Raw genomic sequence first — 288358 nt, 5'->3', positions numbered from 1 at the left:
GCTAGTTAGACTGGATTGACCGGACATCTTCCGGACATCTGACTTCCTTCTGGACAGTTAGGGGATGACCAGGCCAGCAAGCAGAGGCAGTCAGCGGCAATCAGTCAGGCAGGCAGAGTGTTTAGGGGGGATAAGGCAGGCTGGCAGGGGCAGTTAGGGTGCAGCCAGGCCGGTAGGGAAGCAGGTAGGGGGGAACCAGGCCAGCGGGGGGGCAGTGAGGGGGTGACCAGGCCGGCAGGGGGGAAGTTAGGGGTGATCAGGCAGGTAGGCGAGTGGTTAGGGGCGATCAGGCAAGCAGGTAGAGTGGTTAGGGGTGATCAGGCAGGCAGGCAGGTGAGCAGTTAGGAGCCAGTGGTCCCATTTTGTGAGAGGGATGTCCGACTGCCACAGGGATGGGGCCTAAACCAGCATTGGACATCCCCTGAAAGGTCCTGGATTGGAGAGGGTGCAGGCTGGGCTGAAGGACCCCTCCCCCCACACAAATTTCATGCACCAGGTCTCTAGTATAAGAGAATGGTTAAAATAAATAACAACACCAGTAAGTTAGGTTTATAGAGAAAGTATGATGCAAATACCTGTCACAACAGAAAATTGCCTTTGAGCCCTTTCTCTCCCTGTTCCACATCCAAGCCAACATTCCATATGTGAAGGCCCTTCCTTAGCTGCAACTGTCTTTTCATTGTGATTTTGAGCATTTGAACATTCACTGTGGGCTATAATCTGGTCATGCCAAATCTACATTTATCCCTCATTTAATTTACTCTTTAGAAAATATTGAAAAGAATTATTTTAGGGAGTTTTAACATATATACTAAACTATAGATGTGTACCAGGTTTAATTGGTACATTAAACACCTTAATGATCTCCTGTAATATGTGTGAGGAGAAATATTTACAATTTGTGAAACTTGATTAAATCAAATATTTAATATTTACAATTGACCTGTCTAAAAAATGTTGACTAAATATTGTTGAAAATATTTTCCTATCTTATCATTAGCTCACAATATTAACCAACTCAACAAGACAGCAAAAACCCTAAACAAAAAACCCTTTCTTCAGTTTAACAAGGTAGAATTAACTGAATTCTTAAATTAAAAAACAAACAATTTTCATTTTTGTACTTACTTTTGAATCAGAATTCATTACTTGATAAGAATGTCATTCTTTGGGATATTAATATTTCTCTATTTTATTTTTTTATTGTTTTATTGCTTAAAGTATTACAAAGGGTATTACATATGTGTCCTTTTTTCCCCCCGCCTTTGACAATCCCCTGGTCTCCCCTACCCACCAGTGTCTTATGTCCATTGGTTATGCTTATATGCATGCATACAAGTCCTTCGGTTGATCTCTTACCCCCCTCCCTCCTGCCCCCCAACCCTCCCTGGCCTTCCCGCTGCAGTTTGATATTTCTCTATTATAATGAAGTCTGTAGTATTGCTACGAATTTGCCTTCAAGGATTTGAGCAACTTTCCTTCATCTGTAAGTATGGGCTATAAATAGTCTCATATATGTATTATATTTAAATATTAAAAATTATGTAAATGAAATTATACACAGGGAAACCTCCATTTTCCACCTGTCTGGCTGCTGGGTCCAGACAATAAAAATGTATTGCCGAGAGGTTAAGTTAGTGCGTGGAAGCGCTTGCAACTGTGCTCTGTGCCAAGTTAGTGCTCAGCAGTGTCAGTTATTATTGTTTTCTGTTGGCAAAATTCATTCATTCACAGACCCAGGGGCCAATTTACTCTGAGGCTAATGAGTTTAAGCTTTAGGGCAACCCTCACTCTCAAATTGGAGAGTACCAATAGTCACTGGGACTTGTAGGATGTTCTAGGTGGCAGAGGGAGCATTTGTAAAAAGTCATTTCTGGTCAACTGCTTAAAAGGACGTCAGAAGAAAAGAACCTGAATCTCCTAGGTTCCATTAATTTGTTGTGATTCCTTTTCTTACTCTAAATATTTATTTTCTTACCTACTTTTATCTGAAATTCTGCATTATTTTTCTCAAGAGAGTCCACCAAATTGTGTAAAGTTCAGATTGGGCATTACCCAATTCACGTTTTCCACATAATCTAGATCAAAAATTTGGGTCTTACAAATTACTTGTATGTTGCCAAGAAGTAATGACTTTAAGACTTCATTATCATCCAAAAAAATGAAACACATTTGACAGAAAAAGAAACATAAATTAGAAGGCTTCAACTTTTCAACAAAGCAGTGTTGGTGGTACTTATCAACAAACATCAACTAAAGCCACAGTGTCATGAGGATCGGTCTGGGAGGAGGTGATAGGTGACTACAGTGACCACCAGAAGAAAATGAGAATTTTTATTGCTATATAAATCCCTCTTATGTTAAAAACCTGTTTTAAAGGAAGATAAAGCCCCCTGTGGGTAGCCTAAATGTGCTTTGAGAAGCTTAAGTCTTGCCAGGCTAATTTCTGAAAACAACCAAATATTCATAAGAAATATACTTGTCCATTTCTGATTGACTTTTTATCACATTAAGATCATGGTAGTGCTGAAAGTTAATGTCATTTTACAATCTCTAATTTTACAAGTGGATCTGAGGCAAGAAAAGGTAACCTGATTTTCATAAAGACTGAAAAAAATACAGTGAAAATTTAAACTCATTTTTCTCCTCTACTTCATTATTTCAGATTCCCATTAAATAATGAAAGGCAACCATTCATTTTGTAAAATATCATAAACCTGTCAAAACTTTCAATTAGGCATTTATTCTGTGTACATATTCTGCAATATTGATTTTTTTGTGTGTTACTTTATCCTTAGATTTTAAAAAATAATTGTGGTGAAAATGGTTTTGTTTATTTCCAAATAAATATTCAAGCATATGCATGTACTTCAAAAATAATGAACATATGTGTTTAAATTAAAATAGGGTATGGGGGAGTCCAAGAAAATACATACACTAGCAGCCACTGTAGGTCTATCTCATTATGTTTGCCAAACTTTGAAGTCTGGGCAAGCTTCCCATTTCTGTGCCCGCTGGAGATCCTGCAAGTAGCTGATTTGTGAGACAATGCCAAGCTATCCAAAAATGGAGGGATGGGGTTAGGTTCTGTGTAACACAAATACCATGATTCTATCAATATGATCTAGCTGCAATCCCTTTGTTTGTATGTCTAGCATATGATTAATATTGCATTTCAAATCCAAAAGAGGGGGAGGTAACAGTTACACACAAATAAAGAAGCTGTTACAAAGAGCAGTAGGAAATCCAAGATTTGTCAATTAATCATCTGGACAAACAAGACGTTGTCTCCTTATAGTTGAGCTAGTTTTCCCATTCAGATGTGTATTTTCAAACAATTGTCTATTGATGAGACAGGAATATACACAGAAGATTCAGAAGGCATCCTCTCTGACGTTTTTAAAAATATGGCTCCTTTCTTAAGTTAGGAGAATGAGAAGGAAGAGACTGTTTTATCTATACTGAAATTGCAAGGAATATAAACTAAAGCATATACAGTTGCCTTTATTTTTTACAAATAGAATGCAATTGAAAAGAGATATAAGTACATTCATCTATGTTTTATTTCCAACTTAATGATCGGCAATGGGCTACTGGTTTAGCACCACACTTTTCTGCCTTATACCTGACACTAGCAATGGTTAATAACCTATTGCTTTAGGCCAGCTGGTGTGGCTCAGTGGTTGAGTATCAACCTATGAACCAGCTGGTCACTGTTAGATTCCTGGTCATGGCACATGCCCAGATTTTGGGCTCGATTTCCATTGTGGGGTGTGCAGGAGGCAGCTCATCAATGATTCTCTCTCATCATTGATGTCTCTATCTCTCTCTCTCTCCCTCTCCCTTCCTCTCTGAAATAAAAAAAATATTTTTTAAAAAAGAAAGAAATGTATTGCTCCCGTATCCTACTGCAGTATAACAAATCATCACCAACTCGGTGACATAGAGCAACAGCCACTGAGGGCCAGGAACTTGGCGCAGTAGGATGATTCCTTTGCTCTGTGATGCCCGGTGCCTCTTCCGGCCTTTGGGATGGACTCAGTGGAGGCTTCCTCACTTACATGCCTGGTGCCGGAAATGGGATGATTCAAAGTCTGGGCAAAGACGGCACATTCAAGGGACGTGTTTACATGAGGGGTGGGCTTCTACAGAACATGGAAGCATCATGGTACTGCTTTTAACCTGGTGATTCAGGGCCCCAAGAGTGAACGTTTCAGCAAACAAGGCCTTTTATGACCTAGTATGGAAAGCCGCAAAGTGCCATTTCTGCTGTATGCCAGTGGTTGAAGCATTTCAAGCCCACCTAGATTCAGGAAGAGTAGACGTAGACATCACCTTTTGATGATATGTGTCCAAGATTTATAGACATGTTTTAAAATTGTCACATCTATATACGCCAATGTAGAAAAAGTAATAGAAGAAACTGTTTATTAAATGCCTGTTACATGCCACAGTATTGTTAGTTTAAAATACATACTTATTTCTTCTTTACAACAGCTCCATGAAGAAATTATTTTCTCCACTTGACAAGTAAGGCATCTAAAGCTCAGGGGTTATAAAATTTACCCAAGGTCACATAGCATTGCATAGAACCTTAGTCTATTTAATTCCAAAGCCTGGTACTTTCCCACGATGCTTCACTATTGCTCTATGTTTACTTTTTTTTTTTTTTAACAAAAATTCATTTCCAAATTAAAAAAAAGTCTTTTTTTTTTCATTGCTTTGTATGGAAAGTACAGTATTTTAACCATCTTGCAACAAAAACTCATCAAACACCAAAAACTAAATAATTTCAATGCATTTACAATACTCATAAATAAAAAGACTCTTTGTTTCCCATTACTGCTATAACAAGTTGCCTCAAATTTAATCACTTAAAACAACACAGATTCAGTATCTTACAGTGCTGGAGGTCATTAGTCCATAATGAGCCTCACAGAGCTGAAACCAAGGTGTCAGCAGGCTTTGGGGGAGAATCTGTTTCCTCACCTTTTCCAGCTCCTAGATGTTGCACACATTCCTTGGCTCATGGCCCCTTCCTCCATCTTTGAGGCCATCAGTCACATCCTTTGAACGTTTTAGGGTGGGGGAATCCCATCTCCTTCTCTGACTCTGACCCTCCTGCTTCCTTCTTTCATTCATAAGGACCCTTGTTGTTACATTGGGCCCATATAGATAATCCAAGCTGTTCTCTCCATCTCAAGACTCTGTAATTAATCACATACGCAAAATCTCATTGGCCATATAAGGTAACAATCCCAGATTCTGGGGATTAGGATATGGACATCTTGAGGGGTATTATTCTGCCTAACACAAAGCTATTACACAAATATAGCATAAGTGCACACATCATCTTATTCTCCAATTAAACAGCTGCTGTATTCTGTCATCCACTCACATGAATGTGTTGTGTTTACCAATTACCGGGCTGTTAATTACTACATTTCCTCTCTTACGTCCAAATTAACGATCTCATCAAGCTCACTAAAGCCCTTCGCTCGGCTATCCTGGAGCTGCAGACAGTCTCGCTCAGCCTCACACTTTCAGCACCACTGAGGGGAACAGTGCCCTGTGCTCTGCAGAAGTGGCCTATTTCCACCGCCCCTCCTCAAATCCCTTGACAGACAGGCACACCTGTCTGGCCAAACAAACCTACCAACTCCTGGAGTTCACGCCAGTTTTTCAGAGGCACATTAACACCTCCCTCTGCAGCGTAGAACATGACTGATGATGCCCAAGAGGCGGCGAGGAAACGTGAGATTTCAAGCAGGGTGTCATGTCTAAACATGACAGGTAAGTTTTGCCCTTTCTCCACACTCACCACCATCTCTTGTCAGGTGTTGTTTTTCACCCTCCAACCCCCAGCTCCAACAAGAATAAAAATGTGATAAAAAGTTACAAGGTGGAATCACAAAGTCCCAATTTTCATGCCGACACTCTCATTTGTTCAAGCTTCCCATTTAACCACAGGCCATGACAGGAATTTATTAACTTGCTAAAACTGATGCTATGAGGTCTTCAGCCATTGTATGGCGGCTGTTGGCTTAATTATCCATATCTAAAGACTGGTCCTGGCTGATTTGTGACTCTTTCAGCTTTTCTCTTTCCGCCTGCGCAGCCCTCTGTTCAGCCACAGCACAGGTCATTGAGTGCCTACTGAGAAGTGTCCTCAGAAAAACCTGAAGGACCCACATGCTGTGTGTCCTATATTCACAGCACGTGTGGCTGCTGGTGCAAAACCAAGAAGCCACTCTGTGGGCAGTGAAGGGCTCCGGAACACTGGCAAATGCCAGAGAGAAGCTGGGTAATTTTATTCCAATTATACTCTTAGTGCCATGATGTCACAGCATAAATTTGTACTTCTGCATGCAGCTCATGCTGGTGTGATGACAGCTCTTAAAATATTGAGTGATTGTGGGCCCGTCAGCATAAAATTATTCTAACATGGTGCCTTTATTAGTACTTCAATAAATGCCATTCTTCTTGTGTTCTGAGGTGGCATTTGCAAATGAGCTAATTTCTCTGCAGTAAAATAATTGTGTTGCATTTATTTTGCGGGGGGAAAAACAGTGCTATTACATAAAGGGGGCTCTTTTTCCATCAAAACCACATATGCTGTACTTAGTCGAGTTTAAAAAAGAATGCATTAACTAAATGACTAGGTAATTATTTAAATGAACTTACTGCTTTAAAAAGCTGTAGGTAGGATAAATACCTTTAAAAAATCCCTTGTTGTCACAAAAAAGATGTGGCAAATTAGTCACGGGAGTATCCATGCTTCAAGTTGGTGGGGGGAGGTGTTTGCTGATCGGTGACAGGAATTTTAAGGATTCGGTATGGGTCTTTTGACTTCATGCCACACTGGCTTTATTTTCCAGAAATAGTGGAATGGGGAGGGGAGAGGAGAATGGTATCATTTGAATTGTAACCCATACATTTTGCTGCCTGCCTCCTCTGGCTTGCAACCCTAGAATTCCACAGTCTCACTAGTGCAGGGACCCTTCCCTGATCACTGCTGCCCAGGACAAGCGCACAGCGAGCTCCGCATGCAGGGACATCTCCTGTGCATCTGCACCAACCCCTTTCCCATAATTTAGGAGTTTGTGCATCAAGATGAAGAAATAATCGACTGCCTGCCTAGAGTTTTGAAACCCAGCAGTCAGAAGCTCTGATGCTACTTTCCATTTAACTTGCAAAAGTAAAAAGAAGGGAGGGAAGGAAAGAAAGGAGAGATATGATCAAGAGCAAGAATAAGAAAGAGATTTTTAAAGAGGAGAGAGAGAGAGAGAGAGAGAGAGAGAGAGAGAGAGAGAGAGAGAGAGAGAGAGAGAGAAAGAAATACAGAAAAAAAATCCTGAGAAAAATTTTTTTCAGAGAAACTGCCAGGACTGAGAAATAGGAAGTTGTGTTTTCAGATAAAGCCCAAGCAAATCCCATGGTAAGGATAAACGGTGAAGTTTGTTCAGACTAATACTGCCCACATGAAATAATGAGGCTCCTCACGTCCATCCTGCTGTGAGGATCTCTGAGTTCTTTCCTCCCTTGGATGTTGTCTTCCTTTGACATGGCTTGTGAACGAAACCAAAGGAAAAGGGCATTTAACCTTAAGCAGAATTTAACTTTTTAAAGGAAAGCAATAAATCATAAAAACTGTAAAACAGGAATTAACTAATACTGGATAACTGCCATGTAACCAGGCACCAGGTTAGGCGATTTGCACTGGTCCATTCATTTACTTATCACCACCACCTTGTGCAATAGATCTAAGTCTCTCTGCTGTGATTTGTGGAGCTCTGAAGAATATCTTCCTTACAACCTGAATTTGGAACCAGCCAAGGGGTCAGACTCAGACCAAAATGCCAGCTTTTTAACTGGATTGAAGAGCATAGTTTACCTGTGAGCCTTCACCAGGTTTCCTAATTCCTCACCCCGAGTCAGACCTGGCTACCTGCAGGAAAACCACAGGGCCTCCATGGCAGGGAGCTGAGGGCAGAGAGACTGGCAAGTAGGCAGGTGTGAAGAAGGAAAGAGCTTGAACTAGACATGCTCAGTTCCCTCGCCCAGTTCACCAAGCAGTTAAGCCTCTCTTTCAACCCTGAGAGTCAGGAGTGATGAGTGGGGAGAAGCAGAAAATGCCCATTCCAAAATCTGAAAATGTTCCCTCTCTGGGAAGCTGAATAGAAATCATATCCTTTTCACAGAGCACGAGAGGTAGAGAAAGTGTTGGACCATAAAAACAAAACAAAACACCACATTCTTATTTTACAAACATGAAAAGGAGGTTCTTTAAAAGTAAATTTTGCTCAAGCTTGTATGCCCACTAAATAGAGAATAGAAATTCAATTTCTGATCTGTTTCTGACACTGAGGACTATGCTATTATCTACTACAGTGTGTTATATTTTTAAAAGCAGAAATAATATTTAGAGGGAAATGAGAATAAGTCAAACCTCTTAACAACTGAGAAAAAAAATTATTTTCTTTTCAACATCTACATTTCAGGCCATCAAAGGCCTAACAAACTATAAGTGAAAAGCGTAAAGAGTTCTAGAAATGAGTTTTCATTCCTAGGAAGAGGCAAAAGGCTGCTTATATAATCACTTTCAGCAGAGTTTAATTTTCATGTAGACCAGTGGTTCTCAACTGGGGTCAGGTTCATCCCCCCAGGGGACATTTAGCAATGTGAGACAGACCTCCCCACAACAAAGAATTATCAGGCCCAAAATACCGATAGTGTTGAGATTGAGAAACTCTGATATAGAAAAAGTAGGTGGATGACCACCAAGAATGATTGGGAGGGGCAGGAAAGCCTTTAAGTCAATCATCTCCAATGACTGCCCAAAATTACACAATTAGCCAATCTTTGGGGTTGCATTCTAATATCTTCAAAAGGCTTTCCTTAAAATAAAAATCATTTGGGGAATAAATATAAGCAGATAGCTAGCTCTCACATGAAAAGCAGTAAGAGAAAATGAGGTACCAAAAATGTTAAGGGAAGGAGGAAGTGGCTGGGGCAGATCCAGATGGCAGCTGCTGTGGGTCTTCCGAGAAATAGCACAGGACTGTGTGTTCCTGGAGGAACAGGAAGAACAGTGAGAGGGATGGGAGAAAGTGTCCTACTTCATTATTTTGCTCAGGGCTGATCTTAAGTCCAACAACAAAAATGACAACCCTCCCCCTAACCCAGGCCCCCCAAAATTTTTATCTAAGAGGTTTCCAAAGGACTAAGCTGCCTTTAGCCAAGAGTTGGGAAGCAGGGTATAATGATTTGAAATGTGGCCAATCTGCGTTTGAATCTGAATATTGCCATTTTATTTACTATTTGACCCTAGGAATGTTACTTAAACTTCCTGGGCCCTACATTTCTCATCTTCATATTTATAGTCTCAATACTAACTGAATCAAATTATTGTGCAGATTCTACCAGCTACATTGAGTCCCTGGCCCATAGCAGAGGCTCAGCAATTATTGTTTTAGTTTCTATTGCTCTGACAGGAAAATCAAATTCTAAAGCAACTAAGACTCTTGCTAAAATAATTTTAAATGGCCTTGATTCCTCTGTGGTTTCTGAGGAGGTATAAATAAGTAAATAGGCAAAATGAACCTATCCCTGAACAAGTAAAGGACATAAAACACAAAAACATGGTTTTTGTCAGTGGTTTTCATCAAAGGTCCTTGAGACATGAAAGTAGTTTTGCAAATAGTCTCAATGGAAAAGATAGTGTGACTTCCAAAGTTGAAACTCTTCTTAATAACTTATAAGTTGAGTTGTTAGACTGGTGGGGAGGAAAAAATCTCAAAATAAAAGGCAATTTTAAATATATTTTATTGATTTTTTACAGAGAGGAAGGGAGAGAGACAGAGAGTTAGAAACATTGATGAGAGAGAAACATCGATCAGCTGCCTCCTGCACATCTCCCACTGGGGATGTGCCCGCAACCCAGGTACATGCCCTTGACCGGAATCGAACCTGGGACCCTTCAGTCCGCAGGCCGATGCTCTATCCACTGAGCCAAACCGGTTTCGGCAAAAGGCAATTTTAATGGATTCTAGACTGATACGCCTGAACCCAAGTTCATAACATACACATTACCCCTGAGAGCATGGATTTCCCTAGTCATCTGCTCTACATAACCCTTCTCAGAGGTGATCAATGCCAGAGGGGTATAGGACTTAAGACTAAACTTACTTTACACACCTGGTGCAGCACAATTGATAGAATGGGCTTAAATTCAGTCATTTTCCTTCCTTATGCTTTATGTTACATTATTGTAGGTAGAAAAGTAAAATCCCATAAAGATGGCATGGATTAATAATTAATTAATTACATCAATATTTTGAGTGGTGTTGAAGTCATAATATATATATATATATATATATATATATATATATATATATATATATATATATTTTTTTTTTTTTTTACATATCTCACTATAGGCATGGGACCATAGGAAACTTTTGGACCTTCCTCAGCCTCATTGTTTTCATTTGTAAAATACAGGAATTGACACAAAGAACTCCAAGGCCCGTGATCCAGAAACCTGACAATAAACTCATTGTGATGTTCCTGGAAACTTTTCCCTTCAGATATAAAAATATATTATATATAAATAATGCAAATCATTTATGATAATATGTGCTATATGTTCACTTACTTAATAAACACAATGATCTTAGGAGATAGATATGAGTAGCACCCCCATGTTATGATGAAAACACTGTGACTTACATAAGGCGCTACAGCTGCATGGAGAGTGGGAATTCGAATCAGCAGTCTGGCTTCAGAATCTGTGTTCCTAAATACTATACTACAGCTGTAGTATACTATAAGCTATATATACTAAGTACTACACTATATGTGAAAACTATATTGTAGCATGCTGTACTGTGCTATATACTGCTGCCTTTCTCAGAGGGATTTCATCCTTTCTGGTCTTAATATTTATGTCAGTGGTATTTATCATAAATTCATCTTAAATAGTGCATCCCTTAGGGCAGTGGTTCTCAACCTTCCTAATGCAGCGACACTTTAATACAGTTCCTCATGTTGTGGTGATCCCCAACCAGAAAATTATTTTCGTTGCTACTTCATAACTGTAATTTTGCTACTGTTATGAATTGTAATGTAAATATCTGATATGCAGGATGTATTTTCATTGTTACAAATTGAACATAATTAAAGCATAGTGATTAATCACAAAAACAATATGCAATTATATATGTGTTTACCGGTGGTCTTAGGCGACCCCTGTGAAAGGGTCATTCGACCCCCAAAGGGGTCGCGACCCACATGTTGAGAACCGCTGCCTTAGGGGCAGAGACTGTTCCTGACTGTTCCTCTACCTTTCTCCGTGTAAAGCCAAACAGAACACCTTGTGCACTTAATCACTTAGTAAACTCCTAGAGATAACAGTGACATAACATAGAACCAAATTCTAATGACATCACAGAAAATAAACCAACACTGACAACATTTCTTCCCTCTTGAATTATCTTGAATGTGACAGTTGCATTTACACTCCAGTTTCTACATAATGTTTGAATTTTCCATTAGGTTTGTACAAAAGATTTGAATTTTCACTTGGATTAATCACCCCTAAAGCTAGAAATGACCTTTTTTATGCTTCTTTGAAAAGATCAGAACCAGTAGCCAATCTTTACTATCCTAGAGAGAAAAGGAAAAGCAACAAAATGACGCTGAAACAGCACACAGGGCCTCTAAAGTTATACTAGAGATGTTTCTGATCTTGTTATTCATACTCTGTCATAGGCAAACGGCTTAAAAACAGGCAAGGGAGCATTCAGGCTTCTTGCAAACACAGGTGGGTAGAGCTGCCATCAACGATGGCTGCAAAATGGGAAACTTGGGAGAAGGGCCTCTGATGGTGAGGGCGCATGTGCAACGGGGCGTGTCTGCAGCCTAATGCAATGGTGAGGAGAACCTGACTTTGCTGAGACTCACTGTACCCCTCCCCCTGCTGTCCTCACACCCCAGTCCCAGTCCCTGTCACCTTCCCTGATGCATCGCCTCTCTGAACACCCAGCATTTAAAGCCTGAACTTCCATTTGGCCAAACCATAGACAGAGGACATGCAGCCTGGAGACAAACTTTGCATGTTCAGGTTCCACCCCTGCCACTTGCTACCTGTGTGAGGCTGACAAGCACCTGAATCCTTTTTAGTTCTCTGTTTCCCTATTGGTCGAAGAAGGAAACTAATAGTTTCCAAATCCTAGGGTTACTGTGAGTATCGTTCCCGCTAATGTACGTAAAGTGCTAAGTGAAGTTCCTGGGGTGTGGTGCGCACTGGATAAATGTGAACTATTTCTGCCTAATTAGGTAGTACATACCTCCCCCTTGTATTTCTTTCTATCCTGCCTAGCAGCACAGTCATAGCAGAGCAATTTGCATAAAGCAGGTGCTCTAAAAATGTTAGAAAGACACTTTGGCAGGGGAAAGAGAACCAGGGAGGAGGGGAGCAGGAAGGAGAAATCTGCACCCCACCAGTGGCGCCAAATGTATTTCTCACACTGGAGGCCAGGCCACACGGAGACCTTGTGGTGGCAGTTATAACTGGTCCTGATGGCCACACTTAGTGAAGAGTAGGGGCAATGATACCGTCAGATCTTAAAGAGTGTAGCTTTGCCAGACAATAGCAGAGGCCCTGCCCCAGAAAAATCCTGACTGCATGCCAACAAAAAATGGAAATTCCAGGCAAAGTTCCCAAGTGTAACTGGCTCTGTCTTCTCCAGTTCTGGCTCTATCCCCACTCCCCACAGGCTGAAGGATCTTTCAACTGGCGAAATGAAACCAAATACTGTCCTTTACCCTTCGTCTGGCATAAAAAATTCAAACAGTGCTTCGTGCCCATGTCTGATAGAACTCTTTTCAACTCCCAGTCCCTGACAAGCCCAAGTATTCCTTTGCAAGAGGGAACAACTAAGAAAAAAAAAAGTACAAGGCATATAAAAAAGAGACAGTAGTTTAAAGAAAAAGGTATCATCATGAGAATTCAGAGCAAATGTCTTCTATGAAATAAAAATTACTGCAAGGAACTAGAAAGAGCTTTAGAACTCCTATATTATGTGTTTACAATAGGAGTCAAAGGACCTGTTCTTTAAAACTATACCAGGTGTGGAGGTAAAAAGCACAAATAACAAGCTTAATAAAATTAATGGAGGCTGACTAACAAGTTAATTTATTTAGAAATTCAAACTTGTAAAGTAGTAAACTCCAGAAATTCCCCCTAAACTTAGGGAAAGCAGATAGAAAGATTTAAATAGTTAGAGAGAGCTACGAGACATGGAAGACAAATGTACAGGATTCTATAAAGTTGCAAAGGAGGTCTAAGAAATAAAATAAGAATACAGCACTGAAGCAACAATGAAAAGATAATAGAAGAAAACATTTTTACATGAATAAATTGATTTTTAAGATTGAATCTTTTGCTCAAAAAAGGAAAATTGAATGAAAAGAAACCAACACATGGACATATGCCACAATGTTTCTCCATTTACATTGCTCCTCAAATATTTGCTCACATGTACACATACATATAACTGGCCACCATGTATAAACACACACACACACACACACACACACACACACACACACACAAGTTAAGATTGGGCAAAAATTTGCATTCTCTGTAATACTAAAGGAGAAAAAGATAAAGAAAACACTACTAAACTTTAAAAGACAGTGACTTCAACTCAAGACCAGTTTTTGATCAAGTCTAAAGAAAAAAGAAAAATATATAAATGGGCTAGAGTACAGACAATATGCCACTATATATGGTTAAAAATTACTCAAAGACATATTCTAGCTGCCAATAGATGAGTGAAAATAAGTCTACTTGACTCATAATTTCACTAGACTAAATTTAGTAATAATTCCAGATATCTTGAGTTTTTTTCTGAGTACCAAGTTTCCATGAACCCTGACCTCATTTCAAGACCTCAAATGTCTGTATTTTAATAATAACAAAAATATACTAATTAAAATAAGTATTCACTATTAGTTAGATACATTATATTCCACAGTTCTTCCCTCACCTTTTGCCTTGTGACCAAGCCCAGTAATTTCCCCATGAGGCCCTCAGTGATGGTTAATTTTATGTGTCAACTTGACTGAGCTACAGGGTGCCCAGATATTTGGTCAAACATTATTCTGGGTGTGCTTGTGAGGGTTTGGGGATGAGATTAACATTTGAATCAGTACACTGAGTAAAGCAGATGGCCCTTTCTAATGTTGGTGGGTCTCATCCAATCAATTAAAGACCTGAATAGAACAAAAGGAACAACCCCCACTCTACCACCACCCCACCACCCCACACACAAGTAAAGAGGCATTTCTCCTGTCTGACCATACTGGTCTTTTCCTATTTTTGGACTCCAACTGAATCAACTCTTCTTGGCTTTTGGACAGGAACTACATGAGCTCTCCTGGTTCTCCAGTTTGCCAACTGCAGATCTTTGGACTTCTCAACCTTCATAATCATGTGAGCCAATTCCTCATAATAGATCTTTTATAAAATCTCCTTTTGGTTCTGTTTCTCTGGAGAATGGTGACTAATACAAAACTCTTCATGAGTCTGGCAAACCCTCTCCTCTTGAGAATTGCGAGTAATAAACTATCTTTTCAAAGGCAGTCATTTCCTGATTGCTTTACTATACCTCATATTTTCTATTAATACGCCATATTTTAAAACAGGAGGTGAGATGGCAGGAGCTACTATTTGTCTATAATAATCTTCACAGTTAAATTTTAATAAACTAGACTTAGTACATGATCCACACCTGCTAGCTCTATCATGTCTAGGGCATTTAATCAGAAGTGAGGTGATTTCTCTTTACAGTTTCACATGCACAATCAGATCTATGGACTCAATATTAATGAGAAATTACTGTATATGGCCTTGCTTTCCCAATTTTAACTTGGCACAACCTACCTATCAGAGGCACTAACGTTAAAAGACACTAAATCAGCAGCAATTCTTCAAAATGATTGGGAAATCATTTAATCTGTGAAAGGTCCTGCAACTGGTAGTCCTTACTCAGGGAATAGTAAAACAGAAGGGAAAACTCAAATGACCAAAACCAAAAAACATAGCTGTGGCACTCTACTCCATCAAATTAATAGTCTTAGAAACCTAGATTGCTAAGTGAAATAAGCCAGAGATGTCAGAGAAAGACAAATACCATACGATCTCACTCATATGTGGAATCTAATGAACAGAATAGAAACAAAGGCATGGATATATGGAAGAGACTGACAGCTATCAGAGGGAAGGTGGGCAGGGAGGGAGGAAGTAGATGAAAGAAGGTGAAGAGATTAGCCAAAGAACACATAGATATAGTGCCAACAGCAGTGTGGTGATGGCCAGAAGGAAGGGGGGGAGGGTGGGTAGAGGTGGGTAAAGAGGGGGAATGGGGACATCTGTAATTGTGTCAACAATAAAAATAAAGTAAAAAAACAACAACAACCTAGAATGAGAAAGGAAAGGTAAGGGAGCTGTGCATGTGCACTGCTTTCTCTTCACATCCTATGAGCCCCTGCCTGAGTGTTACAAAATGCCCAGGAATGGAAGAAGTTCTGCAAAACCAGGACTTGGAGCAACTGATTCACTCTAAGCCTGTGCCTGTCTCAGAAAGCCTGAGGAAAGGCCATTCACTTAACTAATCAAACACTGAATCATGAGGTCCCAGAGCCCCTTTGTCGCAGCTTTCACCACTTTCTCATTCTAAGAGTCTAGACAAAGTTTTTATTGTATTTACAGTTAAGAGTCTCATAGAAATGTGAAGTTTTTTAATCAAAAGGGAGCATTTGAATATCACGACTGTTGTATCAATCTAGTTCCCAATCAATCTAGTTCTGTTATCAATCATGAAAACAGAAACCACATCAGTTCTTTTAACACAAAGAACTGAACATAAGGAATTGGAGGCAACAATTTAAAAAGCAACACTGAAATCTCACAAAAATAATAATTGCTGTGGAGTGATTATCAGCACCATCCTTCATTAGTTTTGAGACATTGGGCAAGTGACTTGGCATCTCACAGTGGCCTGATAATATACCCAGAATTAGCTAAACTGTGAAGTTTGAAGTTCCCAAGATTGCCCTCCGTTCTGACACCAACCGAATGTCCAGGGGTTTTCAAAACCGCCACAGCTTCCGCCCACCCCCACCTTCTCTCTGAATAAAACTATTCATAATTCACTGTAAGAATTCAGAGAACTTGCTGAAAGCTATTATACTTGCAGTTATGGTTTATTACAGGGAAAGCATTCAGATCAATGTCAGCCAAAAGGAGAGATGCACAGGGCAGGGTCTGGAAGGGTTCCAAACAGCAAGTGTGTGTTGTCCTCAGAACACATTACCCTCCCAGTATTGACGTATGACAATATGCATGGCATTTTGCCAATCGAGGAAGTGTGCCTGAGTACAGAGTTCAGTTTTGAATGGGGCTTTATTAGGTAGGTATGCTTGATTATCCACATAGTTGAACTCAGTCTCTAGGACAACTGATACCCAGTTGCCCAAAGTCTCCTTCCTAAATCACATTGTTAGTCTTTCTGCTGTGTCCTGCCCCACCCTAAAACTATTACCTTTTTAATGGTATTTTTTAAAATTTATTTTTATTATTGAAAGTATTACAGATGTCCCTTTTGTTTGTTTTTTTATTCCCATTGACCCCCTCCATCCCACACCCACCCCTCCCAGGCATTCAGTTTTATTGTCTGTGTCCATGGGCTATGAATATATGCACACTAGAAGCCCACAAAAATTTGGCATGGGGAGGGGGGGGCGGGGATGGTCCCTCAGCCCAACCTGTGCCCTCTCACAGTCTGGGACCCCTCGGGAGATAACCACCCTAACTGGCTTAAGCCCGCTCCCCTGGTGGCAGATGACACACCCAATCCCATGGTGTCTGCCCCGTCTCCCCTGGGTGCAGATGGCAGGCCCAGATCCTGAGCTGGGTCAGGCGGCCGCTCAGATAGTGCTGCCACCCACCCCACCCACCTGGCCCCACACATGACAGGACTGGATCCTGCGCTGGGGCAGGCGGAGGCTCCAGATCGCGCTGCTGCCCGCCCTGGGCAGCACACAGCAGGCCAAGATCTCGCGCTGGGGCAGCCAGCAGCTAGGGATCGAGCTGCCGCCAGCCCCAGGCAGGGCGACACAGCGGGATTTGCCTGCAGTATGCAAATTAGCCACCATCTTTGTTGGTGGTTAATTTGCATATCATACTGATTAGCCAATGGGAGGCATAGTGAAGGTATGGTCAATTACCATTTTGTCTATTATTAGATAGGATAAGTTCCCTAGTTAATCACTCCACACCTACCCTCCAATCCGCCCACCCCACCTTCTCTCTGAATAAAACTATCATTTTAAGAAACAGTGTGGCCCTGGCATGTGTGGCTCAGTTGATTGGGCATTGTTTCATGCACCAAAAGGTTGCAGGTTCAATCCCTGTCAGGGCACGTGTCTGGGTTTTGTGCTTGATCCCAGGTAGGAGGCAACTGATGTTTCTCTCTCTTCCCTCTCCCTTTCTCTCTCTCTCAGAAATCAATTTATTTATATATATATTTTATTTTTTTAAAAGAAGCAGTGTAGCCAGACCCTGGCCTAAACAAAGATATTGCTATCAGGTATGACATAGCTTACATTCTAGAAGTTGAGGGCAAAAGCCAGACTTCATTTTAAACAAGGCTAAATGCTATACTACATATAATACCTCCTAGGTAGAGTGATAATGTGTGTTGATTTGCCCAGAATGATCCCAGTTTATTTCTAATGTCTTGGAGTAATAATCCTTCAAAACAGTGCATTCCCTTTCACTCTCAAAAGTGTCTCAATTTGGAGCACAAATTCTGAGGGCATTCTACCCTTTGTCATAGGTAATATTAAAAATATTTATCCTCCATTGATCAAAAAGGAGAAGACATATGCACTACTTTCAAATATATATCAACAATAGAGGCAGATTAATGTGTTGACTACAAAATATACTTTATTCTACTAGGAAACATTTCATGCTTTTACTTTTGTCTAAATTTTACCCTGCAGTATAGGGTATACCCCCTCCAAATCCCTAATGTATTTCCAAGGCATAGAAAAAATTGGAGATCAAAAATAATTAGACCATAAATACCAAGAATACAGAAGAAGATTGCTAATACTTTTGTGTTCATTTGACAAATGAGAAGGAAATTGAGTCTCAGAGAAGGAAGGTCACAGAGCTACTGAGTTGAAGAACTTGGGCTACTGATGGGACCTCTGTGGATCTTTCCACTCTGTCTGCTGTGTAACTCTTCTCACAGTGTGCATGTTACTTGCTTCAGACCTTTTATAACTATGTAGTGGTTAAGAATGTGGATTCTGAGGTCTGAACTATCTATGTATGAATCCCGGCTTCACCACTTATGGGCAGTGCATCGTAAAAATGGTCACCTACCTTCTTTGTTTCAATGTCCTTGTTTGTAATATGATAATAATGTATTTTGCAGAGGCGCTGTCAGGAAATAAGGAATAATGAAACATAAATGTAGAGTACACACAAGTGCATATCAAAGCTAAAAATGGAAAAGGAAACAACACACATTTTAATTATCTCAATAAAACTAGGAGAGGGGACATCACACATTTAAGCAATTTGTCCAGGACCTCAGGGATGGTTCCTAATCACAGAGACAACCAATATCTATTGGCGAATAAAGAAATTCTGCAGGCAGGTCCTTGAAAATTGGGAGAACATCCACAAATCCTATGGGAGGGCCACTTTTGCTCCTCAGACTCTCATTGAAGGCCACATGTAATCGTTTCCCTAATGCTGCCAAGTCCCCCTGGGCCCACTCTGCTGCCCTGAGCTGCAAAATGCCCAGCTCCTGGGCTCACCTTCGCTCTGAAGCCTTCGACATTCACGTAATCCCTTTCCATTGCTCTCTGAGGCTCATCCCCAGGGAACACTGCCCATGAATGGACAGGGCTTTTTTGCTCATCACCTTGAGACATCATTATGTATCAGCAGGCAGGCTTCGCCTCCTGGGCTAGACTGCCCTGACTTGACCTAGCAAAAAAATTAAAATGTGAGCCATGCACTTCACTCCTGTCTTCATGGGAGAGCAGTGACATCTACCAAGTATGCTTCTTGCATGTAAAATGGTTTCCAACTAGTCCTTGCACTCAGTTTTGCCCAGAGAGAAAAGGGCACCAGGGAGAGACAAAAAAAAAAACCAAACGGAACTCTGTTGCTGAATCCAACACTAGGCCTCTCACCTGGGAAGAGAGAGACACAGACCCTTAGACTCTCCATCTGTAATATGGAGATAATTGTACCCGCATCTCAGGGTGACTGTATTAAATGAGATACTTTTAGCACATTTTAGCACATTATATATATATTAAATGTTGTAATTTAATATATGCAAACATTGTACATGTATCCTATATAATAAAAGCATAATAAGCTAATGATATGCTGAAGCCACTCAACTGCTCGCTATGATGTGCACTGACCACCAGGAGGCAGACGCTCCAACCAGCAGGTTAGCTTGCTACTGGGGTCTGGCCGATCGGGACTGAGCAAGATGAGCAGGACACACCCTGGAGCCCTCCCTTGGCCCGTCCCTGGCTGGCCAACCTCCTGCGTCCCTCCCTGACCCCAATCATGCACCGGTGGGGTCCCTTGGCCTGGCCTGTGCCACCTCACAATCCGGGACCCCTCAGGGGATATCAGAGAGCTGGTTTCGGCCCAATCCCGCACCAGACCTCTAGTATAAAATAAAAACATTTAGCCAATATTGAGGTCAGTTTTTCTGCCACTAAGAGAATCTTCTCAGACTGGCAACTCCTGTTGAGTAAACAGCACCATCCCCACCAATTGTTTGTAGCAGGGATGCTCTCTTGGCTGCAATTGGGCAAATCACATTGCACATTCTATTCTCTCTTCCAGGAATTGGTAAACAGAACACAAAAACCAATTCATTTAATTGTAGGAAGCTGAGCTGAAAGGTCATAATAATATGGGCACTGAGGTCACTATCATGGACAAACAGGTTAGGGAGCAGAAAAAGCAGCAGGTAGGAAGACAGGAGATCAAAACAGAAAGAGAAAGAAGCAGAAGTGCACAATGTATGCACAGAGGAGAGAGAGAAATCATGAAGCCCATATCTGTGACCTGAATCTGTATAAAAAATGTACCTATAGTTTGAGCTTCTTAAAGAGCATTTTTTATTGCAATCAAACAAAACAAAGTGTGTGTTACACACACTGGGAAAGAGATAGCAAGAGAGGGGGATTTAGAGAAAGAGACAGAGAGAGACAGGGAGAGACAGAGACAGAGAGACAGAGAGATGCAATCATAGCCATATAAACATAGATTCAACCCCCTAGCCTTCTAGCTTCCATGCTGAGGCAGGCTGATATCACTGCCTGACAGATGGACATATCAATGTTGCTCTACGTGTTCTGAGAGAAAAAGTCAAATCAGTGGTAAAGAAAATTAGGTTATTTGGGGATTACACCCCAAAAGCAAAAATAGAAACCACTATAAAACCCGCAGGCAACTAAATGCATCACACAGTCCTTGCCAGCGTGGCTCAGTTAGTTGAGCACAGTCCCATGCACTGAGAGGTCACCTGTTCACCTGTTAGATTCCTGGTCAGGGCACATGGACAAGTTGTGGGCTCAATCCCCAGTAGAGGGTGTGCAGGAGGCAGCTGATCCATGTTTCTCTCTCTCTCTCTCTCTCTCTCTCTCTCTCTCTCTCTCTCTCTCTCTCTCTCTCTCACTCTCTCTCTCTCTCTTTCCCTCTCCCTTCCTTTCTCTCTAAAATAAATAAAAAGTAAAAAACAAATGCATCACACATATTCCCACATATTCCCCTCCTCCCAGTCATCACTCTCCAAAGAGAAAACCTTGACTCAAAGACTTAGCCTCTCATGCAGGGGCAGACAAGTCTCAAGGACTTTGTAATATAAGGAACATTAAGATGTTGGTGAGGCCAGCGGTCTGTTGTTACATATATCAGCAGTAATATATGCTTCTACAGATGTTCTCAGATTAGGGGAATTTTATAAAAATGGCACCATATTATCATATACTAGAGGCCTGGTGAATGAAATTTGTGCACTTGGGGGGATCCCTCAGCCCGGCCTGCACCCTCTCCCAATCTGGGAGTCCTCAAGGGATGTCCAACTGCCGGACATCCCTCTTGCAGTCTGGGACCCCTCGCTCCTTACTATCCACCTATTCACTGCTCCTTAGCACTGCAGGAAGGCAGGAAGGCTCCCGCCACTGCTGCTGCACTCATCAGCCGTGAGCCTGGCTTCTGGCTGAGTGGCACTCTCCCTGTGGGAGTGCACTGACCATCAGGGGGAAGCTCCTGCATTGAGTGTCTGCCCCCTGTTGGTCAGTGAGCATCATAGCGACCGGTTGTTCCACTGTTTGGTCGATTTGCATATTAGCCTTTTATTATATAGGATTATAATGAGGGAGGAAGTGTGTGAGGGAAGCAATTTTTAGAAAGTAGCATGACAGAGAGATTAAATATTTTCCTTATGGGATACCAAAAGAACAAAATTGATCAGAAATTGGTAAAAGAGAGATGCCAATAAAGTGAGAGTCCCATGGGATCCAGGCTGGTGACCAGCTAATTGACCATAAGCAAGTTACTTGGCTACTCTGTGCCTCATTGTCCTCATGTGTAAAGTGAGGATAATAATTATAAAATACCTCTTATGGTTGTTTTAGCCAAAGATGACATAGTACATACCTCAGTGCATTTAGATGTGATTGCTACTTCTTTAGTTATACTTTTTCCAAAAGTGACAGTGAGACTAAGATTCATGTGCAAGGGATTTATTCGGGAGGTGAATTCAGAAGGGGACTGTGGAAGTGAGAGAGAAAAGAAAAGGAAGCTAATACAGCAGCATTAATGAGCAGTGATAAAAACAAATGCATCACACATATTCCCCTCCTCCCAGTCATCACTCTCCAAAGCAATAGTAGTGCCATTATAGTAGGCCATCTGCCTCTCCATCGTGGCATTTTAGACAATGGAAAGAAGGAATATTTGGGGGACACTGAAACCATCCTGTTAACCCCCAAATAAATGTCACTACAGGGCATAGGCCAGCTTGCCTTTGATTAACTCTAGCCAGTGGTGTATTTTCTTGTTGTTTTGTTTTGTTTTGCTGTTCTTGTTGTTTTTGGAGAACCGAGATATCTAAAACCATAGTATTTGGGTTTGAAAGTATACCTAATAAAAAAATTTCAAGCCACTCAGTTGTTTAAAGGAAGCATGTGCATTCAACATGAAGGAAATTGCTGTGCAAATTTCCAGAGGGAAATTAATATCTGTTAGCTTTCTAAAGACGTTCAAGCGAGGGTCTAGTGAATTTAACGTGAGGTTCTCCATGGCTTTTACTCAGGCTCTGAGGACAGTGGGTCACCCTAGCATTTAATGATCCATATTTCACTGGACCCGCATCTCCCTTCTCAAAGTGTTCTATTTTCCATCCTATTATTTCTGGATGGGAGCTCTCGCTTGTTTCTGAATGTGTTCGTTGACAGCTCAAACCTACCACAGCGCGCAGAGCTTCTGATACTGTGGCTCTTTTCCACTGTGAAAACCTGTATGTCCTTCCCAAAGTCACTGTCTCTGGGTGTCCCCAAATGTCCCTTTTCCAGGCTTCAGCGCGTCATTCCTTCTTCACCGACTCCGTCCACACCTTTGGGGACCCCTGGACCCGCTGGGGTTGGACCCCGGCAGCTCTCTACACTCTACGCTACAGAACCCGGTTGTGTTCTGGCCACTCTGTGGTGAATGCCCTCGCCCTGCTCTGTGTCTCTCTCCTCTGCCTACCACTAAAGCAGGAAAGCTTGGGTCGCTAGGTCTATCTGAGTCCCTCTTTCTAAACAGCTCCTTTAGCTTTCCACTCACAAACACTCTACCCACAGGACCCGGCCACAAGCCAGTCAGACACAGAGACCTCTAAGAGGCCCACCATAGCCTAGAGGATCCCATGTGATTCCGTCCCTCGTTTCCTCCCCCATACCTCCTTCCACTCTTCTTGCTCACTGGCCCCCTGGATGTTTTCAGGGAACACAGGAAGTTCTTCCCAGCCTCAGTACCCTTGTGTTGGCTATTCCCCCTGCCTGGAATGTTCTTCCTATGATCCTGGAAACTGACTGCTTCATGTAACTCAGGTCCCAGATGAAATGTCACCCTTATCATTAGTGCTAAATCCTCAGCTGTCAGCTGGGCACCAAACCACCATGCCCACCTAAGGCTATGAATTACATTTCCCAGAATCCCCTTCTCTCTAAGTTTCTGCATTAGGGTGTGCCCAGTAGACGAATTTGAGCAAGATTTGGAAAGCAGAAGTAATCATTCTTGGGAGGTTATGAGAATCAAACCAGGAGACTTTCACAGACCCATTTCATAGTCCTACTTCAGGAACTAGTCTAAACTTTGCTTAAGCAGTTCTAACTATTCCAGGTGAAATTCAGTGACTACTCTTCTGATTCTGGAGCTGAGGCTTTTCAGATCTTCACTCTCCAGCTCTTCTCACATTCACATCATTCCTTATTCCTGCAATGCTTGTATTGCCTCTGTTTTATTTTAATTTTATGCATATATTTTTGTTGATTTCAGAGAGGAAGAGAGAGGGAGAGAGAGATAGAAACATCAGTGATGAGAGAGAATCATTGATCGGCTGCCTCCTGAATGCCCCCTACTGGGGATCAAGCCCACAACCTGGGCATATGCCCTTGACTGGAATGGAACCTGGAACCCTTCAGTCCACAGGTTGACACTCTATCCACTGAGCAAAACCAGCTAGGGCTTGCCTCTGTTTTAAATGCTGCACTACCTCTCTGGATTATCTCCTAGTCATTCATTCTCTATATTATTACTCTCTTCAGTTCTTTTCCTAGCACACCCTGCTGGTATTTTCCATGCTCCCTACACTGCAAGAGCATGAATGGGAACTCTGGCTGTTTTGTTCACTGCTATACCTCCAATGTATGGCTTATAATATGAAGTCCTGCCTTTCAGTAGAAGTTCTAATAGCTTCATAATTGTGAAAGTTGTAAGAAGTATAAAAGTAGAAAGGAGAGTGCCAAAGCCGGTTTGGCTCAGTGGATAGAGCGTTGGCCTGCGGACTGAGGGGTCCCAGGTTCGATTCCGGTCAAGGGCATGTACCTGGGTTGTGGGCACATCCCCGATGGGAGATGTGCAGGAGGCGGCTGATCGATGCTTCTCTCTCATCGATGTTTCTAACTCTCTATCTCTCTCCCTTCCTCTCTGTAAAAAATCAATAAAATATATTAAAAAAAAAAAAGTAGAAAGGAGATCGTTACTTGAGAATCCCACTAAATATCAACCTATAGAGCAGAAATCAGTATGATTTTTCACTTCCTTTTCAAATGAAGTATAGATGCAATGATTGACTACCTACTATAGACAAGCCAAGAACTGTGCTAGGCACTTTTACATAAATTATCTCTTACTTTTCTATAAAATGAAGTGTCTGAATCACATGTGCCTAGATTAATGTAGGATTCAATAAGCTGCTAAGAAAACTCAGACCAGATGTCTCTATCTTGAGACTCAAGATCTTTCTTGGCCCTGGTCCTGTTCTCTCTAGCCAGAACACAGCAGCAGGCTCTTGGAAGGAAAAATGAACTATTTAAGAATTACTGATGGAATCAGAGGATCACAATTTGATACATACTCAGAGAGCAGCTCAGAGTCTGATAGTTAAGGTTAGAATTTGTTACGCTGATGCCTCATCTTAAAGCCTGGGAATTTTTGTTGGCCATCAACCAAAGCAAAAATGAAATACTAAAACACTACAGTGGTGATGTACATGAGATAAGTGATAAAGGTTCACCTAATTTGCAAATGGCTCTCTTTGATGAGCTTCTTTGCATCTTTCAATCACTGACTTCCAGTGCATTATGGTTACAAGTGTTCACCGGTCTGTGATTTTCTGCTTCCTCTTAGGCACATGGGACTGCACTTTCCAGGTCTGGCAGATAGATGAAATTAGATGGCTGATTTGTAAGTAAGAGTGACTTATGCCACTTCTGGTCAAAGCACTTAAAAGCCAGCGTGAATGCTCTGTGCTTTCTCTTTCCCTCTCAGAGACCCCGCAAACCATGTTTTTGAAATGGCAATGACACAATATAGTAAGTCTCCTTCAGCCTGGATCTAAGTAAGCGTTTGGAGCAAAGCTTCCACTGTAGACCCACATAAGATAGCAATGTAGAATCTGCTGAATGAATAAAAATTACATTCTTTTCTGTTAAGCCACTGAAATGTGGAGACTAATTTATTATTACAGCATAACCTAACCTGTCCTGACTAACATCAACTCCAAGATGCTCTTTCCTCATAATTTCTACTGATAAGTGAATAATGCTTAGTGAGATTCCAGGTAATGATTTTGAGGGACACTGCACTTTTCTCTCTGGTATACAAAAACACTTTATGTAGATTGTCTCCATTATGCATATAACATTTCCATAATAAAAACTGTAATGATCATTTTCATGTGAAAACTAAGGTACAAAAAGTGAATTGATTACCCATGGATAACCGCAACTCATTGGAAATAGCTGTAAAGAAAATCAATATGGACTTATTCCCAGCATCAGGCCTTTTTCATTCATAAAATAATCTCTTGGGCTTGTCTGGGAGAGCATCCATTTCTTCCCTCTTATAAAACCCCTTACCAGAATACCAGTGCTGAAAGGAAAAAGGAAAAAAATATAGTAGCCTTTTAAATATAAAACCTGAAGTAATTGTATTGTATGGCATGTCTGTGGCCTTAATGTAAATTATTTTTTTCTTTGATTCTTTCCCATTCTGCTAATAGCATGGCTTCCAGAGTAATCAAGTTACCCAGCCAACTAAGTTCTTGCATTACTAAAAAGTATTTCCCGAGAACAGCATGTAACCACTAAAGCTTTTTCCCCCATCCTGTGAAAAATGTAACACTGGCTAAAAGAAAGCCATTCTTGGGACCAGTTTGGAGTTTGTTGGTTTTTTTTTCCCTTCCCTTCAGCTTATACTAACAATTTAAAAGCTGAATAAGAGTGAAGGACTATATTGCATTCATCATCAACACTAACTATTCAACTTCTGAATGCCCTTCAGGAAAAAAAAATTTTATATATATATATATATATATATATATATATATATATATATATATATATATATAAATTAAAATTTCCAATAGAAGCCTTTTTTTAAAAAATCAAAACAGATAGAATGTTTAAAAGTTTGAATATAAATAAATAATAATAGAAGCATAGAATAAAATAAACTTATTTTTAATAATCATTGTATTCCATCCATGAGCTTTTTAATTCATCTTATGTAGAATAGATGCATCCAAACAAGAATAAAGAGGACTGGCATTTTAAAAAATCATTGACTATTATTTCCTCTTAGTATTTGTCCACTCTAACCAATCCAACTCAAGAAGCAGAGTAGGCAGAACTCTCAATGGAGAGAAACCCTTACGAATCCTGAGACAGAATTCATATATTAATCAGTCAATGAATGAAACATACGCTGGACCTCAGTAAAATGGGCCTTTGATGCCATTCCCCCTTTTGCTGAAATTAGCATGGACCTTCTCATCTCACAGATGATTTATGTTCCCTATGCCTGCCTCACTTCTGCAACTTCCCATCTCCTGACTTGAGTTTTGTCTCCTATTTCTGGACTCATGCTTGTCCTTTGAACTCGATGATTGTGTCAGGCAGTAATTGTTTGTTTCTTTTGCTCTCAGTTTTGTTGTTGTTTGTTTGCTCTCAGATCCATTTCTCTATACATTAGCAAACAATCTATACTAATAAAAGGGTAATATGCTAATTAGACCTGATAGACCAGACATCTTCCAGACGTCCTTCTGGACAAAGCCACAGTGGTGGGGGCCAAGGCAGAGGTGGTTAGGGGTGATCAGGCAGGCAGGGGAGAGTGGTTAGGGGCAATCAGGGTGGCAGGGGAGAGCAGTTAGGGGCAATCAGGTCAGCAGGTTAGGGGTGATCAGGCAGGCAGGCAGGTGAGCGGTTAGGAGCCAGAGATCCTGGATTGCAAGAGGGATGTCCGGCAGTCGGACATCCCCCAGAGGTCCCGGATTGGAGAGGGTGCAGGCCAGGCTGAGCCATCCCCTCATACACAGTTTTGTGCATGGGACCTCCAGTTAAAAAATAAAATCTAAAACACATTTATTTATAGTAGCATCAAATAATACCAAATATCTGAGAATAAGTCTAATAAAGATGTGAGAATCTTCTACACTGAAATTAAATAACTCTAATCTGTTGAAAATTGTGAAAAAAAACAACAACATAATAACGGAGGGATAAAGCATGCTGTATTCTCACATTTGTTACCAAATATGCTAATATTAGTAGTACAACCCACCAGCTTCCTTTAGTTTTTCACAGTATGCTTCCTCTATACTTTTACTTTCGTCTTTCCTGTGTTATATATTAAAGTCATGTGTCTTATAAACATATTTTATTTTCACTCAATTTGACTGTTATGGACTTTTAATTGAAATATTTGCTCCATTTCCACTAAAGGTAATTATTGAAATATTTTCTGCTTAAATCTCTTATTATCCTATTTGTTTTTCATCTTGTTTTCTCTTTTTGCTTTCTTTTGAATTTACCAAGTAGCTTTTATTATTCAATTTTTCCTCTTTGTTAGCTTTTAGTTATACCTCCTTTTATGAATCTTTTAATAATCTTTTAATAATTACCCTAATTCTCTCTCCTGCTTTATCTAATCTCCTGTTATATCAATCTATTGAGTTCTTAATTTCAGTTCATAAATTTCTGAGTTGTAGAATTCCCTCTACATTATTTTTTATAGGTTCTAATTCTCTGGCAAAATACTCCATTCACCACTTTCTAACAGTATTATTGTCAGTACCAGGGTTACCTGAAGGTGTGTAGTCTTCATGTTTTTTTCTTGGATATCAGTAAATGAGTCTTGTTGGCATATCAGGTAATATTTTTTGAATGCCAGGCATACTGTATTTAAAAATGTAAAAGCTTCTAATGATGTATTCTTACTTCAGAGATAATTTACTTTTTTTTCAGGCAGCTAATTGGATGGGGGAATGATTATTATCCAATAAGAGATTGAGATTATTTGAGATTTGAGTCCTGTTTTTGGAAAATCTAATCTAGTTTCAGTTTATGCTTATACCCAGGGTTTAGACCTTCAGAAGACTCAACCAAAAGCCTGGGACACTTATTGGTTTCTCATTTTGGAGAGCTATGAACTCTAATTTTTGTCTTCTGAGCACCCTAAAACTGTCAAAAGCTCTGTACCTCTTCTGCTTGAGTTTGTGGTTTGTGCTTCCCTCCGGATAGAATTCATGTTTGTTTGTTTTCTGGCAGGGGCTTGGCAGCACTAACAACTTGAAATTTCACTGATAAGTTTTCCTAGCCATATTAGTGATTGTGCTTTCATTTTTTCCCATTCTTTTTTTATTTGTCTTGCCAAATTAAAAAAAAAAAGTCTCCTTATGAAGGACATATAAGAGTCCTACAGTATCCAAGGGGGATTGATTCCAAGACCTCCCACAGACACCAAATGTCCCTTATATAAAACTAGAGGCCTAGGAAATAATGACAAGAAAAACACATCTGTACATGGTCAGTACAGATGCAACCATTGTAGGCTAACTATACAGTCATACACATCAGCAACAATGCAATATTTTTCAAATATTTTCAGTCCACATTTTCAGTCTGCATCTATTGGTTGAAACTGTAGATGCAGAAGCCATGAATATAGAGGGCCAACTGTATATTTTTTAAGGTACCAAATGAGGGTGCTGACATCAGCTTTATGTGGAGGATGCTTATCTACCATCCCATCATCCCTGAGTTACAAACTCTGTCTCCTATTCCCCACATGTGAACCTTTAACACCTGGGGTTTTAGCAGATTTCCTCAAGGCAAAAATCCAGCTCCTGTTCTCTGTTGCCTTCCTTCCTTCTCATGGACTCCAAATTCCAGTTATTTTATATATGTCAACCCCAGCTCAGACATATATATTCCATCTAATATACATATATACATTTTTAATCTTTATTAATTCTTTAAATCATTATATCTAGTATTTTTAATCCTCTCCACTGGGGAATGGACTAATACACACCAGTGACTAATACTGGTTATGGGAAAGTGAAGAGAAGGCAAATAGACAGAAAAATTATTAAGTTTTTATGTTGCTTTATCCTATATAATAAAAGCCTAATATGCTAAGTGTCCGGTCATCCTTTCAACCAATCAAAACGTAATATGCTAATGATATGTTAGGCCACTCAACCACTCACTGTGATGTTCACTGACCACCAGGGGGCAGATGCTCCGTCTGGTAAGTTAGCTTGCTGCTAGGGTCTGGCTGATCAGGACTAAGTGAGATGGGCCAGACATGCCCTGGAGCCCTCTCAGCTGGCCAACCTCTCACATCCCTCCCTGACCCCAATAGCACATCAGTGGGGTCCGTCGGCCTGGCCTGCACCCTCTTGCAATCCTGGACCCCTCAGGGGATATCAGAGAGCTGGTTTTGGCCCAATCCTGCAGGCCAGGCTGAGGGACCCCACTGGTACACAAATTCGTGCACCAAGCCTCTAGTATTTTTATATACATTTTATAAAGTTTGGAAACTTAATGAGATTTTTGCAAAATAACATAATCAAAACATTTTTAAAAATATTTATGCAATCCTTTAACTTCTCTAGGTAATTGCAACCTTGAAGTGAGCTTCACTACCAGCAAGTTACATATTAGGTACACATTAGGGTTATCCCTAAGAGAGTAATGTTTACCTTCAGCTTTTATCAAATGTCATCATATAGTCAAGCTATATGAAATTCAATGTTTTATAAGTTATAAAAATGTGATTGAGGTCAACATTTATTAATCACTCACTTCACTCGAGGAATTATATAATGTCTTAGCGCCAAATTCGCAGGCCAGCTACAACAAGGTTTGAGCTTTATAATGTGTGTAATTATGCTTTTCTTTTTATTTGATCCTAACATTTTCTTTTTTGTGTGTGTGCCTTTCATTTTGGTTTGCTGTGTTATAAGCTGCAGAGAATGACCAGAAAATTCAATAAAAAGGTGTTAATAGGGTTTCTAATAAACGATTTAATTCTGTATAGGTAAGTGAAGAAGTATTATGACCAAATTCACATTAATTAACTTTGGTTTTGGAAATAAAATTATAATTGATATTTTATTTTATATAAAGTAAATATAGTACCAGATACAAAAATCAGATCATCTATACTATTGCATTTGACTATGCCATTCAATTTTGTATTAAGTATTTATTAAATAAAAATTTAATAACAAATGATGAAAATAAAAATTTGTATAGACTAGAATATGCACTATGATTTCTTTGAAATTCTTTCTCTTAATATTTTGAAGTCAAACCTCAAAGAAAGTCATAATCACAAACACATTATTCTCTGTTCTATCATTATTAATATTATATCAATGATTAGGAAACAAAATTTATATAGTAAGCAATGTGAATCCTTGTTATAGCTCCTGGGGTGGAAAAGCAGCTTCACCGCCCACTAGATGAGTGTTTGTGCTATTTACTTAACCTTTCTGTGCCTTCCTCAACTATAAAATGGAGATACTAATAGTATCAATATCATAAGATTGCTGCAAGAAATAAAAAATAATATTTGTATAGCATTTACCACAATTTCTGATACTTAGTAAGCCCGAAATAACAATTAATGATTATAATTATTAAGCAAAATTTTTTGTATTAAAACATATAAATGACTAAGTATTACATCAGTAATCTTGGAAACATTTTCCTCCCTCCTGTTAAATTAACCCTTAACCTTCAGCCTAATGATAAATTTTGTTTGAAATAAGGTTGTTATTTAATTTGGATTTCCTTATAAGGTGGTGCAAAGAGTCAGTCGATATTCATAAAAAATAGCATAAAGAAGAAAATCAGTAGACTCAAATTCCAATTCTGAATTAGATTCAAACTTAACTAAGTCACATAATTTGATTTTGCCTGGATTTCTTCACCTGCAAAATAAAAGTTATCAATGTCTGCTTCTTCTACCTCTCAAGATTATAATGAAGGAATCCACACACACACACAGCACCCATGCACTCACACAATACCTTTTGAAAATATAGTTCTGATTCTAATGTAAGGAAAAGGAAAGCAGCCTTTACTATTAATTCTGCTAGATGGTTCATCAACATTATCTTATGTAATCTGCACTGCAACCTACTAGGTAAATACTGTTATCTCCAATTTGCAGACAAGAAAACAGAGGCTCAGACAGCTTGTCTGCACTTAGTTATGAATCAGCAGTGCAGGAGTTCAAACCACATCGACTACAAATGGCTAACACATTCATTGTTCCTGGTGACATTATTCATAGAGGAAAGGTGCTCAATAGATGTTTGGGGCTTTATTTATTACTTAATACAGAAACCAACGTCTTAAATTAATCGATCAATTCTTTTTCTACTCTACAACATGCAAATCTTCTTGAAACATATGTTTTAGTGACAGCCCATGCGATTAAGATTTTAATGAGGAAGGTCTTTAGTTAATGTTACTATAACTGCAATTTAAAGGTAATGAAAGAGAGGTTGCTGCTAATAAGGGCAGAGATGGAGTGATTTGTCTAACTATCCCACATATAATCCCATTTCTAACCCTGCAATGTAAGAAGCCAAGTGTTTTTTTTAACATCGGAACACTGCCATCATTTCATATTTAGAAGCTGGTGTGTGAGAACTAAGAGAAAACCTCATTTCAAAATAACCACTTCCCAAGTCTGAGATGGCCCACTCATTCCCCTAAGTCCATTGCTCTTTCCAAAGGACAGGCAGGACAATTAAAAACTCCGCATGGAAAAACATAAGGGGAGTTTAATCATTGGCAAGTGGTAGAAATATCAACCAGGAGCTAGAGAGACAGCAGCTTTGGAACTCTTTTTTGAAGCAACCCAGGTAAGAAAAGTGATTGGCACCAGCATCGCATCTCTTTCTCAGTCCTCTAGGAGAGCTCTTTGCGAAATCTTTCTAATAACATCAAGCCTGCATTTTTATTTTTCCTGTACAAGAGCTTGGAATCAATTCACTGTCAGGCAACAGCAGTAGTATTTGTCCCTATGTCCCCGGGAAAAGTGCTTAATACCAAAAGAAGTTGATAGCTTCTATTTCTAATGGGAAGGTTTGATCAACACGATTTGATGCACATGGAGGGAGGAGGATGATAAATTCGGAGACAAGCCAGCCCTGTCAGGAGCTACCTCACTTATAATCCTGCCAGAGCAGACAACGTGATTGTATATCCTCATTAATGCTATAATTGGTATCTGGAATCTGTTCAAAAGTGCCGATCTACTTTGTAACGGAGGATTATGGCTGAATTTGGAGTTCTTTATGGTCTGCAGATGCTTGTGAAATTCAAATATAAAAACTGTCAGCTAAACATCTCATGAAAAGCCGTACCTTATACTAATCCAAAGGAACATGAACAAGTGCTTGAGGGGATGAAAATCCACAGTGTGCTTCAGCAGCTAACCACTTACAGGAGCATTAACATTCCCGGACAGGGCTGCTCGCTGAGTTTCTAAAGTAACTTAGGAGCTATCAGGATTCAGTTCTTAACAGACTTCAACACAGTGGGAGGAAATTGTCAGTCACCAGCCTCCAGTATTTATGAATTATTAATGTTGGCTTTCTGGGGTATCTTTTTTTCAAGTTTTGCTTTTGTGTGCGTGTTCAACTGAGTAATTCAATAGACTGATGGAGACATGAATAGATATGCTAACTAGCACCAAGGTTAACCTTTAAAGTTCATTAAAGCTGTCAGCTTTCAATGAAATATTTTCACGTTCCTTTTTTCCCTACGAACTGGAATATAAACATTATTTGTACACTGGGATCAGAGGTGCTTGGGAGAAAAGGAAATGCCACCCTGGCAGCGATTTTATTTTTAAATCAAGACAACACGAATGGGTTTATCAAGAAAGGCATCTTTAAAATTTTTCTCATTTACAAATCATGCCACCAGAATATATCCATGGCCTGCCTTTATTACTGTAGTTTTCAAACAAAACAAAACAAAACAAAAAAGGAAAAAGAAAAAGTGATGACATGTCCCTATTGCTACAAAAGCCCACAGGATAAAAAAAAAAAAAAAAAAAGAGGGTGAGGGGAAGGGTAGGAACAAAATCCACATCCTGCATTCATGGTCAAGGTGGAATTTAAGCTAACACCTTTTGATAAAATGGAGATTCTTTTGGGAAATGAGGGGGCCCATCAGGAAACCAATCATGAAATGTTCAAAATCTTCAAGGATGCTGCATCCATGTACACTGGCTGAGCAAGCCTAAAGAATAAAGCCTTATTAACAATCACCCTGCTCTGAAAGAGTTCCCAGCACTCTATAACTTTAAAAAGCTCTCCTTTTTCCTGCTGAGGTTTGGCTACCACATGGAATCATCTGTCACCTCATATCACATGCGAGGGCTCTCCCGCTGCCCTTTCCAATCACGGTGCATTTCCAAGTCCTCCTTTTATCTCACTGCCGATCAAAACAAGAAGTGAGGAAATGTGAAATGAAATAAGACGTGATCCTTTTCCAAGTCTTTAACTGCCCACCAGTTTGCAAGGATTCCATTATTCAGGATACAGAATAAGAAAGCTGCCCATTCCTGACATGTAACAATAAACGATGTAATCAATTTAATATCTCAGCCTTCTTCTAAAGGGATCTTCATTCTTCTTTAATTTTTTCCTCTATCACATTCCTCTGATGTCAGCAAGAGAGATAAGAGAATGGTTTTTTATTGAACTTCATAAAAGTGAAGGGGGAAAAATTGAAGCAAAGAACATTGGTATGGCTTGCCATAGTCTTAATAGTCTTAGAAATACTTGAATTCAACACTTAAGTCCCTTACCAGATCAAAGACATAATCTACATCTAATTTTCAAATTTATGTCTACCAATAGATGGCCCAAATTGTGACCCATATACTAGCTATTCTTCCTCAGCATCTATGCCTTTGAGACTGCCCCCGGAAACCAGGACTAAAGAAACCAGCTTTGAGCAATTGAAATTTATTATTTACTTTCCCTCCTCTCCTTCAAAGCTATTTTTTTCTCTTTATTTTCTGATATCTATCTTTTATTATCATTTATAATATAGCAGTATATATTAGAGATAGCTTTTAAATTATTAATGTGCTTTATTTGCTTTGCATTTCCAAGTGCATGTCCTAGAGCCTCCATCTGCCTGGGGCGATGTGTTAGGGAGGGAAAAATAAAAATAAAGACTGATGTAATATTCAGCATCTGACATATGAAACAGGATTTAGCAGAAAGTCAGTAAGCTTAAGAGCCATGCAGTTTTAGAGAGAAATGATTCCCTAAATGCTTTTATTTCCTCCTTTAGTTTATTAACAAGCAATCCTGGAGGACCCATGCCCATTGAGTTCTCCTTTGTGCTGACAAAATCCCATTTCCACCTATTCACAGGCAATCTCTTGCTTAATTGTAGAAGATGAAAATGTAGGTAAGGAAAAACAAAAACCTCCTTATTTGGGGCTCTGGGGATTATAGGATGAAAAGGAAGAAAGAAATGAGATTCCGGTATTCAGTCTTGTGCCTCCTGATGTCCCCTTCTCAGACTTTCCCAGAGAAGGTGATGTGTGTTATCAAAAGGAAAAAAACCTTGAAGAGAAGGAAAATTTGCCCCTCTTTCTCCTTTTGGGATACAAGGAGGAGATGACTGTGCATAGGACCTCACACCAACACATGGCGACTCAGTCTAATTAGAAAAGAAGGCCATGTGGTTAGACAGAGGGATCTGGGATAGCAACGCTGATGCTCCCTCAAGACCCATGGCCTGTGGGCACCTGAGCTGAGATCCAGCCAGACTCATCTGGGGCCTGCCATGCTGGGGCAAAGTGACACCACAGCAGAAGTTAGTCAGAGCGCTAAGTGGGAGGCCTGATAGAGAGCAAGGGTCTGTACCAGTGAACACTCGAGAACCAGGAAATGCCGGGAGCCCCCATCCATCACCATGGAGACCCCTAAGCCCCTCCCTCATATACCCAGAAGCCATCCTAGGAGGGGAAATAAGAGAAGATGGTACCTAAGCAATTTTACCTAATAGAAGTTGAACACTTTCTAAAGAAACAGTTTAAATTTTTTGTATCAGACCAAGTTTTATTCTAAATTGGCTATTTTGTCATGTTTCCCTACTCACTCTCAAGAAGAATTTCAGAATTAGCTCCTCAGGTGATTCGTTTGCACATTAAGTTTAAGAACCATTACCCAAATTTATAGCCATCCTTGCTAAAATGAAAACTAATGTCTCGATTAATTGATTATGAGAAGAACAGATATTCTTAGTACTAAAGTTAGTCAGAAATTTCTCCCTCGGGTCCTCCTAGCAAAATTCCCATGCAATATTTTTAGTAGCAATCTTTTAGAGAACACACAAAAGTTGCCAAATGCACTAGAAGACCTGGTATAATTAGGAGATTGGGGAATGTATGCTAGGCACACAAAACTACCCGAGGTGCACTATACTTTCCCCAAACCCTTCTATTCCAGTCCCCCATCTCTTCCTAAACTTTTTTCCATGCATATTCAATGTATTCTATGGGTCTCAAGTTGATAAATTTTGGTCCACTAAGTATACAAAAACAGAGCTCTCTCTGTGTCAAACTTCACGGAACCCTTGTGTCTAGAATTGGGCTCCAGGTTCCCAGGACCATAGACCTCTTGTATTAGCCATTATTTTGTTCACACATCTCACACACAGGCCGCTATTGTAAAGAATCCTTTGATCTCTACCTCCAATCTATCCCTCAGTGGCCAAGGTCTTGCTACTGTGTGCTCCTTCCTTCCTGAAGCTTCCTGTCAGGTTAAAGGTGTGTGTGTGTGTGTGTGTGTGTGTGTGTGTGTGTGTGTGTGTGTGTGTGTGTGTGTGTACTATTTATTTTTATTATTGTAACACTCAGCATTTGATCAGACAGAAGTAGAACTTCTATGGATGGTCTCAAATAGAAATGTATTCAGGGGTTAGACTGTGCCTACTCATGAGAGCTGATGAAGCAGTCTGTGCAATTACGGTAATTTGCAGACTGCAGCTGGGAAGGAAAGTGGATGAGGATGAGAAGATGGACAAACTGCAACCCTTGAGGACAAACTGGAGCTTGAATCTGCTGTTCGCCACCTCCAACCCTAGTGCTTTGGATGGTCTGCAGGAAAACCTGTGCTCTGACTGGGACCTTCGTGCCCACACAGTTCAGGAAGTGAAGAAACTGATAGAGCAGGTCTGGTGGAGCCCGGGTGGGTGTCCCCCCAGGCAGCACCGTGAGCTGGCAGACAGAGACAACATGTGTGAGCTGCCACCATGTCTGGCACGCTGTACCAACCTTCCAAAAATAACAAAATGGCTTTGGCTTCACTTTGGCCTTCCAAATCTTGTACAAATTTTCCTGGTGGCCAACTTGAACCAGAAACCAAAAAGGAATGGATATTCTAGGAAGTGTAGTTCCGCTTAACTAAATTGGCACACTACAAACCACCAGACCTAGCAAGTCTAAATGTATTTATTTGACTATAAAAATGTTGTCTACTTCTTAACTGCACCATACATAAGTCTATATTAAAGCTATTCTAAGAAAAATACACTCAAAATAAAACTGCATAAACCTTAGCTAATGACTAAATACAGGTTAATGTCCTTAGCTAGAAAGAAGTATTAACAGATCTGTGTTGAAAGGTAATCATTTTTTAGTCTAAATGTGTCATAAATTGTACATATAGAGTTTACACAATGACTTCACATGTATTATTACTTAAACATCCAGTCCTCCCCATGATGTGTAGGGCCTGATGCCCTCTGACCCACTCACTATACAGAGTAGCGCAAAGGAGATTTACAGTTGTTCATATGGCAAACAATACAATAATTAATAAATAATAATATAAGAATAAACTCTGTCTCACACACTCACAACTGTAAATCTACTTTTGCCACACCCTTTATAATACCCACAAGACTTCTGGCCCTATCCACTTGGGACTTCCACAGGTTTCATTTTTACCAACAGCCTTAGGAACTTCAAAAGGTCAAATCTAGCCCTGGATGATGCTGCTAAGTGGTTAGAGCATCGGCCCACACGCTGAAGGGTTTTGGGTTCGATTCCGGTCGAGGTTTGCAAGTTTGATCCCCAGCCTCAGTCAGGGTACGTATAGGAGGCAACCAATTGATGTGTCTCTCTCACATGGCTGTTTCTCTCTCTCCCTTTCTCCCTCTCTCTTTCCCTCTCCCTCCCTTCCACTCTCCCTAAAAATCAATGGGAAAAAAAAATATCCTTTGGTGAAGATTAACAACAACAAACAAAGGTGAAATCTAATCTCTAATCTGTTTCCATGTTGATAAATTGGTGTAATCTTCTGTTATGTAATGTAACTGTTCACTTAAAGGGGAATGCATCTATATAATGTAGAACTATTCAGTTTTTACGACATAGTGTAGAGAAGCATATTTAACACATTGTGGACGGATCACGAGAATTCTCGCTTCATATTATACAGTGTTTTACAAGGTATTGTACTTTAAAAAGGTATTAGCTTGTAAGAACATGTAATAAATAACTTCAAATTCAATGAGTATTTAATTTTAAAGTGTGCCTTTAACATTTATGTAAAATGTTTTTTGTACTCCTTCAATAGAAACTTATCTGGCCACTGGGTAAAGCTAGCAATAAAACTACTGGTCCGTAATGTGTCAATTACTCAGAGCTATGGGAATTAAGAGAAAACAAGTTATATAAGAACATAGTCTCACTTTTGGAATCCACAGCATATGTGTGATAGAACCGTCCACGTGCAGACGAGCTGACTCTAGGTGCTTGGCTATAGTATTTGTTGCTGGCAGCTGAGAGTCATATGAAGCAGAGACACCAAGTATGATACGAACTAACTTAGAAACTTGGGTTGTCATTTATCCTTCCGCTCTAGTTGGCTTTAGAAACCTCAAAAGCTGCAAGATGCGTAAAGTTTATCTGGATTATCTTGTCATTTGGAGCACTCAAGTGCCTGCTTCAATATGCCTTAGAATCACAATTGCCAAATGAAAGCAATACTGTGTGCTTCTCACATAGCTTCTCCCAAGGATCCCAAAGCACCAGGGAAATGCTTTCACCTCCCTTCACTTCCCTGAAAAAACTCAGGATATAGTCCTGGACAACTTGACTCCTAAAATGTATCAATTAATCCAAAGATAAACTGTCCAGAGCATGTTTCTACAAATAGATATATCTTATCCCTAATGTATATATACCATATAGATATAGAAATATAGATGATATAGATATAGATATAGATATAGATATAGATATAGATATAGATATAGATATAGATATAGATATAGATATAGATATAGATATAGATATAGATATAGATATAGATAGATATATAAATATATAGATATATAGATATATAGATATATAGATATATCTGAAAAAATACCAAACTTTTTGTCTTCCTATGGATTGTACCATACTTTTCTTTCTGCATCTTTGTGCTGGCCTTTCAACTTTTAAAAGCAAATGGAATTACCTTACTGTTTATATTCATAACAGGAATGCAACCAGAGATAACGGATTCCCATACATATGTCTGCAGCTCTGTGGTGCTGATATATATCAGCTTTAGTGATTACTGGGTAGAAGCCATTCTTCCAGCCCTGTCTTCCACTAATTAGCATAGTTGGATCCACGTGGCACACGTCTTGCCCAGGCTCTTTCTGCAATCAGCATCAGTGACCAAGAGAAAGCTCTTGGTGTCCTCACTCCACACTGCTTCACACCAATCTACTTTTTCTTCATTATTTTCATTCTCAAATTATGATTTGGTCACACAAGTTTCCTATATATACACTTATTTGAAATTGAAATCCAGGGTAGTTTTGACAGACTGTACTACCTTCATTAATAATAAATACTTTAAAGCCATTTATTTGATAACTAGAGGCCCAATGCAGGGGTCCTCAAACTACTGCCCGCGGGCCACATGCAGCCCACCGAAAACATTTATCCGGCCCGCCGGATATTTTTGCCGCCGCTGCCTGTCCTGCTTAGCAGCCGACTCGTCCCGAGCCCTCAGTGCGCATGTGTGGAATGTCTGAGGGACAGTGAACTGGCCCCCTGTTTAAAAAGTTTGAGGACCTCTGGCCCAATGCATGAAATTTGTGCGAGAGTAGGCCTTCCTTCCCCTGGTTGCTGGCACCAGCTTCCCTCTGGCACCCGGGACCCAGGCTTCCCTTGCAGCCTCAGCTTCATCTGGAAGTTCTTCCAGAAGGATGTCCGGAAGGATGTCCAGTCTAATTAGCATATTATGCTTTTATTATTATAGATTATTGCAATATATCTTTGGAGGTCAATTTTGCCTTCTATGAAGTATATGCATTATGTCTTTATTTATTTATATGCATAATTTTTAAGAGCCTTGGAAATCTAAAAAGTCCAGAGTTACTGTTATCTGAATATGTTTAAGAGACCTACTCACTAATTTGGTGAAAGAAAGTACAGTAGGATTTATACATACATGAATGAATAAGTTATATTTTTAAAACTGGGATTTTTCTCCCTAGAATGTGAAATTTTTTTGCTTTGCTTTATTCCACACATTTAACTTTGAAATAAATAGGTTGCTCCATACCCTAGTAATTGTGGATGGACAGGGTCACCAGGAAACAATAAAACTGTCAACACAAACTAACGACAGCTGAGCACAGGGTAGCAAATAGGACATGAGTGTTTTATGAGAAGAGGTCGGGAGGTTCGATTCACGGGAAAGAAAGATGGGTTTTGCCATCCAAACAGAACACAGTTTACAAGTTAATTAGGCTTCTAGAACTTGTTCCAGATGGTGGGGAAATCACGTGGGAGAGAGATACATGCCAGCGATGGAGGAGTCAGGGATGAGACACAAAGCCACGTCTGGAGTTGAGACCCGGGAAGAAGTTGATTAGGTCAGGAAGAAGGCAGAGACACAGGACCCGGAGCAACAGGAGGAGATGAGGGCAGCATAAAGCCAGAGATGAGGCCAGAGGACCGGAAGTGGGAAAAGCACAGAGCCCTCACTGTGCCAAGGCCACGGGCATACCATTAGCTCTCTCCTTCACCTGCTGTTTGTGGCACCTGGTACTGATGTAGACAACAACTCAGCCTCAGAACCAAAGGCGGTGCTGTGCAGTGGGATTTCCCAGCTGAACTAAGAAGCACTGAATCAAACCACCATGTTCGGATATGCTTTATGTGTCAACCTGCTGAATCTAAATTATACCTACTTTATATTTTTGAGGATTCTATAAGGTCAAATTAATTATATGTAAGCAAAAAGTTATATACATCAAAATATACATATGTATTATGCAAAATCTACATTAAGAGAGTACACATCTTATGTCCGGTAACAGTTATTAACTAGACATTGCAATATACACAAATATTGAATCATTATGTTATATACCTGCAACTAACATAATTTTATATGCCAATTATACCTCAATAAAACAAATGTTAAGCAAGGGTACACATATAGTGCCCTTGGCGGTCCTGGATCTGTCTCTTGCTTCACCAGTATTTGGACGAAACAGACCCAGGGACACCCCCTCTTCCAGCCCCTACAACCATCCTGTGTCTCGTCACCACCTTCAGAACCACCTCCGAGACCAGCCAACACACCGTTGTTATTTTTCTACCTTAACTCCTTATTGCCAAACAACCACGAGCTCCCAAATTTGTCAGAATTATCCCACCCAGGTGGAGGCTGCGGTCAACCGCCTGGCCATTCTGCATCTGCGGGCCGCGCACACCTACCTCTCTCTGGGCGTCTTTTTCCACCTCGATGATGTGGTTCTGGGGGGCGAGGTGACTCTTAAAGTTGCAAGAAGCGTGGTGGCCGCATTCTCTTACAGGACCTGCTGAAGCCTCCCCAAGATGAGTGGGCAGAACTCAGGACGCCATGGAAGCCGCCCTGGCCTTGGAGAGGAACGGAACCAGGCCCTTTTGGAGCTGCAGGCCGTGGTTCTAACCCGCGCAGACCCTCAGCTCTGTGACTTCCTGGAAAACCACTTCCGGGGTGAGGAGGTGAAACTCATCAAGAGGATGGGCGACACCTGACTCACCTCCGCAGGCTGGCATCCCCCAGGCTGGGCTGGGCGGGTATCTCTTCGAAAGGCTTCCCATCAAGCACAATGAGGAGTCTTTGGAACCCAAAGGCTTTTGAGGGGCCCCTCTGCATGCTCCTGTGTCTGGCCTTTACCTGAGCCTCTCCCAGAAACTACCAGCCATTCTTTTGGCCTCCCTGGAGCCCTCTCCCATGCATTGGACCAAATGGAAATAAAGAAAAAAGAAAGAGTATACCTGGTACATAAACACAATTATAAAAATGATACGCTGCAAACCTTCCTTAACAAAGTCCTGTGACCTATGCCTACACTGGGAGGCAGGGCCAGGCTAGGGTGAGGAAAGTGAGGCAGGTACTTCAGCTACAAAATTTAAAGCGGTGCCAAAAATCTTAACCATCAAGACAGCTAACATTTTAATGCAATATTTTTTAAAAGATCAAAATGAATTTTATCTATGATGAACAAAATATCAAAATTTTAAATAAAGACAGAATCCCACTCATGCCTTTCAGGGCTCACCTCGCCCCCTCACCCTAACCTTGGTCCTATAGGATTCTGATTACAGAGGGGGGCTTTCTTAGCGCCTTCATGAATTTTCCGCCCAGGAACCAGAGCCCAGTGTCTTGTTGGCCTCACCCAAGTTCCAGCCCTAGTGTGAGGTCTTTGTTAAAAGAATAGGCCACCCTTAACAGTCCTCTGTCCTTCCAAGTCCCCCAGAATTTCCACTAAGCTGCTGAAGGGGCAGCCCTTCTACCTCCTCAGGTGCCAGAGTCCCCTCCAAACTCCAGTCCCCACAGATCCAATGCCTCGCTCCAGAGTTAGAACTGTCATTATTAGGTTCTGCTGAGTGAATATCACCTGAGTCCTGTGCTCTCCCACCAGCCCATCAATCCTGGGGGAGTGGGCTCCTCTCTATGAACTCTCACTAGATCACCAGCATCTATAGTGGGTACCAGGCACCCACTAAAGACTTGAATAAACAAGGCTACATGCAGAAGTGAATAAAATCAGAGACAAAGAAATCCCCAAACAAAAGAAAAAGTTAGTGGTAGTTAAAGAAATGAATTAGCAGGCTGTTTAAATTGCAGTCTGGAGAATCTCGATTCAGAACATTCAAATCGCTTAGAAAATAAATTGGCAAACACTCATTTGACACATTTGTATACAGCAGGAGCTTGTAGCCTGAGGCCCACTGGGGAAGGGACTTTGAAAGTTCAGAGCCCTTGAAATTAATTGCAAAACGTATATGCATGTTTTGGGGGTGAATAGAAGGCAAATGCATTTCTCAATTTTGTTAACAATCACTGTTCTAAAGACTATATTAAATGGCAAAGCTCATCCCAGACTTGGCCCAATAAAATATATTTTATAAAGTAAAATACCACTAATTATGATGCATTTCACTCTACCCGGTTGGGGGGGAGGGGGTGTTATAGTGGCACCAATGACATGCCCTTTAAATTCTGTTACTACCAGTACACCTCTGTCCATAAGTGTTCTAAAGCTGATAGTTCAGCTCGGGTGGGACAGCCTGGAGCCCTGCCAGAGATGGACAGAAAATCACATCAAGTGTCCTAAGCGTAAAGCACTTTACAAGCAGCCCTCGCCTCTGGCCATTGGGCAACTTCACCGGCCCCTGCAGGAAAAATGACCGTGTAACACCTGGTGCTGCTTTCTTCACCTATTAGTGCAGTGGTTCTCAACCGTGGCTGCACGTTAGAATCACCTGGGAATCTTTTTAAAATCCTGATTTCTGGGCCTCCTCCTCCGGAAAGTCTGTTTCTTTGTTATGGGGTGGGGCCACAACACTAGTAACGAAGAAACAGAATTTCCGGAGTATAAGGCCCAGAATTTCAAATCAGGATTTTAAAAAGATTCCCAGGTGATTCTAATGTGCAGCCAAGGTTGAGAACCACTGTATTAGTGCCTCTGCCCCTGCCCCTGCTCTCCACTACAATGCTAAAAGCTCCTGCACACTCAGACCTACAACTGTCCACAAGCATCTTAGATTTAATGATTCTAGGTACTGGCAGTAATCTAATGATTGTTCCAGAAGTTTCCACACAGAACCAGGGATTAAAGGGTCATATTTTATTTCCCACCCTCACCCCTGCCTCCTCCCACATACACACCAGAGAAATATCGGTGTTCTGTACATTACTTACTTGGGGGAAACAGAGTTATAAGAGGGCACTCATTTCACCAAGGAAGAGAAAGCATTAAGCCATTACTATATTACTCAGGATTCAGTAGCAATGATAGAATGCCAGCCAAACTGCCTGATGGTAGAAAAAGAGCAGAGAGATGTATCAGTTTATTAAGGAAATGACAGGGTCATGGGGATTACCAGCCTCAGGTGAGGCTGGATCAGCGGCTCTCACAGGGTACTCAGTACCGGGTTGCTTTCTGTCTGTGGGTCAGTTCTCTCCCAGCTGGCTTTATTCTTAGCCTGATCCTTCACAGTGACTGCCAGACAGCCCCAGGTGCCCACCCCCACACTTTAGAAATGTCAGCAAACAGCTGAATTGCTCAATAATTTCATATTCAGTCCTGAAATTGAATCTCATTGTCTAGGTCTCTGTCACATGTCCATTCTTGAACCAGTCATTGTGGGTAGAGGGTATGGAACAATCTGATTGGCCAGACCTGAGTAACATGCCTGTATCTAGAACTCAGGCATGAGACCAGCCTCACCCAGACTGTGGGGTCTCAGAGCAAGGAGCTGGTATTTTCTCAGAGGAAACTCAGGGTGCTGTTAATAGAAGAAAATAATATGGTGCTGAGCAGTCTGCAATAAACAAGCAGACAAAAACTAGACCCCATTACAAATGGGGAGATTAAATGACATGCCCAAGGTCAAATAGAACTCAGGAGTGACAGAGGCACAAAATCCTGTATTTCCTTTTCTTTGAATATATTTGACCTGTATTTTTTGATTTGCAAGTTAGGTGGATATATTCATTTGCTAGGGCTGCCCTAACAAAATACCACTGCCTGGATGGCTTCAATAACAGAAATTTGTTTTCTCACAGTCCTGGAGGCTGGAAGTCTAAGATCAAGGTGTCGGTAGGGCTGGTTTCTTCTGAGGCCTCTCTCCATGGTTTGCCAATGGCTGAGTCCCTCTGTGTCTTCACATGGACTTTCATCTGTGTGTGTCTATGCCCTAATCTCCTCTTCTTATAAGGATATCAGTCATATTGGATTTGAGCTCACTCTAATGACCTCATTTTAATATAATTATGTTTTTAAGGATCCTATCTCTAAATACAGTCACATTCTGAAGTAGGTTAGGACTTCAACATATAAATTTGGTAGAAGAGAACATGATGCAGAATATAACTTGGAGTTTCATTGCACCAAGCAAGTTGTATGTACTTTACATAAGTGAGTGAAGGTAAAGACATAAACAGTGACCACACACACAGAGATGGGTATGAATGCATACCTGCCCTGGCCATATATGCATAGGGGAACACAGTTGCCATCTGGATACCCTATTGAGTACACATGTACCAAAGATGACCTAAACAGGTGAACAGCCTTCTGCCATCACAAATTTCACCTGTTCAAGGTTACATAAACTATGCTTGCAGCAATTCTAACATTTTTTTTCAAATAAACTACTTTAAAAACTAGCAAGTTCTCATGAAATTTTTATCAAATAAGATAAATCTTTTACCCCATTTATACAAATGTCAGCCTCCACATTATCTTTTTCACACTCCTTATGCATAGGGCAATAAGGAATGGAAAGTACAGAGATTAATTTAGGTAACAATTACCATAATGCACAATTGCATTAGCACCTATTAAGGTTCATTGTTCTGTGGAAATTTTAATGATACATTCTTGAGTGAATAAAAGCAGAAGATGATTGGAAATAAAATTGTTTCTATGTATGCTGACAGGACTGCTGAGTGTAATTATATATTTCAGAGGCGACCTGTTTGGAGTTTACTCCATAATTTTATGTAAATGTTAAATAACTTCATGTGTTCTTCCGCCTGGGTTAAATGCTAATTTGTGTTATTCCAACAAGGAGAGTGCTGCAGTGTTATTAACAAACTTGCTCTGCCAACGAAGCCGGCTTCTGAAAAATAGCTCCACAGACTTCAAAACAACAAAGGTATTTTCTTACTAGGGGGCTGCCAAACTTTTAGTTTCAAAAACAGCTACTCATTCTTAAAATTTGTAGCCAAAACCCAAGAAGTATGAAAGTATTTTCTTAAGTATAATCAAGTACATTCATAATGTTGGTTTGCATCAATTTCTTCAGTCCCAAAGGAAAACAGGTAGATAGAAATCTTCTATTTCTAGGTACCATAAATGTAATAAGTGATACAAACGGCTCTCTAGGTCCTGGTTTCTCTTAATTCTTAGAGATTAGAGTCAGCACATAGTAGGTGTTCTTAAGTATGTACTGACTGTAAGAAAACTCCCACTATTTACAAACGCTCATTCAACAAATGGGAATAAAATATGCTGAAGTGTAGTGGGTCTGTTTTGCATCTGCAGAAACTCTCACTCTTATTGCCCATATATGCATGTCCTCAAATCAATAGAGAACAAGAACAGACACAGATGGAGAAAGGAGAAGGTGTAACAAATAACACAGCCATTTAAGAGGGTTGAAAAACTATGGTACTTTCTTCCACAATTTCATTATCAGATCCTAAAGCAAGACAATCAAAACATTCTGCTTTAATATTACAAGGTATTTGGGAGATGAGTTGGAAAACAGTCAAATCATTTGCTTTGGCCTTTGAGTGCCACAGGGAGGAATTGGGGGCTGTGAGTTTTTGAAGGAGACTTGAAGGTCATCTAGTGAGAGAATGCCCCAGGTGGTATGACAACCCCAGCCCGGTTCACAAGAGAGACAGAAAGTGCCCCAGCATTGGATGTCTGGCTTGTCTAACTCCAAGATCCATGTCCCTCTTCTTTCATCCACAGCCCAACCTGAGGATGACCAGGCTGAAATACCCTTCCTGCTTTCTCTTGGCACCAGGGAGCAGTGTTTTGGGGTGAAGAAATCAACAGTCTTTGGTTCAGTCCAGTTAGAATGGGTCTCGGCTCTTCTGCTTCCATGCAGCGCAATGTGGGCCAATTGCTGACTTGTCTAAACTATCCCAGCTCTTCAGCATGAATGTGTGAATGATCAATCATGGAAGTTCTTGTTCTGAAACAGTAGCAAGGATCTGGTTGAACATTCAGTTGAGTTCTGAACTATAATTAACAGAGGATTATAGGAATTATACTGATAGCTGTCTGATATTATATGAAAGCATAACCATATTGTTCAACATTGTAATAAGCTATACTATAATTTTTTTAATTCATTTGCACATTTTCTAGTTCCACAGAATTCTGGAGGTTAATATGCTGTGCTTCCTAATTACTTTCTCATAAAAATGATTTCTCTCTCAGATATTTCAATATCTAAAGGTTAATCAGTGTTGATTTCTCTACCAGTGTATAAGTTTGCTAAGGCAACTCTCATTTTGAGAAACATTTCTCAAATAGAATGTCATCATGAATGTTGTCATCAAAATCACCATCAACAAACCTTAGGTGATTTCCTCTAGTAGGCAAAGGCTTTGTTCCTAAGGGAGATGCCAATCTAGTTTCTGGGGACCAAAATCCTTTGTAAAAGTCTACAGTTATCTGAACTCCAAGGTGGTTGCCTGAATTGCATTGAAGTTCTTAACTTCAATTTGACTTTCCTTTGTGAGATCCTATTTCTCCAATACCTCTGCCTTCTCTGTTCTCCTTCTCTCTGTTCCAAACGTGCTTATGCCTCCTGTTCTACTAATGCAAAAACATGTTTCATAGATAGTTTCCTCCATAGCAAGTTTTGCCAACTTTATCCCAGTTTCACAAACACATATACAGAGATGTCACATGTAGTGATAACATGGCCTAGAGTAAGATAAAACAGAAGCCAATGGTGGATAAATTTTAAAACAAGGCACTATTTTGGTGATTCAGATAGCAGATGTCAACTCAGAATATATAGTGACACATATCAGGAAGCAACTGCTGTTGAGAATTTAGGAACTACAAATAACTATTGAATCATTTCCCAAACAACTCACCATGCTAAGGAAAGAGTCAAAAAATAGAAGTACATTGAGTACTTCGGTTTGTCTCCAAAGTTAGGGGCACTGATTACTTATTTTTATTCTTAAATGCTCTTCTACTAATATGAGCTAAGTCTGTGTTTATCGCCACCAGACCTAAAATTGTCTTTTCTGTCAATATCTGCCTTCTTACACAGTTTTATTTTCCAACAAAGTACTTCAATTCTTGAAAATTTAATAAAAATATTTTTAATCTATCTGTCTTCCCAAGACATTAGAACCAAGCTGAATGACAGTAGGGATCATATCTGTTTTTGTTTATTGCTGTATCTCCAGTCCTAGAAGAGTCTCTGGCATGTGGTAGGTGCTTGATAATATTTTTGAAAGAATAAGTGAAGTGTTCATGCAAATAGCTGGTACCAACTACTTAGGAAAGGCAGGGTATTGGGTGACCAAGTAATTGATGCCATAGAACATTTTGGTGGGAATAGAAGCATAATGGGACTAGCAAGTGGCTTCTAAATAAACTAGAGAACTTAGGAGGGAAAGAAAGTGATGAACTCAGGGCTTTGATTTATCAGCTCAAGGTCTGATTAAGGGATCAGAATGCTTCTGTGATTTCCCTACAAATAACCATTTTTCCCTGTAGACACAGGGTCAAAAGTTCTGAAAAAAAACAACTAAAAATCAAATCTTTCTGGTAGTTGAATTACAAGGCAAATTGAATTCACAACCCCGAAGGGTTTCTTATGGTAAAGTTAGGACATTGATTAAGATAAAACAGAAGTATTAATTATTTTTATTCCTAAATGCTCTTCTACTAAAAATTAGAATTGGGACACATGGACAAATTGTAGTGAAGCTGGAGACCACGGACCCCTGAATTCTGCTGAGGATCCTTTGCAGGTAGAAGCCCTTCCTCCTGATGGAGGTCGGTATTCCATTTCCTAAAACTCTACAATAGCTTCCCTTGAGGAATTTCCCGACGCTCCTGAAGACTAGCACTGCTTATCCTTGTTTCTAGACTTGAAGGCTGACTCAAATCTCACCAGGCTCCCTGGTGTGAGCCATGAGAAGATGCGAGTCACCGAATATTGCAAGATTTTGTTAATTATACAACAAAACCTGAGGAACATGTATGGAAATGGATTCTAAGGGTATTGATTCAGGATGAAAGGAATATAAGGGACAAAGATGAAATCATTGATGTGAAGGTTCTAAGCCAAGATCCTGTATTCAATGGGCCACTTTGTGTGGCTCTAAGAATTTGCTTGGTTAAATCACTGAAATCTGGTAGCTGAAACGCTAAATGAAGATGAAATGACAAAAGTCCATTGGTATGTTGTAAAAGACAGTATCCAAGGCCCAGGGAAATTAGAATGCTAAACTAAAATTATCATTTAAAAATTGCTCACCCACTGAAAGAGGGTCCAGAAATGCTTTGCCAAGGCAGTTAGAAATACCACTGTAAAGGGAGCAGCTGCAGCCTGGAAGCTCTCTTCAGTGTCTCTTCTCTGTGGATCAGTAATGACCGGGACAACTGCTGCTACTGAACTGGGCTCCCTGTGTCAATGCAGGTGATGGAAGCAGGTAAGGAAAGGTAAGCTGCCCTAGCCAGTTTGGCTCAGTGGATAGAGTGTCGGCCTGCGGACTCAAGGGTCACAGGTTCGATTCTGGTCAAGGGCATGTGCCTTGGTTGCGGGCACATTCCCGGTGGGGAATGTGCAGGAGGCAGCTGATCGATGTTTCTACCTCTCTATCCCTCTCTCTTCCTCTCTGTAAAAAATCAATAAAATATATTTTTTAAAAAAAAGGAAGGGTAAGCTGAGTGTGGATACTGCAATGGCGGTGAGCTGAAGTAGTAATCAGGTAGCTTCATACAGAAATCTTTGTCATTGGCTAATTTATCATATATTCTTGCAACTGATTTGATTAAACAAGAAAGCTCTTGGTGTGATGAATAGAGGTCTAATATTGATCACCACAAATGTTTATTCAAATTCTTTGCAACTGGAATCATTGCAGCATTATTCACAATAACCAAGACATGGAAATGTGTGTCCTTCAGTGGATGATTGGATAAAGAAGGCGTGTTACATATATACAGTGAAATGCTACTCAGCCACTAAAAAAATTGCCATTTGCAAAAACATGGATGGATCTTGAGGGTTTTATGCTAAGTGAAATAAGTCAGATGGAAAAAGAAAAGGACCATATGATTTCACTCATATATGGGCTAGAAAACAAATAGCAACAAATGAACAAAGGAAACAAACATACAAACAAACTAAACTAAACAACACTTATGGATATAGACAACAAAATGGTAGTTACCAGAGGGGAAAAGAGTGGACGCAGGATGAAGAGGGTAAAAGGTCAAATATAAGGTGATAGAAGGAGACTAGACATCAAGTGGTGAGCACACAACAGAATATAGTGATGTCACATTACAGGCTTGTATACCTGGAACTTATATAATGTTATTAACCAATATTACCCCAATAAGTTTAGTAAAAATTTAAAAATAAAAAGAAAGCCCTGGCCAGTGTAGCTTGAAAATATGGTAGGTTTGATTTCCAGTCAGGGCATACACCCTGGATTCAAAATCAGTTTTAAAAAATTTTTATAAAAAGAAAACCATGTTCAAGTTCCTCAGAATTGATAACCAAGAATGAGATCTCCTTAAGGATGTTTTATTCACTCTTGGCCTTTATATGTGACCTTTAATTTATAAAATAAGATTTCCTCTTGTCCTGTATCTTAACTTCTTACTTTCTTTGTGTGGGGGATTTGGCGATGGTGACCAGAATTTATTATTTCCCTTCTTTGCATTTTGAAGATGGAAAAAAAATTATCTGTGCATATTTTAAACTCCTCAATTATTATTAGGGTAATAATAATTATATGTAGCATTTACCTGAAATGAGTCTATAAATTAAGAAAAACTAATTTTGGTTTCTTTTTTAATGGCATTGAATTTGGGTGCATTCGGAAAATGTCCATGAGGGTACCCTGGGGAGGGTGGGCTTCACGCTGTTCTGCCAACAGATCTCTGGCACTCACATCTCAATTTCCTTTTTGTTTCCCCTTTCAGCTTCCCTTTATCTTCAAAGACCATCATCCTACAGTCACCACCTGCTTTCTCTCATGTGACATGAGAACACATTATTTCTCACTCAGCACTGCATACTACAGTTTAGCATTAATTTTAATATCTAACTATACATGAATGATTACTATCCATCTGAAAGTCAAACCGCACTAGGAGGCCTCTGCCTACTTCACCCAAAAGGTTACAATTTGTAACAATATTTGTATTCCTTTAGGAAAATTATTATAGAAATTTCTGGAATATCTTCACACTCACTATTTAAATTCACATGGTCATGCAATCAATCCAGTAGAGGAAATCTTCCTGAAATTTTATCTTGTCATTAGAAGTGTAATCTTGCTGAAAGAAAAAAAAGTTATTAAATTAGAAGAATTTTATGTCTCCAAGTGAAGATTCTGAACACTGTATCTTTGAAGAAAAGAGCTACTTTGATGGAAAAGTCCAATCGGCCATGTGCCTGTCATGTGCTCATAAGTATTTGTAGCATGACAATTGTAAAGTTCACCCACTCCTAAAACCATAGAAAGCTTTTCTAATTTTTCTTTTGCCACTTTTAAAAAGCATACCAGCTTATTTCCACTATAAAAAATTTTCCTTCTACACCTACCTAAAAATTTAATTATAATGAAGGAGTAAAGGGAGAGGAAAGATTGAGAAAGAAAAGAGGAAAATAAAGAAAAAAGAAGAGAAAGAGGAAGACAAGAGGAGGAAGGAAGGAAATGAAACAATCTGCCTCCGCATTTGGTTGCTGTCCTGAGATTAAGCCCAACCGCACAAAGCCCAGAGGAAGCAAGCATCATTTCACATTCAACGCGCCATTCATTTTGTGCCTCTATCTTCATGCCAGCGCATTTGTCTGCAGTTTCAAATGTGTTATAAAGTCAAAACTTACAAGTAAAATTCTTTCACTTCCTAACACTAGAGTAAGCGTAATACATCTGCCTGTTTTGGATCATTTCTAAGCATTTCTCAAAGGTTAGTTCCACTTTACCTAAAAGATAGTGTTTTGAACCACTGAAAACTGTTTCATCAAAACTTCATCAGATCATAATTTATTTTTTAAAATTCCCCATTGGCAGATATTACTATTCAAATGGTTTTACATGAATCACCTTGCCCTCTTAATTTTATTTCTAAAATGCCTCTTGAATATGTGCCCGTGCCCATGCCTGAGGCACAGTCTGTACGTCCTGAACACCTCCCATCGGGCCTGCCATGAGGTCCTGGGCTGACTTCTGTTCCAATCTTTTCTAATTCAATTACTTCTTTAGGCTGTTATCAGGATTATTTTCCCATGACATAAAATAAATTGTGAGTTTATTTTGTCCCTAAGCCTTCAATGATTTTCATTTACTTGCAGAATAAAGTCTGAACTGCTTCAAAATCTTTCATCATCTAGTTCCCAAACACCTTCCCAGCCTCAACCTCTCCTTCATCCTTCTACATTTTTGTACCGATGAGTTCCACAAACATTTTCACATTGCTTTGTCTTTGCTCATGGGAATTCCTCATCCAGAATGTCTTTACTCTGTTTTTATAGTTATGGAAATCCTAGCTCAACTTAAATATCGCCCCCTCATGCAGCCTTGGGTTCATTCCCAGCTGTAGGTCATTGCTCTTTCCTCTGACCTCCTATAGCACCTTTCCGCAGTAAAATGAATATAGTAGTGTTGGAAAAAGTTTTACAGTTCAATCAAACTCTGTTTGGGGATCATCTTAGTGTTAGATGACTTCGTTTCCAATGAAATACTAAACATGCCGAAACCGGTTTGGCTCAGTGGATAGAGCGTCAGCCTGCGGACTGAAAGGTCCCAGGTTCGATTCCGGTCAAGGGCATGTACCTGGGTTGCGGGCATATCCCCAGTAGGAGATGTGCAGGAGGCAGCTGATCGATGTTTCCCTCTCATCGATGTTTCTAACTCTCTCTCTCCCTTCCTCTCTGTAAAAAATCAATAAAATATATTTATAAAAAAAAAGAAATACTAAACAAATGAGGGTAAGTAAAAGAAGTATTTATTGACTCCCATAACTCAAAACCCAGTTGAAATGGCTGAATGCAGTGCCCCGCCAGTTCTCAGGATCTACCCTTCATTATATTTCTTGGCTCTGGTTTCTTCCATGTTGATTTCAGTCTTCAGCAGATCCTTCACTCATGGGTGATAGGAAAGTGGTTCTCAAAAGCCCCAGCTTTACACGGTATTTTTAGCTTTTAATCTCAGGAGATAAATCATCTTCCACAGCACTTATGTCAACACCCTCCCCCCCCCGACCACCACCACCACAGGACACGAATTGCCCCTGTTTGGGTCATGTGTCCACCTTGGCTCTATCCCTGTTTCTGGGAAGTTTGGGTTCTCTGATTGGCCAGCATAGATCATATGCTCGTTCTATGGTGAAGAAGGTGGGGCCAGGGATAGACAAGTACATCAGAATCCTGTAGACTTATATGCATTACCTCCTCTATTGGATACTTGTATTGTGTCCTCTGTTGCAGCTCACTGTTTAATTCTAAGCTTATTGAGAACAAGTTACTATACACATGCAATAAATATTAGCTAAATCCACTAAATGTTAGCTGAGTGAAGGACAAATCAGGGAGATGACAAATGAAATAGCAACCAAAGTTACCATTTTAATAAACTAAGTTGTTGGTTTTTTTACATTTCATAGCCTCATTAATTAGAGGATATTTTTCAGTGATTAAAGGAGATTAGAGTTCACAGAAAGTGGGGGAGAAGTTAATATTCAAGAAACAATTGATTTGTTTAAAATATCACACCCCACATGCTTTTAGCTATGATTTGGCTAGAAAAATACATTTAAATTAAAAATTTTTGACTTAGAAAAATTATTTTTTTAGTAGATACAATGTTGATGTAGTTTATTACCATCGCTAAAACAATAATGCTTAAAACCTGCATTTCTAACTTCTCACAATTTGGCAGTCAGTTTTTTTTTATACTCTTAGAAAGTATAAAGTCTTGCCAACTAGATTATTTAAATCTTCAAAATGGAAAATTAAAGACTAGTTCCTCATTTCTTTCCTTTTTTTAGTAACTTTAAATAATCTAAGAAAGTAACCCTGCTTTGCATGTTTTTACTCAAAATAGCCCAAGTGCTTTATGTAAACTAGTCATTTCATTAGCATGATGCTACACAAGACAGGTGGTCACACTTGGCCATGACATGGACAGCATAGCACTGTGAAGAACTAATTTGGATTGTTTCCTCCAAGAAACTTTTTTCTCTCTCTCTCTTTTTAAAATTGATTTTAGAGAGGGGAAAGGAGAGAGAGAGAGAGAAACATCAGTGTGAGAGACTAACATCAATTGGTTGCCCCAACCAGAGATCAAACCCAAAATCTGGGTATGTGCCCAGACCAGGATTTGAACTGCAACCTTTTGGTGTACCAGATGACACTCCAACCAACTGAGCCACACTGACCATAGTTCAATGAGCTTTTAACAATGCAGTTTCTAACATTGTTTTCATCAAATTTTGATGTAGAGGTTAAATATTGTGGATTTGGAACCAGACTTAATCTGATATTAAATCTAACTCTGCCACTAATTAGCTCTGGGCTACTTAGCCTCCCTGAATTTCAGTTTATTCGTCTGTAAAATGGGACTAATAATATCTGGCTCAGCGATTTGTGAAGATTAGGGAGGATTCTGTGACATTGTGTATGAAATACATGGTACATTCTAAAGGTCCAATATATCATTATGATGGCTATATAGTACTTCTACTGGTACCTATATTGCTTTAGAAGGAACACAAAGCTGGAAATCACGGGGAATGGAATTATCTTTTTTGTTTGTTTTTTTGTTAATCCTCACCTGAGGATACTTTTTCTATTGATTTTTTTAGAGAGAGTGGAAGGGAGGGGAAAGACAGAGAAAGAGAAACATCGATGTAAGAGAGAAATATTGATTGGTCGCCTCCCAATCAAACCTGCAACCTAGGTACTTACCCTTGACTGAAATCGAACCCTTGACCCTTTAGTCAAAGGCTGATGCTCTAACCACTAAGCAAACCGGCTAGGGTGGGATGGAAGATTTGAGTAGTTGTATTAAAAATACTCCTGTTAAAAATGGAAAATGTTTGTGATGTGCATGTTGGCATTTAAAAGACAGAACATTGTCCTGATTTCATCGCTGATATGATTGATGTTCTGCTTTCAACTCCTGATGAACTAATGTTTTATTCTTGCAACTCCTACCCCCAGCAATGCTCCTCCTCCCTGACTGAGACTACCAGTATTCTGTGCCTGAAGACACCGCCTCCATAGACAAACCATGAGGACCACAGGCCAGTTCCCGAGTGACTTTTCACCTCCCACAGGATAGAAGTAGCTGACTCTATCTGAGATTAAATTTAATCTTCTGGGCAAATGTAACGCTGCTGTACTCCAATTTCTTAAATATAGAGATGTGAGATGAAGCGAGGCATGGCACACAGGGAGATCTAACAAGGCATCCCCGGGCCCTAATGAGGCCACAAATCACGAAATGTCATTATGATTAGAGCCATGGTGGTAGTAGAGTGACAGTGGCTTGCTTTACAGTTGCCATGATTCTGGATGGAACATACCACCTCCTGTAAAGAACACTTGTGTTCAGCACGTGACACAGCAGGTGTCCATTCTTATGCCAGTCCCCGCCCACTGGCATTAGAAACTTTGTATTTTGCAAACATTTCAAAGTTACAGCAATGTTGCAAGACCAGTTAAGAAAGCTGTGTCACCTTTGCTCAGATTCACACATTTTGTTTTGAATGAACACATGTTCAGGATGTTAATTCATTATTAATGAGGGAAACAGGTGAGTTTATAATCAGTTCAAAGGTTCATTTATCGATCAGGAATATGGAAATGAATTTGCAAGTGGATGCAAAACTGGCTTCTTCCACAGTGGGGGAGGGAGGTCCGCTGAGCCTCCCCTGCACAGAACTCATTTGCCCGCCTTCAGACAAGAATTATTTGGCTTTGCCCTGATGATTCACTAATTTTTCACATTTTGCCACATAGCTATGCCTTCTTCCTCTAATTAAATTTTTTTCTGAACCCTTTGAGAATAATTTGCATGCATCACGCCCTATACCCATTCATACCTTTAATTCACTGTGAATTGTGAGAGAAAACACATTCCCTTACATAACCACAGCAAGTCATTAAATTCTGAAAATGTAACTTTACAGTCCATGTGGTCAATTGTTCTAGTAAAAATTTTTTGAATATATTTTTATTGATTTCATAGATGAAGGAAAAGAGAGAGAAACATCAATGATGAGAGAGAATCATCATTGATTGGCTGCCTACAGCATGCCCCACACTGGGGATCAAGGCCACAACAACCCTGGCAAACACCCTGACTGGGAATCGAACCATGACCTCCTGGTTCATAGGTCAATGCTCAACCACTGAGCCCCTCTAGCTGGGCTGTTCTAGTAATATTCTTGATGGCGTTTTTCATTCTCTAGTACTGAATTCAGTCCAGGGCCACATATTTTATATAGTTATCGTGTCTCTTTAGTCCTCTTTATATATTTTAGAAAAATTTGAAATTGGAAATTTAGCCAAAGATTGCGGCATTTCTGTATTTGCCTGTGGGTTTGTGTTGCTTCATTGATGATAATATCCTCAGCTATTATGTCAAAAGCTGACTTTTTTAAAAAATGCATTTTGACTCCAAAGTAATACTTGAGGGGGAAAGGGAAAATAGCAAGCATAAATCAGAACATCAAAGTAAGTCCCATCATGCCTACCGTGTACAAATAGCTGTGGATGAGTTTGCCATGCTTACTGAACTGAGTAAGTATAAAAGCTTTTCGTGTGCATTTCTATTTTCAGGCCCCATACAGTGCGTTAACCTCAGAATATCAAAAGGAATCAGGGGTTCTGAGCAGAGCCGCCTGCGAAGCAGTTCGAGTGACACTCTTCATTGCACTATCTAGATTCAGGCTTCCGACAACCAGAACCGGCACTTTCCAACCTCTCCCCTAAAGTCAGACATACACAGCCGCCCAAATCAGCGGCTGCCTTCCCCCACAGGCTCCCAGACCTCTGAGAATGTGGAGTCCACTGAGGCCCCCCCAAAAGCTGAGCCTGAAATTGTTAGGAAGAAGCTTGTTGCAAAGAATCTCTTCTTGCGAGGCCCAAATACCAGTAAACAGCCCCTGCAAGGCTGCTCGCCACACAGTATGTCAGCACGTATTATGCAGTCTGGAGCTGAGGGGATGTGTCAGCTGCCCATTAGACCACACTAAAATAGAATTGCCGGGCGCCTGAAGCATGAAGCATGATATTAGATAAAGTGATGAAATTGCACTCGATTAAAGAGCCAGGTCAAGGACAGTTACCTCAGGAAATTCCTTTTTTCCTCGAATATTCTCGCAACTTTGATGAATTTATTGTTTTCTTGCTTATTTTTCATTATCGTCTGGGGCTTTATGAACAATAAAATGTGCCCTCAGCAGGCACTGACATATTGGAGCGATCAGGATCAGAGGGTATGTTGATTCAAAGAAAGAAGGTGGGGGTGGGGTAAGGGGCTTGACATTGCAGCAGGTCAAAAGCCCCTGGAAATGTTGGATTGATTTGCTTAGACAGTTGTTTGATCTCTCTCTCTCTCTCTCTCTCTCTCTCTCTCTCTCTCTCTCTCTCTCTTTCTCTCTCCTCTCTCTTCCTCTTCCTCCCCCCTCTCTCTCTCTAACTCATTTTTCCCCTAGTAAAGGGATAAGAAAAAGAACAGAAAAGGGTAATCTTTTTTATTTTAGGCCCGTTGAAGGATAGGAGCAGAAGCATATGGCTTGGCAGAAATTTTTATTTTTATTTATTTGATTTATAAGGACAGGAGAGAAATGCTTCTTGCACAGGGCTTCTTTTATCAAAAGGACTTGCAGGCTGAAAGTAAATGACTGCATACCTGCCTTGCTTCTTAAAACCTGGGGTGGAAAACAACAGCTAGCCAGGGGAAAGCTGCCTGCCTGTTCCCAGAGAAGAAAACGCATTTTGGTTCACGAGGACTGTCCTCTGACTTAATTTTACTTATAATAACATTTAAGAAGCAGAAGACAAGGAAACGTGAATATTCAGAGAACTTCAGTTTCACCTGTAGAGGGCACTGGTTCTCCCAACCCCTCCCCCGCCCCTCAATCACTGCCTTGGAAGTCAGAAGGACATCCCTGGACTTTCCCAAGGGAGCAGCACCAAGGCCAGGCAGGCTGCAGGATCACGTAGAACTCTCATTCAGTTGGTTCTGTTTCTCCTTCTTTAGGCCAGAAAAATCCACAGTCGCAAACATACTCATATGGAGGGTTGGGAATATTTCTGAGGTATAAGCCTTCAGCATTCATTACAAACTCAGTACATGATTGAGGAGCCTGAGTTCAAGGACTCTGTGTGCAATATTTTAACTCTGGTGCTCAGGTCTGTCCTAGGTATGTAGGCTGCTGGAGGGTTTAGATTCCTCTTTCTCCCTTCATAAAACAGGGATAATATTAGCCTATTGTACCTCTTCTAACCAACAGGACTGTTAATGAAGATGAAATCAGTTCACCTATGTACAAGAATGTTGCGTTCTTCAGGGAAAACGTGTTATCTAGGTCCCAACCAGTGCCATAATTATATTTCCATAACAATATTAAATTTTAATATTGGGGGACCAAGAATTTGTGGGACCCGCTGCACTTACTTGGAATGTGAACCAGAGATACACTTAAAATTTTTATCTTCTTAGGCATTCCCTGAATGTCTCCAGGAATCAAACCTTTTTTATAACAACATTTCCTAGGTAAGCATCGATGTTCAAGGACAGACCATGTTAAATAATAGCCTGGTGGGACAGGAAGAAAATGCAGGAGGGCTTGCTGGGCATAATATTGGTGTCTCAGAGCCTTCATATCTGATAGGACAAAAAAAATTCCTTTTAATTACAGAAAAAAATGCACAATTATTTGCTATATAGAAATATTAGACAATTGCTTTCGGTTCTGATCAACTGTAATCCTTCCTTTCTTTTTCCCCTGGAACTAATGGGTTTTGGGGTTTGTTTGTTTTTCAAAAGATCGAAGTGGTTTGAAAGATCGGAAGGCAGTTGTGCTAAATTCCCTATTATTAGCATGGGAGTGATAACAGCTTTCTCATCCCCTGGGAGCAGAGGCAGCAGTTGGAGGCTGTGGATTTCTCAGTGCAGTAGCCTCAAGCTTTTCACCAAAATAAAAGACTAATAAATGATGGCTCTGTTACTTTCTCTAAGTAGGATGTGAGGGTGAGAGACACACAGAAAGAGAACAGTGAGGGCCAGGAAACGGTGGAGCTTTAAGCCCTGCCTTCCACGTTGTCCCTGAATTGGATCCTGGTCTGTTGGAGGCCATGGACTGCTGGGCTTCATTTGACACGTTTTCTTCCTCTTCACCAAACCGTGGGCAGCACCAGGCAAGAACTGGATTCTACTTCTGGTCATCTTGCTCAAGGTAAAATTACAGGTTTTATCCTGAGCAACAACTTTAAAAAAAAAATCCTTTGAAACCTCTTCGTTGGCTCTTCTAATGAACACAGTAGAGAAGAATATGCTTATCCAAAATCACCCTCTTCTCTCCATGATACACTCAGCAAATTTTCCATTAGAAGAAGGGTTTGCTTTCCCTCGTGGATCGTGAAATCTCTTGGGTTATATAAAGAGAAAATGCAGTTCAAAGTACCTCAGAGCTTCGCTCGAGGCAATGGGTGCTTTTTATTTTTTCATTCTTTCCTAAGAGGCTCCGATTAGCCCAACGCTCATTTGGTGCAATAATGGAACAGGAAATTTCCTACCGGCGACTGCAGCGGAGCCCGCATGGAGTGTGCTCGCCTGGGAGAATCCGGTCATTTTCATATCCGCTGGGGAAACAAGCTCCCTGGGAGACAGGGATGGGGCAGCTGACCTCCCAGGCCCCGAGGGGACTCCTCTAGCAGCACATTCCCAAGCAGCGCTGAGGTGAGGGCTTGTCTTCCCAATCAAGTCACCTTTGAGTTTTCGCCTTTTTAAACCAGATGTGATCATTGTTTTTACTTCATTTTAACATTAGAACTGCAAGGAGGGAATGCTCTTGTCTTCTAGTTTGAAGGGCGCGTCATTTCAGTTCTGAACACCGATTTCTGTCACCTCTGCCAGCCCGGAGAGAGACACATTTCTTTTTCTCACCCTGATGCCTTCAATGACATGACACACGAATGATGGCCTATGTAACGATTTCACCAAGCCTGATCTTTCTGCCTGGGGGCACACGGCACTTAAAGCCTCAGCGAGGGGGGAGGGTATTTACTTATTTATCTACTTAACCAGCGGTTCTCAACCTTCTGGCCCTTTAAATAGAGTTCCTCATGTGACCCAACCATAAAATCATTTTCGTTGCTACTTCATAACTGTAATGTTGCTACTGTTATGAATCGTAATGTAAATACCTGATATGCAGGATGGTCTTAGGCGACCCCTGTGAATGGGTCGTTCGACTGCCAAAGGGGTCGCGACCCACAGGTTGAGAACCGCTGAATCTCTCGTCAAGAAACCAAAATATTTAAAAACCTATCTACTCTTTAATCTTTTACACAGATATTTTTTTTTCTGAGCAACTGTCCCCAACAACCAAAATGGTCAAGTTCTAATTACAAGAAAATTATACTAATATTGTAGTTGTGACTTGCTCATGTTTTTAGTTGCTGAGGTTTTTGCATGACACACTCACCCCACCTCCCACCCCTGCTTTATCTGGGCTCTGTGCAGAGGACAAATTACTTGTCCTTCAATCGTAAGGTTAATCCACCAGTCATGTCGCTGTGACTGATTACTATCTTCCCCGAGGTACCACATGGCACCCGCTTTCTGCTGGATTCAGCCAGATTCATTCCCCTCTGGTTTCACTGTGTCTCCGGTGATGTGATGTGCCAGGGAGCTTGCTCACAGCCAACGCTGGCTTTCCTAAGAGCACTCGAGCACCTCTTGAATGACATGGGAATTCCTTGAACACCACTGACATGGTGATTCTTTAGAGTAAGACATGCCGTGGGGTTTTTTCCCCCCTTCCTGCCCAGTTTATCCAGGGAGGGTTTAATATAGGGATGAGTGAGTGAACAGAAAGGAAATGAGGTAGGTCACATAGAACTGGGTTTTAGATTAATTATAGCCACACATCACATTAAAAATTAAACTACATTTGAAGTGGCCTCCGGAGAAATCTGTCAATTCCCGAGATCCAATGGCATTTCAATATCACTCAGGACAAAATTGAAAAGTGGCCAATTCGTCTTAAAACCCATCATAAAGTGCGTAAACAAAGAGCATAAAGGAATAGCAGAAATATATTTCGTTTTGAAAAGCCTCGACAATTGAGATGTGTTCAAAGACGGGGTTCTCAGTGGCCCTGTCTATATGTTGTTAATTGTGATGAAGGTTGATTGAATTTCAGATCCCAAGCAATAAAGAAGAGAAGAGGGGTGGGTACTGCTGGTGAGGGAGGAACAGAGGGATAGAGGTTAAAGAAAGTGTCATTGAGAAATGGCATTTGATCAAGATCTTGAAGCAGATGATTATGCCAGCCTTATAGAATCTTTCAGGTAGAAATAACAGCAAGTCAAAGTCCATGAGGTAGGTTATACCTGGTGAGGAAACCAGGTTTTCATAGACTGTTGCTGTAAAAGGGGAGATAGAAGGACATGTGGGGCCATAAGGACATGTGGAGCCAGTGTCAAGATGCTTGACCCTGGCAGGCATGACCCAGTAGACTGGGAGAAATTCATAGTATAGAGAGAAGGTTGGGAGAGGGGAGGTCTGGGGGGTTAGGTTCAAATAAGAGAGGAGAGATGAAATCTGGTCTATAGGTGGAGAGTTGGCTATGGAGGAGCTGAACAGTTTACCTATTCATGGGCACTCCTCCAGGGAACAAGGGAGACTTGATGTTGAGAGTTCTGAAAGTTCTCTTCTGAGTGTGTGTGTGTGTGTGTGTGTGTGTGTGTGTGTGTAGTCATTGACTGAGAGTAAGAACAAGGACTATATGCTAGAGGTTTGAGGAAGGGGAAAACGTCATAAACTAGTCATGTGGGCAGTGATTCTCAAAGTGTGGCCCAGGCCAGCAGCAGCAGCAACACCTGGGCACTTGTTGGAAGTGCAGTTGCTCAAATCTCACCCCAAACAGAATGATTCAGAAACTTTGGAAATGGGGCCTAAAAATCTGAGTGTTCACATGTCTCTTCCCAGTGACTCTGTGGTAGTCTCAAGTTTGAGAACTACTAGTTCTGGGTAACAGGAGAGTGACAGACTGTGGAAATGTATGATTGGTGGACAGAACAAAGGACTTCCTTTAGGACAATGGTCAGGAATTTAAAATGAGATCGTTCCGCAAGCTTGTATGGCTTTCTCCAGCCATGATCATCTCTGTCAGTGCCAGGGAAAACCAAGAACAATTAAACAAGACTGCTAAGAATATATTCAAAGGCATAATATAGTGATGGACCATTGCAAAGTAGGTAAGGTGGGAACGAAAGGATCATGAAAATCTATGACCAATGGTTAATAGCTCCTAGTGGGGCCAAAGTTTCTTAGAGTTGGGGTATTAGTGAGAATGGGCTAGAAAGATAGAATGCTTGAAATTGCAGTTCTGGAGGAGTTACACATGTCTAGGGTATGAACTTTGGAGTGAATGGTTGAGGCAGAGTAGAGATATGAGAATTGGAGAAGATGGCATATGAGAGTCTAGGATATTGGAAAGATCATATATATGGGTTCACCAAATATGACAAAGAAGTGGTGGTGAACCAGGAGCCAAAATTTTCAAGGAATTAAGATTTCAATCTGGGGGTCTGTAGGTGAGTGTGACAAGTTGGAACAATGATTGATAAAGACCAATGACATGACATTTAAAGATGATAATTTTGTTGCTGTGGTTGTGGTGGAGGTGGTGGTGGTGGTGGTGGTGGTGGTGATACGAGGCTATATGAAACAAAAAAGATAACTACACTCACCTTCAGGCCTAGAAGTGCAATAATATTGCAAAACACAACAGCCACCAATTCAGGGGGCTGGGTGAAAAGCCAGTCATTTCCTGAGAGGAGAGTCAGTTCATTTAGAGCAGGTGAATGTTCTGAGAACCATGAGGGAGCTCATGTCTAAGCATGAATTCCAGAAGGCAGGGTGGAAGGGCTCTAGGACTTGGGGACAGGTTGTGGAGTAGATGAAAAAATGGGAAAATATAGAAATAGTTGAGGACAAGAGTTCAGGAAGATGAGAAATGATTGGGAGAACTAGGTTTCATGTGGGTTCTGACATACATCAGAGAACATGGCACAATGAGGTTTGCCTAGATGTTCTCAAAGTAGACATTGAGGACAAGGCTGGGAGTGTTTTAGGGCAGTGAGTGTGGGGGTCTTGCCAGGAGTGTTATCAGGCCCTGTCTGTATTCCTGTTAAAGGTGGTATGAGGCCAGGCCTGGGCTGTCTTATCCTTGGTATCTGGATATCTAGAAGACAAGTAAAGACTGGGTATGGGTAATCTTCAGTTGGATCTATAAATGTCTCTCCAATCACAGTAGATTTGGAGGTGTCTTGGAAAATGGTGTTGGAAGTGAGTTGAATAGATAAGTGGAGATTACTTTAATTTCAACATTCTAAACTCCAAAGTTACGAGGTAGTAATAAAAGTTCCACTTACCTATTCTTATTTTTGATAAGCCTTGGAAGTGAAAAAGAAAAAAATATGTAAAAAAGTCTGAATTTGTATCTATTTTCCCTTCAGTTTTGTGAGATCCAGTGATTGTACCTCAAGTGGATCCACTGATATGATTTCCAGCAGGAAGGACCACTTCATCCCATATTGGTGCTCCATTCATTCCTCCTGGCATGTTTCCACATGAGGAGGTATTTGGTTTGTTTACTGGAGAAGAGATGCTCTTAGGAGTCATTCTGGTTTGGTGGCTTGAGCACAGGTCTTTGGTGTGAGGAGTATATCTATGATGTACTAGTTACATACTTTTCTGGGGATGCATACCTGGAATGCAGTGAGGAGGACTACCAAAACAGCAGTTGTTTTGGATGCCAAACCCTTTCAGAACAGCTAACTCCAGGGGAAACCTCTTCAAGTCTGGCAAGAATTCTAAGGTCTCTGGACAGCACACACTCAGTTTTCACAATCTAAGCCCCTTGCTTAGTGTGGAAATGCTCAAACGCATTAGAATTCATGTAATGTGCCTTTAGTTGTGTAGTATCATATGCAGAGAGAAGACCCATTTAATGCACTCGCCCTCATAGCTAAGCTTAATGGTTGGCAAGGGAGGGGACTGATGAAACATAATGTCTCAATGATTAAAGATCAGTTGTAGAAGTATTTAAAGAGGGTATTATCAAGGAAATGGGTAACAGAGGAATGTCTGTACAGCTGCTAGCCACTGGGAGTATCTGAAGAGAGCTGAAGGGATGACAGAAAAAGATTTGCTTCTCCAAGGCCTGTACTAAGAAACAAAACAACAACAACAACAAAGCGTGAAATGACAAACAACCCTTTGAACCTGTAAAGGGACTTACCTTTACAGTGGAATGTCAATCCCTTTCTCAGCCACTCACTTTCATTAGTTACCACTAACCACGTTAACAGTTTCCGCTCCTGATATTTTCTTTGTTTAGAAAATATCATTTTAAAAACACAAATGGAATCAAACTATAAATATTATTCTGTAATTTTATTTTTAATTTCATGTGTTTTGGCATGAAGATTTACTGTAATCCTTTTTTCAATTGTCTAGTGTTCTATATATAGTTATGGCATAATTTATATAACTCATCCTTGTGAACATTTGAAATGGCTTTTATTTGGGTCCATTACAAAAAAAAACAACACACCCTGCAATTGATATTCATGTGCATATATTTTTGTGCACTAATGCATGCCTATCTATGGCCTAAATTCCTAGAAGTGTAATTCCTGGGTCAGAGAATGCAGCATATTTTTTAAGCTTGATAAATAATGCATGTTATTTTAGTTTCAAAGTGTTCTTATGAATAAGTCAAAGATAAATAAAAATATGAAACTAAATTAAGAAAAATGTATATGATAGACAAAGAGATACAATTGGTTATTAAGAAATGAAAAGATACTCAATGTCATTTATAATTAAAGAAATAACAATTTAAACACAATTGTATTTTACCTGTAAAATTGGTAAATACTTCTAAGTATTTGATCCTGCATGTGCAAGCAGTCATCACTTGTTTGGAAGGCACCTTAGCAATAGCTTTGCCAATGTTTTAACTCCCTCATGCCCTGCCACTTGGCCTCAAGCTACATACACTCTGCTCACCTGATTAGAAGATCTTTAGGCACTAATTATAGCTTATTCCTCAGTTTAGAACGATATCTGACTTACCTCACTATGGATTGATTTACTAGTCTAAGACTGAAAGCATTTTTTTCATTCATTTAATGAGTGTTTATTAGGCATCTACTATGTGCCACTGGAATGTAGCAGGAGGCACAGTGGTGAATAACAACAGATGTGGCAGACAAGGCCTCTGCTCTCTCAGAATTTTTATTCTAATGACAGAAGGTGGCAACAAGCAAACACACAATCTGATGTATGATGTACAACAGGAGCTGACAAGTGCTGTGGTGGAAACAAGACAGGTAAAGTCATGGCTATTGATTGAAGGGTCGGGGGTTATTTAGATAGGACAACAGATACTCTCTCTAAAGAGATGACACTGAAGCTAAATGCTGAATGACAAGAAAGAGCTGTCGTGCAAAGACCTGAAAAGAGCCCTCCCAGTAGAGACCACAGCATGAACAAAGGCCATGGGCGGCAGAAGGACCAATGCTGGGGAGTGAATTGTGTCCTCCAAAAATTTACATGTTGAAACCCTAACACCCAATGTGACAGCATTTGGAGATAGGGCCTTTAAAGAGGTTATTAAAGTTAATGCAGTCATAAAGGCAGGGCCCAATTCTAATATGACTGGTGTCCTTATAATCAGTGGAAGAGACACCAGGAGTATGCAGGCCAGAGGGAAGGTGATATGAGAAGGCAGCCACCTGCATCTCAGAAGAAACTGAGCCTGCTGCCACCATGATCTCGCGCTTCCAGCCTCCAGAATTACAAGAAAACAAACGTCTGTTGTTTAAGCCACTTGTCTGTGGTATTATGTTGTGCAGCTCAAGCACACTAAGACAACAGTATGGCTAAGCTTACTGACCAGAAGGTAATCGGGAAGACATAGAGTTTGAGATGTAGGCAGAAGCCAGGATGACAAGGGCTTTAAGGTCTAGGGTTAAGTGGCTGGGTTTGGTTCTAAGAGTGATGGGAAGGCATGAGAGGGTGACATTTTAAAACCTCACTCTGACTGCTTTGAAGAGAATGGAATGGGATGGGCAAACAAAAAGCAGAAAAGACATAAAAAGCTCTTCACAGAAGTCCACGAGAGAGAACAAATGATGGTGTTGGCTAGAGTGTAGAGATGGAGATGGGGAGAGATGAACTGACAGGGGCTACGGTTTGGGGTAGGTGAGGGAAGCAAGGGGGTCCCTCCTGAAGGCAGGGTGGCGAGAATGATCTATCTTGGTAATACAACCAGTAAGTGATACTGCGTCTGTAGGGAATTTTAAGACAATGATAACACCAACCAAAATCCTCCTCTGTTTTTTGTTATCATCATGTGCTGACAATTCCAGACAATGTTAATAATAAAACATTCCTCACAGCAAGCATGGACATCTACCATCCCCCACCACCCATCTTGGTATCCCACTTCCTGGAACTAGGCACTGGGAGAGGGAGTGTGAGCCCGGTAACTGTACCCACTAGTTACAATGAGGCTAAATGAGTATTTCAAGTTCTCCTTATAAGACCAGTAACTTCTCCTTCCTCCCCAAAGGATGAGCGGCTAAAGGTGTGAATGGAGAAAGCAAAGAAAGCAACAGAAGCTCCTTTGCCAACATTTTCCCTCATGATGAGACAGAGATCATCTCACTTCTGTGCCTGAGGCACAAACATAAGGAAAGGTGGCAGGGTATACCGAATTCTCCTCAGCCTTCTCTTCTATCTCCAACCTGTGGACTAATGGTTAAGGCTACAGTCAGCCAAGGACAAGGCTACCCCCTGAAGGAGGGTGCTAGCAGTGTGTCAGGGCAGTCCTGCCTCTCTTGGGCAATTCCCCAAAACCCAGCAAGACTCTGAGTATCATTTCCTGGCTGAAGTGAGCTGCGTAGCTTAGCTTGTGCACCAAGAGGCTATGGAAGGGTCATACAAGGACATTAAGGTATTTCAGAGGCTCAAGTTGAGCTGTAGGCTGAATTCTTATCTCAAACTATATCCCCACACATTGACCAAAATAGCTCACCAGAGATTATGGATCCAAATCACATAACATTGATGCTCCAAATATAAACAACGGATCACTTCTCTCACTGTTAAAGTTCTCAAAGAAATTAGTGTTCCAGAGGGAAATCAAAATGGAAATCCCTTTCCCTTTCCTTTAATTCTTACCTTCCTCTTCCATTCCCCAATCTGCTCAGAGCCTGGGAGTCTCACCCAGCTGCTGCAGGCTGTGCCAAACCCTCCTAAGAATGGATTTGTCCACCCTCTGAATTCTAACGTAACCCATGTTTCTTAAAGAGTCAAAAAGTCACCTGACTTAGGAGATGATTTAACGGAGCATCAGACCCGTACAAATAGCATTCGTCTATGATCCCCAGCGGAAGCATATCAGAAATAGAAGCAGTGTGCCCCTCTTGCTTGAGCCAGCAGTGGATCAAAGCAGAGAGTTGGTGGAGGAAGTAGCACAGAGGGGGGAAAAGTATGAAGAAAAAAAATCATCTTGTCTTTAGATTTGCCAGGATGCCAGTTACTCCATGCCAGCTGTCTGGAGTATACAACATGTTCACTTAAACTCAATGGGGAAAATTTTCCATCGTGAGCTTCCACATGCTGCCATATGCTCCACCCGGAGCCTTACATAAGGCCAAAGCTTCCTTGCCTGAGCCCCTGCTGTCGGCACTTTCTCCCTCAAAATGCTGAGGAGAAGCCGGCTCCGTTTGCCATGTGCTTACCCCGCCAAAACCTGCAGTCGCTGTGGATTCCTGTAGCTTTAGCTTTGTGTGGCTATCAGAATCCCCCAAACGTGTACTGCAGTGGCCCCTGAGAAATAATGACCCCCAAGGCTTTGTCTTCTCAATTTTTTTCTTAATTTAACTGCTCAGAGGCGACAAAAAAAAAACAAAAACAAAAACAAAACAAAAAAACCCTTATTAACCACCCATTTCCTGGTTCATTAAGGCCACCAAGCAAGTATCATGGCAAAGCTGGCTACTACTAAATGTGGTGAAATGAACGTTTGAGCCTTTAACCCAGCGGTTCTCAACCTGTGGGTCGCGACCCCTTTGGCAGTCAAACAACCCTCTCACAGGGGCCGCCTAAGACCATCCTGCATATCAGATATTTACATTACAATGCATAACAGTAGCAACATTACAGTTATGAAGTAGCAACGAAAATAATTGTATGGTTGGGTCACAACATGAGGAACTGTATTTAAAGGGCCAGAAGGTTGAGAACCACTGCTCTAACCCAAACAGCCCCATAGGCCTGGACTAGAAGTTTGCTGAAACAGGTGTGCACCCAGGTGCGCATACCTGGGCATGGGATTTGAAAGAAGATGCCAGTCTTTTTCCAATTATAAGACAGTGTAACTCCACCCGTTAGGAAAGCATGAGCCATTGAATACCAGCTTCTGACTATTTGAATTGGCTACTTCTCCAGGAGGAAAGAGTAAGGTACAGAGAAAGATGAGAGAGACAGAGAGATTGAAAACGGGAGAACACCAAGTGTTTACTGTAACACTTCCTCCTTTGCTCAGAGTGCCAGACTGAGAGGCATGAGTGTATTAGTGGTCAGGGTTCCAGCAGAGAAACAGCAACCGTAGGGGGGGTGTGTGTGTGCGCGCGCGCGCGCGCACGCACATGTAAAATAATATGTATTGAAAAGAATTTGCTCACCCAGTTGTAAGGACTGGCTAGGCAAGTCCGAAATCCACAGAGTGGATCATTAGGAAGGCCAGGCTGGAAACTCTGGGGCAGGAGCTGCCACTGCTGTCCGCCAGGAATGTTTTCAGTCGGAAATCTCAGGCCTTCAACGCCCTCAATCCAGCCCACCTGGATTATCCAGGATAATCTGTTTTGTTTAGAGATAATTGATTACAGCTGATAATCACATCTACAAAATACCTTCACAACAACATCTAGGTTAGTGTTTGAATATCCAGGGACTATAGTGTAGCCAAGTAGACACATAAGACCAAGCATCACGAACAGTGAGGAGAAATGTCTACCCTCCTCCAACAGCTGGAAAAAGGTGAGGGGGAGAGTTTCAGACAGTGAGAGCAGCAAGCACAAGGAGGAATTGGGGGAAGCTCAGAGCAAGGAAGGAAAAGCTTACAGAGTTGGATTGAAAAATAGGCAGAGGCAAAGTCATGAGTTCTCTGGAATTTTAGAGCTAGAAAGTTTGAATTTGATCCAGATAGAGAAGTCTTGGGGTTTTAAGATAGGAATATGATGAGAAATGTGTTGTGCAAGAATTAAGTGGATGTCTTATTGGAAGGGCCTGGAAGAGGCAAAACTGGGGACCAGATGGCCAGCGAAGAGATAGTGGAAAGGATCCAGGTCAGAAATGTGTTTCTAGGGGTAATGTGGGAGAGCAGGGTATAAATTCATCATCTCTTTAGAATATTTAGGAAGTTGAATTTTCAACACATGGTAAGGATTGAACCGGGGTTGGGAAACAGAGAAGTCCAGTTGGCTGTGATTTTGGTCATGCATGTGCTGAATTAGGGAATTGGGAAGGAGATAGGATTGGTGTGCCCTCTGCTCACGTGTCCTGTGTGTAATGGATTCCGTATGAGAGGGTGTCTGTGAACATTCACATGTTGATGGGCAATTCTGAAGCCCTGGGGAGATGGCTGAGCTAAAAACAAAAATTTGTGATCTGTTATATATATCTGATCATATATATTTAATAGTGAGTTTTGCAACTGGAAGAGATTATTTAGGAAGTCTGAGAGCAGAAGACCCCAAAGAGAATAGGAAAAGAGGAAATGAGAGCATAAATGAAGAGAAAAGGGCCAATGAGAGAGTCCTTGGGGACAGTGACATTTAGTGGGTTGGGTAGGAAATGAATCTAGTGAATAACAAAAATGAGATGAAGAGGAAGCGCATGCTCTTTCCAACCACTCCCTAAATGATGATTTTTTAATGAAGTGCTACCTTTCATCCTCCTCCATTGCATTTCACCAGGGATTTGTCACTGGTGTGAGACACTATTTTGGAGACAAAGTGATGAGCAAGTTATGACTTCAGCCCTCAAGTACTCAACACCAGGGTTCTCCACATGGCCACTGCTGACATTTTGACTCAGATAATCCATTGTTGGGAGCAGGGAGGCTGTCCTCTACATGTAGGCTGTTTAGTGGCAATTCCTCTACCCCAAATATAACAGACCAGAGTGTATGTAAACATTGTCACATATCCCCTGATGAAGGAAAATCACAGCCAGTTGAGAACCACTGCCCTCAAATCAAATGGCAGAGACAGACACATAACCAGAATAAAAATATATCATGATTAATGTTACATCAGGTTTGCTATTGATCAAGATAGTTGCAAATGACTGAATCCGTTCGTGCTATGTAATCAGAAATAAATGATAAATATTGCCAGATATTAGGTAGCTTATGGAATCCATGAAAGACTGCCCGGAACAACACAGCCAGAAGCATTGCGGCCAGAAAAAATTCTGACGCACACCTCCGTGTGACCCTGGTGAAACACCACCACTCCACCGCCTCCACTTGACAGTGAGTATATGAGACTGGGTGCCAGAGCCCCTGCGGCTACCCTCAGGAAACCTGTCCACACTTCTGCCCCCAGAAGTTCCAAATGACCTGCCCAAGTGATGCCCACCCACTCCCACATTTTCCATCAGTATGTCTGATTGGCAAAACCAAAGTTACATGCCAGGTTGTGGGAAAATAGTGCCAGTTATGAAGCAAGGAAATGAGACTTTATTCACAATTTTAAAATATAACATCCCTTTCCAGCTTACAACCTTTGAATTTTATGTTCAAATTCAAAGTCATAAATAAGTATCTTCTTTATTCCTTTGCATGAGCCTTCTATTTCTAACTGACTTCTACATATCGTCACTGAATGAACCAACCTGTATTGCAGCTTGACTCCTCTTAATAACCACTCCATTCTTCCAGGTGTCAAGAAAACTTGGCAACAACTTTGATGTCCCTTTAGCCTGTGTCTATTCAGCTGTCACATTCCATGGACTCTACTATCCCATTCCCTCTGTCCCCACTTCAGGTTATGGACATTTCTCTTAATTTATGGGAGTCTAGCCCAGCCGTGGGCAAACTACGGCCCATGGGCCGGATCCAGCCCGTTTGAAATGAATAAAACTAAAAAAAAAAAAAAAAAAGACCGTACCCTTTTATGTAATGATGTTTACTTTGAATTTATATTAGTTCACACAAACACTCCATCCATGCTTTTGTTCCGGCCCTCCGGTCCAGTTTAAGAACCCATTGTGGCCCTCGAGTCAAAAAGTTTGCCCACCCCTGGCAGTTATCCTATTCAAGCTCCTTCTCTCCCTGGCTGCCTAAGTGCAGAAGAAGGAATTAAATTCATTGAAATTCTATGATGTGTCAGATGTTGTGGCAGGGACTTTGCATAACTGATCTCATTTAGAAGCAACTGGATAGTGAGAACTTCATAGGAAGAACTATAAAGTAGGATAATTCTAAAAAGCGCAAGCAACCAAAAAATAGATCAATTAGATTTTACAAAATTAAACTCTTTTGTGCATCAAAGGATACTGTCAAGGAAGTGAAAAAGACGGCACATAGAATGGGAGAAAATACTACAAATCATATAGCTGATAAGGGATTAGTCATCAGAACACTTAAAGGACTCTCACAAAGAGACAAACCCAATATCACACAGACAAATGCATTAATTTAAAAAATAAAAGATAGAATTTACTCAATCAAGGATACCTGAGCTTTCAGATCTTAAAGAAGAGTATGTTCTTATCATTTCCCTTTTAAACATTATAACCAGCTAATGGCTTAACAAAATGATGAGGGAAAGAGAAATCCGTAACATATATTTAATCTTGTGCTTTTGTTAGCAAAACAAATATGGCATGAACGTGTTTTTAACCTTGGAAATTCACCCTTCTGTTCGCTCTTGTTCTGAAAGTTTTAAATGGCAAAGTCGTCCCTGGTTTCATTTGCAGTCTGAATGAGTAATTCAATAATAACAGTGACATCTGAAATATTTGTGGTTTTGTATAACATTTCCTGTGAGAATTCTAAATAAACCAAAAATACTGAATAATGCAAAAAAGACCCTCCTTAAAAACTATAGAAGAAAACAAGACAGTGAAAAAAGACCTTTTTTTGTAGTGTAGCCTCATTAATAGCAGAACTCACATGACCCAGCCTGGTCTTGACCAGTCAATTCATTAATAATAAATTTCAGTAAACATTAGTGAATTGGCATCTAGCTCTCCTGTTCTGAGCTAGTAACAATGTTTGCTTAGTAATAGTAAAATGCAGGTACTGTTTTTTTAACTTTCTTTCTTTCTTTCTTTCTTTCTTTCTTTCTTTCTTTCTTCCTTTATTTATTTATTTTTGAAAGTATTACATATATTCCCTTTTTTCCCCATTGACCCCTTCTAGGTTGGCCCTGCCCCCAAAATACAGGTTTTTTTAAAAAAATAGATTATGTAAGTTATACAATATGTTCATTGAATATAAAATGATTGTATGTAATATTCTAGTTAAAAAGATACTCCAGTAAACTGAGCCTAAATCCACTCATGCTCTTGTAGGTATCTTTTTAAGGTGTGCACACAATATTAACTGATCTCCCAAACTAATTGATCTCCCATTTTTAGAACATAAGTATTTAAAGTAACTATAATTCCTTTATGAATTAATCAGACCACTAGCCGAAACATCAACATACTTCAAAAGAAACTTCATAAAAATACCATGCTTAAGCTTTCTCCACTACTTCTGGCTAAATGAACTAAAAAAAAAAGAAAAGGGGAAATTTCCTCCAAATATAGGAAGCAAAAGACTTCAGAAATCCAAGAGGAATGACACACATTTTAAAAATATTGGGTTTTAAATTAGAGACTTAACTAAATGTGGATCAAAAATTAATGTGCTCTGCCTCAGGGCCAGAGAATTCCAACAGAGGTCTAAGTACACAGTAGGTGCTCAATAAATCTCTGCCGATTGGTAGAAAAGCAGTGACCAAATCTCAAGCTTTTCTATAAATGGGCTGAGTCAAGGTTTTCTCTTTGTCTGAAGGTCCACTTTTATTCTATGCGATGTGGATGAGCCAGAGATTGTGACAGTAAGATGGCAAACGGAAGTAAGACAGAGACACCCGTAAAAAGGTGTGAGAGAGGGACTTTGGAATTGGCAAAGACAAAAAGACCGGTTTTTCATTTTCCTACCCCTAACTGATGATATTTCCTCTATTTTCTAGAGTGGGAGCCACCAGTTACATGTGCCCATTTAAATGGAAATTAATTAAATGGAGAATAAATCTGGGACAGGCCTAGATCTCCTAATCAATTGGCCCTCATTGTTCTAGTAGGTGGGTAAGAAAAAGATGGCTTCCATTTTTGAGTAATTATGGATTCCTTCACCTCTCCAGGTCCTCCTCAATACCCAAAAAGTACACAAAATGGGGGACAGCGGGACCATCTGGGGAACTCTCCCCCGCTGTTTCTTTAATCTCCTATTGAATGACACCTTACGGTGCCCAGATGAATGTTATTGCTCCCTGGGTGTGCTGTGGGTGTTTGTACAGAAGGTGTAACCCCGAGGAGACTAAAGCACAGAGAAACTGAATGGTTACTGTTCTAGAGGATGACAGGTGGCACATCCACGAAAATTAAGGAATATTTTTCCAAGCACACTGGTCAAGCGATGAACGTCACATGCATCTTCATCAATCCTATGCGAAAACACCAGTGCTTCCCTCTCTTAAAAGTGTTACCATTAAAAGGGAATTAGCCTACTTAGGAAAGAGGGCTGTGTGTATTTAACTTGAAAACAAGATTTGACAAGGTGACCATCTGTTTTCCCTTTCCCACTTAATTACAAAAAAGAATGGTACTTGAAGCCAACCAAAATACCCGGGGAGGAATTGGGATTATGACGTATTCATTTTCTCTGCAAAGCGGAAACCTCATGCTTGCTCAAATGGCCACACTGATGAGCAGCAGAATTAGGGACCCTGCGACTCATCTCCCACCACAGCCACTGGGCATGAAGCCAGCCAACCTGAAAACAGTGACAAACTCAACCCATTGGAAAAGCCTTCCGTGGGGAGGGACCAATGTCCCACTGGATGGCGCTTGCATGGATTCATCTCCCCGCCCCCCGGCAAGGTCAGAGTTTTTATCAGCAGTTTGTTTGGTGTTTATTTGTTTTCAAATAAATTATGCTTGAATGCCAATGTAGGGAAATAGCTCCTTGTAATTGAAAGCACAACACAGAAGTAATTACTTCAGAATATTTGCCCCTGTGTAGACATGAGTTTGCAAGAGCAAAAGTAAAATCTGTGTCCCTTAATTCTTTGGTATCTTCCTGAAAATACAGTGACCTTCATTCTAGTGCTGCACTCTCTAGTGTGGGAGCTACCAGCCACCTGTGCCTATTTGAATGGAAATTAATTAAATTTAAATAAATGTACATTTTAATGCCTCAGTCATACTAACCACATTTCCAGTGCTCTATAGCCCCAGGTGGCTGGTGACCAGCATGTTGGATGGTACAGAGAACATTGCCACATTGAAAGTTCTACTGGACAGCACACTAAAAACGTAAGGCTGCCCGGCCAGTGTGTCTCAGTTGAGCGTCAACCCATGAACCAGGAGGTCACGGTTCAAATCCTGGTCAGGGCACGTGCCCATGTTGTGGGTTCAATCCCCATTAGGGGGCGTGCAGGAGGCAGCCAATTAATGATTCTCATTATTAATGTTTTTATCTCTCCCTGTCCCTTCCTCTCTGAAATCAATAAAAATATATTTTAAAAAAAGTAATGCTTTACTGAGATGGAGGTGGGGAGGTAGGGATGGCATATTCTTTCAAGTTCAAGCTTTGACTCGATTCTGCCTTTTACTTGGGCAAATGACTTAAACTACCTAAGACTCAGTTTTCTTCATCTAAAAAATGGGGATAATAACAGTAATGCTTCATAGGATAATTATGAAGGTTAAGTAAAATAATATAGGCAAAGTATCTAGCATATTATACCACATCCCATAAATGTCATTACTGCATTTCATCAAGTCTAAGATGCAGAACTTTTCACATTTTAACATATCTCAAATTCACATGTAATTCATAGTCAGTGCCAAAAAAAAACTTGGCAGAGGAGTGAGTTGTGACATGGATGTCAATGCCTGCACATGTGCATAATTAATATGTGCCTAGAAGGTTATAGATTCCTCTGAGTCTCACCTAAGCTCAGATAGAAGCTCGTTAGCATGAAATGCATTTGAACTTTATTTTAAATTTTGACTATAATTATTATTTAAAACTAGAGGCCCAATGCATGAAACTTGCTCATGGGTAGGGTCCCTAGGCCTGGCCAGCAATTGGGCCGATCTGTGGGGCAACTAGTAGGGCGATTGGGGGACCCCCGCTGGCACCCACCTTGGCTGGCCAGGGGCCTACGGGCTGGGGGCAGTTCCTGCGTTGAGCATCATGAATGTATTAATGTTTATTGTATGTAACATTATTGCATGTAAGCCTGGATCCTGGGTGCCAGCGGCCAGAGGGAAGCCCGGGTCCTAGGTGCTGGAGGGAAGCCAGTGCTGGCAGCCAGGAAAAGGAAGGCCTACTCTTGCACAAATTTTGTGCATCGAGCCTCTAGTAGTTTATAAAAAACTAGGGGCCCAGTGCACAAATTCGTGCACCTTGAAAGGAACTGTGGTCTGTGAGGCTGCGGTGGGCACAGGGGCAGGTCTCGGCCCATCCTCCACGCCTCTGCCCAGCCCCTCCCACCGTGGTCCCCAGTCCCTTGTCTGCTGGCAGCCCTGCTCCCACCACCGCTCCCACGTGCTGACGGCACCAGCCCCACTCGCATCCGCTGAAGGCGCGGAGCGATTGGGGCTGGTGCCATCAGCCAGTGCGAGCAGCAGCTGCTGCCCCAATCACCCCTCAGGAACAGGGGGAGGTGGAGAAGCTCTGAGAGGTGATCAGGGCCAGCAGCTGCTGCTTGCACCCATTGATGGTGCCAAGCAATCAGAACCGGTACTGGGCACAGGCAGCAGGTGCGAGCAGCAGCTCCAGCACTGGCTGTGGGTGTGAGTGGGGCTGGCTCTGGCAGTGTGTGTGAGAGATGGCTGCCAGCCCTGATCTCCCCTCAGGACCAGGGGGAAGTGGAGAAGCCCTGAGAGGCGATCGGGGCCGGCAGCTACCGCTCGCACCTGCTGTTGGTGCCAAGTGATCGGGGTTGGTGCCAGGTGATGGCAGTGGGTGCGAGTGGTGGCTCTGGTGCCAGCAGCAGGTGCAAGTGGGGCCAGCGCCAACAGCAGATGGGCAGCAGGTGCGAGCGCTGGGTGGGACCGTGAAGTGCGGGAGCAAAGAATTTTCAGGAATCATCAGAGGCTTGCCCCAATGACAGTGACTGGTGCCCTGCCTTGGTCTGATGCCCCAGGTGGTCAGCGCACATCATAACGACCAGTTGTTCAGTTGTCTGTTTGTTCCGCCATTCGGTCTATTTGCATATTAGCCTTTTATTATATAGGATAGACTATGAGATGCAGTGGAAGAGGTCACCATGACAATACAGACAGTGTCCAAAATAGACTCAGGAGCACATTTGGACTCTAAATGTACAAAGGCTTTGGCTCAAACAAAACTTATGAACTAAAAGATGTATGTCTATCAGAAAGGGGAAAAAAAAGTTGTGCCCTAGCTGGTTTAGCTCATGGATAGAGCATCGGCCTATGGACTGAAGGGTCCCAGGTTCAATTCCAGTCAAGGGCACATTCTGGGCTTGCAGGCTCAACCCCCCACAGGGGGCATGCAGGAGGCAGCTGATCAATGATTCTCTCTCATATTTCTATCTCTCTGTCCCTCTCCCTTCCTCTCTGAAATCAATAAAAATATATTTTTTAAAAAAGAAAAGTTGTGAAATATTGTAGGTGTTCATTTTTTTTTCTAAAATGCTGTTTCAAAATTAATGATGTATGAAACAACTTATGGTATCAGGTATCATGAAATGTCCTTGTGCATTAGAAAGAATTCAGGAAAACAATAACAATAGCTGAAGAAAAAATTACTGTCCCAGAATCTCATCAATATTGGCGGCAATTTGATATATTTTCTTCCAATTTTTTCCTTGTACACTAATTATGAGAAGACTGATTATGCAATTTTGTTTGTACTGTTTTCACTTAGTATTTCCCAAAACAATAAATGTTCTACCAAAAAAATGCAGAAGGGAATCCAACAGGAATCACTTTTGTATTCAAAGTGATTGATTTTTGTGTTTTCCCACACGATTTCATTGAAAGATAATGTATATTTTTAATAGAACTTGAGAAAGTGCTCCACTATTGACTATGGGCTTTTCTCCCAAGGGGCTGACACACTGTTGGCAAGTGCTGACACTGCTGCTTCTCTGACCTTCTCAGACAACGTTAGGACCTATTTTTCTTCTTCAAATGTCTCTACTTGGTTTGCTGTCTGAAACCTCAAAGGATCATAGTGATCCAGTCATGAATAAATTAAACCCCTACCCTTCTGCTCTGTTTATGTGTTTTCTACACACACAATGACTTTTCCTATCAATGCATAATCCATAGTATAATCTTTTTGGGGAAAATTTTTAGTAATGATTAAACTCAACACATGGAATCGTGATAAGGCCCATAATAAGATTGAAGTGATAACAGTGTAGTCATACCACATGCTGAGGCAAGGACAGCATGGTATAATTATCAGCTGAGAAATTACACAATGCTTTTGATTATGGTAAGAATCACCTCATGGAAGAAAATGCCATCTTAAAAATCAATGACTATCAGTTTATAAGGAAATATTAAAGGCATACTTAACTAATACTATGGGGATCCAGTCAGCAAAACCCAGACCACAGGAAACTCTACAGGTCAATGGTTTCTTCAAATAAGTTACGAGGGGGTGGGAGGAGAAGGAGGAAGAGAATAGATTAACAGAGACTTAGAAGACATTAAAAAATATATCAATCCACCTCAATGTATTACCATATTCATGAGACAACTGGAAATGTGAACACTGATTGAATAGTTTAAAATATCAGATAATTATTATTCAACTAGAGGCCCAGTGCACGAATTCGTGAACCAGTGGGGTCCCTCAGCCTGGCCTGCGGGATTGGGCCAAAACCCGCTCTCCGACATCCCGGGGGGTCCCAGATTGCGAGAGGGTTCAGGCCAGGCAGAGGGACCCCGTCTGTGCATGATCAGGGCCAGGGAGGGATGCAGGAGGGCTCCAGGATGTGTCTGGCCCAACTCACTCAGTCCCAATTGGCCAGACCCCAGTAACAAGCTAACCTACTGGTCAGTTAGCATCTGCTCCCTGATGGTCAGTGCATGTCACAGTGAGCAGTTGAGCGGCCTTAGCATATTATTAGCATATTACGCTTTGATTGATTAAACGGCTGACTGGACGACCGGACACTCAGCGTATTAGGCTTTTATTATATAGGATTTTAGGTGTAGAGATGGCATTATGGTTATATATATTTTTTGAAAGAGCCTTTATCTTTTAGGGATACATGTTGAAATATTTACAGAAGAGATGAGATGAAATCTGAGATTTGCTTCAAAATAATATGGAAGATAGAAGTGAACAGGGGCATGTCTATGTAATAGGCAGACCTCTAAAAGAGCCGCCAAAGATCCCCATCTTCTGGTAGTTACACCCTCATGTAATTCCCTCCCCTTTAGCGTGGGCTGGACCTAGTGACTTTTTTCTAAAGGATAGAATTCAGAATGGATGACGAAATACCTCTCTGATGATTTGGTTGCAATAGACCAGTGATGATGAACCTATGACACGCGTGTCAGAGGTGACACGCAAACTCATTTTTTTGGTTGATTTTTCATTGTTAAATGGCATTTAAATATATAAAATGAATATCAAAAATATAAGTCTTTGTTTTACTATGGTTACAAACATCAAAAAATTTCTATATGTGACATGGCACCAGAGTTAAGTTAGGGTTTTTCAAAATGCTGACACGCCGAGTTCAAAAGGTTCGCCATCACTGCAATAGACTGTGACTTCCTATCTTGCTCATCTCCCTTGCTCTCTTTCTCACTGGCGCTGTGATGAAGCAAGCTGCCCTGTTGTGAGGTGCTTTGTAACAACATCCACTTGGAAAGAAAGGGAGGGAGGTCTCTTTCCAAGGGCTCAGGGGTAAATGGATCCACCCATCAACCACCTGAGTAAGAGAGGAAGGAAATCTTTCCCCAGTGAGATTTGAGATAACTACAGCAGTGGTTCTCAACCTTGGCTGCACATTAGAATCACCTGGGAATCTTTTTAAAATCCTGATTTCTGGGCCTCATCCTCTGGAAATTGTTTCTTTGTTACTAATGTTGTGGCCCCACCCCATAACAAAGAAACAGAATTTCCAGAGGATGAGGCCCAGAAATCAGGATTTTAAAAAGATTCCCAGGTGATTCTAATGTGTAGCCAAGGTTGAGAACCACTGAACTATAGCCTGTGGGAGACCCAGAGCCAGAGACTCCACATTAGCCCTACCTGGAGAAACCATGAGATAATAAATGTATATGTTGTCTTAAGCTGCTAAATTTGTGGGTAATTTGTTTCACCCCAATAGATTACCAATACATTATGCGACCAGACTGGCCATGGTTTGTTGACTTTGAGGCCAGTGAAAAGTGTATGGGGGCTCATTTCTTATTCTTTCTACTTTTGTATGTGTTTGAAATTCTCCTTAATAAAGAACACTTAAAAAAGCAATCAGTGAAATTTGGTGGTAATAATTCACTGCTTTTCTTGTCTTCTGCCATTTAATGGCAGTACAGTTATTTTCCATATGGCTAAGGTTAGTATGTTTCTTCCATTTTGGTATGTTTTCTACTCTGATTTGTCTACTGGGCTCTCTAAGACCGTAAATGTTTATTGAGCATCTGCTAACGAAGATGTGGTCTAATGTACCAAAAAAAAGAAAACAATTAAGAGAAAAGACTCTTCTTGATTTAATTTTATAATCAATTTGGGAAATGGAAACAGGATAAATGAATATAAACTGAAGTGCTGGTTAAAAAAATCTATAATAATAAAAGTGTAATATGCTAATTAGACCGGACAGCTAAATGACCTTCTGGATGTCATTCAGGAAGTCCTTCTAGACAAAGTTAAGGCGGCAGAGGCTGAGGCAGAGGCAGTTAGAGGTAATCAGGCAGGCAGGCAAGTAGTTAGGGGTGATTAGGCAGGCAGGTAGAGTGGTTAGGGGTGAACAGGCAGGCAGGCGAGCAGTTAGGGGCAATCAGGCAGGCAGGCAAGTGGTTGAGGCGATCAGGCCAGCAGGCAGAAATGGTTAGGGGTGATCAGGCAGGCAGGTGAGTATTAGGGGCAATCAGGCAGGCAGGTGAGTGGTTAGGGGCAATCAGGCAGGCAGGCAAATGGTTAGGGTGATCAGGCAGGCAGGCGAGTGGTTAGAAGCCAGTGGTCCTGGATTTCGAGAGGGATGTCCAACTGCTGGTTTAGGCCGGGATCAGGCCTAAACCAGCAGTCAGACATCCCCTGAGGGGTCCCGGATTGTGAGAGGGTACAGGCTGGGCTGAGGGACCCTCCCCCACCATGCACAAATTTTGTGCACTAGGCCTTTAGTATATAAATAAAAAGTGGGGAGGTGCTCCGGAGTTAGACTAAGGAAACACAGATAAGGACAAATTTGTTAGTTCAATTTCTAGGCTATGGATTAATTGGTGTCTCTGTTTTTGTTTTGTTTTGTTTTGTTCTGTTTTGTTCAATCTGCCTTAATTTTTACTATTTCACTGGTTTTTAAACTTCTATTGGCAGGGCAGGAGAGAAAACATGTAATTCGGTAGTCAGATATTACCCCTTGTCAACACACATAGAAAATACTAGAGATGATGGGAACAAATACCAAAAAATAAATATTGAGCTAATTAACGCAAATTAAATATTGAGTGGGGACTTGAATTCCTACCTAGCATGCAGCTTGCAGATGCATTATAGGTCTAAGTTTATAAGGTCACATCTTGATAAAATTTAACAAGTGTTTTAGAAGAGATATAAAATGTTTTTTTTTTATCAAACCCACATGTAATTTTCTTATCTTCTTTTGACAGGGATAATTTTAAATGAGCTATTTGCCACTTTGTTCTCATAAAACGATTATAGGATGTGACTCACTGAGGCCTAAATTATGTGAAAATGCTAGAAAGACATCTGCTGAGCATCAGCAATTAAGGGCCAGTAACATGGCATCCGTGGGAGCAGTTTTCCTTCCCTTGCGATCTAGTCCACATGGGGAGAAACTGTGTATTAAGTAGTTCAATGTACAAGTTCTGGAGGGAATCACCTGGATTTAAACCTGAACTCTGTTACTCAGGGTACAAACTTGGGCTGTGTGTTACAGGGATCCAGTGAAATAGCACATGTAAGTGACTTAGCACAGTGAGGCACCATAACTGTCCCTCATTATTATTATCACCAAAGCCAACAGATCAGAGACTCTGGGCTACCCAAACCCATACTCTTAGGATGTATGAATGTGAATTATGGTCTAGAGTACAATAAACCTCCCACTCCTCTTCACTTAATATTTTCATGTGAAAACTGGGGAGGTAAAGTTAGGAGGATAAGTTTATTCACATAATCTGCTTTATTATGATACTGCAACAGAATATACTTTTAAGATCCTAGTACTGGCCTAACTCGTTGATTCTCAAGCTGGGGGCAGTTTTTGCCCCCTAGTGGGTCCTAGGGGACATGTGACAATTTGGGACATCTGAAGACATTTTTGATTGTCACAACCGGGAGGGTGCTACTGTCGTCTCGCGGGTAGAAATCAGGGATGCTGCTAAACATCCTACAATGCACAGGACAGCCCTCAACCACAACGAATTGTCCAAATCAAGATGTCAGTATACCTGAGGTTAAGAAATTCTGTCTGAGATTTCTCCTTTTAATTGGCCTCTAACGGTTTGGAGCAAGCATATAACAACAGCTAAGACTGCTTTGAAGCTCTTTTGCTTTCAGCCAATGGAACTGCTTGTGATTCTTTAATCACAATGGCCAACACTTCGGAAGGCCTCTTCCTGATGCTGTTAGCTAAAACAGACTTTACTTTTTGAGAAGAAAGAGGAAAAGAATAGTTATAACCTTGAATAAACAAAAATCTCATATTGTTCCTCATTATTGTGACCTGGAAAAACAAATACATGTATTGTATACGTTATAAATATATGACATATAAAGATAATGCACCATTTTGTACCTTCCTCTTCCAAGAGTTTGTGACCCAACTGACCCAACCCCACTGCATGTTAAGGGTGAGTAGAAGAGGGTAGAATTGAGCACCACTTATATTTCTTCAGTAGCTCAGATCTCCCAACCAACCCTCCTCTCCACTTCAGTCAAAACACTTCTAACAGTCTCTGTGAATATTTCTCCACTAAAAACCAACAATAGATCCCCCACTGCCATCAGCTAACACACCATTTCACACCACCTCTTATTATTTGAAGAGGTTGAAACCAGAAGTCATATTTTTCCACACTGAAAATATTTGAATGAGCTGTCAAAAAGCCTCTCAGAAATGTGCCCCATCCAACAGCAACAAACCCTGTGCAAACAAATCAAGTGGTGCAGAAATCCTTTGCACAAGATGATAGGGGAGGCCTCCATGCTGACACTGTAGGCAAGCCAAGTTTTCATGTACTTGGATGGCTGACCTCCAACTTCTGACATATTCATTATATTCCAGCATGTCGGCTGCAGATTGCATTGAAGTGATGACAGCTACAAGACAGCCAACGAGGAATATGGCCATTCTGGCAACAGGTGGCCTTTCCCTTGTACTGGGAAAGTTAATCTAGTTTATCATCAAAGTATATTATGTTCAAGGAGTGTCATGTTTTGAGAGTTCTAGTGACAGATCAAATAGAGAAGCATTCTTCCGTGGAACATGACATTTTGGGGAGACCAATCCTTTCAAACCCTTCATTGTTTATGCCTGATTCAGATCAGTTAAGTTGCTCTATTGTCTCAAGGTTTACCTTACAGGTTCCAAATTATGGTTTGTGTCCCCTGTCAAAGGCTAATGGAGCACAATCTCACCTTAAATAATCAACTGCCTCTACTGTAAGGAAATTTTAATGACCTTAATTTGTCAGCAGAAAAATATACTGAAGAAAAGGCCAGCAGCAAAAGTATATTCATATCCAATGCAAATTGACCATCACATTTCCAGATGAATTTTCAAATTATAGATGTCCAAAACCAGCTCTGCCTACCCCCATTGAAAATATAATTTTTTAAAATAATCAGTAACATAATGTTCTACCCAAGGCTCATAATGGAGAAACAATGGCCCCTGGAGGGCACTAGCTTCTCTTTGGGTTTAACCTTGGATTTTGGCAGGAAATCCCTCTCCAGCCTCTCTCCCATTCCCACTAAAGCCTGAGATAAATGATGCTACATGGTAATATTTATTCAGTCATCCACTCCATGGCTGCCTTCCAAGTTGGATGATTATGTTTTGCTGCACTTTGGACCTCATTTGAAGAACTCTTAATACTTCTAAAACATAGGGAGGCAATCAAACTGCTCATTTGCCTTATGGAAAATAATTTTGATTTTCTTGAAAGTCTTATAGCCTATTTGGCTCATTCTTTATAAAAAGTCTTAATATGGGAGAAATAGAGTAATACTATTTATATTTATTTCATTCTATGTGAACTCTTTTTTGCCCAGGAACAGTTCAAAACATTTAATCTCTAAAAGCAAATTAATGTTTCTAATCCACAAATACTTTTCTGCATTTAAAAGGATGGCAATGGCCCCATAAGCATACATAGAAAAAGTGACCTATTCATAATGCTTACCTCCTAATCTTGGTCTCTTTTGAAGAACTAAGAGCTAGGCATTAGCTGGCTCATCTCAGATGTTGATGATTCTAGAGCATTAACCTTCCATCCTAGAAATCTGGCCAGTGCTTCCTTGGGTATTGGTCAAATTGAGTACTTTCAGGCCAACCGTCTCATATCATGTAGTTCTTCTAGCCACTGAACACTTCAGAGAAAAAGAAATATTGATACATGTACATTAGAGTGACATGATTTAGTTCTGTTCTATGAGTACTCCATCCACCAGTTACTTAAAACATGAATTCAGTATTTTGTTTTATCTTACTTAAACAATCACTTACATAGCACTTAGGATGTATTGTACATTGTTCTCAGTACTTTTCATATATATCCAGATATTTAATCCTCATAAAAATACCATGGGGTAGATACTATTATTATACAGATGTGGCAAAAGTAAGTTTATAATTGTTCATATGGAATATAATACAATAATTAATAAATAATAATACAAGACTAAAAACTCTGTGTTTCACTTACTCACAACTATAAACCTACTTTTGCCCCACCCTGTATCCTCTTTATTGATGAGAAAACTGAGGCAAAAGAGGATAAGTGACTTTCCATGGACACTTAGCTTTGCTCCAGTGTCCATAATATTAACCACATGTTATGCTATCTCCACCAACAGCGTAAGAACAATACTAATAGTACCTAAAATTTAATGAGCCACTATGAATGATCTTTAATCCTTACCACAACCCATGGAGGGAGAAGATATGATTTTCACCCCCACTATGCACATAAGGAAATTGAGGATTAGGGAGGTTTGATCACTTACCTAAACTCTCACAGCTAGCAAGTGGAACTTGGGCTGGAGATTTTGGAGGTAAAGAGGTGAAACAGAAAACAGTTCTGTGTCTTAAGTTTCTAATCATTTATGAAAGAAGATGTTCATTGGTCTGGAAGCAATTGGGGACATTTTAGAAATGTGATCTTTACTCTCCCTAGAAATGGAAAGTGAAGCTGATATTCTGATGTGCTCACCTTCCTGGGACATTATAAGTCCTAATTCTAAAGGACTTGGAGATTTAGTTGTTACTCCACTAGGTTAATCAGACCCTAAATCTTTTAAAATACCCAAAGCTAATTCACTTATGAAAGGGAAGTAAAAAGAAAAAATTGAATCATTTCACAAAGGTAAAATTGCATTGCCTTTAAGAATCTCAGCATTATATTGCTTATTTTTAAAAAAAAATTATAATTAGAAACGTAAAACATTGACTTAGAAAATATACTGATATCAGGAAGTAAAACATACTAGCAAATGTCATTGTTTTATCAGGCAGAATACAAGACTTCCATAAAAAATGTAATACAAATAAATAATCAGAATAAAATATTAAGGTTAAAATCCCCACAAATATTGGAATATTGTATAATCACTTAAAATTGTGTCTAAAAAGATTATTATGGGCTTGAGATCATATTTATTTATGTTAAACAACAAAGTAGCATAAAGTTCGTATATAAAGTATAAATCCAATTCTTTTTTAAAACCCTATTCTTTTAGTCATTTATATGCATACAAATTTCAGGTGATAAGAGCACCAAAATGTTAACAAAGGATAGTCTTAAATTGTAGGATTAAAAGTGGTATTTATAGGCTTATTTATACTCTTTATATTTTTTTAAATTTTTACAACTCAGGAATAAAATAACAGCAATTAGAAAACTATGGACTAATGTCCCACTCAGGTATCTATCGTGAGCATTTTGTTTCCACAGCCCAGGTCTGAAGGTCTGAAGACAGGCTCTCAAACTAAACTGAAACCTAGCTGGAGGGCTATTCAACTGAGGAAAGGCATGATATACCGGAATCATAAAAAAATCATTGTCAAAAGAGCCAGAGAAACAAATGAAGTCGGTCGATGGATGTGACAATATCCAGGGTGAGAGCACAATAGTACCCTCCCCGTGGATATGTGGAACAAAGTCCATAGTCTGGAACAGCCGTGGGCAAACTACGGCCCGTGGGCCGGATCCGGCCCGTTTGAAATGAATAAAACTAAAAAAAAAAAAAAAAAAAAGACCATACCCTTTTATGTAATGATGTTTACTTTGAATTTATATTAGTTCACACAAACACTCCATCCATGCTTTTGTTCCGGCCCTCCGGTCCAGTTTAAGAACCCATTCTGGCCCTCGAGTCAAACAGTTTGCCCACCCCTGGCTTTGGAAGAACAGAGCCAAAGAGGAGAGCTGGAGCAGAAGAGGATTAAATTCAGAAAGAGGACCAGCCATAGCCAGAAGCTACAGACCTTTACTTTTGTGACTTAAGTAGCTTAAGGAAGGCATACAAGGCTGGACTCAAATCAAAAAGACAGATAAGCTCCCGCACCCCCCCGCCCCCTTTCCCTTGGGCTGGTAAGTTGCTTTGTGGTTTGATGATCATTTGTTTGTTTGGTACCCACTGCCTCCAAACTGCTGTCATTTAAAGTAATTCCTATATGTGGGGCTCCTATATGTGGGGATTTCTAGATACTTATTTATACATTTATATATGCAGCACATTTAGGCAATTTAAAGGATGAAATAAAACTACCAGTATTTTTAAACATTCTGTGAATCATGATAACTTCACACTATCAATAGGTAATCCCTTTGTTGTGGGTATAAATTCACACGTGAAAAGGCCTTCCTGGTAATTTCCAAGCATTAGGCCCAATAAATTAGATGATTAGATTGTTATTGTTTTATCTTTTAAATGGATAAATACGCACTCATATTAAGGGTGGGTTAAATGTCAGCTCTGCCAAGTTCTTGCTGTTTGCCTGTGCTTAATCATTGTTATTATATTTTATCTGGGATGTATTTGCAGGAATCCTTTAGTCCACTTCCTATCTAAAGGTTGAGATGCAAACAAGATTCCCTATTAAAATCAACCACTGAAACAGGCCCATATAGGCTGTAAGAGGTTGCAGGATGCTGAAAGCAAGTAAATGGACAACCATCCACCAACATCCCATTTTTTTGTGGAACACTCCAAAATAAGTCAACCAGTAAATTAAATACAGTATTAGTAAATTTAATTTCTTTTTTATAATATGTTAACAGAATTAGGAGATATAACAATAAGTAGAATTTTTAATATTTTCCCACCAAAGCTCAATAGATACTTTCATGGAGACATGCTTTATAGGACAGTCTACTATATTATTTCCCTGAGTTTAATCAACAAACAAGTTTTTTTTTTTCTTTTGTTTTTGGCAAATAAATGTAAGGAGTAAAATCAGATAATAAGTGTGCTTACATTTCATTAGCTTAAATTCATATTAGCTACAGGAATGTGCATATGTTTTTATTATATTAGCCTTCTGAGCAAAAGGAGGGAGAAGCTCAATCTGAAGACTAAAACTGTAGAGCCTTTAAATATTTGTTATTCCAGTTGTCCTGCTTTCCTTCTTTGAAAATTGGCAGCTCTGGAGATCGATGCATTTAGATATTTAGTTTATGTTAAATCAGCACAATTATCTTGTAAAAATTCTGCATCATAAGTGGTTTGGTAAGCACATTAGCTGATTCGCATATTACCCAAGAGGAGACATGTCAACCAGAGATGCTGATAGATCTAAGTTTTAAATTTTCCAAATACAACAGTCACTTATCTGCATGTTTAGTAGCCATGTTTGCCATTTTACTCATTATTCACTCGTGATCTAAACTTTTCTTCTTTATTTCTCTTGGTAATGAGAGAATTTAAACACCAATATCTCAGCCATTTAGAGACATTCATAGTATGCCATCTCTGCTGATTAGCAAACTTTTAAAAAAAAATTGTATCTACTTTTTCCCTGATCTATTTTGTGAAAATTCCATTATCATTATTTCCTTCTACTAACAAACTCCATTTGCTTTTTGGCTATTATCTTTTCCTTGTCATTCGTAACAAATGGGGCTGAATCTTGTTTAATTTTTTCCCATCTAGTCTATTCCTGTCATGCTTTTATTTTTTTAAATATATTTTATTGATTTTTTTTACAGAGAGGAAGGGAGAGGGATAGAGAGCTAGAAACATCAATGCGAGAGAAACATCAATCAGCTGCCTCCTGCACACCCCCTACCGGGGATGTGCCCTCAGCCAAGGTACATGCCCTTGACTAGAATCAAACCTGGGACCCTTCAGTCCGCAGGCTGGCGCTCTATCCACTGAGCCAAACAGGTTAGGGCCCTGTCATGCTTTTATTTCCCCCCACCCCTTACATTTAGATCTTAAAATAAGTCAAAGGAAGCTGTTCATTAAAAAATTATTTGAATGCTTCTCACAGCACACAGGCTTTCATTTGGGTGTCAGTTTAGATTCTTCATCTCATTCTTATTCTCCGAATTGGCTCTTTCTCCTAGCATGGAATACAAGGAAACCCTTTAAAATAATCTTCCTTAAAGTGTGATACCCACTGCTATGATCTGTAAAACTAATTTGTATGATAGCCTTCAGTTAACCATGGTAACTGGAAAAATATTGGCCTGTTATAATTAATTGAAAGCTCTTAAAAGCAACCAGATATCATAAGACACAGCTCTTTATCCTCCACCAAACTTGCTCCAATATTCAAATAAATTACATGCATTCGAGAGATGGTATCCTAAACTTTTTCATCTATTTTCCAGTGGGCATGCTAATAGACATTAAATTAATTGAAAGGAGAATGCCAGAAACAATAATAAAAATGGCAGTATAGAGTACTGATAGCAATTCTTAAAAGTAATTACTTCTTGGAAGGAGTGTGTGATTAAGAAATGAGAGACAAGGTGAAGAGGCATTCAATTGCTACTATACCCCCTTCTGTATCAATTTAGTATTTTATAGCAAGCATGTATTTGTGATGGTTTAAAATAATATAAGAAAGGAAGAGAGCATATGAAAAAGAATCACCTGTTTAAGTTCAATACTTCTATAAATAACTGTAAAAATAAATTAACTGCCTGGATAAGTAATTAGCTATTTCCAGCAAATAATATATCCTAAAGTTATAGTCAAAACACTAGTGATTTTTCTGAGTTAAAAATAGCTATATTTAAAATATATTAAATGCACATTTATATTAAGTATACTTACAATATGTTAAAATGTATGTTTGTAAGTCAAATGTATCTTTTACACATCTTGTATATTATGTTTTAAGGTCATTTTATGGTTGAGGTCCATATAGGCTAGTTCTTTGTAGAAACAGAATTTCTGGAGGATGAGGCCCAGAAATCAGGATTTTAAAAAGATTCCCAGGCGATTCTAATGTGCAGCCAAGGTTGAGAACCACTGATATAGGCAGTAGTTGGATGCCCAGGCATTCAGTTCAGTTCCCACCTACTCTGGATAAAGAATGAGGGGCTTTATCCAGAGCACTTAAACTAGAGGCTCTGACCAGGCACACCTGATCATTGGGATCCTGCCTAAAGTGGAAAAGAGGGCAATTACAGTGAAAATGTGCAGACTAACCAGTGATCTCCTGGTCGCTTCCCTGGTTTCCTTTTAGAACGTTGGCAGGCAGTCTCCTAACCTGCCCCATCCTCACAGGAAAATGAAAAAATCTGGATGACCCAATGAAATTGTCAGCAAACCCACTCAGCAAAGACCACCAGTTGCTAGAGCCCTATCACACCCCAAAGCTTCCACGCACCTTTATTGCCTTGCTTTTCCATGTGACCATTTTGGCCAGAGATCTCCAGGGTTCACCAACAACAAGTATGAAAATGCAAGATCAAAACAAACAAATAAAGAAAAAATGCAGAAAAAAAATAAGAGAAAATTATAACTAAATTTTCAAGATGTTAGAGGAACTCATCTCCATGAAACAAGAACAAAATCCTATTTTTTTACAAAAAGAACATGGAAACAATAAAAAAAAATCTTATAAAATTAAAAATATGACAGAAAGAAATGATCGAAAAAACTTAACCTTCTGTGCCTATTTTCTCAGAAATCAACTGATGTATTCAACCAAAATAAATAAACTAAAACTGAGGAGTACTTGTCAGATAATTCATTTTTGTCCTGATTTACTTGAATCTGTTTATCTATCTATCTACTGTTTTATGTACTATCCTACAAGAATGATATCATACTTTGCATACTGTTTTATAAATCACTTCTCTCACAAAATAACATATCAACATCCTCTCCTAGCAAGTAATACAGGCCTACAGATTTTCATCACTATTTTAAACCCTGTCTAGTAAGGCTTATAAGCATTATTGCACTTTAGTAATCCCAATTTCATTTACATATATGAAATAATGTAGCATATACATTATGGAAGAGTCTTCTTATGAACTAGAATGTTTGAGGGGATCTGCAATACCTCTGCTCTATGACTTCCATGGCCCACACACTGGGAACTACAGCATTACAGGGAAAAACAAGCTCATAAGCAAGAAACCGAAGTCCCTTAGTCATGTGAGTGTAACACACCACAGGTGCCTTGGTGGGAGTCAGTTTCAGAACAAAGCCCTACAGTGTCTTGAATTCAGAAGGAAAAGGAATTTTAAAACAGCATGATAATGAAAAATAATATAAGAATACCCAGAAAGCCTAGAAGCAAATGGTCTATGAAAAAGATGTTGTTTGTTTATTTTTATTTAGATGGGATTTTTATCTTTAAGATGAACTATTTGAGGGTCTGTTTTTATTAATGCAACACCAATGGGGAAGTGCCTTTATGCTGATTTTTTAGCTCCTCAAGGGATTGAAAGTAAAAGCTACATGACAATTTAAAACTTGCTTTTCTGCACCTTTCCAAACCCACTACTTTTGCCAATTACATTAAGGTTAGAATTTGCTGGAAGCCAAGAATATGACCCAAAATAAGGCACAGTCTCTGCCCAATATAAACATCACCAAAGACGTCTGCTTTCAACTGCATGAACGGTTTTGTGGTATTTTCCTAGTTATTCTTCTGGAAAGTCCCTATTAACATTACCAAATAACTCCAGTCCAAGAAAGAAGTCAATCGAGATAATCTGAAGTCCAGAAACCTGGCTCCCAGTGATCCAGCACAATCCGTAATGTCTGAGAGCCAAGTAGACCAGAGTAAGATGACACTTCCTGTCCTTCCCTCCTGGCGTCCGCCTCAAACAGGTTTCCTGCCATGAACAGCTGTCATCATAGAGGACTTCCCAACTGCATCCTACCCGGTGCAATATGTGTCAAAAGAAAAGTTATTTTCTCATCAGTCTTGCTACCTTAATACCAAGACAAACACATAATTTTTCCAAGTTGAGAGGTAGGAAAGTCTGATGGCACAAGCTGCTAACCAGTTACTTGTTGTTTCCTAAACACTCACTTCAGAAGACATATTTTATGTTAATGTCAATTTATACAATAATATTTGAATTTCGCTGGTGATTACTGCCAGTTGAAAATCAAATTCACAAGCATAACACCACTGAAAATATTAAGCTGTCACTGTATTGCCAGCCTCAGAAGAATGCCTGGCACACAGAAGGCACTCAATATATGTTTGTGGAGTCAATGACTATCCACAATAAATAGCAATTTAATAGCCAAAAGAGGAGATATGATTATGCTTGAGGAGTGTGGGGAGGGAGAAATAAAAGGAAAATAAGGGAAGAAAAAGAAGGCCTTAGAACTAACCATGGGAAACACCTATAAGAAAGGGTGGACAGAACAAAGAGAGTCTATAAAAACCTGAGTAGGAGAAGCCAGAAAGAGAGAAAAACCTCCTCCCCCGCCTCCCCCCAAAAAAGTATGGAAGAGTAAACAGACTATTTCAGGATAGGGTATAACATTTCCTCTTTTTTCACCACCCTTTTTCTTTCTCTACAGTCTTCTTAAACAAATGGATCCACTTTCACCTTCAAATTTCACTCTGATCTTTTATAAAAACCAATTTCACATATCCACTATTGAATCCAGTACAAGAACAAATATTAGAAAAGAACTAATTTCTTTTTTTAATATATATTTTATCGATTTCAGAGAGGAAGAGAAAGGGAGAGATAGAAACATCAATGATGAGAGAGAATCATTGATTGACTGCCTTCTGCATGCTCCACACTGGGGAGCGAGCCCACAACCCGGGTATGTGCCCTGACTGGGAATCGAACTGTGACCTTTAGGTTCATAGGTCTATACTCAACCACTGAGCAACACCGGCCAGGCAGAACTAATTTCAATAGCAGCATTTTTCTCTCATAATAAGAAAAACAGATGGATATATTGAAGATACATGAATGGTTTAATACCTCACAATATCAATTTCATTTTTATAGAAAATAGCCTGAATAAGACAAGTGTTCCAATAAACAGTGAGAAGCTGCCTCACTTTTCGTATCTTGGAAATCACCCAGCATCCCTTTTGCATATTCTATTGGTTGAAGCAATCACAGTCCACCAGATCCAAGGGGAGGAATATGAGACTCGGCCTCTTGATGGGGGAGTAGAAAGTCCCATTGTAGAAGAGTGTGGGAGACAAAAGCTATTGTGGCCATCGTTGGGAAATACCACCTGCCTCCATGACTTTCTGAAGCTCCAGGTGCGGTCAAAGGCCTGGAGCCATCTTGTGCTACTGCCTTTCCCTGGGAATGCTCCTTACCCCGAGAACAAACCTTCTTCAATCACCACAAAATGTCTTGCTCAGCGGGAGTTGCTACATTCAGTACCGTCAACTGAATTCCTCCATCACTCAGTCTTCTGAATGCAATAAGAAAATAATGTTTTTCAAGTACCAGTCTTGTAGAAGGGAAATATTGCCATGGGAGACTGGGAGAAAGGGGTGAAGGGATTAAGAAATACAGATTGGTAGTTACAAAACAGTCATGGGGATGTAAAGTACAGTGTAGGGAATATAGTCAGTGATACTATGATAACTATGTAAGGTGTCAGGTGGGCACTGGAAATATCGGGGGAAACACTGTAAAGTATGTAATTATCCAACCACTATTCTGTACACCTGAAACTAATACAAAATAATATTGAGTGTAAAGTATAACTGAAAAATAAAATTTAAATTAAATATTTTTTAAAAAGAAAAAATTCCTTCTCCTAAACACAAGAGCTTACACTTCCTCCCTATTCTGATCCTGATAGAATAAGGCCAGTGCTTCATTCTATAGTTCTTACTATTGTCCTTACCAAATAGCACTGCAGGGATCTCACGGCTTGTCTCTCTCCCAACTAACGCACCCAAGAGGGATGGTATTTCATTCATCTTTGTAAAATGCAGGTCTAATCCTAACTAACCAATCCTGTCTTGAAAATCATAATGTTGTAATGGCATAAGGCCAGGACATGGAGTCAGAAAACCTGGATTTCTATGACACAGGCCAATGCACTCAACTTCTCTGAGCCTCGGTTTTCTCATCATTAACATGGGGATATGACAACCTGACCTGCTTATATAACACAAGGATTATTTTGAGAATCAGCTATCAAATTGCAAGGCAATATTTTCTAAGATTCGTTTCTAAATATAGACCTTTACTCTTTATTGCCAAAGCTTGTAAAATTTCAGTACTTTGCACTAAATATTTTCTCTGGTCCATCAATCATACCAGACTCTGTTGACCTTAGTGTTTAGGGTCAAAAATCTAAGTTAGACGATAATATAAATTTTAATTCACTTTAAGGAACCAAGCCAGAGTTTAAAACAGGTATATCAAGTGGTTTCTCCACAGAGTATTTCAATTCAAAGCAGGAAAATAAATTCCTGAATAAATAAAGAAAGGATTCCTCAGGAGCACAAAAAAAATGAAAAGGGGCCCTGGCCAGTGTGGCTTAGTTGGTTGAGCATCACCCCATGCATCGAGAGGTCCCCAGTTTGATTCCAGGTGGAGGGCTTGATCCCCAGTAGGGGGCTTGCAGGAGGCAGCTGCTCAGTCTTTCTCTCCGTCTCCCTTTTTCTCTTTCTAAAAAAGTCAATACAAACATATTTTTAAAAAAAGAAATGAAAGGGGCACAATAGATCACTATGAACTTACTAAAGAAATATGTAACATCTTCCTAAGATTTTGCTTGGCATTTTGCATTTTGAAATAGTCTTTTTAAAAGTACTTGTTAAGAAAACACATCTCGGTCCTCATTCATTGTATCATTTGTTTTAGAGAAATAAAATAATTCACCCTCAAATCGATGAGTATTTGCTACTTGGAAAGCAATGAAAATTAAATCATGCTAATAGTCCTTCTTTTCAATCCTCAAATCTTTTTTTTTTTTTTTTTTTTTTAATTTATTTTTTTTTTATTGCTTAAAGTATTACAAAGGGTATTACATATGTATCCATTTTATCCCCCCGCCCTAGACAGTCCCCTAGCCTCCCCTATCACCCAGTGTCTTATGTCCATTGGTTATGCTTATATGCATGCATACAAGTCCTTTAGTTGATCTCTTACCCCCCAACCTCCTGCCCCCCAACCCTCCCCAGCCTTCCCGCTGCAGCTCGACAATCTGTTTGAGGCAGCTCTGCCTCTGTATCTATTATTGTTCAAAAGTTTATAATGGTCTCTATTGTCCACGAATGAGTGAGATCATGTGGTATTTTTCCTTTATTGACTGGTTTATTTCACTTAGCATAATGCTCTCCAGTTCCATCCATGACGTTGCAAATGGTAAGAGTTCCTTCCTTTTTACAGCAGCATAGTATTCCATCGTGTAGATGTACCACAGTTTTCTAATCCATTCATCTACTGATGGGCACTTAGGCTGTTTCCAGATCTTAGCTATGGTGAATTGTGCTGCTATGAACATAGAGGTGCATATATCCTTTCTGATTGGTGTTTCTGGTTTCTTGGGATATATTCCTAGAAGTGGGATCACAGGGTCAAATGGGAGTTCCATTTTCAGTTTTTTAAGGAAACTCCATACTGTCTTCCATAGTGGCTGCACCAGTCTGCATTCCCACCAGCAGTGCACAAGTGTTCCTTTTTCTCCACATCCTCTCCAGCACTTGTCGTTTGTTGATTTGTTGATGATAGCCAGTCTGACAGGTGTGAGATGGTACCTCATTGCTGTTTTGATTTGCATCTCTCGGATGATTAGTGACTTTGAGCATGTTTTCATATGTCTCTTGGCTTTCTGAATGTCCTCTTTTGAAAGGTGTCTATTTAGGTCCTTTGCCCATTTTTTGATTGGATTGTTTATCTTTCTTTTGTTAAGTTGTATGAGTTCCCTATAAATTTTGGAGATTAGGCCCTTATCAGATATGTCATTGGCAAATATGTTTTCCCACACAGTGGGTTTTCTCGTTGTTTTGTTGATGGTTTCTTTTGCTGTGCAGAAGCTTTTTATTTTGATGTAGTCCCATTTGTTCATTTTTTCTTTAGTTTCAAGTGCCCTAGGAGCTGTATCAGTGAAGAAATTGCTTCGGCATATGTCTGAGATTTTCTTGCCTTTGGATTCTTCTAGAATTTTTATGGTATCCTGTCGTACATTTAAGTCCTTTATCCATTTTGAGTTTATTTTTGTGTATGGTGTAAGTTGGTGGTCTAGTTTCATTTTCTTGCATATATCTGTCCAATTTTCCCAACACCATTTATTGAAGAGACTATCTTGGCTCCATTGTATGTTCTTGCCTCCTTTGTCAAATATTAATTGAGCATATTGGTTCGGGCCGATTTCTGGGCTCTCTATTCTATTCCATTGATCTATATGCCTATTCTTGTGCCAGTACCAGGCAGTTTTGAGAACAGTGGCTTTGTAATACAACTTGATATCTGGTATTGAGATCCCACCTACTTTGTTCTTTTTCAGGATTGCTGCAGCTATTCGGGGTCTTTTTTTATTCCAGATGAATTTTTGGAAAGTTCGTTCTAGATCTCTGAAGTATGCTGTTGGTACTTTAATGGGAAGTGCGTTGAATTTATAGATTGCTTTGGGTAGTATGGACATTTTGATGATGTTGATTCTACCAATCCATGAACACGGTATGTTCTTCCATCTGTTTATGTCTTCCTCTATGTCTTTTTTCAACGTCCTGTAGTTTTCTGAGTAGAGGTCTTTTACCTCTTTAGTTAAGTTTATTCCTAGGTAGCTTAGTTTTTTCGGTGCAATGGTAAACGGGATTGTTTTTATAATCTCTCTTTCTGAAAGTTCACTATTGGTGTATAGAAATGCCTCAGATTTCTTGGGGTTAATTTTGTATCCTGCTACATTGCCAAATTCATGTATTAAGTCTAGTAGCTTTTTGATGGAATCTCTAGGGTTTTGTATGTATAATATCATGTCGTCTGCAAATAAGGACAGTTTTACTTCCTCTTTTCCAATTTGGATGCCTTTTATTTCTTCTTCTTGCCGAATTGCAATGGCTAACACTTCCAGTACTATGTTGAACAGGAGTGGTGAGAGGGGGCATCCCTGTCTTGTTCCTGTTCTTAGGGGAAATGGTGTTAGTTTTTGTCCGTTGAGTATGATGTTGGCTGTGGGCCTGTCATATATGGCTTTTATTATGTTGAGGTATGATCCTTCTACTCCCACCTTGCTGAGAGTTTTTATCAAAAATGGGTGTTGAATTTTGTCAAATGCTTTTTCTGCATCAATTGATATGACCATGTGGTTTTTTTCTTTCAATTTGTTTATGTGATGTATCACGTTTATTGATTTGCGGATATTGTACCATCCTTGCATCCCTGGGATAAATCCTACTTGGTCATGGTGTATGATCTTTCTGATGTACTGCTGGATCCGATTTGCTAAGATTTTGTTGAGGTCAATCCTCAAATCTTATTTGCTCAAAACAAATACTTACATATAATAAAGATTGTGAGGTTACTACATTTAACAAAAACAAGAACCAAATTATAAATATTCCACACTAACATAAAATTGGTATGATTTCTCTCTGGGGAAATTAGCAACTCAAAATGTAAGAAAATATGTGATGAGTCAAGTATAATTTTTATATTCATTATCTCTAATGCACAGAAAATTAACAACATATAACTAGGAAAAATAGACATTAATTAATATTTGTGTGCAATCAGTTTTTATACAGAAAGGTTTTCCAAATGAATCTTAATCGTATCAAGGGGCATTTCCCACTCATAGTGACATGTATCTAGACTTCTGTCTCTGATGTTGACATGGATCAGACGTTCCTGTTCTGCCCAGGGAACTAGGGAATGTAGAATATCACCAGGTGATTCAGATGGTTAAGCAGGCTTGGAAACCATGACCCGAGTTACGTTCCATTTGCCATCTTCTTCCTGCCTCTCCTTGTATCTGTCTTTCAAATTCTCCATCCCCCATTTGGCCCATTTGGCTTTGTGCCTCTGTCTTCCAGCTCACAAGTGATGCTGGCACCATAATACCCCAGTGTTCTCAGGGTTAACCAGTATGGTTTTGACTCTTTAGACCATGAAGGGCCAAAAAAGGTGATGGAATTGGTCGTGTTGCCAAAGCAGTACTGTGAATCCTCTGTATTGCAACACTTTAAAAGGTCAGGAGTCATTTTAGCAAGAGAGTGTGCCCACTTCTCAGCTCCCCCTGCAAGCAGAAACCAGTCCTCAAAGAAAAGTTAATGTCGACTGCTAGTAATGCAGGGAAGACAGCATGAGGAGGAGCACTGTGCATAGGATGGTCCTTAGCCAGAAAATCAGAGTTGATGAAACAGCTCATGCGGTAGATTCACTGCATTACTCTAAACATCCCTAGAGCCTTTCCAAGTAACTTGGCAAAGCCTCCCACTGTGGGCAAGGTGATTTGCTCTGCCCCTTACTCCGGATTCAAGCATGTGACTTGTTTTGCCCAGTAAAAAGAGGTATTGGTTGCCAGCTTTAGCAAATAAAAAGAAAACAGGACACCCAGATTGAAAAATGGTAAGCCAGTTCCAAGCCTAGCCTCAAGAGTCCTTGCCTATTCCACTAGCCTTTCTGCCTCATCTTCCTGAGCCAGTCTGGTGGATCCCAAAGGACTCCCTGAAGCATGAGCAATAGACATTGCTAGTTATAGGCCAATGAGTTTGTGGTTATTTGTAATAGAGCATTATTATATTAATAGATAGCCAATATAGCCCATAAAGGGAAATACTTATGCAATAGTGGAGTTTGTGAATTTGCTAATTAGAGATTGTGGTTAGCTACTAGAGCTGATTAATGATTTCCTTCTAAATGCTAATGAATATGCATCTCTCCCTTTCCACCTCATCCTTGAAACACTAAGGAGGGCAGATCTTGTTTTCTACTAGAGGCCCGGTGCACAAATTCGTGCACAGTGGGGTCCCTCGGGGTGGCCTGCGGGGATCAGGCCGAAACCAGCAGTCCCACACCTACGGTAAATCAGTGCCTGGCCCGTTCTCCAGAGATTGGACCTGCAGGACTACTGAGGGAGCGAGTGGCTGCTCCACGTTGGTGGGCCGACAGGACGGGTCAGTCAGCTGAGCGGTGCTCCCGCTGTGGGAGCACACTGACCACCAGGGGGCAACTCCTGCATTAAGCATCTGCCCCTTGATGGTCAGTGCACGTCACAGTGACCAGTCAACCGGTTGACCAGTCATTCGGTCCCTTAGGCTTTTATATATATATAGACTATAGACCCGGTGCCCAAAATTCATTTACGGGCAGGTTCTCTCAGTCCAGCCTACACCCTCTCTAATCCGGGACCACTTGGGGGATGTCCGACTGCCGGTTTAGGCCCTATCCTGCCCCCCGCCGGCCTGGTCACCCCTTACTGCTCCCCCTGCCAGCCTGGTCGCCCCAACTGTACCCCCCGGCCGGCCTGGTTGCCCCACGCAGCCTGCTGTTTGGTCGTTACTGTTACTGTGACGGCATCCCGGACAATTTTCATATTCCTCTATTATTAGTATAGATTCCTCCCCTGAGAAATGAGCTAAGCCTTTCCTACCTGTCCATTACCCTCCCCACGTCTACCTCCGAGAATTGGGTAGAAATCTTGGCATTGTCTAGGGCAACATAAATAAAAAGGACTTGTCCCAAAAGGCTTACTTTTCTGTGGCTTCTGAAGTTTTCAGGCCTGATAGGTTTACCTAACATCCCTGGGCAGGGCCAGAGTAGAGGCACACACTAGACAATCGGAGCTACTTCAGGTAAGATGTGCAGCAGCGTGCGAGAATGGAACTCTTCCAGTCTCAGTATTGATTGGGATAAAACAACAGATACCATATACCAAAGTGAGAGTAAGATAAGACCTTCACCTCTGTGTACAAATGGCCAAAGGAAATGGCCTCAGAAACTTACCCTGTGAATCCTGAACCTTTTAGCCAAATAAAAAATATAAAAGGAGACCAGAGAGAGTGGAAAAAGGAAATTGGCAAAGGTTTTTTATCCATTTTTTTAAACTTCCCTTTTCTTTTTCTTTTTTTAAAGGTGTTGCTGTATTGTGAACCCCATCCTCCCTTTTGTGGAAGAGTGATGGGGATACCACCTTCTGTCTTCAAGAATGGTGATCAGAGTTTTGAGGACCCCTCAGAAAATGTTGAGGCCCATTGGGCAAAGGATCCTGGGAACTGATGTGAGGCATGCCAGAGAGAGGCCCAGCTCGTCTTGTCCTGCCCAATAAGGAAACACAGCAGGTGAGAAGACTCCAGTAGAAGGAGATGGAAGAATGTCACTGGATACCTATGGGCTGAGGGAGGAATTACAAATGACCAACCGCAATTGAGATGAGTCCCCATGGGTCATGGAAGCTGCAGGAGGAAGACCTCAACAGGGTACCTCAAAGAGCCCCAAAAAGCAGTCATGGAGAAAAGGCCTGTTTTAATCATCAGCAAACCTGACAAATCTGGGCAGCTTTAGGCCCAGGGTAACAAAGCTGCCAGCCTCATGAAAACCATTATGTTCCCTTCCCTTCTCCTACTTTGACCTTGGAAAGGAACCAGCAGGCGAGGAAATCTGCAGGGAGGAAGAGGTGAGCAAGGAGGGCAAGGTGAGCAGGGTGGGCGAGGAGTAGAGAGGGGAGGGGGGAAGGGAGAGGCAGCTGCGAAGTGAAGACTAGAGAAGCATGCCTGAAGTAGGTCAGAGCTAAAGGAAGGCTGAAGATTGAATGCTGTCACATTCAAAGTTTTGATTAACATCCTTACCATGACATTCTAATTACTGCATTGAGATTGTATTTGCAACCTAAAGTGACCGTGGAGTATCTTTTATATGTAACACTGGAGGCAAAAGCTGTAAGACCTGCCAGAGCTGACATCTGGGGCAGGGGATATTAGTCTCATGGAATCAAGCTTAAAGGTATGTTGGGTGCAAGACTGTCTACAGTGCTGTGTTTTGTTTATGTCACAAGTGACCGTTGTTAAACTTGCCTGTTACATACTGTGGAAGCTGTGTTTTGGACTCGATTATTTATACACATTCTCTCCAGTGTCTTGTCTGCACTTAGGAATGGGTGAAATTCTTTTGCTTTCAGTCACTGGATCCTGGTTGTGGTCAGAAAGAGACTGTAGAAGGTGACTTGTTAGGGATCAACAGTATTGGGGTGTAAAATATACAAGATAGACTGGACAGACAAGGGGACATTTCTCACCTCCTTTCAGGTTTCTGCTGATCACATGGACTGAATGAGCCAGGTCCAGTCCTGCCACCTGCTTCCAAAGACTCCTCTTCTTCTGTGTCTTCCATAGCCCAGCTGAACTGCCCAGTCCTCATATTTTGTCTCCATGTATTTATATAAGATTTCCCTACCATAGAAGTCTGCTAAATAGCCAAAGGCCAGTGTCCCTTGAGAAAGTAGAGATGAGAATTTATTTCAAGATATAGAGATTGTCTAATACTTCATATAGCTAGGGGCAATTAGGGATATAGAGCATTCCCTAGGTTTTAAAAACATATGGAAAATAATAAAGTAAAATTTAAAACACTGATGTAGAAAGAGAAGAAGAATCCTCTATTCATTTTTTTCTGTTTTTAAACTATTGGACCTTGTCCCTAAGATATATAAAAATGATCACAGCTTATTATTTTTAAAAAGCAAAGGTAAGCTTTGCCTTGGGGCTGGTGAGGCTAATCCTCAATCAGGATTATTTTTTATTTAAAAGTAAGTTGTTGCTTACATTACCCATCATCTCCTTATGCTGTACTAGTCCAAGCCTGACAGGGAAGAGTCCGCCTCACACTTCCGACTTAAAGCTGAGAGAGGAGTGAGGAGGACAGCAACCCCGAGGGAACCCAGAGAGGCCCCCTTTGCTGATAAACCAAGCTCTCAAAAAGAAAAGGAGTTGCTAGTGAGGCCTTTAGAGCATACCCCACCCTCAAAAAAGAAGCCTGTTTAGTTAATTTTTGAAAAAGCAAAAAGGGCCCTAACTGGTTTGGCTAGAGCGTGGATAGAGCGTCAGCCTGCGGACTGAAAGGTCCCAGGTTAGATTCTGGTCAAGGGCATGTACCTTGGTTGCGAGGCACATCCCCAGTAGGGGGTGTGCAGGAGGCAGCTGATCGGTGTTTCTCTCTCATCGATGTTTCTAACTCTCTATCCCTCTCCTTCCTCTCTGTAAAAAATCAATAAAATATATTTAAAAAAAAAAAAAGCAAAAAGGACCAAGAGATCATGGAGGGGCGGGGAGGGGGGGCGGGGGAGAGAAAGATGAGGAGTAGCGATTGTTTATGGAGGAAATATAGTTGACCCTGGAACAACAGGGGTATGAACTTCACAAGTCCCCTTTCAATAAATGCTGTAAATGTATTTTTCGTCCTTATGATTTTCTTAATAACATTTTCTCTAGCTTACTTTATTGTAAGAATATAGTATACAGCATAATACATATAGCATACAAATATGTGTTAATTGACTGTTTATGTTCTTGGTAAGGTTTCCAGTCAACAGTAAGCTATTAGTAGTTAAGTTTGGGGGGATCAGTAGTTATATGTGGATCTATGACTGCACGAGGGGTTGGCACCCTTGCCCCCCATGTTGCTCCAGGTTCAATGGCAGATCTGGACTGACTTGGTGTGGAAACCTCCCAAACTACAGATGTGTCTCCTCCCTTGGAGGGCTCATCTACTACTGCCTCCATCCACCACACAAATCTTCACACTGTCCGAAACATTTGATGTTCTGAGTTCAAGCTGGACTATGGAAGAGTTTTAATCTACTTCAATTCAACAAGAAGTTATTAAGCATCCAGTTTGTACAAGGCACTGCACAAGGTGACATGGAAGCAGCGATCCTACCCTCGGAGAGCTTTCTGTCAAGGTTAGACATGAACCAAAGCAATAACTAAACAACAAGACAGTCTTTGGCGCATGCTATAATACAGGGAGCACAAAGGAGAGAAAGATTAAACCAGCTCAATGCAGAGGGGAAACAATATTGGGGAAGCTTATAGACAAAGCAGCCGCTGAGATGCACATTGAAAGGTATAGAGCAGTGGTCGGCAAACTGCGGCTCGGCAAACCGTGGCTCGCGAGCCACATGCGGCTCTTTGGCCCCTTGAGTGTGGCTCTTCCACAAAATACCAACTTCTGCGCATGGGCGATGAAGTTTCAATAGCACTGTACGTGCGCGCCCACATGTGGTATTTTGTGGAAGAGCCACACTAACGGGGCCAAAGAGCCGCATGTGGCTCGCAAGCCGTGGTTTGCCGACCACAGGTATAGAGGATTTCAAGAGGTGGGGGGAAAGGGAAGTGCCATGGAAGAGCCTGCGGATAATGAAATGGTAGCATTTCCACCCTGCATTGGACTAGCCCATCCTGAGGCCAAATGAACAGAATTCCTGAAGATCATGGCATTGGAGATGAATTGGAAACACGCAATGTGTTGCCACTAAGGCCTTGGGATAAGAACAGAGCAGGGAATCAGGTCCTGCTCCTTCTCTACCCTTAAACATGCCTGTTCCCATGAATAGCTGAGCATGTCTTGGATCATAATGAGCTAGTCCAGTGCCATCCAGCCCAGGTCCTGGTGGCCCTTCACCTGCCACTACGGTAAGTGGCTACTGTGAAAAACGGCACAGTGGCAACATTTGGGATTTACAGCCTAAGTTTTGACCCACTTGCCTTAGTCAATTCCATATCCTTTCTTACTCACTTTACTTTAATTTTCCAATATTATCTGCCAGCAAGCTCCCAATAATCCCAGTTTATCTTTCCACTGCAGTATCATAGGTGCTTTGATAAGACCACCAGGGTTCAACCCAGTGCCTGGCTGTGGGCCTCCTGCCCTGGTCACATCTGCAGGCAAATCTCACACCACATTCTACTGAGTTCAAAGAGCAGGAGTGGGCCTCAAATTCAGTGTGAGGGCTGCTGCCATCCCACCCACAGTATTCTTCATTGCCAATGGAGTAATTGGGTATTTAATTCCTTTTTGAATCTCTCTTTATTTGTTTTAAAGTAGCCATGACAGAAAATACAATATGCAATTTGGATTTTGTTCCACAGATGGATTCAAACAGAACGGGCTATCAAAACTCCTTTAAAGGTTCATCTGAGAAGAGATGCATGTCGATGCCTTTGCTTTGGAAAGACATGTGGGATGTTTTCTTAAGGAAACCTTTGGAGCAGCGGTTGCCAGCCGGTGGTCCTCGGACCACTGGTGGTCCGTGAGGTCCAAAAGGTTGGCGACTGCCATTCTAGAACCACAGGCCCGAGGTCAGAGGCTGATGGGAGATCTGTAAACTACAGGTGTCGCCCATAGACATGACCACCAGGCCACCTGCTTCATGGCACATTCAGGCCTAACATCAGTGACTCCCCGTCTCCCCCTTGCTTTGTCTGCACTGTCTGCCACTGTCTGAAACAAACATGTGAATCGCTTAGTGAAAAAATGGTTCAGAACAGATCATTTAGGGGGAAAAATCTCTAGGAATTGCCACCTTCAAGTCAATCACTCTAAAGCTAAAATGACTCCTACTAATTGAAGGGCATGAAAAAAGCCTCGCCTCTCTCTGCCTCAGTTTCTCCCTTTGTGCAACGGGGATAAAAATGGTGCCTACCTCACAGCGGTGCTACGAGGAATAAGTAAGACTAGAAGAGCGCTTAAAAACAATCCATGGCACATAGCAAGCATCAGTAAGTGAGCGCACAGGATGAATGGATACAGTGTCAGCCCTGCAGAACACCCAACCCAGCCCGAGCAGCGTGGCGTGATGGAGGCTGAGCAGGATGCCATTCCCACCTCCTTGCTGCTAACCAAAACCACACGCTGAGAGGAATAGAGAGGCTTTCTAAAGAAAGAATCCCTCCTTAGTCATAGCTTCAGCTCTTTTCCTCACATCCAAACCCACCCCTCTGGGCCGTTACAGTCTCAACCACAAGCGTGGTTATGTGGCTTTTCAAATGACCACACGCCCCACCAATGCTTTCCTTGGCTTAACAGGCGTCTCAGGCGGTTGCATGCTCCATTGTCTCAGATCACAATCAATAAGGAGGTGTCGGAAGCTGGGAGAAGCCCCATGTAGGTTCATTCCAGCAACGTCAGTGATCATTCCTGAACAGAATTAGATGAGTGGGATTTCGCTCTACCCTTTCTGCTTAAAGGGACACACACCAACAAACCTATGAAAGCAAACCCAACATTCCAAATGACTTGTGCGGAGATAGGATACTTTCACCCCCTCATCCCTGATTTCCTAGGGACTCTGCCCGGAATCTGGAGATGAAGATGTGCCCACCAGGCCCCGCTACAAGGGAAAAGGGAAGAGAACTCATCTTGCAGAATCTCCACCACGTGGCCTGCTCTGCTGAGTTCTCTTCTATCAATTAATCCAACTAAACTTCACATTATTAGAAGACCTCTAGATTTTTATGCTAATTTCCATTTCTGCTTTCTTAAGGGACTCTGACTTTTAGATTCTGTAAACAGAACATATGTGGTACATCTTTAAAAAGATGGACGGAGACTTAGTCTCAGGGAAATCCCTGGAGAAGGGGATTCTGTTGGCTGCTGCTGACTCGGCAAGGGCATGTGTGCATCCATTTTCCAGATGAAGAAACTGGGTCTAAGTGAGGTTAAATGGCATCTGACAATCACAAAGACACTAAGTTTGCACGCCAGGAGAATTGATCTTACTATCTATCTGCTTTCAAGTTCAACATTCTCTCCATGCCACTCCACGGTCCTCCAGACACACGAGCATCTTTGGTTCTTGCAGGAAGTAAACAAAAGGCAAAACAGAAAGTGGTTACCAGAGCTCACAGGCAGGGAGGGGTCCATTCAGCAGAAGGATCCAGGCTGGATGCACCTGGCCTGTGGTTAGGTACAGTCCTGCTGGTCATTTCTGAAACAGAGAGAGGAACTGTTCTCATGCCTGCTGGGTCCAGAGTGAATATAGTTGGAGACAGGAAATGGGCCGGCAACTCAGTGACAAGAAGAAAACGCAAAGCAATACTACAGAAGTGAATCTGAGGTGGGTTTTCTGCTTCCTTCCTCCAAGTGGAGTGCACTATAGTTCAGCAACCACCACGGGGAACCCAGAGACCAGACATACAAAACCGCCAATTCAGACGTCCAGTGGAGTCTCAAAGAAGTTCCAAGGGGCCTCTGGCCAGGTCGGAGTTGGGAGTGTGAAATCCCCAAAGGAGGCAGCCTTGGAAGAGAAGCCCTGGAAAGGGAGCCTCCTGCTTCCCAGAGGCAGAGAGTGAGGAGAACGGGCCGTAGGGCAGATGTTCTGGGCAGAAAAGAGTAGTTCCGAAAGTCCTAGATAGTCTATATCTATGTATGGCTTTCCCTCTGCGAATTGAATTTCTTTCTACAAACTTACATGTCTGGAACTGATAAAAGATTTTCCAATCCCTGCCCATCTAGAGGAGACATGCCCTGGGAATGAAAGAGAAGGTAATGAACCTGAACTAGGGTCCTGATAGCAGGTCTGAATGCGCCCCTCGTCCTGGCATCATCCAGCGGAGATCGCAAACGTCGGGTTCCTTGCCTGGTGTGTGGACTTGGTGCTCGCCAGGACCTTTCCTCCCCTCAAAGTGGCAGCATCATCTGCAAATGGAGCTGAGGCTGCAAAGCTGGTGAGGTATTGAACTGACTGCTCACAGGAAGTGGACTCCATGGATTCCTGGGGAGAGAAAGATGCCACACTCAAATTCAGATGTCATTCTTCCTGAAGAAAAGCAAGAGAATAGATCATTACAGCAGGATTTTTTGTTTGTTTGGTTGGGTTTTTTTTTTTGGGGGGGGGTGTTTATTTTTTAAGAACTCATAAGGAAAGGACAGCCCAAATAAAAGGCTGGTTCTCTGGCAGGCTCTTTTTGTATTTCTCTGTGACATTAGAGGTGAAAGCTGTTAGGTATGAAGTCTGGCCTACTTCAAAGCTGGAGGTCTTGACTTAGGGGATCATAGTTATTTAAGTTTCAACCTTCCCATGGTATCATCACTAAAATCTAAAAAAAGAAAATGCCTAGAGTTGAGGTTGTTTTTTTTTAAAATGTCATTAAAAATATACAAGGTATAAACTATAAAGTATACAAGGCATGAACTCTAACATGTGTGGGGAAAAGATGTGTCAGAACTCTGATAAAATGGAACAGGAGGAAACATGGAAGGCTTAATCTTGTACAAACTGGAACATCACTGGGATTCCTTTACTATTTCTTTTAATATTTCTTTACTATTCATTCATGTTATTCATACTGACTTTGTTAATGTCAACACAGTAACATGGAAAGAAGAACGTTACACTGACAAAATTCCACCTATTTTATTCAGACCTAGGATGGGTGTTTGAGCTGGTGTATCTCACTTTATGTAACAGATGGGTTGTGGGGAAACTGCAAGTAATTTGGGCACAGTATTATAAATGTGCAAGGAAATGTCACTACTTAAAGGTATTTATGTATTCAGCAATTGTTAAGTATTCAGGTAAATTATTTTGTAGAGATCCATCTTTTGGGAGAGGCCTTATCACTCCAAATATATCTGGGTTTTCACACCCTGAGATTTCCTATAGTGAGACAGGACTGTGTTTTATCATCTTATTATTTCTGATTGGCTTGATTTTTCTTTAAAGAGTCTCATACAGTTTGTGCTGCTGGTATAAAAGTATACGAGCCCTGACCCTATAAGTGAGAAGAGAATAAATTGGAGGCCACTTGGGTACAATTTGGCATATTAACTCACCCCTGATTTAAAATTTAACCTAATAGAGTGAAGTCACAGCTGGGCGGAGAGAAGAATGGTTTCCTGCGAGTCAGTGTAGCCCTGACTCAGTAGAGAGAGGGACCACTCACTCCCAGGTGGGTAGTAACATGGGTTCAAGTTTCCTTAACTCACACATGGCCACAGACACACGTGTGCACCAGCCCTATGGCATTATGTAGAATGCAGGTTGTTACAACAAAGATCCCAAATAATAGGGGTTTTAAGAAAGCAACTTATTTCTCACACATAAAAGGAAAATAGGAAAATTTAAGGCTGTCTGGCAACTCCTCATTTATCAGGGATTCAGTATGCTTCTAGACTTTCTGTCCTCCGTCACTGGCTGCCATCCTCATGGTTCAGGCAATCATTCCATTTCCCAAAAAGTATTAGAGAAGAGAGACTGTTGAGGGAATTTCATATTTACTATTTAGTCTCCCTTTCTGAAGTAATGGAAGCCACATGGTGGCCTGGAATAAAGTTCCATTCCCAGTCTCCCTTGCAGCTAGAACTTCTGGCTAATGGGAGGCGAGGGAAGGAGACGTGTGTCACTTCCTGGTTGTGTCACTAAAGGCAGTGGCAGTACCGCCCTTCTTCCTCCCTTTCCTCCATCTGGGACAATGAGGTCAAAGGTCACCGGGACACACAAGGGTCCACTACACCAATCTTAGCCTGCACTGCCTACATGAAGACTTTTACATGGGAGCGAAATAAACTTCTGTCTTTTCAGCCCCTGCTATCTGGGTCTCTGTTAAATGCTGCTGAAACTAAAGCCTACCTAATACATTCATCTTAAGGGAATTTCATGGAGAGAAAAAGGTCAATATTTTAATTTACTAGGGTGCCAAAGTCTCACCAATAGCCCTTTCATTTGCACATTTAATAACATTTACCTAACATCTGCAATGTTCCAGACGGTGTTCCAGACCCTCAGGGCAATGCAAAATGAATGTGCCCTGCTCCTTCCCTCAAGGAACTTAATATCAAATAGAGGAAAGAATTAAGGGAGCCAATACAGTGGAATGCTAATGTGCTGGGCACTGCTGTCGCTGTTCTTATGTGTTTTGTATCAATTGCATCATTTGAATCTCACTCCTCGTTTCATAGATATGGACATGCAAGGTCTGAGGGCTTATGGAATTTTCCAAAGACTACACCTATAACAAGTGGGGGCATCAAGATTTAGGTTCAGAATTCTGACTTGTGAGTCAGTCAAACAAAGATGCAGGGTTCCCTGTGACAAGGGCCAATACTACAAATGCTTCAGCTGATGTGCAACTAACTTCTTGAGAGGCCACCAGCCATTCTAGTTTCCCCAATGTCACTGTGTCCTGGATCAAGCACAGCTTGGTCTTCCCCTTCTATAAGGAAGACTAAGCCCACTCCAGGCCATCACACCTACCTCATGGGCGCTTGCTTTTCTTAACCATTTTACACTAACTTTATTCAAAAGGAATCCTATCTTCTAGAATCGCTATCTTCTCTAGCATTATGTTTTTAAGATTCATCCACCTTGATGCATGAAGCTATATTTTACTCACTTCTGCAGCAGTTGCATGAATGAATATCACAATATGAATCTATCTCTTCTATTAGGTGGCCATTTTGGTTTTCAGTTGGAAATTTTTGCTATTAGGAACTACACTGATGGGAATATTCTTGTGTATTTCCTAGTGTACATATGCAAGAATCTCCATAGGGGATACACCGAGGAAGGGAAATGCTGTGTTGTAGAGTATTTAAACGCTCTGCTTTACTACATAAGATGAAATGGTTTCCAAAGTGAACACACCAATGCACAATGCCACCAGCGCGTATGAGGGTTCTTTCCGTATTGCGTCCTCACCAACATAGTGAGGCTTCCCCACCCCCCCACTCTGGTGGGTGTAAAATGAGATCTTATTGTCATTTTAATTTGCATTTCCATCAGGACATGCTTTCATCACACGTGGATTCAAGAAACCAAGATGAGAACCCAAAGCGATGTGTCAGAAATATTCTTTCAAACTGGGTAAACTTCACAAGCCAGGCCCCTTTTCATAACGGAGGTCAAATAATTGGAAAAGGCACAATTATTCATTGTTGGGCCTTAGGAAATACCAAAGGGCTTATGCTACTGTTTGTGGTGTAGGTTCAACAGCTGTTTCTTAACTGGCTCCTTTTAGGGGGTTAATGTTATTATCTGAAGTCATGGGAAAAGCAAGTACATTTCAGGGACATTATAAACACTTCTTTTATCTTACCAGATAAAGAGATTTAGTATGAATCCTAATGCACCCATTTGACTGTACACAATTTACAGCAGATGAAGGGTTTGAAACACTTTGGTGTAAACAATCCTGGGTTTTTTCGAAGGTTGCTAAAAGGCTGTTTGACACTCTTTGTAAGTGGGGAGCATCTCAGAGTAAGAACCGGTTCTGGATAATATCAGAATTTATTTCCCACTAGCAAAGCAGCTCCATTAAGCACTGTTTTCATCTCTGAGGCCTTTACTTTTGTGTAATGTTTACATCATTGACACCTTCTATTACTGAGTCCCTAATATAAACAAGAGATGTAATAAGCCCTAATGTATTTTAACGAGATTTTAAGAAATGTGGCTATGGGATGATGACAACCAAATGGAGTACACATTAAAGCAAAATTTTTATAACACCTCAATCTCATGGGACAAAGACAACTCTATAATTTAAGTCCAGGAGAGAAGCATTCTCCCTGTGTTTCTTCATCAATTAGAATTTGATGGACTCCAAATGTCAACGGACCTGCCAAATTCCTGAGCACAGCCTTTTAGCAGAAAATTAGAAACTCAGTTCTATTTGGAAGAGAGACGTGAAAATAAATTTACTTTGCTCCATAATATCTACATACTCATGACAATTGGGAGCTTTATGAACCACAACAGTAATACATGAAAAGCAAATCTTTGTAATTTAACATCTTAATGCAATAACATGAGACGACCCATCCATGACTAAAATTTTGCCTGATTTATTTTAGCTGAAAAGGGTTATTCTAAAGTGGATTTAGTAACCGTCTGACAAACCTAGATGGAAGGGTGCTTTCTAATTAATTCTCATCCCCACGTTTTTATTCTCTGGGAGGCTCTCTGGTGTTTTCTGACAAAGACGCGTGAGTTCCAGGCAGTGACAGGGTCATTGTGGAGGGAGAAGGCCAGTGTACATGTCTCCGATCAGGGCTTGAGTGTGGTCTGCGGGCTGGCGTCAGCCCATGAACCCTTTTTACCAGTCTTCAGTAAGAACGGAAGGCAAGTGGAGAGTAAGTGTTTAAAACTTTTATAGGAACCACCCAAGGAGTGGTTGCTGGATTTCTCTCCCTGAATAGGACATTTTACAAAAGAATGGGTTAGTGACAAATTTATAAAAATAAAAATAAATTGTTAATTTTAAAAAAATTTTAAATCCTTGCCCTTCACCATAGATAGTCTAGGGGTAGTGTTAAAAAGCAGATTCTCCATCACCATCCCAGAGATTTAGATTCAGTAGATTTGAGGTGAGGCTTGAAGTTACATTTCAAACAAAATCCCAGGTGAGGCTGTTGCTGCTGGTCAGAATTACACGTTAAGTGGCACTGAGCTAACTCACACAAGACACTAGATTCTCCCCATTTGTCACCGATGACTGACAAACCTGGATATTTTAATTTAGTGGTCCCAAATATAACACCTTTCAGATTTTTATATTTGGCGCCTCCTGTTTTTAGGACAACGTGGAAGTTGCCATTTGTCCGCCTCAGAGGGTTCTGCTTTTTAAGACCTCTCCATGTTACCACGCTCCACCCTCTCGGAAATGGCCCACGGTGACATTCTGAGCTTCCTCTTCCACTGTTGGAAAGATTTGCCAATGTGTTCACAGCATGCAGCACGCTGGGTCTCAAGACCACGGTAGGCAATGCCTTCTGGAAATAGACATGGATTATAGCTGGCATCTGGACTGACCGGAACTTTTAAGACATATTCATGAAAGAGGGTCAAGTCTAGACCAGTGGTTCTCAACCTTCCTGATGCCGTGACCCTTTAATACAGTTCCTCATTTTGTGGTGACCCCCAACCATAAAATTATTTTTGTTGCTACTTCATAACTGTAATTTTGCTACTGTTATGAATCGTAATGTAAATATCTGATATGCAGGATGTATTTTCATTGTTACAAATTGAACATAATTAAAGCATAGTGATTAATCACAAAAACAATATGTAATTATGTGTGTGTTTTCCAATGGTCTTAGGCGACCCCTGTGAAAGGATCGTTCGACCCCCAAAGGGGTCGCGACCCACAGGTTGAGAACCGCTGGTCTAGACCGTCCAAACTGCTCAAATCATCTTTAATGACTCCTCTGAGTTTCTTTGTTGCAGTTCCTAGAAGACCAGCCAATTCAAGTTCTCTTCCAAATGAACAAAGCCGAGCACTTAGGAAATTAACAGCCTCTGAAAACAGTGGTCACCTTCTCTCCTCCTGCGAATATCGGGAGAGAACCACCCAGCAGCTCCTGGGCCTCTCCAAGGTTTCCATCGCAGCACTGCCGTAGAAATGCAGGCGCAACTCCATCACTAAGGCAGTTCTCACAGGCGTGGCAGGCTTTTAGAGAGATGAAATTACCCTTTCTCCTGCAAGAAAATGATCAGTTCCCCAATGGGACCCTCTAATCATCCGTTTGCTCAGTTACAGGGTACTCCCACTGGCCAATTATCTAGTTTGCTCCACACATGTTTGAATAAATGCTCTAGGTTCTGGGAAGGGAGGCACAATTCAGTGAGCTGCTTGTACGTGAGAAAGGGGCCAGTCCTCTCAAAGGAGGAAAATATTCTCAGGAATCTGAGATTCTGAAACCAAATCTCTAAATAAAGCCATCTGAAGAAAGTTCTGAAGGACTACGTTTTAAATTCTGAGTATATCCCAACTGAATTCGGTACTACTAAATATCTGTGTTTGGGTCTCTGCACCTCAGTTTTCTGGTCTGCAAAATGGGAATAGTGATAGTACTTACCTCATAGAGTTTTGGTAAGGATGAAATGAATTAATGAATGTCAAGACTTGAAAGTAGCCCCTGGTATATACTAAGTATTACATAAAATTTCCTAGAATCTCACAGTTATAAATCTTAGTGATTTAGTGTGCCCCCACCCCATTCCCAGTAACTTGCATCCCCTAGCCTAAATATGAATATTAGCCATGCCGGAGTACACCGGAAATAGCATAGGTTGACTCTGCCCAATAGGAATATGAGTCACATATGTAACATTAAAATTTTTTAAAAGTAAAAAAGGGCTGAAACTACTTGTAATATTTAAAATTTTAAGCCAATCCACCCAAATATTATCATTTAAACATGTCATTAATATAAAATTTCTTAATAAGATATTTCATATTCTTTGTTTCACAATAAGTCTTTGAAACATGTCTATTTTAAGTAACAGCACATTCCAGTTGGGATGCTAAATTTCCATTGGGGATACTTGATGAGTATTTTAGATTTCATAAAATTTTCAATTGAAAAAGTAGATTCATTTAACAAATTGTTACAGATACACTTAAACTTTTTTCCATAACTAAATGGAGTTTTCCAATAACTAAATTCATATGGATTTTTTAAATTTAAGTTAAAAATTATAAATTTAGTTTCTCAGTTGCACTCACCCTATTTTAAGTGCTCGGGAGCCACACAGTGCTAGTGGCTACCGTACTGGATGGCACAGGGGCACACTTTGAAAACAGACAATCCTGCCACTCCATCATACAGTTTTGGACACGTTATCTAACTTTTCTTAGCCTCAAGAAAATTTCTGATTTACAATTTACAAATATACAACAGAAAAATATAATGTCCTCCATCTATTATCCTCAGGAATATTAGGAGTACTATATCTAAAATGCATAGCAGTGATAACAGATTCTACAATTTCAAGTAAATGCAATCATATAATATGTAGTCCTTGGTGTAAGTTTCTTTACTCTACATGATGTTTTTTGCCTTCTTTGTTTGTTTTTGTTTTTGCAGCCTACAGCACCCAGAATTCCCAGGCGGTCTCCCATCCAAGTACTAACCAGGCCCAACCCTGCTTAGCTTCCGAGATCAGACGAGATCTGGCGCATTCAGGATGGTATGGCTGTAGATTGCATAATGTTTTTGAGATTCATCCATGTTGTTGTGTATTTACTCCTCTTTATTACTGAGCAGTAATGTGGCTGTTTTTAATCAAGAGAACTCCTGACCTGACTCCACCCCCCAATCAGCTATTCCATTCTTTCACAGCTCAAGAAATTCTTCATCCTGTCAATCTAACATGGACATCCCTAATGTTTCTAGCTTTTGATGCTAACGCAACAATTAGTGAAAGTACTTTTACATCATCCTGTAAATTTTATGTGCAGTTAAAAAGTTCTCCTGAGCCTTCTATGGAGAGGCAAAAACCTTCCTAATTCCTTCAGTTCTTCATACAACGTCTTAGTTTTAACTTCCTGGTCATTTTCTATGTTCACTCTTTTAGCACAATTTTCAACTCATATTTATTTGTTTTCTTGTTTATTGAATATCTCCTTTATTAGATTGTAAGTTCCATAGGACAAAATCATATCTATTTTATGTACCAGGGCCCACCTAGCACTTAGCACAATGCCTGGCAATTGGAAAACCCTCAACAAATATTTGTTGAGTAAGGGAGCATATAAAGTAAAGAAGGAAGTCACTTTTGAACCTGTTGCGTTTTTGTCTATATGTTAAGTATACATGGCACAGCAGGCAGCACTGGCAGGGGGCGGTGGCGGGGCAAGCCTGGAGCTTGGAGAAAACACTCATTTCTATGAGATACACCTCTGGGAATGCACCAGCCAAGTGCACTGACTTCATTCCTGGCCGGAAGGATAACCTTGAGTCTATCTGCACCCCTTTTCCAGTGACCCAAAGAGTAGCCTAGACCCGTGGTCGGCAAACTGCAGCTCGCGAGCCACATGCGGCTCTTTGGCCCCTTGAGTGTGGCTCTTCCTAATCCTTAGGAGTACCCTAATTAAGTTAATAACAACGTACCTACCTATATAGTTTAAGTTTAAAAAATTTGGCTCTCAAAAGAAATTTCAATCGTTGTACTGTTGAAATTTGGCTCTGTTCACTAATGAATTTGCTGACCACTGGCCTAGACCAAAATCTGAAATTTCCCTTAAAACCAAAAGTCAATCGTAATCAGCTGGGCCCTGCTTTTATTTCCCAGCCCTGCTCAGGTCTCCAGATTACATAGGACATTGACCTCTTACCATCATGCCCCAAAGTCCAAATGTGGGAGAGGAATTTTTAAAATATTGATTTGTTTTGCTCTTCCTGTGTTTTTCTTCCCCCCTTTCAAGCAGGAAGCCAGACCTTTGTATTTATTTCCTCGCTTTAGAGGAGTCTGTGATCCATAAAGGCAGAAATTGCCTTTAGGTGATTTGACTCTCAGGCTTGTTTTGCCAGAAGATAGGGCTCTTGAAAGAAGCATCCTGGGGATGGGAGGGAGGGGGAATGCGAGGATTGTAAAGGAAGAAGAGCTATTTCCCCAGATTGGAAAGGGGTTCAGGCTGGCACACCCCTCAAACAGGGTGACTGACATGCAGCTTCCCAGCACCACGGAGGGTGGCAGGACCCCAGAAGGAAATATCACTGGGCCCCAGCAGCAGTGCTGAGAAGAGTCCCAGCTCTGCAAGGACCTCCCGCCTTCAGTGAGTCCCGGAGCCTGGAACACACGGTTTCAGTGGTCAGTCTGACATCCTAAAGTGAGAGGGCTTTCCTCTGATTTTTGTTCGATGTCCCCAGAGAAAGAGAAAGAAGAAAATTCTGTCTTCATGTTCTCCTTCGTAGTGGCTCAGATTGCACTTTCTTGCTGTCTAGAAGAGGTAGAGACTCAGGGGTGAAAGGATAAGGAAATATTCCATTTATTAAGCAGTTGAGAGTTTGCAGTCAGAGTTATAAGGACAGAGAAGAGAAGAAGGAGAAATGCAGCCATAACAAAGAGAAGAGAAAGGTAAACAATAGAGAATGAGGGGAAAGAAGGCAAAATATGGCAAGAGTTCAAATAGCGGCCCACCCACCACAGACCTAGATAATTGTAAAATAAGTTAACAAGCTGTTCAATCATATATTCTGTCTCATTCCTTGACAAATGAATAGTCACAAAGGTAGAAAGAACAACTTTGTTTAAAGCTATGGTTTTTATAGAGTGAAAGTCAACAAACTCTCAAAGATGACTGGATTTAATTATATCGGGCATGTCTGGGTGTTTACATGATGGGCTAGTAATGTTTGATAAGTAATAAAATAGCTCATTAATTCACAGATACATTCCATAAATTTTTTTCTTGCCTTTGTTTCAGCAAAACACTAATTATGCCACCATCAACTCTCCCACACATTTTATATTCTATTGACAGTAATGCTAAAAGAGACATTTTCTTGAAATATTACAGTTCTCAGGTAATTTTTTATTATTAATTTCTATCTGGAGAACATTTATTCTACTAAAGTAGTAGCAACTGAAGTTGTTAATCAAATTCCTTTATATGTCATGTTCAAACATTGTATTTGAGTTGCATGTAATAGGTTACTGTCAACACAAAAATATACAAAGTATCTTAATTTCAATATGTAAATTATCATCATGATTTCCACCATCTTTTAATGTAATATGTAGAGCTATATAATAATGTAAAGAAAAATACTTCTCACATCATATCTAGATCCGCAACCATACAGATTTAGCAGTCATTTGGATCATTTCATAAAACGTTTTTAAGATTCCATGTGCTAGTGCTCTGTGCTAATCTGCAAATACCTCTGGAACCATAAAGAGAAATAAAAGAGTGGATGCTCAATACAGCTGGGAAATGATACTTATCACGAGACCCCGTCACATTCACACTATTAAAGAAAGTGACTTGACAAGTTCATTAATTTGTCTTTTCTCTTACCTAAGCACTTGTGCTGCTCCGATCTTTCCACGTCCATCAAGGTGGTGTCCATCTCTGGTGCAAGTAGCAGCATCACAGCCCATAGTGTTCATGGCATTCGGAGTCCCTTTCTCCTTTCTAAGGACAAAGGACAAGGATAGAGAAGTAATTCCTGGGGGCCTGAACAGTGTCATTTCTGAAAGTGAGCGAGTTAGGGTCACACTGTCCCAGCACTGCACACTGGACCCCATGTGACAGAGGTGCCCACGTGTCCTTTCATTTATTTGTGTCTCTTTGTGAAAATTGGAGCTCTCTAAAGTGTGAGGCCAGGGAAGAGTCCCTTTTGTCTGGTCTAATTCAGTACTGAGAAGGAGAAAGGGGAATGAAGAGAGGGAAGGAGACAAAAGGAAAGAAAGGAACAATAGATGATAAATAATCTCAAACTACTTCCCACACCCCCAAGAAATAAAAGCCCTTAACCTAACAGGCTCTGTCAGAGATACCTCTAAACTCTAGAGTGCCCAACGGGAAACTTCAATTCAGCTAGGTTAAAGGGCTTCTAGAAACAAATACATGCAATTATGTGAACCCATGTATTTTATGTAACTTACATATAATTACATTATAAATAATTTAAATATGTAAATAGATATCCTCTTGTGTTTTTTTTAATATATAGCAAATGGAACTCTTTCCTTCTTTCTGTTTCCTTCTGCTTTACCCCTTTTAAAAAATATATTTTATTGATTTTTTACAGAGAAGAAGGGAGAGAGAGAGTTAGAAACATCGATGAGAGAGAAACATGATCAGCTGCCTCCTGCACACCTCCTACTGGGGATGTGCCTGCAACCCAGATACATGCCCTTGACTGGAATCGAACCTGGGACCCTTCAGTCCGCAGGCTGGCGCTCTATCCACTGAGCCAAACCAGTTAGGGCTGCTTTACCCCTTTTTATAATCTCTTCACTGATGGGATTTTGGGGATGTGGGTGTAGGATGGTGAAGATAATAAATAACATATTCAGCATCACTGGTCCCCAGATTTAGGACTTCAGAGAACAGTAGGATTTTTTTTCTTGGTAAATTTAGAAATTAATAAGGAACTGACCATTTGCTAACAAGGAAGGGCAAAATAGGCTATTGAAAATAAACATCAACCACCTATAATTTCCATCAATTCATGGAAAAGACATTTCTAACACATATACACACAGTCATGAGGAACATCAACTTAGAATAAAGACCATTTCTTTAAATGGATTCATTTGTAAAAACTGACTTATTATATTTATTTATTCATTTGTTTGTTCATTCATTTGTTGAAAAGATCTGGTGAAAATATCATCAGGAACATGATGCTGTCCTTGGACCGACTTTTGGGATCCTGCACCTGGGTGTGCCCAACCTAGATGGGCCCATGAAGCTCTTACAACATCTCCGCTGAAAGGCAGCAGAGCCAGGATACTGTAGGACACATTTTTTGTGTGAACAGGTTGGTGAGGAATTTCTCACCAAACCAATAGAGTCTAGAAATCATTGGGTATTTTCATTGAACTGGCTTCAAAATATCCCTACAATGGTGGTCCTGAAGTATCAAGTCATCAAGATGCATTTGGCTTATTTAGATGTTAAGCACAAGAAACCCAATAATATATCCATCTAAATTGAACCAGGGACTAGAGAAGGATGGAGAGCGCACCAGATGTCACTGTGAAACATATGACCAGGTGAACGGCACAAACACATGCACTCTAAGGGCCCAGATGACAGCCGGATGACAGCCATCCCAGAGGAATGAACGAGGACTTTTTGCTCACCCTGAAAATTGAAAGGCTCACAGAGTGTTGACAAGGGCGTTTTAATCCCCTCTGTAATGCAGGCCTGGTGCTGAACTACGATATGTAACCTCTCAACAGAATTGCCAGAGTGGCTGGCCTCTGAGCTCCCACTGCTCCCTGTAGGAGTGGGACGGCACACCCCAGGCTGCACGGCAAAAGCTCCCTGGTCTCCTAGGATAAACAGGCTTTCTTCTCAATGCAACCTACAGTGTGCTTTCCTCACGGGAGGAAAAGATGGAGCAGCTGATCATGGGCCATCAAGCTCAAGTTGGGTAGACTGAACACACCACTTACTGGTTAGACTCTGGGCCCATCCCTTCATTTCCCTGAACCTCCATTTCCATGCATTTAACTTGGGCTGATGCCACTTACATAACTGTGTTACCAAGGGAATTAAATAAAATGTTGTAAATGCGGTAACCTACTCAGCAGACACTATTATCTCTCTTCTAATGATATTATTTTCCTACCTGAATATCGACATCCCATAATCTGCCCAAATTTTCTATAGGCCCATCATTTCACAAAATGACTACCACCATCAAAAAATAAGGAGGAGGAAGAGAATGCCTGTCATCTTAGAGGATGAGATGTCACCAACTACCTGTGGGCAGCCCTGATGCTCTGTGACACCCCGGAACTTTATCAGCTTCCTCTGCAATCCTCCAGCCAGCCCAGCATCCCAAACCAAGCATGAGGTTTACTGCTACAGGAAACACCCCAACTTCTCAAGGAGCACATTCAGGAGAACGGCTATTTGCTGGGCCGCTTTCCTCCTTCGGTCACTACTTGGCAGCTCACAAGAGCTGAGCTGTCCTGTCCGGTACACACTAGCTGCCTTCACACACATGCAAAAAATCACAATGGAAGCCCCCCCCCTCGAGGGCATGAACCAGATGCCTGCTATTTATAAGCAGCAGCCCACAGGCAGGCTTTCTCCTGTAACTTGCATTTCTCGGCAAGCTGCACCAGAATAGAGATGTGTTCATACTTTCCAGTCACCCAGATTGCCACTTCAAAAAGGGAGTGATAGACAAATATGGTGCAACCCGTTTACAACATTTTCCCATGTTTAACTTCCAAAGTCGAGAGTATTAAGCACAGTTGCCAAAAACAAATTTTTTTCTAAATGCAATTTTTTTCTTAGTCTCTTAGGAAATGGTAACTGAATTTTCCCCCTACTGTTGCTTCTTAGAGGCCAAGAGCTTTTCACTCCCAATCTGCAATACCCTGCCTGGGCTATCACCCAAATGGCTTTCACACTTAAAGTGAGAAAGAATTAAGTGCTCCTGTAATAAAAAAAAAAAAAAAATGGTTCTGTCTGCCTAGGAGTCACACAACTCTCCTGAACTATCGCTTTGAGACCCCAAAGCTAAGTGTACCAATGGGCCTACGATTGTGCCAAGAAGGTAACTAGAGAAGAAAGAAAATCCCTTCGTTTCTTTGTCTGGAGCACATCCAGGTGTGTTCTAGTTTTTAACCTACAAATGTTTTGGGGGGAAGGAGTTTTCACATCTATTCGCTGGTTTTCCTACAAATGAGTTTGGTACAACTTCAGAAGTTGTCATCTTCATTTCCACATAGTAACAGGCGAGGCTGGTTGCTGAACAGATTTTCCTAAGTTAGTTAGAGGGAGATTTCACCTGTGCTTCTAATATTTCTAAGCAGCAGCTCAACAGGCAGGCCTTACTCTATAACTGGCATTTTATCATATCATCATCTAATATGATATTGAATTTATCTTAATGACAGGGGGGGAAAAAAGCAGTTAAACCAATCTCCATCAGTGATTCTTCTCTTTGGAGGGCTAAACAAATCTCTTCATATCTCAAAAGTATATGTTATCCTGTAATCTGCATGTATCTTTTACAAGGCAAGCTTGCCGAGGGGAAGAAATATTTGAATCAATTTGCCTTAAACATCTTTACCTATATCACTAAGCATTACCTATTGTCAACCCCCTATAATGGTAACCTTTCAAATCCCAGTTTTGTTTAAGGCCAACCTCAGAGTAGTGGAGGTGGCCTAGCAAATCTTTGAGGATTTTGCCAATTCATGAAACACTCTAGACTTCAGTTCTTCGTACCCTGTTTGTTTTTTCCCCCAATTAACTGTAAATATTCAAGTCATCATTTCCTTTAAGTGTTTACCCTTACATCACTTCTAAGCACATCTAATGACATTTTTCAAAAGCAATTTTAAAAAATTCGATGGAGATCAGTGTAGCCAAAAAAAAAATAAGATCTATATTTGAGAAAGGGATAGCTATGAAAATCATAGAGTACTCAGTTTAGCTTTCATACTTTGAAAAATACTAGAACAAATCATCAAAAAATCAATTTGCAAACACCCAGACGATTGCAGAAACCCAGGTAATAATCAACATTGCTTTGTGAAGAGCAGTCTTGTCAGTACCATCTAATTTCCTTCTAAAACAGAGTGACAGGCCCGGCAGATCAGAGGGATGAAATAGATGTAATGGAACTTGAATTTTACAAAGCTCTTGATTCCATCTTCCATGATATGCTCATCAATAGATGACTTCAGAGGAAATTTGTTGTCAAGACACAGTTCTCAGTGTCTCAGCTTTAAGTTGGTGGGTAGGGTGTTGGGTAGAAGCTATTTGGTGTGATATTTGGCCCAAAAATGAATAGCTCCTGGATGGTCTATTAGGCTCATCAGTCCCAAACACAGTCCTAGTACGGGCTCAATCAATACTTTCCACTTGTTCAGTGAAAAGATGATGGGTAGGAGAGATATTGCTTGGTGAGTCATCATGACTCCAAAGTGAATGGGTGGGTGGGGACCAGCATATTAGGGAAGAAAAAATTTGCCCCTCCTTATGCTAAACAGTCCATTTGTGTCATTTGCCCAGTTCTCCATTGGAACATTTTCTAATTGATTTGTAAAAGCTAACCATATACAAAAATATTAAAACTTTGTCATATATGTTACAAACATTTCATACTGTTGTTATTTGCATGGTTACATAAGAGTGACTTGAAGGTTAAATAAAGAACTACGGTCCCCATTCCTTTTTTTGAGAAACAGTATTTTAATTGCTCTTTCAGGGAATTCTCTAATGCAATAATACCCACCAGCTCTTAAGGATCATTAAATTATTTGAGTATAATGAGAATATAATCGCCACTTAACATTTTCTTTAAAACTTCCAGATTTCATTTAGCTCTCTGCCCTCCCAGGGAGAAATAGTGCCGCTGCCTCTAAGAGCTGACCATTTTTGCATGAAGGAAATGCTCAAGTACTATCGGCAGGTTCTTTCCAATCTCGACATCTCCCCATCTTGACAACTTTCCTTTCTTATTTTTATCAAGTCAGTTTCCTTGGCCTCCGTTTTTTCCCTATAACTAAAGAAAGTCTTCTTTGTATATTTTACTCCTTAGATGTTAAAAAAATGTGTTCAAACCATAAAAATCCCAAGACATTACAGTTATAGGACTTTATCATGCTTACAGAGAAAAATAAATAGATATGGCTATAAATGAACAAGTAACCCGTGAAAGTCATTATTGGTTTAATAATAATTTGGAGGGAGATCAGAAATAAAAGGTGATGTAAAGAGAACTGAATAACAGAACTGGATTGATGTAGGAGGAACAACAGTTACAGACACTGTGTTCTGCATTTTTATTGCTGCCTAATAAATTACCTCAAAACTTAGTAGCGTAAAGCAGCAAAAGTTTACTATCTCATAATTCCTGTGGGTCAAAAATCCAGGAGTGGCTTAGCCTGGTGATAATGGCTCAGGGTCTTTCATGAATCTACAAATGAAGTGTGGCCAGGGCTGAGGGTCTGCTTCCAAGCTCACTCACATGGGGGCTGGCCAGAGGCCTGAGATGCTCAGCACACCGCTCCCTTGGGTGCTCACAGCAGTGAGTGGTCCAAGAGGGAGAGAGAGAGCAAAACAGAACCCAGGGTCTTTCCTGAGACAGGAAATGACTAATACCACCTCATTTGACAGCAGCACTCTAGAAACAATGGCGCCTTGGGCTCTTGCAGACTCTGGAGAGAAGCTCCCTACTTCCTGGATCCCCAGGCTGCGTGCTCACTTGCTGTTTGATTGTGTGGCCTATCATCAAGGCCTTTCAAGAGATGCTCCTCTCCCCCCCCCCTCCTCTACCTCCCCCCCCCTCTTTTTTGTGCTTAAATTCTTTGAAGTTTCCCTGTTCTCTGCCATCTCTTGGCATTTGCACTGGTTTCCTCTCCCATTTACATAAACTCCTTATCGGATCAATCCCTACACATTCTCCAGGTTTTAGCTTAGATGTCACTTCTTTCTAAAGTCTATCCCGACTCTACCTTCCAAAAGCCAACCCTGACCCTCCAATGGGCTAGGCTCCTTTCTGTGTGGTACTGTAGTGCTCTGAACTCTCCTAGCATCCTACCCATCCAACTATGTTTTCGTCAATTACTTACTTACACGAAGTCCTGTTCCATCCCAAGCCCTGTTCTGTGGATTTCTGTGTTTATGTCCAGCTCATTTCCTTAAGATTAAGGGTCTTAGAAAACATTGGACTAAAAAGAATTTTGTTTTTAAAAAGTTTCCTCTATCTTCATTGTAAACAGTTGTGCAGTATTTTCTTATTGAACACCATTGCCAACCTGCTTGATTATTGCCACATGGCAACTTCTATGCATATCGGTTAGTCAAACAATAGTCTGGAAGAAATATCCACTAAAAATGCTCTCTTATATAACAGCATGAGGGAAAGTGTGTGAATCAGGGAAGGAACTAACATTTCTCACTGCCCGGTGTGCCAGCCACTGGCATCATAAACAACTGTCACCTCCAAAGAGAGGGTGACATGAGCAGGGCATCACTGTTCAACTATGGACATAGTGATACTCCGGGCTGTTAGATATTTCAGGAAAGATTTTTCAGGACCACAGATGAACAGGATTATGGTTTTGCCACATTCCTAAAATGTGATCCTTAAAACACTCACAGCTGCTCACTTCTCCAGGAACCCAATTACGCACTTGTCTAAACAGCCATGCATCTCTGCCCTGGTTCCGGCAGCCCCATTTTTTTACAGGAAAGCAATCAGATAGTAACTTGACTGGTCCAAGTTCTATGATGAGATCTTAATTAAAATTCTAGAAAGTCATCTCTTCAAACACCCTAAGAGTTCCTTCTTTTGGTGGTGGAGAGAATTGACCTTTTTAATAGAGGTGCGTGTTATCAAGCACTTAGTACATAATCAAACTGTCCCTGAACCAGAGCAATCAATCAAAACGCCTTTGTGGGCCCAGAATAGTGGCTCCCAGGATTTCAAACTACCTGTGTCCTTTGCCTTGAAGCTCAATCTGTCCTGTGAGCAGGGCCTCCAGTCACCTCAGTGAAATTTTAACATGAGTGAAAACACTTCTTTTTTAACCACCATGGTTGGGCCTTCATGAGCTCATACATCAAAACACACACTAGTAATCAAAGAAAATCTTCCCATGTGACCCATCTTTCAAATAAGACTATTTTTCACGCTACAAAGTGCTTTACAAAAAAAAAAAAAAGAAGAAGAAAAAAGTCCCAAACAAAACACGCCATTTTATCAAAAGAGCAATACAAACTAAAAAAAATAAATAAATAAAAATAAAATTAAGTTAATTACATTTAAAGTTTGAAAGAGAAAGAAAACACATGAATTAAAATACTTCCAATTAGAAATTGAAAGATACCAACCTAGCTGGTTTGGCTCAGTGGATAAAGCATCAGCCTGAGGACTGAAGGGTCGCCAGTTCGCTTCCGGTCAAGGGCAGATACCTCGGTTGCAGGCTCCTGGCCCTTAACAGGGGCATGCAAAAGGCAACCAACTGGTATTTCTTTCTGTCTCTCCCTCTCCCTTCCACTCTCTCTAAAAATCAATGGAAAAAATATCGAGTGAGGATTAAAAAAAAATAGAAACATATTTTTGGTGCCACATCTTTCTTGCTGATGTTTTGGTTACCATTAAAGTAACCAAAACTTGTAACAATATCTGTTGACTAAAGATCAGACTTTTAGTCACGTAGAAAATAGCATCACCAAGAAGCAAGCTTCTCAGAGCTGAGACCACTTGTAGCAAAGCCCAGGCTCACCTTTTTTTTTAAAGAAAACGTATGAACGTTTGCTTGTGCATGGTGAGAGAGTAATGTTCAGTTACTGATTAGAAGAAGAGAGCAGAGAGCACATGGAAGTGAGACAGAGCAATATAAAAGAGAGAGCCAAAGGAACACTCTGGGCAACCGTGTTCCGGTCACTGACCTGCTGACTGTGGGGAGAGGCGGAGGACACGGGCTCTATTCAATTCACTAGTCACTCAAGTCATTTGTCATCTGTGGATCCAATTTCTCACCTGTAACACGGGGAATACAGAGGTACAGACCCACAAATCCCTACTTCCAATGCCAAGATGGAATATTCGAAGAATACCAGAAGTTTTTTCATGATGCATTTGGGGCAAAACTTCCAGCTATAAGATGAATAAGTTCTGGGGAATCTTATATACAGCATGGTGACTATAGGTAGCAATACTGTATTATATATTTGAAAATTACTGAGAGTAAATCTTAACTGTTGTCACACACACACAAATTGAGGTGATGGATGTGTTAACTAACCTTATTGCGACAACCATTTCACAATATATATGTGTGTATCAAATCATCTTGTATACATACCTTCAAGTTACATAACATGTCATAACCTATTAAAGCTGTGGGAAAAGACAATTTTATAAACCTGAGCAACACCAATGTGCTGTATCTTCTTCCCGTTGCAGGTCTATGGTCAGGTTATAAGTTTACATGAGTTTTACAAACCTAATAACATGTAATAGGAAAGAGACATCGAACACTGTTCTTTGTAACTCGTGCAAAAACAAATCTTCGGCAGAAAAAGTCAAACAAGCACAAAATTCCACTACGTGGAAATAGTGTCTTCCAAGTCTGAAGGAACTGAACACAAGCCCTTTTGGTACTTCTGGCTCAAAGCGCACCCACAGAAGGTCTGCAAGGTCCAGCCCAACCATTTAGTGTGAAAGCGAGTCTACCCTCTCAGCAACTGGGGCTAAATCCTTCACTCTTAGCTTGAGTCAGCACTGAAAATCTCATTAGGGACACTTCACCCTTTGTTTTTAAGGCCATCTCTTCTCAGGAACCCAGTGTCTGGGAACCAAGGCCACTAGCCTCAGAGTCATCTTCACAACTGTCTGGTGCCCAGGAGGCTGTTCTTGACCACACTAAGACTTTGATGCTTAAAGATGTGCCTGGAGTCAGGTGGACCCATCATCATTGCAGAAAGCCCGAGTTTCCCAGCTCAGTCATAAAACTGGAAATTACATTTCATTGACACTGATTGCTTGGAGAAGAAATAAAAGGGACAGTGAAAATCTGAGATTTAAGAACAAAGTTTAGCCCTAACCGGTTTGGCTCAGTGGATAGAGTGTCGGCCTGCGGACTGAAAGGTCCCGGGTTTGATTCCGGTCAAGGGCATGTACCTTGGTTGAGGGCACATCCCCAGTGGGGGGGTGTGCAGGAGGCAGCTGATCCATGTTTCTCTCTCATTGATGTTTCTGACTATCTCTCTCTCTTCCACTCTGTAAAAAATCAATAAAATATGTATTTTTAAAAAAGAACAAAGTTTAACACGATTTCTTGAGTGAATCCAGAAACAAAGTCTTGTTTTCATTCACCCAGGAACCACAAACAGGCTTGGGGGGGCGGGGGGTGCTCTGTTCCCAGCTGCACCAGCCTCCTCTGCATTGGATGCACGATGCCAAGACTTGACCTAATAGATGTTGGGGGCAAGTAGGCTTTATACTGAAGTTCTTCAACTAATGAGAAGCTGCCCTGTAAGGAAAACTGCTCTGCTTGCTGCATGGCAGTTCCAGTTCTCACTCCAGCCCTCGTGATGGTTCCTGTCGGTGTCTCTTCCTGTCCCCACGGTGCTGGCCCTGGGAGAAGGCAGGCACATGCTGACCTGGTTGTTTTCTGTGTTGGAGCCCTGGTGATCACAAGGCCGGCAGCGTTCTATCTTTGACTTAGTTCCCACTGCTAACACATTCTACTTCCCCAACCCTGGGGATGAACAAAAATCTCTAGCTCAAGTCCAACTCTCTGCCACATGACACGGGATATGGCCAGGGTACGCTCTATGCTAGTTTCTGTCAGAAGAGACTGAAGTTTGGGAAATGGCCAACTGCTACCTGGGTGTGGGGAGAAAAGCTGGGCCACTGAAAACCATTTGGGCATTAGTTTGGACTCCACCGTAACAGAGTGCAAAAATTTACTGCCTACATTCCCAAAACCACATACTCCACAAGTACCTTCTAGTGTGTGTGTGTGTGTGTGTGTGTATCTTGCTGGGCTCAAGTCAAATAAAGCATGACATTTATGGGAGTTTATTCTTCCAACATAACATTAAACTTGTTGGTTCTGGATGTTCTCATCAAGCCACAATATGAAGTTAATGGGGGAGGCTCCCTGCCTGTGGTGATGCCAAGGGTCACCAGGGTCACGACTAGAGAAGTCCACTCACCCACAAGTGGGTTTTTGCCTTGTATGTACTACACTCAGTCCACAGTAGGCACATACATCACAGGAACTCAGAACACAATTTGTCATGGATTTAAGGAGTTTTCCAGACGTTTTGTGATGCTGAAATCTCAAGCAGCTAATGTGCGTGAAACTGAGAAGCAAAGAGCAGGGAGGTGGAAGCATGTGGAACATTCTCTCGTTTTTCTTCCAACCTGTCGTGTTGGGCAACCGGCATGGAATTTCAACTGCAATTCAGAGCACTGGGGTTCAGGTCAGCTAGTTTCCGTGGGAGGGTAGGGAGTTTGGGTGAACTGCTTTTCTCATACTCCAGTCCTTTGGGTGCCCTGCGTAAATTGTTCCAGCATCCGGCTGTGTGGGCCTGCTGTGAGATCAAGGGGGGCTTCTGCAAAAAGGCTTGTGCTCATGATTTTCCTCTGGACACAGGCAGCCCTGTGGGAACCCTCCTTCCCTGCAGGCCCAGTACCTAAGATTCCAGCTGGGAATTTCCCTACTAATTCTACCTGAGACCCAAACGATTCTGTCACTTGCTGCCAAAAGCCCAAACAAAACTAAAATAAAATGTCAATGGCAACTTACAGCCAGAGTTCGTCCCTACCATTATGATAGCATCACTGTTAAAGTGTAATATCCAAGAGGTTGTCTGATGTGCTCGGGTGAACAAAAATGTCATTTCCACTGTCAGTTTTGAATAGAAGTTGGAACAGGAAAGTAAATCAATGCAATTAGCTCAAAACAACAGGACTGGTCAGTAGCCTCTGATGGGCGGCAGGCCCCACAGCTCATTGGCGAAAGTCATTCTACAGGTGGCCCAGGAGTTGGGGAGCTATAGAAATGAGCAGCCTGGAGTGTGAAGGAATTAAGTTTTTTTTGTACCGACATCTTGGCAATTTTGTAATTGCTTACTTGCGGCAGTAAAGATTTCCTTACAGCTGCCAAAATTCTCAGCGGACAGTGTTGGACATTTTGTTTCTGTCTGTAGTCTTCTCACTCTGGGGTGTCATTTCCCCTACTCCTGGCTGCAGTGTCCCAGAATCCCAGGGCTATGAGAGATGCTTTGAAAGTTTCTATCCCATGACTGTGCAATTCCAACCACTTGTAGGTATTTCAGGCTGCAGTCCAAGTTTCAGTGTTCACCATTCCAGGACTCAGCCGATTTTTTGCAGCTCACTAGCCAAGAAGCCAACCTGGCTAAATAGTGGGCTAAAAGTGAGGTGTGTATATGCAGACACTTGAAGATCTTAGAGTTTTTTCTCCATTTCACCTGCCAGTCTTAGAAAGGTCTGATGGCTTTAGTCTGGATTTTTCCCCCCCCATTTCTTGGTAATTCCACGTAATTTAATCTTCCAGTCCTATACCACTCTGTTCTTTCACTGGAGCTAATTTTCCCTGGGGTGTTTCCTATCTGTTGTTGTTCAGACTCCGCAACACCATACTTGGGAGTAAAAACCATGGTAAACCAAGTTATGATTACATCAACAATATTAAGATTTCTGTGCAGGTCAATCCAGGCCTGAGTATTCTATAGAAGATGTACCAACTGAATCTGATAAAACCTCTGCAATGAGAGGAGACAGATGCCTATTTGAAGAGGTAGATCTATTTATGGATTCATCTCAATTTTTACTCCAATACAACAGACAATGTTTGGGTTAGAAAAAAACTGAAGGACATCCCAGATTTGACATATCAGACACCAAAAGGAATTAAGTTCCTGAGGGTGGCACTTCCTCCTTCTGGAAGCTTAAACTCAGTATGCAAATGTCCTACTGTTTGTGCCAAAATGATTGTACTCCAGATCTCACTTTTTAAGAAGTTTTAATAAGGATACACTGCAATTAATTGAGCTAAGAATACTTAAAAAATGTTATCATCTGATGTAGCAGCTCTCACAGTACTCACACTTGAAGTGCTGCTTCCAACCTTGTGTTGATGAACACTGAACTCTTAGCACAAGAAGTCAACATCTCTTACCACTGAGCACTGAGCACACTTCACACCCCCGTGGGGTTCCCATCTCAGGCTCCCACCCAGCAAAGCCTGAAAATAACAGGTGTTTGAGTCCCAGGAATATAGAATTCTTTAAGCTCCTTCTTATGCCAAATTTTCACACCCAACCAGTAGCAGTCCACGAGGCCTTGTGCTGTAAGAGACTTCATGCACTGTGTTGGGAATGCTTCCCAAACCCACATGGCTGGAAATGGTATGTATGGGCGATTCGAAAGCACCGTTGGTCCCACAGACCTTACCTTAATGATGGAAAGGTTCTACCAATTCGTGTTGACCCATAGTCACTTGAAATGTAGTTAGTGTGACTGATAAACTGAATATTTAATTTTAATAAACCTACTTAAACCGGCACAGATGGCTAGTGGTAACCACTGAGCAGCAGTTCTAAAGCATCAAGGCTTTGAGTAACATGACCACTTTTTGATGGACAGTACTTTTATACACCAGAGGCACGCAATAAATGGTTGGTAGCAACCTGTCATTGATAACCTCTTCCCCTCTAGCTCTTCTCAAGTAAAAGTAAATATAAAAATAAAATAGCAACAATAAAAAGTCCACATTAGTTTAACACTAATCTTCTTGAATAAAACCTGTAATTTTTAATAGCTAGAAGTGGCACAGTCCAAGACAAAAATAAACTATCGCCAGCAGATCAAAGAATTAGAAATGAGCATACTAGAAGTTATTTATGTTTAATGCTTAAAAGTCTGAATGCACAAACAATCTACCATTATAGAAGTACTGGTGGTCAATACAATGCATTAAAACTATGTACAATGCACAGTTTAGTATCAAAATCTTTCTACACTGTAGGGTTTTACGAAACTGTTAATGACATCAAACACTAAGCACTTAAGACACCAGTTTTTTTTTTTTCTGCTACCACATTAGGAACGTCAATGGACAGCCCATTTCAACTTGCAGCATCCATCCATTTCTAGTATGAAATTAAGTAATTTTCTACTTATACAATAAAGTTTATCTACACGGTTCTCTTGATTTTGATCCATAGCAGCAAAGGCACTGTACATCAGCAGATCCACAGACTTAGAAGATTTTTAAAGCATTCAAACAAAAAATAATAATAAAAAAAGAAGTCACATATCATAGTTTAACAGCAACAACGACAACATAAAAGATAACACAATGTTTCTGGCACAATGGCACAGCCTGTGTCCATTTCAGGGACATCCAACTAAGACATGGAAAGAAGCGGAGGTACGGAAGTAAGTCCTCATCCCAGGCGAGAGTCCATTCTTTCTGGGGGTCAGAGGGGGGTCCTTGCAAATCCTCCTCTGCTGTCCTTGTTTTGTAAAAGACTTGACTTGCACAGCAGGAGGAATCTGTGCAGTCTGTGAACATGCCAAAAAATAGCCCATAATCTCTCCTAATGACAAAACTGCCCCAAGAGAAACTTCTCCCTTTGCAAAGAAATGTGGCAAAAATATTCAGAGGGATTAAGTTCTCTCTTTGAGGCCAAATTTAACTTGTTCATTTGTCTATAATACAATAAAAAAAAGGAATTAGGAACATATTACAAAGACACTTGCCAACAAGTCTAAAAAAAAAAGAAAAGAAAAAGTCCAATTACTTTTATCGAATATAATCTAAAGCTATAGATATACTGATTAAAGTTGTCCAAATAGACTCAAATGAATATGATGTGGCCTGTCATGTTCTAATTGTTCAAATTTCCAAACATCTTGAAAATAAATCTAACAACACAGCAACATATTGCTTCAATATGTAATTATACGTTTCACATCTCTATACAGTCATTAGTCTACATTTAGCAACATTTTTAATCAATTATTTTAAACCTTCCTTTCCCCTCCTTTGCCAAAAAAAGGGGGGAGGGGTACCAAATACAACGCATTTTCATTATCAATGCAGGAGCAGACAGCTTTATTTAGTCAGTCATTGTTAGAAAGCCTTCTTTAAACAAAATAAATATATTACAGATATAATACATAAAGTTTCCATTCACTGTTAAGTATGGTTATTCCATGTTCTTCCAAGTAGAGAGCTGAAGATTTGGTATCACAGGTTCTCTTAATGAGTATTCACAATTCCATAGCAAGGAGGAGGGGGAAGGAAGGGGGCTCGACGCCACTACTGCAATGAGTATTTGAAATCCTTGGTTTTAGATGGGGGTGAGGGGCCCGGGGAGGCTGACAGAACAAAGTGCTACAAGGAGAAGGAGTCCAGTCCGCATGGAGATTTGTCCTTAATAAATAACTTCGTAAACCGTGGCTTTCTTATCCCCAGAGCCAGTGACAATGTATTTGTCATCCACAGAAATGTCACAGCTGAGCACCGATGAGGATTCTTTGGACTGGGAAATAAAAATAAAAATAAAAAGATTAAATACAAAAGAGAAGCCCATTAATAATGCGAGGCAGGACTGGAGAACTTAGAGCGAAAAGAAGCATAAGTGTGTTCCGCTGCCCAAAGAGGAGCCGAAGCAGGAAAGGCAGTCATGGTGCTTCCTTAACACAGCAGCTGAGCCAGGCGCCCTCCGGGGACACTTCACCTGAGTCTACAGGCTCTTGCCCCAGGGGCATCAGGTGCCAGGCAAGGCCCTATTTCAAATCCTGTTCTCCAGACAGGTCAGAGCAGAGCGTCTTAGTACGAAACCCCTCAGCTTCAGTCCTTTGACTTGGATTCAGGTGGAGCTACAAACACCAGACATGTCACTTAACCTGACTGAGCCTCAGTTTCTTTACACTTGTTTATATCTTCTTCTCTTTTTTTTTCAATGATCTATAGTTTTCTGAGGACAGGCGTTTTGCCTCCTTGGTTAAGTTTATTCCTAAGTATCTTAATTTTTTTGTTGCAATGGTAAATGGGATTGTTTGTTTAGTTTCTCTCTGAGAATTCATTATTAGTGTATAAAAAAGCCATCGATTTTTGAGTGTTGATTTTGTATCCTGCTACATTGCCAAATTCATTTATTAAATCTAGTTTTTTTGTAGAGTCTTTAGGGTTTTCTACGTTCAATATCATGCCACCTGCGAATAATGAGTTTTACTTCCTCCTTTCCAATTTGGATGCTTTTTATTTCTTCTTGTCTGATTGCTGTGGCTAGGACTTCCAGTACTATGTTGAATATGAGTGGTGAAAGCGGACATACCTGTCTTGTTCCTGTTCTTAGGGGAAATGCTTTTAACTTTTGCCCATTGAGTATGATATTGGCTGTAGGTTTGTCATATATGACCTTTATCATGTTGAGATATGCTCCCTCTGTTCCCACTTTGCTGAGAGTTTTTATCAAAAATGAGTGTTGGATTTTGTTGAATGCTTTTTCTGCATCTATTGATATGATCATGTGATTTTTGTCTTTCAATTTATTTATGTGACGTATCACGTTTATTGATTTGCGAATATTGTACCAGCCTTGCATCCCTGGAATAAATCCCACTTGGTAATGGTGTATAGTTTCCTAATAAAGGCACACAGGTGAAGACATCTTACTGTCCTGCCCTCTCTAGAGGGTTGCCATAGTGTTCAAGTATGGTAATACATGGGCCAGAGCAATGAAAACACTGGGATTAGCCAAAGAACATGTATGCAAAATCCATGGACACAGACAACAAAGCGTTGATGGTCAGAGGAGAAGAGGGCGGGGGTAGGATAGAGGTGGGCAAAGAAGGGGGAAATGGGGACATCTGTAATAGTGTCAACAATAAAATAATAAAATTAAAACACTACATTTTTTAATGGGGGGTGTAAAAATATTTCTAATTTTCCCCTGTGAAAAACTGGAACACAATTAGCAAGCAGGGAGGGGGTCAATATTTAGAAAGAAAAATGTATCACACTTGGAGCTCTTGGATACCTTGTTCAATTGTACTAACTACAAAGGGGTTAATGTTAACTTTTAACTGAACTGTGCTAACGATCAAACAAAAAAAACCAAAAATACCCACAGGACTTTAACTAGGACTTTGAATAATTAAAAAATAAATGTTTGACATGCAGCTGCTAACCCACTACCAGTGTTTCTCAAACTTTTGTTTTTTTTAAAAAACTGATTTTAGGGGAAGAGGGAGGGATGAAGGGAGGGAGAAACATCAATGTGAGAGAGAAACATTGATCAGTTGCCTCATGTATGTGGTCCAACCTGGGATCAAACCCCCAACCTAGGTATATGCCCTGACTGCGAATCAACCAAATCCTTCTGGTGCACAGGATGATGCTCCAGCCTGCTGAGACACCAAGCCGGGCCCTCAAACTTTTCTGATCACGACCTGAATAAATACATTTTACTTCACAATCCAGTATACACATAAGATACATATGTATACTTGCTGCAAAACATGCACTCTAATATTATTATTATTTTTAAAGGCCTAGTTGGGACCATATAAGAGGCTGTGACCCACAATACAAAAAACCTGCCACTGTATTAGATTATAAACTTTATGACAGCAAGAATCAGCAATTTTTCTTCTATTGATTACCTTGCACAGTATTTTCACTCAATCTATGTATTTTTTGATTCAATTATAACCTACTCTACGATGACTTAATATCACTAGGTCAAAAAAAACTGCAAATCTGTTATGTTATTAATACAAAAAAAAAGAACCTATAAAAATAACATCCTAATTAAATAAGGTTATAAAGAGAATCTTCTTTAACTTGCCTATAAAATTCTCCATACCAATAAGAGAGTGAGGAAGGAGATTGTGTGTATCATGTCTAAAATTTATTTCTTTTACAAATAATTTCACAAACTACAAAAAGTACCACTAAGTCAATAAGAATAAAAGTTTATAAAATTAATCAAGATTTACTGAACTTTTTTCCATAACATTCTTTTCTCTTTTTTTTTTTTGGGGGGGGGGGGAGGGAAGTTCAAAGAAAGAGCAATAATAATAGTCAGCAAAATGCTAAAATATTAAACAAAAATTTTAAATAAACCATGCAAACAAAAAAGAATTACAGAAACAAAAACGCTCCATGACAGCGTCTAAGGGGGTTGAGGCACAAAGAGCTGGCCATGCAGCAGGCACAGCACCTGGGCTCTGGGTGCAGAGAGAACCAGAGAGGCTCCTGGCTCCACGGCTTGTGGCTGTGACACTAGCCTCCCCAGGCACAGTCTTCTTTCTGTATGCAACAGGAATCACACTAACTCCTACTTCCTAGACCAGCGGTTCTCAACCTGTGGGTCACAACCCCTTTGGTGGTTGAACGACCCTTTCACAGGGGTCGCCTAAGACCATCCTGCATATCAGATATTTAAATTACGATTCATAACAGTAGCAACATTACAGTTATGAAGTAGCAACGAAAATAATTTTATGGTTGGGTCACAACACGAGGAGCTGTATTTAAGGGCCAGAAGGTTGAGAACCGCTGTCCTAGACACTTACCTGCCCATTACTAATCTGCAGGGATGCACGGAAAGAGCTTGTTAAACTACTCCCATGCGGTGAGCACAAGGTAAGTGGAAGCTAAACCAGCTGTTACCTGGAATATACTGGCTCCGTACGGTGTTCTCCAGGCGTTCAGAAGGTTGTCCTTTCCAGTGCTCACAAACCATTTGCCTACAGGAAGAGGATTTCGAGAAAAGCAGTTCGTGATACTCTGTCAGACACTGAGACCTGCTTTACAGAGCTTCAAGCTATTCACAGGAAACTCATCTAATTTGCAACAAATAAGAGTTGTTTTCACTGAAAATTATAGCTCCCGCTCCTACATTCAGTCGATTATACTATGACAAGGACAAAGTGGCTGAATGCCAGGAAATGGCATGGCGTTAGGGAAGCAGGCCTGTGTAAGGAAGTGGTAGTTTTGAGGAGAGACATGTTGATGAACTGCAGGTTCTGACTTAAAATGCATCAGCAGGAGGTCAGAAGGCAGGATTCTGGCTGACAGAAGAGGACAGAGGGCTTGCTTACCACAGTGGGCAAACTTGAGCGACAGCACACAGCTCTCGTGCAGATGGAGCTGATACTTGTCTGGCTTGGTGACATGGAGCACTTCCACGTTACTGTTCTCCATCCCCACTGCGAGCCACTCTCCAGTTGGGCAATAGCCCAGAGAAAATATCTAGAATTAAAACAGGTGACAGTTATAATGGCTACAGAAGACACACTTCCTTTAACTGGGAGGCACTGTTTCTTCTGGGTATACTACTTAAATTAAAAGGAAATCAAGATTATTTACATTATACAGAGAAAAAAATCAAAGCCACACAAGTGATGCCAAATTAATGAGACAGATCTCCACCAATATAATTAGTAATAAATGATGTACAATTCAACTATATATAGAGTAATGGACTTTGAAATAAAAACATGCTAAAAGCTTATAATAAAAGAGATTTATTAATCCTTTAATAGGATATATACTGTTTTATGTTGATAGAAAACAATGGAATTTTCAGCTGTCTAATCCAGAGTCAAAAGTGACTTTGTCTCACTATAAAGGAAGTGCCCCTTTCTTAAGCATGCCACCTATTTCACAAAACGAAAGCTTCTGAAACGTTATGGCGCAAGACCACACCTGTGAGGTGAAGTCGTGCTGCTGCAGCTGCCGCCCTTCGCGCAGGTCCCAGGATCTGACCGTGTTGTCCAGGCCGCCCGTCCAGAGCTTGGTGCCATCATTAGAAATGTCAATACAGCTGGCCCCATCTGTGTGGCCCTGGAATTGCCTAAAAATGTCAAGATGGAGAGAAAAATCCTTGAAAAGTTAGTTTTTAGGTGAATTTGCTTTAGAATTCCTCAGCAATCAATTTTATTGCAGGTCTTATTTGTGGATTTCATTATGTTTTCTGATTATTCTTAGTAATGAAAAAGCACATATGTAAGAGAGATTAAAAGTAAATTGAGAGGCTGTATTTTTATTTATCCTTAACCACTTAGGAAATACTTGAAATTACTGGTAAGCAATAACTGATGGAAAAAATCTCCAACTGAAGTAAACAAATAAAAACACACTGTGGCATATGTATGGACTATATAAGCCATATTTGAGGCTTATCCTCTTGCTGAGATATGAGGGGAGGAGAGAATGCAAGAGGGAGGAGGGAATAGCTCCCTTTACAGACTATGGGGAAGGGCGCAGGGAGAAGCAATTCTTCCAGGTGCAAGTGCAGGAGGCTGTGTTCTCAGGTAAGGCACAGGAAAGAAACTCAGGGTGACTCAGCTGCCGCAGGAGCTGGTACACTGTCAAAGACACTGGGGGAAGAAGGGATTAGAAGCAGTTCCTCTTAAGAACCTTACCCAAAGGGAACACAGTAAGGACTATTTTGTTATTGGAATCATACACAGAGCTTCGTCCTGCCACATATCTTGCAACAGACAGCAGAGGCCTCTTCTCCTGCACACACCCCCGACTTGCAGCTAGGCTTGATTACAACCTTCCCACACCGTTAGCGGATCACACCTCTTGCTTCCTGCTCTCTCTGGTGCTGACATGTGGAGACTTGTTTCAGGGCCTTACATATCAACACCACCTTCTACAATCTCATTTCTAAACAGACATCTTAGTTATGTCTATCCACCCTTAAAGGTGGGACTACAGATAATCCAGACTTTTCAGGGTGAACAGCTCCGAACACATGCCTGGCCCATGGCAGGTGCTCAACAGTCACTTGCTGAAGAACGACCATATCAGATGCGTGTGGCACCAATAGCACCACGCACTGTGAGTCTTCTCGGAGAGCGGCTATCGACAATGGCGGTTTGTTAGCAAGCACAGATGGCAAATTACGGATGTTTAATAAGTCATAAGGTCATGAGAACCTTATGTACACTACTTATGTAAAAGTGACCTCATTTTTTAAAAACCTGAATGACACCAGTTAATATAATGTCAAAAAGAAAAAAAAGGAATAAAGAAGGCAACCCCATTCATTTGATAAAGTTTACATACAGCAGAAAACAAAGATTTCATATTAATAATGTTCCTAGCATCTTAAAATGGGCCTATTTATAACAATTTTTAGTCAGATAGTTCTATTTCATCTTTTAGGCAGACAGACACGCATGCAGATCTCGGGTACAATGTGGTACAACAGCTCCTCCTCCTTCCCTGGCGAGGAATCTTGCTGACCCACCTCACCAGCGTCTGGTTGTGCAGGTCCCACACGGCGATGTTGCCGTCGCTGCAGCAGGAGAAGCAGACCTTGGAGTCGGGGCTGATGGCCAGGGCATAGCAGGCAGGGGCCGAGGACGTCAGCTCCGCCTTGATGCGAGGGGTCGGGGCGGCCAGGTCCCAGATGGACAGAGTGCTGGCCTCCCCTCCCACAATTAGGGTGCGACCATCAGGGAGCAATCGGCAGGAACGGATGTAGTTATCCCTGTTCTGTAGAGACAAAAACCATCAAGAGATTACTCATGAGGAAAGGAAAACAGCATTAACACGAGAGCAGAAATCCATAAAGTATTGTGTTCCCTCCTGGTTTTAATGAGCCATTTTTACTTATGACAATGATAAAGTGGATTAATGCTAGAAAATTACATGAAATTAGAGAAGTACTTAAACTTGATCTACAAAATTTAGCACTGAGATATTTAATCTTAATTAGCATATAAATGCAAAGATCTAGACCTACTCCCACCACCACCAAAGCAACCAGCTGCCTGAGTCATTTGCACACACAGGCGCGCACGCTCATTAGCGCAGCGACCCACGCAGTCCTGAAGCAGCCACGCCTGGGGACCTGGCAAAGTCGACCTGGCGGGGGAGAGGTCCCACCACTGCTGCCAAACTGCCAGGCTGCTGAGGAGACCTAACAGTCTCCTCCTTCCACCTGGCCCTGCATTACCTGGCTAAAGGCTTCGTGGGTTTGATTGATTAAGCAGCATCAGCTGGAGGCAAAATATGATTAAGGAGCATTAAATGACGGGAAAAAAACAATTTCTTCTCAGTTCATAAGGTCACGGGAATCTTGTGTAAGTTAATTATGTTAAACTGACCTAGCATCGTGCTGTAGCAAAAATCCAGTCAAACTAAAATTTCCTTATAAACTCAAGGACAAATACCCATGAAACAGCCAAGTGGGTCTGCAGTGTTTGTCACAGGATATATTAAGTTACTCTCCTCTCGCAATGTGACAAATTAGGATAGTTAGGTGCACTCTCCCAGAAACCACGTGGGCTCTTCCTTTTCCTACACCCCTTTACCAGACGGAAAAACAAGTGGTTTGCAGGCTCCTAGGCACTGAGCCAGCTGATGACAGCTACCCTGGTGCAGTGTCACATGAACAACTGGATAATTCCGCCCTAAGGAACTGAAAGAAGACATGCATCCTCGCCAGCGCTTTACATCTCCACGTGAAAGGCTACAAACCACAGAAAACAACTGCCCACTTGGGGTCAACACCGTGTGCGGCTCGTACATCCTGGTCTCTCACCGTCCCACCCTATTTTCTAAAAGGAGGTCTAAGCCCTGTGCATCATGCTCACTCACCAGACAGTCAAGCTGAGAGACAGGGCTCTTATTGCCGGGGTGGCTGATGTCCCAGACCTTGACGCAGCCCTTCCCACCCGTGTACACGTGTCTCGTGGGGTTGCTGATGGTCACTGCGCACACCACCTCCCCGTGGTTCAGGGTGTTGATCTGGCGAGCGTGTCGGGGGATGCCGGGTCCGATGAGGGCGTCGGGGGGGAAAGGGACAGGCTGCATCTGCCCGTCTGCCGTCACGTGGAAGGAGTATGCTCTAAGGCCGCGGAGGGGAGAAAAGACGGGAAGAAGGGAATGTGAAAGGTGGTACTTAACTGATCAGTGCAATGAGATGAAACATTAAACATTCTCAGCGCTACTTATGATTTGCAAACAAGTCAAATTTACCCAGTACAGTGGAAAGAATATAATTTCCAGAGTCACAGCTAGAACTATAATCACTCCTCAGGTCAACTCTTAACTAGGCGCTGTATGACTTCAGTAGTCACGTAGGGCACTGCCTTCCACTCTGGATGATTCAGAACCTGTGTGAGATTTTGCCTGTAGATCACTTCACACCAATCAAGACTTACTGATTGGAGATCAATAAGCCAAAACTATGGAGCTTAAGAAGGCTCCAGGCCTACATGGTGAGATGGCAAACGTGCCGCAAAAGAAAATAAAAAGTCCTATAGGACTTGAATAACAAATCCTAGTAATTCTAAATGAAATTAGAACCTGAAAGTGTCCTGTGCGACTGCCCCCAGGCCCACCTGTGGATGCCTCTCAGCAGCTCCATCTCCAGTGAAGTACCTGGTTCTCAATGCAACTTAAGTGAGAGCATCTCCCTCACCGACCTCTCTGTTCTGAGGGCACTGAAGTTAGCCGGGGATGAGAGTGGGCTGTTATGCCTCTGGAGGCAGGAGGTGCGGGCGGGGTGGGGGTGGGGTGTGGGGGTGGGCCTGTCTTGGGGGTATAGAGCCCATTTGAAATGATGCCATTCTGCTTTGCATGGGGCTTCAGAATGTGCTGTTTATGGAAGAAGTTGACCAAAGTCATACCAAGGGAAAGCATCTGTGGGTACACAAAAAACAAGCACTTGGAGCAACTGCAGAGAAGATTTAGAATCAAATTAAAACAGTTTATGGTTCCTTAATGCAAACATCTACAGGACAGCCACATTCATCAAAATTCAGCCCATCACTGAGGGACCCCATGAGGATGAAGCACGTATGTGGCTATGGAAGATATGGGCACCAGAGAGGGGGAGAGCTTTCTCTGTCTGTGCAGACTTCAGAACTGTCTGTAGAAGAAAAGCAGCATGTCAGACTCGCTGAGGGGGAAAGCTAGGAACACAACAGACACAAGGTACTTCTCTGGTCAAATCAATAGAACTTGGAGAGACCGTGGATGTGTGACCTGACACAGAGAGGTACTGAGGAGGACTCTAAGGCTTGGAGCCCAGGTGACTAGGTTGACTGCAGTACATTAAAAGGTTTGGTTTTCTTTAACTTGAGGGTCTAGGGTAGCCGTGGGCAAACTACGGCCTGCGGGCCGGATCCGGCCCGTTCGGCTGTTCTATCCGGCCCGCGGAGCCGAAAGAGCGGAGGGTTCTCTTGCTCTCCCCTCCGCTCCTTCACCAGCAGCAGTGTTAACATGTATTAGTTCACACAAACACTCCATCCATGCTTTTGTTCCGGCCCTCCGGTCCAGTTTAAGAACCCATTGTGGCCCTCGAGTCAAAAAGTTTGCCCACCCCTGACCTAGGGGAACCCAAACAACTCAACAAGAAGTTGAGCACTGAGATTCAGGAGAGAAGTCAGGCTAAAAGATCAGTCTGGTCATCCACAAAGAAGTGACAGTGAAGCTAAGGAGCAGGAAGAATAATCTGGAGCAAAGTATGTCATGAGCAGAACAGATGCAGAATCTAAGAGCAGGCTACCTTTAAGGAATCTGCAGCAAGAACAACCAGGGAGGCAGATAATCAGGAGATAAGATGCAATGGAAAGAAAGGGGGAGAAGATGGTTCATTATATGACAACCAAGAGATTCATTCATTCAACACTCATTTCCTGGGTACCCCAGTGTGCCAAGCACTACGCTAACAGGACTGGGGATACAACAGAAAGAAAAAATCCACGTACCCCTGTTCTCCTGAAGTTACAGCCTGGGGGAAGGTGGCAGCAGGTGGGTGCAAGGGCAACTTCATTAGTGAGAGATTCACATAAATAAATATTAAAACGTCAGATGGTCAATGCTGTGAACAGTGCTCATACCATGGCTCTCTGGCAACTTGACATGGTGAGAGAACAGGGAAATGGCAATGGGGCTGCAATCTAGGAATGGGTGTTAACTTCCTCAGCAAGGGTAGTATGAGGAGGAAGAGCATGGGAAACTGAAGAGTAGAGTGAGATACAATGCTTATCATTTAGTCATAGAATATTTATTAAATGCCAAGGGAGCCCCATTCTAGCAGGTGCTGGAGAATCAGTGAGTAAGAGAGACAAAGCCCCTATCCACCAGAGCCTACATCCCAGAAGGGAAAAGACATCATATCAGCAGATAAATAACCTCAATGGTGGTTAAACACTCTCTCTCTCTCTCTCTCTCTCTCTCTCTCTCTCTCTCTCTCTCTCTCTCTGTCTCTCTCTCACACACACACACACACACACACACACACACTTTATTTTCAGATAAAAGAGACTAAAGATGCAGGGAGAGGTCTGAGGTAGAGTTTGAATGAGACCAGAAGGAAGGACACAGGCCTTGCACATGTGAAGGGGAATGTTATGGAAGAGGAGCAGCAAATACAAAGTCCTCGAAGCAGAACCAAGCAAGAAGGCCCGGCCCAGTGGAGAAGGACAAGATGAAGAGAGGCAGGGCCATGTTCACAAGGACTTTGTTAGGTTGTCATGAGGAGTGTGGGCATTTTTCTGAGCAGAATGGGAAGTCACGGAAGACTTTGTACAGGGGAGTGACATGACTCAGTTAATGTTTTAAAGATCATTCTGATTGCTGGGTGATGAGTGAAATGTTAGTGGCAGGATAAAAGAAGGAAAAGTAGTCAGGGGCTAGTGCCACAATCTAGGGGAGAAGTGGGAAGCTAGGGCTTGGGAGACTGTGAGAAAGCTGGGAATAAATTTGCAATTCAAAAAATTACTCTGGCTGGGTGAAGGTAGAGGAAGCTGTGTTGGATGGGACATTTGAATTTTGAAGGTGACACAGTGAGGGGTGATGACAAGGTCTTCTTTGTGAGTGTGTGAGTAGGTAACAAAAGTTGAAAAAGGCAAAAACTCACTGGAGGTGACCCAGTCCAAGGCCCAAGATGCAATTACTGTGGAACTGACCTTGTGAACGAACACCAGGTCACCCAAGATGATGGTGGACTCTGCTGGGAGGGAGACTCTAAGCCAGTGCCAAGACCTTAATAAATTGGAGAAAGTCCCGCAACAAGGTAAAAAAGCAGGTCGAGTCCAAGGGCTTGAGCCTGAAAGGCACAGTGTTTTCAGAAAAAAGGTCAAGGAGTCTGATTCTAGAAGAGATAGGAGAAGCGAGTGGGGACGGAGGACAATGACAACACAGCCTTTATCACCATGCCATGGCCCTGAGGATTGTGGCTATGAAACAGGCTGCAGTGGAGGGGCCCCTCACGAGAGAGCCAGGTGTCGGCTCAGGCAAGGAGGGGAAGGTGGTGCTGCCTGTAGAGAAAGGCCGAGATTCTGAGGGATGATGACCGAAAAAAAGGCTAATTGATTTAGCAATTAAGAGGTCATGAAGACTAAATCTTAAAGGCAGGGAAAGAAAAGGTTATTCAAGTTTAGACGGTGTTATACATTCTTAATGATAATTTACTTGAAAAGACATCCCTTCTCTCCTCTCTAGAATCACTAAGTGGTTTTTAAAGAGCTTTGAGAATTTAAATAGTTAAGAAACCAGACATACTATTTCTTTTGAGGTTTTTCAATAGGAGAATTCTTCAATTTAACCACAACCACTCTGTGAACACATACGGTGGTCCTGGAACTCCCTTATTAAGAATTTCAAAAGCCTATTTGCATGAAGGACATAATGTGGTCCTCTGTTTGCTACAAGTTTATGTGAGATACTTAAGACTAAAAAAAATAAAATAAAGCTCTAGTACATACTATGTATCAAATTTCAACAAACTCTTTGATGTGTACATTGCAATAAGTACTGGCATGAGTACTAAAAGCCAAACTTTCTAGAAATCAGAGCTACCCAAGCTTGAAGAACTATTCTTTTTCTATCCAATTAGATGCATCAGGAAGTACACTCCAAGCCACAGACTCTGATATGCCATGCTAAGAATACAAACAGGCAGGCACTGGCCTTGCCCACAAACGGTTTGTCATCGAGGCAGTGTGATGAGAAAAGTACAGAAGTGACTATAACACCAACGCTGCACTGATGTTATCATAGATTCAATGAATGCTTAGTGATTAAGTGCAAATACACACACACACACACACACATTTGGTAACAAGGAGCATGCTGGTAGGAGGAATAACACACACTTATTTCAATAATCTAGATGAGAGGTAATGAGGGTCCTGAACTAGGAAGGAGAAGGCTAACTCACTAGAAGCAACAGAGAGAAGATTCTGTAGGACTGAAATTATGAGATGTGAGGAAGGAGCCAATAATAACCGAGTTTCTGACTTCAGGAAAAAAAGAAACAATATTAGTAGTTACTGAAAAATGGGTAAATTGGGAGAGGGATTTTGTGAATATGATGAATTTGAAGAGGAAGTAATACATACTCATGATGCCTAGCTGAGAAGACCAGCAAATACCTAGAAACACAGGGCTGGAGGGAGAGGGTGCGGGGAGCCAGAGAAATATATAGTGGCCAGCCGTGCACAAGGCAGATGAAGCTACTAAGAGCTAAGAACGGATCTCTAAAGCAGATGGTGAAGAGAGCATAGGAAGTTTGAACTTTCTGACAGAACTGTACTTCAAACAATCAAGGAATCTGCAAATCATTCTTTTTTTAAAAAAGCTCATTACAATTATTTTATTTGGATCATCACCTTTTGATGAAATCCCAGCTTAAAGAAAGTCCCAGGCCTTCCCACAATCCACCTCTTTTACCCTCCCTAAGAGGCCCAATTCTGTAATGTTACATTCTCCCTCCTCATACTTTGCAACACCTTCTCCAATTTTTCAATGTTTCAAGACTGAACTAGACCTTGAATTCACAATTAAAGGTCTGGCTGTTATACTTTATAAAGTATGATAGAAAAGTAGGTTCTATAAGTAGCATATGAACTTACTAGTAGGTTAGCCAGTCAACAAATACTTGAGGATTTACCATGTTTCAAGCATTGTTCCTATTTTGAAAAATCTTGCTTTATTCAGAAAATGAACCTCCCCTCCCCCCCAAAAAAAACCAGCATGAAAAAGACTTCTGAATTGTGAGCAGCCTAAACCCCATAAACCTGAGGTCTTTGTTATGGCTGAATTCACATGCCATAGCCTATAATACAATTAGTACCATGGTTTTAATCGAATAGTTTCACACTATTTATAGAAGCCTCATTTAAGCAGAGTTGAGAGAGAAAGTCCATTTTGGCTTATGTTGAAATTAAACTATGTTGTCATTCCAATTACATACTGAGTGGAACCCTTGCTAATTCACCAGAAGAGACGAGAGCACCCAATGTGAATTATCAAATAAATGCTATTTTATTCATTAGTTTAGAACATGCATTTAATTATAATTTTTTATAATACCTAGCAATTCATTTTGTAACACTAATTAGGACAGAGATGCTCAACTCTTAAAGTCTTTCTGGGGAAAGGCAGTTACTCTGTGTGTGTGTGTGTGTGTGTGTGTGTGTGTGTGTGTGTGTGTATGTGTGGGGTGGGGGAGACCTTAGGTGATTTATTCTGTTTTACTAGTGTCCTGGTGCACAGATCCGTGCACAGTGAAAGGAAATTAATTAGAAGAAATATTTTAATAGCGCTATTTGCCCTTTCTCTATAATAGAAGTGTCAACCAAATTTACAATCGACAATGACAGATTGAAACACACGTGTGTGTGATTGGTGCCAGCGAGAGCTTTAAATGTATCTTGCAAGCGCGAGTCACCTTAGCCTTTTATATATATAGATAAACTTGCTTAATTAAACCTGCTTTCTGATTTAGCTAAACTTCTTCCAGCCCAGTGAAGCACCCAACTTCTCTTTCAGGTAATTGTCAGCAACACAGCAGTAAATATCAACATGCAGCAGATTATTGTAGATCACACAGGGAGAACAAAGGGTAAAATATTTCATTGCAGCAGTGTTTGACTATATTCTGTGCAGTGAGAAAACCTGAAGTCATTTTCAAGGTCCACCATTTCTTACTTCTTTTTAGTAGGGTCACATTTCTAAGCTTTCTATATCTCCATTTTCCAGCTAATGAAAAGAAAATAGGATTCCACCAAGTCTCCTATCTACCTACTCCAGGACTTCTGTAAGGATCAAATGAGATGAGGCACAGGAAACACTTCACAGACATTTGGTTAAGGAGTAAAATGTTTCCACCTGGCTATAAAGCAAGTTGTGTTCCTTGGCTGAAGAAACTGCAAGGAGGCTAATCGCTAGGGAGAGGAAGCCAGGCATTGCTACATGATGTCATTACCTGGATGGACACTTAGCATATTAGCCTTTTATATATACAGATGTTCTAGCACAAAATATAGTTTTTCTGTTGAAAAGTATGCACAACACAAAGTTTCACAATTTTGTATCTTATAATCTGAAGAGTCACATAATCATTATAATCATTTCTTCTGTAAACATCTATAATAAAAGTATATTATCTCTATATGTGTAAATGAATGTGAATTTACGCCTTGATGCCATTATAGAAAGACACAGCAATAACAGGAATGCGGAGTTTAATGTACTCAATCTAAATTTCTTTGGCCATTTCTGCACCCTACAATATGAGGTTGAAAAACTGGTAAAACCCTGGGGCAAAGTAAAACAGAAAATAATACTGCAGTTGAATGAACAGCTACTGTATATCAAACATGGTACTAAACATGTAACATATTGTCTTATTTCATCCTCACATCCTCCTTGTTTGGTGATGCAAGCCCTAGTTTACAGATAAGCCAACTGAAGCTCACAAAGTTAAGAAACTGAATGAAGTCACTCTCTTCACAGTTGTCAATTGGCAGAGTCAGAATCGAACTTGCATCTGCCTCACTCCAGAGCCCATACTCTGAGGACCATCCCACATTCTCTTTGGAATTCCTGGTGTCATCTGCCAATGACATTAGTTGTGACTCTTCACATTCCCAGGAACAAAATTTCTCAACCATCCTCCAACCCATCAACCCTTCTAAAAGGCTTTCACAATGTTTATAATACTGGGAGTCAAGACTGGAGGAAGGAAGGGAGTCTCTGGGCAGCAGCTGAGAGAAGCACCACCTCATCTGCTCTGGTGGTTTTACTATAGCTGTGGGTGCAACTGCTGTTTAAGCAGTGACTGCAGCACCTGAACATGGGATAATACCTCTTCCCTAAGGGACCCTTCCATCCCCATAGCTTCATATAGAACTGATAGGTATTTGAGTTATTTGACTAATACTTTGACCTTGTTATTTAGTCACTGCTTGCAATAGACCAAACTTTTCACCTTCAAATACATCAGAGTTCTTGATCAACAAGACTTGTCAGTAAACAACTATTTCCAGAACACACATAAGTACACAGAATTTCATGGTAATTGATTATACCTTCAACTCTCAAGGAACTTGAAGTCTAATTTGTCTTGCCTCCCTTATTAATCAGTCAAATATTTACTGAGCAACTTGACTACAGAGCCAGCACGTGTCTGACCCAACAGAAAAGCGTCTGTAAAGCAGTAAATTACAGAAGGAAGAACCAAGAGTTTGATGTATCAGGTGGAAAGTGAAGAAAAGGATTACGGTCAGGAATGATTAACACTGAGGGGCAGGCAACTTGGGGAGAGAAAGAGAACATACAGGAAACAAAAATGTGACCAGTCCCTGAGTGTATACTTAGTAAATAACTAAGCAATGGGAGGTCAGAAAAGGGAGAGATTGGCACGTATTTTCTTCTATCCATCCATCCATCCATCCATCCATCCATCCATCCATCCATCCATCCAATAGGTATAAATTGTGATCAACAACTATGAACCAGGTACCATTCTGAACAGCCAAGAGCTCTTCTGCTCTGTTATCATGGAACTTACATTCAAGTAGGGAGAGACAGATAATGGCTATAGGCAAGTATGAAAAAGGCAAGGAACAGAAAAGAAGGATGGGGAGAAAAGGCAAGGAGGATGCTATTTTAGATAGGGTTGTTAGGGCTGAATACTCAAAGTGACATCTTAGTATAGACCCGAAGTGAGACAATAGGCCACAGAAGACCTGAATGTGCATGAAGAACTAGAGAGAGCAAATGTCCCAAGGTAGGCAAGCCAGTAGGGAAGACTCTGTGCGAAGGGGATTCAGCTGCTACTAAGGGCCAAGTTATGAAAGCAGAGGGCAGGTGAGAAAGCAGTAATGATTGGGGAAGCAGCATTTATATGGTGTGTATAGGTGACAGACAGGATGCCAGTGGAAAGAGCAATGAGGATAGAAAACACATGTGACTAATAAGGTAGGGAGGGCCTGAGGGGACGCTTCCCAAAAGAGAGGAAGGAGAAAGGAAGCGAGCTGGGATTTTAAAGGAAAAGCCAGTGTTATTTTATAGTAAATGCTTTGTATCTGGGAAGATGAAGCCAAATAGCAGAGAGACCGGTCTACGGTTATATTAACTGAAAGTTACACTGGATTGAAATGAAGGATGTGGAATGAGATATGGCAAGATCGGAATGTTCAAGAAGAGGCTGGAACAATGATGTGTACAGGTTTTGCATTCACGACTCAAGGGGGCTGTGAATACATGGACTCCAAATACCCAGCTCCCAAGACAAGAAGCCAGCTGACAACAGAGCAAGCCACCTTTTCTGGAAACACAATTGAGCATAAAACCACACTTCTTTCTTTTCAGCCGTTAAAGTCTGGCATGTCTTTTCCCAACATGCTCAAATTTTGAGCATCCAGGTTTACATATGAGACTTTTTTTTTAAGGCAACAAAAGAACTGCCTCAAAAACAGAAACAGACGTAGAGAAAACCTGATTGCTGGAGATGCCTCAGCAATTTGCATTTTCATATTAGCAGCTCAAGATTTTAAATTGAAAACACAAACCCCACCTCATTACCTCTTTCCTATGCTAAGAGAAAATAGAAAATACTTTGCACAGAAAAAAATGCAAGCCACGGGAACTGCCCTACACTGTCTAGCAGTGCCTAAAGTTTAAAGGGCCAGCAGAGCCCAGGGCCTGGCTCATGGTGAGGTGGGGGACAGAGATACTCACGGTTTTCCTCCTGGAATGCCTGTCAGGTTTGGAGGTATTGCTGGCACACGCATGTGATGGTGTGGATCAAATCCAACCTACATTTTTTTTTTTTGCAAGAAAAATAATAAAAACAGACAGTTACATTTACTCATTTCATCTTAATATCTTTTCTAAAACCTGACAGAACAGATCTTTAAAAATAACATTTTAGAAACATATATGGAATTATCTATTTATTGATGAAATGATGGGATGTGTATGATTTCAAGGTAACATAATTGGGAGTGGCATATACTTAAAAATATACTGCTAATTATTCATGCTTATGAAGGAAAGGAAGCACTCACAAAATTATTAAACTACTTGCTGTTCTTTGGTACATTTAAAAACATTTTAAATGGAATATAAATTATAAAAAGAAATTCCCTCACAAGAGAAAATGGATCTCATGATATAATTACATATAGTTTAATTTACAAACACACACTATAAATAACTCAAATTATACAGACCGCATTAAAAGAACATGCATGAACAATCCTCTGTGCTCTGAAATGTTTATTTTGTAAAAAACCCACAGACGTACCACTGGTGATCTCCCATAGGCAGCGGCTGCGGCGGCGGCGGCAGCAGCAGCACTCATCTGTGGGGAGATGTTGTGCAGCCCTGCATAGGCGGCTCCAGGGCTGGTCAACTCCCCATTCATCCCAGCATGGGGCACGATCCCAAACGGGGTTGGATATGGACAAGGAACTGCCATTGGGGTCCTTAGGCTTGAAGCTACAGGCAAGGATAGAGGAGGAAAGAGAAAAACAAAGAACACAGGTAACAATAATGAAGACATTCTTATATACATTAAAAATAGGATCAATGATTCAAATAAGCTTATTTTTATATTCTCAAAAATCATTCAGGCCTTCATCAGAGTTCGTTCATTCACTCTATTTTACTAAACATCTACTATGTGCCAGACATAGTAGGTACATCATGCCTGGTCGGGTTAAATAACTTAGTCAAACAGCCAATAAATGCTGGTTATTAATACTCTTAAAGAACTGTACTCTTTAAACTGCTTTAATTTCTGTAAAAAACAAGCAACATATAAATATGGAGAAAGCTTTTTTTTTTTACTAACCCAAGGGGTCGACACCTGGCGGTTTTCCAGGTACAGGCCTCAATCCAGGAGTGGAGTTACTGCCTGGGGTGGGTGCATCGGTTCGTGGAGTAGGGGTATTGGACTTTGAAACAGGAGTAGTAGATTTTTCATTCTAACAAGAGATGCAATAAGATACACTGGCAATGAGAACACAGTTTTAAGAATGATGTTTAAAAACAATGATGTTTAAAAACAATGATGTTTTACATTTTAAAAGGTAAAGAAAAAAAACAAAACAGGAAAAGGTTCTTCAGTTTGGGCCTCTATTTTCATTAATTAAAGAAAGCTAAAAAGAATCCCCCAAGACCATAAAACCAATGTTCAGGAGAACATACAAGGAAGCTGAATTTACTAGAGTAAAGTAGACCACTTCCAGAAAACCGGTGAGTGTCCTATGGAGGCGGACAGGTCATGCGTTCTATGACCGCCACTTGCTGGTGGCTTTAATATTGAATGGTGTGAGTTGGGCTCCTGGTGGACAGTTTAAGTCACTGGGACTTCCTGGTTAACAGATCCCATTAGAAAAGATCCAAGCCTGAATCATCATACAGATCAGCACAGAGGAGTTGCCATTACGAAAAGGCAAAAAGGCCCGAGAAACAAACAAACAAAAAAATTAATCTAGCTCTCGGTCAGACATACTCCATTAATTTGCAGAAAAACTGATGAATTTTCTTTCTTTTAGCAGTGATTTCAAAAGGTTACCTAAAAACTAAATTTGTATTTTTGTTGTTGTTGTTAATGTTATGTTACAAGGAAATAACAGGTGAGGAAAAAGGAGGGCGCCACAAAAAACAAAATTAACTGCATAGCCACAGAAGGGGTTATGAGGAGATCATCCTGACTTGCGAGCAGTTACATTTGCATTTCTGATTTGTAGTGTGAGTCAAGGTGGATTTTTTTAAATGAGAGAATATTTTTTAGATAGAAAAGGAAAATTATTGCAGTCATATATAGCGTGGTAATTCAACCAAAACTAGCAACAAAATCACATCCATGCCAAAAACTAAATTCCCCATAAACCACAGGTGACAAAACTCTCTCTGTGACCCCAGCGTGCCTTTCTCCATCTTCGCTAAGACATGTTTTACTCAATGTCCCCCCCTCCCCCTCTCGCCTGGCAGAAAGACTCACAAGACAAACATCCATCACTGACAAGTCGGTAAACCCATCTGTTCCAAAAACGCTTGTCAATTAAACTGGAATGCTGAACATATACATACATTTGGAAATAAATGTCCTATAGAAAAATGTGAAAAGAAAAAAAAGGTCAAACCCAACCATCCTGAAACAGCAATACTGAGAAAGATGGTGAGCTGCTTACAAGGCTAAGTTCTTTGGATTTGGAGGAAGGAGTACTGCTGGAGGATGCAATTGAGGCTGGGCTGATGGGGGCATCTTTCTTGAGCAGGCGAGTCTTGTCCAGGCCATTCTCTCTGGGGGAATGTGCTGGGCTCCCTCGAGGGGAAGACGGATCCTACAAAGTAACATCTCGGGTATTAATGCAGCATGGAACATTCACAATGCTGAGTACGTGCGTGTGGACGTTTCTAACTGTTACGTATTTAATAGCTTAGAAGCGCAGAATATTCTGGAATAGATAAGAGTCACCGAATCACTGAAGAAAATATTCAGTATTGAGGTCAAAGAAAATACTACACATTTATAGTATTTATTTAAAACAAAAATCCGAACTCTAAAAATTGGCAAGTCACTTGTCAATAAGATCTATAGGCTAACTCAGAGGTCTGGTGTGCATTTGTGGTGGTAGCAAAACACACTTGCACATCATAGAAAATAATAACAATAACAAGGATCGGTACCATAGAAAGTCAGTAATACACAAATTTTCCAGGTAACTATAAAGCAGGTCCTTTTAGAAATTAAGAAAACATTGTGGATACCAATTTTTAGGACACTAGTCATTGTTAAAGCTAGGTAAAAATAGGAAGTTAGATGAGCCGTAAACATACCTCATTGGAGACGTCAACCACCAAGTTGTCATCACTCTTCTCACCATCACTGTCCTGTATTGACAAGTGACAAGTATTATCTCCTCCCCCAGTTCACAAAAAAAAAAAAATCACAGAAGTCCAGACTAACCTGTCATGTCCTATAAAAATGAACTGTACCAAACGATGCTAAACACTCTACAGTGTACTATGTCCTTTAATCCTCGTGCTGGAAGCTCTGAGGTAGGTAATATGATGATTCCATTCTACAGTTTAAAAAATTGAAGCTTATAGCTTCCTTGTTACCCTATAGTATCAGCAGCAAACTGGCACACCCACACTGAATCTGCCTACACATGGGTGTGATGTGTTTGTTCTGTTAGTGTTTTTTTAAAATCCGGGTATAAGTAGCCATAATTTTAAAATTGGCAGTTTTCACATGAAAATCCTCATTTTCAGCCCACACTCTCCACCCCACCCCCGGTCCGCCCTTCAGGCCTGCAGTCCTGCTAGGCATCATCACAGGAAGTGGAGTGGGGACTGCTTGCCTCCATCCCCATCCCATCCAGCTTGCTCCCTTTACTACGCGACCTAAAGGACCGTCACTGAAGAAAAATGAGTGTCAACCAACGCCAGGGACACACTGGATGTCTCTGCAAGTCCCAGACCATAGGCTTTCTGTACGCCTCAGCACAGGAGGTCATCTAAACATTCTAACAGGTTTCCTATGATTTTGTATTTTTCTTTCACATTTCTAGCTGACCACAAAAAATTCAGCCACCTGGAAATATATGGAGGGAAACAAATAGATCTATAGAAATAATACAGAACACCCGAGTTTTCTATTAGTTGCCAGATAAAGCACTCTGTTCCCGGCACATACATGTGTGCGCTACAGGACTTCGGGCTAATCAGTTAAGACAAAACTTTGACTGCAATAAATTTTCCTCCTTCCTAGGATGTTGTTATCCTGTACTCTAGTTTTGGCTGGTAACAGTTAAAGGATAACATGGCTACTGATAAAAAGCAAGGTAAATTGGCCTCCCCCAAAGCAAAGGTGAATGAACCTACATAACGAGCTGCAATTTCCTTTTCTTCAGTTTTCTGCTTTTTGCTCTCAGAGGAGTAGTCTGTGGAGTTTCTGTGCTTCTCAGCACCTCGGAAACTGGCTGACGGAGATACTGAAGAGCTCTGAAATCAGAAAGGGAAGCAAGGTTGAGAGACTATCAGCCATTTAACAGTGTGTTGTTGTTTTTTAATTTTATTTTTTTCCCCTTTATTGATTAACGTATTACATATGTATCCTTATCCCCCCGGCTCGTGCCCTCACCCCACTAGTGTCTGTGTCCATTGGGTATTGCTTATATGCATGCATACAAGTCCTTTATCATTTTGAGACTTTATCTCCTTTTTGTTCATTAGTACACACTTGCAAAGCTGGTACCAAGAAATAGGAGAGAGGATGAAGTGAAAAAGAAAACAGATATAGAGAGAAAAACAAGGAGAAAAAGAAGAAAGAGAAGAGGAGCAGGAAAAAAGGAAAGAACAAGACAGAATCAGAGATGAGACAGAGGGAACAGAGGAATAAAAAGGAGGCAGGGAATAGTGCAAACTCCAAAGACAGAGAATGGCTTTGTCTAAATGAGTTGCTAATATTAAACTATTAAAGGAGCTTTAGAGAACTGAGAAAGGAGGCAAATACAAGAGAAAAAGTAAGGAAGAAGAGGCAGGCTTCTTTTCTTGAAGTTGGCTGGTTAATGGGAAGTCAGTATTTTAAGGCTCTACAAAGAAACTGAATAATTTAGAGGTCAACTTGAGAGATATTTAGTAGTTCCTCAATGAGAAAAAGAGGAGAGGTACTCTTTGGGGATTTAAGCATCCTAATATGATGATCATGTGCACAATTTACAGAATTTTGCTTCATCCCACACCTTAAGGGCTTGGGAGATGCAATAACAGATTAAAACAAAACAATAAAACCTACACCTACAAAAATACACTTTATTCCTTTCTGACTCCTGGAGCTAGTATAACCCCACTCTTTTTCTCTTTGGAATCCCAGGTACGCCATTAGGCCCAGGGAGTGGAGGAAGGTGGTCCCTCCTACGGGATCAAGGTCAGGGGCAATCTGTATGAGCTCATGTCACCTCTGTCATCTCTGCTCTTTCAAAGAGCTCTTAACCTGAGGAGTTCCATACACAGAAAACAAATACCACAGACAAGATCTGAAGCACAGCGAATGAATGAGTCTGTCTGCCATTAAGGCCAAGTGGTTACTGGGCACATCTACATGGTTTGAGAGCTTAAACCCATAGATGAAGAAAGCATTGATAAAAACTGGAACTAACCTTAAGAACTGAGTGGCTAGTGGCTCAGTTTCAGAAAGATCAAAGGGAAGCTCTCCATAAAGGTGAGGTGTAAGAGAAGGCTCAGGGCTGAGTGCAGGGCTAACCAGCTGAGGGAGGACTGAAAACGCCTGAGAAGCCAGTCCCTTAGTAGGCACCAGGGCAAGACTCCAAGTGCTAAATTAGCCCAACCTGAGGTCGCAAAGGGCTGATTTAAAGGGCAAGAATACTTGAAGATAAGAACAATAGTTCTAGGAAGAACAAAGAATCACCACAAGAATATCCTTGCCTGGCATCCAAATCAGTTCAGAAAATTGTTCAGTGAAGGTCTTCTATAAAATTAACTCCTTAGCAAAATAGCAGACATTAGTTGTAGCAAAATCTTTACCGACACAACTCCTAGGGCGATGGGAAGTAAGGAGAAAATAAACAAATGGGACTACATCAAAATAAAAAGCTTCTGCACAGCAAAAGAAACCATCAACAAAACAAGAAAGCCCACTGCATGGGAGAACATATTTTCCAATGTTATCTCTGATAAGGGTTTAATCTCCATAATTTATAGGGAACTCATACAACTTAACAAAAGGAAGATAAACAATCCAATCAAAAATGGGCAAAGGACCTAAACAGATACTTTTTGAAAGGGGACATACAGAAGGCCAAGAGACATATGAAAACATGTTCAAAGTCACTAATCATCCTAGAAATGCAAATCAAAACAACCATGAGGTACCATCTCACACCTGTTAGAATGGCTGTCATCAACAAATCAACAAAGGACAAGTACTGGAGAGGATACTGAGTAAAAGGAACCCTCTTGCACTGCTGGTGGGAATGCAGACTGGTGAAGCCACTGTGGAAGACAGTATGGCGTTTCCTCAAAAAATTAAACATGGAACTGCCACTTGACCCAGTAATATCACTTCTAGGTATATATCTCAAGAAAACAGAAACACCAATCAGAAAGGATATATGCAGCCCTATGTTCATAGCAGCACAATTTACAATAGCTAAGATTTGGAAACAGGCCTAAATTGCCCTACAGCAGATGAGTGGATTAGAAAATTGTGGTACATCTACACAATGGAATACTATGATGCTGTAAAAAAGAAGGAATTCTTACCATTTGCAACACCACATGGATGGAACTGGAGAGCATTATGCTAAGCGAAATAAGCCAGTCAGAGAAAGATAAATATCACATGATCTCACTCACTCATGGAATATAATGAACATCATAAACTGATGAACAGAAATGGATACAGAGACAAAGAAGCATTGAACAGACTATCAAACTACAGCGGAAGGCAGGGAAGGGTTGGGGAGGGGGGGGGGGCGTAAGAGATCAACCAAAGGACTTGTATGCATGCATGCATATAAGGATAACCAATGGACACAGACACTGGGGCGGCGGGGGCGGGGGGGGGGGGAGAGTGTCAAGGTGTAAGGGCATGTGCAGGGGAGGGGGGTAGAGGAGGCTGGAAGGAGGTCAATGGGGGAAAAAGGAGACATGTGTACTACTATTTGTAATACTTTAAACAAACAAACAAACAAATAAATAAATAAAAATAATAAAATTAACTCCTGTACTTTTTTTCCTTTATCTTAGTTTGCTAGTAATACTGAACACATATAAAGATACACAAAATTTCCAAGGACATTTTAACTAACTATGGAAGGCAGTGTGATAACCAGAACTTTGGGCTCTATATTCTGTTTTACTTCCATTGTACCATGATGCCACATTCTCCTTTCTGGCTAAACTTTCACGCATGTTGTTAGAGGAAAACCAATAAACTTTTTCCTCACCCGGCTGGTGTAGCTACCAAGAGATCACCCCCTAGTGGTCATCTGTAGTGGTGACAACTCCACCACCAGCTCCAAAGGCAGGGATATAAGGTGGGAGTTTAGAGGAGGAGAACCATCAGAATGACCAGTGAGTGGGTTCCCACTGATAGGGGCTGGATATTTCTAAATTCTTCCTTCCTGTACCAATTCCTCTCAAGGTTTTTTATGAATACTCTTCATGCATGCACCAAAACCTGTCATTATCCATATCAAACGTTCATCCTTAAGCTCAGGGGTAGAAAAGATGGCAGGTATTATTTAGTAAGGAGGAAGACTAAAACATTAGAAGCCAAACGGTTTTAAAAGTGGATTGCTTCTTGATGATCATATATCTCCACTGAGTCCTCCATCCCAAGATATAAGACTTGGTTCAATGCTTCTGCTTTGCTTTCACACCATGGCCCAATGAACTCAGGTTTTTATGACCATTGCTCCACTGAAATCATGCACACAACCATCATCTGTGAGTTACCACAGTTAATGCCAGAGCCCCTTATCTAGTTCCTCCCCTCTCCAGTCTATCCTCTACATTTCTGAGACTCATACTTCCCAGATATTAAACAAACTGAGTCCCTAAAAAAAGCAACAAGTGGTTTCCCATCATCCAAATTTCTGAGTAGAGTTTCTTTTCTAAAGGCCTTCACTTCTTGCTCCGATGCAGGGTCCTGGCTTCTCTGAGCATTATGAGCTTACCCCTAGTATTGTTCCCCCATTCTCCGTGTATTTATATTGCATCTGTAGCCTTTTTGCCAGGCTCCCGAGAATGCCCTTTCCCTCAACATCTTTTGAAATTTCCTCATTCTTAAGAACCAGCTCTACTATCACTTTTCAAAGCTCCTTCAGATACTGGTAGGTAGAATTACTCATTCCTCTGTCCCCTTAACATTTTGTTCACCCAAGGAACAGAGCCCTGATAATCAATTTATGGCTATTTGTTTGCAAGGCCACTTCCCACTCCACCTGTAGGATCCTGGGGGCAGGGGAACCTGGCATAGGGAGCAGCACAGAACTGCCCAGAAATGTTATTGAACATAAATGACAAAACATCCCCTCTGCATTCCTTAAAATCTTAATCCCAAATTCCTATGATACATTTTCCTTCAGATTGGCCTCTAGGCTGAACAGTTTCAATGGGAAACCATTCGCTACAGTAAGATCTGAGTAGTGATGCCCCTTGGAACTGGCAATATGGAATGTCTGTCTCTTCTTCACCTTTACTCCTTCACTACTTCCACAATCAATTTTAGCCAAAAGACCGAGAAGTGATAACCTACGTCTAAATACCTTAATCCTACTAATTTGATATTTTTAAAAAATTAATGTACATGTGTATGACTAATAACTATCTGATTATTTTGATTCTGATATACTTTATTAAAAGTTATTTCCATTCTATCCAAAAGGACAAACTGATTTGTAAAAAATGATTAAGTACTTTCTTAAAAATTAATACTAAGTGATAATGCTTATTTAGATTTTTATGCTTATTTATTGGCACACATATACAAAGAGCAGTATTTTATTTGTGAATTTTACTGTAGATCAGAGGTACATGTTGGAGTTTCCTGGTAGAACAATAAAGTAGTTAATTATCACTAGCATTTAAAGGTTAAGCTGAACAATGGGCACTGGGGCAATAAGTGATGTTTAATAGCATGATTGCTCTGGAATCAAATTGGACTTGGCATGGACTCTCATGAATCTTACAAATCCACCATTCTGCCACTGAAGACCACCTCGGTCTTTGCTGGGCATGTGAACAGGAGGGATTAAATAAATGCTGATAAAACAGCGTCTCACTTTTACAAGAAACGCTTACATTAATTTCTTTATTCTGATTTTAAAAGCTTACCTAGGTGAGCTATTTCCCTCTCTTACTACATAAGAAACTACTGGAGCTGCATCATGATTCTGTAAAAATCTATACATCTAGAAACATTAAACATAAATCTTTTCTTACTATAGTTTGATCATATAAATATACTAGCAAATTTGTTATGAACAGAAAGCCTGTGGCCAATCTAAAGAAGGCAAAATACCTTAAATGTGAATATTTAGTAAAAAGCTGTGAAAAATAAAACAATCATCTAGAATTAACTTTTAAAAAAGCTCTGTATTTTTTAAAAATGAACACTTCTATTGGAATATTAAAATGAACAAGATAGAGGTTTAATGAAAGAAAAAGAAGAGGGAAATAAACAAGGAGAAACTAAGGAAAATAATTTATAAGCCTTATTCTACGGAAAATTCTAATTGCTTTGTTAGTAAGAGATAAGCTTTAAAGACAGCTGTAAGTAACATTACAAATTATGTTTATCTCAAAATGAGAAAAATTATAGATCCTAGTTTGAAATCCAACCTAGACTTAGTAAGACTGTTTGACAAGTCAGCTGGAAAAAGTGATACCTCCAGCAATCTAAAGAAATGACTCGCCCCTTCACTTTATTCCTCTGCCACCTCAGGATCAAAGATGGTCATAAGAAAGAGTTCTATAAAAACTATTACCCATAGAAGAGGTAGTATTGTTATAATTAGCTAATTTGAATAACAGGTAGCCCAGACTTTACTAGCAGGCAAGATCATCTCTCTGAGTCAGACTGCCTGGGTTTGAGTCTAGAGTTTTCCACTTAATAGGTGTGTAGCCTTGGGGATGCTGCTCAGTTTCACCCGTCTGTGGTCAACAACACCCCACCCACTTCCTCAACTGCACTGCTTGGAGAACTAAGTGAAAGAATCCACATAAGGTACAAGGCACAGTCCCAGGCAGACAACTGAGCCCTCTACAATAGCAACTCAGCACTACTGTGGACTGCACTCTATTTACTATAGAGCTGGTGTGGATCTTCTATTTTAAGCCTCACATAAGGACTATTCTAGGTATTTGTGTAGCACTACCCCTTCAGCATAGATATACAAATGGTCCATAATGATAGGGTTCCAATGGGCTGCTATTAACCAAAACATCTCCTTTCAACAATCACAGTAAGCTTTTGGTTCAATACTGCAGGCAGGACTATAAATACCACCTCCACATTGGACTTTCTAATTTGATTTCAAATGCACATCAAGCTGATTATGCTTTCCCTTTGCATAGGTGCAGCGCTTAGACTTCCCTGCTCACTTACAAGATTCCAACCAGAAAGAATATGCTAAAGGCCAACTGGACAACCAGGATCAAGAACTCTCAACTCCTTCGTTACTATCTGTGTGACCATCAGCTACAGCCTTCAAATACCCCATCTACTTGGCACCAAATGGTAAATCCATTTTCAAACAGATAAAGGGGATGATGACAGGGCAGGGACACCACAAAAATCTACTCTACCTGTAGTTCATTCTGTACAGGAATTAGTTTGGTCAGGAATAATTCAGGGGGAGTCTGTTTATGGCAGTGGGGATGGGTTAGGATGGAGAGGACAGGGTCATGAGCCTTGTAGACCCTTTACTGATGCTATAACCAAAGTACCCAATCACCATTTCCTCTGCAAAAGACCAATACCTAGAGCAGAGACGAATATTGGTGACTTCCTTTAATTCAGAAAGACCAATGTACTCCTGGAGCTCTGCAGGGACTAAACCCACTCCTAAGCAGAAACCCACAACCACAGTCATTCAGAATCAACTCTGGTCACCAGTCCTCAGGCACTTCAGTTACAAAATACTTTCAGCAAGTCCTGAAGAAAAAGAGTATCCTGAATAAACCTATGTACACCAAACCCCATCCCAGTGCATTTCTGATTGAGATTTTATGTAAACAAAATGTTTACATATTCCTGTTTACAGAGCTCTTTTTAACTGATAAAACATTTTAAAGTTTATTATCTCATTTATAAGGAAATAACCAGGAGAGATGAAAAAATAATATTCAACTGGGAAAAAGTAAATACAAGAACTTTAAAAAAAAAAAATTTGGTCAAAATGCACATATCTTACTGCCTGATAACACATGCAATTGAATGTAAATTAGCTTAAAATGTCTCACATGTTAGTGGTGAAATACTTGACTATGGTGTCAGTTTATTGCTCATTACAATAAAGCTTTTTAAAATTAAGGAAGTCATTAAAAACACAATCTGTATATAACCCTCACAGAACTCACTTTTTTCAAATTAATGTAAATCAAAATTCATCTTCAAAAATGACTGGGACTTTCTGCAGACCTGCCCTTGCTAAAACAAGATTTAATATAATCTCTATATAAAGTAATGAGTCTGTTCTTAATAAAGGTTTCACCTTTTATAACATTTCATGAACAACATGTTCTTTAAAATGTTCCATTGTTGTCTTTGTCTTCCAACTTCTCCCCGGATAAGACGCACTTGGTTTACAATGAATTTCTTTTGCAGATAATCAAAATTCTATCAAACCAGAGAGGCAGTAGCGACAATGGTCATGCTATGGGTACTCGAGTCAGAGCCCTGGGCTCAAAGCCAGGCTGTACCATTTGTTCTACGACCACGGACAAGTTAATGAATCTCTCCAAGCTTCTGTTTCCCCGGTGGGTAAAACGAGGATAATAAGAGTACTTCCTTGGAAGGTTGCTGCAAGGATGCAGGAGTGCTTGCAGGCTGTGAAGCACAGCACCCAGCACCTCGAAGAGCTGCTGCTAATGTGGAACCCACCACACAATCGTAGTCCAATTATGGATTCACTCAGTATTTACTGAGTACCCTTGCCCTCCAATAAGGATCCCTGAGGTGAAAGTACTTAGAATACAGAAGTCCGATATAGTTTTTTCCTTCGTGTGGTACAATATACAGCACTCCGGTATTCAGTCACTCATGTTATGTTGCCATGGACTCAGCATTATATATTACTTGGTCAGGATAAAATGCCGTAATAATTTATAAGGCATCAATAAAATTGATTTTAAATTAGAACATTATCTTAATGTCCTCTTGGGGTTTCTTGACTGTTATTTCCTCTTCCTGGAATAAAGCTATTGGCTCCACCCCAAAAATTTCATTAAATACTGTTACTTTAGCTGGTGAGCTGAGCTGCTGGAACAAGATGCTTTGACACCAAAGATATAGGTTTAAATCTCATGTAGGTGCCTTAGTTTCCTCTTGACAGCCATTGGCTGCATGTGGTCCAAACTGGTTCACATGAGGAAGGAACTAGAGGAATTGAGAGAAGACAAGTACATTCCCTGACCACTGATGGAGGAGAGCCCAAGCACAAGCTAAATTAGTTAAGTAATCTCACTCGTGAGTTTAGAGATGGGAGAGGATTAACAGCCTCCCACAGACTGTATAAAAAAAAAAAAAAAAAGCCAGTGCACATAAATGTAGCAAAGAAGTCACTTACATCTTTTACAAGTAAACTGTCTAATCACCCAAGGCCACTGCATGCTCTCCAATCCAATGGACCTCCTCCAAGTTTGCAAGACCTAACATTCCCATCCTTGCCACATGCCTGCAGCCCCAGTGGGGCTGAGGGGACTGGGTGCCGCCATCTTGTGGCTATGGGTGCCACCATCTTTGAGGGCAGGGCAGTCAATTAGCATATTCCCTCCTTATTGGCTGTGGGTGCCACCATCTTTGTGATGGCATGAGGGTCAATTAACATATTCCCTCTTTATTAGATAGGATGTTACTAAGTCTCATTGACAAATACAAATCAGTATAGGAGTTTGATTGCCCTAAAAACAAGGGGGGTGGAGCCCAAAAATTTCCTTCCTGAAGGTGAATTGGTGTTAGATTTATTCTTCTACTGTGCTCTGTTCTTGAATCAAAATATGTACATACTTTTTCTAACAGCTGTTTGAAAGAAGTTAAAGTAGGGTAGCTAGCTGCTCAGAGAAAATAAGTGACTCAGCTTTAAGATTTGGCAAGCTGTATCTTAATGGACCAGAATCCTCATTTTAGTAACTATTAACATTTATTGAAAAAGGAAGTATTTTCATGTTGCTTATTTTTTTTCCAGTAAACTGTTTTAATCTATCTGAAAGGCTAAACATATTTTTTTCTTCCAAAGAGTGTTAACTCTACAGAGCCTCATATATATCCTTATGTATTATGTATGCAAATGTACTCTATAATCTTGGAGGGTAATTCCGCAGGAACAGAGAAGGAAATGACAGTACATCAATTTAAAGGTAGGCTGCCTAGCAGTTTTAGGATTGCTAATCCTTAAAAACTCCAGGTCTTTGTACCACCACAAAGGGTGAAATAGTTTTTAGTGATCACTTAGTCAATGTGGTTTTAAGGCCTTTCATTAAAGTATTGACATGAGTTGTGTTCTAGAACATAACTGACAGACAGAAATAGAATATGAGCTACATATGTATTTTAAATTTTTCTAGTAGCCAAATTTTAAAAAATTAAAATAAACATATAAAATTTTAATGAATTTTATTTAGCCCAATGTATCCAAAAACGCCATGTCAACATGTAATCAATATCTAAATTATTAATGAGATATTTTGCATTCTTTTTTAGTACTAGGTCTTTAAAATCTGGTGCATACTTTAGCACATCTCAATTTGGACTAGCCATATATTTCTGGTGCTCAATAACCACATGTGGCTTGTGGCTACCATATTAGATGGCATAGGTCTAAAATTTCTTGAGTAGGAATCAACACCTATTAATAGAAGCATCTAGTGCTTTATAGAAGTACAGGCCCGATGTGGCTGCTGCCTCTTTCCTCCAATCTCAGTTGAAAGCCTCTTTTCCTTGGAGTGCTGACACCCCATCTCTTTCACATTTCAGCACAGGCTTCTGCCAAGAACTCTTTTCCCCAGACTCTGAGTGACTAACCTCTTTCCACCTTTTATATCTTAGCTTTAAATGCTACCTTCTTAGAAAGATCTGGTGAATGGTGCTATCCAAGATTCCTCCTGAAAATCTCTATCAAAGCCCCCTTTTAAAATTTCCTAGCATTTGTATCACAACTATTACTTTGATTAGAAGTTCCTGGAAGGCAAGGTCTATGCCTGGTTTCATCACATGAAAATCCAGTACTTGCTTTAATGCCTCAATGAACAGTTGCTGGACAAATGAGAACAGCACTTGACTTGCTCATGCACCAATGCTTATGCATATGCCTTCCTTGTGCCCACATTATTTTCATTATGTTGAGATTAGAGATTAGGCATTCCTAACAGGCATGCGCTATTGTATCTTACTTCTTTGTATTCTTAGCACTCAATATGATTGCCAGAGTCAGAAGAACAGCTGTGTGTGTGTGTGGGGGGGAGGGGGGGGTATATGCAGGGGCATGTATGTAGGCACACGAAAGGAAGGAGACAGCCTTCAAAAGTGGTAATTTTGAAAGTGATATAGCAGTAAAACAATTTTCAGGATTGTGCTGATATCAAGAGGTAATACAAAAAATGAAAGTGAAACAAAGATCAGAATGGTACCAGGTAGAGAAGAAGGTCAAGAGTGGAGCCTTTTCCCTGTTTGCTCCTCTAATCAAACGCACAGGCCCCTTCCCCCAAGGTTAGCACAGACTTGACCTCTGGGTAGGCATGCCAAGAAATATGTGTTGTTGCATAACTGCATCAAGGCCTCCAATTTTTCTTTATTCAAAAGGAGATAAATCTTCAGCATAAGGGAGACACTTTTCAACTGGTCAGTCCTTGTCCTCATCTTTCATCATGTATGTTTATGACCAGGGAGAAACAAATCTCACTCAAGTCTGGCCACTGAAAAGGTAGGATTTAAATGAATCCTGCTTAACTGACCACCACGTGAAGAGTACAGCACCAGCAGTTTTTCTGTGGCTGCTTATTTGGAGAATGGGGATCCCTGGGGAATTCCTGGAAATGTCTATCCCTCAAGGAGGTATGCAGTAAAAAGAAAAAAATTCTCAGTACTTCCTTTTTTTTCTTCTGGATAGTAAATCACCACCATACAGGTGATGAAAGAGAAAGCCAAATATAGGGTAGACAATATAATACTTTTTGTTTTGTTTTTTAAAGAGCTTTACATTGGTCTATTTTTAAATCATAGAACATCTTCTAGAACTCTATGTGAATTTTTTGTATATAAAGCAGTAATGTCAGTTTAACAATGACTTCAGTATACGGAGGAATGAAAACAAATGAGACACAGCTACTTAGAGACATAATTTAAAATCATTCCAAAGAAATGATTTCAAGCCACAGCTTTCATTTGACAACTTAGACCTAAAGTTGCGAGTATTTGAACAAAATAAACAAATATTGGAAGAACAGGTCAATTCATCAAACATGTGCCACAATGACTCCGGTCCAACTAGGGCTGAGCTGCTGAAAGGGAAATCAGGTCAAGGTCAAATCTCCCTGCTCCCCTCAAATAATCATAGGTCACTATGCGAAATGTCCCAGAGCTCTGTCTATTGCCATCCCAAGCAAGTGTGAGTGCTGCTCTGCAGCTCCTACTCCTCTGACCTTTCCCTCCTCCATCTCCCTCCCCCTTAGCCGGCCCCCACCTGCCAGCAATACCTCTGTCAATACTTAGTCCTGCCAGTTGCACTACGGGCTAAAGAGGTTGTTGACCCTTATTCTAACATGTCCTTTTAGGTTAATTACTTTTGTATACTCAGTGTACCCAGTGACATTTAATCATTATAGTGCTACTCGGGTAAACAGAACTGAATGGAGCCAACTGCAATTTGGCATCGAGCTAAATGGTGCGGTAATAGTAGCATGCTGAAAATGGACTAGAAGAAAATACTCTCACTCACCACACTGGGAAACGAGGCGAATACCATTCGATCAATCACTATTTTATTAAAAAGGAAGAACATCAGCTCAGTGGAATGCCTTTGCTATTTAATAGGAAATATGGCTGGAAGGACATCCTGCACTTTGTAGCATAAGTACACTCTAGTAAGTATTTGCTGAACGAATGAATAAAGATAAAAATAACTACAAGTGTAGGTATGATTTTTGTGGCACGTCCGTCTCTTCACATGTGCGTGTGTGTACACACACACACACACACACACACACACACCCCATTACAGGACAGCCCTCCGCTGTCAGCCAACAGTCTACTATTATGCTAATCTTTTGATTTATAAGCATCCAGGGAACAGGCACCTTAGATGCAGAAGATTCCACAACCTAGTATATACAAAAAAGCATCCATGAGCACAGGATTAATAAAAATGTCATGTCGCAGACCTGTGAGCCATTGACAGTTTGCTAGAACAGGTACCCATGGCCTTCCTTCTACGGGGAATAGAGAGTGGGTAAGAAAGGCCATTAGCAGCCTTGACAAAGCCAGCCAGACCACTGAAAGCAGGTGACTCTCTAGTACAGTGGTCGGCAAACTCATTAGTCATCAGAGCCACGTATCAACAGTACAACGACTGAAATTTCTTTTGAGAGCCAAATTTTTTAAACTTAAACTATATAGGTAGGTACATTGTTATTAACTTAATTAGGGTACTCCTAAGCTGGCCTTTGCTAAAAAACTCCTCAATCTGAGGGGTCGACTTCAGCAAACGTACCCCCACTTCTTCTAACGCCACTTCTTCAAAATAGACTCGCCCAGGCTGAAAACCGACTTCTGCGCATGGGCCACGAAGTTTCAATTGCACTGTACATGCGCGCCCGCACGTGGTATTTTGTGGAAGAGCCACACTCAAGGGGCCAAAGAGCCGCATGTGGCTCGCGAGCCGCGGCTTGCCAACCACTGCTCTAGTACTTTCAATATTATTTAGTAAATGGAAAAATGAGGCTTTACTCCTCTATGTGAAGAATAATAGGCTCTGCAAGCAAAGGCTCATGTTGTGACGCCAGTCGAATACTGTAGTGTAGCTGAACGGCTACTCTTTGCTAAACTCTGGGGACACCAAGTGAATAAGGCACCAGTGTCACAGCACTGTGGGGTCTAGAGGGAAGGGGATGGAATGGAATAATAATTACTGGCTCTAGCAGCGATTTTCAACCTTATTCATCTCATGGCACACATAAATTACTAAAATTCTGCGGCACACCAAAAAATAGTCTTTGCTGATATGACAAAAAAGGGGGGGGGGTAATTTTGATTCACTCATACCGTACAGCTATTGTTGTGCTGGCTCTTACCATTTTTTAATTTGATAATCTAAGGGAAAAGAGGTCAGTGCCCCTGACTCAATAGTCAGATACTGCACGCTTCACAAATTCTTGAGGCACACCAGTTGAAAATTGCTGCTCCAGAGTGAAGAGCACTCCGGTTTCAAATCTCAACTCCAGTACTTATTAACTGTGTACTGGCAACATTAACCTCTCAAGGCCTCAATTTTCATACCTGTAAAATAGAGATAAGGATATTTATCCTACTGAATTGTCATAAAGTCTAAATGAGATAACTACATGAAGTGGCAGACACACTACTCTTCCTTTCATGCTTATTTCTGGAATCTGACCTAAAAGTCAAAGGCAAAGCTTTTACTAGCAACTCAACCCAATCCAGGCACAGCAGGAGGCCTGGAGAGCAGCAGTGAGGCTGTGACTGTCTCCTCTTGGCCTTCCTTTGAAAGAGGTCAATCGGCACTTCCTCAAGCCTTGGATTCTGGGGAAAACCGACCGTCCAGATTCAAACATTTCAGACGGCATGTTCTTCAGTCTAGGCATCTACCTGCCTTCTCTGCTTGGTGCCCCCTTTCAAAGTTCAGCTCTTTCTTCTTATCTGTAGAATGCATGTCAAACCCACCTTTAAGCATGACCTTGAATTAAGAGTGACATTGGAACCTGACAAATGACTCTAAAGTGAGTGAGGCATCAGGACCAATGGGGTGAGGGAACACAGCACGTATCCCTTCTTAATAACTGAATACCATCAGCTGCTGAATGGAGTCCCAGCTATGTGCAGGGCAGTCTGCTGGGCCCTGCAGCACTGAGACTGGGAACAATTAAAGAGAGCAGGAGGACCCTGCCCTCATAGAGCACTTGTTCTAGTAAGTCATGCACAAATAAAGCCAATTAAATTATTATTAATAAAATTAATTTTTAAAAAGTACAAATGACAATGTGGTACAACGGAGATAAACAGAATGCTAAGACTGAGACAACAAAGTGGTCAGCGGTGGCCTCTTCAAAGAGACAACATTCAGTCTGACACTGAAAACAAGTGTTGGAGCCAACCATTTGAGTAGCCAGGAAAAGAATGTTGCAGACAGAGGGAATGGCCCATGCATAGGCCCCGAAGGGGAAAACTTAAGGTGATACTGGAGGGACAAGAAGGCTAGGTGCGTCCATGGAGGGAGAGCATGAGGAGACAATGTGGGGAGGAGAGAGGGGCTGGGCAGGGCCCAGCAGGCCATGGTGAAGTCTGGGTTTTATGCTAAGTGCCACCGAAGGGGAATAATGAGATGACATACGTGTGTGTATTAAAATCTCCCAGGAGATCTTCAGCAAGTTCTAGGACCGAAGTCAGAGTGATACTTTTAAAAGCACTTCAGACCAGAAGAGACTGTGTTGCCCAATACTAAGCACACACTATAAACCTTATAGGTATGTTAAAAATAAAATAGTAAAATTCCCAATCAACTCATCCAAGCTGAGCTGTCATCACTTTTGGTGTCCCTGCTTTACAAGTGCTGTCAGCGTGGGTTTGAGTGGGCCTGCAAGGAAACAGAGCTTTGGAGGGAAGCAGCGTCTGGGGAGATGCTAGTGTCTCGGACTAGAAAAGGTGCTGGAGAAGGGTAGAAGATGGATTGAGAGACATACAGAGGTGTAACCCACTGACTCATACAAATATTGGGTATGTGTGTGCACATAAGTATGCATGGGTGTGTGTAAGTATATATGCATGTGTATAATTAGAATGGAATCAAGTGTGTCAACATACTGATGTCATCTTCATGCATCTGCAATCTGATATTGGCTCTTACTGGAAAAAGAAAGAGCAGGAGTCTTAGGTAGCCCACAAGAATGCTCCCAACCTCAAGTGGCTCATGGGACCCACATCCTCTGAGTTTATTACAGAAGGGAGAAACACAACTGGGAGGGTTTGAACTGCTGATCTAATAAACCTGAATTGCATTTCCACAGAGTGGTAGACCAGGTATTTGAGACAGATGCTGAAGCATAAATGCTGATCCTTACTCAAAGAAACTTGGAAAAAAGGAAAGGAAGACACATTTCTATGATCAAGAGAAAACTGAATTATAAAAGCACAGGGAGACATTAATAAGAAACGGTGCTCTCAGGTTTCAGAAGTGGGTGTTATCCACTGAGACTTCCCATGGGAGATACAGGCCCAGGAACTGCTTGGGATGGGGAAGTAAACACTGCAGGGCCCACACCCGGACTGCGGAGTTTCAGGCATGTGAGGAGGCTGTTTTTGAGGAAATGAAGGAAGGAGAAACGTACAGTGCAGCAAAGCCCCCCAAAAGGTGTCCTGTCTTGTGGGACAATGGGCAAGGTCATGAGCTAGGAGGGATAAGACAAACCGGCAGGTTTCAAACAAAATTCAACCCTGGCTGCTTGTCAGAATTACCTATGGAGCTTACAAAAACAAACAAACCCTGAAACAAAAATAGGCCAGCCTGGGCCCAGCCTGACTCTTTGGGAGCCCCCAGGTGATTCAGAGGCTGAGAGCCTCTGGTCTTAGACATACCGAGAATCAGCAGGCACTGTGACTGCTGTCAGGTATGAGGCCTCATCAACGAGACCCACCTACCCATTAGCACCCACCACACCTCCAGCCCTTTCAGAGGGCACACAGTTAGCTCAGAGGTAGTGACTTCATCTCTGTGGTTGTTCTCGTCATGATGAACTACATTTAACTAGTAAGAAATAACATTTCAAAATCAAAGTTTGGAGTTGGGAGAGAGAACAATTCAATCACAACCATGTCACAAAATGAGGCATGATGCTCTTTATATGCTCTCTGAATGCCTGAATGTGGTGTTCCTATGTGTGACCCTACAATGCTGACAAAGTGATGTATTTTGATTGCCACAATTAAAACAATAACCTCAATAAAATGGGCATTATGAGATAATTGGCCCTCCTCAGGTATTAAGCAAACTGTGGTAAAAGCCAAGGATACTCATTGCCAAGGTCAATTACAATAACTGCTTATCTGAATTACATTATTGCTATTGTAAACCCCACTTGATTAAAAAAATAAAACTATAAAAACTGATCTAACACACACCACAGGGAAATACTTGAGGAATTCTTGTTGCTTGACTACTGGTCATTTAAGAATTCCAGTAAGCAACCCTATCCCTTTAAAGTATGTTTCCTCAGCTTTGCAGTCTGAGTTCACTAGGGAAACATGCCTATCAGACATTAGAGAAGTGGCTCAGAAGGGCAACCTGTGTTAACATATAGAAAAATGAAGAGGCTCTAAACCAATCATATAAACAGTGGCGACAAGAAAAAAACAAATGCCACAACTCCTTGAGTTGCACCCTCCAACCCACCATCAGCACATTAGAGGAGAGGTCTTCACTGCCTTTGCAAAAACGGAGTCTCAGTTAGGCTGGTGGGAAGGTATTTCGCCCTGCATATGCCATTGTCAGCTTGTCTACATTTTGTCAGGCTCCAGTAACTAATGGTCAACCAGAAAAGAATCAGGAAACGCTTTGAAGGCCAGAAGAGTGAAAACAGAAATTTTGACCTTCCTTCGGGTAATTGGAATGCATGTGGCAATCGAAGAGTATAAAACTTCTTTTTTAAGCTGTGATTAAACATCGAGACTTTGATGTTTTATACAGTATTTTTTCCCAGTAATTAACTGTGCTAATGAAGTTAATTAGTGGGGAAGAATGCCGTATAAAACATCAAAGCCTTGATGTTTAGTGTCACCATCAGTTCAACTAAACAGTAATAAAGAAATAATTTCTTAAGCGCATTTATGCATGCTCAGCATTTCTATTTACCAGCTCAAATTGTATGACAGGAACATTTTTCAAAATACCCAAAGATGCTATCCACAATGCAACCCAACTGCACTGACAGCAGCAACATACCATTTAATGTGGCGTAATTAAGTGGCCAAGAACGCCACATAAAGCAAAAGAACTGAGACATTTAATCATAGTTAGCAGGATGATTATAAATCTACCATTGCTGTGTGATGAAGGAATGGGGGAAACCCAAGGCAAATAGCCACAAGAACTATGTAGCCTGAAGGAGAATGCTAATTATGCATTGGATAGTGGGTTTAGCTTTAGACTCAGAAAAAAAAGGAGGGGGCCAAGCTATAAAACAAGAAGTCCAGACAGCAGGTCTATGGAGCACTATGGGATGGCACCGAGTGCACTTCGCACTCGCCTTTGAACACAGCGTGCAGGGATGGTAAGAATCCCGGAATGTGAAGACCAGCAAGCAGTGGGGCTCAGTGTGAAGGTCGCAGCTACTAATAGGCTCTACCAAACAAGGCAAGGAAGTTCTCATCGTTAGCTGGGAGAGACCAGAGAAGACACCTAGCCCCTTGCTACACACAGTGTGGTGCACAGTCCAGCAGCACTGAGATGTGAGCGCTTGCTAGAAATTCTGCATCTCTGGCCCCAACTCCCCAGACCTACTGAATCAGAATCTGCATTTTAAGTCACATGCGTGCTTCTTATGCTCACTAAAGGTTCGAGGAGCACCTATCTGCTTCAACCCCTTCACTTCATATAGGAAGAAACCTGAATCCCAAGGAATGACGTAACTCACACAACGTAACTCAGACAAATCTAGAAGACAATCCAGCCCTCTGACTTTAATAACAGGCACAAGAAATGGTGCCTGGATACTGTGAAAAGAAACAAACCGGTTTCTAGAGCAGCAAAACGCCATTAATAAAAGAGGACACAAAAGAGGTCAAGGGAATGACAAAGGGGCCTGCTTCATTAAGTCTGACAGATCTGGGTTCATATCTATTTGACTTAGGCCAAGAACTCTATCAAACATGTATGAAGTGAAAACTTACAAATTCTGTAAAAACGAAAGATGAAAAGGACCTTAAAATGTGGAACTCCCCTCCCCGACCCCAAACAAAACAAAACTTAGAAAGGCTATTTTTTTGAAGGGAGAGGAAAAAAATGTGGAAAATGTGGCATCCAAGGGGATGTGACTGCAGAGGATGTGGGTTGCACAAGTCAGGACTGTGACTGTGCTCTGCACTACTGCACGGGCCACCCAAGCCCATGGGCAAGTTTGTTGCTTCATCTAAGATTGGACTGAAAGGTCAATTAGAATTCCAGGGGATTAAAAAAAAAAAAAGGAACAAGAGTGTAGGCTATATAGAAGCCAACTGAGACAATTTCATCAGACTTGTTAATCATATAATGAATGTCTCCCCCCAATGAAATGTAAGCTCCACGAGGGTAGACACTTCATTGTCTTTTTTAACCACTATAGCCCCACAGCTATAGCTCAGTGCTGACACTTGGCTAGGCATGGGATAACAAATTTTTGAAAACATTTAACACATAAGAAAAGTTTGGCTAACTTTTCTTGATTCATGGCTTATTATATATAGATGCTGACAGATAAACTTAACTCTTGGGAGCCATATTGGTTTCCTAGGGCTGACCTAACATACTTCCAACAAAGCAGATAGGTTAAAACAATATAAATGTATTCTTCCACAGTTCTAGAAAATAGAGGCCCAAGATCAAGGTGTCTGCAGGCCACTCTGAAAGTTCTGGGAAAATTCCTTCCTTGCCTCTAGATTCTGGTGGTTGCTGGCAAATCCAGCATTGCTGGGTTTGTGGCAGCATAACTCCAATGCCTGCCCCTACCTTCACATGGCCGCCTTCTTTCTAGTTTATGTACTTCTCTGTCCCCATACCAACTACCAGCAATGATGACAATGTCACTAAAGTATCTCAGTAACTATTTCTTCTAGATGACTTTCTCACCATATCCATATGACTGGCTTTTTTAAAGCTAGGATCCCTATACAAAAGTTCTCCCATCCATTTCCTATTTCTTTTGGACCCTTGCATCATCTCCACCTAAGGAATTCAACCTGTAGCCCCTCTCCAGAAAACAATATTTACAATACAAAAATGATAACATGACCATCCAAACATTCTCTGACTCAACTTAAATGAGTGAAAGCAGCAACAAACAAGGTGTGACGGACCCACAAAAATGCTCCTTATGCAATATATGGTGGGTCCTTTGAGACACAGGGCTACTGGGTTAAAGAAGAGCTAAAAGTACATAAGCTATTTCCTTGAAAAAAAATTTTTTTTAAGTTTAATGATATGCCTAAATAATGTGGATACATAAATTTTCTTTATTACTTAGGAGTCAATATGTGCCATCAATAAAGTTTCAATCATGAAGTTACTTCTGATCTGAAACGACTTTTTGGGTAAGCAATAAGCAAACTCAGGACCTTTTCAAAATTCAAGCCAACATAGCTAAAAAGCAGAAATCATACTTTCTTACATCCTAATATCTGCCAAGAAGTTAAGTGTGATAATTCACATTCAGACATATGACCTTCTGTTCAATTCACATGAGTTATCTTTAGATATCTTGTGACGACTATTCTTGGAATTTAAGTACCTCATAATAAAATCCATCTTTCGTTTTGCTTTTGTTTAGAAAAGGCTTGAATAATCTCCCTAAAACGTTTTTCTGGCAAACACTCTTAAATTATGTAATTCGCCAGGTTCAGTTCTGCTGGTACAATCACTTTCAAAGAAGATGGCTATAATACATTATCATTATAGCCATACAAACCAAGTTGAATTTTCCTTGGCTGAATTCCTAACATTTTAATGCTGAAATTGATCTGTTTTAAAAACATCATGTGAAGGGTTTTTAAATACCATACATGCCCAAGCTCTTTACTTTAAATGCTTTAGAAATGAGCTTGCATAAACAGAAAAAAAAAAAATCTGTTCTCTAATCTAGCATTAAGCATATTTTAAAGAACAACAGGCATGTTTCCAAACAAACTCCTGCAGTATACAAATTACCCAGCAGGGATGAGGATAACCTAGAGAAAGCTGACATTTCATCAAAGTTGTCTTGGAAACAATATTCTTTGTATTATTTAAAACACAAGAAGTGTGTATTTGGGCATGGGATATTTCTTTCCCAGCAGTCAGATTGTGAGGTTTCCAAGGCTCTAGTTTAGTGATGAGGAATGTGAGTGTATGTAAGCTCTGAAATTATGCAAGCCATTCATAAGAACGTGGGACCACCAGGACTCATAACACCAGGCTACAATCTTGTTTCCACTTGGGCACATTTTTCTTTACCTGCAAGACCATTGTGTAGACAAGCTTTAATAGTGGCCACGATTTTTCACACCTCCCTGTATCTGCATTTGGCAGTGCTCTGTCATACTGATGTCAGACTTGGTTATGTGACTTGCTTTGGCCAAGGACTCAGTAACATACCTGATGCAAAGAGAGGCCCTCTTGGGCAATGCCACTGTCAAAAGAACAAGCCTGCTGGAGGGCAATGAGATCCCTGGGGAAGAGCCAGGTTACCTGAGCTGAAGACATTCTAGAGCACCCAGCTGACTGAAGACACATGAGCAAGTTCAGCCAAGATCAGCCAAGCCCAGCTCAGGGAAAAGGACTTCCCCTGACAGTTGACACAAACACTAATACTTTAAGAAATGAATCAAAATATATAGAAATGGTAAATGATCATAAACTCAAACCAAGTAACATCTGAAAACACTCCCTAATTTTCAGATTGTTTCCACATATCATTGTATATGCCCTCCGCTCCACAAGTTTGTGAGGATAGTATTATTATCACCATGTTAGTGATGAGCAAACAGAACTTTAGCAAGATTCAGTGACTGCTTAAGGTCATACAGATAGAAAGAAATAAAGCTGGTATTAGAATATAGGACACCTCACTGTAGACCTCAACTGATTTTCACTAATACCCTCATAAGAAATAAGAATATGAAAAGGTCAGTGACATTACTCACTTTATCAATTCATAGAGTAATAAAAGAAGATATACTGATGTACCTGAAATAATTCAGAGGAAAAAGAATGTCTCACAGTATGCACCCTAAATTACCTTGATATTCCAGGATTACATAATTTATCCATGTAGCGTTGTTTTAAAAAGTCATTTATTTAAAAAACAGTGACTATTTTCCCAAATCAGTATTTTTTAAAATATTTTCAGTATTCAAATTGTGTATACAACTTTGTGAATCAAAGGAATTTTTAAGATAAAGGGACGAAAGTAATGAATACCATTGTAAAATTAGTCTCGACAGGCACTGTGGAAGCTCTATAATTGGTTCTCTCCACATTTTATTATTAAAAGAATTCTCATGTTTATGCTCAGCTTAATTCTACATATCGTTTTCGTTAAAATTTCTTCCTGAAAAGAACATTGAAGGGGGATAAAAAGCATTCATCTTTTAGGGTTAGCATCTCATGAAAAAAAGTACCACCTAAGCCCTAGAAGAATGACCATATTCTTGTTTCTTTACAACTCCTTAAAAATATAAAAACTAGTCTTAGCTCGTAGGCTACAAACAAACCCAGAAAATGGACTTAGCCTGTGGACTACAGCTTGCCCACCTCCTGGCTCATGTAGCTAAAACAGAATGTGGTGTATTCCTACAATTTTTATCATCCAAAAACTATCACCATGACAATCTTATCAAGAGTCTAGCATTCGCTCCTCAGGGTGCACTAAATAGGACTCCAGAAAGGAGAGATGAGGGTCTGCAGATATGATCTCCAGTTCCACCCAGGAGTCATTTCACCACTCTGAGATGCTTAAGTAATTTAATTTTCACAATTTTAAATGCAGGGGAAAGGTCCTAAGTCATGATCTGATAACTTCAGTTATTAGTCAACTCAGTTTCATGTTTTAACTTATATCTAGGACACTGGAGAAAATGTTGGCTGACTTATTTGGGGTAGAATGGGCTAAAGCTGCCTGAACATTCTTCTCCCCCTTCACTGATTTATTCAAGAGTGTAACAAATGACTATTATAACAGAGGTTACAGGAATACAAGGATGTTCAAAGCTGAAAAGGACAAGGTCTTTGCCCTAAAAGAGTCTTGAAAAGTTAGAGATAAGATAAGCACATAAATTCCAAGGCTACAACTAGAGACTGCATGTCAGAAAATCCTTTGGGGCCAGATGTGCTTTGAAATTCATTACTTTAATAATCTGAGGAGAAAGGTAATGATACATTTATAATAGCAGTATCTAAGATAACACCACCACAGTCAAGCATTAAAATTTCTATAATCAAGTCAATTTTGTTACCAAAGGAGATGCAAAAACAAACAAAAACAAACCCTGCTTTCAGAGTAGTGGATAAGGGATTGTGGGCCTGTCTAATCTTAGAAGAGTTGGCAAATTTATTTTCTCTCTCTCTCTCTCTCTCTCTCTCTCTCTCTCTCTCTCTCTCTCTCTCTCTCTCTCAAAATAAAATTTTTACTTAAGAGAGCCACAGGATGTAGTGATTTCAGATCCAAATTCTAAGCAATTGCCAACCTCTCATGAACTAATGTGGCCTTCTTTATGGCATCAGATTCTTACAGGAATAGGTCACCAGATACACCTGTGAGGTGAGTTCAAGCTAATTAAGACTTGACTTTTAGTAGCATTTTCTTCTGCCACACAAGAGTCATTAAAAAAGCAGATTAAAAAAATACATCTAGGAGGTAGTTAAGAATCTTTGGGAATTATGTAGCATGGCTTTCCTAATAAATTACCAATTAAATCACTAAATACCAAGAGAACACGTTCAAACACCCAGTAAGAAAACTAGCAATCTTCTGACCCTCTCAGTGTATATGTCCTGTCACTCTATAGGGGAAAAGTCTTGCCCAATTCACCTTTGCTTCTGCTACAAGATCTGTATACAGAAAGCCCCTTGTCAAAATCTAACAAATACATGAAAGCCATTTTCATTGGTATACCTAAACATGAAGAACAAAACATATCATTAATTGAATTGGCGGATGGCAAGTTCCTTTTACCAGAGTGGATAGAGTATATCCAAGACTCTTGCCCCAGATTGAATCTTAACTTAATGTTTAGATGTAGACACAAGCTTAGAGAGCTTTCAGTCCAAATACTTTAATGTTAATACTAAGTAAAAGCAAATGAAGGGACTTGTCTGAAGTCCTATAGTTAGTAAGAAGCAAAGCTAGGATTAAAATAAGGTGTCTGCATGTGGTTTCAAATTCAAGCTGGCAATGAAATTCTGTTGATAAACTAGTACATTTATCGAATACAGTATGTACAGATTAAAGTCTACAGATTGTTTTTGGTCTTACTACATTAGGTCCACAGAGTCAGAATTAAGAGGAAACACAGGTTCTAATTATCAAAGAGACAGTATCATATGTAACTGGATGAAGCTCATCATCCCTGGACCTAAATTTCCTGGATCCTTGGTAAGCCTGTGTACAATTCCTTTTCTGCCTCATAGTTCACGTATTTCCTACTATTTTCTAAAACAAACACAGGGACTGTATTCAGTATTAAATAGTTCCTTGAACTTGTATAGCAGTTGCATCACTTACTACTTGCTTTGCTAACAAGATTCTGATTTCATACTCACCTTTACACACAAACACAGAAAAAAAAATTTTACTAAGACTATCTGGGTTAAGGTTAACCTCTCAGTAATGTTCCTTCTGAAGTTTCTGAGATTGGTAAGTGTAAAGAATGTTTTACATTGCCTACTTCTGATTCTATAAGTTAAAGAGCACCCACAATTAGACCACATTTATACAGATAGGAAATTAATGACAAGCCTAAAAAATCCTGATGGTTGTGAGGATGTCAAATCTTAAAACTTCTAGGATAGTGCAGACTCAATATAAGTTCGTTTTGGTTATATATAATTTCAGAATACAGAAGTATCTTATGAAAGAGCTTAATGAATAAGTAACTATTAACAAGTTTATAGGACCCACAATTATCAATTTTAAAAATTTAAAATTTTCTACTGTCATCTTGTCCCTGCTGTTATCTTAGTCCAGTACTTACAGGTAATTAAAATCTTGAAGAACAAGGAAAGGACACCCTAAAATGTGACAAGGCACGAAAGCACATGGACCACATGTCTGATCCACCAACGCGCTCCAGATGCTTAGTGAACCTATTAATACTGTCTCCACTGTGGATGCATCTTCGGAAGAAGATAAAATCATGAAGATGCCACAAACTGAATTAATCTAGGCACTACAACTTTTAGCATGCAAGGAGCCAGAATACCACTTTAAATACATGATGTTAGTATTTACTGGGAACTGAGACTGGTTGCCAAGAACTTTGCAAAGGACTTTATACACATTGTCTCATTTAATTTTGTAATAACACAATGAAATGGGTAATATCATTAATGTTGTCATTATTTTGAAAATGACAGTATTACTGTTGGGAGAAACAGTAATTTGCTAAGTCATCTATCCCTAGTCTGTGAAAGACTGTGATTTGAACCTAAATCTATCCAATTCCAAATCTAGGCTCCTTCCAATATCCACTGATTCATGGCTAAATCCAAAATTCTCACTCAATTTTTGGGGGGAAATAAAGCTTCAAACAGAAAATAAATTAAAATATCGAAAAAATGTTAAAATACATGTCTGAGTCAGCTCCAACATTCCGTTTAGAATACCTGAATGCAGAGGGAAATAACACCTGGCTCTCATATACTGGGCCTTCTGCATAGTAAACTACTACTAATAAGAAAAACACTTCACAGGGCTTATCATGAATACACCAATAAACTCTAGGTTCAAGAGAACCCGACCAGTCATGCAATATGGTGAGAAACCTGCGGCTGAAAGAGAACAGAGGGCACACTCGAGGCCAGATGCTGGTGACAGATCCCGATTCCCAGTCCAGAGCTCTTTCTACAATATCCCTGGTTGGCTTCCCCCCCCCCCTTTCTACATATTAAAAAACAACAACAATGAGTTAGACTACTTAACCATGACAGTGTCAGTGGTAACAAAAGCAAGAATTTATTGACTTTATCCACTGTGCCCTTTGCTAGAAAGGCCTTGGGGAACAAAAACAGTGACGGTCCCATTAATTAGAGTATCTAAAACAAATATCAGTGGCAATTAACAGATCATCAAATATGACAGTAGAATAAAATGTGCACAATAAAATAGGTTCCCTTACTGCCTCTCTTTACCAGGGCACACTAGGTTTAAGTATCTTGCATGATGCCTGTGATCCAATCAGATCAAACTGGCTGGAATAGGATTCTAAGACACCTCTTTCACCTAACTTTAGGTCCCTAATGTAAGCTGAAAATTGTGTTTAAAAGAGGAGCAAAATGACTAATCACAGTGACACTGACAATGCTTAGTTAACAAAAGAGGTATCTTGAAAATGATTAACACCCCCCCCCCATCACAAATAGCTGTTAATGATTATATATTCTGGATTTACAGGATAGCCTGGTAGCATGCTTTATTTTTGTTTTCAATAAAGGTGGCTTGTTAAATGTAGAATAAATGAGATTTAATTTCTCTGTCTTAATTCTTTTTAAGTGGATTCACAAATCAGTACAAAAATGCTTTTGTCAAGCCATGGGGCCTAATTGGTATTCTAAACGTATAAATCACCATCACATGCAGCCCTCAACTTAATTCCTCCAGTTATCCTCAACAAACTGATATAGCACTGGAATCAAGCACTCATTCCTCTATGACTCCCACCCAATCACCCCATTTATTCTATTCTAAAGGTATTTAATTGTCAGTCCCTACTCAATTCATGTCATAAATCTCCAAAAGTTGGTTGATAGGTCAGCAGCCCAAACACTGAAAGCATGAGTCTTTGTTCATCAAAGATCAGAAAGCATAAATAAATTTAAAAATTATGTTATGATATTTAGTTAAAAAAAAAACACTAAATGTAGGTAGTTGTTTTTAAAAACACAAAACAAAACAAAAAACTACTCTTGCTTCTCCATGAAATGAAAATGACAATTAACTATAAAATCCAAATTAAGGAATTCTGTTATTGTAAGAATATTCCTATTAACCTCCAAAAACTGATGAGACTATAAGTTAAATTCTTTGTCAGATATTTTAATTTGCATAAATTTTAATTAACCAGATTCTGAGCTGTAAGAGGAGGAGGATACATCTGCTAGATATGAGACATTTAACACAAAACACACATAGAACTATGTGTGTGTGATGACATTCCAAAATGCTGTGAAATAAAAATGGTCTCAAATCACCATTTTGAAGGCATACAAAATATGAACTATTAAAAATATGCCACCTCCTCCCTTCGTGCAAAGCTTATACCCTAAGGAATATGACAGGTAAGTCACACAAAAGAATACATCACAACAGCATTGCTACAGATATACAAAATCAGCATCTATTTAGTTTGGATTTTTGTGGATGTGACAGACAAGAAAGGGAAGAAGCTCATGTATCACTTATTAATTGACTTCCTGCATGGCAGGCTGGGTCTCCTCATAGATGGCTCTAATATTTACTTGACGTACACCAAATAAGGTACATCCAGATGAGGTTTAAACTGACCCTGGTATAGAGATTAAGAGGATGGGCTTTAGAGATTAATTTGGTTCTGAATAGCTCAGCTGATAGGTTACATTCTGGGTGACTGTGGACAAGTTGCTTAGCCTGTTGCTGTGTCTTATTTTCCTCATTTGCAATTTAGAAATAACAATAAACTCCACCTTAGGGGCTCTTATGACTGAACAAAAGGAAGGCAGTGAAGGACCTGGCCAGCACACAGGAAATGCACCCTTAGTACTAATTATTTTTATCATTGTCCAAGGTCAAAAAGCTAGCAGGTGGCAGAGTTGTCTCTAGAACCCTTAACAGCAGCCACAAAGCACACGCTTTTCATTCTGTGCTAAGCAGCCTTCTAGCAATTTTCATAAACATACAGAAAAAGCAATAAGCCACCTCTGAATTTTTCTTATCTGGGAAGGAAAGCCTGAGGCAAGTGTCATGTGCTAAGACTAGAGAAGGTGAGGGCAATTATGAGGAAGAACCCAGGGTGATGGGCCCAGGGCCAGCCAGAAGCAGGAGCCATCTGGCACTGACCAGAACTGCCCCTCTACAAAGTCATGCCACAGAGGAGGGCATACACAGCCAGGACTGGAAGCAACTGGGCACAAACTACTCACACATGACAATGACCAATCACTATAACTATTCTGAGCCTGTGTTTTGTTTCACATTTACTACATTTGATCTAGTTGTGGCTTATGGTTTTGGTGGCTGACAATGAATGAAATGTAAAGTATGCTACTACTTTTAATTTCTTTTTAGGGAAAAGTTCACATGAAAAACTTTCTAGGTATTAAAATAACAAACTAAAACATGCAAAGTAGGGAATCGACAGGAGCATTTCATTTGGGGTAGACTCCTCCCACAAAAGAAAATACTTCAATATGGAAAGTAATCTGTAAGGGAAACTACATTTTAAAGATCATATAGTATATTTCAAAGATAGACAAGCATTTTTAAAATCAATTACCACCAATCCATGTACATGGATTCCAGGAGGTAAGAAAACATGAAGAAATAACGTCCAAGACTAACCCACTTTGTTTTCTTTTAATGGAATTGGGTTCCATTCAATATTGTTTTAAGTAAGTGGACAACTGGTTGGGGATCTAGAAAATGTTTGGTTATAAGGATATTTTTGTTGTAAAGATATTTGTTATAATCAGATTTGATTTGTACATCTCCCCCCAAAAAATGTTGTGACAACCATTAAAAAATTTATAGGATCTTAGGCCAAACACAACTAGATCTTTAAAAATTTCATTCCTTATAGAATGTGCAATGTAGAATGTACAATTCTCTCTGATATTTATTCTGAATATTTCAGTGATGTAGCTCCCACATTTTTGAAAGCCAAGGGCAGATAATTTATAGCACGGTTTCTGAAACCGTGCCCTTTTCACTGGTTGCTGGCATTTAAAGCATGTTTTCACACATCTTGCAATGTTCTAAGACTATCCAAATTGATTGGAATTACATTTTTAAAGCATTTTTAATTGAGTCCCTGGGCTCAGAGTGTTCTACACCTCACCTGCCCTCACTTGCACTTGTTTCTTTACCAGAACTCTAATGGTGGCGTAGAAAGTTTCCACTTCGAATCCTTTTCTCAATAAGTTTCTAAGTTACATTAATGCATATTCCCTTTCCTTATCTTTTAAACAAAATAAATCTTCACAAAAAAACAGGGTTGTTGTTTAGTTTGATAACCAGAAAAATCTGAATTCCTCTTCAACAGATTCCCAACCTGAGCTAAAAAACTTTCCGAAGTGACATCTCAGGTAGGAGAAAGTAGAGAAATGCAAAGAGCCAGGAATTCTCAAGCACAGCTGACCCCAGCAAGGCTTCCTGGGCCTTTGGTGGAGATATCACTTTCCTAATTACAAAGGTTTGGTGGTTGTTGAATGGGCCACTTGATGGCCCCCAGGTCCTATTCTCAAAGAAAACATCATCTAGGGAGATGGCACTGAACTTCCAGGAGGTAATTCTTATAAAAACAGTCACCTGAAAGACACTTGCAAGGCTTTGCCAGGTGGCCCTGGCACCGTGGAGAGCTGACATCCTATCTGCTCAAATGCCCTTGGAGGCCCAGCCCCAGTGGGAAACCTGGCTCTGTCAGCATCCTCCCCATGAGGGCAAGCACCACCCTATGCCCAGAGTGGATCCTCTTTTCAGAACTCTGGCCCTCTCATCATTCCTATTAAGATAACATGGAAATTTGCTAGAACCCTGTTGGCATGACTCTGAGTAATGCGAATTCACATTCTGGACAGCCTCTCCCCATGAGAGGAGACAGGGAGTTCCCTCATTTGGTAAGCTCTGAGAAAGACAGTGTGCAGAGAGATCGGATCACTGAAATGGCACACGCCAAAAAATAAGCGAAGACAAGTAATATTCCAACAGCCTAAAAAGCACAAGCAGTATAAAATCTTTCAGACTGACAATTTTTTGAGAAACTGGGGCTAACCTCTATACTGAAAACACAGCAACCAGGCTATCACCCCGTGGGAACCCCCTCTTCTCACCATTCACATTTATGAGAGCATTCCTCAAACAGGGCTGGGCTCTGTCCTTACCCTGCTCCGCTGGGCCTGAGCCTGCTGTCCCTAGAGCACCCTCAATATTGCAAATGTCCTTTTTTCCTCAGAGGCACCCCTGCCAAAATATGTTTCCAGTCTGCTTGTCACTGCCTCGTGAGACTCCTGTTAACTCAGCCTGAAGGGAAAAAAGGAGCTGCAGATCAATCAGCGTTACAGTGCAGGGAAATATGTTCCTTTCCAAAACAGCCAACCTGCTGACAGGGGATTAGGCGTCTGGGTAGTAAAATAATGGAAAGCAGCAAGTCTCTCCCCTGCTCCACAAGCATCTGTTGGGTGTATTCCCTTCTCCCCACACAATTAGGAGGGGGGGCGGGGGGCAGAATTGTTATGGCTTACCAGACTGGCAGGAGAAGTCCATTTTACAGATAATCTGACATGGCAATAACAGAGGCTCTCTGCGAAACACAAGGACCATGGTCGAAGGCCACTCCCTCAGTGCCTGTCAGGCTAGTTAGTAGCTTCTCCTCCCACCAGAAGCACACAGAGCCAGCACAGCAGGTCAATCACTTGTAAAAGGAGGATTTAGATTGAGACTGACAGGAACCCACAAGGTTCTCCCTGTTTGGTCTCCAATTTCATCTATTATGAGTGGCAAGTGGTTTTTGCTGTAAAATACATAAAAGTCACGTTCTCAGCCGAGGCTGAACTATCCCGAAACCTGAAATCCCTTTTGGAATTAAATATGTGCTCAGATCAGCTAAAGTTAATTCTCAACCATCTGCACGTACAAGATCCATTTTGTAGATTTTTTTTACAGCAAAATTTTAATCCCAGAATAATTTTCCCCACAGCCTGGCACATTTCTAGTTTACTTCTTTTCTGCTGTCAGTCTGGTGCTTGCCTGTGGAATGCAAGTTAATTTAAAGATTAAACCCCAAAAGAATAAATGAAAAATAAGTTATTTTCAAATTATCCATATTGTGTATTAAAAAACAACAACAAAACAGTACCTAAGTATCAGGCACCTTTGAAAAGTTGCCTTTACTATCCCTGTTAGGAGTAAACAGAATGTGAGAGAAGTAGCTCGCCAAAGTCACAGGTTGGTAAATGTCGAAGGCAGGAGTTGAACCCAGGCCCCCTGACTCCTGAGCTTGAGTTTCTAACCAGTATCCCAGCACTGTCTCTCACCTGCAGGCTGACTAGAGGTCACAGGGTGTCACATGCACAGATGTGGATAGGTCACAACACACACCAGCTTCCCACTTCAGTAATGTGGTTCATACAGAGCGTACAAAGAGCCACCCTGAGTCACTCTTTTCAAGCGTGTTATTTTAGCTGTAAGAGCACAGTGAGCATAATAATACCCATTGAGTAGTGGGAAAGGAGGAGGAGGGAAGACAGACCCATCTGTCTATAAAACCGGCCTCTTCCAAAATATGCTTACTCTTGTAGCTCTGGACACTGCCTGAGGGGTGCAGGTACCAATCTATTTGTCTTGGCTAAGTCAATTTCTCTTGAACTCATTTTTTTCACTTGTGAGCCTTTTATTGTGTTTTTGCCCACGGTCACTCATAATTTTGGAGTCATGCTGAGTCAAGTCTGGAGTCTCGGCTCAATCTCTCTTTTCTTCTTCTAGCTTGTTAACAATGATAAACTTCTTGCCTCACTATCTTTTAAAGTTTCCTAACTTGTATGATTTCCTCACCCCGTCTCCTGAGGACAAAACCCCGGAAGACACCAACTTCTCAGTCACAGGGATGCATTTTCCTCCACTCAGTACCAGATCTTTCAGGGGCTTCTTCCTTACAAACTTCAGATCTAGGTCCCTACACTTAATGATCTAGTATTGAAATAAGCAAAATGTCACCTGTGACCTGAAACCTGGGGAGCATTAATTTTGCGTTCCTTTTTAGCAAACTACAGAGCACAGTCCTGTAATATACACTACCATTTCTGTTTACCCATAAAGTCACCACCTATCAACTGACTATAGTCTCTAGGACCAGAAATGCTAAAATGATCAAAATAGTCTACCATTCCCATTTTTAACATAACATAGTAGATTATCATTTCCCGCTATAATTCCTTAGGACTTGGTCATATGAGGTACTGGAACCAAAGAACAATGACACAGAGGTACAAGCCATTCTTCTTGTCACTAGTAGGGGAGGGGAATGTAACAGAGGAGGTAGGAGAACAGAACACAGAAAAAGGAAGCACCCGGTTTCTCCTTGGTCCAGCACTGGGACTCCCCAGTATTCCAAATCCTTTCCTTGCCAGGGAAGGCAATTCTGTGCCAGTTACCCACCTACTGCATTCTGGTGAGCTGTGCTGGTTAGTGCCTTTAAACAACTCCTGTAGCCCTATTCAGATGAAATCTGCAGAGACTTTTCTCTGAAGCCTGCCCACCTCCACTGACCATCTGCGCACAGAAAACACACTCTGCAGCTTTTAAGGCAATACTCAAAGAGAACTTTCATTTCAAGAAATTTTAAAGGGAGAAATATGCACACAATCCTCAGCCAAGAAGACTCTATATTTTGGTTGGTGCTAGGGAAAATACATGCACAAATGAAGCCTGTGGAAGGACTAAATGCAAAATGAAATCACCGAGCAGAAGGACAGCGGCTTCCCCGACACTCAATCATTTTCAGTCACACTATGCTGTCCGGTAACCTGCATTGATAATTCCTCATGAATAAAGTACCAGCATTATCATCTGCAGCTATGTTGTTGACATGCTTTTGCTATTTCACTAAAAATACCATTAATTTTCTGGCTTCACAACAGCTGAGCTACTCCCAATTTGAATATACAAAAGAGTATTTTGTTTAAACCAAATTAAAAGCGTTCCAGTAAATGACTTCCATTTTCCTAGCTATACTATTTTAGCGTATACTGTTTTTCTTAATCCTCTCTACCTCAATGTCATGCCTGTCATCTCCCCAAGCCAAAATACTTCCATTACTAAAAAAGCTTTTTTTTTTCCTAAGTTGGGGAGGGGGAGTCCAGAAACTATTTCTGTTACAGCATTCCTGGCCAGCAACACACCTGAAGGACATACGTATAAGGTGGCTTTTTAAAGGTTATAAGACATGGTGGCTCCTTAATTCTCTCACCTCTTTGAGCCAAGGTAATAAACAGCAAAGGACTTTCCAGTTTGGTACCTGAAAAGAAAACAGCTACACACACACACACACACACACACACACACACACACACACACACTTTACACCTTCCATTTCCCATCTAGATAAGTTCTGACATCCCCCATTTAAGTCAGAATGAAAACCACAACTGCTGCCAAGCCCTCCTGGCATCTCACCACTTTATTTGTTCCCATTTGTATCTAATGCTTTTGTCAACAGTTCAACAAAAGTCAAAGCAAACAACCCACTGCAAACACTGGGGGTAACAGCAACAAGCATGAATCCTTCACAATTATCCAGCCCAACTGCTCTGAGCTCACTTGGGCTGCTTTCATTTACAACAGTGTCAACAAAAGACTGAAACCCAGTAACTAGATGGGCCAATCCAGCCACTGCATGCCCACTGGAGGAGGAAACGCCTTGAGCCTCCTATGCGGTGTGGGCAAACACGGACAATAATTCAGTCAGATGGACAAGTGCTTGTCTAATCATTTGTTATGTGAATTATTCAACAACTTTCCATGTAAACTACTAAACAGGGCTCTTGAAATATTTCTGTGACACTTCCAGCTGTCCAACTGCCCGTGTGGAAGCACAAGAAAGGAACAAAAACAGATGAAAACAGGAATCATGACCCGGGTTAGTTCCCAAGGATAATCTCGAGCCCAGCCTCTCCATCTAATTCTGTTAAGTCTAACCTGGCTTGGCACTACCACCACAGGCTGAAGCTTCACTATGGACCAGTCTGGGACTCAGCCGTCAGAACAACCCACAACCATGGCCCTTGGCCATCTTTTACCTTGTTCGACTTTAAAAATTAACCCCTCCCTTTCATAAGCGCTGCCAATAGGTGCAGTATGTGTTTATGATTTTTAGGAGTATTTTAAAATGCAGTTAGACATGTATTAACAAGTTACAAAGCATAGTTTAAAAATACCTGTTTCTAAAAAAAAAACAAAAAAAAAAAACCTGTTTCTAAAGATTGTATTTTAGAATATCAATTTATGGACTAATTTTGATTAAAATGTTGATGTTCATTTAACAAAGAATTATTTTGAGAGGCAACAGTTGCAAATTCCCACTTCCCTTTCCTTCCTCTTAAGTGTATGGCTCCTGAAATCATATACAAACCGAACAGCCTGGCAAGAGGGGCCCCTGACCTGGGGTCTGGGCCCTCATGTGGCTAAGCCCCTCCTCAGGACCAAGGGAACAGGCCCACACTCTGCCCACCCGCTCTAGACCATGAGCTGGATACCAGGACCCTGAAATTCCCTTCCCCAAAGCCCAAGTTCAGGATTGATCAGTCTTTTTCCTGGGATTTTCAGGGGTAAACTAAGCTGTTGGTTTGAGCACACTTAGACCTAAGGGAAGCCACTGGGGTGAAAGGAAGCTTTGATGTGAGGAAGAAAAAAAAAGGGGGGGAGGGTATAGCCCCGTGGTGCCAGCAATAAAAGGCAAGGAGCCTGAGAAATTAAAGTTCAAACTTGGCCTTTCAGATCATAATGAGGGTATATTTATTAAGTGGATTTATAACTTTTAAATACTCAGACATATATGAGGGCCTTCACTTTTATTCTTTTCCAGGCCCCACAATTGCCAGGGGTGGTCCCAACAGGAAGGTATCATATTCAGTTTTAGGGACTCCACCTTTTGAGATGAGTACTATCACCCGATGCACTATAATCTGTATTTAAGAAAACCATGCAAGAATTTTTCCTCTTGAATACCTTTTGTTTTTACAGGTCCACATAGCCACACCAGTAATGAAAATGTTCATTTTATTTCTATAAATTCTTTAAAAATACAGTAATAATTAAAAATAAAAGTCAAAGATTATTGCTGTTTGCTGGGCTATCACATACAGTAGGGATAAAAAAATATGAATGCTAGAGACCTTTTCTCTTCTAGATTGTTTGTGATCTCTTTCCCTTCCCAGCCTTTGAACATCCACATTACAAAATTACTGCTTTTAACACAGTCAAACACAGATGAAGGAAACAACAGAGTCAAACTCATTCAAACTAATTTTCATTCTTCATCATAGCCAGTTTACTCACTGCCATTTATCACTGGTGGAATTTTCCCTTCTTACTACAAGGGTCTAAAATTTTTCAGTTTGGGGCATAAAGAATTGTGCTTTCAAAAACCAAATACTAACATAGGATATGAAAAACACAACTTGAGAATTCTACTTCCTTCTTTTTTTAAAAAATATATTTTATTGATTTTTTACAGAGAGGAAGGGAGAGGGATAGAGAGTTAGAAACATCGATGAGAGAGAAACATTGATCAGCTGCCTCCTGCACGCCCCCCACTGGGGATGTGCCCGCAACCAAGGTACATGCCCTTGACCAGAATCGAACCTGGGACCCTTCAGTCCGTAGGCCGACGCTCTATCCACTGAGCCAAACCTGTTAGGGCTCTACTTCCTTCTAACGGGCTCTAGTAATGCTTTTAACTGTTGTATTTCTGAAGCTGTATTTCTAGAAAGTTGGTACCTGAAAGAATAAAATATCATCTGAATAAAAATGGGGCTATTTACTGAGAGCAGCAACAAAAAACTTTTAAAAGAAACTGCCAGTAAAGCAAGTGAGGGGGTTCAAACACCCACAAGTCCGACATGAGTATTTTCTTTTGCTGATTCCTACAAAACACTAACTGAATGCCAGCAAAAGGCAAGGTCAAGATTGGGAGTCTATAGATGGTCACCACTAGTGTTGCTGTCAATGTTTGCTAAAGGCTCCCTGTTTGCATGTATTTGCATATCAGCCCTGGCAGCTTCCTGGGAATACTGCCTTCAGAAGCCAGCCCTCCAATCATAAGCTAGTTTTACGTGCACATTTTTAAGGAATTCAGAACTAACCGGAAGCTGAGAGAAATGAAGAAGAACAATCCATTAATATATTTTACTCTCCACAGAAGGCAGCATTATCTCAGTTCCATACTTTAATAGAAAAATGGTTTGAGGCCAGGAATTGAATCTAATCTTTACTATGTGCCCCCAATAATGCAATGCAGACCTATTTGCCCTCTGGCTGCCAAATCAATACCTACTACCTTTAAATATTTTATTTAGACTTCATTGCTCAATTTTTAAGCTTATCTATCAACACCAACAGGTTTCAAAGTCAGAAACCATTAAAATAATCATTTTTGGTTAGTTATCTAACAGTAAATCAAGAAAATCTCTCCGCTACAAAACTACAGTGGTACCTTTTTAATGTCCAAAGGAAAACATGCACAGATCAACAAGTAGTTCTTCCTACTTAAGTGCCCTCAATATTAATGGCAATCAAGCAAATTGAATGGACTAGCATGCAGCTCACACTTTAGTCTTAATACACTTATTAGAGAAATTTCTCATCCTAAATATTAAACATACGGACCACATCCAGCATGAGTGAGGAGTCAAATGTAATAGTCTTTCTTTCTTCCCTTGAAAGAAAAAGGGTTGACTCTTAAGGAATAATGCAAGAAGAGGAAAAATAAGGGGAGGAGAAAAAGGAAGAGAAGAGATGGGTATAATAAAAGCCTAATATGCAAATTGACTGAACAGTGAAATGATAGGTCACTATGATGTGCATTGGCCACCAGGGGGCAGACACTCGATGCAGGAGCTGCCCCCTGGTGGTTAGTGTGCTCCCACAGGGGGAGCGCCACTCAGCCAGAAGCCGGGCGCATGGCTGGTGAGTGCAGTGGTGGTGGTGGAATCCTTTTCCGCCTCCACGGCAGTGCTAAGAATGTCCAAGGACTCCCAGACTGCCAGAGGGCGCAGGCCGGCTGAGGGCCCGCCCCCCCCCCGCCCCCACCCAGTGCACAAATTCCATGCACCGGGCCTCTAGTTGAAAATGACAAGGGCGAGTAAAACAGTGACAAGTTAGCATCTGGCACAGGGCAGGAGGAACTGAACTGGCTGCAGAGTGGTGCGCTGGTCTCAAGAGGGGGGCAAGGGCAGGAAAGGGGAAGAAGTGAGGAAAAGCCTGTTAGGAGAGAGGGAGTAACTAACCAAAGGATTGCTCCTGAGTGCTTCTCTATTTAGTCATTGTTTGTTCTATTCTCCCTAGGGCAAAAATGCCACCAGTTTAGTTTAAAATTTCTCTAAGTAAGGTCAGACTAGGATACTACCCGATTTATCAAAACAGATCCCAGACAAGGCAGCCAATTCCGGAGTCCCGTTCAGACTAGTCCAATATAGTTTGGTTATAATCCCTGGGGGGAAGATCTCCGGGGTGGAGATCCCCAGGGCACAGGCTGGGCCTGGGTTTGGGGCTGGGACAAAGATGTAGAATATAACTCAGTGACCTTTCAAATCCTGATAACTGTGGTATAAACACAAGTGATTATTTCAATTTTCCCTAAAGATTATTTTTTCAGGGCAGCCCAATAATGCTCAGATTTACTAGAAAAATTTTTATTCATTTCCCCATGCACCAGAAAGTAAGCTAATAATCTCCTACTGAGAGTTGTCAGGCCCAATCCCTCCACTGCTGAATGCACTACCAGGATAAATCTCCCCTTACTTGCCATTCCACCATCCACTTTAGGGCAAGGCCCTGGGGACCGCTCCAGATTACCCCTCCACACACCATGTCACAGGCACAAGCCGGAGTGGCCCAATCAGTGCCAAGGAAAGAACAAACTAAAAGAGATTAATTCACAGATGTTCATGCATTTCACATACACTGTGCCCCATGGTCGGTTGCTAGGGCAACGGGAGACCACCAGTTCGAGCTTTATTGGCTTTATGAAGTGCGTCGTGGGGGCTATAGTCCGAGAATGCTGCATAATAATAGAGTAGCTTTTCTAAAGCCTTGTTTTGTGTTTATCCACATTTAACCTTCTGAGTATTATAAAGAGCATCATTATGCATAGCCTTCAAACCCCCTACCATCACCATCACCACCACCATCACCATCGCCTCCAAACTGCCTCACAACTTCTTTCTATCTAGGAACATTAAAATGCATCTCCTAGGGGTCCATTTTGAGAAGATCCATGTTAAACTGCTCAATCAGTTCCACAGGGAAAAAGAACACCTACAACCATTTAAAGATCGCTATATTAGTGCAGCCAACCACATCGGTCATGCCTGAGCAGCACAGAAGCTACAAAACCACAATACACACATGCCTTATTTCCTGGGCATCGGGAAGAACCTTGCTTTGCAGTTTTGGTAGTCAGTTTTCACAGATGGAACAGCAAAAACAGCAGGCTTATCAGCCCCAAGTCTCTTCCTATCAAACAGAATGTCCAACGAGGATGGGAATGTTCTGCCTCTGCATTGGTAGGGCAGTTGCCACAGCCACATGTGGCAACTGAGCACTTGAAATGTGGCTAATGCAACTGAGAAACTGGGGTTTCCAATATCATTTCATTTAAACTAATTTAAATTTAAATTGCTTCATGTGGCTAGTGGCTACCATATTGGACGGGCGGTGGAGGTTTAGAGGCTTACCAGTGGAGGTTTATAAAAGTTCATAAAAAGCTGTCTCTCCATGCTTTTATAGTTTCTGCTTAATTCATAAAAAATATAACTCCAAGTAAATGTACACAGAACAGCATTCAGGACTGCGGCTGCTGCTCGCTGTGCCAGTTCCAAACAGTTCTCAGCACTCGGCCTCAACAGCCTGGTTCTTTGTCCAAAAGGCCCAGAAATGAAGACTGACTTCCCCCTTCCTTCTCTTCCCCTCCCCTTCTCCACTCAAGGTGGGAGGTTAAAATCACAAATGTCACAACTCTCAGAACAGTAGCACAGATCAAGTGTTAATCTAAAGGGAAGGGGTGGCTGAGGGGGAGAATACAGGCTGATGGAGTGAGAGAGGATCTGGAATGAAGAGGGAGAAAATAAAACCAGTGAATAGATCAGTAGAAGCAACAGCTTACATTCAAATTCACAGGAGAAAGAACACACCGAGATAATCATTTCCTGGGAAAAGCTCAAGCCTAATGAGAATTTACTCTGCTCCTTTATGTGACAACCAGCCCTTTTGTGGCAAGGGCTTCCTGACTGACAGGAACCCAGGGCTCCTTAATAGGATTTCCATATTATTTCCAACACCTGCCCAGAAGTTATTTGTTTACATTGAAGGAGGCAAGATTCTCAAATCAGACATCTGCTTCTAGTTCAGGCATATCTTAGGAAACCATCTAGAAAGCAGCTTTGTTACCATGGCGACATTTTTATTTTCCTCCTTTAGTTGGCTTAAAACATTAGCATTTCCAATTTTATTTTGTTGTTCAAAAGGCCAAATGTCGCTCAAGAAAACTGAAGTTTAAAAAAGATCAATGAATGAAATACTCAAAATTTTCTAGAATAATGAAAATGACCATAAGGAAGAATGCATAAAAATGAGGTGGTATTATATGGCTTCTCTCATTGGGTGGTATCATTAACCTATTTACCTAACCACCTCCTTGGTCCTTACATTTGAACATTCAGCAACTTGAAAAGTACGAATTTGGGAAAAATAGTTCAAGAATCCTTAGGGTGTGATGCAATTCATTAATGAGTCATTTCCATAAAAAAGAATTCCTCAAGCTCACCTTATCTCCTTATCTTTGAAAGTTCACTTATAATACTTAAGCCATTTTAATGTCCATCTCACAGCCTGCAATTCAGTCAAGGAGAGGGTAGTAAAGGACAGGAAAGAGTAAGCTTTTCATGAACATTCAAATGGTTGAAGAGGCTGAAGAGGCGACAGAATATCAAGCAGTGTGAGGGAAGACAGGCAGGCTGTGCGTGAGTGGATTATGTGTGTGAGTGTGTGTGTGTGTGTGTGTGTGTGTGTGTGTGTGTGTGTTTTGCTGCTGTTGTTTTCCTGTTTCTGAGGAAGCAAAACTGGAGGCCTCATAGAACCTGGGGGAGGGGGGACTTGTCCACTAATTACAACTATTACACATTAACACAAATTAAAGTTCTAACACTAGTATTTGAAGCTTAAAATGTTTTTTAAAGCAGTATAATTTATTACATACGAAATAAATGGATTGGTTCTGCATAATGAATCTGATCAACTTAAAGTAATACTTTATTCAATATTTAGATCATTTCCAAGATTTAAAGTTTTGATTTGTCATATCTAAGAGCATTATTTAATCTTGAAATACAATTTTATTACTTTCACTTAAGAGCAAGTTTATTTAAAAGAATTACACAAAGTATTACTTAGCAAACTTCTTTCTAGCCCTCTTTCATGAAGCCGGAATTCTGTTCAATCCGGTCGCAAAGCAGTTGCTATGTAATAATTAGATATGACTCCTCTTCATGTCCAAAATTATAAACTTTGTTAGTAGTGGCCCCCAAGTATAGTCTTTAACCCAGAATTACTTTAAATCACTGTAGAACAAAATATTTAAGTTGGATAGAGGTAGATTTAAGAATGCAAGAAATGAGAGTAATACACATCCCCCGGGTGATTTTATGGTTTTCCCGGAATGGTTTATGGGAAAATGTTAGTATAAGAATACAGAAAAGGTGAACAATTATTTGGAAGAATTATCTACATTTTGAGAAGCAAATGTGAAATTCATGTGCCAGTTATATAAAACTTTATGGTGTAGTATTTTTGCAAGAGATGAAATGCATTCCAATTAAGAAAATTAAAGACACTGGACATCAGGATGAAAATGTTTGTTATAACTAAGAGGGTTCATTTATGGAGGAAAAGAATTAAACCACCCTTGCCAAAAATCAGCTTGAAAAGGCAGACCCCACAACCAGCCCACCGTTAATTAATATTTGTTCTGCTTTGGTGACTCCTACAAGAGGGCACAACAAACAAGCATGTCTCCCCCAATCATGCTCACCACATGCGGACTGGCTGTGCCCTAAATATATTTATTCATCTGTTGGACAAACAATTACAACATATTTTCTGGAATCAAAGCACCTGTTACATTTCACAAACCTTACACACCCAGAGGCAGGTACCAATTAATACTGAAAAAGTAATGCATCATAAACCCATAGAATAAAACTTCCAGATTGTTCTTTGATAAGGTAAAGTAAAATACATGGTAGAAACAAATGTCTCGACAAACAATTAAAAAGCAACAGTAGTACCGAAACATTGAACTTCAAATTACCAGTTAAACATTAAATGCTTAAAAGGCATAATTTAAACCACTAAACTATTCCCCTACAACCCAACACCCAAAATAAAATATAATCACCGTTGTGTTTATTTGGCTAATAATATGGCTAATTTTATTGCTGAAACATATCCTTTGGTATAAGGTTTTTATTGTAAAATTCATTTCTAGGATAGGGTTGAATGACATAAGAAAATATCCACATTCCAAATGCGTAGAGTAGTAGTTTCGAGATACAGGAAGTTAAGTGACTTGCCCATTGACACACAGCTTGCCTCGAGGGGGAGAGAGGATATCCAGCACAGAGTCGGGGTTTTCCTAATTCTATTACAATTCCTTTCTCAAATTAATCTTTGATTTGTCCTATGAACTTCCACAAAGAAGTTTGATTCTTGCCCTCAAGGAGCTAAAAATTTAGTGGGAAAGAACTTTACTCTGTGGGAAACAGGCATCAGGGGCACCACCTACAAGGAAATAATTTTACTTAATATATTTTAAAAACCCTACTTAAAAATGTACTTGAAAGTATATCTTAATACTTATGTTTGGAAAGTGGAGTTGAATTTTAAGCACATCGCAGTCTGTATTTGAAGATTAAAGGATGCAAAAAGAATTCTATTTATTGATGATCAGCATACATTTCTAGATATTTTACTCCCTTAATTACTGGTAAACTTCATTAAACTGTTCATCATTAACATGTACATACAAATCTAGACTTAGTTTTTCTACCAACATGGCCATCCATCTTCTACTGGCTCCGCCTTCCTCAAGTGGTTTCTTCTCTGGTATTCTCCCACAGAGTACATGCCAAGGGGTAAACATCTTAAAGGCATCTCTTTTCAGACTGATATTCCTCTGAGACAGGAAAAATGGGGGTGGTGGACCAAGTCACACAGGTCACACAAGATCCTGGACTATAACCCTGACCATTAAGTCTGGATTTACAAAGAGAAGAGACAAAAAGATGTAATCATTCTGTTAATTCAGACTAAAAACCCACTTTCACCTGTAACACCAACTAACAGCAGCATAAGTTCTTTTTTGGTCTGAAGCATACATACGCTTCAATTTGAACAGAAAAACAGCTCTAGTCTAATTTCCCACTGATAAACCTTTATTGCCAACAGAAAATAAGTGAAAGAGACAAGAATAAAAGCAATGCATGATGGTTTAGTCATCTACATAGAATATACACCAAAATCTAGCTGGGGTTGAATAAACAGGCATTGCCTTATAACAAGTAATGAATGGATCATTATGAAAACACTTAAAAATAAAGAATCCACAGAGGAGGAGAAAAAGCTTAGCATATACACTCACAGAAAAGTATTCAGCTTAAAAAATAACTGTATACAGGGTGGGGCAAAAGTAGGTTTACTGTTGTGAGTATGTAAAACAGTTTATTCTTGAATTATTTGTTAATTATTGTATTATTTTCCCTACAAACAACTGTAAACCTACTTTTGCCCTACTCTGTATATTAATTTTTTAAAGTACACAATTCATACTTAGCCTAGCAAAAATTGCAAAAACTATAAAGTTCAATATTGGAGGATCGTGTGGAAACATACTCAAGTGCAGGTGGCATGTTAAAATGATAGTGTTTCTAGAGATAAATTTGGCAATGTATAAGCCACTAAAAATGATCATACTATTTGATGACCATATAGCATTTGAGGGAAGATATTCCAATGAAATAATAAAAATAATACCACTTAGAGGTAAGGAAGGTACTAATGCAATATTTTACAAATAGAACATGGCAAATCCCTCATAGACCTGACTTGAGGAGATTACTGTGTTCAGGAGGACCATGTAGATACTACATATTAAGGTCTTATGCAGTAATAAACCATACAAGATAATACCAAGTTGGGAGAGGCCATAGGGGTAATCAATAGCTGGTGATAGTGAATTTTGCTCTTTATAATCAAGCTGGTCTTGATTTTGGTGCCTATTTTTTGCTCGAAGGTATTAGAACTGTCAGACATTTGGAAGGGGGTGGATAATTAGACTAATTTCTCAACTTCAAATTCGTACTGAGATTTAGGCAATTTGTCCTTCACAGCTCTGAATCATCACCCTCATTCCAGCCACTCAGATGAAAAAAGACAGTGATGTGAGGAAACTAATGACTCCTTCATGAGCTGGAACCTCAAGCAACTGGGAAGCAATTGGCAGCATGTGGGAACGTCCTCTCTGCCACCACTTGTAGCCAACCAACTTCTACCTCTCAGCCCTCAGTGGGAGTGATGGACAGGAGGAAGGGGAAGACCCATCACCTCAGAACATACTTCCTTGGTTTTCACTTATGCTTTTTCATTGGACGGATGAGAGAAATGGTTTTAAACTCTCTAGAAGGCTATGAGACACCCCCACCCAGAAAAGAGAAATGGGAACCTATTTGGAGGCTTTTTAGAGCTTTGGGCTTTCTACCCTACCACTAAGCGTGAGAGTGGATCATGGTCTGTTTCTTGCTATTTTAAGCTCCCAAATCTGGGGTTTACTGTTGGGCACATGGAGTACTGGGTAGCCAAGTGACAAGCGGGTGTCAACAACCCTAGAACATACACCGTTCTGGTTTCTTATCACCAAATAAGTTCATTCTTGGGCTCCTACAGTGCTTTGTCCTTTAGGTCCATATTTACATTCACCACCAGTGTTGAAAAACTTCAGATACAGGCCTGCAAATAACAGGCTTAGGAATGAACCTGGATACTGGAGATATAGAAAACAAGATCAATAAAGCCAATAGCATATGGTTTAGTGTCCCAGAACTTTTAAAAAAGAGGAAAAAGCTCAACACTTTTAAAGGTGAATTTCTTTCATTTTATTTGACACCTAAAGGTAAAGCACTTTAATTACCTGAATCTTTACATTAACTTTAAATTTATATTTTATGAGCTATTCTGACATCTGCTCTGTTTAATAATCTGTAACATCAAGAAAACATTTTAAAGTGTCTTTCACAATTAAACCTATCCACAACCTTGTATAAATCAAAATTTTGCTACCATATCAAAATGTTACACTGGGGCTGTATAACACTACCCACATCCTCATTACATGCAACACTAATTACTACCAGCAGATTCAGAATTTTCTGCACATTACAGGCTTTTAGAGGAGCTATAAAAAATTTCAGGCACCATTAATTTAAATTTGTATTGAAATTTCCTTTTGACAGATGGCCAAAAATTACTTATTATTTAGAGTACCAGAGCTGCCTGTTTGCACATTAGAAGAGGAAAGGGAAAAATTAAAAGCAAGAAGGAAATTTATGTCACGTTCATTACCTGTTAAATGTTAAGGAGCATTATCCTGCATGAATAAATTATTCCATACAAGCCTGACTCCAGCTGCAGGCAACTGGCATGCTCTGGCTGATACAAACCATCTCAAGTCACACAGCAGACAATCATAAAAAGCCCCTCTTAACCAGGAACCACTTACAGGATGAGAACAATGGATGGAACAAGCAACTAACTGCTCTCTGAGCATCACAGAACACAGTTCAGAAAATTAGCAAACTATTTCACCTTGCAAAGCCATAGGCCAGCCCAGAACGGTACTCGATGACTTCAAATTTGGGAAGGATACCCTCCTCCCCCAATCTATTTGTGGCTACCATTCCATAACAAATCAAGAAAAATCATCCACCTCTATTTCCTTTATGTTTTCCCACTTGCTTCTAGCCATTTAGAAACTCACTCCCAGACTCATACTGAATGAGTATAGATGGTTTCAAAATACACCCTACTCTAGTGTGAGAGAGTATCAAATGTAATTGACACAAAAGTGTGCACTGGAGTGTAAATATTTTCACAGTTTTCTGTGAGTGGGGCAGGAGGGAAGGCTTTTGTTTAGTTCACTGGCCTGCCTAAAGGTATGTATCCTATATAATAAAAGGGTAATATGCAAATTGACCCTAACAGCAGAACGACTGGGAATAACTGGTCATTATGACACACACTGACCACCAGGAGGCAGACGCTCAATGCAGGAGCTGCCCCCTGGTGGTCAGTGTGCACTCACAGGGGGAGCTCTGCTCAGCCACAAGCCAGGCTGACAGCTGCCAGTACAGCGGTGGTGGTGGGAGCCTCTCCCGCCTCCTCAGCAACGCTAAGGATGTCCAACTGCAGCTAGGCCTGCTCCCCACTGGCAAGTGGACATCCCCCAAGGGCTCCCGGACTGCCAGAGGGATGTCTGACTGCCAGCTTAGGCCCAATTCCCCAGGGAGTGGGCCTAAGCAAGCAGGTGGTCATTCCCCGAGAGGCCCAGACTGCGAGAGGGCACCGGCCAGGCTGAAGGGCTCCCCCAAGCGCACAAATTTTTGTGCACCAGGCCTCTAGTTTATCATAAAAAGGCAGGCACTGTTTATATTATGGCTTCAGAATAACTAGACAGGCTTTCCAATGGCTGCTATCAGCTAATCCTGGTCAGTGCATATACTTACTACAGCCTAAGCACACAAGGGTGGAACACTTACTATAGTCTAAGAATGCTTTTAAATCTAGGTATTGATATGTATATTATATAACAAAATACTACTGTAAATGCATTAATTAAATAATTCAGTGTGTGTTCTAATTGTAAATGTTGACATTTCTATGGGTAGGCAGATGCCCTTTCAAATTACAAAGATTCTCAAAGGGTAAAAGACATTAATTTTTATTTTCCATTATTTAAGGCCTTTGGCAAAAACCCTACTTCCCTTTGATTGAGTAAGGACAGAAATAAAGAGGCATTCCAAGTGATAGCAGAGGTGACTCTAAGGGAAGATTTTAGTCTTCATACAGAACTTCACTGCCTGTGCTCCAAAACATTCAACTGTGAAATACAAGCAAAGTAACTGACAGCATCTGTACTTTGACCACCGCTTGAGAACTGTCCTGTCCTTCCTAATTTACACAGAACACAATGGCATACACAATACAATTATACATAATCAGTACCATATTTACATTGTGCCTGGCTCAAAAGTGATCAAGCAATTTTCATCCCATTTTGCGCATTTCCTGCCATGGTAGCCTGTTTTTCTTATGTGCTTACTATATAAAATCAGGGATCCTTAGCATATCCCATTCTGGTATTACACAAGCATATCCAACGCATTAGACCCTCGATATTTTTCCGTTCCTGAAAACTTGACAGAGAAGGCAAGTAAGACAGATGCAAAACTTAAGGAGAATAACTTGCTATACCGGAAACCAAGATGTTATTGAATTAAAAAAACAAACACACACAAAAAACTAGAGGCCCAGTACACGAAATTTGTGCAAGGGGGTTGCCTTGCAGCCATGGCTTCATCCGGAAGGTCTTTCGGCTGTCTGGTCTAATCAGCATATTAGGCTTTTATTATTATAGATTATCTCTGGTGAAGAAAAATTTTAAACAAATGTTTTGATAAGGAGTTTTGTAGGATGAAATTATTTCCCAAACTATGAGACTAATGCGTATTTCCTTATAAACTAATTTATTTACTTCATTTCCTTATTATTTATCTTATATCCAAAATCTGAAGAAAAACAGTTTTTCCATTTGTTTGTTTTTCACATGTCAAGACATAAAAAATGAGCAATGTAAGTCAGATCTCATAATTCAATCTTGGTATACAAATCTAATTCTGATAGAGAAATGGAACTAATATTTTCAAAAATTTTAACCACACAACTGAAAGTAATCCAAAAATGCAGCTAACCACTATTTGGTAAGGCCCACCAAATCATTCTCTAAATTTTGAATCCATTACTCACTATACTCAGATCACTCTGAGCCCCTTACAACCATTCCTTTGCCTGTGAATTTGAGTCCTACCTTGATGGAGTCTCTGTCTACAGGCAAAACAGCAACAACACATGTAGATCAAGTGGTGGGAAGAAGAAAAAAGGAAAAGAACTAGTTAGTTTACATAAAAGCATACATTTATCAAACCTGAACACTGCTAAATCATAAATGACAGAGATGTCAACTTTGCGGTAAAGTTAATTATTAATAACACTCAACCAGATTCACAAAAGCCAATCTACCTTTAACACAATTTCGGAAACTAAAGCTGGATATTCCTATTCATATTCTTATCAACTTTCCCGCTTATAAAAGTGTTTATAATAATGCCTTAACTCAGAACCATAACAGTAAGATAACCGGACAACAAATATTGCAGTGCTTCTAACATCAGAGATGAGAAATTTATTTCATGTGATAAATATCATTTACCTAGGATTATAATTCATGGTAATGACACTGCAACAAGAGTAGGTAAAAGGTTTTAATTATGAGCCACACCCTTCCAACCAATGAACCATCCTGGTGCTAAAAGTAAATTCCCACAAAGGAAGGCTAGGAGAGACCTTTTCATTTGCTTTTCTGCCATTAACTAAAAAAAAAATTATTAGTAAGCACCATACAAACATACAGTCACATCAAAAGGTCTCTGCACCATCAGCTCCTTTAGTGCAGAGAGGAAACCAACCTAAAGGAGCAGAACTGGCCTTTAAATCAATTATGCTGCACAAACAATTGTGTTTTTATAGAAAGAAAGGAGTTAATTTCATGCTTGTAATCAGACTGGATGAGAAAGGTAGTTAAACCAACAGATTCACTAATTTGGGCTGTATTTCCTCAATTACTCAGACTACTAAAATTGTTTTCATACCTGTGAGATTTTTACTGTACTACATAGGCTGATCTGATTCATAAATAATAATTGATTCTGTCAAACAATAAAGTGAGCCTTTATCAGCAAGTCTTTCCCCAAAATAGATTTGGTGAAAATTAGCTATTAATGACACTCACTATTTCAAACACAGAGCACTGTGGAATTTCATTATTGATTTAGACTCAGGGAACCTAGGAGACAGTAGCAAGGGATCAAAGGTAATAACTAGGAAACAGAAGCCCTTGCCTAGGAGGAGTGCCATTAACTCTTGCCAACCACTAGGGTATCTTTTAGCCAAAGACTGCTTCCAATAATTAATTTACCTTCCAGCAGAAATCCTTTGTTCAGTCTATGGTAAAATTCAATCCAGAGAGAAACAGAATAAACAATGGCATGAGCAGCAGGTAGGTAATGTCAGGCTCACCTCTTTGGTGATCATTGTCATGGTGCTTCTTCTCATCTTTAATTGGAAGGTGGGACTGGCCTCCCAGGGCACTGGAGAGGGCCAGAAGGCCGGCACTGCTACCAATGGGTGGAATGGCAGGAGGCGGTAGCCCTGAAGGGTGTGGGGTCAGAGGCACAGGCAGACCATGTCCATGTGATAAATGCTGGGCCTGGAGTTGTTGCTGCTGTGAGAAATGAGACCAAGATATTGAACTTGTTCCCTAAATCTGCACCTGCTCCCACCCAAATAAAAGGAGAGAAGACATACGATAAGATCATTGAAAACTCAGCACCCATGAAGGAAAGATTTAACCTTTATATATATTCAAAAGAGGAGGGAGGAAGATGTTTAATGGAGAAATGTTGTCTTTTGACTTAGATCTGAGGATTTTGCAATGCACTGTAAATAACTTAATTTTTAAATAGTGAAATTATCTAAGTAACTTTTAATAGCTGAAATTCAGCTTCCTTTAATAAAGCATCTGTATTTTGTTCTCCAAAACATAAGGCCGCACCATCATGCATTTCTAATCAAAACATATACGTGACTAACTGTTAAAGCAGTTATGTTGAACAAAAAAGCTGAAAACTGAGAAAATTAGTGTTAAACAGTTCTCCCAGAATCACTGCACAGCATGCAGTGCGAGTTAATTTGAAAGAGAAAACCTGAATTAACAACCCAGAGAAGGAAACTGGTTGCAGCCACCGTTTTAAGCCCCTTTAAGTGTCCTCAGCGGTACTTGAGCAAATTACTAAAGAAAATCTAATGTAGCAAGGCTTGGGTCCTCCTGTAGGCTTGCTCAATAATGCTGAAATAATTGGGCACTCTGTGCACGTTTAGTGATGCTCGAATGAAAAGCTGGAGCCTGCCCTTGTACGCTTCCCCGGCAGCCGCCTCTGTGTTGTGACAGGTTTATCTGAGTGGGACTGTGAGGCATGCACCAGTAACTGTGCTGACAAGAGTTTAAAGTCATTTTTACCAGCACACTGGCAACACACGGAGAAAGCCCTCGAGAGGCTGGAATGGGAGTGCTTGACCTCAGCAGAGGCCGCATCTAGATTGAGGCCGCATCAAGCTTGGCTGTGGGCAGGCCTTGCTGCCTCTTCTAGTGGAAAGGGGGAGGGGAGAGATGACGGGAGGATGTTGAGTTAATACGTCCCTCAACAGAAATCCCTTCAACTTGAGACCCTGCTTAACAATGTTCTATGAGAACAAGTGCTGAGAAATTCTCTAACTTCTGTAGTGATTACACTTTAACTAATGCATTTAAATAAATGACCTGTCAGGGCCATCCGATGATAGCCCAATAGTCTTTTCTAGAATTTTCTAAGCAGAATTTCAAAAAATAGCTCATTAAAAATATGTAAGGTGGCAAATTCTGCCTCCCTTCACTGGTAAGAAGGATCCTGAAATGTGTTTATTTTCAAATAAAGTACTTCAAAGAAAAAAATAAGAATTTTTTCTGCTCCCCAAATTACTTCTATTTCCTTCCTCTTCCCCTCTATTTGGCTTCCTGTGTCCGACTATAAAAGTGAAAGCATAGCACTAATTACTAGCTCTTTTCTCCAATTGACCTGCACCTATATTCTGGCTTCGTGCACTTAAAATACTGTAGTTAGGCACTAACACTTCTAAGGCAAGCTGACATACATAAGATGGAAAAATCAGTGCCATGATCCAAATACTCCACCCAACCATGCCCACACCCAAGTCCCGCCAAAGCAGTAACTAGCTGTCTAGTTCAAAATAATGTATTTCTTCATTTGTGTGGCCAAAATCATGTTCGTAATTCTTTATGTATTGTTATTTAGTTGTGACCAGAAAGTATGAGCACACAATCACATTTTCTAATTGTGTTGAAAATAATGCCTATGAAGAAAACAAGGCCTTCAGGTAAATATATGGCAAATTTATTTCAAGACCTTGTTCAAGCGAAATTGCCAGAAAATTGCTCCAATTCTCTTTCTCCTCTAAATCCCCTAATATTTTACTTTGTGTGTACGGGCTGATCACATAGCTACTTTCTATCTCAGACCAGAGTGCAACTGGCAAGCATTTATTAAGAGCCAGCATATATGTCTCTCTGATCATCTTTCCTAGACTCTAAAGCTCTGTGAGAACATACGTCTGACACAAACCCTAGATGACTAAAGAGCACCAAGACACTCATATGATATCTGAGCTATTTAAAAAGATACGTGTATTTCTTTAGACATCAAAAAACAAACAAACCTGCAGCCAAAAGCAACACCTTCAGAGATGCAGGTGTTTCACTTTTATTCTTTTCTTATATTGAGAAAAGTAAGCACCAACATTCCCATTTTTCCATCTGACCAGGAACTTTTCAAAGGCAGAAACTATAACCCTACTCTGTCAGTTGCACATGCTATTCATAGTGAAGACTTCCTGGGATCCTCACTTGTGCTCTATTCTACCTCCAAAGAGCTCTAACACTCCCTTACCCTCTTCTGCCCTATGCCTTAGAGGAGGAGGCCCCCCTTTCCCGCCAAGGCTGACCCTCACCAGCACAAGGGGATCATCTTTCCCCCTCCTTATCTCATTGCTCCATCAGTTCTTCTCTCTCCCCCATCTTCATTGTTCTGCCACTGATTGTGCTCTACTGCTTGCAAGCTTAATACCAGGGTCCCTAACATTTTGCTTAAGATGAACTGCCTATCTAATGCCAAAAGAATTTGAGGTAGCATTTTTTTTTCAGGAGGGAAAAAACTATATTTTAATGACATTTTGTGTCCTCCATTGCCCCTAACAGTGCCTTACACATTAATTGGCACATAAATATTTTTAAATTTAATTAAAATAACCTTCTTTTGCCCTCTTCAGCTTCTGCCACCACCAGGGCAGCTCTGCAACTCTCTGACTGCGCCCCTTACATTTCCTTCTGGGCTTTTCCTTCTCCTGCTCACTAAAGGGGAAGAGTCCTAAATCTTTAGCTCCTCTTCCATGCTTCAGGATCTCTGGTCTAGTTTCTTGCCAAACAGTTCCACTTGGCAGTCCAGCATTTTCTGAAAATGAAAATGTTTAACACAAATTCCCAAAGTAACTTCCACTGGGTCAAGATATCTATCAGTCACCATCAATTCATTTTTCCTCTGTGCTCCTCTACTCATAAACACCGACTCCTGTCCATTCTCAAATAACCTTTTATTTCTACTGCCACCACACTAGTCAGACCCTTATCACCCCATACTTTGATTACCACAAGTCTCCATTAGCTCATTTCCATTCCAACCCTGCATTTCATGGGCAATTTCTTTTTCAAAATTCATGTCATCTTTCCTCTCTTAGAACAACCTCTCTATTACTTATCTGAATTAAGCTGCACTCACTGATCTCAGCTCAGCTTATGTTTCATCTGTTCTGCAAAGGCTTTTCCAAACACCCCAAGTGTCTTACAGGGCTCCTGGTACCATTCACTGATACAATCTGTCTTTTAAAGGCACAGTTATCCATCTTTTTATGAACAAGAAGACCTGGCTTGCCAGTAAGATTGCAAGACTCTGGAATGAAGAGACCAGTATCAGGCCTCTTTGCACCCCTGGCACCTAGAGCACCACTATTTAGTCATATGAATATGTATTTAAAGGGCTTGATGAATTAAATTTCTACTAAATATGAAGAGAGTTCCTATATACCTTTTACCCAGCATCTACTAATGTTATCATCTTATATAAACATAGATTTTTATCAAAACTAAAAAATTAACGTAAGTACATTACTATTAATCAGACTATAAACTTTCTTCAGAGTTCCCCAGTTTTCCCGCTAATGTCATGATCCAGGATGTTACACTGCATTTAGAGAGGTTCTGATTTTTCCCTTGTTATCATTCCAAAATAATAAAGCCATTTTCAAGATTTTATGAATGGCAATATCCACATTATAGTCAAATTGCTTAGCAGAATACTCCTTGAGCTTAGGTGAGAAATAAATTGAGAGTTGGCTACCATAAACCTATTTTACAAATCATCCATTATACATTAAAAATATCAAATAAACAAAAGCACACTCAGTAGAGAGTCCTATAGAAAAGAGCAATTTTTATCATATAAAATTATAAGATTAAATAAGTCACCAAAGGCATATGACAAAAATTAAGAGAAATATACTGAAATACTATAGTAGGTTTTAAAATGTTTACATCAGTAAAACAGACCACTTTCTGTATTCAGTGGTCGTTTTTAAGCTTCTTTGTAAGTTTTCCCCTTAGAAACTACCTTAGCAGTAGAGTGGCAGATGTACTTATAATTGATAATGACTCCCAATTAGTCAGTACAACCAATGTATTAGAGGCAATCTATATGTATAAAAGGCTAATATGCAAAGTGTCCCCTCGGGAATTTGACCAGGAGACTGGGAGTTCGATCACTTGCTATAACATGCGCTGACAAACCAGGGGGCGGCGCAGAACAAAAGTAGGCCCTGGCTGGCAGCTGGACAGCCCTGATTGCTGCATGAGACCCTACTGGTGCACAAATTTCATGCACCCGGCCTCTAGTCTTTAAGTAAAAACACTAATGTCACCAACAGCTAACACGAATTTCACCCTTTCCTCTATCCTATCAGTTAGGGGCAATCGGGCTGGCAGGGGAGCAGTTAGGCGTTGATCAGGCTGGCAGGCAGAAGCGGTTAGGGGCAATCAGGCAGGCAGGTGAGCGGCTGGGAGCCAGCAGTCCTGGACTGTGAGACTAAAAGAGTAATATGCAAAATGACCATCACTCCAACACACAAGATGGCCACCCCCATGTGGACACAAGATGGCCGGCATGGGAGGGCAGTTGGGGTGATCAGGCCTGCAGAGGAAGGCAGTTGGGGTGATCAGGTTGGCAGGGGAGGGAAGATGGGGGAGACCAGGCTGGCAAAGGAGGGCAGTTGGGGGCGATCAGGCCAGCAAGGCAGCAATTAGGCATCGATCAGGCTGGCAGGGGAGTGGTTAGGGGGTGATCAGGTTGGCAGGCAGAAGCAGTTAGGGGCAATCAGGCAGGCAGGCAGGCGAGTGGTTGGGAGCCAGCAATCCTGAATTGTGAGAAGGATGTCCGACTGCCTGGTGGGATCGGGCCTAAATGGGCAGTCAAACATCCCTCAAGGGGTCCCAGATTGGAGAGGGTGCGGGCTGGGCTGAGGGACACCCCACCCCACACACACGTGCACGAATTTCGTGTGCCGGGCCTCTAGTCTATAATAATAATCTATAATAATAAAAATGTAATATGCTTATTAGACCAGATGTCCTTCTGGACAAAGCCAGGGCTGCGAGGAAAGCCCAGGTCCCGGGTGCCTGCCAGCGGCTGGAGGGAAGCTGGTGCAGGCAGCCGGGGCAAGGAAGGCCTACTGTTGCACAAATTTCATGCATCAGGCCTCCAGTTTTAAATAAATGGCTTTAACTTGTCAAATTTAAAACAAAACAAAACACAAGAATCTAATATATTTTAAAAATCTCTATCAAGTCTTCTCAACAACAGAGAGCAACTCAAAGCAGACTCCCAGGAAACAGAGTCAGATCTCTGTGGATGTTGTTCAAGGAACTGAGAAGAGCGTCACCTCAGGGACTGTCCTACAACACAGGAAAAGCTTGCTCATTTTTCCCTAGAGTTTTCCCCCTGTCCTCTGATCTCTGCCTCTGCCCCATCAGTGTTAATTATGGAGCAATTAACCTGCAAAGGTTTACTACTTTACCCTCTAGTCACACTCACACTAAGAAATACAGATGAAGGAAAGGAAAAGGATAAGAGCACTGATTTGTTACTAAAATAATTTAAGATAAATCCTCACTCACGATAATTATAATTTTGCAGTTTAAAAAGTTTGACTTCAGAAGAAAAAAAATCAAAACGATCAAGCCAAAGAATCAAAGAGGAGGGCACAGACCAATTAAATATTTAACAGCGAACAAAACAGGAGTATTCATTGGCAAAACTTGAGACAATATAAGCATCATAACTGTAATATATTATAACACCTTTTTAACAAGTTTCCAGGACTGAACTGCTTTAGCAAATTAATCAAACTGAAGAAGGGGGTTGTTGGCAGCACAGATGACAACCTGGACTTGCAACTGTCATCTGAAGTGGGGTGGGGAACTCTGTCATAGGGCTAAGCCCTGAACTTTTGGTGTCTAATACTATCGCCAAATAGCATCAGAATTGAGGTGAATTATAGGGTACCCAGATAGTGTCAGAGAATAGCTTGGTTGTGTGGGAAAACCACCCCCACATTGGAATTGGGTGCAGGATTTTACAGTCCAACACCTGCCCATGTGAGGCCCAAGATAAAGTTATGGGAGATCTATCATCATCGAGAATGGAGCACAAGTCCCTACCATCCAGTCCAGTGGTGTACTGGCTACACCATCAGGACCTTGCCTAACTAGCAAAGTCTTACTGTAAGAGGTAAGCAATCATTTATTCATAAGAATCAATAGAGACAGACACTCTGGGAAATGAGTTGAACTGCAACCTGAAGGATGAGAATGAGAGCACCTTGCAGAGAGCTGGGAGAAGAGAATCAGAGATGAGAGAAAAGCAGTTGCAAAGGCCCAGAATAGGAAAGGCTCTGTAGCAACCAAGGAAGAAAAAGGAAGTCTGGTGGGAACCCAACGAGCAAGAGAAATGCGGTACAATGCAAATATAACGGAAATCAGATCATGGTTTCAGACTCACGTAAGAATACTGAGACCTTTAGGCTGTGGTGAGTTTTTTTTTGTTTTAAGTTAGACTTTTAGTGTGTAGTTACTGGTATAAACTGGATCATAATCATGTGCTGGCTATGTGTCGCAAATATCTTCTCTCAGTTACTGGCTTGTCTTTTTCTTTTCTTTAGGATATCTTTTGATAAACAGATGTCTTTAATTTTAACTGAGCAATATTAGCAATCTTTTTCTTATAGTTTAAGTTTCCTGTGACCCAGTAAGAAATCCTTTTCTACCCCAAGATAAAAAAGTTTTTTTTTCTTTTTCTGAAAAGGTTTTGCACATGAGACAAGTAGATCCAATTTCACTTTTAGCACAAAAATATCTATCCCCCTGGTACTATTTACTACTGTCCATCTTTCCCCACACGGAGATGGTCCTTCTGACATTCGAATGGGCCTGTTTGGAGTACTTTATTTCACTGGCCGACATAAAGACTAGGAAGTCTTCAGCTGTGAGGAGGGCTGAACAGAGCCTCTCGGATGCTTTACCTTCCATAGTAGGAGGTAGGATCTGTTCAGCCTGCAAGAAAATACACCCGCAAGCCTGCCTCAACACCTAACTTTGCTCAGAAGCTATTCTGAGGTTATTAGCTGAAAGAAACCCAAAAGTAACCTCTGAGCTTTCAATCCCAGTAGACAGCAGCGTAAGCTGTCTTTCTCCCCTCAACAGTTTCTTCTCCCAGATATTACTGTGTCTACAAATTGCTTTGGGTCAACCCAGAAACACTCTGGGGAAATAACTAAATAAGCATACAACATGACTGCCACTTTGCTTTGGGACCATAGTGGCACTGCCCTTATTGGTCACAGAAGACCGTGTTGGCCAAGATAAGCTATCCCCTTTTTTATGAATCTACCAAAGGGGAAAATGTATGAGAACCACAAAGAGCAGACTAGCTGTGGAGTAAAACCGGTTCAAGAAATGTGCCATTTCTAGTTTTTCTACAAAGTCTAGGGTGGAGGGAAAGGGGTTTGCTCTAAATTCTTGATAATTATTAGGTCAACATTGTTATTTAAGTTTGTAGTATTACTACATCCCAAGAATTAGCTGTTATTCACAAGTAGGACAAAATTTTCTCAAGATGGAGAAATAGAGGCAGAGGAAAAGTACAGTATATCATATGGCAATGAAATAATTTCAAAAATATGCTGGCAATGCCTATGGTTCTAAACCAATGATCCTTGATTGGCCTCTGATGTGAGCCTTTTATTGTCCTCCCCTACCAGTCATCTCCCTCCCTCCCTCACTGCTCCCTCATTCACCTGGTAACTGCTACCCCATTCTAACTCCCCCCGTCCGTTCATAACTTTATATAAACACTAGTGGCCTGGTACACGAAATTTGTGCATGGGGGGGGGAGGGGGGCGGTGTTCCCTCAGCCCAGCCTGCACCCTCTCCAATCTGGGACCCCTCAGGAGATGTCCGACTGCCGGTTTAGGCTCGATCCCACAGGTATCGGGCCTAAACCGGCAGTCAGACATCCCTCTCGCAATCCAGGACTACTGACTCCTAACAGCTCACCTGCCTGCCTGCCTGATCGCCCCTAACCACTCCACCCGCCAGCCTGATCACCCCCAACTGCTCTCCCCTCCTGGCTTAATCGCCCCTAACTGCCTCTGTCTTGGCCCCGCCACCATGGCTTTGTCCAGAAAATCTCCCGGTCTAATTAGCATATTATCCTTTTTTAGTATAGATGACTTATCCATCTATGTATTGTATGTATCCTTCCCAAGAAACCAGAAACACCAAAGAGGCAGGGGCCAGTTCTGAGTTGTCATTGAGTCCCAGAACTTTTAAGCAGTGATTTTCATCCTTTTTCATCTCATGGCACACATATATTACTAAAATTCTGTAGCACATCAAAAACTATACTTTTTACCAATCTGATAAAAAAAAATAAGTATCACTTTTGATTCATTCACACTGGATGGCTGTTGTCATTTTTTTTTTATTTGACTAAAGGGAAAATAGGTAGGGCTTGACTAAGTAGTCAAGTATTGCACTGTTTTTAAATTCATGCAGTACACCAGTTAAAAATCGCTGCTTTAAAGGATGACTCCACGAATAGGAAACAAACAACCAGAAACAAGTAAACTGAAGGAATATTTGCTTGCATGTTTTTTCTTCTGATATGACTACATGAGCTGCTAGCTCCAATTATTTCTTCTTAATCTAAGCATAATCCCATGCAGTCATTATTATTCATTGTTAGTTAAAGCTTAAAAGTTTAATTTGGCTAACTTATTTTTCATAATACCTCTGACAGTATAAACAAAACATAGCTTTGTTGTTGTTGTTGTTGTTGTTGTGTGTGTGTGTGTGTGTGTGTGTGTGTGTTTTAACCTGTCAACAGTTCAAGAAACTCCCCAACTCCTGGGCAATATTTACAAACAAATTCAGTGTGTGTGTGTGTGTGTGTGTGTGTGTGTGTGTGTGTGTGTGTTTTAACCTGTCAACAGTTCAAGAAACTCCCCAACTCCTGGGCAATATTTACAAACAAATTCAGTGTAAACTCAGGATTTCCAGGCTTCTGAACCATCGTCCAGTATTATCTCCTTATAATGCTATAGACAACTGTTTTCTGTCTACATGTACTCCACCAAATATTTTATTATTTCACATCTAGATATTGTATAGTTCTAGTCCTGTAAAGCACAGGTTCAAACCTTTTTTTGATGTCATGGGAACCTTTATGATTCTAAGACCAAAATTTATTCCCCAGAAAATGTGCACCACTACCACCCCCACTCTCCCCCACAGACACTCAATTCTGCAAAGATTTCAGGGATTTAATGGACAGCCTAACACCCAAGCATGAAATCTGAGAGGATCCATGGACCTAGGTTTAAAACGCCTGCCTTGCAGTGGTGTTTATGAAGACTCTTGATTCTTACATATGAGAGTGACTACACACAGGAAGAAACCTAGTATCATATGAGTCAAGGGTATCCAAGTGTACTATGGAACTAATATAATTCAGACAATTTATGCTAACCAATTAGTATGTGCATCAGGCACACCCAATTTCCATTTCCCTTGTTGAGCTCTGAACACTAAACACTGGGCAATCCTATTAGTGGATAGGGATGAAGAAACTACTGATCTTAGTGTAAAAGAAAAAAGAACAGGAGTTGAGGGAACAAAAAAAAAGACAAGTGTTAGTGCGTGAGCGCTGAAGTCTAAGTTTAGATTCCAGTTCTGCCACTTTGACCCTGTGTGGCCTTCAGAAAACTACTTACCCCCCCTTCAGAGCCTGGGTCTCATTATTTGTAAAGCTGGGACGGGACAATAATCGTACCGCCTTCCACATGGGTTGATGTGAAGATTAAACAAAATAACACATGCAAATGCTTAGCACAGTACAGTACCTGACAAAAAGCAAGTACTCAATAAATATTTTCTATTTTTAGTTACCCATTTGGGGGGAAAAAATATAAGCCTGAGGATATGCCAAATCTAGAGAAATAACTGACAGGAAGGCCCCTAAGCTAAAAGAACAAAGGACTCCATAGTCATCAAAACAAATATGTTTACAAAACCATACAATGTCAGAAAACTAAATAGCACTTTAGAAACTATTAGCTCCATCCTTGAATTCTGCAGGCGAGAAAATGAAATCCCTAAGATCATACTGTAAGTGACACCCAGGATAGTGTATTTCCTACTAGCCCATGTTTTCTTTCAATCTTGGTTCAAAATTGCAGAGGGAAAAATCCAAATGTGAAAATAGTTCAAAATAGAATATTTGTTCCTTTAATAAATACTTACTGGACATATCTTCATTAAATATTATAAACACAGTACTGCATGTGTATTGAACAAATACTGAGTATACACTGTACAAATATTTAATGAAATTAATGAGCTACATATTGTTCTAGGCACCATGGCTATAAAAGTGAACAAGATCTCACTTGCTAGTGAAGGGAAAGTGACACACACATCAATAAATGGTTAAGTGCCATATGGAAAATAAAACATGTTAATGGGACAGAGAGTGAACTGGGTGAAGGAGCTACTAAAGTCTGCCAGCCAAGGAAGTCCTTTCTCAGGAAGTTACATCTGAGCTGGGACTTTAAGGATGACATGAGAAAGACCATGTCAAGACACAGAGGATGAGTTTCTAGAGGTGGAAGAGCTTATGCACACACCCTCAGTCAAGAGGATGCCTGGGGTGACCCAGGGACAGAAGAAAAAGGCCAATGTGGCTGAAAGGCAGTCAAGTGAAGAGAGAGAGTGGTGTGTGAAGTCAGGGAGGCAGGTGAAGGGTAGGTTCACACAGTCTTGAAGGCCATGGTAAGAAACTTAAGCTTCATTCTAAGAAAAATGGGCAGCCATCAGCGAAAGGTTTTAAGCAGGGGAGCAACTAGATCTAATTTATATTTCAGAAAAAGATTACTCAGGTTGCTGTGTGCAGAATAAAGTGCAGAAAACAAACGAACAAACAAGCCTCATAAGGAGGAAGCTACTAGAGACTAGAAGAGGGTGTACCTGGGGCCAGGAGGAGATGGAAGATGTACTCACACTTGAGGGAACAGTTTGGGGTCAGAAGAGATACCATTTTTGACATAAGAGAAAGTTTTTCTATTGAGATTGGATTCTTTCCCATATGTCAGTCTCTAGGATACCAACAGTAAGAACCTGAGATCTGAGGGGTACTGGAAAGACGAAAAAAACTGTAAAGTACTAAATAAGCACAAAATGTATGGAAAATATCAATAATGAATGCTACAGAATGAAAGACACATATCGTTGGCAAAAGAACACTCATTTTAACATAAGAGAATACAGTCCAGAAATGGACCCACATATATTGTCAATAGATTTTCAACAATGGTACAAAGGAAATTCAATAGAGAAAAGACAGTATATTTAAAAAATGATGCTGAACAACTGAACCAGATGTCCATCTGGAAAACGGAAGGAAGGACAGGAGAGAAACAGAGAGAGGAAGAGGAAGAAAGAAAGGAGAAAGAGAGGAATTAAGGAAGAAACTCAACCTACATCTCAAACCATAAACAAAAATTACCTGAAACTGTATCATGGGCCTAAACATAAATTTTCTAGAAGAAAATCAGGGAGAAAATCTTTGTGGTCTTGAATGAGGAAAAGATTACTGATAGATAATACCAAAAGTAACACTAATAAAGAAAAAAAAATACATAAACAAGAGTTCATCAATGTTACTTCTGCTCTTCAAAAGATACCATTAAAAAAATAAAAGACAACTACAGATTGTAAAAAAAGATATTTGCAAAATATATAAATGAATTATATCCAGAATATTGAAAAGCTCTCAAAACTTAATAAAAATAACTGACAAGGGAAAAATGAGGTAAAGATACTTATCAAAGAAGATAGCAAATAAACACCCCCCCCCCCCACCCTGAAAAAAAAAGACATTCAAGGTCATTAGCTGTTGTGGAAGTGCATAAAAACACAAGTTCCACCAATCAAAAATTGGGCAACAGACCTAAATAGACACTTTTCAAAAGAGGACATACAGAAGGCCAAGAGAAATATGAAAACACTAGAGGCCCAGTGCATCTATTCCTGCACCAATGGAGTCCCTTGGCCTGACCTGCAGGGATCCAGCTGAAACCAGTAGTCGGACATCCCCTGAGGGGTTCTGGAGTGTGACAGGGCACTCTGCAAAGTTGTTGCTCGGCAGCCCTGCGTTGAGCATCTGCCCCCTGATGGTCAGTGCGCATCATAGCTACCGGCGAGTAGGCTGGTCAACTGGTCCCTTAGACTTATATATCTACTAGAGGCCCGGTGCATGTGCATTGGGGGGGAGGGGGTGTCCCTCAGCCCAGCCTGCACCCTCTCTAATCTGGGACCCCTCCCTCGGTTGGATCAGGCCTAAAGAGGCAGTCGGACATCCCTCTCACAATCCAGGACTGCTGGCTCCCAGCCACTCACCTGCCTGATTGCCTCTAACCACTCCCCTGCCAGCCTGATAGATGCCTAACTGCTCCCCTGCTGGCCCGACTGCCCCCAAATGTCCTCCCCTGCAGGCCTGGTCCCTCCCAACTGCCCTCCCCTGCAGGCCCGGTCCCTCCCAACTGCCCTCCCTCCCCTACAGGCCCGGTCCCTCCCAACTACCCTCCCCTGCAGGCCCGGTCCCTCACAACTGTCCTCCTCTGCCAGCCCGGTCATCCCTAACTGCCCTCCCCTGCAGGCCATCTTTGACCACATGGGGGCGGCCATCTTGTGTGTTGGAGTAATGGTCAATTTGCATATTACTCTTTTATTAGATAGGATTATTAGATAGGATAGATGCTCAAAGTCACTAATCATCTGAGAGATGCAAATCAAAATGACAATGAGGTCCCATCTCACACCTCTCAGAATGGCTATCATCAACAAATCAACAAACGACAAGTGTTGGTGAGGATGCGGAGAAAAAGGAACCCTCGTGCACTGCTGGTGGGATTGCAGACTGGTGCAGCCACTGTGGAGAACAGTATGGAGTTTCCTCAAAAAATTAAAAATGGAACTCCCATTTGACCCAATGATCGCACTTCTAGGAATATATCCCAAGAAATCAGAAACACCAATCAGAAAGGATATATGCACCCCTATGTTCATAGCAGCACAATTCACCACAGCTAAGATTTGGAAACAGCCTAAGTGCCCATCAGCAGATGAGTGGATTAAAAAACTGTGGTACATCTAAACAATGGAATACTATGCTGCTATAAAAAAGAAGGAACTCTTACCATTTGCAACAGCATGGATGGAACTGGAGAGCATTATGCTAAGTGAAGTAAGCCGATCGGAGAAAGATAAATATCACATGATCTCACTCATTTGTGGAGTATAATGAACAATATAAACTGAAGAACAAAAATAGATCCAGAGACATAGAAGCATCGAACGGACTATCCAAACTATGAGGGGAGGCGGGGGGTGGCGGGGTAAGACATCAACCAAAGGACTTGTATGCATGCATATAAGCATAACCAATGGATACAGACAGTAGGGGGGTGAGTGGGCATGTGCTGGGGGGGGAGTGGGAAAAAATAAACAACAACAACAACAAAAAAACACAGGTTCCACTATTGATTTATTAGAAATGGCTAAAAACCTACAATTCCAAGTGCTGATAAGGATGTGGAGCAAAACTCTCTCCCACATCTTAGTGAGACTACAAACACTGTGGTCACTTTGAAAAACAGTATGTCAGTTACTTAGAAAGTTAAATACAGACTTACCATATAACTCAGCAATCCCACCTCTAGGTAATGACCCAAAAGAAAGGAAAACATATTCATTTACGAAAACCTGTATATCAGTGGTCCTCAAACTTTTTAAACAGGGGGCCAGTTCACTGTCCCTCAGACATTCCATACATGCTCATTGCGGGCCCGGGACGAGTCAGCTGCTAAGCAGGACAGGCAGCGGTGGCAAAAACACCCAGCGGGCCGGATAAATGTTTTCGGCGGGCCACATGTGGCCCGTGGGCCGTAGTTTGAGGACCTCTGCCTGTATATGAATATTTATTGGAGCTTTATTCACAATCACCAAAAAGTGGAGATAAATCCAACTGTCCTTCAAGGAGTGAATGGCTAGATAAAGTGTTATATCTGCACAATGCAATATATTATTCAGCTATAAAAAGGAACTCACTACTGATATAAACAAGCAAATCATGCATTGTGTTTAATGCAAGATGAAAACTCAAAAGGCTACATACATGGTATATAATTCCATATATATGATAGCCTCAAAAAGGCCTACTTTGGGCCCTAGTTGGTGTGGCTCAGTTGATTGGAGTGTCGTCCTGTGCACCGAAAGGTGCAAATTTTATTCCTAGTCAAGATACATGCCCAGGTTTCAGGTTTCATCCCAGGCACTGCAGGAAGCAACCAATCAATGTTTCTCTTGCACATTGATGTTTCTCTCTTGTCCTTCCTCTCCCTAAAAAATCAATAAAAATATTTTAAAAGGCCTCTTCTGGATTGGACAAGGTCTAGGATAGGGAAAAGAACTGACTACAAAGAACAAAGGAATTTGAAGGAGTAGGGCAGAGCAGAAGAGAGATATTCTAGTCAAGCATGTCAAACTCACGGCTGGCAGGCTGCATGCCCACCAGCCGCGAGTTTGACATGCTTGTTCTAGATCTTGATAGTGGTGGTAGATGACTGTATTCGGTTGTCAAGTTTCACAGAACTGTATGCTAGAAGGGGTAAATTTTACTTTACGCAAATTATACGTTGATAAATCTGACTTTAAAAAAGAATACAGAATATATAAGCAATGAATGTGTACTGCTAGATTCCTAATTCCACATATCCACAAGTATAAAGAAATATACAAATTTGTAAATGTATACAATCTCATTTTTATTATTGTTTTTTTAATTGTCTGTTTCCCTTTACTCTGCTATCCTTGGAAACTAAAGTTTTATTGAAATTAAAGTGTGTTAATTAAAAGTTGATTAGGTATAGTAAAATGTAAAACCTGGAATCTTACAACTACCAAAACTTTAGTAAGATGATTTAAACGTAATTTGAAGATCATTTCAGAATACATTTCAGAAAACATTGAAAAATATCATTCTAAGTGAAAATAAAATGTGCCCCTTTAATAGGACTTGGTAAAGGTACTTAAATATTTGCTGAATGAATGAGTGGATGTAATGATTAATCACTCTTACTATTCTCCTAAAAGATTCTACCCTTTTTGCAAAGATGCTTAGAACACTCAAAATCACAAATGCATTTTTTGGGCAAAAGAATTCCCAGACTGATTTCCCAGAGATTTCCAATCCTGCTTAAAACTTAGCTTAAGCTATTAACCTTTAAGTGGCCTATTTGGAATGAGCCTACCTCATCCCTCCCTCCCAACTCTCAGGGACACAAGGCAGGCTGGGTCCACAGGGAAAAGGTCTGACTAAATGGAAGTTGGTGATGTTGCTTGTAGGAACACTACTGGGAAGCAGTCAGTAAGAAAATTAGAAAAGATGTAGCAAAATGGAAAGAATAAAAACCTAAGCAATAAAAAAAAAGGATAACAATGTACAAGCTTGCAAACTGCTATGAGTGTAACCTGCTTCTCTGTAACATTTCCATCAGGATCCCTGGGCCCCTACACAGGCCTGGAGTGAATGAAATGCAGATTCACAGACCTGGGAAACTGCTTTCTAGAGTGGAAGCCCAGTGTCCACAAGCCTTAAACAATGTAAGATACACCCACCCAGACACACTCAGCATCTCTTGTAACACGGTGTGCTGAACTCTACCCTGACCTGTGGAAATACATTAGGAGGGAGGAGGGAAAGAAGGGCTCCTTTCCGGAACAAAAAAACAGCAGCACTTTGTGGTAGCAACAATTAAAAAACAACAAAATCTGAGACTAGGTTCTAGAAATTTCTTTTAGAGAAACTTTACAATAGAAATTAATGGAGTACAGAACATAAGGACAAATTAGAAATCCTGTCCTTTACCTAGATTTTTTGGGAGTTCTGAAATGGAGGCAGAGCTAAAAAATGATTTAAATAATGAGTCTTTGTTATGAGAAGAGAAATTATTGCCTCTTAGAGCATCACTGAATTATAGCACAAAGATTAGATTATGACTACATCACTGATGGACAGTACATGAACCAGTTAAAAACAAGGGTGAAGTGCAGACCTACAACATAAAACTGCTTTGGCTTATGTGCAATCACAGCTTCATCATACTCCGTGAGAGTGGTGAGCAAAGCCTTACAATTTCAGAAAACCTCTCTTTGGCCCCCAACCCCCACCCCAGCAAGCTGTGTACATGAAGTAGCCAGTGGCCAGAATATTTTATATAAAGCCTTTAAGCTCCATGCACATTGTTCAGTGAAGACAGTAACAAAGCTAGAACAATCTCTGATAAAATGCAAATCTAGGTTATAACTCAGTTTTAAGTTTATCCTATATAATATACATTTAGAAAATAGCAGTAGTAATCAGTTGGGAGAAGAACAAGAAAGGGAAGCTCACCTAATAGGTTTATTGAAAAGTATTTATTTTAAAAATAATGTAAAAGATGAGCTGTTCACAAATCATGCTTCTAGCCCGTGAGATGAGCTACCTACACCAGAAAACCCCCTTACAGAGCCTGAGGCCTGAGTCCAGTCCCCAGTGTCTCAGTTCCTAGAGCAGCGGTTCTCAACCTGTAGGTCGCAACCCCTTTGGGGGTCGAACGACCCTTTCACAGGGTCGCCTAAGACCATCGGAAAACACATGTATAATTACATATTGTTTTAGTGATTAATCACTATGCTTTAATTATGTTCAATTTGTAACAATGAAAATACATCCTGCATATCAGATATTTATATTACGATTCATAACAGTAGCAAAATTACAGTTATGAAGTAGCAACGAAAATAATTTTATGGTTGGGGGTCACCACAACATGAGGAACTGTATTAAAGGGTCGCGGCATTAGGAAGGTTGAGAATCACTGTCCTAGAGGGAAGCAGAGGAGGAACAGGGCTTGGCTGCAGGTAATTTTGAGAGCTGACCCCAGAGCAGGAGTAGGGGCCTCGGGAAAATTAATCAGAGGAGGGAAACACAAAACAAGGATGTATTCTTGATCACTACACCAAGAGTTGATCACTACCATGGGCAACTTAAGCTCCACCCCACTGGGACCCTTTGTGGAGGAATGTAGAAAGCACTTCAAAATGTCCACCCACGGGGCAGGAGGGGCACATTCCACTGCCTATTTGCCTGTGGATCCGGGATCTACCCCACAGGGTAGTGACTCTCCCACCTTTCAGAGCTGCATATGCATAAATGAAGAGTGGAGTCCCACAGAGGCCCCAGGACAAGCCCTGTAGCTGGGCAGAGCTGTCCAGCCAGGCCACAGGTAAAGGCAATCAATGGCTGGAGAGACAGGGGTTATGAGTGGGCCCAGGAAGAACAACATCTGTGTCCCAGAAAGATAACAGCACAACTACTGCAAAACGAACAATACCTCTGGAAAGCCCTTTATTATCAAACACAGAAGAGATGAAAGCAGGGCTCTTGGATACTTAATACATTTTTGCTTTTGTTTAAAAGCAGTTACACTTTTTTCCCCCCCAAATTTTGTGTTACTGAAGTCTGTGTTGTAAGGGAGGGGAAAACACACTCGTTTTTATATATGCCCACATATTTATATCTTTTAATGTTTTTTGCCTTAATGCTAATCATTTTTTAAAGAGACTACAAGGGAAATTACCACAATGGTACATCTAAATGCCTCTGAAACTTAAAATGGCAGTTTTGAAATCTACCTTAGAAAAAGAGTGGCATATATTTGAAAACTGTCATACTGCAAAACCTTCTGCCAAAATGCCAATCTGGAATGTATACATATATAATTTAAGGGCAAATCATATGACAAGGACAATAAAACAAAATGCTAAGAGGAAGAAAAAAACCCCAAAGGTGTTGTCTTTCTTTTTTTAAAAACATAACTCTAACACATAGGGTAGTAAAGGCAAAGTCATTTAAATCATTTCCTTAGTAATACAAGTAATATTTAAATAGATTTAATAGTGCTGCTCCAAACCAATGAATTATGGGTTTAAAACCTATTAAAATGTAATGTTTTTTTCCTGAGCTGAGAGGAGAGAGATTTAAATCCACTGAATTTTAATATTTCAGCTTGAGCTGCAGGAGGTAGAGAAAGTCCAAATGAACTATTCCATCAGCACCATTCAAGCATGAACATTTTAATCAGTTTTACTTCCTTGGAGTTCTCTAACACAGTTTACGCTGTCATTCTGAAAGCACTTAACACAGAGAGTGTGAAAAACCACCAAGGCTTGTTATTGCCTTCACAATTGATGGCAAATAATTTTGCAGACTTCCTATCATTAAAATGTCACTGCTAAAAATTGAGGTTCAGCATTTCTTGTGCTAAACTGCATTTTCCTACAACACCATAGCATACCTGTTCTTGAAGGATTTTTTAAGAGGTGTGCTTTTTTAAAAAATGCATTATTTCTATCATGTTTTTTCTCCAAAGAGTTGGGTTTAAAAAGTGGGGGGAATCCACAGGAACCTCATTTCCTATTTTTACAAGCCAAACATTTTCTTTTCCAATGTTTATCCCTAATAAAACTTTTGTTTCTTTATGGTAGTTTCTTTGGTGAAATTTTATGAGGTTCCTATGTCAGCCTCCTTTATTAAGCATAACCACATTCACACAGCATGTGCTGATTATATAGTGTAATGGATTTAAAAAGCATTTTAAGATAGTCAGATGACTCAATTTAATAATATAGGAAATGAAAACATCATTTCTAATTAGATCATATTACTGATTTAAAACTACAATTTGTGTGTTGTTCCAACAGTGTGATCTCGCAGAGATTCTAATTTAAAAACACAGTGGCTAGTAGAACACATGACAAGATCAAGCTAAATGCATAACACTCCCTTAGCCCATTTCGAGGGAACTCCAGGAAGCTTCAAGGAAACAAGAGCTACAACAAATTCAAAACAAAACACAAAATGTTAATTGTAGAAAACACAGGAATTTTCCTGTTTTTTTTTCTTATAAATAAAAGACAAATGATATTTAACTTATTTCAATCTATCAACAGTTTGAAACTGAACATGACCTGTGAAAGAAATCATTATAACTGTGTTTCATTCCATTAAGCACAACTAGCTCATTGTCAGGAGAACAAGCAGCCTCTGCAGGTTCCGGGCTCACTTCAGCATTCTGCATTTAAACGGCATGGATCACTGGTTTGGCTCATTTACCAATGAAGGTGGAATAATATTGCAGAGTTAAAAAGGTGCTTCATCAGATTTCATTAAATCTGGGAACATTTGCACTTGTCTGGATGGTGTGCATACATATAAAAAAAGATACACATATAGCGATAAATAAATGAAGGTCTGCAGGCGCTTAGATGGGTCTTTGCTTCTCAGGAGAAAAATTTTCATCCCCTCAGTGCATAAAATCATTGCAGACTACAGTCTAAGACTCAAGTAACAATCTAAAATTGACCCCTCATCACTTTTGCTTGCAGGTCAAATCACCATCACCTCACAACTCAGCCATGCCCAAGGGCAACAGCAGGTGCATTTAAAATTCCACAATGTTACAACTCAGAAACTACTGGACACAAGGCACTATCCGGGATGAAACAAAGACCAAGGAGACAGAACAGCAGCAGCAGAAATGCATCATGTGAGTTTATTTTCAAGCTCTTTCCTTCTCCCTAAAACTATGAGGTTTGTTTTTCTATTTCTGCAACCTATTTTTCAGAAGTCAGACTATGTGATTTAGACTTCATTTTCTGCTCAGATACAAATAATCTGGAATTGCCACCAGATCCACCAGCTATATATATGCTACTTTTGACAGCATGCAGATCTACTGAGTTAGTTCTTCAAATAAGTTTTGAGGTCACAAAATTAAATTTAGTTTTATTTTAATAATTAAATCCATATATACACAATCTATATCGGTTATTCGGCTACAGTCTAATAAATCGCCCTTTCCCTGAGAAAAGGCAATGTGCCATCCCATTCAAAACCAAGCATGTAAAATGAAATAGATACAAAAGAGTAATAAAATATACTTTATGTGAAGGGAAGGAAACTTGTTCTGATTTTTATATCTTCCCTCATATTTTTAAGCAACATCCGACACAAAACAATGTTTTTTATTTAGATTAATCTCTCCACTGTAGAGACAGTAACTAATAAGACTCAAAAAAGAAACAAAATAAGTGTTCTGTTTTTCTAGAGAAGACTGCCAACCAGACATAAGGTAGGATAGATACCTATATTTTAGTAGTTCCTACAAACAATGAACACTAAGCCAGAAATGACCCAGCAAGCTCGCATTTCACCCATTCTCACTCCTTCACCAGCAAACAGTGCAGTGCCTGACAAATGTAGGTTCTATCCCTAGTGACCTAATAATACATCCCTAGGTGAACACAGCACACATTTCAAGCAAGCACAGCTGGTATCTATATAACAATCCTATATAATAAAAGCCTAATATGCTAATTGTCCCCTCGAGCGGTCATTTGACCAGGAGACCAGGAGTTCGACCACTTGCTATGACGTGCGCTGACCACCAGGGGGTGGCACGAAACATGGTGTGCGTCGGCAATGTGTCGCTAGCAGTGGATGGCAGTGGAGGCGCTGCCGGTTCCAACTGGCCCCGACGAGAGAGAGACCCCGATGGGATGGTGGAGCAGGTGAGTGGGTGCGAGCAGGGCCCGATCTCCCCGCCAATTGCCCCACCAATCGCCCCACAGACGGCTTCCGTCGGCTTCCAGTGGTGACGGTGGGGGAGCAGGGCCGCCGCCCAGCTCGCAGGCGCTGAGGGAACCAGGCGGAAGGCCAGGCTCTGATCGATCAACCCGCAGGCAGGATGGTGGAGCAGGTAAGGGGGCGAAGCCAAGGCAGGGTGCCAGGCAGGGCTGCAGGGCTGCGAGGCTGGGGGCATGAGCTGGGGCCCAATCTCCGCAGGCCACCCTGAAGGACCCCACCCGTGTACAAATTCGTGCACCGGGCCTTTAGTGTGTGTGTGTGTGTGTGTGTGTGTACACACACACACACACACACACACACACACACACACACACTAGAGGCCCGGTGCACAAAAATTTGTGCACTTGGGGTGGGGGGGGTCCCCTCAGCCCAGCCTGTGCCCTCTCGCAGTCTGAGACCCCTCAGGGGATGACCACTTGCTGGCTTAGGCCTGCTCCCTGGAGGGATTGGGCCTAAGCTGGCAATCAGACATCCCTCTGGCAGCCCAGCAGCCCTTGGGGGATTTCCACTTGCCAGCGGGGAGCAGGCCTAAACTGTAGTCGGACATCCTTAGTGCTGCTGAGGAGGCAGGAGAGGCTCCCACCACCACCGCTGTACTGGCAGCCATCAGCCTGGCTTGTGGCTGAGCAGAGCTCCCCATGGGAGAGTACCCTGACCACCAGAGGGCAGCTCCTGCATTGAGCGAATGCCCCCTGGTGGTCAGTGTGTGTCATGGTGACCAGTCATTCCCAGTCTTTCTTCTGTTAGAGTCAGTTTGCATATTACCCTTTTACTATATAGGAAAGAGGCCTGGTGCACGGGTGGGGGCTGGCTGGTTTGCCCTGAAGGGTGTCCTGGATCAGGGTGCGGGTCCAGCTTGGGTGCCTGGCCAGCTTGGATGAGGGGACGATGGCTGTTTGCAGCTGGTCGCACCCCCTTCAGGGTGGGGGTCCCCACTGGTGTGCCTGGCCAGTCTGGGTGAGGGGCTGAGGGCCGTTTTCAGGCTGGTGGGTGACTGAAGCTCCCAACCTCTCCGTTTTTTTCTTTTTTTTATTCTGGGATGTATTTACCTTCTATGGTTGTCACTGGAGCTGAGAGCCGGCTCCAGTTTGAGGCCTCGGCTGCTGAAAGCAGGTATCTGAGATTTGTTTAGCTTCTATAATTGAAACACTGTTGCAGCTCCAGCTCTGAGGCCCGGCTGGCTGAAAGCAGGTTTCTGGGGTTTGTTTAGCTTCTATAATTGCAACACAGTTGCTTAGAGTACAGCTCAGAGCCCGGCGCGGCAGGTGGGGAACCTTGGCTTCCTCCATCGCCGGGGCAACCAAGCCTCCTGTTCGCTTCAGCTGCGTGGCTGCCGGCCGCCATCTTGGTTGGCAGTTAATTTGCATATCGCCCTGATTAGCCAATGGGAAGCGTGTCGGAGGTACGGTTAATTACCCTATTTGTCTTTTATTACATTAGATATATATGCCTAAGCGACCATTAGACCATTCAACCGGTAGCTATGATGTGCACTGACCACCAGGGGGCAGATGCTCAATGCACAGGCATGGAAATATGGAACAGATGAATCTCACAGGGAAAGTGGGAGGGTGGGAAGAGATTCACTAAAGATCTTATATGCATACTAGAGGCCTGGTGCACGGATTTGTGCACCGGTGGGGTCCCGCAGCTTGGCCTGGGGGGATCGGGCTGAAACTGGCAGTCCAACATCCCCCGAAGGGTCCCGGGATGTGAGAGGGTGTAGGCCAGGCCGAGGGACACTAGTTTTACATATAATTCTAACTTTAAAAATAATGCTCTGAAATTTTAGGAAATAACTATGAAATTTTCCTCTCTGATCTCTCCCCCAACCCCCCAGGGAAGAAAATGTGTGACAAATGAGTCTACATGGTTTGTTCTGATTCAGCCTCTTCTTTCCAAGGGCACTTCCAAAGAAATAAAGGTCACTTTATTCCATGCATTACGTCTTCTAATTTACTATCAGTATTTTCCTGTGGTCAGAGGGACAGAAAATAAAGCTCAAAACAGCTCATTAAAATACAAGCTACAATCAGACTATCTGCTCTGCCACCATCACAGTCATCCCAGAGTTCTGATTTCCTTGTTAAAAGACAGAGGCATAATTGAAGCAATATCTTCACTTCAGATTGATTATCAAGCGACCCTTAGCCGCATCTTCACTCAGCAATTTGAATTTTAATGAAAGTAAATGGAATAATTAGCATTTCAAAGTGTGTTTGATACACTGGGGGGGAAAAAGAGAGAAGACTTTTGTGTATAATCTATACACAAAAGAAAAAATTGGGGAGGGGCAGAAAGAGGCAAGTACAGTTGTAGTGTCTTCATTACAATATGGAAGGAACTGCTTGTACGGGCCACATAAACAGAGACGTGAATACTGTGCTCTTTCAGCTACAAGTTCTCACTGGATTTCTAAGTTTTCGTACCTTATTTTATCACTTGTTACTTTAATCTGGGGTGAACAAAAATACAAGTGGAGTTGGAGTGACTGCCCAAATCCATGAATTCCAGCAACATTATTAATGCTACTATCACCAGGAAAGATTTTATAACTGGGCCACTGATTTTCTACAAAGTGTTGTTCATCTATCATTTCTACTACAAATGGATGCTAGTCCATAAGAACCACTCATCACAGGATATAGTAGGGTGATGCAAAAATTTCATTTCATTAAAAATGAAATTAAGATACTCTGTATTTGAGGAAAGATAAAAGAAATCAGGTCATTTTAATATCAGGAAGATATGAATCTTTTTCTGGCATCGGTTAGCAACAGAAGCTGATTGCAAAGGAAAGAAATATTGTGAAAACTAACTAACTTTCCTCTTTGGGGGAAAGTTTTCAGAAATATGTCAACCTGACTTGATGAGAGTACCATCCAAAGTTTCTAAGGTAGCCACCAAAATTCACATGAGATTAAAGGTAAAGTGCTTAATTTCATTTTGTGGTCCTCTACTGCCTTTTGCCCTTTTGATGGAATGAAAATTTAAAAGAGAATGAGAGAACTGATGACAAACACCAAAATCAGAGCTAAAATGGAAAGGCCACGTACCCCAATGATGGCGTTCAGTTCTGCCATGGTCACCTGCTTGGCCCGTTCCACAGCCTGCACCACTTGTTGCTGGTGCTATAAATGAAGATCAGAAACAGAATACAATTATTTGTTTTCTAGTAGATCAAGAATAGCTTTCCCTAGCATGTCCTCTAACTTCAATTACATGCAAAACAGAATTTATGGGTCTCCACATTTCAAAGAAACGCCTGGATAGTAGATGACCAAACGTCAACAGTACATTTGGGTCTAGACTGCTGAAAAGCAACTGGGCATCCAACTGTGCCCCCATGAAAGATGCTCCCTTACAACTGGTAAAAGCAGTTTAAATGTTACTTTCATCTCAGTGGTACACTTTGACTCAACCTCATCCCACCAGTACTAACAAACAAAATACAACAACCCATTTCATCTGCTTTCTTTGTTCTCCCTCTTCTCTATCTACCTACATAAAAAAATATTCAAAATATTTCCTAGAAACACTTATTTTTTAAATTTTTCCTAATTTTGTTAAACACTAGAAGGATATGCAGAACTGAACATTGATGTTTCCTCTATAAATGTGAAAAGAGTTCATATCTTAATGTAATGAGGGGCTACATATTTGAAAGGGATTTAAAATGTACAACTCTTGCTACTAGTCAAGTTTAAAAACTCCAGGTATTTCTTTTAAATGCAATGGAAAAACTAAAACCTACAATTTTAAGTCATTTTTTTTTGGGGGGGGGGGGGCGGCTAAGATGGATAGTACACGGTCATTTCTCTATCCATGATTCAGTTCTACAAAAAATGATCTTGATTTACTAATATCTTATTGATATTAGTAAATTGTGTAATATTAGAAAAATTAAATAGCACAGAACTCTCCACATGGAGGCACTCACATCTGGACATACACAAGTGCTCCAAATATAAATATCTTTCCCACCTAAATACACTTAAGATTCTAGGATCAGTCTAAAATAGGTCTCTTCTGCACTCCTTTTAACTCAGTTGAGTGAATGAAGAGCCAAAGGGACTGTTATGTGTCCCTGGGAACAGTCTTGTTTTGGTTGATCCCAATTGAGAAAAGTAGCTAACTTTCTCCACAGCTTTGAAGTGAATATGAAGCTCAGTTATCATACTAAGTAGTACATACAAAGAGCTAGGCCATCATGAAACATGAAATTCCCCTTGAGCTACCTGGTACTACACATTCCAAAACCCTCAAATAAATAATTACTGAGGTTAAATAGGTGACCACCATTTCCACCTCCCAGCTGTATAGGGGTAGTGGAGGAGGTGATGTGAGAGAGGAAACTGCTTTAAATCAGTTATCTACATGTGGTGTTTTCACCCTTGATTTCCTAACAGTAATATGTATTTTGTGCCTACAACTAATGGGAAGAAACATGTCAAAAAACAGATCATTGCATTTGAAGCTTTTAATAAACTCTAAACATTAAATATACCTTTGATTATTTTTAATGGTAAGACTTTTAAAACAAGGGCTTAAGAAGCACGCCCAACGTCTTTATAGATATCCCTATTCACTCTCTTACTCTTTAATAATATATCCGCCAAGGTGAAATACCTCATTTCTCTCTTTCTCTGAAGAAAAGTAAAAACCCTAAAAAATTGCCCAGCTGGTGTGGGTAGTGGTGAAGCATAGACCTATGAACCAGAGGGTCATGGTTTGACTCTTGGTCAGGGCATGCAGGAGGCAGCCAATCAATGATTCTCTTTCATCATTGCTGTTCCTATCTCACTCTCTCTCCCTCCCTCTCTGACATCAATGAAAATATATTTAGAAAAAAAACCTAAAAATTTATGAAAACACTAGGAGAGGCACAATCAATAAAATGACCAGTTATAGTAGTAATTTTCCCTTAAAGCCAACCTGACTATGTATGCTTACTGAGTACCTACTTACTATGTGCCCAAGTACAGAGCTCACATTTAGATTATTTGGTATTCTGAGTAATGAAAATGGCAGTACTTGGAAAGCAGAGAAAAAGACAACATGTAGGACGATTCTAGGATTCATATAACCTCTAGTGTGCCGGGGAGCACGATCGCGCTCCTCCTGCAGTGTCACTATTAGATGCTAGGAGTTCACTCTTTATTGACAGATGGCACCTAAGTGCAGATTACTTATGATGCCGAATGTTTATAGTTCTAAAATCGACCACTGGCATTTATCTGCCTAATTTTTTACAGGTACTACGATTTTATGAAGTTTACTCAGATTTTGTAGCCCTAAAGCTTCAAAATGGCGTCCAGTTCTAAGTCTGCTTTTATTAGTGATGATGATATTGCTAAATATGTCAAGATGATGATTTTGTGGAAGATATTGGAGAAGGGTGTCCCTCTATTTTAACATTATATGTTTTGTTCAAATTTTTTTTCTACTAGTATTTTACAATACATTCAGCAAACAATATATGTCAAAGATGAAAACAAATGTAGTAAAGGTTTCCTTAAGTTTTTGAATATGTCACTTCATTTACTTGCGATTCATATTTTTTTCCTAAACTGCTGTAAAATCAGCAAAAATGCCTTGGCAATTTTAGCATAGTTCCTAGGATATTGGTTGGCACTCAAAGGGTTAATACCCAAAGTAAGTACAGTGGGGCCTTGACTTACGAGTGTCCGCAATAACGAGTTTCTCGAGATATGAGCTGTCTCTCAGCCGATTTTTTGCTTTGAGTTGCGAGTTAAAATTCGGGTTACGAACCAGCTTCAGATACCCCACCGCTAGTTGGCGCAGCAAACGTCACAGTGAATGCCACAACATCAGCCCAGCATCACGTGTCTCACTCGTTCACTGTTGATTTGACATACGAGTAATTTGAGTTATGAGCTCTGTCACGGAACGAATTGAACTCTTAAGTCAAGGCCCCACTGTATATGGACAGAAATTTTTATGGTCTTTTCCACCTTTTATTTTCAACAATGAAATTGTTGAAATTCAACAATGGCTGCTCAAAACTTCTAAAAACCCGCAAGCCCAGGAACCACATGTACACATATCCAACGCACATATCATTCATTCTACTCATGCATCCATTCATTCAATAAGCTTTTAAGCGTGTCTTACCCTCTGCCATTTCTGTATATTACTAAAATATCGTATTACTAAAATACTTTGTATTAAGCAGTCAAAGAACAGTTCCAAAAGATAAAGATGCAGAAAATACATCTAGTTAGGACCTTTCTACCATAAAGATTGTTCAACTCTTGCTTCTTAAACTGTATTCCAACTGCCAAGATAGGCAAAGCTGCCTTAGGCTGTGGGATATCTTTCTGCCTCAGTATTAACATCAAATGCATTGATTGAGAAAACCAGAAACACACCAGTGAGCCCTAACACTGACATCTGATGTTCCTATAGAAACTTATTAAAAAGCTAAAATGACAATGGAAGTCATGATTCAGCTCCTTCCTTGTCTCTCACGGCAATGGCCATATTATGCCACATCTGAACTTTACTTATAATTCAGAATTTTACTTCCCTATTTCTGCGAATCATCTGCTGTTTAAGGAAAGAGCCTTTGAACAGAAGCTCCTTAAGGCAAAATATGCCTCCTCCCCTGTGTGCTCTGAAAGCACTAGAAACACCCCCACATGGCTCACTCAGCAACACACTACCATTATACCAGACTAAAGAAGTGTGCACAAGGTGTGCAAATTAAAACGAGAGAAGGGGCAAATGAGAAGAAAAAACACAGAAGCAGCCCACAGTACTCTCATAAACTGACCCAAAGGAAGCATTTTTTTCTATGTTCAAATTTTAACAAATAACCTATTTGAATTAGAAAATACAGCAAAAGTTTTTCACATCTTCTTAGAAACAGAATGGCTTTCCCATTATTTCTGCCATCTCTTCCCCTTTTCCTTCCCTTCCCCATCTGTTCCTCTCCTCCCACTCCACCCCACATCTCATTTCCTCTCCCACTTCCTGCCTATCCCCTCTGCCACCTCACCACAAGTGGTGAAGCCACTCTAGACCCAGCAAATCTGCATTAAGCAATAATCCTTATGGCCTCTTTTATTGCTCAAGCTGCTCACTCAGCTAAGCTCCTAGTTTGAACTTTATACCAGCACCAACAAATAAAATACCACTAAGAATGTATTAATAATCCAAAGGTAAGATGGGAGTTCCTCTAACCAGGATTTGAGGGAGAGAGATCTAATTATTCTTTAAAATACTCTGATGTATAATTTTTAAAGAATCCTTATTAAAAAAAACACACCTACATTGTGGTTATGGTTATACAACTCTAAATTTACTAAAAATCATTTAATTGTGCACTTAAAATGTGTAAATATTATGATGTGTAAATTATATCTCAATAAAATACTGTGATTTAAGGAATACAAGCATCTTTGGGAAACATGGTCACTAAATGAAATTCTATACATTAAATCAACTTCCTACTTACTTTCATCATAAAATTATTTTTTTGCATTTGTTCAGAAAAAGTATTGAAAATATATACAACATAAGCTCCTAAGTCCAACAAAGCCTGCTAAGAAACAGACCTTAACAAACCACGAACTACAGTGTGTACAATGGGTGTTCAATACTCTCAGGAGATTATATGACAATACCTGCTGTGCAAACACTTTTTTTGGCAATAGATATGGTACTTTTGATAAAATAATTTAAAAAATACTACTCTACAGCAACTTAGAATTTTTTTATATACACATTTTTTATTTTATTGTTTAAAGTATTACACAAAGTAGTACATAAGTCTCTTCCCCCCCCCCCCCCCCCCCCCACCTAACCTCCCCCGGGTACAGGAAAAGTTGGGAGAGACAGGCAGATTGGATTTTGAGGGCCTTCTTGGGAATGGCAAGACACAATTCTAAACTCTTTAAAGTGGAAGAGACATTCACAGAAAGAACAACAAAGGCAAGTGCATGAAATCATTAGAGTACAGCATACACATACTCTATAGCAGGGGTCCTCAAACTACGGCCCGCGGGCCACATGCGGCCCGCCGAAAACATTTATCCGGCCCGCCGGGTGTTTTTGCCGCCGCTGCCTGTCCTGCTTAGCAGCCGACTCGTCCCGGGCAAGCAGTGCGCATGTGTGGAATGTCTGAGGGACAGTGAACTGGCCCCCCGTTTAAAAAGTTTGAGGACCTCTGCTCTATAGAACCACGTACTAGTGGGAAGTGGAATCCACAAGGCAAGAGGAGGACAAACAGAGAAGGGCTTCAAATGTGCAAAGAAGTTGAGCCTGATCCCAGTAAAACATTTTTTACTAAAAATGTTTTAAGCAGCTGAGTGCTATAAGTTCTGCATTTTAGTAAGATATACCTGGTAACAGTAAGAAGGTGGATGGCAGGGAAGTGAACCAGACTGGAGGGAGCACAGTTAGAGGGTTAATCTAATAATCTAGGGTGAAATTTAGATAGGCCTGAACTTGGACCAAATCCCTTCCTGCTAATAGTAATCACTATCCACAGATACAAAAAGCCACTCACTCAGAACTAGAAAGGATCTTTAGAAATCGTGACACCCAGAATCCAGTAGTGCCCAAGCACTGTAACAACCAACCAACCAACAAATCTCTCCATATTTCCAAATGCTGCCTGGGTTGAGGGGATTGGGATGGTGGCACTGCCTTACCAACAACAGGCCAAAGGCCATTACTATATCCAACAGGTAGTCAGGCTGTCTCTGCTTGATCACATCCTTTGAAAGGGAATACACTACCTCATGGATAAGCTTTTTCCCTTTGGGGATAATGGACTCTAATACTGAGTAGAAATTGAAGTAGATAACTTCTTCCCACTGGACCCAGTCTTTTGCCTCTAAATTCTCCTCCATTGGAGTGCACTTTCAGTATTTGAAAATGGAATAATGTGTGTTTTCAATTTTCTGTATTCCAGGTTGAACATCCCCAGGTCATTGGCTCTGGGCCTCTCATTCTTCTGGCTACTCCTCTGGATTTGCTCAATGCAACTAAACACAATACTTCAGGTACAGCTGAGCAGATCAAATCTGAGTGAAAAGTGTCACTCCATGTGCAGTAAGTCAGGCTGAAATCCTACCAAGCCTTTTTTCAGAAACTCTACCAAGTTTATTGACACAAATAAGCTTTAAACTTAACCAAAACTCAAGTCAGCCTTTCCTAAATGGTATTCCAAAAAATGTTAGTCCCACAAGAAATTAGGTGTTACAAAACAACCCCATCATGATTAATTTAGCTAATACCTGGTAAACTGCAGGTCTTCTCTGAGCTTCAAATCTCACAGAGAGTGAGAATGCGTGCAAAGCTTTATAAACAATTTCGGCTCTGAAATTTTGGAATTAAAGCTCTCAGCACACTGTGGGATTTGGGTTTGGCCCTGCCTTCTCCACTCTCACTCACAGAGAGACAGGGCATTCTTCACTGATATGTCCAGTAAGCTCTACAAGTATGTGCTTCCAAGAGAACTTTCTGCAATGCTGAAATTGTCCTAGGTCTGTGCTAATATAACACTAGCCACATATGAGTGGGCACAGAGCAGTGCAACTGTGGCTACTGGGGCTGGGGAACTTAATTTTTAACTTTATTTAATTAATTTTAATGTAAATCTAAATAGCCACATGTGGCTATGGCTACTATATTAGACATTGCTGCCCTACTTAAAGTATTTTAAAGCTTAGCTTTAGTAATAAACTAATCACTACCTAACTGAAAGTCAAAGACATGAGTCAGTTTCTCAAATATACGTTAATTTTTTTAGACACACAAATAAGGATTGGACCTGCTCTTTGGAAGGAGGCCTACACTGAAACCCCTCCTGAGAATCATCTTTCACTTACGGAGGGCAAATTGGCCATCATGTCACTATAAGGATTTCACCAAACATCCAATTGCCACGGTAATCACATACAATAAGCCAATTAGTCAACCAGGGAACATGGGACAGGATTATGCTCTCTGGTACCTCATTCAGTATTGGGGGGAGGGGGATTTTAAATTAAAGGTTATCCTATGCAAGAATCAGAAAACTGTACCAAATCCCCTGAAGCCCCAATCTAGGTGTACTTAGTTCCAGACATTCCTTAGATATACAGAACTGTTATGACACATTAACCAACACTGACAAAAATGACCCTGACTGGGAAGCAGATGACACTGTGACGGCTGCTGATACTTAATGACTCCTGAAGATGGTCTTCCCAGTGTCACTGCATACTTATCAGGAGATCTCTGGTGATTTCACCCAGCCTCTCCTACATCAAACCATGTTACCACAAGTCATTGATTTCCTTACAAAGTTAACAAGCAGTAAGAGGAGTTAACCTGGTGCCATTATGAAGCGAGAACACTGCCACCAGTGCATGTAACCACTGTATTTTGTACATTTCCTCCCTGAGGCTCAATATGAAAGTGGCTGATCACATTTTTCAACTTCCATTTTACAATTATTCCATACATGCAAAATGTGGTTCAGAGTAATTCAGCACCATTTTAAATTAACCCAGATGCCAAATAAGTAGCATTTAAGATACACCCATATCTCATAATGTAGAAAGGGTATGTTTTACATCAAATTAAAAGGACCAAATCAATAGCATGTCTTATATAGAAATTCATGTATCATTTCATTTGACTAGTTACTCTAGCCTATTGGAATTAGAATTTATATAAATGCATATTAGCATTATTATGTAATTCTGTATTATTTTCTACTATTTAGATGTAATGTAGAGCACCCAAATAAATCTATGGAATTCTGGAGCAAAACTCTTAACTACTTGGTACTACTCACTAGAAAAGCTAACAGGGAAATAAATCCCAAATTTGGGGTTAAGTTAAATTTGCACCAGAAAGCATTCAAGTTGGGATGTTCTCTTTCCCTAGGTAAATATAAGAATAAAAAAAGAAAGCTTAAAATGTTCACTTCTAATTTTCCTTTTATATTCCAAAACTTCTAATGATCATAGAAGTATTGTTAAATGTGGTCAGAAGAATGATTTCCATTTTTTTATCCTTACCCAAGGATATTTTTCCATTGATTTTTAGAAAGAGTAGAAGAGAGAGGAAAAGAGAGGGAGAAATATCAATGTGAAAGAAACACATCGATTGGTTGCCTCCCAAGCACGCCCCCCCCAACCAGGGCCTGGGGCGGGGAGGAGCCTGCAACCTAGGTACTTGCTCTTGACCCGAATCGAATCCAGGACCCTTTGGTCAGGCCGACGCTCTATCCACTGATCCAAATCGGCTAGGGTCGTGGTCGGCAAACTGCGGCTCGCGAGCCACATGCGGCATTTTGGCCCCTTGAGTGTGGCTCTTCCTAAGCCTTAGGAGTACTCAAATTAAGTTAATAACAATGTACCTACCTATATACTTTAAGTTTAAAAAATTTGGCTCTCAGAAGAAATTTCAACCGTTGTACTGTTGATATTTGGCTCTGTTGACTAATGAGTTTGCCGACCACTGGGCTAAGGCTAATTTGAATTCTTTATTTCATTTGTTAAATCAGTATTTACAGATGCAAGGAAAAATAGCTGCTCTCTGGTAAAACCAGGCCAAAAGGTGAGCCCCATCAGGACTCTGCTACAGCGCTCCCCCACCAGCCTCTAAGCAGCCCTCCTTCCACTTAAGTAACTCAATCACCAAGAAACTTAGCTATGGATTTACAGAGAAGTGGGGGAGGTAAGGGATATCTATCCTCCTTGGCACCGAAACAAGTTGTAACATTCTGCTGAAAACAAGGTTAAAGATGAATGCTATTTCTCCAAAGGTAACGATGACCAGGGGTTTAATAAATGGGAATTAGAAAGCCACTGGTCATAAGGAACTGCTTTTATGGTCTCTTGCTCTCTCCATACAGTACACACATTTCAAGTTACTTTAGGCTGGGGTCTGGAAATGGTTTGAGGCCCGAGACCAGTAAAATGGATCAAGTCTGATGCTGCAAACCAACCAACCTGAGCTCATTTTTCTGAGCTGTCTTATAATTCCACAAAACAAAACAGTGATTAATCCAAAATATACTCCATATTTTTGGGGGGAAGGGGGAGGGGAGATTGCAAAAAATTTTAATCCCATTCTCTCCAGGTCAAAGGCAATACATATTCACAAGAATATGCCTGATGTCTGAGATATGTGAGGAGAAAGTTCTAAGTTAAAGACTTGCAAAATGTTGCACGCACCAGAAGAGACTTTCTTAACATAACTTCTCAATTCAATTAGCATTTTCCTTCCAGCCAGTCTACTACAAAATAGGGCAGGCCTATGTATGCTCTGCTACATCCCACCCTTCAATTAAGAGCTCTTCAAGAGTCTTTGTACTTTGAAAAATACAGGCATAAATATAAGCTGTGAATCTAGAACAGGGTGGGGAACTGTCCAGTCCTTGGGCTGTTTAAGGCCCTCAAAATCATTTGGTCTGGCCGTGACAAGGCATTAGGGGTGAGTCAATTAAATGTTTGATCAAATATAGCAGGCTAATTTTTAAGTTGATAATTTTGCATGGCCCACCAATAATGTTATGAATATCCAAATGGCCCTTGACAAAAAAAAAGGTTCCCCACCCCTGATGTAGACCTAGACAGCCTAGAGGGGCCATAACTGTTCATACGGGTTCCTTTCCACCTCCTGTGAATGTACGAAGGTTAAACAATCTCTGATGGGTGTTTTCCTCCTTATAATTCATACTTTTGGAGAAGACTTCTATATTCTATAACAAGACATGTGTGTTTATATTTTATGTGATAGATTAAAATACAAGTTGTACTAATTATAAAGTCAGAGCTAGAGTTTTCATATCATATGACTTCCCTTCATATCAACAATGGCAGTAATAACAATGGCCACTGCTTTTATTTTATATGCAGCATGATGTCTAGAAGAAACCGCTAATTGTCCCCTGATATTCCTCCTCTTAATTAGTATAAGGTTTAGGTGAGCCTAACGGCCACTCAGCCTACATTTCCAAGTCTTCCTTGCAGCTAACTGTGGGCAGGTAATTAGGCATTGTTCATTGCAAAGTGAGCAAAAATATGAACATCTTCAACATCATACCATTGGGAGAGAAACTAAGATGGCGGCATAGATAAACACCGGGAAATTGCTGCTTCCCACAACAATTGATAAATGCATCAAAAACACAAGCCGGACTCATCCAGAACTACAGGAGAGCTGGCTGAGTGTAAATTCTACAACTAGAAGGAAAGAAAAGCACACTGAGAGCCAGAGGAGCTGCGGAGGTGGAGTGCAGAGGTACGGGGGCTCGCGCGCGCGGAAAGGGTCTGGCACCTGAGGACGCGGCTGTCTTTTTGAATCCGGAGGGAGACACAAGCTCCCCACGGCTCTGAAATCCGGTTCCGGGAAGTCTCTGGGGACCCAGCACTCATACGGGGAGAAACTGGTCTCTCTGGCAGCGGGCGAGCTTGAGGGCAGCTTTCCCTCAGAGGTGCTTGCAGCCATTGCCGGGACACTGGGACTCTAGACTCCTTAGGGCGGGGCTGAGGCTCCGCCATAGCTGCTTCCTCCGCCCTTTGATTCCTTGAGACCCCGCCCCGCCCAGGCTGCAGCAGAGGCTTTTGCATATGAATGCCCCGGCCATTTGCAACCTGTAACTACCTAACCGCAGCCGGGCTAGATAGACCCAGAGCTTCCAAGAGAAGGCCCAAGGCCCCACAGCAGCTTGCATTGCTACACAGCTGAGCATCATCAGGGCACTTCCAAACTCCAAAAAAAGGAAGGGGAATCTGCAGTTCTCTTCATAGTTCCTGCTGTGTAACCTCAGGCAGAGGCTAAATTAGCACATCCTTAGATCCAAGAGCCACTGTACCCAGTGGTCATAGGGGGACCATCCAGATCACAACTCCTCAGATCCATAAGGGACACACTCAGGGTGCAGTCTCAGTGAGCACCAAAGCCCCACTGAAGCAAGTCTTGCCCCAGAAGGGTGTCTTCAGCACAGAAGTTCTCCCACCATAGACACAGCTGATTCTCACTGCCAATTGCCCTGGAGGTCAATTCCTCCCAGTGAGCCTACAACAACCAAGGCATAGCTACAACAAGACTGTGCACAAAGCCCATAAGGGGGTGCACCAAGAGTGTCCACCTCAGGTAACTGGGGAGGCTGAGCCACTGGGCCCTACAGGACACCTAGCACACAAAGCCATTCTATCAACACAGGGAAGCAGCCAAAATGAGGAGACAAAGAAACAGGTCACAAATGGCAGAAACGGAGGAAAGCAAACGACTGGATATAGAGTTCAAGGCCACGTTTATAAGGTTTTTCAAGAATTTTATGGAAACCGGGGATAAATTTAATGAGTCCCTCAATAAGTATAGTGAGACCATGGAGGACATGAAAAAGGACCAACTAGAAATTAAGCATACACTGACTGAAATAAAGAATAATTTACAGAGATCCAACAGCAGACAAGAGGATCCCAAGAATCAAGTCAAAGATTTGAAATACAAAGAAACAAAAAATACCCAACCGAAAAAGAAAAAAGAAAAGAGATTCCAAAAATATGAAGATAGTGTAAGGAGCCTCTGAGACAACTTCAAGCGTACCAACATCAGAATTATAGGGGTACCAGAAGAAGAAAGAGGGCAAGATATTGAAAACCTATTTGAAGAAATAATGACAGAAAACTTCCCCCACCTGGTGAAAGAAATAGACTTACAAGTCCAGGAAGCGCAGAGAACCCCAAACAAAAGGAATCCAAAGAGGACCACACCAAGACACATCATAATTAAAATGCCAAGAGCAAAAGACAAAGAGAGAATCTTAAAAGCAGCAAGAGAAAGACAGTCAGTTACCTACAAGGGAGTACCCATACGACTGTCAGCTGATTTCTCAACAGAAACCATGCAGGCCAGAAGAGAGTGGCAAGAAATATTCAAAGTGATGAATAGCAAGAACCTGCAACCAAGATTACTTTATCCAGCAAAGCTATCATTCAGAATAGAAGGTCAGATAAAGAGCTTCACGGATAAGAAAAAGCTAAAGGAGTTCATCACCACCAAACCAGCATTATATGAAATGCTGAAAGGTATTCTTTAAGAAGAGGAAGAAGAAAAAGGAACTCTTACCATTTGCCACAGCATGGATGGAACTGGAGAGCGGATAAATACCACATGATCTCACTCATTTGTGGAATATAATGAACAACATAAACTGATGAACAAGGACTGATCCAGAGACGGAGAGGCATTGATTGGACTGTCAGGCTTTGGAGGGAGGGTAGGGGAGGGTGGTGGAAAGGGGGAAAGATCAACCAAAGGACTTACATGCAGGCATATAGGCCTAACCAATGGACACGGACAACGGGGGGGGGGGGTGAGGGCACGAGCGGGGGGGGGGGGGGGGTAGAGGGTAATGTGGGGATAAGGACACATATGTAATATCTTAATCAATAAAAATATATTTAAAAAATAAATAAATAAAAACATAGATTTAAAACAAACAAACAAACAAAAAAAACATCCTACCATTAAAAAAAATGGCATATGCTCTGTCTTCTACTTCCTCTGGCTGGGGCAGGATATGATGCTACTAGTGATGATGGTAATACAAGAAGAACACCAGAGGCTGTTGGTGGAAATTTATTACATTATAGTTGAAAATCTTCTTAACTCAGGACACAGTTGTATTTTTCAGAAACTAGCTTAAGTCACCAAATTAGCTACAGCTGTTTCTATGCAAACTGTTCTGTGAGAGAAAACAGCTTTTATCTTAACTAAACTATTATTCCTTTGATATTAAAGCAGCCAAATATCCAGGTAGGTTCTTTACACTGTCATGAATCCATATAAAACAACCCAATAGTATACGTTTCCCATTACATGGATGAGGAGACTGCAGCCCAGGAAGTGAAGTATTTTACCCAGTATGATAAAGGAAGCAAGTGGCTGAGCCGGGATTGGGCTCCAGATGTGCCACCCCTCAGGATCTTATCACACTGCCTCTCACATAGCATAACTCTACCAATGTACTCTGTTCCTTGTTAGAGGAGCAGTGAGTTTCTGAAAAATACAACTGTGCCCTGAGGAGAGAAGATTTCCAACTATAACGTAATAAATTTTCACCTACAGCCTATCAGGGGTTTGAAGCTCTTAAAGGTCTTAGGAACATCTGTTGATCACCATGAACCATACCCTGCTTGTCTCAAAAGTAAAGAATTTTATAATCTAGGAAAAGAAGAGTTCAAAAAACACAACTGTCCTCCAAATCAGGTCCTCAGCTACTGCCTAATTTAATGCTTAATCTAACAGGTTAAGACCGTACTTACTGCTTCACCAAAAAATAAAGTACCCCCCCCCCCTTCTGAAAGATAATCTGTGTGGAGCTACCTGCCAGCTGCTAAAAGCAGCCCCTAAAGCTGCAAGGCCAACCTACCTTCACAGGAACGCTGCCAGCCAGCATTCTGAAATACTACCATGAACTCTTCCCAGCGTTTATAAGTCCTTCCTCTCCAAACGTCTTGGGACTCAAAATAAGCTGGATAGAATCCATCTCCCAGTAAAAGGAAAACAAAACAATACTGGCCTTTACTATCCCAAGTGCTTCACATTTCAGTACATGCGATATACATTATTAAGATGGGGTTATTCCCACCATTCTACAGGAATACTAAGGCTCAGATAGATCAACTTTCCCAACATAAAGCCAGGAAGAGGCAGAGTTGGTCTGATTTCAAATTAGCAGAAACATTGCACCTTGCTGCCAGGGTGTAACAAGTGCCTATACTTTTTCAATCTACATTAGGAATTCCTTAAAGATATGTTCTTGGGAAAGGAGGAGGGGGACACTGGTGGCAAGTCTACTTACTGGCATCCTCCAACTTTGCCCAAGGCCCTAATGTCTAAGGGTCTACAAAAGCTATATCCTGAAATCGCTGATGAAAAAAAGAATCCATCCACATAATCTACTTGTAAAACCAAAACCAACTTCAGCTAAGCCATCAGGTATATTTTGAAAACAGCTAGATCTCAATGGGATTGAGAAGTTTATTTTTCTGTATAACTTTGTGGGTAAAATACAGGCCCCATCCAAAACCACGATTTCTTCTGAGGTGAGTGCTGAGCACCCTGAATAGCTGTCGTCTTATGGAGGGGCCTTTGCTTGCTGACTGGGGAGAGACAGTTGTTTGCTAAATGGGAAAATTAATTTTTGGAGCTAGAAGAGAATCACTTTGGAGGCTACCTAATGCTCACTAAGATTTTCAGCTAGTGTCAGCCACAGGTTTGGTTTTAATTTACACTTTTTTTCCATTACCAGAAAGATATTAGAGAGGAAGATGACAAATTCACAATTTCCCAAAAAGCAATGACTACAAGGAGGCGGGAGGGCTGACTCCAGGTCCTCTCACAAGGAAATCTAGCACTTCACTGCTGCTGTAACTAGTACTGATGCTAGTAGTAAACATCAGGAGGTGCTTACTATGTGCTAAATTTCATGTACATAATCCAAGTAATCCCCAAAGTGACTGTGTGTTCCATGCTATTATTAACCTCATCACACAGATGAGGAAACTGAGGCTTAGAGAGGCAAATCACTTGCTAAAGGTCACCCAGCTTAACTCGGTTATAGAAAGCCACTCAATTTATAATAGGGAGGCCAAGACTTGGCCCAGATCTGACTGTCATCATACTGGCATTTCTTGCTATGGAACTGCCAACTGGGGAGCTGATTATTTTTAGTTCCTTCCCTGCAAATAAGGCCCAAAGTGGGATAGAGAAGAGCTTCCCACTTACTACTTTGAGGTTTGCCTTTTAAAGAAGAAATTTGAGGGCAGCGCATTATAGATTAGTCTTTACCCATTCCTAAAAGCCAAAAGAAAAGGGGGGGAAAAACCCAGCTTTAGATGGGTACAGACACACAAGCTTTCTCTAAATTCTGATATTAGGAATCCTATAAAATTCTAAGAACTATAACTGATAGTTACTTTAATGAAGTTACTTTAATGACAAGAGTTGGCAATATCTTTTTTTAATGCCTGGACTTTGGAAGTAGTTGTATGTGAGTAAACAAGCACATCATTAAAATATATATTGACTATAATTTTTTAAAATTTTCAAAATGTTTTAGTGAAAATCTAATAGAAAATTAATTTTCTCTGTATTATATCCATACATTTCAAGAACTTTTTTTGTTGTGTTAATCTTCATCTAAGGATATTTTTTCCACTGATTTTCAGAGAGTAGAAAGGAGGAAGAGAGAGAGGTGGGGGGAGAGAGTAAGAGATAAACATTGATGTGAGAAAGACACATCACACATTGACTGGTTGCCTCGCTCACACAACTCAGGTACATGCCCTTGACTGGGAATGGAGCCCCTTGACCCTTCTGTCCACAGACTGTCACTCTAACCACTGAACACACAGGCCAAGATCCTTCAAGTACTTTTGATTTACACTTATACAACTTATTTCTAAAATCAGGTCTTGCAATTAAAGCTAAATTTAATAGTTTCAATCAGTACTATGTGTGTGTGTGTGTTTTTTAATTTCAGAAAATGTGGTACACTAGACACAAGCATTAAGCAAGTACATTAATCAGCTCATGGGGGCTAACTTAAAAATAGACTTTACCTGAATGTATGTAAATTTGCCTCTTGTTCCTATCAAACTGGAAAAAAAAAATCTCTCCAACCACTGTCCGGTACCTCATGTACTAGTCCTTTAGGGAAGGTTTGTTTTTTTTTCTTTTCTCTAAATGCAATCATTTAATTTTAAAATAAAAACATTTTAAAATAAATTCTAATACCGCAGCTGCCGTTTTGGCAGTGGGACTGTCACACAGAGAGCTGGTGTTAAAAGATCAGATTAAGAGCCTTCAGTCCTGGCACCAGTGAGGCTCGCAGCCATGCAAGAGTGATTTTCCATGCCTCTGAAGAGACAGGAAATAGAATTCATCTTCCTCTAATAACCTGCCTCCTCGCCTCCCTCCAGATTACCGTCCATCTGGCCTCAGGGTAAAGGCAAGGAGTCTGATGCTCACAGAATGCCCAGAAGGAGAAAGAAGGTGGGCAATGTTCAGACACAAAACATCAGAAAGGACTGGATTGGTCAGGAACAAACATGTCTGTGGCCCACACATGAGAAGATATAAACACACCTTAAGAAACTAAAAAAAGATGAGCCAATTAATCCAAAGTAAGCAGAAGAAAAGATATACACAGCATTAGGATTTAGAAAACCATGACATAGGTCATTCATTACACATGAATCAAGCATTTCAACCAAGAAATGTCAAAGGTAGTGGTGAAATAAACAGTAAGTGATGAGATTATGATGCCTACCCTCGCACCTCACGCATAAAAGGAGCTGCCAGTATCACCCCCATGGCTTTCCTCTACAGGGTACAACTTCTCAGCCAATTAATTCCAGTCCAGTCTTGCTCAGCAACACTACCATTACACACTTTGCTCCTACTGGACCTGCTTACACAAACAACATAACTCATGTGGGAAAACCACCTACCGGTAAATCAGCTCCACCCACATCCCCAAGACCTCCTTCCACTTCTAAATAGAACACCACAGAGCCTGCAGAAATGCCATGGGAAGAAACTGTCTAGTGATAATATAGAGGTCTGTGCCTGCAGAGGTCTAACACCACCTCAGGGATAATTCAAACTTCTTCTGCCATGGGTTGTGTCACCTCAGCCTGGTTACAGCTCTGTGGGTTACGCAGTCTTCCCATTCTCTATAAAGCAGAGCTGCTCCAAGTCAGAAGAAACACACACTGGTCTGGAGTGAGCAAAGGGCACCCAGGCTTCCTAAAGGAATGCCTCCAGGCCCTTGACTCTCCTTCACCACCCCATCTCATCTAGTTATAAGCAAATCCCGAGTGGAAATAGGTAAATGGAGATACAGTGGGTGGTGGTTCTGTGGTAACAGCTAAAGGGGGAGAAAGACAAAACACCCTTTACTGTTTGTGATCCAGAAGAACATTTGAATTCAGGATTTTAACTTATGCCCAGGATTTGTGAATATGAGCACCAGAAAGGGATATATACCCAATGAAAGGCAGCCATGGTTACTCAAGTCTAACCCAGTTCAGACCAAATAAGAAGTCACAGAGAATCCACATCTCTGTAACATACATGCATCGCAAATACCCTCTGCACACTAACATCAGCAGATCGTGCCCACTGACAGGCAGGTGACAAACCACTCTCCTTCAAAGCAGGGACAGATACACTTAAAAGAACAGAAGGGTAGGAGGAAAGTCGCTCAGTACTTTCTATCCTACAATACATAGCTCTGTGACTGCAGGACATGCAGATATTTCATTAGTTAGCTTCTTCTCACAGCTTATCTTCCCTGAGCAATGAAGGATTCAGTAATACAAAATCAAAAAGTATTCCTTTCCAGCATGCTCACCTAAATTTCTAACTACCCAGAGCAAGCAAGCAAATGAACAACAAAAAAAGCCACATGGAAGCCACCGTGCACTAGAAATGCACCTCCTCATTCCAGCATGTGTACATCTGTGGACAGGTGGTGAGCAAGAGAGAGCGAGAGAGCTGCATGCCCCCCTTGCCTTGGCAATGCATGAAGTCCATGGCGTTCAGAACAGTGAGTCCACTGAGCCCATCTTGCATCTTTTCTCAAATGCACAGGCAATACAAAGACATCATGAGGTAACAATAGTAACTTTTCAAGAGCAGCTACACAAAAGTTACATTAGTTTGTGTTTACTACATAAAGTAGTTTCTATTTGATACCTCTTCTGACAACTCATTGCCCAGTGACACAAGTGTAGAACAAGCTTTTGTCTTCTGGGAAATTTTTTAAACTACCCTATTAGATGCCATTAAGACAAACAGTCATAATTCTGAGTAACACTACATTGTCCAATGACAGCAGATATTTTAACAACTGAATTTTCCTTCGCATATAAGAAACATTCCATTATATAAACACAATTATTTTCCACTGAATGTAAGAAAGGTGTAGAAGTTGGAATTTGAACACTGTACCTTAGAAATGTGTAATACAAACACCAAGAGGCCGACAAGGGCAAAGAGTCAGTCCCACAATCCCCCTTCTGCAAAACCACTAAAACGGCACCTTCTAGCCCAGTGCCTGAAACCAACTGCCTTACCTCTTGGGACAGGAAAGGAATGACTTGTGCACAGATAGCATTCAGCCTCTTGACAATCTCTGCCTGTAAAAAAAAAAAAAAAAAAAAAAAAAGGAAAGGAAAGCAATGAAGAGAACAGTCAGCTGGTTACAAATTCCCAAAATATTAACAAGATGATATTAATACACACTTTATATTCTGGCTGGTATACTTCATAAGGAAGAGGAAAACGCTCATCAGCTAGCCCACTAACGGGCAGCAATGACAACAGTGCCACATTAATAGCACAATTTATTAACCAGAATTCATCTTAAAAAGTCAACCTTCAAGAACCAGGACAACATAAAAAAATTTAATTTTCATAACTGGAAATCAGTTTCAAAAGCTTCAACAGGACCCTTATTCAATCTGATGTGGTTTTTCATAAAAACCCAAGTTTTTAGAATTTAGATAATAAATATACATTCTTCTCTATATCTCAACTTCTCTCAATTAGTACTCACTGGGATTTTATAATTAAGTCCCCAACCTCTCCCCAAAAATAGCACCCAACCAACCCCCAAAAGTTGATTAATTCATATCCTTAGCAATAAATTGTTGAAAAATGGCATGTTTTCTTTAACCATAAAAATTCCCAAGTGTATTAACCAAGATTTTCTGTGTGAAGAGGTTTAGAACATGCTAAAAGTCGTCATATACAAGCAATTTGTGTGTATATGGGAACTAACCTTGGGAACTAATCACAGCACTATATATCTGTAAAAGTCCCAATAATGTCAGATAACAGATTTTTCTCTAATAATTTTCTGGCACCGCTGGCTCCTAACTGCTCGCCTGCCTGCCTGATTACCCCTAACCACTCTGCCTGCCTGCCTCATCGCCGCTAACCACTCGCATGCCTGCCTCCCTGATCGCCCCTAACTGCTTGCCTGCCTCATCGCCCCAACCGCCTCTGCCTCAGCCCCCGCTGCCGAGGCTTCGTCTGGATGTCCGGAATGACGTCCAGAAAGTCATTCAGCTGTCCAGTCTAATTAGCATATTATGCTTTTATTATTATAGATGGCTCCTTATAGACTTTGGCATGTGACAGGTAAACACATTTCTTTTATATACATAAAAATAAAATAGCTTATATTTTACTGATGAGGTGGGCAAAAGGAGAGGAGTACTGAAAGGCAGATAACATAAAGCAATTACTATTTTTCAAACATTCTTAAAATAAATTCCATCAGGGTCAGTTCCTCATTTTTTAAAAGAACAAAATGCTCTCTTTCTTACTAAGTCATTACCAGAATGATAGCGACACGCCTTGTGCATTCTAGGTTTCCTTCTCTCATCAGCAGCCCTTGACTTGATAGCAAAGCATCTTTTAAATGCCAGCACCTTACAAACTTTGCCAGCCAGGAGAAAACACAAACTAACCAAGTTCCAAACCTAAATTTTCCATTCCAATTCTGCCTTCCTAACAGGATGGACAAAAACCCAACACCAACAAGCATCAGTGAATAAGGACCCAACTGTGCTGACCTGATTTAATTTATGGCACTTGCCCCATGGAGCATTTAGCTATCCTTTAAGAATGCTTAAACCACCATGAAAAGCTGCAATGGGAATCACCAAATCACTCTCCACCTGGACGAACATACCACAGTGGTTATGGGGTGAAATTCCAGTGTGAGCTGAGAAAAGAGAGTAGCATTCACCAGACTAAAAGCACGGTGTCTCAAAGGCATTTGGTTGTTAAGCTTTCTGTAACGAGAGGTGGAGGGAGAGAGTATAAAAGATAATGAGACACTTTGGGGCAGACCAAACTGATAATTCTAATGCTTGGAACCATCTGCCAGGCATATTTTCCTCATTATGTTGTTTACATAAATAAAATAGTCCCTTGCTAGGAGAGTTGAAAAATGTGTGGGCACATAAGAAAACTGAGTTCTTTAGTTTGCCTATAGGCAATAAAAACTACTCTAAGGAAACTTAGCTGGCAAAACAAAGACCAAGAGGTATTTATCTGGCTTCTTTAACTTTGGACCTAGGCTATTTCAAGTCTAAACAAATATGGAAAAAAGTCTGTATTTTCTTTAAAATAGTAGAAAAGTCGTTTTATTGGTTCATATATGTTAACATGCACACCTAACAGAAAAAGCAGAGGGGGCGACCTCCCAAACATTTTCTTTAAAGGCCTCCTTTTGTTTAAAAGACTTCTTAATTTCTTTGAGTTGTCATGCCAATGGATTTTCATGGTCAGGCTAATTGGCAGTAGGGGGGTGGGATGTGTGTGTGATTTCATAAAATTAAGCCAGTCATTCTTCACTTTGAAAGCTAAAGTTGCCTCGGAAACACTGCTGCTTCCATGGTCATCTAATTTTGCTTCTTTTGTCCCATAGGATCCAGCTTTAGGGAGGCATCATTTATTTACAGGCCTTTCCACTGGGCTTCAGTGATCAGCCAATAATACTGCGGACACACACTTCTAATGGCCTATGTTTTGAAACTGAGTCTAATCTAATGGCGTGAGGTCCAAACTCCTTTTCCAGCACAGCCATTAAGGGATGTAGGTTATTGCTGTTGTCACCATTGATATTTGTCATTGTAATGTAATTAGGGCCCTAAAATGATGCATTACAGCCCTTGGCATAGCTTCTATTAAAATCTTTTCTTCTGCTCACTGAACTGCGACCTGCTTTCTGATGAATAACAGACAGCTAGCTTTAGGGTAAGGAGCAGATTCATCAAAGAAGTATTTTTCAGCTTTGGGGAAAGAGAGGGGGAAAATAGGCAACCTAGGAGGAAAAGCACTAGGGGAGAAAAAGCCACAATACACATTTGAATTTCATCTGACCACTTGAAATTCTGATTGCATCTGATGAATCTTGCTTAGACAATATATTCCCAGTCTTTGAATCACATGGTTAATCAGGGTTCTAATCTGCTATCCATCAGCCTAGGCCAGCTCTGTAGCTTCCAATCAAATTTATAGGTGATGTGGCTCATGCATCCCTGAGCAAGTACATTCACAGATAGCCCATTTAAACAGGCAGAGATTGTGAAATACTGCTGTTAGGATTACTGGATGTTATCATGGTATTTGATGCTTTATGGACACCGCTAACTATTGCCTTCAGTTGCCCATGACATACCAAAATAGCATTAACGGCCCCAATAAAAGAACAATTGTTCATGTCAATATATAACAAAAAGATTGTTTTTGCAGCCATAGTTTGTCAAATAGATTAACAATTTTTGACACTTCTATTATGTCTTCCTCTATCATCAAGATATTCATTAAAAAATACTAGTTACGCCGAAACCGGTTTGGCTCAGTGGATAGAGCGTCGGCTTTCGACTGAAAGGTCCCAGGTTCGATTCCGGTCAAGGTCATGTACCTGGGTTGCAGGCACATCCCCAGTAGGAGATGTGCAGGAGGCAGCTGATCGATGTTTCTCTCTCATCGATGTTTCTAACTCTCTATCTCTCTCCCTTCCTCTCTGTAAAAAATCAATAAAATATAGTTTAAAAAAAACAAAAACACTAGTTGCACATATTTTCCCACCCTCAACTATCATTCTATTTCTCTCTTCTATAATTTCCCAGCTTTATTCCATCCCTCCAATAAAGAGGCAATAAAATTGATAACCATCTCTAATTAAAAAAAAAAGTTTGAGCTAAATATTTTAGAAAAAAGTTAACTTTAAAAAAGGCATGCTATGAAAATCCTTTACCTATGCACTCCATACCTGGCACATGAATGCTGACAAGCTAACTCCAAAGTGGTGATGGCCAGTGGACTAGTAGCATAACCAGTCAGTAATGAAACAGAAAAATGCTGAGAACCTTTTATCCCTTTCATCTTCACACTCCAATTCAAGAATCATTGAAAATTATTAACTACCATGCAACATGGAAAAGCAATGCCATGCACTGAAAAGAATGTCACTATTCAATCACTAGATTACAAAGCAACAAATACTAAAGCACACAGTATCAGAAACATATTTTCTTTACCATATATAACAAATTACATTAGTCATTTAAGTAAGACAAAAAATTGGTTAAGGCTATGCTTAAATTGAATTGCAATCTCTCAAATAGTTCAAATACAATAAATCTAAATTTTATTTATATTATTTCCGCCTACATAATATCCTTTAAAAAAGTTAAACTAATTTTATTTTAACCACATAATAAACTTGAAAGTACAGATGACTTTATTTCAGTAACCAAAGAGTCATATCAAAATCAATCATTTTAAAATTTTTCTTAGAATTTTTAGCCTCTCATTGAAATAGGAAAAACACTATTACATATTATTGAAATAAAACAGAATAACAAAACATTAGAAAACCATTTTAGCAGCCAACCAGAAAAAAATTAAAAAAGAACAAAAAATATCTAAACAATTATAGTTTCAGAAAAACATGCTTTAATAACATCTCATGAATAATGTTTTCTACAGCAGTTTCTTTGCCAAAATTTTTTTCCGAAGATGAATCTATTTATTTTATTATGTGCTTATCAAGAACATAACAACCACTATGTATAAACATTTTTTTTTAAAGTGAAGAATAATTCCTTCTTATTCTGTCTGAAATCTGTTTTGGAATAAGTACAAATAAATCTTGCAATTCTCTCCTTCACCCTCCCTTTACCACTACAGAATCAAAGGCTATAATTTTAATTCAATCAGAAAATTATCTCGATTTGCTCATCAACCTACTCCAAATTTTCTGAGAAACAGTACAACTTTTGGAACTGATTTTGCCTGCCTCTAGATTTAAAAAGAAAAAAATCAGAGAACTAATGAGAAATTATTCCCAACTTAATAAAAATCCATACTAACTGTAATGAAAATATTCAAGTAGTACTATTGCTCTACACCAGTGGTTCTCAACCTTCCTAATGCTGCGACCCTTTAATACAGTTCCTCATGTTGTGGTGACCCCCAACCATAAAATTACTTTCGTTGCTACTTCATAACTGTAATTTTGCTACTATTATGAATCGTAATGTAAATATCTGATATGCAGGATGTATTTTCATTGTTACAAATTGAACATAATTAAAGCATAGTGATTAATCACTAAAACAATATGTAATTATATATGTGTTTTCCGATGGTCTTCCAGTGGTCCGCAAACTGCAGCTAGGCAAACCGCGGCTCGCAAGCCACATGCGGCTCTTTGGCCCCTTGATTGTGGCTCTTCCACAAAATATCGACTTCTGCGCATGGGCCACGAAGTTTCAATCGCACTATACATGCGTGCCCACACGTGGTATTTTGTGGAAGAGCCACACTCAAAGGGCCAAAGAGCCGCATGTGTCTCGCGAGCCGTGGTTTGCCGACCACGGTTAGGCGACCCCTGTGAAAGGGTCGTTCGACCCCCAAAGGGGTTGTGACCCACGCGTTGAGAACCACTGCTCTACATTGACAACTCAGATTTTATCTTATCAAAATTCAACTTTACAAAAGATCTAAGAACATGTAACGGATAACACAAATTTTATGTGTTTTTTGTTTCGTTTTGTTTTAAAAGCCAGACTGGAATAAGGCTTAGAAATTTAGATCAAAATATTGTCAGCATACTTCAAGTGATTACTTTATATTACTAATAAAGCAATAAAATGAAGTAATAACATATTAACAATCAATTTAATAGGACATCTATCAGTTCCCTAAAGGACTGATTCAAACTACCAACACTTTTTTTTACCAAGTATATTTCTCTTAGTACCAAGAAGAAAGTGGTGCTAAGGAGTGCTCATTTAGAATTGAAAGTGCCAATGTTCAACCATATTTTTACCCCTAACCCCAGAAGTTTAACTAAAGCAATCTTCTTTGTGTTTTGAACTCGATTTTCCTGGGTGCTCCATGTGCACAGTTCAGCTAACTGCACACACTGAAGTACTCCATTTGTTTGTCCTAAGAAGACATAGGAGTGCTACAGTAGGAATATGCAAGACAATGTCTTTCCCGGAGTTATCACAGTATACCTGCATTTCGTGAAACTATTCCCATCTGTCCTCAAAGGTGAAGTAATATTTTACTAAAGCATTTTTGCAATTGTTAGAAAAAAGGGCCCCTATCTCTCACCCCTTAAGCTTTTAAAAGGCCTTTAAGGGAAATCCCAGATACCCGTATTTGACTATTATTTTATCTACATCTTCATGGCTCTGGTTATTGTAGTTAAATACTGTTTCAAATGTTAAGAGTGATATAGTATCAAGGCTGAGAATGATTGATGATCACTGTGCCTGATATCCAGTTACTCCTAAAAGGTCAAATCATTTCAGTTCTCAAGTCTAAATAACACTGTAACCAATGTAATCACTGTTATACTCAGCTCTACCACAGAGGTGGGGCAGGGAAAATGGAAAAAAGGTGGGAGAGAAAAGTGGGATATCAGGAGTAGGGAAAGAAAATGTTTTTCTCTAATGAGCTTAACTTCAGCCTTCAGGGAACAAGGTGTGTTTGGTCACAGACCCAGATTATTCTGTACTAAAACACCCACACCCAAGTTGTGCAAATGCTCATTTACTCAGTACTCCTGGGCCAGCAAGCACTACCAGCTACTTTTTGATGTCTCTTCTTCTCGCCCTCTATCTCAGAATCTCTCTCTCTCTGAATCTCAATCTCCTGCTCTCTCTCTTTTCCCCCTACTATTTCCTACTGACATAAATGCATAGGGGCCTTTGAATGCTGATGCACGATTAAGCAGTATGTAATTAACCATAGTGGAGGGGACAAATATTCCTGTGCCCATCATAGGTAAAGATCATTCACTGTATTTTTCCCCCACATGATGTATATGAATAAAATGTATGTGATAAAATGCCTAAAAGACAAAGGAACTTTGGATACTAGAATAAAACCAAAAAGAAAAACACTAGCTTCTTACCAAGTTCTCATCAAACATAGCTATAACCAGGGAAACAATAAGACACCTTCTATACACTGAGAAATATGCTGTATTTCTCACCCACAGGTGAGGCCAAAGACTTTGTCTCTTTTTTTCTTATTTATCTCCATTTCTCAACAAAACTTCATCAACATCCAAACCCCTCAACACTTCCTTTCCTCTTCTCCGTTCAATTCTAGCCTCTATTGCCCTTCCTCCTCCCAAGCATATATAATTTCAACTCTCTGAGGCCATCACTGCGCCAAGTTACCCTTCCATCCCCTTGGATTATGTTCTTGCCTTGATAAATAGCCAGCTCTTACTAAAACAAAAGTGTTGCTCTTCTGCTGTTTGCACTTGCCAAATAATACCATTACCAACCCGGTCCAGGCACAGCAGACAAGTGACTCCGCAGATAGAGCACAAAGGGGGAGAAGCAAAGGTGTGACCCCGGCTTCAAAAAAGACAGGTGTGGACAGCGCACTGCAAGGTTGAAGGAGGGCCCCTCGTCTGACCTGCCTTCCCCTGATCTTCCCAGGGCTGGTCCCAACTCATCAGTTAAGTCTTAGCCCACAGGACACCTCCTCAGACATCCTCACTCACCCTCCTCTATGACTCCTCACACTCATCCCACTCACTCTGCCTATTACAGTCTTTTCTTCACAGCATTTGTAATCATCTGAAATTAGCTAACATGTTTTTGTTTTCATGAACTAAAGAGTAGTACTTCAACAACTTTAATGTGCACACTAATCACATGGGAATCTTGTTCAAATCCAGCCTGGAGTGGGACCTGAGAGTCTATACTTCTAACAACCCTCAGGTGACATGATGCTGTGGGGTCCACAGACCACACCCCAAGAAGCAAGGCTCCAAAGAATTGCCTGGTATGTAGAAGACACTCAATAACACTAATTGAATGAACAGAAGTAACTGCAGCTCAGGTTAGGTTGCAAGCTCCGGAAATCTTTGCAAGCATGCTGAAATTGGGAAAGTTAGAGCAAGACCTGCTTTAGAGTCTGATTTGGTTTGTTAACCTTCCTCACACACACCTTTTCTGGCATTTAGGATGCCAAGCAACTCAAAAATAATAAGTGATCATAGTGGACCCCCAAAGGAAATACTAATTCATTTAAGACAATTCCTCACCGATAAGTAAATGATTAAAGTTCCATTCTGAAATCTTTGCAGGACATGTTTTAAAAGACTATTTTAGAAATGCAATAAAGGAGATGCCACTTAACCTCCCTCCTGAAATAACTCACACCAGACTGCCATCACTTGATTCACTGGAATTAGGGTAACCGTTAAGACAGCACAATGGATGGGCACCTTGTGTGCTGAGTCACAATAATCTCCACAATGATATCTCCAGAGTGAACCAGGGGGATGAATCCAAGAGCCCCCCCAAAAAAGGCCCTACCCAGGCACCAACATCCCTGGTGTCACAGGAAATAAAAGAGTGGTTCCAGATACACTCAGCACCTGGAGAGTCAGAAACAGGTGTAGGAAGCCAGGGACACAGCTATAGCATGAGGACTTCTAGAGAGAACATGCCATGGGAATTCCTTCCAAACAAAGCCCAGGAATGCCGCAGCTCCACATGAATGGGATTCCAAGTATGGATTCGGGTACACAAAGACCCTACCCACTGGCCCTGACAAACCTGTTGAAATACTCTCACTGTAGAGAGTTCTAATAATTAGAAGTTTTTACTTAGAACCTACTAGTTCCTTGCCTGTTTTTTTTTTTTGTCATTGATACTGGGTGTCCTACACAAAAGCCCACTATTGCTCACTGATTCCTCACCTAAACTCTTATAATGTCTCACATAGGTGTGACCCCTGGTACTCTGGTTAAAAAATTAAGAGAGAAAAAATAACTCCCATCCCATAGACCAGTGATGGCGAACCTATGACATGCGTGTCAGAGGTGACACGCAAACTCATTTTTTGGTTGATTTTTCTTTGTTAAATGGCATTTAAATATATAAAATAAATATCAAAAATATAAGTCTTTGTTTTACTATGGTTGCAAATATCAAAAAATTTCTATATGTGACGCGGCGCCAGAGTTAAGTTAGGGTTTTTCAAAATGCTGACACGCCGAGCTCAAAAGGTTCGCCATCACTGCCACAGACCAAGAACTCTCTATAATCAGAAAAGTAATAGTATTCTCTCTACAATCAGACTCATATCTATTTTTCCTTGTCTTCTTTGTTTTAATACTTTACTAGGCAGGTTGAGAAAATTAAAGGTATTGAAAACTACTGTCATCTATATTTGCTCCTGTATTCCTATTGCTTTTAAAAATGTATTTCAAGCTTTTAATTAAATTGTGCAGGCAGTTTAAAATATTTAAACATATGTACATTAGTAAAAGCCAAAAACATGAAGGTATTGCTTTCTGTTCATTCAAATATTTATTAAGCACCTACTATCTATCAGGCCTATTTTAGGGGATGAATGGAGACACAAGGGTGAACAAGACAAATAAGTTCCTGCTGTCATGGAGTTCACATCACAGAGCGGGAGACAGAAGCAAACATATAAGTATGTAAAGAAGAATTACAGATGCTGAAAAATGCTGAGAGAGAAGCCTGAGGCAGGGGGTAGTACAGTTTAGATACAATCAAGGAAAGACAAATAAAAAAGTGACTTAAAAGCTGAGATGTGGCTGGGTACAGCATGGCCCAAAGCAGATTCTAGACTAAGTTTAGCAGATGTCATTAACAGGTATCACATACATAAAGAGCTCTCTGATCAGATTACTTCACAGAGGTTAAACCGGTTTCTTTCTTGTTGAACATCTCAGAGCCTCTTACTTGATAATGTTATAAATCTCTAGAAAGGAGTACATAAAATGCAGTCCTAATCAAACTTCTTTGACTATAAAATCCTTTCTTCTCAAAGCTCTTATAGGAGATTATATTTTGTGGGCAACACTGAGTCAGTCAATGGTCTCCAGCCCTGGCTTTACACTAGCATTACAAGTGGATCTTTCACAAACACCAACACACAGGCTTCACCCCAGACCAATGAACTCACACTCTCAGAGGGTAGAACCCACCTGCTAGTATTTTATTTTAAAGCTCCTGGGGTGATTCTAATGTACAGGCCAAGATTGAAAACCATTAAGCCAGAGCACAGGATGCATGCAATAAAAAACCAAGTGGAAAATAAGGACAGAAAGGGTTCACTGGGGTCAGACTGTGGAAGGTCTTGAATGCCACACTAAAGAGCTTGAACTTTATTTGGAAGGCAGCAAGGACCTATCAAGGACAATTCCTAGGAAAGCTGTGATAAATACCAGACAGGAGGTTAAGACACTCCAGTGCATTTCTGCCCTGCACACCCCTTTCTTGCCACTGATTATATTTAAGTGGCTGTGGAAGGCAGAAAAGATTTATAACCACAAAACATACCAAAAGAGGAAAGATGGAGGATGAAAGATAATTTCAGAATAGAAACATTATGAATTCCCATAACACCACAGACTTAGAAAATTCAACAAGATGCTTTCAGATACCGGCTCATTCATTCACTCTTACCCTAAGCTAGCAGCTACGGTAGAAACAGCAGTGAATGCCCAATCGATCTGGGCCTTGAAGTGTTTATAATCGAGTGAACCAGACGAACAAATGGAAATAAGCACAGTAACAGACATCATGTGGTATCAAGGTGGTACACAGAGGAGCCCTAGAAACGCAAGTGTGAGGATGGCAGAAACCCCTTCTGGCTGAAGTCATTACAGTGGCTTTGGGGAGAGAGCAACATGTAATCCATATCAATTCCGGTTTTCAGCAGTTGTCTACAATACTGTCAGGCCAGTGTAACAGTCTGAGAAAAAGAGTAGGTGAACAAGAAAGATTTATAGAGCTCATAATCTAGCAAATGAGACAGACATTTAAGTAAAATGTAGGGTAGTTTTAAATGCTTAACAGGGGACTGTTTCCCTGAGTAACTGATGGTGAAGTGCGTCTGCTAGACAAAGAAGAGCAGGGAAAGGGGAAAACATTCCAAAAAGTGAATGGACAAATTGTCCAAATTCATTCAAATTGGACACATGGGACCAAGTGAAAGGGAACAGGTGGCACAGAATGAGGCTGGAAAAGCAGATCCAGCAGAGCCTAGTGTACCAGGATTATCTCCACCAAGGTTAGACCAGGTAGGCGATGAGAGCATTACTCATGATGAGAGTCATCTTAATTATGGTGTCTAAGGGTGCTAGTCATCATCGTCGCCATCATCACCATCATCCTAAAATTCATGGAAAGCTCCTTAAACTCAGAACAATTTTAAGAGGATTACTGCTGTCCCATTTTAAAGATCAAACCAAGGAAGTGTCAAGTGTTAACTCACCATGATCAGACAGCAGGAGAGAAGTAAACAAATGGAGGAGTAACTGGGAGTAGATTTCAAGAAACCAGATGATGGCCTGTGTGCAGCTAAAGAGTGAGAGGGAAAAGCAATCCTCACCTGCCTCTGGACTTCTGGCTTGAGAAATTGGGTGGATGCTGCTGGCATTTCCTGAGATAGAGATCACTGGACCAAGAGCAGGCTTGTGCAGGAGGATGTCTTTTTAGGACATGCTGTGTTTAAGTACCCATGAATTCTCAAAGTTACATATAATGGTCTCAGAAGAGACATCCAGGCTATTGAAAAAATTTGGTGAGCCATCTACTTAGCAGCATGGACAAGATCACCTATGTAATGGGTAAAAGGAGCAGAGAAGAGCAGAGGCAAGTTGGAGATACTAGCTGGATTTCCAGTAGAGAGGGCCCCCAAATAACAACCCAGTGTGAATAGATAGAGAAGTGTACCCTGAGCTCCTGCAGCCCAGATAAAGGAGCAGAGAGGCAAAGGCTGCAGATGCAGTGATTAGCCAGAGGCTGGTGAGGAAAGGAGACATGCTGCGCAGGGAGACAAGCAACAATGAAAGTAAGAAGTCCATGATTCCAATGTGTGAAGCCTGGATATGGTGCTACTGTTCATTAAAATAGGAAGTCACAAGGCTGATTTCAAGGTTTGCTTTGGGGGACAGTAATGGAAAGGCAAGGGAAAAATCCAGATTCGAGTGATAAAACAATTTGGAAAGCACACCACATATTGTGAACAATACAACTGTGAAGTCAATTCCCATGTTGACCCTAATTACTAATCCAGCTGAACTATACTCTAAGCCAGCGGTTCTCAACCTGTGGGTCGCGACCCCTTTGGCGGTTGAACGACCCTTTCACAGGGGTCTCCTAAGACCATACTGCATATCAGGTATTTACATTACGATTCATAACAGTAGCAACATTACAGATACGAAGTAGCAACGAAAATAATTTTATGGTTGGGTCACAACATGAGGAACTGTATTCAAAGGGCCAGAAGGTTGAGAACCACTGCCTTAAAGTAAATAGTTCTGTTCTAAGACAGAACTGAGATTAGATAGTGCTACAAGTTGAGTAGCTGTATTGTTACCTATAGATTCAAACTTAGGGCTCTTCCTGTCTCTCAATTAAGAAGACATCCCCGGGGTGGGAGGTGGGGGAGCAGACCCCCTGGCACAGTAACAGAGGACAGTAGGTCAGTGCCTCCAGACTGATTGAAAAGAGAAGTGAGGTCACAGGCCTAGTCCCAGAAAATTTGCTATTTCTCCACTTTCTTGAACTGTGACCCAGAAAAGACATTGTCAGTATTTATGTTTCGCTACTGGCAAAGAATCTCTCTTCCTCTTTTCTTGGCAAACAGATACTTGCCCTGGATGCAGTAAATTTTATATATAGTAGTAAAAAAGTAAAGACTATAAGGCTGGGGAGAGGGGGCAGAAGAGAGGTGGAGGGGAAGTCAGGCTGAATTTCAAAGCTTGCAATTTAAGACTATATAATAACAGTTGTGTGAGACCTATAGAAATATGTGCTTTCCATTGAGTAGATGGTAAAATGAAAAACAAAAATTGTTTAAGGCAAGCTATTCAGAATTCAGAAGTACTAAAAGAACTTAAAGGAGTTTTGCATTAACCAAAGCAAACTGTACTGTCTCTTACAGCTTCCTACTTGCAGAATCTGTGTAAATTGCCTTGACTATTTTGCACATGTCCCCACCACCTTGAACTGAATCATACCTTTAACCTAACTTGTCTTTAAACTTACCTTTTATTTTTTGGGTTACATCTCCCTTTATTTTACTAACTTTGACTTCAGTCTATTCCTAATTTATAAAAACAACCCTAATAAACCTCTATTGCAGTGCTACTGAAAGCAGTCAATCCCCAAATTGTTATCCATTGACAAGAAGATAATGGGCTTGTACTGGAATTAAATAAACTATTGTTTAATTCAGTTAGGTGCGTTTTTTAATTCTTTTTCTTTTCTTAATAAAGACATTCTTGATGAAGTAGTATATTGACTTACAGTCTGGCACAAGCTCCTTATCATATCACCCACCTTTAAAAAATAGTTCACAGACCTGCAGCAGCCTACAGTAGCACTGCTCTAGAGCAACACTTCTAAATCCTAAACTGCCTGGGACTTCAGAATAGGTGACAGGGATATCCCTTCAGGGCAACAAAACTCTCCAACACAGCCCTGATAAATGGTGCAGTACATGATCCCTGCGCTAGTTTATGCAGAAAAGGGAAGTGTTCAAAATTGTACTTAACTACTTAAAGGTAGGTGACAGCCTAAAAATCAGCTCTGCAGATATGCCAGCCAAGGTCTTCCCACTCATCAGGCTTCCTGCTAGTCTGTTGCTGTGCTACAACAAACAAAAATAAGGGACTACACAGTTCTAAACAGTATTTTCTTATTCCCAAATGACAGGGTTAAAGAAGAGCATGAAAAACATGACAGTACAAGGATGTTTGTGCTTCTACCACAACAAAATAAACTGCAAAACTGGAGTTTTGCCTGCTCTTTAAATTGCGTTTAATGTATTTTCTGCAGAGAATGTGCTCAAAGAGAAACCAAATTAAAATAAAATGTACTACTTCATGATTCTTTTTGCCCATTTAACTAAAATACAGCTCAGGAATTAGAAGGCACTACTATGGGTAGGGTAGCCACTCAAGGATAAAAAGAAGAGAGACAGAATTTGAAAGTGTAAGTAACTATTAGAGTAGGGTCTCAGTGAGCAGAGAAGGGAGAAATGGAAAGTACCCCTCTTCTAGGCAGTAGTGTGCCAACTCTTCAGCTGCCAGCTGGAGCTCAGGCAGGCTACCTAAAGCAAGGTACAGTACCATTAAAATTACTTGAATTGGCTGACTTATTCCAGAGATGCAACAAAGGTTATGCAGATACCACTCTATGTATATAGACATCCTAATCAGAGGTCTCATTCAAGCAGCACATGGATTCCCATGTACTATATAAATTAAACCATGGAAAAAAGAAATGACATAAATATGAAAGACATTTTGGAGATTTCTGGCTCCTTGCTATTCAAAATGTGGTCAGTGAACCAGCAGCATCTGGGCATTAGAAATGGAGAATATCAGGTACTACTCCAGGCCTGCAGAAATAATCTGACTTTAACATGATCCCCAGTGGCTTGTATGCACATTAAAGTTTGAGAAGCACTGCTCTAGTTCACTGGTTCTCAACCCTACTTTAGAATTACCTTGGAGCATTCAGAAAAATACTGATGCCCAGGTCCCAGGTTAGGGACCCAGGAACCAGCATTTTATAAAACACACTGATCGAGTCCTATTCCCTTGTTTTATGGCTATGGATAAGAAGCTGAGACTCAGAAAAGTTAAATGATTTACCAAGATTACAGGAAGTTACTGGCTGAATTAAGAGTAGATCCTAAAAAATATTTAGGATTGTGTTGCTCATAAAAAAATGTTGAAGCAACCATAGTTACCAATAAACCAAAATTAATTTTAAAGATCTAAGGTTTCATTTTACTATACATTATGTTGTACTTCTGTACTTTTTAAAGAAAGAAGGGTACATTATGCTTATTTTATGTACCACCCTTTGGAACTTAACCTATATTTTCCATAGAGGGTAAGGAGCATAATTTTCCATCTACTACAGCATTTAGGTCAGAGTAATAGAACCATGGGTGAGTCTTTTAATTTCTTTTGCTTTCTAAAATTTCTTTAATGTGAATACATTATTTTTTTCAGCAAAAAAAACAAAGCACTTCAAAACTACCTTTTAAAAGAAACCTCACTTTAACTTAGATTGAAAAGTCCAAAAAACAAGGACAAACACTGTGTTCTGATTATAAAAGTTTCCCAAAGCAGAGAACTGATACGTAACACACCTAAGGCAAGAAACTTCTGCCACAACTGCTGACCCTTTTGGTGGTTGATGATTATGCCATTACATTTAAATTGCCCATAAATTAGCACTAGATACATGGGCATGCGGTGGGAGGTGTGGGTGGAGTGAAGGAAATTAAAAGCTGCGGTCAGACTTGAAAAAAAAAATACCCCATAAAGCAACGTATGTTTCTCACAGTTGAAACAGACTGCACGACAGACAGCAAAACCACATTTCCGCATTTTTTTTTTTTTTTTTTTTGGAATGGATCTGTGGCTTCATGCCACCAAGCAATATTTTGGTTTACCAAAATGTACTCTTATGGCCTTTTTAATTTCATGTTTACTTAACTTTCCTTACCATCACTGCTGTTCTCACTCAACTACAGCAGCTTAAGACTAGCATCTAAAGGAGGGAAAGTCTAAAATACAGTTTAAAATGCCTTACATTAGGAAAAAAGGAAGAAAATTAACCACACACTTATAATTCACATTGACTAAAGTATCCATTGTCATTTTAGTATTTAACTCATACATAATGAACAATGAAAAGAATTATTTTTTTTAAATATAGTATGCCTCAAGAGAATTACAGACTTGGTCTCATGTTTACATGAAATTTCTCAACACAAAAAGGATAAGGAATCGCTGACCTGTTCACAGTTCTTAGCCAATAATATAAAAATTAAAAAAAAAAACAGATGACTGAGCAAGGAGTTTCCATAGCTAATGAATAATTTAGAGCAGCAGTCACCAACCTTTCAGACCTCATGGACCACTGGTTGGCAACCGCTGCTCCAAAGGTTTCCTTAAACCAGCAGTCGCCAACCTTTTGGACTTCATGGACCACCAGTGGGCCTCAGACCACCAGTTGGCAACCGCTGATTTAGAGCATCTTGTGTCTATTTCCAATGTTAAGAAAAAGTTTAAAAAGTAAAAGAAAGGAAAAAAAAAAGTAATTTTATATCTTTTATCCCATATACTAATCCTATATAATAAAATGGTAATATGCAAATTGACCAAACAACAGAACTACTGGAACACCTGTGGCCCCTTGCCCGGCCCCCACCCCGATCAGGTGCAGGGCCGGCCAGCAAACCCCTCACCCCGGCTAGACCCACCCACGGCCCCTCACCCCAGCCAGCCCACCAATTGCCCCCATCGGGGCAGGCCGACTAGACCCCACCAGTGCACGAATTTGTGCACCGGGCCTCTAGTATCTAGAGGCAGTGATCAAGCAAAATGAAGAAAAACACTCTCTCTCATACACTGACACAAAGGTAGAACACCTTTCTTAAAATCCTAAGTTTTTAAAACCACTGCCCACAGAGGGCTACCTGGCAAAGTCCACTATGGTCTGGGGTACAGAATAAAGGCACAAATACAGGTCTTGCTGAAAAAGAATCCGAGAGGTTCTTGGCAAGAGTACCGATTTGCCAGGAGATGAAGGGAAAGTGCTGATATGAAGACATTAATGAAGGTGAAAGAAGCAACAAACCCACTTTCATTCCCTCCTCATCTTTCTATCACGCCTTAGGCACCTCACCCGCTAGCATAACCAAGACCAAGTTCCCTTTTCTATTAATGGTACTCTGATTCTGCCAGTCTGCAGAGGTCACTGTCTTAAGCCTTTCTCTATGCATTTACACACTATCCAATGAGCTGTTGGGTAACTTGGGTTTCTCCTTTCCAGCCACATGTCACCTGCTCAACCCTGTCCCTCTCCAATATTTATTGAAGATTTGCTGTCAGATCCCAGGCTAGCTGCTGAGAATAAAGCAAATTAACCAAACAGACATGATCCTTCCCTACTGTCTGATTAATCTTCCCTTTGCTTTCCTTCAATAGCCCACTACTAGAGCTAGCATTCAAGGCCTATTATAAGGCATCCCAAACCTACCTTCTTACCGATTCTCTCCTATATCACCCAACAAGCTGGAAATGCTAACCACAGCCTGAATATGCACAGCAGTTTCCTTCCTTTGTGGCTTCCACTTGGAATCCTCCCCCTTTCCTTTCCTCCTGCCTAAGTGACTCTCTGCTCTGAGGTGCCACTAAAATGTCCCTATATCCTCCGTAACAGCATCCTTACTCACTCCTGAGCCAGAAAGACTTTTTCCTCTTTTGCCTATGTCACAACAGTGTCATCACCAAACTGCCTTGTACTGTTCACACTAGGCCAAATGCCACAAAAAAGACTGGACTCTCCATGGAGGCAAGAGCTCGACCTCCTAGCCCTCAAAGCACCCTGCACATAATATGAGGTCAAGTAACACTTGTTGAATGAATGATTAAAAGCCATCATTGTCTTTTTACCTTACATCTGAGGAGTCCAACACTCTCCCTTAACCAAGTATCTCTCTCAGTGAAGGAAGACTACAAGAACCTCATGAGGATTAAGTTCTTTTTCAGGTATAAGTCTTTAGGTTATAATCTTCTTTATCTTTGTAAGTCTAGTTCTAGGTATTTCAGTTTGAGAAGCTAAATATTTTCATTTAGAAAGATAATTTTGGAGATGAGCCTACAACACACAAAAACGACAAAAGCATAACCCCAAACTATAAACTGAATAACAAAGGAAGAGTGAAATTTAAATCTAATCTAGGAAAAGGCATGAACTCCATCTCACAATCCAACAAAGATTTCACCAATTTTCTTTTTCTGTATGCATCCTAAACTGATGCAAAATATCCTGAGTTTTTGCTTATAAGGGAATACTATTAGCTCCCTTAAATCTGGTTAAAGCAGGCATAACTATGGGCCTCCTTCTTAGGCCAGCTATATCGAGCATTTGGAAATGAGCTGCCATGTTAAAAAGCAAGGTTTTGTATGTGTGTTTTTTTTTAATATATTTTGATTTTTTACAGAGAGGAAGGGAGAGGGATAGAGAGTTAGAAACATCGATGAGAGAGTAACATCAATCAGCTGCCTCCTGCACACTCCCTACTGGGTATGTGCCCGCAACCAAGGTACATGCCCTTGACCGGAATCGAACCCGGGACCCTTGAGTCCACAGGCCGGCGCTCTATCCACTGAGCCAAACCGATTAGGGCTAAAAAAAAAAAAAAAAGCAAGGTTTTTGTACACAGATGTACTATGCCTGACCTAGACTCTCCTAAATCTCATGAATGTAAGAAAAAGCTTACAAGGAAGTAGAGCTGTCATCCCCACCTTCCTGGAACTTACATAAAAGAAAAGCTCACTGGAATTTTGCAGGACACAATTTCTCCATTTAAAAGTCCAAACAAGCATTGTGTCTTTCCCAACTTAGCCAAGAAAATGTTCAAGCAAGTAACTGTGGAATTACCACTACGCTTTTTATTGGCCATTTAAAGTGAACTATTATTTTTTGAGGTTAACCAAGGCAGGCATACTTAGACAGTTCTGTCCCCCCCAAAAAAAATCAAAAGCTTTTAAAATAGTTACCCACATTCATAGCACAGCACAACCGAATATGCAGGGGGGGAAGTCAGCCCAAGTAAAACTAAGGTTCACTGATCAGTGCCCACACATTCAAAAATAAAATGAACCCATGTTCCAGACTCACACGTTACTTAGAAAATCCAACATTCCATTTTGTTTATTTATTACAATGTGATCAGGGCCACACAGAGACAAGCACAATGCACTCTGACCTAACCATGAAGCCAAACATGTCAAACTCAAAAGTTAACACCAGGGGTCCTCAAACTACGGCCCGCGGGCCACATGCAAATACAAATATTGTATTTGTTCCCGTTTTGTTTTTTTACTTCAAAAGATATGTGCAGTGTGCATAGGAATTTGTTCATAGTTTTTTTTAAAACTATAGTCCGGCCCTCCAACGGTCTGAGGGACAGTGAACTGGCCCCGTTTAAAAAGTTTGAGGACCCCTGGTTAACATGGACCAAATAAACGAGGCGTGCGGCCCTCGGGCCACGAGTTTGACATGTTTGCATGAGTTAAGTGAAAGAGCAGAAGGACTATTTTGAGATCTGCCCTGATCCTCATATGGGACAGAACAGACCAAGGTGTCATGTTTATTTCTCAGGTGGCCCAGTCTATTATCTTTGTACTAAAAGCACTGGTATTATATATAAGTATGTCTTTTATTACATGTTTTACAATAACTGCTCTAGTTCTGCATCATCGTTACTTTAGTCTGAATGCCGGCCCTGAAAAAATCACTAAATTCTAACCATCTACTAATTGACTGTGGGACTTTTAACACCTGTCATCTTATTCATGTACATGAAGAGGAAAATCCTTTAGCAACATTATAATATGAATGAAAAAGTACCTAATAAAATATAAAGTACTATATCTATCTACTTATCTATTTATATACAGGGTAGGACAAGAGTAGGTTCTCTGCATGGAAAATAATACAATAATCCTATATAATAAAAAGCTAATATGCAAATAGACTAAATAGCAGAACAACCAAACCGGTCGCAATGATATGCGCTGACCACTAGGGGGCGCGCGCATGGAACATGACAGGCGTCGGCAGCAGGTGGCAGAGGGCACAACATGGTGGGCATCAGCCGCGGCAAGATGGTGTGGCAGGTGAGCAGGGGCGCGAAACCAAGGCAGGGTGCTGGTCACTGTCATTGGGGCGAGCTTCTGGCGGTTATGGAAAATTCTTTGCTCCAGCAGGCCACAGTCCCACCCTGCGCTTGCACTTGCTGCCAGCTCCGGAGCCACCATTCACACCTGCTTCCAGCACCTGGCACCACCCTGATCGTTCGGTGCCATCAGCGGGTGCAAGCGGCAGCTGCTGGCCCCAATTGCTTCTCAGGGCTTCTCCACCTCCTCCTGCTCCTGAGAGGCAACTGGGGCCAGCAGCCGCCTCTCACACCCACTGCCAGTGCTGGAGCCGCCACTCGCACCTGCTGCCAGCACTTGGCGCCACCAGCGGGTGCAAGCGGCGGTTGCCAGCCCCAATCGTCCCTGAGGGCTCCTCCACCTCCCCCTGCTCCTGAGGGGCTATCAGGGCAGCAGCCGCTGCTTGCACCCGCTGACGGTGCCGGCCCCACTCGCACCCGCTGCTGGCACTGGCCCCAATTGCTCCACGCTGTCAGTAGGTGTGAGCAGGGCCAGTGCCGTCAGCATATGGGAGCGGCGGCGGTGGCAGGATTGGGGCTGCCCGCAGACAGGGGACCGGGGGCCGCAGCAGGAGGGACCAGGTGGGGGTGTAGTAGATGGGCCGAGACCTGCCCCTGTGCCGACAGCAGCCTTGTGGCCCACAGTTCCTTTCCAGGTGCACAAATTTATGCACTGGGGCTCTAGTTAATAAATAATACAAGGAATTAACTATTTCCCATACTCACAACTGTAAACCTACTTTTGTCCCACCATGTGTAAATAAAATAGAAAGTACTATATAAAATATAGACAGATATCCATTTATATTCATAACTTTACTAGGTTAATTTTGGACTTAATAAAACCTCTGAAAATAATTGTTAAAAGGGACTTTCTGAGACTAAAAGAAGTGATAGATGTCTCAATTTCTGTTCACTAGGTCACAGAAAATAACAAACTAAAACCAAACAGTCACCTTAGACCGAAGGAGCTAAAAAAGATCTTGGTCTTCACTTACACTCTAATTTTAAGTTGAAAAGAGTAGTCCTGAGAAGTTAAGGTACTAGGCAATATCACACAGCTGGATACCAGCAAGGTCAGAACTAGAATCTGAATGCTCTGAACAATCAAGTATTCTGGGAAAGGTATTAGAGTATGCTGGTAATACACAGTGTTCCAAACGAAGCCTATGGAATATAGGTGACAAAACTATCATACCAGTAATCTGAAATTGAGTCAAAACACAGGACCTATTTTACTGGCTGGTTGATCTCACGTTATTTATCTACATCTCAGCCTCCTCATATATAAAATAGAAATATAATCAATTATAATCTCAGAAAGTTGTTGAGAGACTAAGTAAAATATTACCTGCACGATAAGCTTTCTAAAATAGCTTTTTGTTATGATTATTACTCATTCAACAACACTATCCCATCTTCACTAATAAAAAACACATATCTTCAAAGTTCCTTGTCCCTTGAACTAGAAGCTTACACTTTTACTGATTTGGAGGGAAGTTAGCTGAACACACCACAGTGTAGTTAAGATCAATATCTCCCCACACTCACTCAAACCACATGCATACTGACCTATTAATAGTACAAGAATTCTTCATCACACAGACTAGTGATAGAGTGATGTTCAAACTGAATTTTAAATTCAGTTAGGAAGGATTCATGTTTGCATTTTCAAAAAGGCAGATTCCTCATGCTAAAATAAACTCTACTGCAACTGGCCTAACTCTCTCCTGAAAGGCGCACCAAGTTCAGTTGCTTTTACTTTCCTTTCTGCCTTACATTTTTCCACAAATTTAACAAGCAGGTGCCACAGACCTATCTAAGTTTGGAAGCTCTGCATTTGTTATCCAGCAACTGATATATATCCTTAAAATTATTAAACCACATATATTCTTGGCTAGCTCAATCTGAATGCAAGTATTCCCTCATTCACCAAATATTTCCGAGCACCTACTGTGTGAGAGGCACAGTTCTCAGCACCAGGGACACAACAGAGAACAATAAACACCCCTGTTCCCAGGGAGCTTACCTTCTAGAGCAGCGGTTCTCAACCTGTGGGTCGCGACCCCTTTGGCGGTCGAATGACCCTTTCACAGGGGTCACCTAAGACCATCCTGCATATCAGGTATTTACATTACGATTCATGACAGTAGCAACATTAAAGTTACGAAGCAGCAACGAAAATAATTTTATGGTTGGGTCACAACATGAGGAACTGTATTTAAAGGGCCAGAAGGTTGAGAACCACTGTTCTAGTGGGACAGGGGAGACTGGCAAGAAACAAGTTTCTATCTAGTACATTGTGTTTGCACAATACACATTTGGAATGCAGGAACAGCCAGTTTTATTAAGCGCTTTGCTAAAAGGGGACCTAGACTTCATATTTTAAGTTGTGGATCCTAGCCTCCCTTTGGGCAAGGCCCAGGCACAGAAGGAAGACAGGCTTTGTACTCATGCACATCCACACAGATCAGATCTCTAGCTAGAGATGATACCGTACCACCTCCTAGACTGCCAGCAGCACCCCCTGCTCCTCATATTGCATAGCGTCAAGAACATCATAGAAACAAGCACACTATTTGTTGTCTGAAAATAGGATGGTCAGTGAAAGGAACCCTGGAAGGGCGGTCAAGAAACCCATTTCCTTTTCTGCCAGAGACTGGCTATGCAACCTCGGGCCGTTTGCAGACCTACGTAAATCCTGGTGTCCCCGCCAGCATGCTGATCCTCCAATACTCTGACACTGGGCTAGTCTAAGCCCTTAAGCCTCAGTGTCATCTGTTTAAGAAGGCCATTGGAATGACACTGCTTGGCAAACTGTCGGGTACTCCACCAACAGAAGCTATTTAAATAAGTACATGGATCCAAGCGTGCTACTTGCTTTATAGGAACATCAGGAAGGTTAAGAAGAACATATAAAATGCCTTAAGCTCTCTGTAAAGAAAGAGTACTAGAGCTCATAATTTCTACGATTACTATTCTTTCCAGTTATATGTCCTTGCATTTTCAAATTCTTCAACCAAAATAATCCATACATAGCAGGACACATAGTCAGAAAATAAGAACAGAATCCTAATTAGAATAGTAACTGAAATAAGCTTGCTTAAAAAACCAGAAAGTCAATATCCAGCTCCCTTCCCTGAACCTCTCACTGCCTAAGTCGCTGCAAATACCAGGTCACAGCAGGACCTGAGGCACACCGTGACCAGCCAGGCTGTGAATGGAGCCCAAAGCCTGCGCCAGCACAGCAGCCATCCTTTCTTTCCATGAAACACAGAAGCTCCCTTCACAATACAAACTGTAAAGTACCTGTGGGCAAAATCCTCAAAAATGAAGACAAACTGATCTACTCACCAGAAAACAGAATATTTAGGGGGCATCAGGAAGGCTTTCTCTTCTGCTTTTTTGACAAGCCGGCTAAGAAAATTCACACCTTGACCTTCGTCCCCCTGGATCGAGTACAGATTACACACTGCAACTCTCTGAGGAAAGTTTTGGCTTGGTGGTAAAAAACAGCAAGAGCTTGGCATAAGCGCTGGGTCAAGTCCAATGAAAACAGAGAGGGTATACAGATTTGCGTTGATGAATGCCAGCTAAATCCCTCTTTACAGACATAAAACAACTACCACGAGCAGCTGTTACTAAGGCAAAGTCAAAACAACTCCAATTTTTGTTTGACTGTAAGTTTTGAGGCCCTTCCCCCTTAAAGTAGAGCAATAATTTCATGAACTGTTTGCAGTGCACTAATTCCACACAAGTCAGGTCCTAAGCCCTGCAGACTGTCATCACCAGTGGAAATACTCAGTCGCGGGCACCTAACAGCCACGCTCGCCAAACTGATGATACCTTGGCCACAGGGCCCTGGGTGTGCTACCACTGCTGCAGTGCTAGAGTTCTCTAAGAGGAAGTGGGGGGAGGGATCAAGGGAAAGTACCTTCTAACTATCACATTCCTTTCACTGGCTCCAAAGCCATCAAATATACTATTGCTGAAGTGATAAACCAGACTAACCAGTCAAATCAAAGGCAATAAAAATGTTCTCATTAAAAACAAATAACTCCTAAGTGCACATTTTAAACATTTAATTCCCAAATGACTTTACCTATTCGATTGTGCAAAAAGATTTTTTTTAAAAAAGGAAAATTCTAGGAAAGATAAAATAAAGAATGTGAGGTAATGCCGGTGTCTGCACTATCTTGACTTCTGCAAGGAGGCTGCAACAGTACCTACCAGTAAGACTCTTCTTATTCTCAACCCATTAGTCAGACCTAGCTTAAAGGAATATTACTTAGGATACAAAGAACTTTGCCCACCAAAACAAAAAAATACATAAACGATATCCAGTGGAGAATACGGGGCAGTGAGAAGGGACTATCCCTTTGTTTGAATGCTGTAAAGCAACTCTTTTAACAATAGCAAAACATTTGCCTTCATTTAAAAGTTTGAGTTGCGTGTGATTTCCTGCAACTAAAAACCTCTTTCTGAACTACAAAGAGGCCACAAAACATCACATTTTCCCCTCCCAGCTTCCCCCTTCAAAAACCCACAAGATGGTGATTAACAAACAGCCTCTTGTCTTCAGGCATAGTTTTAGAAGCCACAAGGAAAAGATGAAAGTTAAATGGAAGAGCAAGTTTATAAACAAATGAGAAATAGGTTGCCCAGGGAGGAAGCAAATGAGATCTTGATAAGCAAACAGCTCTTTGCCCCATTTGTGGGGAAACTCCATGTCAAAGAAAGTATTGCCTGCCTTCTTATCCACTAAAAACAGTCTGGATGGAGTCCAGGCCCAACTTTCTACCTCTGTGTAGACAGAGCTGCAAAGAATGCCTATCAACCCAGGAGTTCTGGGTATGAGCCTAAAGTTCAGTGACTCAAGGACAAACCCAAGGACTCTCCGAGCCTTCCAGAGGCTCTCCATTCCTGAAATGAACAGAGGCTGAATCTCCACCCTGCACAGACCCATCTCCTAGACCAGTGATGGCGAACCTTTAGAGCTCCGCGTGTCAGCATTTTGAAAAACCCTAACTTAACTCTGATGCCGTGTCACATATAGAAATTTTTTGATATTTGCAACCATAGTAAAACAAAGATGTATATTTTTGATATTTACTTTATATATTTAAATGCCACTTAACAAAGAAAAATCAACCAAAAAAATGAGTTCGCGTGTCACCTCTGACACGCGTGTCATAGGTTCACCATCACTGTCCTAGACAGTGGTCGGCAAACTGCGGCTCGCGAGCCACATGCGGCTCTTTGGCCCCTTGAGTGTGGCTCTTCCACAAAATACCGTGTGCAGGCACGCATGTACAGTGCGATTGAAACTTCGTGCCCCATGTGCAGAAATCGGTATTTTGTGGAAGAGCCGCCAAAGAGCCGCATGTGGCTCAAGAGCTGCAGTTTGCCAACCACTGTGACCTAGGAGAAATCCTCCCAGGTCAATTAATTCATCCTAAATCCTGAATCTACTACCTAATAACTATATCATCTTATACAGATCTGATCCAGTATAATCATCCTTTGACTGGACATAATCCCTTTCTTAGAAGCATTGTGAGAATTAAAGAAGTTTGGCAATGTGCCCCATCAGTGGTAAGCATGTGCTAGATATATAATAAACATTCACTTCCATTAAAAGGAAATTCCAATTCCACTCCACAATTACTGCTGTAGGTGAAACATGTTCAGATATCCTATGAGAACTCAAGAATGAGAAAATTAAGAACCCAACACGCAAGAAAAAAGGGTGGGGGGGGGGGAACCTATGACATCCTGAAAACACTCCTAATTATGCACATACCCTAACAGGTAAAATTTCCTCCACCAGATCAGCTTCTTTTGAAGATTCTGTGATAAATAAAACGACAGGTCACTGGGTCCTGCCCAAGGCACTGCCACTTGGTATCAACTGTCCTAATGCTAGATCCTCTCTCAGTTTTGTAAGAAATATAACAAAATCTACATATATCTAGACTTACCAAACAGGGCAGAAGTTGTCTCCCTACCCCCAAAAATGTCCAATTCAAAGCAGCAGGGAGAAAAAAAAATACCAATAACATCCATTTGGCTACTATTAATTGTGGAATATTATTGAAGTACTAGAGGCCCGGTGCATGAAATTCATGCACAGGTAGGGTCCCTAGGCCTGGCCGGCGATCAGGGCCCATCTGTGGGGCGAACAGCGGGGTGATGGGGGGGGGGGGGGCTGGCACCCGCCTTGGCTGGCCTGGGGCCTGTGGGCTGGGGGCAGCTCCTACAATAAGCGTCTGCCCCCTGGTGGTCAGTGCATGTTATACCAACCCATCATTCCGCCATTCAATTGATTTGCATAATAGGCTTTTATTATTGAAGTATGAATAATCTTAAATTAGAAAAAGTGGCTTTAAACCTTAATGAAAAACAAATAAAAATGCAAATAATCCCACATCATACATGTGCATGATCACCTAATGGTACCTGGAGTTTTTTTGCAGTTATCAAAATTTCACTTATAGTCTCTCTTTGGGATTTTCCAGTCTAGTAGAGTCCACCCACTCACTGTTCAGCCCCTCTAGATTATTTACCAGTGTTTATACAGCAAAAATAAGTTCCCTCAGCAAAATTTTTATTGTTTTATTAAGTACCTTCAGATAGAACACCTGAGCTCTATTAGTTCACTTCCATTATTATACAAGACTTAATCACATCCTTTTCTAAAAGTCATTGTGTAAAACACATCTTTGCCTATATTCTCAAACACCTACTCCTGCAAATCTAACCATAAACAATCTAAGACAGGAGATGTACAAGAAATCAGTAATGCTCAAAAGAAAAGTTTTCTTATGGGAAATCTAGTCTAAACAGAACTTTAAACAAACTGACTTCCAGTGCAAGCACTGGAATAAATTTACTGCACCCTAGAATCAAGCACACTCAAAGCTGCAATGTCATGCCAGTCATATATTACTTCAACCTCAATAAATCTCTTTCTACTCTCTAAATCCTCAGCTGCTTTCTAAAATAGTTCACGAAAAAGCACCAACCTAATTAACAACAGCTTCCTCTGCAACTGTGGCCTTGATTTCACTTATTTACACATTAACTGGAGCCACTTTTTGGCCAATCCAGTCTATTCCCTTTACCATGCCGAGCCTTTTATCTGCCCTGGACAGCATTTTCTCCAGCAGATGAAGTAGATGCCGATTGATTTGCTGTCGAGCATGGTAAATTAATAGCAACAAATTGCTGAGGGCCCGTCTCCCTGCTCCACCATGCTTCGGCAGTTTTGCTTTATTTGCTCCATGATGGGCAGCAGTCGGCCTCTTCAAGTCAATTTCTTCTTAACAACCTGCAATACTTTTCAATGGTGAAAATAGAGCTGTTCCTTGTAAGTCAGAAATCAATATCCTATTGCCCTTAGAAAATGCTAAACAAGCAGTATTGGCAATCCACTTGGTACTAGAGGGTATCAGATATAATGCAAATCCATACTGCTTCCCTCCTTGTAGTTATTACAGTTTGCTAAAAGGTTCCTAATGTCATTTATCATCATTTACCATCGACCAGAGAGGCTACGATTATGATATCCTATCAGTTGGCAAGGCCCTTTCATTTCTATTCAATTAATATTTTAGCAGCACTCAAATGGTTGCGGCCCAAATCTCATAATAAAAGTTACATGGCTTGGAGTGAAACAGGAGTTTCCTTGCTCGGATTTTTTAAAAATAGTAATTTTATGTATATATACATATACATGCATACACACATGCATTTACACACACACGCATATATAAATATGTAGTACTTTTTTAGGTTCTAAGTGTTATAGATTTCTAAAATGTTCTAATTTCTAAAATTCAAATACTAAGCTAAATTTTTTTAGAAGCAAAGAGAGAATCAGACTACAGAATATTAACTATGAGGAAGCCACGAGATGCTCTCAAAAGTTCATCTCCATTTCCAGTTCCTAGAGGATGAATGCACATACTACCTATTTTGCCTAATGTGCATCCAATATTCACTTTTTAAAGTCGTAACTGCTGCTGTCAGATTAAATCAGGGCAGTCTTCTTTAATTACAGCATTACAGGTGAAGGTTGGGAACAAGTAGCATTTAGCAATGTTATCAACTGCGTGCATCACCCTGTTCTGCCCACGGCCACTGACCCATTTAGAAGCCACACTGTGTTTATAAAAAGGAACAATCAGCAAAATATGTAACAACTAAACGATGGGTAAAATACCCTATCCACAAACAAAACACAGAAACTCCACACTTAGGAAAATCCTTAGGGAATAAACACCAATGTTCTCTCATTATTAAAAGTCCCACTATGAAGACATCACAATAAAACATGTGCCATTTCTAACCATGACCCATTTGTCACCTTCACTTTCATACTAACTTAAGATAGTGGCGAAGCATTAACTCACATTACAGCCTAGGATACTCCTCCCTAACTTTTCTGGGGTTTTTCCCCAGCTTCCTCTGCTCAGCTCTATCAATCCTACTAAAGATTACGAGAAATTAGATTCATATTTTATGCTCTAATTCCATATCATGTCACCGAGTTCCCCTTTTAAAAAAAAATTCAACTAATTCTACCAGACTAATGCTATTTACTCAGTTACCAAAATTTAAATTAATTATGTTCTCAAACATAATTGTTAAAAATTGGCAACATTATGCAGGCTTAATTAAGATTAAATCCAATTTACTAAATGTACTTTAATTGGTACTAATTACATTAGCTTTCATTTCAGAATGACAAATTCCCCATAGGTTTCACTTTATAGTCCTCTATCAGAATCAACACAGGGTGACTGACAATGAGCATCATACAGAAAGGGGAGGGGCCATAATACCAGACCCCCAACCCTGTTTGTCACTGCTGTGTGCTTTTATCCTTTTATCAATTTGCTAAGTCACAGAGTCATGACTCCATCACAGCCATCATTTTCTGTTCCAATGAAAAATTTCTCTAAAAATAAATACTCTGTGGCTGGCAGCAGCCAAGAAGAACAGGAGCGCTAACCAAAAAAATACACAAAGGTTTCAAATATCAGGGCCACCGATTACTAGGTGCTTCCAAGGACTCCGGGGACTCCAGCTCTTGAACCCTTCAGAGACACAAATCTAATAAGTGAATAGGCCTAACGCGATCTTGAGGACTAGGCCCAATTATGCCGCAGGGCAACTTCCCTGCATTATTGCTGCTTTCCATTACGAGGGTATCCAACGAGTGCACCTGGAAGAGAGGCCAAGAGGAACCCAGGCTGTCTGCCTAGGAAAACAAATAAAGACAGATATGCCTCTGTGCTTAAGGGGGAAAAGAAAGAAAATATAATAAGTAGGTGGTTTGCAGGGCTGTCTGTATTTCATAATGTGATAAACTGCCCTCAGGATTCTTGATATGATTGAATTTAAAAGCAAGAGAAAAAAAGGGAAAATGTACTCCATTCTCAATTTTAAATAGATGGCATTTGAGGCCAGCTGGGGAAGAAAATGACAGAATTACAAAGGTATAAAATGTGCAAAATTAAGGGATCTCCCATACAGCACCCCGCCCCCCCCCCCCGCCCCACCACCACCACCAAAAAAATACATACAGCCAAATACTATCAACTCTGTGCATCCTGTAAATGGTACAGAAAGACCTGGAGGCTAACTGGCTATGGTAAATAAGATACAGGAGGATAAAATAAAGGGACATTAATCATCTGGTCCAATCTTTAAAAAGGCACCAATTAATCTTGGATGGTGGGGTGAGGACAAAAAAAAAGACAAGTTGTATACAAGATTCAGACCTAAAATGACATGTAATGAGGATAATTAACAAATAGTATCCCTCATGTAATTTATTCCTGTAAGGTAGCGCTACGGGGAGTCCATCCATAAGCTTCATGGGTTTTGTTTAAGCAGGAGATATTTACATTACTAATCTAAACAGAAATGGCAAAGATGCCAAAATAAGAATCTAATTTTAACATGGAGCAAACTATATTATAATGTTAATATTGACATAACCAAATAGCATATAAAGTAAAAAAGGTACCTGAAATAAAAACTCCTCAGTGTAAGGAACAACTCATTTTCCCCCCCAACTTTTTCAAATACTGCCTATCTGATCACTTTTATTATCTAACAGTCATCTTTTAAAACTCTGCCGAGTATATTGAGTATATGGTAATTAACTACATCCAAAAAGGAATCCATAAGTAATAAAAGCCTAATAATGTGTGATCATTTCATATTTTTTAAACCTAGAAGGCAGTGACATCCACCCGGAATATAATAAGGGATGAAAAGCATTAAGTTTCCCTCGTCTTATCCCAGCAGGTAAACACATACACACCTAACTCTGAAATGGTTGAGACACAGACCTGAAGCACTTTCACTAGGCGATCACTAAAAACAAATGTCTCCTAGAGGAATTATTATTGCCAAACAATGTTTTTTATGTATAAGCTGTTTTTCTATCCAGGAAATGTAAGCCATTTTATACACACACACACACACACACACACACACACACACACACACACAGACTGTTTGAATCACACTTCTCAATGCTTTCTGACTAATGATTATCTTTTTTCTTTTCCTTTTTTGGCCGTACTAATTAATAGGTTTCAAGACCCAGTGTGGAACCTTATCACATCCTCCTTCAGCCGCATTTATGTGTTACAAATTTTGGAAGTAACAAGAGGTAAGATCCAACTAAATAGCCTCAGGGGGACCAGTACAAAGATTTTACGTCAATTTCTTTCGTAGCCCCACAGATTTCATTTTGATCCTCCCAGCTCACCCTCTATCCATTCTTTCACATCAAGCCAATGAGGCTCCACACAAATTAGTTTTCCTTTTTTAATATTTTCCAAGAAAAACTCTTAACAAGTTTGCAATGCCCGAAATACATAAAATTAACTCTTTCAAATGAAAAATAAAACCTATTTTAAAATTTAGCATCCTACTTTCGAAAGGGTACAAAGTTGAATATGCAGCAGACATTTTAAATCACATTTTTAAATGACTAAAATTAAAATAATACATACAAAAATGGGAAAACCATACCTGAAAAAATAGCATTCACACCAGTAGCCTTTTAAAATATTGTAGTTACAAAAATGTGCATAATAACACTACAAAACATACAAGTTTCTTTCCAAAATGCCATTTAAAATGGTTATAAAGAAATAAATAACTCACCTGCTTATGCATTTCTATATTCAATCCATAGGACATCTCATAATACTGTCAAAGAAGGAAAAGCAATTAACTTTATGTCTTTCATCAAATGATCTCCCTTGTTTGTTCAGAATGCCCCCCACGTATGTTTAAAACAAACATAAAAGCCTCACCTAAACCAAAATATCCATCCCTATGCTGTTAAATGAGGAGAAACATTCTACCACTATCTTCAGCCTAATAAACTAGGCGCCACCCGAAAACAGGGACTCCAAGAGACTAACTCACAAAACTCAGACCAAGTTCAAACAGAGCATTCTAAACAGCTCTGGTTGTCTTTATACATCACAAGCAGGTGAATGAACAAGGTCTGATGAAAATCTGGTGCCACGGAGTCTCTAATTCCTAGGCACAGCAGGCAAGTTAATGGCAAATATGTGTCTCAGACACATGCAGATGCTTTGAAAGAACTGTTCAAATAGGTGATGCTACTTCACAGTTCAGTTTCTCAGACGGGTGCACTGCTAATATTCATACGTTAAAAGGAATAAGGCTTGACAGGAAATGAATGAGTTACTCTGGATCCTTTATGAACAAGCATAAAAATATGCTTGGTAATACTTTTGAAAAAGCAGATCTGATTTTTCTGAACATGTGGTATGACTGGCATTATAGAAATTTGGTTATACAGAAGACAACACTCCTCAAACCAATGTAACACTATGGAAATTGAAAACCGCACAACACACACACGTAACATAGAGTGGGGAAAATTTAAAAAGGTATCTGGTGTCTTTTGTTATCCATCATTCTTAAAAAGAAATAAAACATTAAAATTTTAACAGTTTCCAGAAAAACTGGTTAACATTGTTTGGGGCAAAAGCAATAAAACAACAAAGAAAACCACTAACAAAAACATTTTGCTTGTGACTCTAAACAAAACATAAATGAGGTGGGGTGTTGTTGTTTTTTCCTAATCTGTAAAAACAAAGCACAGAAAAATTATACCCGTGCAGGTGAACTTTTTGAAATTTCAAATCAAAGCTGGTTGTCAGAGGCAAGTTGTAATGTCCTGGGATGACAGCTTGCTGCTAATGGTCACAATCCCACAACCTCAACTGCACTGACACTGAGACTGCGGTCTATCCTGCATCCCCTAGCAAGGCGAAGGTATTCTTGCTTTCGGTATCCCAAACGATGAGACACTACGAATCTATGACACAGTTTTCTTACCATGACATAATGCCGCTGCATCTCGGTCTTCTCACTGGCCAGTTTCTCACATTCTAGCTTCAGGCTGTTCAAGACATAAGGAAATCTAAGTACAACACAGATTTTGACTTACTTCCTTTAAATGTAAAGACACATTCTCTCCTCTAAATCATCACCTACAAAACACCAGTCAACTATCTTAAATACCACCCTCATTATTCAAGGTGAGGCAGGAGAGAAAAGGGATGATTGGAAACAGCCTGGACTTGCCCGTTCAATGAGAATCAACTGTGGGGTTTTTGTTTTAAGAAAAACAAACAAAAACGCTCCAGCCAATTTAATTCCAGAACCTCATCCAGACTTGAATATTCACTAAATTCACTTAATAAAGAACAAGAAAAGAAACATCAATATCTATCTATCCAAGCACAAATAAGTCCCCCAAAATGTCACAAGGGAATTTTTTCTTTAGGGTTCCACGCTGAGATTAATGAAAATATGAATCAAGCCATCCCTTATGAATGATGTCTTTTTTTTTTCCCTCCAAAACAGAGACAAGTTGAATACCACCACCCAGGGGGCAAAGTGTGGATTGGGTTCAGTGACTTGTTTTGGTTCTTGCATTTATAAAATAAGAATTACACGTCACTCAGAAGCCAGTGAAAGAAAAATATTTCAAAAGCACTCTAAGCCTACTCATCGTTCCTAAAACAATGAAAAAAATTTTCTTTTTTTCAGCTTAAAAGTAATGAAATCGCTCACTTGTGACTTCCCAGAGCTCGCGGCTCATGGTATTTCAGTGAAATGGCAGAAAGAAGTGAGAAGGAATCAAGCCCGGAGTAATAAAGAACCAAGGAAGTCAAAAGGCCCCAGAATCTTCCCAACCTTCCATTCTCCTGGCCCCAATAAATCAATATCGAAAGTTTAGCCTCAGCGTTTTCCAAGTCTCTCCAGTTTCAATTGTTCTGCCTCTCTTTTTTTTTTTTTTTAATTTACGGGAGGAGAAGGGAGGAAATGCTTAATTTCTTTACACCTGCCTAAGAGAAAGAGGCCCTGACATGCCCTTTCTGCCCACAAGGAAAAATTACAGTAATGCATTTGTAGTTGGGGGGTGGGGGGGCCGATGGGGGGTGTTTGTGTGTATATGTGGGGGAGGGGGAGACAAGAGCTAAGCAAACAGGAGGATCAGCTAAAGTAAATATCATTACCTGTGATATTGAGCCTGTAAAAACTGAAACTCTTCCTTAATCCGATCACAGGACTCGGATATTGTAAATTTAAAGGGTTGAGCAGGCTGATGCGGTGCCTAAAGAACAACAATAAAATATTTAATTAGCCCACATCACAGGCGAGGCGGGGAGATGGAGAAAACACACCACGCGGCGCTGGGGGGGGGGGGGCACCGCGCAGGCAGGCAAAGAGCGATGAGAACTCTCCTCCCGCCACCCCCCCTTCGCCGCACAGCCCCGCAGGAGCTGGTTCCGGGTGGCCCCGGGCCCCCGCGTCAGCCTACCCACCCCGGACGCCGCGGGTGGGAGACCCCGCTCCCCTCCCTCGCCAACGGCGTGCGCCCAGGGGCCGGCGCACCCAGACACCCCGTCTCCCCACCCGGAATCGAAACTGGCCCGTCGGGGGGACCCGCGCCATGGCGTCGGGCCGCAGCCAGGTCTCGGGAGGGCGGGACGAGGCCACCACCCTCTCCGGCTGGACGGCCAGCTGCCTCGCTCGCTAGTCCCCGGGGCCCAAAGCGTTAGGGGCCGGTGCCCCGCACTCCCGAGCCGCCGCCGGACCAGCCGCGCCGCCGCCGCCGCCGAGGGCGCCCTCCCCGCCCCGGCGCGGAGTCGCGCCTCCTTCATCGCTCGCCCCCCCACCCCCCTCCTCCAAGACGCGGCGCTGGGACGACGAACGGCTCCGCACAGCTTCCAGGGGCTTCAAAGACAACAATAAGAAAATGGCTACAACTCAATCGCCTCTCTGCACCCCCTCTTCGAGAGTGCCCCCGCGCGGGGGGTGGGGGTGAGGAGCGGCGGGCGGCCCCCCGAGCGGGACGCAGGGTCCGAGCCGCCCTCCACGCCCCGCGACCCAAGACGCAACTCCGCGCTCGGGGGGCGACGCGGGGAATCGCACGCCCGGGCCCGGCGAGCCCGCGCCCCCGCCGCCCGCACTCACCGGGTGTCTGGTCTGCGGGTACATCTTGCTCAGGTCGCGAATCATCCAAACCGATTTAGTGGGCTGCGCTGGGCAGAGGCGCGCGGCTCATTGGGTTGAATGGCCCGGGGGAGGAGGCGGCGGCGGCGGCCGGCCGGGTCCGAGGGGCGGCTCGGGCGGTCCCGACCCCCGCCGGGTCTCGCGCGATGCGGGCAGCAGGAACGTCCGGCCGAGGCGACGACTGGGTGCGGGCGGGCCGCCGGGCCGCTCCGCATTCCCCGCGGGCGTCACTGGCCCGCCGCGGGCATTGTCCGGCGCGCGTCTCTCGCGGCCACGCTCCGACGTTCGCTCCGCCGAGCCCGGCGCCGCAGCCGCGCCGCTCCCCCGGCCGGGAAAGTGCGGGCTTCGCGCCCCAGTGCCCGCCGGCAGCGACGCCCGCCGGCTCGCTCGCTCCGCGTCCCACTCCAAACTTTTTTTTTATTTGTCTTTTAATTGGTTGTTATTCCTTCGAATGAATGATCGCTCTCTTCTTTCCTAAAAGCAAACACAAACTCCTTTGGTTCGGAAGAGGTCTCGGCGGTGCTTTCTGGTTTCTCTGGAGATTTTTTTTTTCACTTCACAGCAACGATCTTTTAAAGGCACCTTTTAGCTTCTTTTGCCACATCTCATTTCCTTATTTTTCTTCCTTCCTGTTTTCTTGTCTTCTTTTTTTTTAACCCCAAATTGAAGGGATTATAAAAATAAGAGTGAAACGCTTGCGGCTTTTTAAAAAATTCTCTCCCCTTTGAAACTCTGCGAACACCACCTCAAAATAATATACAAGTGTGTGAGAGAGGGGGAAGACAGCAGCCAACAGCCCAAACACCCGCTCAGAACAGCTCTAACAACACGCTCTGTGTAGGTGACTTCTATGACCAAATTTAGCATCAGCTAATCATTAACATTCTGATACATATTCACAACCGGCCGCGGAGGGACCGCGGGGCATCCCGGGAGATGTAGTGCGCCCCTGGCGACTACAGCTGAGGATTCGGCCAGATTGACTACAATCACCGGCCCGCCACGCGACCGCTCTGGGGCGCTCTCCTAGCGCCCCGCCCACCTTCGGCGCAGTAAGCGTCTCCAGCAACCAATCAGAGATGGCTGAACATTAATCGCCGTTCTGTGTTACTGCCCATCATTTCACTGCTGACAAATGGCGAGCCAGGGGGGTGGAGCCGGCCGAGCTGGAACCCACGTGGGGGCCGGGCGTCGTCCGTAGTTGGGACCAATGAACAGAACGAAATGGGGCTGGCGTAGGCGGGGCGGAGTTGGCCTGCCCTAGGCGGAGCTGCGCCCAGGCTGACGTTCCTTAGCGCGAGCGTTCGAACCCGGCAAACATTTGTTCAGCTGTCAATCAAAGTAACGTGGGCCTGGGAGAAGCGGCGGTGGCTGCTGCTGCTGTTGCTGCTGCCCTGGCTGCATCTTCAGAATGGGTGTTGGTGGCGATGGTGGTGGCAAAGTAAAGAGGGTGGAGGGGGGCGGTGAGACTAGAGGTTAGTCTCCTTCCGAGTCTCGGACTCCCACCCGCCCCCTCCAACCCCAACACCCCATCCCCATGCTCCCTGGTCCTGCCAGGAATGCGGACTAATTAGGGTCCAATGTCTCCTTAAAGAGACAAGCTCGGCCTTGTGTAACGCGCCGAAACCCCTGTTGAGACAAGAGAGGGAGGATCAGGCCGATCCCACTTCGTTCGGTTCACATCAATTTTACGCGCCGCTGGAGCCGGCATAATTTTCCATGTGAACGCGGACTCGGGCCCCTGTTCTTGTTTGGAGCGGGCGACGGAGCTGCGAAACGCAGATCCGGACTGGAGGGGAGGCGATGGGGAGGGGGGGGTGCCTCTCTGAGCCCCGAGGGGGCTGTGATTGCCGTTTAACCCCCGAAGCGGAGCACCCTTCCCCAAGCCACTTTGCAAGGAAGTGCCCAGAATGCTTCGCCTGGGAGTCCGGGGGAGGACTCGGGGGTGGGGGGAGTGGGGGGCATAGCCGAAGAGTATTGGGGGGCGGTGGAGGGGCTGGAGGCCTGTGGCAGGGGTCGCTCGATTCCCGAAGAAACTTTGTGGTGGGGGCTATCCGCACCCCGCAGACTGAGTCGGCCCGCACTGAAGCAGTGTCACCTGAGGGCCAGCCCCAGGCACTGGGAAGAAAACGCCCCTGCGCACCCTGAGATGCTCCCTCCCCCAGTTCCGTAGGAAGAAGACTGCCCCTCTTTTTCCTGATTTTTGGAGGAACTAGTCAGGTTGGTCTTGGTTGAAAAGGACGCGTGCCTAGAGATGGAAGGTCTGAGGATCCGAGGGTCCACCGCCGCGGGGAGGAGGGCTGGGAAGGTGGAGGTGGCCCGGGGCCAGAGGCTGGGGGAGGGGCATGCTTAGGGGAAGGAGCTAAGTAGGTGGGCGAGAACTCGGTGGCAAGAAGGGTCAGCCCGGGGCGGGCACGCCTCCACCCTTAGTCCTCATCCAGAGGAGGCCGGAAGCTCGCAGCCTTTCCTGGTGAGCCTATAACTTTGGGGGGAGGAAGGAATTCGGAAAAAGTCAAGCCAGGGATTGGCTGATTTAAGAGTCTGGCTGGGTTTTGGACATTCATTTCTGGGCATCCTTTGCCTACTCTAACTTGAGACATTTGCCAAGATGGTTTATCAGTAGTGGAAAACTATTCTTCTTAATGATATCCCTTGCCTTAGTGGACAGGTCAAACAATGACCTAGCACATTATATGAGCCTTTCTCTGTGTTGTGCACTACGGAGGGCTGAGGCAAAGGCCATGGTGGTCTTCAACTTCCTCTAATACGTGTTTTTTTTTAATTATTAAAATCCTGGAACTTGAGGTCACAAAATATTTCAATTAAGCAAATATCTTCTCCATCCCCAAAATAAGAGGATGAAGGGCTCCGTGGGCAGTTTTCTGAACTTTCTTTGTGCAATCCCCCTCTCATGGCCATTGGGCACTTGAAATGTGGACAGTCCAAAATGATATGTGCTGTAAATACACAGACACCAATTTTGAAGTTAGTACAAAAATAGGAAATAACTCAATAATGTATGATAATTGCATGTTGAAATTCTAATTTTTTAAATATAATTGGTTAAATGAAATATATTACTAACATTAATTTGTATATTTCTTTTTACTTTTTTAACCCAGATACTAGAAAAATTGAACTTACTTTATGTGGCTCACATATTTCCATTGGACAGCACTGTTTTGAAACCTTTGCAAGAACCAAAAATTAGAAGGTGGAATGATATCATTTCTACACGAGAACAGTGAATTTCCTAAGAGCATCAGCAAAGACCATGCTTTAGTCTACAGTTGGTAATTCATTGCCACTGGAGCTTTTCAATCGTTTGTTAAATCACCCACAGTGCCTCTGTAGAAAGTTCCATGTTATCTGTTCTTGCCAGAATCTTAGCAAGTTCCATGAGAAGAGGGACCTGTTGTGTTCATGGCTGCATTCCAAATTCTAGAATGATGCCTTGCGCATAGTTGGCACTCAGTAAATATCTGTTGAAGGCATTCTGAGTGAATGCCACATTGTGTCCATGTAGAAAGCTTCCTCATCTTTTGGCCCACACTTCTTGAAATTCTCTGCAGTCCTTTCCCAGGACAGGGAATGAGAATCCTAATAAAAGCTCCTGAGGAGCTATTGAAAGGGTCAGTGGACAAAGGGGATAACTGTGCTCTGTTAGGAAGTATCAAATCACTTGTAGCCAGGGTCATGTCTCCTCAACTTTCTCAACAGTTTGTGTCAACAGAAGAGTGTCTAGAGAAATGAGGATGTTTCTTTATTTTTGTAAGAGTTTTAAAATACAGCACTTGGATGTGTTTCACATTTTGCCTACAAGACAGATCTACATAATCTACAGCGATGTCTCACACAGATGCCAAGTGAAGCAACCAGTGGCTCAGCCTGGGCCCAAACAAAAGGGGTGCCCATGGTTTCATTTGTCTCCTCTATGCTGGTACTTCTCCCACTGTGCTTCTCACAAACTGTTGAGCCGAGATGTGAAGTCACTTGGGTGCTTGTTTTATCCCTACCGCACAGTGGGGAGCTTCAGAAGTTCCATATGGGAGAGCTTAGCAACAGCATTCATGTTGGAAACTAGGCCTGGGGATTCCAACCCTAACGTGGAGTATACAAGCAAGCATGTTGTTTTTGCTTATGTTATATGTTACACATCATTTATTCTTCCATCAAATATTTTTTGAGCACCAAATATGTGCCAGAATAAGGGACCTGAACAGTAAATGTAGCTATTTTTTATTTATTATCTCTGAGTTCCAAATGCATCCTCTTTGCCTGCTCTGAGAAAATGGATCTGGGCCTCTTAAGTAGTTTCCTTTGCCAGCTGGTGCCAAAGCTTTGTCAATAGAGGCACTAAAGAAACATTACAAGAGGAAAGAATTTTGCTTCCTGGTTCTGGTATGCAAGCCAGACAGGTTCTGATAGCACAGGTGGCAATCAGGGGCACCCAGCAGCCAACAGCTTCCTTAAGTGGTTTTGGAGTTGAGTACCTCTGATGACACGACTCCCTGCATAGCTTTCCCTGGTCCCCCAGAGAATGGATTTCCAGTAAGTTCTGGAGTATAGATTTCTGGCAAGTTTCAGAAGGCCAATTTCCAGCAGGGTCCATCTGCTCCAGCTGTGTATCCTCAAAAAAGACCTGGATTTCAGCCATAGGGGCGGGTAGGTCTTGGGGAGGCGCTTTCTTGAGTCCTCTATATCGGCCCCAGGGGTAGCAGCTGCTCTTTATATCTGCTCTTTCTATATTCTTTAGGGCTCTCTTTACTTCTTACTCACCAGTCCCTCTTTATTCCCATTTCTGGTTATAGTTAATCATTCTTTATACTGAACTTTCCTTGCTCAAATTACTGTGTGTTTTTTCTCCTAATTAAACTTAGACTGATATAGTAAACAGCATAAGCAAAGTCTCTTCCCTGTTGGGCTTACATTCTGATAAAGGGAAGTAGACAGTTGAACAAGTATCATAATATGAAGGCGGCAGTATATGCTCTGAAGAGAAATAAAGCAGGGTAAGGGGGTAGAAATAACGAGTGATGGATCTTGGACAAATGGGGAGTGGTGGAAATCTTCTCAGAGAAGTTGACACTAAGCAGAGGCCTGGATGTCAAAAAAGAGCCACCGCGACAGAGATCACTGAGAAGCAAATTTCAGGTGGGTGCAAAGGCTCCATCTCTGGAGGTATTGGTGAATGTGAGGATTTTTAAATGACTGGTGTGTGCCAGAGTAAAATAGTGTAAAATCAATTCACAGTCATATCTCTGAATCCAGATCATATGGAACTTCTTATACCTGATAACGGCATTTGTTTTATGTTCTGAGTGCACTGGAAAGCCATTGTTGGGGGAGGAAGGATTGTAAGCAGAGAGTAACAGGATCATTACAAAGGTGTGGTTTAGGAGTGCCCTTATTCACATTTGGCCTAATATTAAGAAACACCTTTTTCCATATTAAAGAATAACCATTATTTTTATTTTGAGCAGTGATACTGCCACTGCCTAATCTCCACTAGAGAGTGATGGGTAAATTTTAATTTGCAATTCAGAAATGTCAGGCTCTGCTTTGAATATACAACTGGAATAGCAATGATCTTAGAGAATCAAGGACATGATCCGTTTCCAGAACAGTAATTGACTTGACACCGCCTTCCCTTCTATGAGAAAGTGGACATAACTGTATCCTATACCCATTATTTTAAAAAGATTTAGTACATCAATGTCCATGAGAGAGACAAATTTCTGAACTTGTCTGGTTACGCTGAGCCTTATCTTTGCCGACTGCCTCTATGTTTAGCTGTCTTTTTGTTAAGATATCTCTTCATAACTTGATGGATAAAAGGCAAGTGGACACCCATTGCTGTTTGTTGAGTGGGGGCACTAGACTTGGCGGTAGGGTGGACAAATTTGCATAGGAACCAAGGAGGTTTCTGGAAGAAGAAAACTCTCTTTATTTAAATGCTACATTGTTTGAATCCCTTGAGATGGTCCCTAATTAAGTCTGCTGGCAAGAGGGAACACTGAGGCCTTCTTTCCAGACAAGGTGGGGTGTGGAAGGTTGTCTATAACTCACCATGAAGTCTACAGAAGAATGGACCTGTTGACCAGGTTCAGCCTGAGTAGCTATAGGCAGGGTGTTGTGGGTCTTTCTTATTCTGAAAACTCATGGTTGCAGATAGGCATCCCCTTGGGGGCTTACTCATCTGGCACTAATAGTGTGCTTTGGGATAAATGGCTGAGTGCGTAAGGATGAGAAAGGTCTGATAGGACCGCTGTCTTCAATAGTCACACCTTATATCCGCAATCATCCTGAGTGTCAGAGCGGAATCCAGGAATTCTAGCTAGTCTGAACAATTACTTGTCAATATTTAAAGCATCTGTGAAGTTATTTATACTCAAAGCTGATAAAGCACATTATATATAAGAAAAACATTACGAAAAATAACTCTCTTGCTCAAGAAAAACTCGTTATCTTTACTTTCCTTGAATCTAGAAGGTATCTTTAAGAGTGTTTTTCTTTTCCATTATCCTACCTTTAAATAAACAAGATAGTCTTATTCCCACTTGGAAGATTAGTCAACTGAGGCTCAGAAACAAGTTTACTTGCCTACGGTTATATAGCTTGTAAGTATTGAAGCTGAGATCAGAACTTGGGTCCCCTGCCTCCTTATTTCATTCCTGTATAAAACCAGAGTTCCACAAGTGGATATTCAATTAAAGTATGCAATGTAAGCATTACCCAACTCACCTGCATGCTTTACTCCTTTTCAAGCAGATGTTTTATTGCTTAAGTGGGGGTAGAGGGTGAATCAGGGAGATGACTGTGTTGCAGCTGCCACTGGGCAAAAGCTAAACCTGAGGATTCCCAAGGCCGCAGGAAGCAAACCTGGCTCTCTTCTTCCTTCCCTCCCTCTCTCCAGCCTCCAACCTCGGAGTCTCTGAAGGTGTGATCAGCATAGTTCAAGAGAGATGAATGGTGCTTAAGCTCTAGTCCTTTACTTTCCATTATCAGCAGGGTTCACACCTATTCAGCAGCTCTCTCCATGCCTTCACACAGGCTCCCACTCCTGCTAACTATCACAATAGCCTGTAGGGCAGATATTACAGGAGACAAACTGTGTATTTACTTTCTGAAATGGGTGGCGTGGGAATGAGGTAGGTGTAGGAAAGAATAACTAGATACCACACTGGTTTGTGAGAGAAAATTCATGTAAGTCCAGTATTATTTTCCCTGAAACTGGGGCTCAATTCATAACCTACCATGATCTGATTAACTTTGGTTAGTCCCTTTAACCATTCTAATCTCATTCACATGGTATCTCACCGATAAAGGAGGTATGATCTTTAAACCCATCTCCGCTAAATGCACATAATTTATAGCTCTAAAAAGGTTTCATTTTATAACCTGAGAATGTTGTAGAGAATGGATTTTTATTCAAGGTCATCTGTTAAGCTTGATCACTTCCCCCTGCCCCCTTTTAATACCTCCAAAGAAATGAACTTCTGAAATGAATATTATCTGGGGAAAGTGGAAGCAGACGCGTTTTGTTGAAAATTGATTAGTTCTCTTATAAAGTGATCAAAACAGAAAGGATCTATAGTCTTGATATTAGGATGTGGGTTCCCACTGCTATAATTTAATTCAGGACTTGTCCTCAATATTATGTAGCCTGGAACAATTCTGGTAAATCACATGACTTCCTATAATAGAAATCCTGTAAGAATAGTGTGAATGAGCCATCATTCACAGCATAATATCTAGTCCAGTGCACTATTACTTTTAGAAAAGATTATAATATTCTGGGAAATTTTCATTCATGGAGATACCCCGCTGCTTCCACTGCTTGATTTTATATAGAACAATATTTAAATGCTTTTATTATAGACTAGAGGCCCAGTGCACGAAAATCGTGCACTGTTGGGGGGGCGTGGCTTGCGGGGATCAACCTGCTGTGGGAGCAGTCACTCATCCTGGTCAGCCGAGTGATGCTCCCACTGTGGGAGCACACTGACCACCAAGGGGCAGCTCCTGCATTGAGCGTCTGCCCCCTGGTGGTCAGTGTGCATCATAGCGACTGGTCGTTTGGCTGTTCAGTCAATTTGCATATTAGGCTTTTATTATATAGGATTTTTATGAATATGTCCACAAAAGAAACCATTCGATACCTTATATCTATATGGATTATGAGTGTGTATATAGTGCTGTCACATATTGTTACATCTGGTGAAATGTAAAGGTACTGAGAGGTAGCAAGGATGGGTATTAAAATCCCCATTTTACAAACTAGGAAACTAATGGTCAGAGGAACCATTGGCCTCTTCAAGTATACAACTAGTAAGCAAGCAAGTTGGAAATCAAAGTTGAGCTTTCAGGTTCCACTTCTTTCCACTACACTACAACTTCCTTTACATGACTCAGATCAATTGTAATGCTTTGTGCTTTACAAAGTGTTTCCACGTGCCTCTTCCTTTCTTACAAACCCTTTTAGGTTGGGAGAGCAAGTATTGCAACCATCTTACAAATGTGACACTGTAAGTCGGAGAAAAGTGACTGGCCCGATTCATGTGTGTATATAATACAGGTACACATCAACTCTATAATCTATATTTATATGTATATTGATATAAAATAATAGCTAATATCTTAAAATATATGTAGTCAGAAAGGTGTTATCAGCATATCCCATATGTCAGCTAATTGGACTCCCTCATCTTCCAGCCTGCTGGACTCCTTGCTCTTACAGCTTTCAACAGGAATAATTCATCACCAGCTATGTACCATCAGAGACCCGACAGCCTTCTCTGTAGCTCAGGGATTCTGGAGGGGCTCTGTTTCTCTGAATCATCACTGGCTATGATCTCTTGCTTCTGATGGAAGCTTGATCTCCACTCTGTGCCTCTGCTTATCTGTCTCTTTTCTATACCAGGCTACACTTTAGGATATTCTTCTACTCTTCGAAAATACCCTCAATACAAACTGTGTATGAAGCACACTTTTACTGAAGGTTTGGATGATGCAGAAAGTTAGCTCAGAAGGGCATCAAAATGAAAGTAGAATATTAACCATCCCTGTCCCTTGGCTATGTCAGTCCTGTTCAATTGCTCAGTCGTAGACAACACCCAGCTTCGTTCCATCTAGCAAATCTTCCTTCATCTGCCCTCATCTCATAGGAAAGGTCCCAGTAAGTGCTTGGCATCCCTCTCTGTTATACAGTTACTACTGTGTGCTGCTTTTGTAGCTTAGGATTGATTTCTGAATCTGATGGATTTTTTCAATATCTGTATATAAAAGAGAAATGCAGAAATAACTCGCTCATTCTCCATTCTCAATTTGTAATCCAAACCAAGACTTTAAAAAAATAATTTATCCAGTTTTTCATAACCTAAATAGAAATTAAGGATTTTTAAAGGGAAGCTATGCTGGAAATCATCTTATAATCTTCAGGAATGACATTCATCAAGGATTTAAATAGCAGCATAGACTCTTTTTCCTTTGCAGGCTTAAGAAATTTGGCACTTACGCTTTCTTGAAAGGAAACAGTTTGTTTTTAAGTCCTTGGAGGCTTTTATATTCTTTGAAAATTGTAAAATATATAATTAATCATGTGGCAAATGATTTATTATGATGGTAATTGTCATGTAGAAGTAAAATTTAATAAGACATTTAAAGTATAAAATGAAGAATTGTCAAATGTTTATTGCAAATTGTATTTAGAAACCTTTTTATAACATTTAGACTTCTATGCAGCAATCAATGTTCTCTAACAACTTGCTCCCAAAACAGTAAACATGTGAATCATGTTGTAAAACTTAGATTCAGAAATGTACTCTAAGCTCTAAAAATGCTACCTAGTAATAACTATACTGGCAAAAGGTATGCTAACTTACATTTTCTGTCTGTTCTAGAATGTTTACAATAGCCTAACACAAACAACCATATTTAACAGTTAGCTTTTGAAAGTTCGCTTTTTGTTGAATGAAGTATGTTAGTCACATACATTTTGAATTATTTATGCACTGCTTAGGAAAATTTATCATCAAAGTTGCATCAAAGTAAGTTTAATTAAATTTTCATTATCTGTAAAGCTACTGCATGCACAACTAGAACTTTACTAATTATTAAAACCAAATATATGTGAAGTCATAGCTTACGGAGGAAGAATTACCAAATAAAGTACTATCTGGCCCATTCAACTGGAAATTTAAATAGTGGTTTAAAAAAAGGGGTGGGGGGATGTGTAATTTTGTTTTTAATCTTTTCAGTATCAAGACTTAGGATGTTGGAAAGCCTCTGATTTCTATTATGAACCTTGACTCAAAGAACTCTGTTATATCCTAGGAATGATCTGTACTTATTCTACAGCTAGGTTACATGTAATCAGCCCCACCGGCAGCTAACATTTATTGAGTGTGCCAAACATGTCATATAAATGATCTAATAGAATATCTTAATCTTCATCTCATCTTCATTGTAAAGGTGAGTCCATGGACTCTTGGACAGGTCCCCTAACTTACATAAATTTCCCAACCTACAAATTGGAGAGTAAGATTTAAATCCAGGACTGTTTTACTCTAAAAGGTTTTTTGTTTTGTTTTACTTTGTTTTTATTTTCAGGGCGTAAGCTGTGGTTAATGACACATGTTATGTATCTCTCTATGCTGTGGGATCTTCTTTAGAAGGATTTTGATATGAACCAGTGTGTCAACAAATGGTTGCTAAGTTTATATTTCCTCAATTGAACAAGATTAAAACCTAATTCAAATTGTTTTCATGTTATGATGAATAAACAAATGACCAACTCTATAAGCCTATCTTTTTATTTTTTAACTAGTGGCCCCGTGCATGAAATTCATGCATGGGAAGGGGGGAGTGTCTCTCAACCCGGCCCACACCCTCTCCAATCTGGGACCCCTTGTTTTGATTAGATGAATAATAAGTAAAGCTAGAACAAGACACCGTATTGTTTGAGAAGCAGACCCTTGACACATTTTAGGTTGACTATTTCATAAAGATCCTTTTTCTTAGCAAGGCTCACTTGAGATAGTAGTCTACTGTAAAAAATATAGAAAAGGAAAAGAAAAAGAATATCATGTTATTAACTGTTATTTTGCTAACAAACTTAGATTTATGAGCTCTATGACTGTCAGAAAAATCAAAATTTCATATCAAAGTGGAGGACAGAAATAAGCCGAATTCAAGTGTTTGTGTTCTGAAACACTGCCGAATACATTGTCCGGATTGTACCACAGAAGGCTGAAAGCAAAACACGGGTGGGTCTGTCAAACAATCCCTGACTCTGTTTATAACAACTGAAGCTGTGCCTTTCATATCACTGTCCCATCGGAAAGGGGAGGGGGGAGGAAGAGATAAGCCCATCAGTGAAATAGTAGCCTTTAACAACAACCAGTCACTTCCTGCAATCAAAACCATGCTAGCATGTGGCTTGTTCAAATAAAAATTACTGGACTGGAGCCAAACAAGGAAAAAATAATTGATAATGTGGTTTTTCAGAAACCATCCATCCATCAAATGTGTCAGTCCTTCATAATACTTTATTTCCCTTCTGAACAAAGATCTTTAAAATTCATTGTGTGCACTTAAAAACAAAGTGTCCTTGTGCTGGTTTATAAAGATTCTCTTTTTAGTTTGGGTTTGTTTTGTTATTTGATTACATTCCCTCCCATCCTGCATTTTTTTCTCTCCAGATAGTTGCTGGAAATTTCTGCCATTCTTAAACAAAGCATCTTTGTGCTGTATCAGCTTGCATTTTCCTTGGATTGTATTTGGATGATGCCTTTTCACTGACTTCAGCACTGGAGTATTGTAGCCACAGCTTTAGTAAGTAGACTGTAACAAACAGATTCACTGGCCCTTTTTGTGTGTTGCATCCTATTAACCTGCTGGTGGGAAATGCTACTCAGAGTAAGGCACAGGAGCAATTGCAAACAGGAGAAAAAACTGATGAGGAAATACTGGACCATACTTGCACCTGGAGAAAGCCATTAGCAGAATATATATATATGTGTGTATGTGTGTGTATATATATATATATGTATAGATATATGTATATATATGTATAGATATATGTATATATAGCTGTGTGTATGTGTGTGTGTATGTGTGTATACAGGCTGGGGCAAACATAGGTTTACAGTTGTTTATATGGAAAATAATACAATAATTAATAAGTAATTCAAGAATAAAATATCATGTACTCACAACTGTAAACCTACTTTTGCCACACCTTGTACATGTAAGTTCTACCTCCAATAATCCTTCCAATATATGTGAAAATCTCCTAACTAAAACATTTCATTCATTTTAAGATCCTAAATATCAGTTTGCAAAGCTGATGAGAGTTTAGCTCACCATCAGAACCCTAAAGAAATGTCTGTAATGTGAATTTCAGCAACATTCACTCCCGCTCTTGACAATTTCCTTATTCAAGTCAAGCATTCTAGAGATTAAGTGCTACACAGACAACACACACACACACACACACACACACAATTTTGTCCTGAAATATGGTAAAGGTCACAACTTAAAGTGCATATTTAAAGAATATGGTAGTTTCCTAGAAATTGTATTTTAAGTGGTGGTTATGTGATTAAGACACTGAAAGTAGAAGAAATAATGAGGTTTTGCTGAAGAAAAAATAAGAAAAAGTCTGTGTGATTCTGTAAGTTTTTCACTTCTTTCATCTACCAGTTTGCAAACTTGGGGCAATTATATTATAATCTCTTTTGTATACTTCTAGTACTATCAACTGTTGACCTGCCAAATACGTTAGGTTTATATTAAGATTTTGTCATCACTGACAAAAGACAGGCAAGCCAGGAGAACGGCCCTTATAGATAATTGTTTCTTATGCATCTAGCTAAGTCCTGGACAGAGAAACCACTCCTATCACCTCACTGGGAATCTCAGTAAAGTTTCTTGTTAAAAATGCAATGAAGAAAAGGCCTCACCAGTAGCACAAAACCTCTACATTACAAGTCCTGCCCCTGGAATTTATCTTTTGGAATGCTCCAAAATAATAGTTTAAAAAAGACATATTTATATAAGATAATAACAATTTCATTTGTAATCTCTGTTCCGCCTATGAGATACTAAAATTGAAAATATTATATATTTGCTCCTCATCCCAAGATTACAACACAGAGAAATACAAACTTGTCTAAGGCTCCAGAGTTATTTTTGGTGGGAGAGATATCATCAACTTGAAAATGGCAAAAAGGTCAACTACTAAGTCAACATCCACAGTTGGGTCCCTTGAAAATTAGATCTTATTTATTTATTTATTTATTTTGGGGGAGGGGGGGTGGGAAATTGCCAAGAAAGTCAATGATACAAATTCTGCCTTCAGTGGTACTCACACAAAAAGTCTGTGGGAACAAGTAGAAATATTTTCATTCTTTGTTTTTCTGCTAGAATTTATTACAGGTCGATTTTGCCCAGTGCTCCATGGTAGGCCTTGTGGGGAGGGGAAGTTGAAACAAGGTATAATTTTTAATGTGCTTTGACTTTTATTTGTTTTGTATTTT

At 40.8% G+C, this 288358-nt stretch overlaps 1 protein-coding gene and 1 non-coding gene across 16 annotated transcripts; both read right to left on the bottom strand.

The window, feature by feature from the left end:
* Positions 1-112704: 112704 nt before the first annotated feature.
* LOC132212857 (5S ribosomal RNA) lies at positions 112705-112823 on the bottom strand. Its single transcript, XR_009447803.1, has one exon. It is a non-coding gene; the product is annotated as a 5S ribosomal RNA (ribosomal RNA).
* A 15872-nt stretch (positions 112824-128695) lies between these two features.
* TLE4 (TLE family member 4, transcriptional corepressor) lies at positions 128696-275672 on the bottom strand. 15 transcript variants are annotated; one of them, XM_059656981.1, is made up of 20 exons: positions 274779-275670; positions 273818-273915; positions 272631-272694; positions 271419-271463; positions 240509-240571; positions 222443-222517; positions 198385-198589; positions 197117-197133; positions 150988-151107; positions 149938-149991; positions 149289-149441; positions 147944-148076; positions 147395-147588; positions 146827-146903; positions 137446-137695; positions 136091-136338; positions 134536-134683; positions 133929-134079; positions 133498-133574; positions 128696-130357 (listed from the first exon to the last, which is right to left on the bottom strand). In XM_059656981.1, the coding sequence occupies exons 1-20, from the start codon at positions 274821-274823 to the stop codon at positions 130250-130252; spliced, it is 2325 nt and encodes a 774-aa protein (XP_059512964.1). In that variant the 5' UTR covers positions 274824-275670; the 3' UTR covers positions 128696-130249. The 15 variants fall into 15 exon arrangements, with proteins under 15 accessions (XP_059512964.1, XP_059512965.1, XP_059512966.1 ...); XM_059656982.1 differs by having other exon boundaries at positions 198385-198586; XM_059656983.1 differs by lacking the exon at positions 274779-275670 and adding an exon at positions 274218-274425.
* Between the last annotated feature and the right edge of the window lie 12686 nt (positions 275673-288358).

This window comes from Myotis daubentonii, chromosome 11 (assembly GCF_963259705.1).
Source record: "Myotis daubentonii chromosome 11, mMyoDau2.1, whole genome shotgun sequence".
NCBI lineage: Eukaryota > Metazoa > Chordata > Mammalia > Chiroptera > Vespertilionidae > Myotis > Myotis daubentonii.
This window is presented reverse-complemented; position numbering and strand designations above follow the sequence as displayed.

Coding starts and splice junctions, on each gene's coding strand:
- TLE4 (XM_059656981.1), bottom strand. CDS start 274,823: ATGATTCGCGACCTGAGCAAGATGTACCCGCAGACCAGACACCCG. Junction 273,916..274,778: donor ACCCGCAGACCAGACACCCG/GTGAGTGCGGGC, acceptor GTTGTTCTTTAG/GCACCGCATCAGCCTGCTCA. Junction 147,589..147,943: donor GCCAGGTGTCGACCCCTTGG/GTTAGTAAAAAA, acceptor CCTTGCCTGTAG/CTTCAAGCCTAAGGACCCCA.